General features: G+C 47.4%; 12 protein-coding genes across 29 annotated transcripts; 7 read left to right on the top strand and 5 right to left on the bottom strand.

Annotated features, from left to right (window-relative positions):
- Positions 1-8,510: 8,510 nt before the first annotated feature.
- TNFRSF13C (TNF receptor superfamily member 13C) lies at positions 8,511-13,752 on the top strand. 3 transcript variants are annotated; one of them, XM_083859705.1, is made up of 3 exons: positions 8,511-8,719; positions 9,210-9,374; positions 10,961-13,752. In XM_083859705.1, exons 1-3 carry the CDS (start codon positions 8,575-8,577, stop codon positions 11,272-11,274), a joined length of 624 nt encoding a protein of 207 aa, XP_083715831.1. In that variant the 5' UTR covers positions 8,511-8,574; the 3' UTR covers positions 11,275-13,752. The 3 variants fall into 3 exon arrangements, with proteins under 3 accessions (XP_083715831.1, XP_083715830.1, XP_083715829.1); XM_083859704.1 differs by having other exon boundaries at positions 9,207-9,374; XM_083859703.1 differs by having other exon boundaries at positions 9,168-9,374.
- Positions 13,753-33,436: 19,684 nt separating this feature from the next.
- Positions 33,437-42,867, top strand: SHISA8 (shisa family member 8; the record flags this gene model as incomplete). The annotated part of the gene is made up of 4 exons (XM_083860664.1): positions 33,437-34,528; positions 41,662-41,786; positions 41,892-42,032; positions 42,554-42,867. Exons 1-4 carry the CDS (start codon positions 33,981-33,983, stop codon positions 42,865-42,867), a joined length of 1,128 nt encoding a protein of 375 aa, XP_083716790.1. The 5' UTR covers positions 33,437-33,980.
- A 1,097-nt stretch (positions 42,868-43,964) lies between these two features.
- Positions 43,965-68,813, bottom strand: SREBF2 (sterol regulatory element binding transcription factor 2). 2 transcript variants are annotated; one of them, XM_083859142.1, is made up of 19 exons: positions 68,728-68,813; positions 64,161-64,547; positions 63,062-63,243; positions 61,792-61,932; positions 59,795-60,016; positions 58,422-58,536; positions 58,049-58,230; positions 57,087-57,279; positions 55,925-56,106; positions 54,992-55,265; positions 54,484-54,653; positions 54,096-54,264; positions 53,399-53,522; positions 51,831-51,940; positions 50,440-50,572; positions 49,764-49,932; positions 48,421-48,606; positions 47,416-47,527; positions 43,965-46,805 (listed from the first exon to the last, which is right to left on the bottom strand). In XM_083859142.1, the coding sequence occupies exons 1-19, from the start codon at positions 68,807-68,809 to the stop codon at positions 46,585-46,587; spliced, it is 3,354 nt and encodes a 1,117-aa protein (XP_083715268.1). In that variant the 5' UTR covers positions 68,810-68,813; the 3' UTR covers positions 43,965-46,584. The 2 variants fall into 2 exon arrangements, with proteins under 2 accessions (XP_083715268.1, XP_083715269.1); XM_083859143.1 differs by having other exon boundaries at positions 50,446-50,572.
- Positions 68,814-69,374: 561 nt separating this feature from the next.
- Positions 69,375-116,844, bottom strand: LOC310908338 (coiled-coil domain-containing protein 134-like). 5 transcript variants are annotated; one of them, XM_083859253.1, is made up of 34 exons: positions 116,752-116,844; positions 114,298-114,348; positions 112,350-112,423; positions 111,481-111,586; positions 110,743-110,946; positions 109,421-109,551; positions 108,799-108,913; positions 107,892-108,008; positions 107,278-107,377; positions 104,667-104,801; positions 104,008-104,122; positions 102,349-102,467; positions 101,168-101,309; positions 99,680-99,791; positions 98,962-99,022; positions 97,690-97,787; positions 96,830-97,004; positions 96,572-96,719; positions 95,742-96,014; positions 92,584-92,749; positions 90,488-90,592; positions 87,349-87,459; positions 86,615-86,796; positions 84,131-84,212; positions 83,475-83,680; positions 82,575-82,656; positions 80,504-80,610; positions 79,554-79,685; positions 72,918-73,035; positions 72,016-72,137; positions 71,725-71,809; positions 71,364-71,545; positions 71,057-71,128; positions 69,375-70,694 (listed from the first exon to the last, which is right to left on the bottom strand). In XM_083859253.1, the coding sequence occupies exons 2-34, from the start codon at positions 114,344-114,346 to the stop codon at positions 70,569-70,571; spliced, it is 4,152 nt and encodes a 1,383-aa protein (XP_083715379.1). In that variant the 5' UTR covers positions 114,347-114,348; positions 116,752-116,844; the 3' UTR covers positions 69,375-70,568. The 5 variants fall into 5 exon arrangements, with proteins under 5 accessions (XP_083715379.1, XP_083715375.1, XP_083715377.1 ...); XM_083859249.1 differs by lacking the exons at positions 79,554-79,685; positions 80,504-80,610; positions 82,575-82,656; ... (23 more) ...; positions 114,298-114,348; positions 116,752-116,844 and adding exons at positions 73,751-73,927; positions 77,361-77,434 and having other exon boundaries at positions 72,918-73,028; XM_083859251.1 differs by lacking the exons at positions 79,554-79,685; positions 80,504-80,610; positions 82,575-82,656; ... (23 more) ...; positions 114,298-114,348; positions 116,752-116,844 and adding exons at positions 73,751-73,927; positions 76,689-76,797 and having other exon boundaries at positions 72,918-73,028.
- Positions 116,845-117,434: 590 nt separating this feature from the next.
- SNU13 (small nuclear ribonucleoprotein 13) lies at positions 117,435-119,903 on the top strand. The gene is made up of 3 exons (XM_083858719.1): positions 117,435-117,510; positions 118,257-118,377; positions 118,955-119,903. The coding sequence occupies exons 1-3, from the start codon at positions 117,508-117,510 to the stop codon at positions 119,215-119,217; spliced, it is 387 nt and encodes a 128-aa protein (XP_083714845.1). The 5' UTR covers positions 117,435-117,507; the 3' UTR covers positions 119,218-119,903.
- A 487-nt stretch (positions 119,904-120,390) lies between these two features.
- XRCC6 (X-ray repair cross complementing 6) lies at positions 120,391-137,643 on the bottom strand. 2 transcript variants are annotated; one of them, XM_083858717.1, is made up of 13 exons: positions 137,510-137,643; positions 137,291-137,400; positions 137,059-137,197; positions 133,886-134,140; positions 132,857-133,040; positions 131,332-131,518; positions 129,932-130,100; positions 127,701-127,862; positions 126,690-126,819; positions 125,565-125,615; positions 125,092-125,192; positions 123,446-123,550; positions 120,391-122,692 (listed from the first exon to the last, which is right to left on the bottom strand). In XM_083858717.1, the coding sequence occupies exons 1-13, from the start codon at positions 137,601-137,603 to the stop codon at positions 122,496-122,498; spliced, it is 1,884 nt and encodes a 627-aa protein (XP_083714843.1). In that variant the 5' UTR covers positions 137,604-137,643; the 3' UTR covers positions 120,391-122,495. The 2 variants fall into 2 exon arrangements, with proteins under 2 accessions (XP_083714843.1, XP_083714844.1); XM_083858718.1 differs by lacking the exon at positions 125,565-125,615.
- A 300-nt stretch (positions 137,644-137,943) lies between these two features.
- DESI1 (desumoylating isopeptidase 1) lies at positions 137,944-154,986 on the top strand. Of its 2 annotated transcripts, XM_083860361.1 has the most exons (6): positions 138,027-138,221; positions 148,151-148,172; positions 149,087-149,156; positions 149,806-149,915; positions 150,655-150,777; positions 151,894-154,986. In XM_083860361.1, exons 1-6 carry the CDS (start codon positions 138,131-138,133, stop codon positions 151,985-151,987), a joined length of 510 nt encoding a protein of 169 aa, XP_083716487.1. In that variant the 5' UTR covers positions 138,027-138,130; the 3' UTR covers positions 151,988-154,986. The 2 variants fall into 2 exon arrangements, with proteins under 2 accessions (XP_083716486.1, XP_083716487.1); XM_083860360.1 differs by lacking the exon at positions 148,151-148,172 and having other exon boundaries at positions 137,944-138,221.
- Positions 154,987-158,745: 3,759 nt separating this feature from the next.
- On the top strand, positions 158,746-170,017 carry PMM1 (phosphomannomutase 1). Of its 6 annotated transcripts, none has more exons than XM_083859724.1 (9): positions 158,746-158,863; positions 158,962-159,079; positions 159,930-160,006; positions 160,174-160,265; positions 162,473-162,572; positions 163,363-163,438; positions 166,165-166,280; positions 167,072-167,179; positions 169,840-170,017. In XM_083859724.1, exons 1-9 carry the CDS (start codon positions 158,795-158,797, stop codon positions 169,843-169,845), a joined length of 762 nt encoding a protein of 253 aa, XP_083715850.1. In that variant the 5' UTR covers positions 158,746-158,794; the 3' UTR covers positions 169,846-170,017. The 6 variants fall into 6 exon arrangements, with proteins under 6 accessions (XP_083715850.1, XP_083715849.1, XP_083715852.1 ...); XM_083859723.1 differs by having other exon boundaries at positions 169,114-170,017; XM_083859726.1 differs by lacking the exon at positions 167,072-167,179.
- Positions 170,018-170,234: 217 nt separating this feature from the next.
- CSDC2 (cold shock domain containing C2) lies at positions 170,235-184,993 on the bottom strand. Of its 4 annotated transcripts, XM_083859917.1 has the most exons (5): positions 184,846-184,993; positions 181,290-181,438; positions 172,806-173,071; positions 172,445-172,567; positions 170,235-172,170 (listed from the first exon to the last, which is right to left on the bottom strand). In XM_083859917.1, exons 2-5 carry the CDS (start codon positions 181,353-181,355, stop codon positions 172,008-172,010), a joined length of 618 nt encoding a protein of 205 aa, XP_083716043.1. In that variant the 5' UTR covers positions 181,356-181,438; positions 184,846-184,993; the 3' UTR covers positions 170,235-172,007. The 4 variants fall into 4 exon arrangements, 3 of the variants coding, with proteins under 3 accessions (XP_083716043.1, XP_083716044.1, XP_083716045.1); XM_083859918.1 differs by lacking the exon at positions 181,290-181,438; XM_083859919.1 differs by lacking the exons at positions 181,290-181,438; positions 184,846-184,993 and adding an exon at positions 179,141-179,310.
- Positions 184,994-185,289: 296 nt separating this feature from the next.
- POLR3H (RNA polymerase III subunit H) lies at positions 185,290-191,666 on the top strand. The gene is made up of 6 exons (XM_083859413.1): positions 185,290-185,508; positions 186,674-186,770; positions 188,385-188,471; positions 189,450-189,513; positions 190,120-190,327; positions 190,817-191,666. Exons 1-6 carry the CDS (start codon positions 185,398-185,400, stop codon positions 190,868-190,870), a joined length of 621 nt encoding a protein of 206 aa, XP_083715539.1. The 5' UTR covers positions 185,290-185,397; the 3' UTR covers positions 190,871-191,666.
- Positions 191,667-192,803: 1,137 nt separating this feature from the next.
- ACO2 (aconitase 2) lies at positions 192,804-215,020 on the bottom strand. Its single transcript, XM_083859050.1, has 18 exons — positions 214,919-215,020; positions 209,110-209,252; positions 207,803-208,061; positions 205,588-205,680; positions 203,627-203,785; positions 203,269-203,419; positions 201,917-202,021; positions 201,564-201,655; positions 201,175-201,280; positions 199,912-200,069; positions 198,783-198,856; positions 197,931-198,042; positions 197,628-197,750; positions 197,272-197,427; positions 195,097-195,288; positions 194,140-194,272; positions 193,703-193,824; positions 192,804-193,306 (listed from the first exon to the last, which is right to left on the bottom strand). Exons 1-18 carry the CDS (start codon positions 214,952-214,954, stop codon positions 193,163-193,165), a joined length of 2,358 nt encoding a protein of 785 aa, XP_083715176.1. The 5' UTR covers positions 214,955-215,020; the 3' UTR covers positions 192,804-193,162.
- A 216-nt stretch (positions 215,021-215,236) lies between these two features.
- On the top strand, positions 215,237-221,799 carry PHF5A (PHD finger protein 5A). Its single transcript, XM_083859628.1, has 4 exons — positions 215,237-215,344; positions 216,475-216,498; positions 217,949-218,115; positions 221,124-221,799. Exons 1-4 carry the CDS (start codon positions 215,293-215,295, stop codon positions 221,211-221,213), a joined length of 333 nt encoding a protein of 110 aa, XP_083715754.1. The 5' UTR covers positions 215,237-215,292; the 3' UTR covers positions 221,214-221,799.
- Positions 221,800-222,353: the final 554 nt, after the last annotated feature.

Here is a 222,353-nt window from a genome sequence, read left to right as displayed (position 1 = left end):
GCATTACCTGGTGGGATTACAGCTCTCCACTGTGCCAGGTTTTCTAAGACTGTCTCTGCTGCACCAGCAGTTAAATCAGACCAACTTTTAAGCATGATAAAACATGATATGCTCAGTCCATACCAATGGGAGAGAAAGTCTGCGTACTGAAATGGCATCCATAGTAAAAGATCTCTCTGTTCCTGGAACAAAGATCAGATAAATCCAACCCTGGGGATATATCTGCCCCTTCCAAACCTTGAAACTGGTTGGTAGTTTTAGATTCAAGGCCACCTCTGATATTTTCTTTGGGGACTGGTTAAAACTGGACATCTTTGCTTGCCAAGACCTGTAGTTTGAATGGAGTGGCTGGCTTACATCAGTGGTGTTTAGCAGCTGTGGTCAATCTGTAAGAGCTCCTTGGTTGCCCTCATCATGACCACTGTTCACAGCAGTGGTGGACAAGAAGGGGCTCGTGCTCTGCTGCCTGGAGCTGAGTGACAGAACTGGTGGAGGTCAGCTCTGCTCTGCTGCCAAAAGCAAGGAAGAGGCTTCCTCCTGAGGGGTTTTTAACTTGTCTTGATTTTGCAGGAGCACTGGCTGTTTTCCAGCTGCTCTGTTTCCATTCAGCTGGCCCAGATCCCCTGGCAGTCTCCTCTGCACTCAGTTCTCCACTCCCCACCCTGAGCTGGTGTGCAGTGTTGTTGTGGGCTGCTGAACAACTGCCACTTTCCATTCAGTGGCCAGCTGTCCTTCACTGATGGGGAAAAGTGATGTATATGCAAGAGAAAGCAATAGCTAGTACAGCCCAGAGGCAGGAGCCAAAAACACTGGATTTGTTTCACTTCTGTGGCTTATTTCTTGTATGACCCTAGGCACACATGCGAAAAATCACTGTGCCTCGCTTGTTCTACTTCTACAGCAGGATCTCCCCCTACAGCAGGATCTACCTCCACTGGGGTGTGTAACAAGGGCAAATTGACATTACTTTGGGATTGCAGTTGATGGGGTTAGAACTGAGTGGAAACATTCAGGAAAAAACATTTTTTTCCTCTTTACCTAAGTTTTGTGGAGGAGGGTTTGGTGGGGCCTGGTGGCTGGGCACCTCCTGAGATCAGGAGATCAGATCGTTTTTGTGCTGCTTACATGCCTGACCCCTGCATGGGAGCAGCCTGAAACTGGCTGCAATCCTTCTCATAAGGCAATGCAGCATGGTTAGGTTTTGGTGTGAACTGGAATGAAACCACCCTCTGAAATTCCCTGCAGAGTTCAATTATCCTTGAATTGGCCAGTGGGGAAATCAAAGTCTATGGATCTGTTCCTGACCATTAAATATTAATACAGCATGGTGATACTAGGCAGAAAGGCATCCCCTTGGGTCAGCTCTGTGCAGGAGGGACTGTCTTGGCTGTGAAGAACTGGTGTTCAAGAGAGGTTGGGCACAAGGGACTCTGGAGTGACATGACTTGCTCAGACTCCTTGGCAGCTGAGTAGCAGGGGCTCCCAGCCCGTGCTGGGCCACGTTTCCTTTGCCACAGGCTTCTTCTGCAAGAGCTGCCACGTGCTGCAATGTCACATCCCTCGTCCCCCTGGAGCTTACTGTGTGTGTGCTGGAGCATTTTGAGAGAAGCCAGGAAAGGCACCATGCCCGCGTGGCCCACCCCGCTGCCTCCTTTGCTGAGGGAAGTCAGCAGTGTGTGAAAGAGAGCCCGTGTTTTACATACGTGCAGGCAGCCTCCTTGTCGCCGGTCCAGGTGCAGCTGCGGGCTCTGTGTGTCACAGGAAGGAGTACCGAGGTGGGGCAAGGACAAAAACAACGAGAGAGAACACCTCCCCTTGGGAAACACGGCCCTGGGGTGCACGGTCTGCTCTAGCCTCTAGATCCCGACACCCTGTTGGCACTACAACAAGCTGTGCCAGGGCCAACTGAAGCACCTGTGCACAGGCATGCTGGAAAAAACTAAAATACCCAGCCAGCATTAAAGAAGTGCAGGAGGATTTCCCATTTTCTGTCAGTATGGAGTATTGCTTTTCTATCTTCCCATGAAAGCTCTCCAGTCCTGCTACGTGCTCACCACGCAGTGACAAGGTGACAGTTCCGTGCTGTGACTGGGCCTGCCTTGCTCCTGCCCTGTGCTCAGATTGTTGGAACACCTTAGATATTTGTTGAGGACTGACAGTCCTTGAGGCACTATTGTCTGCACTGGTCAGCTCAAAGCTCTCCTGAACATTTGTGCTGGCCACTCTCCTAGTTTTGACAGCAGCATTGGCATTGCCCCAATTTGAACATTCAATTTTTTTCCCCCATTGCTGTTTCTTTTTCTTGCTCTTCCAGAGATCACAGACGTGAAGCCAGGGCTGCATTTGCCACAGCTCAGTAACAGCCTGTGGCTTGTGTGGCAGTGGAATATCTCTCTTTAAAGACACGTGCCAGAATCAACTAATTAATCCTCATTCCCCTGTGGGACTGAGGGGTGACTCAGTGCCTCTTGCTGTTATCCTGAACAGCAGAGGATTAAAGGCATTGGAGCTGGGAAAGCCCTGGGATAGCACCGTGTCACTCTGTGCCTGCACACCAAACACTTGTAAATGCTCAATCTTGCGCATTTATCTCCAGGATTTTTTTAGCCATGCAGGAGATTGAAAACTCTGCAACCTTGGAGACAAGGCTGGAATTGCCATTACCTTGCTCTGGAGGGAGTGTTTTCACTACCTGATCTTGCCTTTTTACCTTTTCTCTTCATGACAACCAAACTTGGCCACCCTGAGCAATTCTCCCTCCTGATGTACAGGTCCTTCACTGCACCCATTGTGTATGTGTCTGGGTGAAAGGCAGGGCAGGGAGGCTTAGGCACTGCTGAAATTGAGCTAAGATGGTGATGCACATCCTTCTTGGGCATTGTGACCCCCAGCATGCTGCAGGCCAGGCTGTGCCGGCATGGCATGGCAGCCCTGAAGAACACCTGGCCTTGGGCTGCCCTGGCATCCATCATGCTGCTGCATGAGCTGCTTGCAGGGAAGGGATGGGGAGTTGCTTACACACAGGTATTGTATAATACAGACCTAGTTCAAACGCAAGTTTGCAGGCTGGGAAGCATTTGCCCAGTTTAAGGGGAAGAGGAAGACCCTCTGGGACAAGGGCTGCTGCACTGCATCTTCTGCTCTGTGTTATAAAGGAGATGAAACATGAAGCGTGTGCTTTCTTCAAAACCTGGGTCTTACCCAGGTTGTGTGTGGGGCATCACCTGTGAGAGTACCCCTGAGTGTGCATGAGCTGTGGTTTGCCTCAGCTCAGACACTGTGTGGGACTAATACATAGTGATGATGTCCTATAAATTATATAGTTGGAATGTTCGCCATCTGCTCTGCACTGAAAGCTGAGTGTGATTGAGATCTTCCCTGCTTCCCAAAGCTTGACTCTCTTGCCAAACTTGAAATGTGTGTGTATCTCCTGTAAGTGGTTCTGATTGAATCAGGTAAAGAGGGATTTTTTTTAGGCAGGCTGCAATGTTCCCTGCACCCAAAGTGAGCTGAAGCAGCGGCCAGCATCCCATTATAAGGCTATGAGTAACACTGAGTCTGATTTCATATTTATTAGGTTCTAAAGGGACTGAATCTTGATTGCAGTGGTCATATCAAAGATTTAAAATAGTAATGTGAAAAACAAAGGAAACCCCGGTGATTAATATAAGAAGGGGAAATAAAGACAGTCATGGAGGAAGGAGTTTGAGGGGGCCTGAATTGCTCTGCTGCCCAAAAGCAGGAGGGGATTTGAATCAGATTATTCTCATTAGATGTCTCTTTAAAGCATCATAAAGCTAGATGAATGGTTTGGGGGACAGCTTGCAGGCATAGTGGCTGTGATTATCACCAGGGATTTGCAGTCCTAGTTATCTAGCTTAGAGACAAGATTATTAGGGGGTATAAAGCTGTTCCTGCCCTAAGCCTCTAATGTGCATTTTTAGGTTGGGTGATGGGAAATGCTATGTTTCTGCACAGCCCCTTGGAAGCCTGCTTGCATCCTCTGGTGGTCCAGCCCTCTGCAAGGCTGTGGGTGCAGTGTGGAAGGGAAAGGGACCTATGCTGGCCAGGAGATCTTCCAGGGGGACGGACAGGCAGCCTTCCCTGGGGACTGTGGCAAAGGGCAACAACTCCCATATAGGAGCTTACACTACAATAGGAAATGAGGAGGGAATCTCGGGACAGGAGATTATATCCTCCTGCACTGGCAGAACCATCCGCTCCCCAGCACCTCTCTTCTTGTGACAGCCTGTGCCAAAGCAACTCATCCTTCTTCCAGCTGGAGCCTTTGAGGCCCCAAAGGCTCAGAAGTTCGTGTGGCTGTTATAGAGGGAATGCCTGTGAGCTGTGAGCAGGGCTCTACCCTTTAAAAGGGAATCAATGGACATTACCCACAGGTTCCTTGGAGTTCATCCTCAGGGGTGGTGAATATGGAACAGGGCTGCTGGCAATCACTCTCCACCTCCTCAGCCCTGCAGCTGCAGCAGCTCCTTATCCTCCCCTTTATCTCCTTCCCTACTCTGTGTGATGTACTCCTGTTTCTTCTCTGGGCTTAGGCAGAATGTCCAAGGCATTGTACCCACATGCCAGCCAGGAGAGGAAGTGCACAGGGCAAATCCACCTGTCAATTTTCTTCTAACATCGCATCCTTAATACACTCATGGAAATTCATAATATTACTATGTACTCAAGCCTGTGCAAATAAAATCATTCTGTCCTTTTTACTCCAGGCTGGACCTAAAGGTCTGTGGGAAGCCAGAGGATGTTGTAGAGGTACTGGGGCAAGTGTGGCTTTGATTTTTGGCTCTGGAGTCATCTGCTGGAGATTCATGCCTTGAGAGTGCAGTGGTGGGGTTTCCCACTGTGAGTACTGGGAAGATTTCTGCCCCAGCACAAAGGATGCCTGATCTGGCTGAACCCACCTGTTCAGAGGTTTTTCCTGTGGCAGCACATCACCCTCAGCCACCGGTTTCTGTTTCGGTGCTGGAGGTGCTGCCTGGCCCTGTCCTGGCACATAAACACTCCCTATGATCAGCCATGGGCCAAACGGGGGGCACTTGCCACCCCCTCCCAGTTGCCCAAGGGAGACAGGACAAGATGACACTTCTCTTCAGGATGGGAGTGGGGGCAGCATCCCTGCTGCAAGGCAGACTGGGCAGGGAGTTTAAGTACTGTTTGTTCACATTCAGGCAGAAAAGCCAGGCTCAGCTAATGTTGTGTTGCTCATGGTGTGGGGGGATTTGCAAGAGCCGTCACAGTGCCAGGGACCCCAGTCTTGCTGAGTCCCCGCCACACACTGCAGAGCAGCAGGAGCAGCCAGCACACCGACTGGAAACACCTCTCCCTCCTCCCCACCAGACGATATCAAGGGCTCAGCCTCTCCAGGCCTGGATCAGACAAGGGAGGTTTTTCCCATGTCCTCTGTGCTGCTGTGAACTTCTTGGGCTCTATGGATCAGGGAGGGAGAACGGGCAGAGGGAGTTTGAGCTCAGGAAGCGTTGACCCACCCTTTTTGAACCCCAGAAGGTTCTTCAACAAGCAGCCCACTGAGAAGCCTCGTTTGGGTGTTGAGCATTATCCCTGCAGGAGTCCAAGGCCCCTTGCAGAGGGAGGCAAGGATACCTGCCTTTTTTTCTTCAGCCTTGCGGACAAGCAGAGCTCCAGGGACATAAACAAGGAGCAGGGAGACAAATTCCATTCAACAGAGTGGGGCACTGCCCCACACCAAACACCCCATGCAGATGGTTGAGCAGTGTCACAAACCCCCTTGATAGGAAGCAGAAAACCTACAGAGGGATCTGGGGTTTAGAGTGACTGTGAATCTATTGAAACATTTGGTTTCCCATATTATTCCTAAAATCTTCCCAGATTTTGTCCCTAAGCCCACCTGGCTTTAGGAAGGATCCTAGTGGATCCCAAGGAGAATGTTTATGCTGGAGCTGTGAGAAATCTGCTCCTAATAGCCATAGTGGTACTTTCTGGGAAGGAATGGTTCCACCAGCCAGCACAAAGGTATTGGGAAAGGGTGCTGGGATGAAGTGCTGAATGAGCTTTGGGGGTTGTCTCCAGCCAAGGCATTTTACTGGACCATCTGAATGCAGGGCAGGTGTCAGGCTGTGCCGAGATGTTTCTGAAGCATCGGGTGAATCCTGTCAGAGGTTTATCCTGAGGTAACTGGGTCTGCTCAGTAAACACCTCACAGCTTCTCTGGTCGACAAGCCTTTGGGTTTCCGGTGTGCAGGAGCACAAGGTGAACTTTCGGGGGATATTTTCTGCTACATGCGGTTTTGCAAGTGCGTACGAGAGTCACTTCACCTACTCCTGACACCAGAGGAACCGCTCACACGAGTCCAGTCACTCATGTGTGCACAAACCCCTGCAGGCCACTGCCAACCCTCCATGTGCCTGGAGCACCAGCACTGCCCTATCCAGCACAGGGATCCCAGGGATCTCAGCTGATCCGAGTTGAGCTCAGCCAAAGGCAGCCCTCTAAGTGCAGGATGGGAGCAAATGACGCTGGAAATCGAGCTGTCTGACTCTGAGATGAAGACATAATACTTAAATTTCTCATTTGATACCTTTTCTGGTTTATTTGTTTTATAAAAGGACTTAGCTGGAGACCCAGGCTCCTGGGGTTTTCATTTCTCTGCAGAGGAGATAAGAAAAGCGCATTTCCTTATCCAATGAGTCATTTTTTCTGCTCTTTAATTATGCATTTGTGCTATTATCAAGCACATCCAGCTCTGAGATGCAAACAGCTCGAACTGCTCACCAAGCTTTAACTTTTGCTATTCCAAAAATGATCACAGTTATGAAGGGTAGGGGAGGCAAAGATGGGGGAGACAAAAAGGAGGACAGCTGATGCCCAGAACCTGGACCATGCTCATGAGCAGGTCCACATGTAAGTGCTTCTAGGGTAGTCAGCACTGGTTTTCTCCTTGAGTAAGCATTATCATGTGTAAATTCAAACATATCTTCTTGGCCCAGGAGGAGGCAGACAAGCTGGGACGAGGGCAGGGAAGGCCTGTAGAGCACAATAAAGAGAGATGAGAAAATGGGGCAGAGGGGAGTAGGGTAACATCAGTGGCTGCAATGAGGCTGCAACATCCTTCCATGTAACAGGACCAGGGAGTGCTTCATTCACAGGAGGGCATGATGGCTGCCATCTCCAGGTTCCCCACCACATATTTGAAACTTCAAGTGTTCTTTCCACGTACTGAAATGGGATCTGTTGGCTCCTGAGCTTTCCTATAAATCTCGCCCTCCATGCTGAAAGCACTGTGCAGGCTCCTTGGTTTGGGCTTTCCCCAGTATGCATAGTTGACTGGAGGGCTCACAGAGTTAATCTGTAAGTGTGGTACAGTAGATGCTGGGAAACATTTCCCATTCTGCACTTTAGGCCAAGCAGGGAGGAGAGACAGGAGGAAGAGGGGCAGGGTGACAGTCCTGTGGTGGGACCCACAGAAATTTGGGTTGGGGGTCCCTATGAGATTATCGACATGGGGGAAGTACAGTGGGGGCATTTGGGGGCATTCCCTCAGCTGAGAGCCAGCCAACAACTGTGGCTGACCCCTTTCTTTCCTAGGGAGTGAAGAAAAAGAGCATGTGACTTTTGTTTAGTAGGAATGGAAGAGATCCACCTACAGCACTAAAATTCATCTGTTCAGGCCTCAAACATCAGGCTTTGATGTACAGGTATTGGTGGCAGAACATTTCTCCTGCTCCTGATCACAAATGCCTACGACTATTAAAGGGTCTTTTTAGTCCCTTCCAATGGTTTGAGGACCAGGCTTGCTTGGTGTGACCTGTTTTGCCCATGCTCTACACATTTACTGAGCAGAACCAGATCTGAACCGTGGAGAATGAGACATGGTGCTGAGGAGCCACAGGTCTAAGTCTATGTTGGAGACAACAGAGAGAGCAAGGTGATGGAGAGCACCATCAGTAGGGGTGGAGAAAATAAAACAGTTGGCCTGCCTGCAGAGCAATCACTGGCAGGATGTGTCCTTGGGGCACTGGGAGTTTTTAAAAGGGGAAACATCAGTGCCCTTTCACTCTCTTCTCCTCTGGTCCTTTGTGTTTTCAATCCAAGCCTGATCTGTGCTGCTGCGATGGAGTCTTGTAAAGATCTGTGCACAGGAAAGTCTCCTGTAGACACTGGAGGAGGCGGAGGGGGTTTTTCAGTATAAGCAAAAGAAGGTGCAGGCTAGGGGCGTGCCTGGGCTGTGGGCAACATGCAGGTGGACAGGGGAGGAGTGAGGATCAAGGAGGTCAGACTGGGACACAATACCACAGGGTACGGGGTGCTGTGTGGCTGAGGCACACAAGGGACTGCGGGGATTTCAAAAGCATACTTTGAAGGACAGGGGTAGTTTGAGGGCACGTTGCAAAAGCAGGCAGGGGTAGGGCTTGGTCGCTTGCTCTCCTCCTCCCTGCTGAAGATCCGCCCCAGGCCAAGCACGGCAATTGTGAGCCCCAAGGGAGACAACGCAAATTGACAGACTGTATCTCCCTCTGCCACGGGGCCTGGGGAGCTGCGATTTTACACTCCAGTGGCCCCATCACTGCTATGCCATGCAAGAGCTGGGCTCTCACTCCCACTCTGCCATGTCCTCATCAGGAAAAGCTGCCATTTCCCCCTCCTGCCTCTCCTTCGAGTGCTTCGACATCCTGACCAAGTCATGCATCAAGTGCTCTGACCTGTTCGAGGACAACACAAGTAAGGGGACAAGGGCAGCTGCAGTCTGAGCTCCCCAGGGGTGGGTGGTGGTGGGCCAAGGAGGCTGGGGGCACCCCAGGGGTGGGCAGGTGGAAGGCACCATCTCCTGAGGATGGCTGTGGAGCTGGCAATGGAGGATGGTGCACTGCCTTCACCTAAAGCAGGGGGGAAGAGAGCAGCCAGTTCCAGTGAGAGGAACATGGTGTAGGAGAAGTCAGATGATCCACCCTAGGGTGGATCAACCTACCCTAGGGGTGACTGTGGGAAGAGCAGGAAGCTCTCATCTACCACCTAGGGACAGGGAGTGGGATAAGGGTCTCATCAAGCAGGGGGATAATCATCAAGCTGGTGGCAGGTGGGTCACAGTTAAGTGCCACACTTCCTCCCTGCCACCGCAGCCCCCAGGCAAGCCAGGTGAAAAATGCTGCTTCCCTCCTTCCTCCTTCAGCTCTCCCCCTCCTGACACTACCAGCGTCTCGTCCCACAGCAGAGCCTACCCTGGCAACCACCCTGACCAGCACCTTCCTGATCTTCGGAGTCCCAGTGGTGGTGGGGTTTATCCTGGTTCTGGGTACCCTCTGTGGCTTCCTGGCCTGTAAGGTGGGAAAGTGGAGGAGAAAGAGAAAGAGGAAGGCAGCAGATGAAGAGGACAAAGGTAGGAGACCTCTCTCTCTCCCTCTCCCTCTCCCTCTAACACCCTGAGGACCCTGGGGTAGATGAGATCACTTACTGCTGGCTCCCCTGAGGCACATCCCTGTCCAGGCTAGCTCCTCCACCTCAACATCAGCTCTGCAGGCATCCCATGGCATTTTGGGGCATCTGAATCACTGCCTGAGTGGCAGTGTGCTGCATTCTCTGGGAACCTATGCCTGTACCTGACTGCCAGTGCAACTCTGCTGAGCCGTCCCTCCCTTTGCCAGGTCTCCCTGTGCCTTGTTTATTTAAACCATGTCCTGACACCATCCCCTCTCCAGAGGGGACACGTACAGAGCATTGGTGCGTAGCTTTGTGAGCTCACTGGTTTATGGGAGACCTCTCCCCCGGTAGCCAGAGGATGGAGTGGGAGTAGTGGGAGCAGTGGTGGAGACCTGGGGATGGTTCCAGAGGCAGCCTCTCTCTGTGGCGCTGTAGCGGGGATCCTATGTGGACCACCCAGCTTGCTTCTCATGCTTGGGATGCCCAGCATCCTCCAACATGCATCCCAAAGACCCCAGTGGGATGTCAGGGCCAGCCTCATTGACAGTACACTGCAGCACTGCACAGGGTTACCTGGTGCATCAAAATTACGTGGGGTTCAAGGGATGGGGCTGAGCCTCTCCTAGCACGGTACTTCCAGGAGAGTAAGGCCACAGTGCTCCATGATGGCCCATTTTGTTGTGGTGGCTCTTTCCTCCCATGGGGGCCCCTGCAATGGCACTGATTCAGCCTTGAACAATCTTCTCAGAAGTGGTCTAGCCTGGCTTCATTACTCCTCATTCCCAGGTAGGGGGTATGGCTCCCCAGGACCCCCAAGAGGGGCTGCCACGTAGGGATGCTGGCACTCACCACTGCCTCACGAGTGAGTGTCCACAGTGGGGCAGCTGGTCCTTGTGCCCTGGCTTGCTTGCACACTTCTGGCAGTGCTGGATGGTGACTCAGACTGGGGGGACATTACCCGGGGCCTTTCTGCTCTGTGACAGCCCGTGACGCACATGCCTAGGAAAAATACTAAAAGTGAAAAAGAAGGGAGAAATCCAGTGGTGAGAGAGATCTGGTCATTATTGACCAGTGTTGGAGGCACTACTCAGTCTCCTGTTGCATGCCCTGGTCCACATCCCCCTTGTCCCCCAAGGCTGCACCACAGCAAGCCCAGTGCTGCAGCACTGGATATGTGGAATGTGGCAGGAGGCTTGGGGCTGGAGGCACACGGCTGTGTTCGAAGTGTGTAAACAAGTCTATTTTTAAGTGAGAGGCAGTCGGGGAGGGCAAGCTGCCACGGGCTGGGCTCTTCTGCTGCCAGCAGGGTTGAGCAAAAGGACTCAAAGTGGAAGTGCAAGTTTCAGTCTTTCTCTCTTGTCTTTTAGGGGGAGGGGGGAAAGCCCATCAGTTGCAAGCAGGAGCAATTGTGCAGCAGGAGAGGTGTGGGGACCTTTCAGACTCCTCCTGTTCCAGATCCATCTTCTCCCTAGGGACAGGACTCCCTGGGACCTGCCTGACTCCACTCCATGAGCCCAGTAACCCCCTTTTCTTGTCCCTTCCCAGAAAACATAGACATTGCCACCTCCCTGCCCAGCCTGGACCCTGCCATGCAAGAGGGAAATGATGCCCTGAACCCAGCCCCATTCCTGCATCTTGATGGGAGCCTGAAGATGCCGGGACCACTCAGGAAAGCCAGGGCAAAGCAGAGGCCATTCTGCCAGGGCAGTGCTGATGGTGACATTGTTCTGCTCTCCACTGTGTACCCCCGGCCTGAGGAATGCAATCACAGCTTCCCACTGCCTGCCACTGAGCTGGGGGCCACAGCACTGGTCACCACCAAAACCACCCAGAACTGTGCCAGAGAGGAAAGAGTCTGAGGGCAAGGGGAATGGGGCTGGAGTGCTCTGGCCAGTCCCTGCAGACACTAACAGCCTGTTCCTGGGACAAGCAAAGCCTTCCATGGGTATGAGCTCTGTGAGAACCAAGTTTTGCCTTTAGCAAGATCAGCCTTTTAAGATTACTGTCCTTTTTGTGCTGAGTCTCAAGTTACACCTGTAAATGCTGGAGGAAGCCAAAGTGGATCATGCTGAGTTACAATGAACTGTTGACAGCTGCCACAGCTAAACCATTGGGAAGAGGCAGAGGAGACACAACTGATGAGGAGTGTGGCAGAGCTGCTGTCCCATTTGCAAGGCAGCCGTTGCGCCTGGACAGGTCTCCTACTGGATGGGCAATTGCTGGGAACACAGGGCTGGAACACCAGAAACTGCAGGGGGAAATGAAGCAAGGAGTTACTTTAGGACTAAATCCCACACAGCAGTAGCTCGATTTTTGCTACTGACCTCAATAAAAGGAGACTTGAGGCCATATGGAGCAAGGCACACCCAGCATCTACTCCATTTACAGTCCTGCCACCCTGTCTTCTGCACTCTGTGATACCCAGGTCTTTCCACCCTCAGGGCTCTCTCATAGAGTGGCAGGCATCCACCGGCACTCATAGGAACCCCCTCCACAGCCGGGTACCCTGGGGATAGGAAGAAAGTTCATCTTCTCAAGCAAGCAGTGAAGAGGGGAAAAAATCTACCCTTGCTCTGACCCACAGTCCCTGAAGTTAGGGAGGACCAGAGGCAGGCAGTGGAGACAGCTCGTCCAGAGGAGCTCCCTGAACTTGTCATTACAGCCCCAGACAACTGTCACTTCAGTTTACTGTATCTGCAGAAATACTGTGTGTCATTTGGGATGGATGCTTCCACACTGCACAAAAGCAGTCAGGGAGTGATGTGAGTGTAGACAGGACTTAATTTATGAGAGTGTCATCAAGGCTTTGCCTGTGTGCCAGAGCTGGCTGGCATTGCTGACCCCAGGCATTTCCCCGTAGATGGGTTTCTTCACCTGCCTGTAAGTGGCTTTAAAGCACAGGAAGGGCTGTTTGGGAAATGAACTCGTTAGTGTGGGATTGCTGATTCTGAGTAATGACAGCAGCTGATGCCCCCTGACTGAACAGAGACTCTGGGTTGGGTGACAAGCCCCTGGAAGAAGGTGACTGGTCACTTAGAAGTGCTTTGAGGGGTTATTTACATGAAGCACCATCTCTGGGTCTGCCCTTAGATGGGTGGCTTCCTCATCCACGAGGCTTTGGACACTGAACAGAGCCCACCAAGCAAGGTGTGGGGGCACTGACACCAGGCACTAATGGGCCACCAAATGCCATTTTCCCAGTAGGAGGCACTCCCAGCTGGAGGCACTGTGTGGAAGGGATGTCCCTCTGATGATGGGAAGGTGACTCCCTGCCCAAGCCTGAGTTCTCTCTGGGGCTGCAGGACAGATGCTACTGTTGAAAGGTGACCACCTCTCTTCTCTCCTGTCTGTAGCACTACAGCCAGACTCATGGCATGTCTCATAAAGTCAATCACAGGTGCTGCCACAGGTGCCAAGGCCAAAATTCCTCACCTCAATTCCTCTCCCAGACCTTAACACACTAACAGAGGTGAACTCTCATCTGAGTGAGGCTCCGCATGATTCAGGATGGGATGGATCTCCATCTCAGCCTTGAGGCTGAGGATGGTGGAAGAGGTGGTCCACATGCCCAGTGACTGTCTCCTGGGGCTCCAGACACCTGTGGCAGAAACTGTGGAGGCTCAAGGGCTGGTGTCCCAGTTACCCACAACAGCCATGCTGCCCTTTGCAGAGAGGGTATTGCCATGGCATGAATCAGAAATCTCATCCTCATGCTTCACACCCAATCCTGTGAAGTAACTTCAAACAACCTTTGTGTATCTGGAGTGGAGAAAAGAGCCAAAACCAGGTCGGGGGATGTTTTGTCACTAGAAGTACTGCTTCTGGGAGACAGAACAACTGCTTCAGGGGAGATGGGGGCGATACAGAAATGGAGCAGAACTGCCAGGATCCACCTCCACTTTCCTCCCAGTGACAGTGGCAGCCCAGCCCTGTGGATGCACTGCCCACTCCAGAGGATCTGGGAATTTGAAAAAGAAACACCCATACAAATCCTGTTGAAAATTCCCCTCTTTCTGCTCAGGTAAGGACCTCTGCCTGCTCTCATTTCTGCTGGAGCTTAAGCCAGGCATCTCCCTATATGGGATGCCACTGGCATTTGCAGTGCACAGAGTGGCAATTGGATCAACACTGTATTCCTCAACCAGTGAGTGCCTCTTGGATCTCCTTTCTGTTATGGCATGTGGAGTGTCTTCCCTGCATTGTGTCTGCCTGGCTGCCAGCTGTGGTGGGGAAATGCTTCCCTTCTGCCCAATCTGCCTGGAAGGGATTTGTAACCTGCTCTGTGCGCTTCTCCATCCTTATGTACAGGGCAAAGGGTCTTGTCTGCATGGAGAGCCAAGGGAATAGAAATGAAAAATACTGCAGTAAAAATTAAAGAATAAAGTGAACCCATTGTTAGTGCATGCTCAGAGGTCTGAATGGGGTCCCTATCCTAGCTTTAGGGGTCTCCAGCATGATGGTCCTTGGGGTACATGTTGTATCTTGGGGTACATGTATTATCTTGGGTACAGCAGGGCTTTGAGCCAGAGAGACTCCCCTGGCAGTGGCTTTATCAACACATTCCCTATACATGACCACCTGCACAGCTGGGAACCAGCCAAGCCTGGCCACCTGTGTCTCCCCACAGCCATGCCAGGAGCTGGCCATTAGGACAAGTACTGGGGAAAGTCTTTTATTTTGGGGGTGGGGTGGGGATGTTGCCTATCTTTGACTTCCCACAGCAATTTCTCACTTCCCTCTGTGAGGCAGGAGCTGTGCTTCCTTCTCAGCCTGGCACCCACGTCACTGCCTGCACAACTGCCTAGAAAGGCTGGTGAAGCCAGGCTTCACCTGGCTGCAGGGGCATGGGGTTTCAGAGAGAGCCAGGGGAAAGTCTGAGGAAACCCCTGGGCAAAAAAAAGCAATCGAGGCTAAAACCCTCCTCATTGCAAAATCACTTCAGTATCTCCCTAGACATTTCAGGTCCACTGACCCTGTTTTGGAAGAGGTCATGAGCATATTTGAGCTCCTGCAAGTCTCATCAAAAATGCTGGTGGTAAAGGAAAGAAGCCTTGGTGTACCTATGAACATGGGGGGTTTTTTTAATCTGTGGTCCTAGAGGCAGAACCCAGCTGGCCAACAGTGCACGACAGTGTGAGGAGAGGGAACACCCAGCCAAGGGTCTGCTGCAGCCACCAGTCATGTCTGCCAAACCCTTCTCAATCCCATAGGCTTGCCAGACTCCAAAGTGAGGCTTTTCTCCCTCACTTTCTCTTCTCCACTCCCATTACTGGTTCACCCACCAGTTTAATCTCCTGAGAGTTTGCCCACAGGCCCAACTACTCCAGCCTAAACACCCCTAACAGGCCTCTGCAGACCCAGCTTGCCCCTCCATGGGCAGGGCCTTGACGGCAGGCAGGGCAAGAGGGCACCATTTCATCCCACACAAGAAGTAATGCCCCGACGGCAAACGTCCAACAGGGTCCGTCTGTCTCTGGGCGCAGCCTCTGATCCCCCCACTGGCCGCAAGGAAGGAGCTGTGCGGCCATCCCATCATCTCATCCCATCCCACGGGAACCTTTCCCATCGCTCACTTCCCAGTGCCAGCGATGGCACGGCGACACGCGGGTGCCCCTGCAGCCCTCGGGGAACATCCGTGAGAGGCTGCGGGAGAAGAGAGGTCAGCAGTCCCAGGGCGCCCGCCACAAGGTGGCACTGACACCCCGTGCGGCTGCAGCGCCCCAGGGCAGCCACGGGAACCGGGGAGAGCCAGGCAGGCTTGTAGCCAGCCCCACTTGGGCCAGACCGGAGGGTGACAGCTGCGCCTGACGCTGTCCGACCACACAGCCCATCACCATGGCCCCTGGGCTGCCCAGGAGAAATGGTCGCTGGTGGCTGCACACCTGTGGGGTAACCAGAGGCAAAGAGAGCTGCTGCTCCATCCAACAGCACTGAACACCTCGACAATTGTCCTGTTCCCCCGAGCAGGCCATTCCCAGTGGTGTCAGGCCTCTCTGAGCATTCTCCAGGACATGGACCTGCCAGCCAGCACCTCCCTTCTCCATCTCCTCCCTATCAGCTTCTGCCAAAAAGGAAAATACTATGCTACCCTAACAAGCTCCCTTGGTGGAAAAGCCATGGGCTGGAGAGATGGGGCTGGCTGCCTCCCTGTGCCATGCTGTCAGGGGACCACAGCCTTCCTGATGCTGCTCATCAGCATCCCTCCCTAATTGCTACCCAGTGCCTAATGATAGTAATTAGGAAGAACGAAGCTGCCTGGGGACTGGAAGCACTGATGGAGTTGGGGAAGACAGATGGTGTTCGTACTTAAAGAAAGATTAAAAAAACCCCCGAAAACAACAAAACCAAAAAAACCCCACAAAACTCCCAAACAACAACAATAAAAAAACCAAATAATAATATAAAAAAATCAACAGAAAAAACCCTTCCACCTCTCAGCTTCAATCAGCCTCCTTTTCCTTTGCTTAGTGTCAGGATCACTTCGGTCCACAAGCACACCAGGGAGAGGCTAAGATGTTGCACTGATTCATTTTCAAACACACACACACACACACACACACACACACACACACACACACACACACACACACCCCACAGAATTGCCGGAATTTTAGAGTGCTGAGGGCGCTGTGGGAGGGGGTACAGAGCCTGCCTGGGTATCTGGCACGGAGGGGGTTTCCTCACTGCCTTTGTGGGCTGATGCTCTCCCCTGGGGCCGCCCCCACAGCTCCTGGTTTTGCTGGCTGTGATCAGTGAGCAGTTTCCCAGGGGTATAAGGTGAGGGAACAGCCCAAAACCACCTGAGCAGCTGTGGTGAGCAGACAGAAGCTCTCCTGGCAGAAAGAGCTGGTCACAGGACAACCCCACATTCTCCCCATCACTGTGGAGTGAAGACACCACACTGGGTTTTCCACCCAAAACTAGATCTTGGCAACCAGATCAGTTGGACAGGGACTGCAATGCACTCAGCTTTACCTGCCTGGAGAAACTCCACCTGTGGAAAACCCCCTCCAAACCCTTGACACAGTCCCTTCCATCTGAGCCCTGGGGTGATGTCACCTGCCTCCAGAGCTACCTGCCAGACTGCAGGTGTACCTGGGCAGAGAGATGATACTGGAGTGTGAGGGAAACCCCCTTCCTGCCCCTTAGCAGCTGTCCCAAACGCTCTCAGGATGGCCAGGCCATTGTCTCCCAGAGTACCCTGGGGATGCAGGGACAGGGTTATGCTAGGCTGGGGGGATGGTCAGCCTCATGGAGGAGCATTCTCAGCCCTGCATTATGGCATGACGCTGGCCCTGTTCAGGGGATGCTCCAATCAAAAGCCCAAGGCAGGCATAGGGCAAACCTGCACATCCCCTGGGCTTTGGGGGGTAACTTCCTCCTCTCCCACATCAAGTGGGGTAATTTAAAACCCATTCTTCATCCTGGTCACAGCTAGCAAGGTGAGTAGAACCTTTCTGAGTGATACAAACCTCATGTGACACCTGAAGTGATCAGTGATGACAGGCAGATTGTGCGGGGAGAGCCTCTGCACTCCTTTCAAAGTGCCGCTGTGATAGGGACTGATCCCCCTCACTCCCAGACACACTTCCAAGGAATGCAGGGCTCTCCTCCTGCTGGGCAGCTGGCATTCCCAAAGGGCTGTGGAAGTGGACACAGGATGTGGAAAATCCCCAAAAGTATGGATCCAGTTTTGGACCCCTGCCCCTCAAAAAGGGTCACCTGGGCAGCAAGATGGCTGGTGCCAGAGCTAGAGCACATGGTGCAGCCTGCCCTGCTCCAAGCTGCATTGCATCCTCCCTTCCCTGTCCTGCCTTACGTTATTTCTTCTTTTTTTCCCTCTTTTTCTGAGCAGGGGTTTGTGATGAGAGCCCAGGGTGCAGCCACAGGGATGCAGAGGGAGGAGGTTGCCAGCACGGTGACAGAGCTCCATGTCCTTCATCTGCTGTCTCCAGTGTCAGCTGGCCACAGCTCCCTGGCTGCTGACAGGAGCTATTCTGAGCCTGGATCAATGGGAAAGTGTGAGGGTTTGGGTGACAGTCATAGGAGGCATGCTGGGAGGAGGGCTGCAGGCAGGGAAGAGCAGGTGGGATTTCTCAGGAGATTCCCCCATCTTTCCCCCCTATGCCTGCTGTCCTGTAAGGTTGCAATGATGCAGATGTCTTTCTCATTTCCTTCCCTACAGGGGTTGCAGTCTAAATGGGTTCCACTACCCAGAAGTGCTGGCATTTTGTGGAATGGTAAAACTCCAGGATGAAGGCACCTGCAGCCAAAAACTGTGGCCAAGACTGAGCTCAGGATGGCAATTTAAATAGCAGTTTACAGTGGGAGTGATACACAAAAGATCATCTTCCTCCTCCACCAAAAATAATTGCCATTATATTTTATGACAATAATAATATTTGGTAAGGCTGTTAATTCTTGTGAAGTGAGGATAATTTTAAAGCTGGTGATTTAAATGCAGCACTGCAGAAGTTTTTTTTATAATTAAAAAAAAAAAAAAAAAAAGCTGTTTTCCTTAACTAAAAGGTTTGCCTTCTCCATTAGCATTTCCAGTGATGTCCAGTAGTTTCCCATAAACAAATTTGCAGATGATACCAAGTTGGAGGGGAGTTTTGATCTGCTGGAGTGTAGGAAGACTCTACAGAGGGACTTGACAAGCTGGATCGAGAGGCTGAATCCAACAATATGGGGTTTAAAAAGACCAAGTGCTGGGTCCTGAACTTAGGCCACAACAACCCCCTGAGAAGCTACAGGTTGGGGACAGAGTGGCTGGACAGCAGTCAGGCAGAAAGGGACCTGGAGGTCCCTTTGACATCTGGTTGAATATGAGCCAGCATCCTGGTCTGCATCAGCAATAGTGTGGCCAGCAGGACTAGGGAAATGATTCTTCCCCTGTACTTGGCACTGGTTAGGCCATAACTTGAGTCCTGTGTCCACTTCTGGGCCCTTTAATTTAAAAAGGATACTGAGATGCTGGAGCATGTCCAGAGAAAGGCAATGAAGCTGGAGAGAAGGGGCTGGAGCACAAGTCCTATGAAGAGCAGCTGAGGAAGCTGGGGTTGTTTAGCCTGAAGAGGAGGATGCTCAGGGGTGACCTGATCACTCTCTACAAATACCTGAGAGAAGGCTGTGGCCAGGTGAGGGTTGGTGTCTTAGGTTGCAATATGTAACCAAAAAGGTTTATTCTATTCCATCTGTTGGGGAAACCGGTTGGGGAGATGTTTTCTTTACCTCTTGTATAACCCATTCCTCATAACTCCAGGAGAGAGGGGGCGGGGGCCTTCTGCTAATAAGCCAGCTGTTAAAACCAGGTGGAGCAATGTTCCTTACCTCTCCCACAAACCCATCTTCCCTCCAGGGGATATCTTCTGTTAATGGGCCATTAAGGCTCACCACATGACTGAAAACATTACATCATCCCATTGTGAGATGCGCCACCCAGTGGGGGGAGCCAACTGTTTCTACCTAGATAAAAAGTGAGACCCAGGAACACCAGGGATCTGGTTTTCCACTGGATTCCCAGAGGAAGACTAAACCCATTTTGCCATTACTGGACTCTTTCTACAAGATCATCTCTACTCCAACACAACCACACCTGCCACTCCAGGAAGACTTACTCTGAACTGCTTCCAACACCCTGACCAACAGGGTGTCAGGTCATGTTTCTGACTCTGTCAGGGTTTCTAGGATTTTTTTTGTTTGTTTATTTGCTTAGGGTTTTTTTGTACTACTGCATTTATATTCTTAATATGCCTAGTAAAGAACTGCTATTCCTATTCCCAAATCTTTGCCTGAAAGTCCTTAATTGCAAAATTATAATAATTTAGAAGGGGGGGTGGGGGGGCGGTTTACATTTTCCAGTCCAAGGGAAACTTCAGCTTTCCATGGCAGATACCTGTCTTCCCAAACCAAGACAGTTGGTGTCTTCTCCCAGGCAGCCAGCAACAGAAAAAGGAGGACACAATCTTAAGCTTCACCAGAGGAGGTTTAGGTTGGACATTAGGAGGAACTTCTTCAGAAAAAAGGGTAGTTGGGCATTGGAATGGGTTGCCCAGGGAGGTGGTGGAGTCAGTGTCCCTAGGGGTCTTTAAGGAAAGACTGGACATGACATTCAGTGCCATGGTCTGGTTCACATGATGGTGTTTGGTCACAGGTTGGACTCATCTATCTCAGAGGTCTTTTCCAATCTAATTGATTCAGTGATTCTGTGACAAGGACCCCAACCCTCACAGAAAGGATCCAGTCTCCTTCCCTGGAGAAGAATGAGCACATGACAGACAGCTGCAGCTAGTCACCCTTGCTGGTCCCTCATGGCCACCACTGCCTTCCCTTGAGGGTGGTCCTAGCTTATTTGCAGTGTGAATGCAAATTAGAGAGAGCATCATTTTGGCACTAGACAATCCTATCATGGACAGCCAGAAAGAACTGGAGCAGTGGATTGGGATGAGGGGGAAGAAGAGACCTGTCATCTCTCTCCCAAACCCTTTTCAGAGCCACAGCCCCAGCCTCTCCTACTCTCTTTATACACTCCTGACAAATTCCCTTTTGTCTTTCTTTCTGTCCCTCACCATTAATATCAAAATTAAATCTATAAATGCTTCTGGGGTGACACATTTCCCAGTGTATTCCCAGGAGTGGTCTCTCTGGGTTTCTGGTTTGCTCTCCAACTCCTCAATTATTTATCTCTGCAAGGGAACAGGAAAACAAACTCAGTGAAGCAAACTTCATGCCCTGTAGTGACACCATGAGTTATTAAAAATATAATAAAAATTCCCCAGTGAGTCATTTAAGAGCCACTTAAGCAGTTCCAACCACAGAGATGATAGTCATGACTCTTTACAGCCGGCATTGGCCAGGGAGGGCCAGGGGCAGGACAGAATCCGGATCCCCTCCAACAGGGGTGTTTTGGGGAAACCTTACTGGTGGACGGTAAACACTAAATGTCCTCATTTATAGTTTAAGGTAATTGCAAGCTCCCTGTAAGCCTCATATGTTCTGGGGTGGTGGAATGAGGTGATGCAGGGGATGTGGGAAGTTATGGGAACTGTGGTGGGATGCAGAGGATGAAAGAATGCAGGTGCATTTGAGGGATGCAGAGCAATGTGGGGCATGTGGTAGAAGGTGAGGAATGTGGTCAGAGGTGAGGGATGCAGAGCATACAGAGGAATACAACAGATGCAGGGATGAAGAAGATAGAGGGGATTGGGAGGACGCAGGGGGTGTAGAGGGATGTCCATCTGCATGGGCAGGTTGTGCCAGAGTGCTGTTGGGAACCCTATGCCCCAGCACTCTCCTGCCCACCTGAGCCCCATTCCAGCTCTGATGCCAAATGGCCACAGGAGCAGCAGTGAAAGAGCCCCCGTAAATACCACCTCCCTGTGACAGTGAGTGTCCACTGCAGCCAGTCAAGCACTGACCCCATGCTCAGGAGAGATCTCCTTGACTTCTCCACCTGCTGACTCTCACAGCCTGTCCCCTCTGCTCCCTCAACTGCAGGGACCTGCTGGGGCACATCCAGTTTTCCTGCTCCTGGCCCAGAGAGCAGCAGTGGCAATGCAGGAGATGGCTAAATGCTGTGCAGGGAGTATGTACAGCCCAGCATGGGCTCCAGTAGAAAGAAACTGTGCTGGAACCACTGGCCTTGGAGGTGTTAATAGGAGTTTATCCTTAGCTCATCCCTTGCTCTCAGCCCAAGTCCAGAGCACTCTGCAGCTAAAATGTTTATGCCTAAATTGTGACATGCTTTGAACTCAGGTTTATGTGCACTGTCACAGGGGCAATGTTGAAGCCTGTCTCGCTTCAAGGGATCCTGTGATCCAGCTTCTACTCACAAAGCCCAAGCAACAGGGTGGGTCCATGTGGATCCCTGTTGTCCCCCCTCTGCCCAGGAGCCAGCATGAAGCAAGTGCTCACTTGGGCAGTGCTTAACCCCTCGCTCCGCTGCCCCTGCAGCCCAGCACAGCGACTCTCTGCTCTCCTTCCATGCCGCTGGCACACTGGGCTCTGCTTCAGCTTGAATGCTGGGAAAAGCAAAGGGCATAATTTTAGGAGAAGCGTGTGAAATGTGTTCTGGCAGATCAGCCGAAGAGCTCTCCAGCGCAAGGAAAGCATTAACATTTGCAAAAGGTCCTTGCAACAAAGCAAGAAATTCCCAGCAGGCAAATCCAGATGTGGGGATGTAAAAGTCCTGGGATGCAGACGGCGATGGACAGGTCCACTGGTTTGGGAATGATACACAAGTGTCCTGGGAAAGAAATGTTCCTGGGCAGGAATGTTACACTGCAGAGATGAAATGGTGGAGGCAATCAGAGTGGGAGGTACTGCTTGCTGGGATTGACAGCACACAGAGGTGGAAGGGGATGGGATTTAAGCTTGATTGGGACAGGATCTCCCCTGGGTCTGAGCTCCTCTTCTCCTTCAGCCCCTCTCCCCCACATGATGGATTTGCAGAGAAAGGATGGGGAAAAAAAACCCTGAAGCCTGCAGCCTGTGATTCATCCTTACTATATTTGCACATATTATTAGAAAGATGAAAATATAGCCAGAGCTACAATTACAGATTTAGTAAGCAGGACTGCCTATTTCAGCATATACTGCTTCTCTCAATGACTCTAACTCTACATGGAACCAATTTACACCTTCACTAGCACTAAGGCATTGCCCTACACAGTCTACTTATATATCTAGGTGGATATATTCAGCAAGCTAGTCCTTCAGGGCAGCAGTGTTTGGGTTTTGATGTTGCCCACTCATCATGCTGTGCAATTGGCTGGTGCCTGCAAACCTCTGCCTCAACATTCAGTCTCCTGCTAATGCTCACCCAGATTTTGGGGATCTATTTGTCCATTAATGCCATAGGCAAGAGAAACTTGTTTGCTTGCTGCTTTGCAAGCCTTCTCTGTCCCTGACAGGGAGTTTGGAATTAATTAAGAAGGAGAGACCTGGAGCTTGCCAGCTCCTTGCTGTAACTCATCCCAAGCCTCCATATTTTATGAACAAATTATTATCAAACCCACAAGTCTGAACCCACAGATGGCAGTAACCATGACTGGCCCATATGAGCCCCTGTTCCATGCCTGGCTGGTGGGCTTTGTTCCCACCAGGTAGGAAAGTGGCTGATACCTCCCTGAAACACCTCTCTGTGCTATCCCATGTGAGGAGACCTGGTGCCCTCTGTGAGCCTGGGCACAGCATTCTGCTGCATGGGCTCTTCTTCCTTGCTGAACTGTTAAATGCAGTTGAGTGGATGGAATATCAGCTATAGGTCACTTGCTTGGTTTAAGACATTTTGGTTTGCTAATAAACCAGGTTTGTTTGATATTTTTCTGCCTGGAAAAGATGTCCTTCAAGGTTTAATAAAGCAGCAGGCAACTGTGTGACCTGAAGAAGACCAAATAAAATACCAGGTAACAGATGTGGTTTCTGGTCTCCTGCATGTCACTAACAAAGAAACTGTGTACTGACCCGCCTCGAAGTGTAAAAGCTCCCAGGTGTGCCAGTGTGGAGGGGCCAGGAAGGCAGCACTGGATTCCTGCTGCCAACCCAGAAAATTGTCTGTGTTTTCCCATGAGGTGGCAATGCAGTGTCTAGAGCAGCTTATGCCAGGGAGGTGAGGAAGATTCCAGGATCTGTCCTCTCTGGCTGCAGTGGGATATAACTCCACAGGGATGTGACCCCAACAGAGTGTGCAGTGACACAGATCTTTCCGCAGCAGTGCAGTGAACTGCCTGGCTGAGGTCTGCAGGGAAGATTTCCTTGTGTTATGTTTTCCTCCTTTTGCTGGAAGTAAGGGAGAACCTCTGCTTTTGGGTTTTTTTTGGTTGGTGGGTTTTTTTGGTTTTGTGGTTTTGGTTTTGTTTTGGTTTTTTGGGTTTGGTTTTTTTGTTTGTTTGTTTTCTCATTGCTTCAGCCCCAAGGAAGGAAAGGGAGGTTGCAAGGGAGCTGACTCTTGGGATAGTATGACAGGAAGCTCTGAGCAGAGGAGACCCCACTGTGGTTGTGTTTGCTGTGAGAGACATTGGAGACTCCACTTTTGGGATTGCAAAACACTGTGTGACCCCAACCACTCACCAGAGAGCTGATGGCACCCCTATTTCTGTCCCTGACCTCCAAGTGAACATGTGGGAGGTATTTTTATCCTCCTGCCAGCTCCCTTAGTCACCGGTACTTGCTTTAAATGGGTCAACAGGGAATAAAGATGCAGCAGCCCTTGCTCCCTTGCTGTCTATCTTGGAGCACATTTACCGGCAGCACTGACTCTTCCTCCTCTTGCACTCCATCCTGGCCAAGTGCTATCTGAGATCCAGGACAGAATTCCCCGGCCCAGGCAGCAGTCAGCTGCAATCAACTCCTCACTAAAGGCCGGTGGTGAGGCAGCCCCACTGCAGAGTTGCTGTGTACCAGGACAAGAGCTGTCTCCCGAGATAGTGGAGAGGAAGGTGGCTGCCCTGATGGGGGCAGACGCAATGTGTTGGGGTGGATGGATGCACAGGGGAAAGGGGGTAGCAGAAAAACTGCATCCATCTCACACACTCCAGATGCATGGGTACAGGGTGGCAGGGATGGCTTTAGGGCACTGAGGGCAGGCATGGCCCCTCTGAGCCATTTTGGGAAGGAGATGAGGTTCACTAGGAGAGTCCATAAGGTTTGCATCTGCTGCCAGCAAGGTCATGGAGCAAGTGTAATACATGATGACATCATTTCACAGCAATGACTCCAAAACCATGGTGATCTGCCTGGACACTGCCAGTCACTGCCATGATTCCCAGTGCTTGCTGCCTCACACATCTGTGCACCTTGTGACCATTGTGGCAGCACCATGGTTCACAAACTCACATTTGATGACCATCCTGCAAACTGTAGCAAAACATGAAGGGTTTAGAACCAGGGCTCTGCCTGAGCACCCCCCTGGCCCCAGCCCCACTGTGCTGTTGCAGCCCAGTTGATTCTGTGAGCAGTGATTCTCTCAGCAGCAGTGCTAGCTGGTCACCATTTAAACCATTTTAAATGGTTTGTTCCTAAAGGATGACAACAGAGCTTCATATCTGTTCCTGCCCAGCATTTCAAGGGTGGGATTTCCACTGCAGTTGCCTTTGTGGCCAACTCCTGGCTTAGAGGTAACAGCGCTGGACTCCAAGGTGACCTCAAGAGATGAGCATGGGGCAAGTGCAGCACCCAGGGAGATTTGGGCCTAATCCTTGTGACATCTTATACCCAGAGAGAGAGAAAAACAGCAGAAGATAAGCTGGATGCAGGGAGGAGGGGGGCAGAGGGGGCAATGGCTGACAGAACCAGGCAGTCACCTCCATCACACTTAAGGGAGTTCATTTTCCTCCTGTCTCCTCAGATCTGTCCTCCTGCTGTGCTTGCACAGAGCCATGCAGCTTGGCTGCCCTGGGGAAGAGGCAAAGGGAGGGGAACCTGCTCACTGGGAGATGTCCCAGAGAGGAGCCACAGCTCCAGGCACACTGTGCAGAAGAGATTCCACACTCTGATGTGAGCCAGATGGAGAGTGAAGGGCTGGCAGCCTGTCTGGGACCCCCACCACATGCAAGGAGAGTGGGGTGGGTGCCAGTAGCCCACCTCTCCCACTCTGGGGGGAAAGCATCCTTGCTGCAGGAGGAGACTGCAAAGCCCTTCCAGCAGCTCTCTCAGGAGGCCTTGGCACAGTGTTACCCTCAGGCACCTCAGGGCAGGAGCCAGGACTGTGGAAAGCAAAAACCTGGCATAAAGATTGTGAGAATAGAACAGAAAGAAGGAAAGAAGTGAAGTTTTGGAACTTTTCTTATTTCATCTCTGGCTCCTGAACCTCTAGACTACATTCATTTTACCTTTTCAAGTCTTTGTGAGAAGGATGACTAGAAACCCACACCTTGCTGATGAAGGCAGAGCCCCACGGGCGCTTTTGTGGGTGGAGAACCTGGCAGGGCCTTTGGAGCTCCGACTCCTTTGATTTCTAAAGCCACAGAGCCTGCCTGGCAGGCAGGGAGGGGAAAGTGGCACGAGAGTGGCAGTGAGGGCAGCATGGCTTGCAGTGGCATCCATCCCCTGAGGTAAAGCTGGTGCAATGGGGAAATGTCTCTGGTGATAAGTGGAAGATGGCAGAAGGGCCACTCAGGTGTTGCTAATTTTCAAGATGGAGCTTTTTTTGTCTTAGCAATTCTGTTGCTCAGCAAGGCATGACCTTTCTCTTCCACCACCAACCTGGCCACCCCTTCTCCTGCTGCCTGATAAAGGCAGGCTGATGGTGGCCAGTGTCACCAGGCAGCCAGCAAGCCTCCTATTCAGAGCTGAAGGACAATCTGGAAATGTGAGCTAAACATCTAAATATGAGATCAATACTAAAACATCCCCTGCCCCTCCAAAAAGCCATTTGGTATCTCTGATGCATGTACCACTTTCATACTGCAGGATGATGCAAGTGTCTGGGCTCTTCTCCTTCTCCTGAAGTGTTGGAAGTAGTTCACCTAGAGCAGCCTTGAGTTGTCAGTCTTCCCCATGAAACAGGGGCTCCAGCCTTCGCTCAAGAGGGACAAACGGAGGCAAGAGACCTCCCACGTTTGCAAATCTTTATCACTCTGCATCCTCCATGCCTCCCAAAATCATAGGCCCAGGGTCTGGTCTCAGTCTCCTAGATGCCAAGGGAGCAGAAATCAGGAGATGCTTCTGGCCATGCTGTGCTCAGTGACACATCTGTGCTAACGTGGAATCTCTGAGGCAGGCTGGGAAGCAGGTTCCTGAGCCAGCCTGGTTTCTGCCCAGGGTGTGGTTCCCTCTTCCCATGCCCCAGGCAGGACCCTGGGGAAGAGCTCTAGTCAAGCTCTTCTCCCAGCTCACAGCTCGGCACATGGCTTCCCTTTTCCAGTGGTAGAGGAGAAATCCACTGCTGGTGGATGCCAAGAGTTTATTTTTCTCTTCATATTTGCTATTACCTCCACTGGTTGTTACAACTACTGGCAAGATTTAAAAATTATCAGGGCAGCCATATCCCTGTATTTATCCACCTTGCTCCAGCAGCCACAACCCATCTCCAGCCAGGGCAGAAATCATTTTCTGCCTCCAAAAGGCTAATGGTACATCCTGAAACAGAGCATGAGGGGCAGAAAGCAAATGATGAGGCCAAGAGCAGCACCAGAGGGCAACTGCATAGCGTGTCCAAGGGCTCTTGTGATAAGATGAATGTCCAGCAGTGAGAGTCCCATTCAAAGGACATCAGGGACACTTGCCTCTGTAAAAACTCTGAGACTGTGAACTGGTCCTCCAAGAAGAGTGATGAGTGAGGATTAGCACCTGGGCAGCTTGAACACAGCTCTCCTCACTCAGTCACACGGTATCAGCCAGTTCTCAGGAGTTTACACAGCCCCCTCCACCTGCACCCCACCACACTCAAACAGCTGCAGAATTGAAAGCAGACCTGTCACATCCCCCATCCTGATCCCTCTCTGCTGCTTTTGGCATGTTTTTAATGGTCCAGTCTGAGATCTATCTATAGCCACATACAACTCTCTGTCTGGATTTTCAGTTTTTCTCTTGTTCTGCAGGTACTGCAGTTACTGAGCCCCTCATCCATCCTCAGAACTTTGCATACCTCACACAGACCTACAGAAATTATTTATTGGGAGCCAATATATTGCCTTTTTCCTTTTCTGTTTTTTTCCCCAACATTTGCCATGGATCTTCCTGCATCCCTGGTAATAGGAGTTTTCAGTGTGCCCTGGTCCCTTGTTCCCATTCAGTGGTGCACCCACAAGCTGTCCTTGTATTAAGTCTCAAAGCTACTCATGAATTTGCTCTTCCTGTGTGGAAAACACAGGACTTGTTTCACCTAAAGCTTGCTGCTGATGGGATCTGTCCTGTCCTTGGGTTAGGATGTGGGAGGCAGAAGGAATATGACATATCTGGTAGGAGTACCAAGGTGACTCCTGACTGCCGCAGCGAGGCTGCTGCCAGCGTGGCACAGGGACAGTTCCTTTGTGGAAAGTGGCATCCTCGAATTTTAGTCTCCCAAAAGACAGAGGCTTATTGCATGATGAAATGTCACCAGGGTAATGGCAGGACAACTGAAGCAAATCCCTGCCACTAATAGGATTGGGCCATCTTAAGCAGGTCTCACTCGCAAAGGCAGATCATGCCAAAAGGAAGTTGGCTTGAAAGCCCATAGGCTCCCAGTGGGCAAGGGAGCTCTGCTCACAGACAGCTCTCTGATAGCAAAGCCCTCTCCTTCCTCTGTAATCCAGTGAAAAGAGACATCAATGGACAAGTACATCCATCCTGGGACATTCTTGGGAAGCCAAGGGCACAGAGAGCCTGCAGTTTGCTGCTACAGAGGGGAAGAGGCAGCTTGGCACATATCAGTGCCTGTGGAAGGGCAGGCAGAGGAAAATGATAATCCCAAAGGCAGCACATCGCTCTGTGCAGAGGTGGTGCATGGGCATTGCACATCCACACCTCTGTGTTTTCTTTACCTTCTCACCCTTGTTCTCTTCCACTGGAAAAGCAAAACTGATCCCCTGCCCTTCCCTGGTTTTAATTAAGGATCTTTCCGGTCCTGTTCTGCTCACAAGTCTTACCTGGTATCTGCCTGAAGCTCCTCTTTCTCAGGACATATCCCTGGGTTTTTTCACCCCTTGGCATCTCAAGAAAGGGTAGGAGCCCAGTGGACCGGGTTCCAGTGGAGCCAGCCTTGCTGGAAAAGGGTTATTGTAACAGGAGGAGTGTGCTGAGCCGCTTCAAGTCTCTGCTGGAAGAGCCTGTCCCCTGGCACAGGGAAGAGCTGGCAGAGGGGGAGTTGGATGTGCTCCTGCTGCCAGTGTTCCACCAGTCATCCTCTGTTTCCATGTCTAAATGCTGGTCTTGTAGAAGCAAAGATTTCAACAACAATCATACTCTGCTACGACCACATGCACAGTTACATCTGCCTGGCCCAGACTTGTGCTATGTGTGGGTCATGAGCCCCTACATGTCTCTTGGTTCCAGGGGATGAGGAGATGAGGAGGGACAGCTGGTTTGCATGGAGGCATCCTGCCCTGCTGGCCAAGCCATGCTGCCCTGCAGGCTCCGAGCCGCCCGCAGCACCTGAGAGTACCTGGCCGCCGGCCAGCACCTGTGCCAGAGCCTGTGCTTGGCACGGCCGCCGTTCCCGAGGAGAGGCTCTGCCGCTGCTGCCGGTCTGACGCCGGGACAGCAGGCAGCACGCTGCTCCCGGCCATATGGCCTCCTCCTGCAGACCCTGCCTCGGCCGCCGGAACGGGCGCCCTAAATCCCCCATCCCAGCAAACCCCAACAGCTCGCTGCCACCACCACCATCTCAGCTCCTCAAGCACCGGAGGGGAAGCACTCGGTCCGTTTTGCTGCCACGGTCTGGTTTTTATTGCTCCACAGGCTAAAGCAGCCTGGGGCTGGCCCTGCTGCCTCCCATTCTTCCTGAAGCAGCCCTCCCTTCACACACAGCTGTTATGCTGATCCTTAAGGATGCCCTGCATTGCAATGGTTGCTCTCATCCTTTCTCTCTTTAGGTGCCTTATGGCCTAAAAGACTGTGGTTTGAATCAGCGCGTAGCAATGGGGTGGTTAGGGGTGAGAGCAGAGGGGGTGGAGAGAAGGAGTGTAGCCAGAGAGGCCACTGCACTGCTGAGTAAGCTGGGCTGTTCATTGCTCCTTCTAGGTGTTTACATGGCTTTTTAATGCTTGAAAAACTGGCAGAAACTTACTATAAATAGGAAAGGAGAGAATACCCAGGGTCCACCCAGGACAGCAGCAGGGACCTGCCACACAAGCCCAGCATAGTAGGAGGTTTGAGGCTGGGGTGCTCCTGCTCAGCCTGCAGACACCAGTGAGGGGACAGTTTTGGGTCCAACATCCCACTGACTGCCCTGAAGCTCATATGAGTGTAAAGGGGGCTGTAAAGACTCTTCAGCCATCCCCAACACAAACCTCTACACTGCACCAGCAAAACCCTTGAGCTAGGGAGCTGATGGGTATCAAGTGCCTACAAAGGGAGAGCATTTACCAGCACTGTCTCCAAGTCTAATCCTAAATGCAAAGCCCATATGCAGACAGCCTGGGGGTCACAGCTGATGCTTATGGACCTTTGTACTGTATGTGGAGGCATGGCTGGCCTCTAACAGTGGCAGCTGAGGGAGCCAGCTTCCAGCCCAGATCCTGCTTGCCCATACTGCAACTTAAATTAAAAATAAGCCCTTGCTTTGAGCTGATTTTCTCCTCATTCCTCCGGATGTCATTTGGATTCAAATCCAGCTGCCTTTGGGAAGTTGGAAGCTTGCAAATCTCAACTTTTGAATGTTTGCAGTTATGATGATAATGGTAAAGCACATATGCTTCTGTGTTCTCTATAGGCCATTATGAGGCACAGTTGTTCTTTTACAACCGTTTTACAGCTAGAGCATCAAGCACAGGCAGGAGAATAAAACCCTTGTGAACACTGGGCTGGAAATAGGGTGGATGGTGGCTGCTCTAGGTTCAGCCACCTCATCTCTGTGCCACCCCCAGTGCATTTAACTTTCCCCTGCTTTAGTTTTCCAACACCAGCAGCCCAAGATCTGCTTTGGTTTCCCTAATCCATTGAGTCTATGATAATGTGAGGAGAGGAGTAACATCTTATTGCACATTAGCCCAGCACCTGACCCCAGGGATCCCTAATTGCAGTCCAGGTGTCCCATATCCCAGTCCTAGACAATGGGTCTCATAAAACTCAGAACTTCCGAGCAGGATGCTGGTGGTCAAAGACATTTCTGTGACAGAGACAAAGGCAAGGGGAGACTCTTCCCTGGCTCTAGCCCCGCCTGGAACAGAACCAGCTTCAGCAGCTGAAGTTTCAGAAGGAAGCAGATTTCTCTGGTGTATCCTCAGGAATGGTGGGAGGTGTGGGGGAATGCACATGCCCCACATACCACCAGGGATGGTGGCAGGAGCTCTGACTCTCCTCTGCTTCCAAGCAGGGGACAGTGTCGCAGCCCATGCTGGAAGCTCTTCCTGACAGCCTTCCTTTGCCTTCAGCTCTTCCTAGCTGATGATGTCAGGCGTTAGCTGCTGATTTGCAAGCAGCAAAACCCACTCTGGCAGCACTCCTCAGCACACAACATGAGGTGCTGGAACGCTCCTATCACAGCACAGCTCTTTGAGATGGGGCATCCACCCCACAGCAGCACCCTTTCCCTCATTCCCCCCTCAGCCCTGAGTCCAGCTCAGTCCTGCACGATAAAAACAACTTTTTTTTTTTTTTTTTTTTTTTGGGGGGGAAGTGTCTCTGAGTCCTTGGATGGGGAGGGAGGGGGGGCTGGCTGGGTAGCTCTGAGGGTCCAAACACCTATTGCTGGCTTTTCTCAGGAGCTGACCACATCCCAAATCCTCCCACATTCAGGGGGGGTCCCAGGGGTTTACTTCACATTGATGATGGTGATGGCTCCCTCCTGCTCCTCGGGCAAGAGCCTGGCAGCTCTGCTGGGCTTGCAGCCCCATGATCAGCAGGAATGTGGGTCTGTCGGGCTCTCTGGCTGTGATAGAGAAGATCTTTCTCTGATTCTCCAGATCACCGTGCCCTGCCAGAAACAATCTGTTTACAGTGTTTGCGCTCAGCGTATCCCTCCCCACCCAGTGTTGAACTGCCTGTATATCCTATTTCTGCAGGCGCAGAGACACCCGTCTGTAGTCCGGGTGGCATTGTCACTACAATGAATATTTACGTGACATCCTCCAAGGCTGGTGGTCAAAATTTAACGGAGCTCTTCTCCCAAATCCCCGTCCCTAAAAACACTCGCGGATGTTGCAAGCATGTTGTTTTTCTCCGGAGGTCTCTGCTGACCTGGATTTTCCTGCGGGTCCTGCCGCTGCTTCCCCGTGCCGGGCTACAGGATTTCCCTTTCACAACCCCCTCATTTTGGGGATGCGGCTAGTGGGGGGGTCACTTATTTGACAGAGATGAGGTGACGGCTCAGCGGGGCTGCAGCCTCTGCTCCGCACGGAGCCAGCCCCGGCCGGCCCTACGAGCCGGGGACGTGCGGGGCGGGTGCTCCTCCGCACCGTGCCCTTGCCTTTGGTTTCCTCCTGGGTTGATGCACGTAGCTAACGCCTGCGAGCGGCTCTTACTCCCTCCTTCTTGCTCTCGGAAACCCTTAAAATCGGCTGCTTCACACTCGGTAAACACCCTCCCTCTCCGCCTTAAATCCGTTTCCTTTTTCCCAGGTCATGCCAGGCAACCATTTTCCCGCAAACTCCCCAGTTTCGGCCAGTTTTTCACTCTGCCTGTTAAGTCTGTTAAAGTCTGTGCCTGTCTGCCTGTTAAGTCTCCGGGCCCCCGGGGCGACTCTGCTGGCACACACGTCGGGAGCAATCACCCAATTGCTCCTGGTGCCTGGGAAACGATTGCTGGCGTTACCTGGGCAGCAGCAAACTTTGCTTGCGCAGCTTCTCTCAAGGCCGATGCTGCTTTCGGCTATTAGCGGTAACGACCCCCATGTCTGCAACTTCCAGACGATGGGGCCTTTCATCAGAGAGTCCTCCCAGATGCAGGGAAAGTGTGGCTTTTGGAGATGAGCAGTTTTCTTCCGCCTCACTAGATTTTTATATCTTTCAGGAAGCTCTGGAAGCTGCAAGCTACCTTACCTAATGGGTCTCTATTAGGCTGAGGCACTGGGGGCCAATCGGACACATCCCAGGCTCCAGCTGCTCTCCTCATCCATGCTTTCAACGCCTCTGACTTCTGCCAGACTCCAGATGGGAAGCAACCGGGGGCCTGCAGGGCTCGGGCTTGGTGAATAGGGAAAGGATATTTTATCCTCTAAATCCATCCCCCAGCAAAACACACAAGTGTTTCACCCTCGAGGAGGTGGGAAGCTTTTTGTGCAAAGTTCCAGCCTGAAATAGCAGATTGCCATGATGCACAGGCAGGATGATGATGAAGTGTTTCATCCCATGTGAGACCCTCAACCTGCCCCCTGTGATGTGGCAGGTAAGGCATAGCTCCTGAGGACAGGCTGGTCCAGTTTTGGCCTGAAGGAGGCACCTGCCAGAGGGAAGTGAGACCTGTTTAATCCCACCTCCATCATTATAATGTATTTTCGTATCGCCACTTGCCTGGGAGCTGGGGTCTCGTGTCAGCACTATGCCACCCAAGAGCAGCCACATCCCCCAGGCTAGAGTACCAACAGGGCAATGCATTATTCATCCTCTCTCACAGAGCATGGAGGGAATATATGCCCAAGAACACAGTGGTGATGCCAGATTTGCTGACTTTCCCTGGTACAGGATTTTAGGTCTAGAGGTGATGAGACTGCAGCCACAGCTCCCATATGTCACTGCCCCTCACCCCAACCACTGTTGTTACAGGCTGTACAATGTGTTAGTGCTGGGCAAGGGGCCTGATGACCCCTCAGTTTACCCCACCCTGCTCTTACCCCAGTGGCCCCAGAGCAAGAAAAGCAAATCATGCCCTTCTGGGAAAAGGAGCTGGCAGTGAGGATAAATGCCACCTCTATGGGTGGCACCAGCCAGAGACCAGAGCAGTGGGTGCACATTCCCCAGAGAGTCTGAACTTCGAAGTCCAAACACAGGGCCAGCCAGTGGCTGGCTGAAAATCATCGTGACTCTGTGGAGGATGACTTTCTAGGGGTGCCCCAGTAGCCTCCCACTTTGCCTCCTGTCGACAGCTCCCCTTGGGAGAGGCTCTGATGTTCACAAGGGACCGGGATGCTGCTCTCCTCCCTTCCCTAAGTGTCCCCTCGCTGAGGGGCTGCAGAAGGGCACCTCACCACCCCGGGGGCTCTGTCCCCCCCAGCACACACACACACCCCCCGTAGCACTAAGTGCCAGCTCCCGTCCGGGCGAGTGGGGGGCCGCGTGGGGCCTGCTGGTGCTCGGGGGCAGGCGGGCAGGGCAGGACCGGTGCCACGCGTGCCCGGCCGCCCGCGGCGGCTGCCCGACGGGGAGGGCCAGAGTCCTGCCGCCCGGAGGCGGCGAGGAGCCTGGCAAAGGACTCGGTGAAGGACCTTCTCCGGTTTCCTAGGGAGGCTGTCAGGAGGCGGGGGAGCCGAGCCCCCCGCGCCTCGCTGGCCGCGCCGGCTCCCTCCCCCTCTCCCCCGCACTCCTCCTCCTCCTGCTGCTGCTCCTCTTGCTCCTCCCGCCCTGGTGCGAAGGGCTTTTGCTGCTTTTCCCTTCTCTCTCCTCGGCGCGGAGCGCGGTGCCGGGAGGCACGGGCAGAGGCGCGGGGATGGGGCGGCCGCCGGCCCCCGAGCCACCCGCCCGCTCCCGCCGCCCGCCGCCGCGTCCCCTTCCCGGCCGGCGGGAGGTGGCGGCTCTCCCGTGCCGCCCGCCTCGTCCCCTGCTCTGAATCTCTCTCTTCCCATCGGCCGATCTGGGGAGAAACGGGGAGCGGGTACGTCCCCTCGCACTTTTTTTTTTTTTTTTCACCCACTTCTTTTTTTCCTATCCTTTTTGATTTCCCTCCATTACGCCCCCCTTCTCCCCAGCCCGTTTCTCCTTCATCGGGGCTCTTCGGCGGCCATGCGGCTGGTCCCGGGCGAGCGGCTCTAACTCGTCTCCTCGCCCGGATGGCCCCCCGGAGCCGCGGGCGGATGGAGCCGAGCTACGTCGTGGGTATCTGCTGCCTGGTGCTGCTGAAGCCGGGCCGGGTGTGGAGCGGCGAGCCCAGCACAGGGGGGCCCGGGGAGAGCGGGAACAGCAGCCAGGCACCGCCGCCGGAGACCACGGTCCCCGCGCCCACCGGAGCGGCACCACCGGGGGGGGACCGCTGCCGCGGGTACTACGACGTGATGGGGCAGTGGGACCCGCCGTTCAACTGCAACGCCGGCATCTACCAGTACTGCTGCGGGACCTGCGGGTACCGCTTCTGCTGCCAGTTCAAGCCCGGGAGGCTGGACCAGAGTGGCTGCTCCAACTATGACACCCCCAACTGGGTAAACACGGGCCAGCCGCCTGCCCGGGTGGACGAGACCCCCGAGGACCCCACTCGTGACAAGACCAACATGATCGTCTACATCATCTGCGGTGTGGTGGCCATCATGGTGCTGGTGGGCATCTTCACCAAGCTGGGCCTGGAGAAGGCACAGGGTCCCCAGACAGAGATGACCGTCTCCAGGTAAAGGGGTCCAGTCCTCCCATGTTCCCCACTTCATCTCCCCATGGGTGGCAGCTCATGTTCCTAGCCCGTTGCGTAGACTGAGCCCTGGCTTCACCTTGGGACTGCCAAGAGGGTGAGGTGAGATCCCTAAAATCCCTGTGCCAGCATGCTGAGACACCAGGGGGTGGGTTGGCTGCAGCCCACTAATCTAGTAGGGTGAGCTGGCAGCCAGGACAGCCTCCATGAGAAGGGGTGGTTGTACACCCATCTCCTCTCAAAATTATCTGCTCTGTCTCTTGAGGAGGCATGTCCCTGCTCTGGAGTGCCAACCCACCAGCCAGTGCGGGTGGGTAGCGTGAGCTATAGAATGTGGCTTTCCCCATCCCAACAAATCTGTGGTTCTCAATGTCCCAGGAAGGTGAGACCAGGGCTGACTGTGTGGGGTGAGTCTGGACTGCAGTCCCTTTGATCTCAGCCTTGCTTGCAGTGCTGGGGAGACGAGGTGGCAATGACAGTTCCACTGGCTGCTGTGCCAACTCCGTGTGCGTGTGTGCACACGCGCGTTGTGTGCATGTGCATGGGTGTGCCCTGGTGTCTGCTCTGTGCACCAGCTTGGGACACTGCCCTTGCAAGGGGTGACCACACTTATACCTCCTGCAGTGCACCCTCCAGTGGAAAGCTGGGCAGCTTCTTCCTGGAGCCCATGCCCTGTGGCTCCAACCCCTGCTTTTCAGCCCACTCCTGGAGCTGAGCAAAGGGCTGGCAGGGGGAAGGTCAAGGTGTCAGACACACTTTGGCACTGGAGAACCTCTGCATCTCCCCAGACTCCTGTGCTGCTGCTGTGGTTGTTGGTGTATCTTCCCCTCTCCCTCCTGCTGCCAATACACACTTCTCTCCCCATTTTGGGACTCAACTTTGCATCTTCCCAGTGAGGACATCAAGCCTGGAGAGAAACCCATTTTCATGTCATTTTGTTAAGGGATTTTAGCTTTTAAAAAAGGAAAAGCAGGGCTGGTGGAAATTATTTCATCAGGATGATCAGGCAGCTGTCCTGATTGCAACGCCCAACACCAACACTCTCTCTCCTTCCCCTGGGGCACCCTTCTTCCCCTGCCCATTTGGGACTTACGCAGCCACTGGGTGCTGCACCCTAAATCCAGACCCATCCTACTTCCTTCACCCACATAGGGGAGCAGAGGAGGTTGGAGGAGGGTCATACTGAGTCTGAAGGAGGGTCACAGGACCTTCCTGAGACACAAGAGGCAGTTTTTGGGGGATACATGTTGTGCCCTCACCTCGGCAGGGAGCCTGGCTCTGTGCTGCTACATGCCTGTGCCTCCCCCTGCATTGCCTGAGGAAGTGCTGGCACCTTGACAGGATCAATACGGCCTCTGCCAGCCTCCTGACCCCCCTTCCACCACATCTTTTTTTGGTCATCCTCCCCACCTCCTGGGAAGGAGATACTGTGCTCGAGGAGGCGTCAGACCCTGGGACACGCAGACCTGTGTACTCATCCCCTGACATTAGGTATTGCCTTCTCCCACCACCAGATGCTGGTGGGACTGCTGCGACTCACCAGGGGCTGTTTTCTGTGGGTAGCCTCAATTGTGCACTGCTGGAGCCGTGTGTTTCCCCTTGTCCACCCCCTCCCTCTAAACTCATGCAAGCCTGAATTTTCCCACTGAGTTTGGAGAGATAAGTGCCTGTTCTCCCTAAAGGCACAGATCTTTTGGGCACTAGCATACAGATTGGGAGAAGGCAAGTTTTTCTTGGCCAGCTTTGAGGGACAAAGTCAGAAGGGCACCTACATCACTGCAGAAGTCAGGAGAAGCCTTGCCCTCTTCTGTGCCCTGTGTCCTTCTGTGCAAGTTGTGAGCAGCTCTGGTTCCACATGGATGGTGACTGGCAAGCCCTGGCAGGGCACGAGTGGTGCATCAGGTGCAGAGCCCCAGGAACCAGGCAAGACACCAAGTTGACATGACTTCCTGGGTGCTGGGCTGATGGAGACAGTGCCAAAGGCTGGGTACGTGGCATCAGCATCCAAAAAGGAATGCTGTCACCTTCATTCCACTGTGCCTTGGCAGCTGGGGGAATACACTTCATCTTAACGCCTCTGAGACAGCAGGACTATTTCTACCTGCCTTGCCAATGTACCCACACATGGCTGAAAGCATGGGCAGTGCCACCCTGCCCCTCTCATGGTGCCTCAGATAGGAGCTTCTCATTTGCTCCTTGGGCACCGCATCGTGGGCTTGGGCCAGCTTCCTGTTGCATGGCTGTCTTGATTTCCATTCCTATCCCTCCCTCCCACTGGGGTTTTTCTGCTCCTGGGGAGCACTTCACACTGCCCTGGCCAGCTCACACCTCTGCTGCTTGCAGGTTTCTTGCTTGGGGGGTAAAGTCAACCACTTCTGCACCTCCAGATGTTGTTTGTCATGGTTCTGGCCCTGGTCCAAACCCAAGAAGAGTGACCAGGTGCAATTAGCTCCTCCCTGATGGAGACACCTGAGCCTGTGCCCAGCTTGTCCTGAGACCCCCACACCTTGGCCATCTCCAACATATCTTTGTCTCCTCATGGATTTGGCTGCTGGTTCACCCAGGGAAGCGGGTGCTCAAAAGACTGCAGCTACCTGGTTTGTCCTCCTGTCCTCATCCTCCTTCCTCCTGCAGGGCCTTATGGCAGCTCCCGCAATCGCCTCTCCTTCCTGCTCGGCTCATGCTTGGCATCTGTCCCCGGCACTCGCTTAGCCTGGCCAACCCTGCTTTGAGTCAGGAACACCTGCCTGTGTTTTTCTTCAGTCCCCGGATCTCTGAGGACACTGGGTCCTTGGGGGCCTCCAGAATCTGTCTGTGCCCATTACGTTGAGAGCAAGCACATGCCCCAGAAAACATTCTGGGTAGGAATTGCAATTTTATAGCTGGTGTGAACAATGCTATGGGAAGAGCTGGGCAAAGGGCAGCCTCCTAGGGAGGAGGGGGGATTCTGGAGAGGGGCAGAACAGGTGTCAGGAGCAGGTGCCCTGGCAGCTGCAGTAGGTAAGTGCTCAGTTTTGGTTTTTCATTCCCTGGGTCTCTCCATGCTATTTGGGTCCCCAAATTTGGCCCCACTGTGCATCCAGCCATGCTGCGTATTTTTCTGGCAATGCTCAAGTCTAGGGCCATGCCTGCAGTTGATGTCCATGGTAGCAGGTAGTGGTGAAGACCTAGAAAAAGTGTTTTCAGGCAGCGTGGTGTGCTACCACATGCTGCCCTGGCTCTCTGGGGGATGAAAGAGGACCCAGCTCCAGTAGGGAAGGAGACCTGGAGGTCTGTCCCTAGACTGAATGTAACATTTGGGGATGCTCATTTCCACTTGGCCCAAACTCCAATATCCTCTGCTACAACTCCCGTTTTGCAAAGACACCTTCAGAACCCCAAGCTTTCCTGAGCATCCCTGAGTGTACTAGCCCACTGGGCAGGTGTCCTGCAGTGCCTGTGCTGCTCAGTTGCATGGATGGGCACCCCTGCCCTGAGCAGACACGTGGTAAGCTGTGGGAAATGTCTCCCTCGGGAGGTGAAGATGAGGCTCTCACTGGGCACAGAGGTGGTGTTACCAGCCAGGATGCTCACCTGTGGCTGCAGCATGCTCTTTGCCTCCTGCAATGCTACACATCTGCTAGAAACCTCATCATCCTGCTCATCCAGTGGCTGCCACCTTCTGTGTCCCCAACAAGGGTTCACTCCAGCTCATGGCAATGTCACTTCACCCCATCAGTCTGTCATCTCTCCTCTCTTCTGGAGGCTGTGCTCCTGTCTCCCCTCCATTGCTCCCTGCCCCTTTTCCAGGGCTTGCATACTCTCTCCTGCTGGGCTTGTTAGGTATGGGGCTTGGGCTTCCCAAAAGTGAGTCAGGCCCTGGGCTGGGCTGCCGTGCCCAGGTCAGTGTCCTGTTCCCACACAGGCATATCCCTTGGACCAGGAACACTGAGTGTTTCATGCATAGCTTCTGCTGTGAAGCTCTCTTGGCCTCCATCACCATTGCTTCTGGATCTGCCTCTGTGCTTGGTCTCAGGTCTTGCACTAGGCTGGTTTGGGGCATCTTTGTTGCACCCTTAAGCAGAACTAGGCTTGCCATGGAGGTGGCTGCATACCTGCCCAGTTGGCGCTCAGGCAAGCTGGGTGGCAACGCACCTGCACACATGTGCCCTGCATCCATAGCCAGAAAGTGGATGGAGGCCACTGAATGGTACCATTCATCAGGGCTTTTTGCAAATGAGCAGTGCAGGTCTAAAGCTACATCTGCTCTCCGTTCCCCTCTTCCATCTGCACTCCAGATCTATCTTGGTGTCGCAGACTACCAGGTGAACTAGGGAGATGTGGCCTGACCTTCCTCAAGCCCCCCCAATCACAGGACCAGACTGAGGCTTAAAACCCCCAAAGTGATGTTCAGTGAGACAACAGCTCCTCCATAGTGTCACCCTCTGTGTCCACCTTCCCTGCACTGTATCACCTGCACTGGGGATGAGCCAAGGAAGGGGTGCAGCCCCTGTGAGCTCTAGTGGCAGCCCTGGCCAGTGGCACTACTCATGGTGCAAGGGCAGAGTGTATCCAAGTGTTGCTGCTAGTGGGGACTCGTGCACTTCTCACTTTAGCAAAACGGCCCTGAGCAGTCAGCACCGAGGGCACGTTTATGAGAAAGAGCATTGATGGATTTATGTGGAGAGAAGTCATAGACAATGGATTGCTCAAGCTTCATAAATAGACCCAAGGAAAAGAAAAAAATAATTTAAAAAATAGGTCAAATCGAATTGAACTTCCTGTCGAAACAAGCCTGTTTGAGCACTGGCCCTGGGGACAGGCAAGAACAGGCAGCATCCAGTGGGGAGGGGCTGGTGAGCAGTGCACCCCAGGGAAGGTGGGAGTTGACAGGGCAGCAGCTCCCTGAGTTGACAGCCCACACCCATGGCCTCGGGGGACCTGCCTCCCCCTGCCCTGCCTAGGCACAGCCCACTGCCCACCCAGGCTTGTGCCCAGAGTTTCTCCAACTGCAGCATCCATGGCCTGAACCCTGGTTGGGTCAGTCTGTTGCATGAAGGCTCCTGAGGAGTTGGAGATTTTGAATGGCTGCAGGATGGAGATGCCACAGCCTCCCCAGGCAGCCTGGTCAAGCATTTAACTACTCCCGCAGGAAGAATAATGTTTCTTCTGTTTAAACAGTATTTCCTGTTTCTGTTTGCACCTGTCACCTCTTGTCAGCTTGACACTGTTCTTGTTGCACCCTCCCTTCAGATACTCATGTACATTGATAAAATCCCCCCAGACCTTCTCTTTTCCAGGCTGAACAGTCTCAGCTCTCTCAGCCTCTCCTCATATAAAAGATGCTCCAGTCCCATCTTTGTGTCCCTTCCCTGGACTCTCTCCTGTACATCCATGGTTCTCCTGTATTGAGCTGGAGCCAGTACTCCAGAGGTGTGGCCTTACCTGCTGAGCAGAGAGGAAGGATTACCTTCCTTAGACCTGCTGGCAACACCTTGCCTAATGCAGACCAGGAAACCATTCAGCACCTTTGTCCCAAGGGCACTCTGCTGGCTCATGATCAAATTGGTGTCCAACAGGATCCCCAGGCTCTTTTTGACCAAGCTGCCTTCCAGCTGGTCAGTTGCCAGGGTTTGTTCCTCACTCATTTCAATTTTTTCAGCTCTATCAGGGTTCTCTTGGCCCATCTAGAGATTAAGCTTCCCAAGAATGATGTGAAATTAACCCACAGGGCAAGTGACCCTTCCTTGTAGCTTTGCTCTTGCTCCTGCCCTGTAATCCAAACTGGGAGGGAAAAGGCTCCCTCAGGTCCCCACAAGCATAAGCATTCCCTAGGATGCTTATGACAATTCATTGATTTCTCCCTTGTTCTAACTGCTTTTCCTGGAAATTCTGAGCGTCATGTTCGCTAGGTATTTGAGCACTCGGGTGCCATGAGCTGACACATCTACCAAGTCAGGATTATTCCCCCCTTTGTCTCCAATTTGCATTTATGCATGTTGAGTTTAATCTGCTGTTTTATCATCCAACCACTCGCTAACCATCACGGTGTGTGTCTGTAAGCCAGCCAGTGCCTTCGAGGCACGAGGCATGCTGACAGTGAGCTGGGGATTAGTGAGCCAAAAAAAGCCCTGAATGGACACCCCTGCACTCTTGCAGTCATGCAGCAATGGTCTCTGCAGGAGAAATGGTGTGTTTTCTCATCATAAAGCCCTGTGCCAGCAGAAGCATTCCATCCTGTCCTGGGACTTGCTGCCAAAGGCTGCAGTGGCATGTGGCTAGGTCCTGCTCCAGCACTGCCAATATCTGTCCTCCCTCTGTCATTGCAGTTGTACCCTCCTCCGGCACCAGCAGCATTGGTGTACCTTGCTCTGGCATTGCTGGCATGCCCTGCTCCAGCACCACCGCTGTGACCCCAACTCTGGTACTGCCAGTGTGCTCCGCTCTGGCATGGCTGCTGCGCCCCACCCTGGCATTGCCTGCATGCCCTGCTCTGGCACTGCCAGCGTGCTGTGATGGGACTGCAGAATCTCTATCCATGAATGTTAAACGAAATAAGGCTCTATCTTACGTAATCGTGTTTAATGCTGTTACTTACAAGGAGGGCGCGTTATGCACAGACAGTGCCTGCACCAGAGGCTGCCAATAGTTTATTTCCTTCCCCGAAGGGACACAAGTGGCTTCTCTATTCCCTTCCTTGGGGTCTTCTCTGTTTTGAAGGGACTTGAGTGGAGGTGTTGCCTTCTCTCCCCTCTTCCACCAGGCTCTCACTCTAGGGGAGCATCCCAGAGATATTGCCCCAGCTTCCATCAGAGGAGTTTCCTCTGTCTCAGTTCATCGTACCTTCAGCCTGCTCCAAGCCATGCATCTCCTTCAACACTCTTACCCACTGATGACCCTGGCTCTGGGAGGGCTCAGCCCCAGTCAGATCCCAGTTAGTTGTTAGACACATTAGCCCTCCTGCAAAAGCTGGATTAGTAGCCTGGGTGCACTCTGGGGTGCACTCCTACCAGTGGATCTTTCCTACCCCCAGGCTGCCTAGCTCTGTCTTCAAAAAGTGGAGTTCAGGGCTGGAATGCATTAGGGGTCCCAGGGGAGCAGGATATTGTTCTAACAGCCCTTCACCCCCTCTCCAGGACACTGACAGATCTGCTGAAGCAGCCAGGTCACAGCCCCTCTGAGACCATGGACAACCTCATGGGGGGTGTGCAGGTCCCGCTGGATGAGGGGCTGGCCCGGGGACCCCCCAGAAACAGCACAGGTAAGGCGCTGGTGTGATGGGGAAAAGTAAGTTCCCTCAAGTGAATAAATGCAGTAGGAGGGTGCAGCCTATTGCTGAGCTCCCCACCCATCTCTGTCCCTCCAGACAAACCACCCTTGAACAACACGGTGGCCATTGTCCCCTCACTGGGGCGGCCCCACAGCCACGGCAAGCACCTGCCGCTGGCCAGCAGCCTGGGCCTCTCAGCCCCGGACTACACTTCCTACACCAGCCTCAAGGTTGGAGGTGAGTGCCGCTGCCGTGTGGGGCGGGATGGTGGCCGGGGGCATGCACCCTGTTGACCCCAAAAACTAAGTGAGGAGGGGCACGGGGCTCACAAAGGGGCACAGGCAGGACAAGCATCCCAGTGTCCCAATACTCCTGGGGCTGCTCACACCAGAAACTCTGCAGCTCCTGCACCACTCCAACCAGCCTGCTGTGCTGCCCAGTCCAGGGTTCCCCGCAGATCCAGTGTCCTTTCTTAGTCAGCCAGGACCCAGGATCTCACACAGACCTGAAGCACTGCCTTACCCCATCAGGGTTCAGGATCCACATGGACCCGCTGTACTGCCCAGCAATCGATTCGCTGGGATCTCCCAAAAGCGCTGCCCAGCCAGTTCATTGCCGATATCCCCCCTGCCAACCAGCACCCAGAATCCCTCCTACAGCCCCGTCCCGCCTTCTCCACCCCTGTCCCCTCGCTGGTCCCGCCGTGCCCGGCAGCAGGGGGTCCCTGCAGGGGTGACCCTGCACGCCTGTCTCCACAGAGAGCGCCACGGAGGACTTCTACAGGCGGTTCGGGGGGCTGGAGCCACCGCCCGCCAGCGCACTGACCTTCCCAGCCGAGCCCTCGATGCTGTCCGAGGGCTGCCCCCTGCCCAAGGCCAAGGGCCCGAAGGTGCCGGGGGGTCTGGCGCTCCCGGGGGGCTGGGAGGGGCGCCCCCATCGCGGCCCCCGCCGGCCGGGCCCGGCCCCGCTGCGCCCTGAGGGGCCGCCCGAGGCCTTCGCTCCCTCCGCCTCGCTTTACGGGCAGCACCCCCGGCACCTCACCACCAACAGCAAGACCGAGGTCACCGTCTGACGGCCAGTGCCACCGGGGCGTGGGGCTGCCCCCTCACGCCGAGTTGATGTCATCGGGGGCAGCGCGCCGGAGGAGAGCACCGCAGGACTTGGAGAACTGCGGCCCTGGCCGGAGCGGGAGACGCGCCGTCCTTCCTGGCCCCAGGGACGGCGACTTTCAGGGCCCTTCACCATCGAGGAGGCATTAGGGACTCCTCCGAGCAACAAGTTTCAGGCTTTCCCAGTCCACGCCCGGAAGAGGCTGAGCCGGGGACACACTGGCAGAGCCGTACGCTGCTCAGGGGACGGGGCCAACGCTGGACCGACCGACTGGGACAGATCCTGCCGGGGCCAGGTCACCCCCACCTGGCTCCTCTGACCGCGTGCGGGGAACAGCAATGGACTCAAAGCACCGCCCCTATGCTGCCAGCAAAGACTGAGCAGCCCCTTCCCCTCCTCAGCCTCCTACCTTCCCCACTGCCCCACCCTCCACCTTATCAATAAATAGCACATTAAACTGTATGGCCCCGATACGATTCGGCTGGGGAATTTCACACTGCTCAGAAAATCTTCCCCCGGAGCAGCAGGGCACAAAGACCACTCCCCCACAGGGCCTGGGGAATCCCCTGTGATAGGGGATAGGGTGGGAACACAGCATCCAGGCCCGACTGCAAAACCCTTCAAGCAGCTGCACAAAAACCAGATCTCCTCTGTATGAAGTTTAATGGTTCTGACAGTTTTACCAGGGGGAGCAGAGAAACAAAGAGATGGAGCGAAAGGACATTGTTCTAAAGCAAGGTCAGGTAACAGCCTTCCTCCCACAAAGAAGGTCCTAAATTGCAGGCTTCTGGCCCAGCTCCACCTTGCTTGGCTCTGCTCAAGCCATCAACCCCTTGAGTTGCTTCCAGAGGAGCATGGAGACACAACACTTGCTCCACCAAGGGACTTTCACTGCAAGCCACACAGTTCTGTTCTCTAGGTTATGTGGACAAAGGACTGACAGCTTTACAAGGCGCCTGTGAGGTTTTATGTCTCTAAAAGACTTTTCAAGCTCACCTCTGCTTAAGAGTAGCTTGCTGGGTGGGATGAATAGAGCTAAGAGAAAGAGGGCAGGTGGGAGGTGGTGGTAACATTCATTTTTATTAGGTAACAGGTGTTCAGAAGCCCTGGAACAGGGCTTTCAGACAGCAGATATGTTCTCTGGGGAACTTCCCCACCACCAGTTGCATCTCATATCACAAAGCATCCCTACTCTGAACTCCATGTGGATAAACAGACTTTCTTCACATAATCCATAAAACAATTTCCTCCCACCCACAAACCAAAGAGTTACAGTATATATATACACACATATAAAAAAAAGTTGTAGGGCCAGATAGACAGCAAAATTTTGAACAGTATAGAAAAAAGGGCAAAGATCTCTCACTCTGGAGTGGGCAGAGACATATCAGCCATGCTAGGACCCTCAGCACTTCACGCTATTCACTGCCTGGGTTTCAGCCCAACAGCTTCTCCCAGCTCCTGGCCCAGCCAGTACTCCCTGCGGCCCAGCCCCCAGGGCTCAGACTACCATTAGTGACAAAGTGAAATCTCAGCACCACTGCTTTCCCAAAGCCTTATCTGCCACTTTACTAAAGCACAGAACTGCCCACGTGCTACATGCAGACATGGAGAAATGCAAGATAACTCAGAGGTTGCCACAGGCAAGGAGTTTCTGTATTTTAGGAAAAAAACTGCATGACAAGACAGCATGAGAGCCATGGAATAGGAAAAAAAATCAGGAAATCTACCCCCTAAAATAGGATCACTGATAGGCTAGGGAACTTGTGAATGACCAATCAAAATGTGTACAAACTCAAGAGCTGTTTTGCACACTTAGGGTACCTGCTCAAAGCCAAAGCAGCTGCCACCAGAGCATCCCCTACGCTGATCAGACACTCTTAGCAACCTCTTCCCCTCAAACAATGAGCTCCTTTTACTCCAACCACCATCTCCAGGAAGCAAGGGACACCCCAGGCAGTAGGACAGTACCAGCCACTGCAGCTGGTCCACCAGCTATTCCCCAAATAAAGTTGTGGAGGGAGTTAAGCACCTTCTGGTCCCCATGCTTTTGTCCACAGCTACAGACCACAATCACTGGGAAAAAGCTTTGCTTGGAGATGAGTTTCTCCTGGCCCCAGTTTCTATCTTCTTGAAGCTGGGCAACTCCAGGACTAGCATTACCTGTGTTCAATTACTGTAGCACGTGAAATGGCCCTCACAGATGCCAAAAGACCCTGTGCAAAGGGAAGCCACAAGCCTCTATCTTTTTCCTCTCATTTTGAAGGAGCTCATGCCTCTCTGCAAGAGCTGGATACGTGTAAAAGCTTCTTACAAAACAGTCCAAGTTTGCAGGAGTTGGGCAGTACAGGCTTGATTGGGACAGGATGGGTTTGGATGGCTGCCTGTATCTAAATGTTTCGAGCTGCCAACATGAACATGCTGGCTGTACAAATGGAGAAACAGCAATGCCCACTTGCCAAAGGTTGGTTTCCACATATGCACGTGAGAGGGCAACCACTCTGCACTTCTTTGGAGAGATGCAACAGGAAAGGCAGAGAGAAAGAGGGCAAACCGTTCTCTCACTGTCCCAAATCCACCTCCTACTCCCACAAAGTCACAGGCAATTCAACACCTGCAAGTCAAACTGCTCAGAATAGCAACGGTAACAAAGCTGGGAGACTTGCATCCTTGAACCAGTGCCTCCTAAATCCTGCAGGAGCTGTGGAGCAGTTGGAGAAGGTAAGGACAAATACCTGAAGACAAGTTCCGGGACTGGGAGCTGAGTAAAATAAAAAAACTGTTCCTAAAAATTGTTTCTGCATCAACGGAAAGGCACCAGAGAAGCATTCACCCTTCATGCCAAGTGCTGGGCACAGCATGCCCACCTCTGCTGCCACCCAACACCAGATGACCAGGGATGCCAAGGTCTTCTGTCAGCTCTGCTTGTTGCAGGCTGCTACAAACCCACCCCCTGCTGAAAACCGGAGGCAGCTATTACAGGAAAAGACGCATGAAGTAGAAGGGAAGGAAAAATCGGCTGCATTGTCCCCCATGTTTTTGTAAAGCCACAAACATTCCTATTAAAAAACCTGTATAAAAACTGTAGAGAAATTTTCCAGGCAGTACTGGCCCCAAGCGATACTCCCAGAGCACCTAGGTAAGTTGGGTCTAGGGGGCTGCAGTTTTCTGACATACAACTCGAAGAAAGCTGGTGCCTTCCCCTCTTTTGGGAACAGCGTTAGGCCCCAGCAGCCTCATGGGACAAGGCTTGAACAGATCCTCTGTCCTCCCCAGAGATTTCCTTTCTGCAGAGGTGTTTGGAAAGGGAACAAAATACCCCTGAGGACAGACACGGGATGTGCCACTTCTCTATGCCTTGGGCTTGTGGGGTTCTTTCCTAAGCAGGGATGGGTGATTTGTGTCAGGGCAGCACTTCTCAACAGCCCCAGGCATAGTGACAAAAACCACAACTAGACAGATTCCTGCTGCAGTGCCTGAGAACAATCAAGGAGGCTAGTAAAGCTAAACCTGGGGCAAGTTTAGAAAAAAATCAAACCCAAAACCCACCCTCCCTCTCCCTCCCTATCCTGATCCCACCAGCACAGCCCTAACCTAGCACTTTTTCTAAGCTCCAGAAAGGAAGTCCAGGCTGATGCTCAAGCCGACTGTCTTTGCACAAAGGGAACCCATGCTGGGGTTAGGAGGCAGCAATGGCTGTGCCCCCACTGAGCTTGACGATCATCTGCTGGCAGTCATTGCAGGAGCGCTTGTCCCCCACTTTCTCCAGGGTGCGGGCAGCCTCGGCCAGCAGCACTGCTTGCTGGCCCGGTGAGGACAGGAAGGAGAGGGGGAGATGGCGACAGGCCAACAGGATGGCCGTGGCTCGCTCCCTTTGGCCTGGCAACGTGTCCAGTTCACCTATGGGCAAACAGCAGAGAGAAAACTTGTAACAGCGCTACCATCTTGCATGAGAAAATCCCACCACACAGGCCCTCAACTGCCACCACCAAGCACAGGCTTCTCTGGCTGGCATTCCCTGGCTGAGCCAAGAGCAGAGGGCACCCTGAGGGCCTTTAGGCTAAGAAAGGAGAAAGCTCAGAGCTAGTCAGGTAGGAACTGTCACTCCTATCTTCTACAGAGACATTTCTTTTCAGTTCACTTCCTAGGGCTCATCTCAACATTGGTATGCATATTTGCCCATTCCCTTACGTCCCTCATCTTTTAGCTCTCCTCTTTAGAATTCCCAGCTTCTGCCTTTTCCAGTGCCTTCTGCACTGACTGCTTCAAAGCCCAGACCGCCAAGTTTTGTGCACACGTAGCTTCACGAAGGCAAGCGTTTTCCAGTCTGTTAGCTGGCTTGTAAAGAACATGGCAGAAGCATTGCCTTGAGCCACAGGCTGATGGGAGCTCATTATGCTGACACAGTAGAAGACACTGCAGATTGTATCTCTGCCCCCACACCTTGCCCAAGAGCTACTCCCTCCCAATCCCACAGGCAGTGGGTCGCTGCCTGAGCCCTGGGGCAGACCTTGTTTGCTGCTCTGGGGCGTGCGCCGCCTCAAGCTGTGCTCCAGCAGCTGGTGGGTGCGAGTAGGGCTGGCACCTGCCATCAGGCGCACAGTGGCCTCGTGGAGGAAGACCTGGAAGGGAAGGAAGGATGGAAGATGAGAGGTGGGCTCGCACAGGCATGATGCTGTGGCTGCACTGTGATCCCACAGCCACTACATTTCAAGAGCAGAGCACTGACACCTTGACAAAAACAGAGACCCATTTCCACATTCCTCCCTCATCTCTCCACCTGTCTCTGGGAAATTTGCAGGTCAGGACAACCACGAAGAAGGGGAAAAAAATTGACACCTAACTGTGAGTGGCCTGAAAAAGGGGAGAATTGAGAGCAGGGAACAGGGTCAAAAAATCTGAGAGCAAACGTTGGCACTGTCGTCCAGGCAGGATTCTCAACCTATGCTGCTAGTGCAGTGCTTTGGCAACAGCTTCAAATTTTGAAATCCAGAGATTGGACAATACCAGGACAACTCTTGTGTCCAGGTATTAGACTCTACTTCCTCTACAGAGGCTTTTAAACTAGATGAACTGAACAGAAGCGGGGAAATGCCCAGAAAAGCACCTGGGGCTCTAGAGATGCAGACAGTATCTGATCCTCCAGCTACTCAGCAGAGCCAACATGGCTGAGGAAGCTTCCTTCCACAGTCCCCAGAGGAACAGAACCAATCTGAAGCCACCTGAATAGACAGGATGCCATGGTATTTGGCAATGTACACATGTACTAGATGGTTTCTATGCAGAAACTGAAGTGGATACTTCTCCACACACACTGAAGTTCCATGGGAGCCTCCCTCATCAGCCACCAACAGAAAGTATGGAGGCTGGTAGTGGAAGAGCATCCCACCCCAAGTATCCAAACCATACGAGCTCACGTACACCCTATGTTTCCGAGGGCACCAGCTTCCCATCACCCCCAGGAAGGGCTATAGGTAAGCTGGAGGTGGAGCAGGCAGAAGAGGCAAGCCATCACCTTGTGGTAGGCGGGTCTGAAGCTGTGGGCCAGCTTGCGCAGGCTGCCAAGGTCACGCTGGAAGCCTGTCAGCTCGGGGGCTGAGGCATGGTAGGTCTCACCCAGCGCCTGGCTGGCGTTCGCCTGCTTCTGCCACAGGCTGGTGCGGAGGGAGAGCAGCAAGTCACAGGCCAGCAGCTGCATCATCTGCAAGAGCCAAGATGCCCAGGCACACACTTTTAGTAACACATAGCACTGGGTGAGTAACAAGCTACATGGCTGCTGACACAGCCTATGGGAAGGCAGACACAGCACCTCCCGCCCACCTGGGGGGCTCCCCTGCCCTCCTCACTGTGTCACCCTACCACAATTCACCAAAGGGAGCAGGTCTTTGCATTTTGCCCAAGTGGCATCTCTTGACCAAGACCTCAAGGAAACGTACCAAGGACACATTGCATCAATGTTACATGCCCTTGCCCGCACCTTTCATTGGGATCAATGCTAACGAATACAAACTGATCCCACAGAAACACAGCAAAAGCTTTCCTGCCCAAACAGTGAAGCTAACTAGTGAGAAACAGCAAATACAGCCATGCTACCTGCAGAGAAAAAAAGAGGCTGTCTCGGTACAGCCGACAGTGGCTGCCAAATCCCTTTTCCCCATCTGCTGCTGCCCCCTAGCACCGCTCCCGGCTCTGGGAGGGCTCTCAGCCTGTGCTGCTGAACAGAGAGTGCCTCTGTACTGCACTGCAGAAACATTGCACAGTCACTGCCACAACATGCAATGCAACTACAATGCACTACAGCTGCCACCCAGCAACGATGAAAGGGACTAGAAACACATCCCATATGCCTTGGAGGGAAGCTCCAGTTTTATGTAATCCTGGAAAGAAGAGAAACAAGCCCCACACAAACTCAGGAGTAGCACAGCATAGTCACACTTCCGTGTCAGACAATTCAAACATTCATGAGTATGGCCTGAAACAGAGCAGACTTGACTTACTGATGTCTTGTTTTACAGTTATCACCAATTTGACATGGAGGAGAGAGGTGGATACTTTCCATCTATGCAGGGCCAAATTCAAACTGGTCAAAGCACCGGAAAGAGGTGACAGCTACCGAGGACCGAGAGTTGACACCGTGCCCAGGGAGACCACACTGTACTTGCAACTCTGCTCCCACATTCAGCAGAAACAGAATAATGGCAACACCCTTTTCAAGGACAGGGAAGAAGTCCCCTCTAATCCCATCATACACAGAATGAATGGAGAATGCAGCTACAATAGGGAAGTGACACACCTGCAGCAAGACCAATCTTACAACCAACACAGACCATGTGTTATCCCAGGGCTGATAATACTTACATTGTTGAGGACAGTGCTGGACATGCCACTGCTCATGTTGAGACTGTTCCACAAGTGACTGCTGGCTCTCTCACAGTGACCCAGGGAGCTCTGCTGTCCATCTACCTTCCCAGATAGAGAGGCCTGCATGGCTTTACACATGTAGAAGGTAGCTTTCACCAGGGCACTCCTGAAAGGGAAAGCAGGTTGCTTTCAAGCAATACCATGTCATGCTGCCACAGCATCAACTTGCACTGTCCCACACTCAAGAGATATCATCACTCCTTAGACAGAAAACACATGGCAGTTGTTTCTCACCTACACAGACAGCACAGAGAAATGAGAGAAAGCTGGCAAAGATTCTTTAGTGCAAAAGAACAGAGATGGTGACACCATCTCTTCCATCATCATGTGAGCTGTGTTGATTTTGGAAGGTGGGAGACTGTACAATTAGAACAAAGCCAAAAGACATTCCTAAAGAATCAACTATGACTGTGACTTCCAGTCCACAGCTTTACTATCAGTCTGCAAGCCTTGACCTACACATGAACTGCTGAGCACACTGGCACTTGCAGAGCTCAAGAGACATGCAGGTCCAGAGCACAGGTAGGTGTGACCCTACAGGGCAGCATTAGGGGAAGGAGTCACTCCTGTTTAGAAAGAGCAGCAGTTTGAAAAGTGTACGAGGCCTACGGACTCTGACATCTCCAGGGACTTTGGCATGCGCTCCACTTCTGCAAAATGTGACCTCACAGCTGAATCATCCCCTCTGAGCCAAGCGACTGCCATAGCCACGGCTGCTGACCACCATCGGCACACCACATCAGGACCTGTAAAACAGAACCAGCAGCTGCAGCCCAGGAGACCACACCTGGCTCCCTCACACTTGGAGAAGTGGACAGGTATCATAGGCCCTTGCCAGTGCCTTCTGCTGGGATTGATGCTAATGAGCCCAAACTGATCCCACAGGAACTCAGCTGTCCATGTGAACACTGAAATGTGCTGCAAGAACACAAAAGAACTCAGCAGCATGCAAACACCCTACTGCAAGCAGAGTTTTGGATGGCAGGGCAAGAACCTATCCCACCAACTTCTCTAGAAATCTGCTGACTTTCTTCCTGACAATGATCTCCACTTACCACCCCAAAATAACAACTCCACTCATATATACACTCATGATTTGCACTAATCACCATCAAGACAGTACATCAGGTTTCCTATATAATTTCCTTCATTATTTAACACCCCCTCAAAAACTTCCTAAACCCTACTTAGGGCCAAAGGCCATACGTTCCACTCTAACCCGCTTTTCAGTTCTATGGCAATGCTGACCCAAGCACAGACTTCCCTTTAAAAAAATAATCATTTAGTTTTCCTACTAAGTTTGCCATATACATTTTAGGTACAGCAGTTAGTCTATGTCTAAAGCTGCATCAGCATTCCAGTGAGTTGCCAGGTACTGTCTGTACTAACAGCAAGTGAAACAAGCAGCCTGTTACCAACCCAGCCCTGATGAGCGCATGGCACAGAGGGATTCTGCAGCCCTTCTTGTTGCACTAAATATATACCAAGGGACCAAAACAAGCACCTCCCAATATATGCCCAAGCTTGCCTACAGAGGAAGCTGCAAGTTTCTGGAGACTGAGGAATATATCTGACAGCCACTGTGAAATCAGGGGCAACCCAGTTGAACAGGTAATTAAGTGGAAAAAAAACACCCCTTCCTGTACTTCAGCTGCAATGCTGCTACGTTTGTTTATACGCTCCACCTTCCTCTCACTTTGCATTGCTAGGAGCAAGCTCTCAGGTGAAAGCACAGGGTTCAGATTGGAAATAAAATATTGCACAACAATACAAATAGCAGCAGTCCCTGGCTGGGCACTCAGCATTAGAATACAAAGCCAAATTTATGAGCCTTCTTAATCACTTTCTTCCAGTCTGAGCTGTGGTACCACACTGGCATGCAATCAGGCCTCACTCCAACGACTGCATTTCTCCTTGACTAGAGTTTGAGAGGTGGTAGGGAGAGGGAATTTGTATTGGCAGTAGATCCTGCATGTGTAAGAACTTCAGTTCTGCCAGACTTACCCAGGGCAGACTTGAGTACAGAATTGCTGGCAAAGGGTGGGGCTCCACTTCCCATTGAGTCCAAGAAAGAGTTGAGCAATTTCAGGTACTCCATGGCACCTGAGAATTCACTGAAATAAGGAACAAGGCAGATCTTTGCTATGCTGTCAAACAGAAGATACCAAGGCACTTCTCATTCACAAGTCATGTTTAAACAGTGCTGACCCATTAAACCCATGGAAAGTTCAAGCTCTCTAAGTAACACAACACTGCTGGACTGAAGAGACCACCCCATGAGAAGAAGTGCAGAGCGATGCTCCAAGGGGAACAGCTTCACATCTCCCCTTTCATGACCACCAGCACAGAACTAGATTTAACCTTAAGTCTCACCTCAAACATAGACATATGTTACAAGTTGATTACAAGCTCCTTTTCAATTATTGCCTCCAAAAGAGGCTGAACTACATTTCTCTGATTTTTAGCATATATGCAAATATGTATGAATGGAAGTGACAGCATGTTCTCAGCACTAGTCAGAGAAAATGGCATAGGCAGCAATGACCTAATTTACTGGGACATGCTACAGATGAAGGTCTTGAGTTCCCACTCCTAGACTGGGACAAAAAAGCTTGCTATATTACTAAATCTAGTCCTTCTCATGAAGAGACAGGACTCCCACAAGTATAATGGCAATCCACCTCCCTTACACAAATCCTGCTACCTTCTCTCAACAGCGGTATCTGATTGCAAGCAATTAAATAAAACTGTTGCTTCTTCTCTGCTAGGAAACAGACAAGACTGGGAAAAAACCCAAAGCTAAAGTTCAGTATTTTTCCTATACAATTAGGGAAACTGGGTTATCTTCCTATCTGAGGCTTTTACCCACACTTTCTGGGGACAGTATGCTTACAGAGCTTCCCATATATGTATATAACATTTTCCTGACACCAGCATATCTGGAGATCAGCTAGAAAAAGCGCTGAATTACTAGCAAAGGCTGTTTCAATACAAAAAGCTGCTGTTTCCGACCTATTTTCCTCTTTCATTTGGTCAGAGATTAGAGACAATGACAATTATGTGCAACATCATCTTTCCTCCTCTTGCCACAAGTCTGTTTGATTCTTTACTGTGGGTAAGTGTCACACTCAGTCAGAAGAACACTCATGCACAAAGTAGCAAGCCAGTGGGTTCACTCTCTGACATGCCAGACTCACACTCTAAAAGCCCTGGACATATGTCCTGGTCTATAGAAGAGGTAGGTGCATGCTAATTTTAGTCATCCTGAACATGAAACTCATGCCTCAGCAGAGAAAGTGCCATCCATTTAGTTGAGCAATCAACCAGTATTACCCCAGCTAACACCAGAAATCCCAACGACACCCAGGTTCACCTTTGACTTGAGGAGTTTTAATACAAAGAGGCAGAGCTTGCTCTGCTAATCAACTGTGGTGGTCAGACTAGCATCATTCCAAGCCTTTAACAAGGACCGACCACCGAGTTTGCCCCAGAGTACTCAGTCACTGGTTACAAGCTCTGCCTCACAGCCTGCTGCTGTGGCCAGCAGTGCCCAGTGGGCCACACATACTCACCATGACTCCTCCTCCTCATCTTGTCCCACTACCTCTTCCCTAGTCTGAGGCTTTACAAGTGAATCCACTGCTCGCTCTAGCAGGTTCTCACAGAATGCCTGATGGACTTGTGCAATGGGATCCGCTAAAGAAGGATAAACCAAACCATTTAACTTGCATATCACTGCAGACACCTCCCAAGACACTCAGAAAGAAGAATCAAAATGTAGGAAAGAGCATGAGGAAGAATAGCAGAGGGAAATTCCCAAGAAACTAATGTAATTATTTGAAAACTAAGTTTTTAGGGCTTTTTTATCCTTTCAATCCCCTTGCAAAGCTGCAGCCTTTGGCCAAAGATCCCTCTGGCACTTCAGCTTCTCAGCAAAACAGTGAGAGCCCTGCTCTGCAGAGGATAAACCTTGGTCACCCCAAAGCCACTCCCCAGACACTCAGGGTCACCTTTGGGTTGTGTTCCAGCAGATAAAGAGACAAGCAGTATGACACAGCGCAGGATACAAAGGGAGGCAAGCTAAACCCTGCAGGCTGAGGAGACACCTCAGCTCCTCATGCTCTCACACCCATCAGAACCACAAGCAGGGTGGGGATAAAAGAACACGCTCTCAGACATGACACCCGCTTTTGTCTCAGACAAGAGTGGAGAGACTGCCAGGCTCAAAGTGCTGGGATGCCACACAAGTGGGAAGTGAGTGTCTCTCACCGGGATTCCTTTGTGTGCAGTACAGGCTCTCCTTTGCAGCAGACTTCACCGTCCAGCTCCGCTCCACAAAAAACTTCTGTCCCAGGGGGTGGCACAGCCAACGCAATGAGTCAGGAATGGCACTTCGCTCTGAGCTGCACAGGCTTTGAGCCTGGCTTAGAAAGTAGCTCTGGTGAAAGGAGAGGACAAGGTTGAGAACAGTATCTAGGCAAAGAGCAGCGTCACCAAGGACAAACATCATATCGTAATTACAGCTCATATTATAATTGCAGGTCATATTATAATTGTAGTGTTAGGAGATGCCCTCTCCAAGATACACCAATGCCAGCTTCCAGGCTTTTCTAGATATCTGCTTGAGGGTGTGATCGGGGAAGACAACACAACTCACCGCTAGAAAACCAAGCTTGCCTCCACAGCGAGTTTTCAAGCCAACTGCAGCCGTCAGGTGGATTTCTGCCATTGTGCTGGGTGGGATTTTTTCCTCTGCACACTCAGCCAGATTCACAGCACACAATGCCATGTGCAAGCCCGAGTAAGCTGAGCTGGAGGGAAGTTTACCTGTACCAGTAGGAGCAGGAAAATGTTAATTTTTAATCAGTAGTACCAGCTACTATATACTACTATAACTTGCAGGGCTACTATCCTGAAGAAACAACAAGAATCTGTTGACATAAGAAGCTTACATTGCTATTGCTTCAGCTGTTCCTACAGAGCTCTTTTATTGCATTAACCTGTCGTGTTTTAGCAAGTGGCTCCTAAAATTTGTCAGGCTAATTTCTAACAGCAGCCCTCACAGAGGAGAGAGGCTGTAGTGCTCTCCATGTATGCTCCAGGATCAGCTCTGAGTCTTCTCATTCAGGAAAACCAGACAGCAGATCTGCCACCTCTGCTCCCACCTGTTATATGGAGCTGATGGAGCTTGTGATACGCTAGGGCTGCATCCCGAGCACTGGTCTTGGCCTCATCCTCGAATCCTGCAGTGGCCTCCCTTGCCCGCCATTGATGAGAAGTTCTCTTCAGCAACCACCGCACCAGTGCCAGCTTCTGCAGGCTATAGCGGATCACATTCCAGGACAGGCTGCAGACCAAGTCCAGTCGGGACGCTGGCAGTGCTCGTCCCAGTACTGACAGGCAAGTCTGCAGGTTTGATGCAGCTGCAGCAAAATCACCCTGCAAATAACACAATCAAAAGTTCAGCAACAAAAATCACTATCAGAGACACTTTGGGACCTCCTTGGCACTGGAGCAAGACAAACTGACGTGCAAGTCAGGACAAGGTCTTTAGCAGAGGGACATCAACATAGAAACTGAAAACATAAGCAGTTTACACTAGCTTGAAATCTGGCCCTAAACATACTTTCTACACATGGTTCTGATCCTGCACCGCCTGTGAAACACGTCAGCACTAAATGAAAAAAGCTTCCTGCTTTGTCAAACACCATGGAAATTTCAGGGTCCCCATATCAAAAGCCAAATGTTTCCTCAACATTAAAGACGATTTCCAAGAGGCTGGAGGACAGCGGACAGACACAGCAGAGATTAGACTCTGGACAAAACCCAAGATGTTGCTGCCAAAAATTGATACAATATGCAGTAGCTAGCAACAAGGACAGAAGTTAGGAGGAGCCCTTTCCAGTGCTCCTCACTAACTTAGGCTGAGTAGGACAGCTCAGAACAACTTGGCATCAGGTTCTCTGAAATCACACAGGATGATCCACTCAAGGAATACCATGCCCTTTCAAGTGTCAAGCCACTGCCTCGTTGGGAAACATTTACCCACAATCCCATCTAAAAGATATATTTGATGCAAAATGAGGAGTCAACTTTACCCTTGCCAAATCCAGGTCCGCCTGCTTGCGGTGCCTCCAGAAGGTGACCGAGGACCTTGAGTGAAGCCGGGTCACCGGCTCTCCATGCACAAGGAGCTTTATGAACACGCTCAATACAATCACTCCATTCACAAGCCACAGTATTAGGGTGGGCATCATCCAACCGAACCAACCAGCTGCATCTACGATGGATATCCCAAAAGGGAAAATTAAAATCTAACCTGGATACCAAAAGCCTGGCAACATGATGAGCGTGGACCACGAAGGATGTCTTGCTATGCCTGTCATATCTTTAATCGGCTTTTGCAAAGAGTGCAGTTCAATCAGGAAACACCTATACCAACACCTCTTCATCTGAACTCCATTCCTCAACATTCCCAAATGATTTTTACAAGACTGATGTATTAAAAAAAGAATCAGCACTTTGTTTTCCAAGAGCTGTCTTCTGATTTTTCTGTAAGACACACCCACAGGTACTCAATACTCCAGTATAATTTTCCAATATTTTTTCTATAATTTTAGTTAAATTTACAAAGTGACACCAAGGAACCATATTTACCAGCCAGGAAAGCAACTGCATGCCTACAACATCCTCCATCCTTTCCTAAGCTGTACTTTTAACTATGAATTGTCTAAGCTGTACTTTTAATTATGAATTTTATGGAATGAGTGCATCAACAAGCCAGTTGCAAGACCCCATAGCAAAATGTAGTAATACATTATGATTAAGTGACAAGAATCAGTCAGTTACCTTAAAAACAAAGTGAACATTCCTCAAAAACTGGTGAAGACAGGAGGATGCCCCTTACCCTGAACTACCTTTCAGGGGTCTGTGCCAAAAGCCCGGGCTGCTGGGCTATAAATAGATGCCACCTCAACCTCACCACACTGAGCCATGGCTGGTTTTATGCAAGAAGAACACTGGATGTGAACTGGAGCTATATCCAAGCTGGCTCTCCTTCCATGCCCTGCCCTGTGGTTACTGCCCCTCCCCACCCATCAAACAAAGGTCGCACAACTCCCTGAACACACAAACCCACCCTGCTGAATCACAGTGACTGTCCATCTCATGACTGGCAGCCCTTGCAGCTGCAGGTGGGTTTTAGGGAGACCGCGTAAGGCTGGACATCCTCTGTCGCCCAAACTCTCCCAGTTTTTTTACCTGATTCAATTGTCAGCATGTTCCTGCCAGAGCCATGGCGCACCAGGCTGTCGGACTCAGGGGTTCCACGGGCATCAAGGAGGGATGTCAGTGGATTGAAGGAAAGGCAAAGGAATGTGAGAGCACAGAGAAGTATTCGAGAGCGATCCACCATACCAAGTGCCACAGGAGGAGAGTCAGGCTCATCTTTAACCTTCAAGGGAATAGGAATGGAGAAAAAAAGGAGAAAAAAACCAATGCTTACCATTATGGAGCACAAAAAATGTTTATGCCAAGGAAAGGGGTAGGTAAGAAGGAGAAACCGAACATGTATGAATTTGCCTTTGGGCTCTAGATGAGTAAGAACTCCAGTAAAGCTTTTCTTAGCTTAGTAAGATATGGCTGAAATATTTGACAGCTTTCAACTTCCTTCTGTGTCCAGTCATTTCAGGTATTAACTGTATCCCTGGATTAGGCTAGGATTAACCTCTGCTGCCCTTACTCTTTTGAGGATATCCCAGAAAACCCACTTCTGTGATAGCCAGAAAACAAACTCATAAGTCAAAGACATCTAACAGTGTTGTAATTCTGATTGCTTATGGTCTCATTACATAACAACTCATGTCATCATCCATTTCCAAGGTCTCCTGCTTTACTCACTGGACATACATATCCTGGAAAGCCATGGGCTCCTTGAGTAATAAACATGCACTCTAAGTCCATAGAGACTGTACAGGGACTGAAGGATAAGCACAGTTCTTCCAGAAGCTACAGTACAGCTCAGGAAATAGTCTCAATAATTTAAAGAAAGATAAAACACACATACATGCATCTTCCTCATCCTTACAAAGGATCTCTAAGCCCTACAAATCTGCTTGCCAGATATCTGCTGGTTCACTCTTGAGAATAAGAAGAATTTACATTCTGGCTCTTTCACAACCTGAAGGAGATACTTTGAATTTGACAATTAAAGTCACAAATACCTTTGCATCATCAAGGAGTGGGCTTCCTGGCTCTGAATCAATGGAATAAGGAGAGAAGTCGGCCTGGGATCCTGAATCAGAGGCTGGAGGAGACATCAGCAGCACGTTCTGGTTGAAGTCATCTATCTTCAGATCTACATCATTGTCAACTAGACTGCTCAGGTCAATGCCCTTCAACAGCTCTGAAAAAATCAGAGTGCATTATGTACATGTTTCTCCATCCTTACTCCTGTCAGTAGCTCTCAGATTGGCTCTATCATCGGGAGTAACACTGGCCACTATCAAGATAACCTCTGTCAAGGATAAGAAACTGCAAGATACATCCTACATCCATCCTGAGTGCCTCCCCTCTGCTACAGTCTCCAGAACTTACTGTTTTTTTGGTTAGCCAGCTTCAGAACCATGTTCTCCTGCCTCAGCTTATGGTTAGCCTGCTGCAGGTATTTAATGTAGTCAATGGCTTTTCTCAAAACTCCAGACTTGTGCATCTGTAAGGAATTAAATATACAAAAAGCAGTTTATATTAAGAGTATCAAAGGATTGCTCCTGCCTGTAGGAATACCACAATCCTTTGTATCATGTGGTGAAAGAAAAGTGTATAAAGGACCTCTCAGCAGCTGCAAAGGCATGGAAGGAGAGCCAGCTTGGATATGGCTCCAGTTCACATCCAGTGTTCTTCTTACATAAAACCAGCCATGGCTCAGTGTGGTGAGGTTGAGGTGGCACCTATTTATAGCCCAGCAGCCTGGGCTTTTGGCACAGACCCCTGAAAGGTAGTTCAGGGTAAGGGGCATCCTTAGCAGACCATGCTCTGTGGGCAAAGTATCAAAGATACACAAGGATGAGGTCTCTCAAAGATCTTTTATAAACAGTACAATGGAAACAGAATAACATCCAAATAACAATGGAGTTCACACCTAGGTTTCAGCCAGAAATAGTCCTTTGAAAGTACCACAGTTTGTAAATGAAGTGGATCAGTTCTGGGATAGAACAAGCTGCTGCCTGATCACCACTAAATTATGAGATTAGTTCCTTCCTTGCCTTACTTGCTTGGCCATCTCCATGCAAATCCTTGCTTCCAGCAGCAGTGGGCAAATTTGTTTTCTAAACACAAGCCAAAAGTATTATGAAGCCACTGCACACTACCCATGTTTTTAAAAGCTTCCACTTCCAGCAACAGGAGGTGATTTCACTACTGCAATTATTTGTGCAGTAGTCACAGAAGGTATCAAGAATACTACTGCCTGCCTAACCAGCATGAGGTAAAGCGAATATGAACAAACCCTGGATATGTGGTGTGAGAAAGCTTCTAATATTTGAGCAAGCAGGAGTTTTTACAGCTCAATGTCAAAAGGAAATAAACTGGAAAGCTCTGTAAACCCTCATCCTTGCTGCAATCACATGGAAAAGGAAACTTAATTGAAGGAAGATCTGGTTCAGCAGAGTTATCAAAACATCCACTTGGATATTCTACTTAGAGGGCCTATCTTGTTTGACTTAAAACAAGAACAAATGCATAAAGTATAGCTTATTTTCAAGAAACAGTACCACTAGCATAGTAAAATTAAATTTTTACAGATGACCCTTCCTGAATACAATTATCGAACACAAGTGATTCTCACCCCAATACACATGTGCATGCTACTAACAATTACATGCACCCAAATGCTTCATTTGGTAGAGCAAATCAGCACCTGAAGACAAAGTATTTACGAAACCACATTTGCACTTATTCCCCATCTTTACCTTGGCATCTGTCCCCATGACAAGGTCCTTCAGCTCAATGATTTTGTCATTTATGGATGACCGGTAGCGCTTTTCAATGATATTGTGAGTTGTTCTCCTCTCTCCTTCTTTAGGTGGTTCAGGTTGCTTGACACCCCCAGGAACTTGTTTGATAGGCACCTTTTCTTGTCCCACCATCACAGGCATTGTGGTCAAAATGGTCCCATTGCTCCCAACGAGGGTCTACAAAGACCACACATAACAAGTGTCAAGAGCAATCCGCCAATTTAGATAAGGTTTATGATGGCAAAAGAAGAAGGAGTAAAAAAAGAAGAATCAGGAAAAGTTGATACAGCTCAAAATGTGTGAGATGCCAAATTCCTTCCATCTTTCTTAGCTGGCACAAGCACTGGCACAGCAACACAGGAAAAATCTGTCACTCTGCCTCCCACACTGGTCACTGTGGAATAAGAACAGCTCTTCTCCAAGTGCACCAACACTTCGCTCTGCTCATCCACTTAAACAGAGAAAGGGATTAAAGCTCCTCCTTGTTCCTACAATCTTTACACTCCAAGTCTCCAAATTCACCTTTTCTTTGGACAAATAGTCACAAAAACAGCAACAGCCTACACTACTTCCAATGACACTAGTAATGACAACGCTAGAAAGGATCCAACTATGGAAAAACAACCTTTGGCTTGAGGAACACAGTTCAAACTGATTTGAATTTGAATAAATGAAGGAAAAAAAGCCCCACAAGCTACAGAAATGCCTTAATATGAGGAACTAAGACTAATGAGTGACATATAGCAGAATGAAAAGCTCCAACTTGAGCGTCTAGATGTAGGACGGACCATCTACAGCAAACTAAAGCAGTATGTACTTAGAGATGAAATATGATGAATCCCACCAGAACAGTTGCACAGAGGGGCTCCTAGGACAGCTGTAATGAAAGAAAGTTTAGACTGCTTAATCCAGAAAAGCAAGAATTAGAAAGGCACATGTATTCTTTGAAGCACACCAAGGATCAGGGAAGCAAGTAGCTATGGAGAGCAAGAGTTATTTCTGTCAAAAGACAAACATAATAATAACTAGCCTAGAGCAGCTAGCCATGAGAAGAAACCATTCATAAGCAATTTCAGAAACAATTTCAACTCTGAAATAGTCTTCTAATTGGGATACCAAAAATTAATTTAGTTTCACTACAAGTTGGAACTTGACAAATAAGTGAATTTAAGTCCTATACCTTTCCTTGGCTAATATTCACTTAATTTCAATGTGTTCAAACATGCCTCAGATAGACACAACCTCGTAAGCTTCAAGTTGTGTGAAAACATCTAAAAGCAAGCAAATTGAATATTTTAGCCTGGCTGCTAATAAGTATCTAAGAAGCATACAATGCTATTGCAAAGTAAGTCAAAATTTAGGTCCACACTGACAAGTTTATCTCCCTCAGTAAATATTTATACAAAGATATCTGTTCAGAACATACAAGATCATAATAAATGTTTCTTTGGGAGTATAAATTTCTAAGACTTGATCAGAAGTAGAGGCCATGAAGCACAACTGCCACTTCCAATGACTGCAATAAATCCTCCCTGCAAATGTCCTCTGATAAGAAGTTTAATTAGTTGCCACATTTAATACACTACTATTAGACACTAGTGAAGGGCAAAAGGAAGTTCCACAGGTAGTATGAACAAGTTAGCTTTTGGCTTCAAGTTAAAAACTAGACTGAGTTTTAAGGTCATATTCCTCTCCTTATAGTACCAGAAAAAGTTAAACAGAAATGTGCCCTTGGTCTTTGCTTACTGGCCATGGGAAGGCTGCCAAACAGCACAGTCTGTGTGTTTAGCCTTGACACAAACAGGTATTACTTGCCCTGGACATGTGTACAACAGCCCTCAAAGCCCCTTCTTGTCTGTGCCACTGCAGAACACTAAAGCACAAATCTCTTCCTTGCATTAATAGGAAAGAACATCAGTGAGGAGAGGGATGAAAGGACATCCATAGGGTACCTGCAGAGCTGTGGTCTGAATGGGAGCAGTGAGTGTTGTCAGTGCTGGGTTCTGTACTGCAGCCATAACAGGACTGCCATCTGTTTTCAGGGTTGTCAAGACCAGGGAATCCGTTTTTATGATCTGAGGTTGGACGAGAACCTAGGTTGAAAAGAATTACAGGTGAAGAGGAGAGCAGGTACTTATTTCCCTGCTGATCTCAGTAGCCAGAGGTAAGCACTGACAAAGTTGTAATAGCTTTACAACTCAACGGTTGGCAAAAGAGCAGCGTGAGTATTTCTGACTTGCACCCTTTATCACCTGGATGCTTTCCATCAGCCCCAATGCAAACTCTGAGCAGGAGACAGTCTGAGCAGCACTGGATAGAATGGGGCAGAGGAACCACCAGGACAGTGGTTTTCAAATCAGTCACCAGAAGTAAACAAGTATGTTAAAACACAAAAGAGCTGATGGAAAAGCTGCTTTCCCCTCTCCAGTTACACCTCTAATTAGCCCTCTACATTAACTGTCTGGGTATTCAGTCTAACACAGCTAGGACAGTCTGCTTTGGCAAACACCCATAGTAGCATTCGCTGCGATTTCACTAAAAGGATCTGTACCTTTAACATCAAGCAGATCAAAATCCACTCTAACTTGTTTTGCTCTAATTTCTTTCAAATACCTTGTGACTCACTGAGAACACTAGAGATGGCATAGTACAACTGAACCATAGCAATTTTGTCATACTGAGTCTCATAGACAAACATTTTCTTTTAATAACAAAGATGCACAAGACTGAAAAAAAAATTGCAGGGCACTTTAACAGCAAAACTATTAAAAAAACATGACAGAAGAATTAGAAGAACATATTCTGGATATGAACTAGTCCTTACAAGATGTGGTAGAGGTGATGGATATGCAAACAAGTAGGCAAAAGTCAAAGAAAGCCTGTTTAAGTAAAGTTTCCAACTGGGTTTGGCAGTACCAAGTTAAAAAAATATTTCAGACTGCATTTAGATACTGTGTCACTGAAAACAGTTGCCAAGCATCGCCCAGAAGTCACATCACATCTCACAACAGGGACTCTCACACATGACCTGCATGCAGTAAAATGCTTCTGGGACATAGGCTGGCTAGAAATAACTCTCATGTTTAAAAACATTTGTGCAGAAGCAGTCCTAGCCAGGATTGCCAGCCCTACAGTTTCACCACTTCTCCCCAGGCAAGTCAGGGGACCAGACCCACAAAATCATTTTCTTCTTCTGCTGCATCATTCCCCACTTTTACTTACCGGAACTTGCTGGACCTGTGGTGCAGCAACTGTCTGGACGGTGGCTGGCGTTAAGGTCTGGATGGTGCCATTGGCAGCCTGTGTCAGCACTCGTTGGGCCTGCACTGTCTGCACCTGCTGCTGGATCGTAACCGGCTGAACCTGGGAGGATGTCACCAGGCTCTGGACTTGAGGCTGGAGAACTGAAAAGCAGAAGAGATGTCAGAAATGGTCAAGAGACACACGTCTCCCTCCTGGAGCCTGGAAATGCTCCTAGCATCATTACTCTTCTTCCCAGAGCTTCTTAGTAGGCAGCATTCATCTAACACATCCCACATGTTGGGAAGCTTCCAGCTGCTTTGGTGCCTTCTGCAAGAGGACACTGCACCTAAAATAGCAGCTTTCCAGGCGGCACAGAGGATCAGCTAAGAGAAAATAGAGCCAAAACCCTTTAGTCTGATAGCACAGGACTCTGCTTCAGCGGCATTATACAGGAAGCCCAGCCTGTATTTTCCCACTACTCCTGGTCTTGGTGGACTGTAGGATTCTATCTGTCACATAAAGAATCAAGACCAACTGAAGAGGATCAAGTCATCCAACATTCACAAAGGAAGGTCGCTAAATATTCCTACAGGTGTCCCTGCTCAGTGCAAATACTGAGCTCCAGAGTCTGGTAGATAAAATGTGCCTTCATTTCAGATTGCTGTGTGGGACAGACTGCATCTGCCCAGTGCACCCATCAGTGGGAGAACAGGGTTGCCAGCAACGATGTTTTAAGACATCTTTTCTCAAACCTCCCAAGAGTCATAGGGCAGAAGGCCAGGCCAGAGGAGAAGAGGAAAACAACAATTATAGTAAGAGGTCACACAAAAACATTTAAGATCCCGTTCCTGACAATTTCTCATGCTCCCCAACTCCAAAGCCATGCAGGTAGGAGAAGGGACACCCCACAGGCAGTATCACAAGAAAAGAATCATCAGGCTTGTCACGGCTGAGATGCACTTGGAGTTTGAACACTGATGCCATTTACTGCAAGTGCACCAGGCACATTCACACCTTGAGCATCCTGGAATCTTGCACGCACCAGGCACACCTGTAGCCTGAGCAGTGCAAGCACTACCTTGGAAGCTTGTGGCTGCATTCTGGTAGATGACTGGCTGCTGGATAATCCTGGTCTGCGGAGCAGAGCTGAAGGTTGGTGTAATCATGACGGCCTGCTGCTGGAGCTGAGGCTGCACCGAGGGCCGCGGCTGCAGGACCGGGGCAGAGCGCGGAGGGGCTGAAGGTGCTGTCTGCACTGCTTTCACCGGCAGGCTCTGCAGCTGGGGGGATGCCGTGGGTGCAGGGAAGGTTTGGAGCTGCACCTGGCTGTAGGGCTGCTGCAACTGCGGCTCCAGGGTCCCACTGCTGCTGGCGCTGCTGCTGCCGCCCTGGAAGGTGCTGCACAAGGGATCTGAAAACAGGTCTGGAAAGTCTCCTGCCTGGTTACTGACAAACTGCAGCATTTCTGTAAAATACAAGAAAATTCATTCAACACTATTTCGTTGCCTGCCTACTTTGTCATCTGCCACTTACATCATGGAATTATGGTGTGTGTGCACAGAAGGGAGCTCTGGGTCCTTCAAAACCTTCAGAGAACACATCGCACCAATGCAACACCTCCAGAGAGGGCCCAGGATGTGGCCAGCAGCACAGCACTGCTGCTGCTGTTCAGGGTGAAAAGTAAGACCCTCCCACAACACTTTTCCAGACAACAAGATCCAAGCACAGACTAGAACTTAAAGCCATCTCCAATATATTATCTAAAACATTACAGTCTTGTTCCATCAGTCCTTCAGTCTAACCCTTGCAGAAGGAAGAAACCAAGCACCTCCACAATTCCAGCACTAACCATTCTCTCACCCAACTTTTGGGAGCTTTCAAGTCCCCTATCTGTACTGCCACACTGAGCATCTGGAAAAGGAAGAGACAGGATAAGAATTCATCTTATCTTTCTTTTAGTTACAAGCATAACAAAAATTGGGGAAAAACCCTGAAAGGAAAACACCACTTTATAAAACTGCAGCAGGATAAATCCATGCATGTGTTTAAAACAGAGTAACTTTTTCTGTTAGTTTTCTGCCTGCAATCCCTGCATAACAGGTTCTCTCCATCCCACCTCCTCCAGGATTTTATGAACCCATATCAAGAGATTCCTACTGCAACACTATAGGCCTTTCCCCCAGAGATGAACATTTCACACCCAAGAGATCATTGTTCATAAGCAAAGCTTCCTCTTTCCTCCATCTAATCCAATTTGGCACCTCAAGACATATGAATGCTTTCCCTAATCTGTGTGCAGGCAGTGGTGTGAGGAACCAGACATTCTTTCCCACCCCAGGACCTGGCCATGCTGCACTGGCTTTTCCATGGTTTTCTGAAAGTCCTATTTTTATTTTTTTTTTCTGGAAACAGGAAAAGAGGGGACCCACAAACTTAAGAGAGATTATAACAAAATAATAATTATGGGCTTAGGAAGCAAAAAATGTATTTCTGATTTATAGGAAAAAAATACAGCAAAGGGCTCCTTACACTGGGACCTTCTTCATCCACAAACCCCAAAGGATACTGCTGCTGTGATTTTTGAAGTAGGTTTGAAGCAGTAAACTTTTGAGAAGAAGTTTCCATGGATTATGTCCCAGCAATGAGGGCTATTAATTTGCTCAGCTCTCTGAAATGCCACCCACACATTATCCAATTAATTTGTCTGACACTCCTTTGTCTGAAACAGAGCACAGGGATAAATCCTCCTCCAAGCCTCTTGCTCCCTCAACACACATTTCAACATATTTCTGTGATACTGCTACTCTTCCCTTTTGATAGCAATCCCTCCACACCCTGATACACATTTAAGCATTGGCCATGACCACTGCTCTCAGGAACTAGAGTCTGTTGGAAGGAGGAGCCTTGGAGGATTTGTGTCCTCCTGCCCTGTTCATAACCTGACACTAAGTGAGGATGCACAGTTCTCCCAATATGAGGCAGCAGCCACCCTCGGGGACCAGCAGGACCAAACCCTTATCTCTATTCTTCACTAGAGGAATGAAAGAATTTTTTATTTTTTTTAATGTGTTGCCTTAACTGGCTTTCACAAAACACCAGCAGAGCGTGGAGGGCTGTTTAAAGATTAACATCTAGATGGATATTAAACAGCTCTTCACATTCCAACTGACTGCAGCTAAGATCATCCCAAATAACCCAAACTACTTCCCAACTCTACGTTTGATGGTACTGCTATTTCACTATCAGACAGCACAACTGCAAGTAGGGAATAAACAGAAATCAGATGAAATTTGCTCTGGAAGAGTAAATTCCAGCATAAGAACAAAATTTCAAGCACAACATTAAAGAATGTTGTGTTCAATGCAGAAGATTTAATATATTATTTAAAAAGCTAGTCCTGCTCTCAGAAGTTAAATCACATCTTTATGACATCTTAACTGTGACTAAATGCAGAAAGTCTAAAGCTTAATTTGTAAGAATTAAGACTGCCAGGGGATCAAACCCACTTCTTTTAAAGGGCTCAAAAGCTTTCGTAATAAAAACATGCAAAAAATTAAAAGCAAGAGAAACAGTCAACACCCAAAATCTAAGTCTCTGTTTTTTAGAACACCTTTGCCTACCCAGAAATCAGAATATCTACACTGACTACAGAAACCTCAGGTGCTTCTGGAGCCATTGGTGATAAATCTGGTGTCACCAGAGCACCTGCACCCACTGTGCCGGAGAGGTCTCAGGCCCTAGAGCAGAGTGAGTGACCTTATTGCAGAAAGAAAAAAAAAAAATCCCAGTCCGAGTCAAGGCTAAAAAATGCCAACAAGATATTACAAAACTAAAACTGAGCCCACCAAGGGTTTCTCCTCCTTTCATCAGCCCAGGGTCTGAATACCTGGCAGAAAGGCTCCCAGGTAGTGGCTCAGCTCTCCAGTACAGAGGCTGCTCTTCCTCACGCTCCTGGAGATGCTGTACTCTAAGAAAGAGAAAGCAGCAGAGATCCCAGCCTCAAGTGAAACAGCCTTTCTGTCCTGAACCCTGATGTGCCTCGACCTCCAACCAACTCAAACCTCACGTGCGGATGTCACCCAGCAGTGCCCTGCCAGCAGGAAGATGCCCATGGCTGGTGGAGGAGCTCGTGCTGGGGGAAGAGGCAAAGCCTTTGGGCTCATCACTGGGGCCCCCCGGCCACCACTGTGCCCTGTCCTGAAGTCTGAGTCCCTTGAGCACTGGCATCACAGAGCACATCCACCACAAAAAATTCCAAATCCATGCAACAGGCAGTGAGGAGCCCCTCAGTCTGAATGGGGGAGGAACATCCACAAGAGGACTTTAAAATCATATGAAAATCCTTGCAAAATTTCAAATCCTGAGACGAATCCATGCTGGAGCACAATAAAAGCAGAATTGTCATGTATCTTCCCCCTACCTTCCCAAGGAAAATCCACCCCTGGAGGTGGGGAGGAAAGTGAAGCTGGTTTTCCTGTTACTCATCACTCTGAATCACACCTCTCAGGGCACACCTCAGTTCAGAGCCATTGCTGCCTTCATCAATTTGTCTCAGTTTCCATATGGAACCTGAGAACTCATGTAGTGCTTAAACAACAGCAAACACCACGTTCAATGTGCACTATCAAACTTTATGAGCAATAACTAAACCCATTGCACTCTCACAAGGTACATTCTTCTTTTAAAACAAAAGAAAAAAAGGAGTATAAATTTTGCCCCAAGCTATGTAGCAAATCGGTGTCAACTAGAAATCTAGAAGTAACAATAAAATTTTATCTCCCAGCTGCTAAACCAGGATATTTTGGACACCCCCAAAACTGAGCTCTGTTTGGGATTACAGCAGAGCAGAGCCGTAAGCTACGGCAGAAGCTCATCTTCACCAGCCTACACCACAGACCACACCAAGAAATGCCATTTTAAACGGGGTTTTCTGGAGCTGCTTGGTGTTGCCAAAAATATACATATAACAGGCGTCACACGCAAGCGCTTCACTGTGATGCACTTCCTCGGAAAACGGGTTTTCTCACAGATCTATGCTGTGCCAGGGATGCAGTAAAGTTTTAGAATGACAGGGGAAATGGGAAATTTAAGCAGTTAGAGCTGTATCGATGCAGGAGGGCTTGAAGGCTCGGCCTCCTACGGGCACGAGTGGAGGCACATCTTCAGCCATTGTTTCGCACCTGCTTTAGGAGAGCCACAGGAAACGCGAGGGGAAGGCGGGCAGCGCCGCTTGCCCCGAGTGCGCGGCAGCGGTGCGGGGTCACGGTGAGGACTTCCCCTGACCCTTCCCGGGCCGGCCGCCGGGCTCGGACCCGCACATCCCCACCCCTTTCTGCGGCTACGGCAACTCCCGGCGCGTGTCAGCCCCGCGGCTGCCGCTCAGGAGCGCTCCCCCGGCAGGGGAGACACGCGTGGCCGCCGCCAGGCGAGCGCTGCCGGCGGGACGCGCTCCGCAGCCCGCCCGGGACAGGGCTCCCCGCTCCCTCCCGCAGGCTCCGGGGGCAGGAGCCAGGGACCACCCACCCCGCCTCCCTCCCCAGCAGCCGCGGCCTGCGCGGGGAAACGCACCCGGGCGCTCCCCGACACGCGTGGGGAGCCCGGCAGCGCCGTCTCCACCCCACACCCCTCCTTCTCGCGGCGCCTACCGTCGATGTCGCCCAGGGTGAGCTCGTCGCCCAGCTCGGTGAGGGTGTCCATGCCCTCGGCGGCCAGCTCGCCGCCCTCCATCGCGCAGGGCCCGCCGCCGCCCCGGGCGCTCAGGCGGAGGTTGCCGCCGCTACCAGCGGGCGCCGCTGACCCCGCGCCATCTTGGGCCGGCCCCCGCCCCGCGGCGCGTGCGCCCCCCGCGGTTTGTTGTCAGTGAGACCAGGCCGGGCCCGGCCAATGGGCGGCCGCGGCGGCGCGTGGGGTGATGGCGCGTCAGCGATCAGCAGCTCATTAGCATGGCCCGCCCCGCCCACCCGAATATTCATCGGGGGCGGGGCCGCAGCCCGGGACACCGCCCACGGGAAAGGCCCCGGGATACCGCCCACGGGAAAGGCCCCGGGACACCGCCCACGGGAAAGGCCCCGGGACACCGCCCACGGGAAAGGCCCCGGGACACCGCCCACGGGAAAGGCCGGCTGCGAGGCGGCGGCGACAGCGCGCAGCGTGCCCTTCCCTCCGCAGCGCCCGCCGACCCTCACTTCCCGAGGGGCCAGCCCTGCCGCTCTCGGGCCCACACCCACTCCACCAGGAACGGGAGGAAGAGCCAGGACCCTTCTACTTAAAAAAAAATTAATAAAGTCAATTTTATTCAGGAAAAACCAAACGCGTCCATTGGCACCCCCTCCCCTCATTGGAAGGACTCGTCTCTGCTGTTAAATATTCCGGGCCGTTTCTCTCCCCCCAAAGGCTGTGATGTCGCCAGCCCGGCAGAGCAGCCGCCCCTGGGGAAGGCCCCTCTGCCAGAGCCTTCTCTGGTGCGGGGCCACCAGCACAGGGGGAGTCACAGGGTGGCTGTGTCAGTCCCGAGGCCAGCCCCTCACCTCTGCCCCCACGGCAGCACAGACACGCAGGGGAGGGTGGCAGCTCCTCAAGTTGGCTCCCTCCCTACCTTGACCCTGCTATCGCCACAAGCCCTTTTCTGGCTGTCCCCTGACAAGGGGCTTCAGGGACTGACTTAGAGAGGACAAGCCCCAAAGAGAAGGGATGGGGCATGGGCTGCAGGACAGGCTCTCAGTGGCTCAGGGCTGGTTCCCCAGCATCTTCAGCATCAGCACTGCTTGCACTACAGACACCCACTGGCTGCAAAGAGGCCAAGTACTGAAATTCCTCCTGTCCAAAAATTCACCAGGCATTTACCTCTCTGCAGGAATGACCTGCGGTGGCCTCAGGATGCCATTGGTCAGGAACAGTTGCCATAGGCATTTTCAACTATGCCTGGACAACGAAACGCCTGTTGCTTGGTGAAATAGCTGCTGGGAAAAGAGGAAGTCTGATGTGGCAGAGGTAGCAGCTGTGCAGAGACCAGATAGAACCCAGTGGGGGGTGCCAATGAGATCACCCGTTTAACAAAATGAAAAGCAAAACTAAGAGAAGCAGCACTGCTGATGAGGTTGTTTGGTGCGACGCACTCCCCAGCCCACCCATGCTGGAGGAGGCACATTCAGCGTGGGGCCTGCTGCAGTGAGGAGGGATCCCTGGCAGAGGCGTGCCCCCCAACCCCTACCTCCAGACAGACAGCAACACCCTGACCAAGGGATGGCCCCAGTGCTGTCCTGTCCGTGCTTTACCTCTGCAGAAGGTGTACACCACTTTAGCCCCTTTGGGGCAACCCACCGGCACCACCACCCAAACTCCACAGAACAAAAATGAAAGGCAACAAAACCCACAGCACAAATGGAAAGGGAACGACCAGGCACTGGCCTAAGGCTGCTGAGAAGGGAGCAAACCACTCTGTGTCCTAGTGGTGTCACCCCCACTGCAAGGCACAAGTCCCAGTGCGCTACAGCTCCGACTGCGAGCGGGAAATGCGTGGACCCTTGCGGATCTCCTTCCGCTTCTCTTCCTTCTTCCTTCTCTTCTCCTCATCCCGCAGTGCCTTCTGAAAGGTGTCAGCACTGGGGAAAAACTGCGGGTTGACAGCAAGGAGTCAGCGTGGGGAGTGCACACAGCCTCCTAGAGGCACAAGCCCTCCAAACCCACCAAAGCCAACGCACAAGCCTCACAGTCCAGGAAGCTTTGAGCACAGATGCAGCATGAGACAAACAGTGTCTCGACCATGAGGCGGGTGGCCACAGAAGGGAAGAGATGGCACCAGGTACCCAAAGTACACCACAGATGGAGAATTCAGTGTTTGTGTTTGTGCTTATTCAGTGACAAGAGCTTTTGGTCATTTCCCCCAAGCCACCCATTCCATTTCCCAGCCAGCTGCCTGGAGCTGCGACACAGATGGGAAGCCCATCGGGCAAGCCGGCAGCGTTGCCATCTTACCTCTGACTGGTCCGTTTTAAAGGGATTGCGGTAATTGGGCGATTTCTCACTGATTCCTAGCTCCTGAGCCATCTGCAGAGCGAAGGAGAGATCTCACTGGGGAGTGCTGCCTTCCACTTACATCCCCCCAACTGTGTGATCAGGGTCCCCTACTCTCCCATCAGTCCCATCTATGCTCTTCCCCCCTCCCTCAGCTCAAGGGCAGCCCTCAACATGGGGGGGCCCTGCCTGCCTTTCACCCCAAAACCCTCACCCCACTGGCCTAGCAGTAGGGAGGGGTCACAGCAGAGGAGATGAAGAGCCATACCAGCTGCAGGACCTGGGAGTGGGGTCCTTGCTCGAACACACCCGTCAAGTTGCAGAAGCCGATGCCCCAGCGGATGAGGCTGTTCCAGTTGGAGTTGCGGTCGAAGTAGTGGTGCACAATCTTGGGGAAGCGCAGGACAACGTCCCCAAAGAAGGCGGTATTCTCCACCACATGGGAGTATGCTGTAGGGACAGCCACCAGCCCCATCAGCACAGCAACAGGGTCCCCAACAGACAGAGACCAGCCCAGGTCTGGATTCACAGGTGTTTTGTACCTACCCCACTGCCGATTCCAGGAAGAATGTCTGTGCTGCACCAGAGCACAAGAAAAAGGAGAGGAGTAAAAACCAGAGAGGACCTACCATCCTTTATCTTCTCATCCTGAGGGAAGGGCCCATCAGGAGGCACATCAGCAGCAATGAGCACAGCACGGGAGTCCTCCAGCACCTGCCAGAGCCCTTGGTTACTGCCCTGTCCTGCCAGGCCAGCCCTGCACACTGGAGGTGCTGTCACAGATGCCCCACTTTGAAACCCTATGGCACCCACCCTTCAGGTCCTAAAGCTCAACAGCCATACACCCCACAGAAGCCCCCAACCCTTCCCATTTCTGCCTCCCATTGTGGGCTTAGAGTGCAGACTGCACTGTGGCTTACTTTGAAGAGTCCCTTGAGCATGATGTCAATGATTTTGTACTGCTGGTTGATGTCATTGAGCTCAATCAAGTTCTTTAGCGCGTTCATCTGGTCTTTGCGCTTCACCTCAAACAGCTTCTTATCTGCAACACTGTCAAGGGCACTGTCGAGATTCTCTCACTGTCTTCCCCCTCCAGCGGGCCCCCCAGTTCTCCATGAGGTGGCTGAGGGGCAGCACCTGAGCCAGGATGAAACACAGATTTCCAGGGAACCCCTTGCCCAAACACCGTATCAGGGCCCTTAACAATGATGAGAGCTTGTGGGGAGCTACTTGCCAGTCCATGCTCTGGCTGATGGGCTGGAGGAGGAACATGAACTGGCATCTTCCCCATGTGTCTCCACATACTCGTTATTTTTTCATACTTTGCCTGTTCACCACGGGATGCTGCTGTGTGCTAAGCAGGGCTTGCATTAGCCCACCTCCTCATGGGCAAAATGTGCCTGTGGCACAGAGAAGACAAGTGTCACGAGCCCAGGAGTCCTCTTCAACCATCCCAGTTGGTGACCCCAAAGCACTGAGAAGTGCAGGTGTGCTCTGCATTCTGGCTGGTCATGCCACTTCCAAGAGCAAACTAGGAAATGTGCTCAGTGTCTAGCACAATGGAGCAGAAAGAACACCAGGCATCACTGCCATTTCTGCTCCTGCACCAAGCCAGGCACTTGGTTAGCAAATGCAGGAGCTTGGCTAAAGCCCATCTACAGAAAGACAAAGCAGCAACTTCCCAGTGCTTCTGGATCCTCTCTTTTCCACTTCCTTGCACCTCTTTCCATGGTCTCTGACCCTTTCACTGTGCAAACGCTCCCTTCAGCCTCTGTAGCCATTAGTGCATACATGGTCATGAGGGGCAGGCAGCAGAGGATACAGATTTCCAAGCCAGAGTCTACTCTCTGTTTCTCCAGGTCTGTGAAGCTCCCCTGGGACAGCAGCAATGCCAGCAGAAAGGGGCAGATGATGAGAAAATCCATGGTGGCCACTACAGTCGGGAAGAAAACAGACCAACAAAATCAATGATCAATGAGGAGACTTACCAAAGGAGAAGAAGTCACTCAAGCCACTTGGGACTGATGGCACGCTGCCCTTGGCATCAGGGTCCTTGCCCATCTCGCCCTTGTCCCCATGGGGGGTCTGAGGGATACAACGGCCAGAGCAGAGCCACATGGTGATACTGCAGCCAGCCTGCTCTCCCCTGCAAGTGAAGCCCTGCTCTCCCTCTTCTACCTGCCTGCACTGCCAGCCCCAAGGCATCTGACCCAGCAGAAAAATTAAGTCCTACCCCTTCCTCCAAAAATAACAGCTAGCTTTTTGCTAGGTTTGTGAGGCAGAGCAGCCCAACAAACACAACAGCAGGTCTGGAAGGAAGAGAAGGATGACCAAGGGGGTGGAATCCATTTCTCTTTCAAGTCCCAGTGCAACCAGTTCAGTGCTCTCCCCTCACCACTTGGGGTATTGGTACTTGGACCCTTTCCCTTGCTACAAGCTAGGTGCCACCTGCAGGTCTCATGCCAAAAAACAACGGTCGGTGACCTGATGCTAACTTCCCTCCCTCTCCAAACAAGTCCCTTCCCAGGCAGCATATGAGGCTTTGCAGGGATGCTCTTGGGCAGAGCTGCTCCTGACCACAAAGGTCCCTCAGACAAAGTCAATGTCTGGAGGAAAAGGCTCTTGAGAATGAGGACCCTCTTGGACAGTCTATACCTGGAAAAGGAGAGCAGTAGCTCAGCCCCAGGCAGCAGAACTCGAGATGGTCTGTCCTCAGGCATGAGGTTTCCACGGAGCTGAGCACAGGCCAGTGGCTATTACAGAAGCCACAGCTCCTTCAGAGGCATTGTCTGAGCCACCTCTTGCTCCCAAAGGAAAGGCAGATGTGTAAGACTGTGGGGATTCACGAGAGTAAGACAGACTTAATTAGCATATCTAGTCTGGTGACTAAGATGCCCTGGAAAGAACAAACAGAACTTTGAGCTCATGAGAAGATGGGATTAGAAATCTGCTCAAGAGAAGAAGATTCAATCAACCTCCTACATGGATATGTTGAAAAATGTATGAGTTGTTTGTATGATCTTTTAACCTAATTATTGTAGTAGAAATTATTAACCTTACTGAAATGGTATATAAGTTCTTGGAAAACCTGAGTAAAATCGGATTCTGATCATGGTCGGTCTCCCCGTCTCTCCTTCAATCGCCGATATAAGACCACCAGAGCTGACCTCACCCTATGGACCCACTGCCCTCTTGAGTCTGAGTCTGCCTGCACAGCCAAATCTGTCTCTGTAATGCCCTGACACTGAAACAAAACCAAATCCCTTCTTGTTCTTTTCTTGTTGCTTTTCTTTTTTAAACAAATATAATTTCTTCAACTTCAAGCCTGTGAAAGAAGCCAAGCAAGCAGCACCAGCAGCTCTCCCAGTTCTGCAAGGATCAGCAGTGACTCCCACCATGCACCTCCTGCTGAAGCCAAGCCAAGCATCTTCATACCCCTGGTGAAGGCAGGGGAACAGTGTCAGACAAATATGATAAACCTTCTAAAATATTTTGCTGTTGTGCTTTGTAAAAGGCAACACCCCTGGAACAGACCAGAGTAAATACAATCCACATTATTGAAGAAGAGATGGCTGTCCCTGGTGTGGGCTCAGCAACATGCCCCACATTTCTGACATGGTGCAGAGCCACAAATCCCCATACCAGGCTTGGGGTCTGTCTCATCTTCCCAGTGTGCTATGAGGCTTAAGCCATATTCCAGCCATCCTGAATGCCACAAAGCACACCAACAAGCCAAGGCTGTAAGGAAAATTCTCCAGCCCAGGCAAACAGATGTTCTGTTGGACCTACCAGCCTGATCAGCTTCCAAGAGACTGCTTCACCCTGCCACAAACCATGACCCGGGGCCTGGCTCAGTGAGGTGATACAGGTCTCCCCTCTGCAGAGCCCCCACAGCTGCTCACTACCTCCTAAGCTCTTGGGGAGTAGGAAGTGCAGCAATGCAAAAGCACAAAGAGTGACTGCCCTGGGACTCAGGCTCCTCAGATCAGACATACCACCATAAAAACTAGGCTGGCTATTTGCCATGCTCATGGAGAACTGGAAAGAAACACTGGAGGTAGCCAGTGGCCTCCAGACCAGACTGGAAGGCAAAGAGCAGAAATGCTGCCTGTGGTAGTCCCAGCATGTCTGGTTAGGGCAGGGGCTGCAGTATTTCCCATTTCCAACACTGGAGTTGGGTGGCCACAGGTGCTACAAGGAAGAAGATGAACTGCAAAAGACACTGTTCAAGGCAGAGCAGAGCAAAGCACAGCTCTTGGCTGAAGCAGCTGCCAACCAGCTAGTTGCTGCAGCACAAGGTCCACCAGCCTGCATGGCTGCTTCTGAGTCTTGGAACAGTGACGGGCTTCTTCAGAGACACAACAGCAGATGCTGGGGTAGAGATGGTCAATATTTTCAATGAAAATGTATTCAGATCCTCCTACACTAGCCCTAAAGATTGTCCCATGGGACAAGGTCAGAAGAGGACTGGAGAACCATGCCATACCAGAAGCCCATCACCTTTTCATCTGATCTGCTGGCACTTATTCTCACATCAAAGCTATTTATTTGCCATTGTCCATCAGGGCTAAAACATGCCAGTGAAAATGAAGCAGAGCCCAGTTGTTTCTCTCACCCACAGGGAATTTGTGGCTGCTGATGCCATGCGGGACCACCTCAGATTTATTTCCTTTCACTGCCCTGGCAATTTCACCCCATTTTAACAGCAGAAGACACTCCTTCCTCTCCAGGCCACACTGTGTAATGGCAGAGATGCCAAAGCTCCTTGCAGATGGTCCTCCATGCTTTCCCCACGAACTCTCTCTTGTGTCTTCACACCCGCTGAGGGATGAGATGAGACAGAAACACTGCAGAGCTGTTCCTCTCTTCCCTCCCTGCTCCTCCCTGAATTAATTTCTACCGAAGAACAGCTCTGCCTGATGCTCCCAGAGCAGTCCAGGGAGCCAGGGCCTGGCCTGATGCTACAGATGGAAAGGAGTTTCCATCAACATTGCCTTGCAGCTCTGGCCAACTGGCTGTTTCAGCAGCAAGTCCACCAGTCTGTCTCACTGTCTCCCAAACTCTTAATTTCAGATGTGTTTTTCCAAAGACATGACAACAGATGTGTAATAGATGGTTAGTACTTCCCATTAAAATGTTTTTAATTACTTTATAAATTTTCCTGCAGGAGCCCCATCTGAATCAAGAGATTTATTCACTTCATGAGCTTGCAAGGCAGAGCCATGCTGCAATGCTTTGGTTCCCAGGAGAAACGTTTGCATGACCCCATCCCACTTCCCCTCTGCAGGCACTGAAATGTAGGGGGGAAAACATCATCTTTCACCAGGAGCATCCTGTGGCTAAACAAGGAATGAAAAGGCCCTGCCCCACAAATCCATTCCCAAGGCGCTCCTCCAACAACCAGATGAGGATTAATCTCTTGTTACAGGTGAACCAAAAGCGTCAGAAGTGAAACACCGCTGCTCAGCCTCCTCTAGGAGGACATACCCCTATGCGGCTTACAGGACCAGCTGCTTCAGTTGAAACAACATTGGCCATTTACACCTGCTTATCTCCAAAGTCTCCCAACCACCAAGGCCAGAAGCCCGCGTACCACGGGGTTTGGCAGCCCCGATTTCCTGTTGTGATCTGCAGCAGGAATGGGTCCGTCCCAGCCCACCCTGGTGCTGCCGCCGCGCCAGAAGGCTTCAAGAAGCACCTTGCGGGGCTCGGGTGGCCGCTGGCACAGGGAGATGGGGACTCTCTCGCAAACTCCGCTGAAAGTCAAGGCAGTCACATAGGGACGGTGGAGCGCAAAGGGGATTAGCCCAGCCTACCCCGGCCGCGCTGCGGGAAATCCACCCAGAGTCGCGTCAAGCGGCCGCAGCAGGAGGCGCACGGGACGATGCGGACCCTCGGGCGGGACGGCAGCGCCCCGGAGCCGCGGCGGTCCGCTCCTCCCGCGGCCCCAGCGCGGGGCGAGCAGGCGGCGATGGCGGGCAGAGCCCGCCGGCCACGGCCCTTGAACCCAGGCTCCAGGGAGGCGCCCCGGAGCCGCACTGCCCGCCCCGCTCATCGGTCACCCGGCAGCCCGGGAGGGAGGGAGGGAGGGCCCCTCCCGGGTCTTGCTCGGGGAGCATCGGCCGCGTCCGCCCCGTCCCCCGGTGCGGCCCCAGCGCTGCTCCCGCCCTTCCCTCCTGCCCCGCCACGGCCGGGCAGCTATCCCCCAGCCCCGCTGGGACTCCCGAGGCGAGAAAGGCTCCCGGGCAGGGCGGCCGGTCCCCACCTGCGGGCCGGTGCCGAGGCCGGCGCTCACGCCCGCCGCGCTGCCATGCTGCTCCTGCTGCTGCCGCTGCCGCCACCGCTCCGCCCCGCCGTGTCACTTCCTGAGCCCCGCCCCGCCCGGCACCCGCCGCGCTCCGACGGGCGCTTGGAGCTGGAGGCAGCAGGACTGCGGGGCTGGGGCTGCAGGCGAAGGGATCACTCGTGACCTGGAAGAAGCCTCCTCATCCAGGAGGGACACGTAGCGTATCTACTTTCCCCGGGATCCTGGCTGAGCTCCCACCGCCCCTTCTAGCCCAGAGCAAAGGGACCAACCCACAGGCTCATAAGCCAAGGCAGGTGACCAGAGCACCTCTTCCACAGCATCCCTGTACGACATCGTTTGCCCAGTCAGGTCTATATTGTGACAGATGAATGGCATCAACCAAGCCTTATCCCGCACAGAAGGAGAAGCTGAGCCGTTTCAGTAACAGAACTTTTTAATTTCAACAAGCCTTTTTCTCAAAATGAGCAACAAATAACTTCCTTTGTCCATCTTCTCCCTACTACTCACTGGGAATGAATGGCAGCATGGGGTCTCCTGCTACATTCTTCATTTGTTCCTCTGCTCTTTGCACTATATCTTCTCATTTCAATCTCCAATGTGTGAGAGGGACAGTGCCACGCTTCCCAGACACCTGTCATTGACAGCATGAGTGGAAACCAAAGGAAAGGCATATGGGAATTCCCACATTTGACATATCACTGACAGGAGGTTTTCATTACTAAACAAACTCTCCCCAAGCCATGGAACCTCACTCCCAACATATGTGAGAAACATCAGTATAGGTAAACCTGAAGAAAAGTCAAAGCTCAATTTTGACCACAGGCTTTTGTCTTCCATGACTAATTTCACATAGCCCCACTACTGCACTTCAAGTACATCTAAGATCCTTTCTAACCACCAAGATTTGAAGGTTTCTTAATACATGAAAAAAGTCAGAAATGAAAAGTAACTTCACTAATGTAACAAAATCTCCCATCCAAATTCCTTTATCCCTGTACAGGGAAGCAAAATGGAGTGGAGAGGGACTTCATGGGGCTCAATGGCCTCCACCAGGACAACTTGCCCTCTGAGTGTCCCACAACTGAGCAGTAATATCACATTGGGGGTAACCACGAGGACAAGCTACTCCTCACAGGACAAACATCTCACCCACCACATACCCTATACATGGCTAATGACAGTGCCCCACAGTGAAGAAAATTCCCACATCCACAGGAAATCACTCCTGTGGCCACTTCCATCACTGCTACATGTCTGAGGCAATGCAGTGTGATGAAAACTGGAAGGCAAAAAGAAGCTTGCGAAAAAAACAAATACTGCATCATGTTCCCTCTTTCTCCACAAGGCGTCTGGGAGTGGCCCTGCCTCCATCGCCACAGAAGATGATTTAGTTCACAGAGATCAACTCCAGGCCCAAACAGAATAAAATCTGGTAACTCCACTCAGTGGTTCCCAAACTTTCCAAGTACCTGAGTCATATTTGGGTTTCCACTACTTCATGGCCATACTGGCACCAGATGGCATGCAAATAGAGATTAACTCATTGCTTATCCTCCAGGGAAATCAATACAGGGATTGTTACTGCTTTGAAGCCAGAGGCTCCCAAGCCTGCTTCCCTTTCATCAGACCACCTCTGATGAATGCAAGCTCAGCACACAGACCCATCTTTAATCCCAACTGTCTCCTCATTTCCAAAATGTCTTCTCAGATTAGGACATGATGAACTCTTTCATCCCAAAGTTAGCCAAATGTAGAAATCATTCAGTGTTTTTCAATTTTGTTTGCCTTCAGCTGGAACAAGAGAAGGAGCAGCAAATTAAGTATCTTTTCTACCTCTGTTACACCTGCCACACACATCAGCTGTCAAAGGATACACAATGTCCTGATGCTTTACACAAGTGGTCCTCTGTCCCAAGAGGCGATCCAGCAAGGTCTGAATGATCCCTGACTGCTCTGGCTCCACCTGGTAATGACTGCTCTGAATCTGAGGGGTCAGAAAAAAGATTTTTTTCCAGAACAACATAAAACTGTTGGGCTTGTTCCTTCATACTCCCTCCCTCATCTCCACACACAGCAATGAGATCTTCAAAGGCCAAAGCAAACACCTAGGTATTCCCTTCCCATTTTCCTAAGCAGTCACTCCTCTCTTACCTGAGAAAGGAAGAGGTGAAGAGCATAAGATGTGGCCTCAGGCAGCTCTGCTATGTTGGCTTCTGCTGCCTCATGAACAATCTGGCTAATTTCTTTCTGAGAAATTATATTTCTGCTCTGATATCTCACAAACTTGAACAAAGGAAAAACAGAGACATTAAATAGTGGAAGACCCACAGAGTGCAACAGTGACTCATCATTTGGAAAGACCTCTTCTATGTACCATCACTGCAGCACCTTAACCACAGGCCTGATTTTTATACCACTTCTAATGGAACCAGTGCAAGTATCTGTGTTGATGGTGCTCTGATTTATAGCCAGACTTATTTTGGTTTAAGCTGGGAAGGAACTAAAATAAATGAGCTTACCTCTTCAAACTGAAATAAGAACAGCAAATACTCACAGACTCATCTTATATTTGGAGGGGAAGGTTCACTTTAATAACCGCTTCCTCTCATTCACTGCCATGAGGGCTGTATCTTCACTATTTCTTCTGGGTAGGACCACATTCCCCCTCTAGCACACAGACCCACATACAGCAGGGTACTATAACTGCACTAACTCCCTGCCCTGAAAAGTCAAGTCTGTAAGGTCAAGATAGGAGCCAAGCTGTGATCCCAAGCAGCCAGCTTGCTCCCTGACTGGTAAGAGCAGTTGCATGTTCTCTGCAAGTTTCCCCTCTCTTCCCCAGGGGCCCTAGATGACATAAATAAACGTTGCCAACACCAGAGGAACAGGAGGTGTTCACTAACAGCAGTCAGTTTCTGCAGGCTGTGGAAGTTCACTTGAAAGTATCATTATTAATACAGGGCACAAATATAGTCCCAGAAAAAGCCACAGCAGTATCAGAAACTGTGTTGCATGGCAGGTTAAATACCAACAACCACCCCATGTGTATTGTACCAACATACTGGGAAAGATGAGAAGCAGCCCACCCTTCTGCTGCTCACCAAAGTCATCAGCCTGAGAACTTCTGGCTGCAGAAAGGACTTCTGGCCCCCACTAAGTAACGTGAAGAGCAGGAATCGGTGCCATGGCTGCGAAGCAACATGTAGAGCTGGGAGAGAAGGAGAAGCCAATCAAGGACAGCTGTAAAACTGCCCAAGTGACAGGCTGAACCCAGCTAAGGACAGTCTTCAATACTGACCCCAAGTTTTCACTCCTAGACCCCATGCTGTGAAACACTAAGGGGATATTTTGCACTGTTCTTACTGGCTTTTTAATCTGTCACTCTCTGGGCAAGAGTTCAGTCTAAAGGACAAAAGCTTAATAGGCTTTCAAAGCAGAAGATATATATCGTCCATCTTTGTGCTGGTACAGGAAGAGAAACCTTCACCTGGAGTACATGTCATAAAACAGTGAGGGAATATCTTTAGCCTGGGGTTTTAAAAATAATACCCTCTGGTTTCAATATGAGGACAACTCTCCTGACCTCAGTTTTTATTTAGCTGCAGAATACCCTTTGAATAATGAAGAAAGCCTTATAACAGAAGCTGAACAAAATGAGCCTGGATCTGCATCAGACTGGACTATGGGGACCAGCCAGGCTGATGGTGGCAATACAGTCAATAGAGAAAATGTTCTTACTAAAGAACATACATGATAACATAATATATATTAGGTAATGCCATAATTCTCTGATGGTATGAAGTCTTTCACTGAATGCTGAAATTAAAATACTATTACCTTGTATTTATTACAGGTTAAGAGCATGGGATGGACAAATAGATCAGCTGATATAACTTGTTATACTACAGCAACTCACCAGAGTGTTAGAAAGGTCTCTTTTCCACTGGCAGTCACATAACCTCCCTATTGCCACTACAAGAATCTTTTCTATAGGAAAACAACACTGAAAAATAATGTAAAATATTTGGGGGATATCTTTCACCTGGGGAAAATGAGGAAGTACCAGGACTGTGCATGAGCCTGCTCTGCACATTTGGAAATATCTCTGGACCAAAAGAGGGTTTTAGAAAGCCTCAAGTGAGTCAACTCCTAGAGGCAGAATCCAGGACAGACTCTTTCCAGTGTTCTTGCATCTTTCAGCCAAATACAGCTATGACCCTCATTCTGCTTGGCATAAGGAGAGTCTTGTTATTGCTGTTATGAACTTCAGCACCACAGCAGCCAAAGTGACAGGTTCAGCAGCATTTCATTAGTTTAATCCCAAATTAGCAGAGCCTCCCTATAACTTTATTTATTTATTTATTTTTAGCCTTTTAATAGCCTTCTTTCAGCTACTGGCTGTCATTCATCTGCAGTATTACCGCTTTATCCAACAACATCCTCTCTCGCACCAGTGTCCCTTTTGCCTGGTGTTCATTCACTCCATTCCCTTCTCTATTAGTGTTTAAACAACTGAAGTGAACAGGTCAGGGTACAGAGAACTTTCTTGTTTAAGAACAGAGCCAGCACCTGGACTTCGTGGTAGGAAGTTGACAATAAGCAGAAGGGTCTATTCTTCCCCCTCAGCTCTACAATGCAGTCATATTATGTTATACTGAAAACATGGTATACATTAGGTCTAACATGCACTCTGGAAACCAAATTCAGAATTTCCATCCTCCATTCCCTAAGGCTGCCTAGTTCTCCCTTCCCTTCCTTCAGGGCCAAACTATGACCAACTCTGTCCTTTTGTAAGACACGTCATGGTCAGATCCAAGCTTCTACATGTTTATGGTCTAAAGGTTTGATACCATTGGCCTGAAAGTCAAAGACTATTCCTATACTTCTTCCATTCCCAAACCTTTCCCTCTTACAGGGTTGGAGAACTACTTTTTGCCTTCTGGAAAGCATCCTGGTGTTCAGAGCCAAAGTGAAGGTTCATGCCTGCAGAGGAGCCAGGCACTGTGATCTCATCCCACAAAACACAAGATTAACTTTAGGCACACAAATATTTTTTCTTATTTGGCATAAACCCATTACACATTTTCTCCAGAGCACTACTGGATAGAGAACAAAGAGCTCAAAATCACTGCAGGAGGGATACTAGGAGAAGAAAGACCATAAAGACTTTACCAACATCCTGGTTCTTCACATACAGGTATTCCACTAAGGTTTCTAGGCAGGCAACCACTGCCTGAGAGAGTAGCAAGTCTTTCTGGAATACCAAGAGAAAGAAAAAACCTCAAAAACAGTCAACAGCTATTGCAAGAGAAAAATTCATAAAATGACAGCATCTGAAGAGTATGCAGCACAGGAAAATAACACCTTTCATCTCCTTCAAGGGATGCAATGTGCTGCAAATTATCTGTCACATCAAGGAGCCAGACAGAGGTAGGGCTACTTATTTTGAGAGTAAAAAATAATAAGTAACAGCCTCCAAAGAATAAAGATAATAAAGATAGGAGCCCAACACAGCTTAAGAGTTAAATGTAAACTGATGTACTACCCCTGGAGCACAGCATCACTTGAGCAAGTTAAATGCATGCTGGTGCATTCACTACTCCCAAAAGCACCTTGCCCAGGGGTATGGGGGCTGGACTGGGATTTGTTATACTTTTCCCACACCTGTCCCTATGGATGTGGCATCCCTGCAGAGGAAGAGATGGGAAGACGGAAATCCTCATTAGTACACAGAATTTCAGCTACCCAGTTCAGCAGCAGGAAGCACCACATAGCTTGATTTATCTTCCTTCTCACTGCACTGTGCGGCAGCAAGAGCATTTTCACTCCTCCTCATGATACATCTGGTAAGGGGTGGAAAATGCAGGCAGAAGAAAAAACAAACCAAACCAAACAAAAAAAAAAAAAAAAAAAAAAAAAAAAAAAAAAAAAAAAAAAAAAAAAAAAAAAAAAAAAAAAAAACCACACCCAGGCAGCCCCTTTGATTCTGCAACAGTATAGATTCTCCTCAGGTTAATGTTTCTGCTTAAAGCCCATCACCTCTGTTTGTTCCAAAAGCCATATTTTATATACCTTCAACAAGACATGCACCAGAAGGTTCTGCAGACTGACAACTAGCGAGGAGACCTGCTGCATGGCAAGGGGGTGCAAGGCAGTGTCCTGCAGTGATGATGGCTGTAGTTGAGTACCATCTGCGGCTGTGTTTTGGCCAACAATCACCAGCAGGGAGGAGGAGAAGTTCTGTTGCAAGACAGCTCTCAGGAACTGCATGATGCTCACTAGACAGGGAGATGCTTATTAGTGTGTGTCAGTGATTTTCTCTGCTCTACCCTGTGTCTTGGTGCCTGTGCAATAGCATGGGAGAGGGTGAGAGAAAATGTGAGCTTAATAGCTCAGAGTTGTCTGGCAGCTGCTGATAGCTGTAGACAGGAATGGCAACATGAGTTTCCTTGTTCATCTCCTTTGAGACACTAAAACAGTTCACACTCAGTTCCAGATGTCACTACTAACCTCCAAGGAAGACCTGTTCAAACACAGAACTTCAGAGAGTTCCCTTTTGCCCTTTCTCACCACCAGTCACACATTTACAAAGTCAAATGGACCCAAGTTTCCAGATTTCCTCCAGCACCCCCACCATCCCATTCCATAGTCACCAGTTCTTCCTTGTTGCTTTTATCATGATACTAGGGGCTGCTTCCAGACAAATCCTCCTAACATATGCAAAATACCTAACAGCAGGATTGGCTTCTTATTCCTGAAGATTACTGCATTCAGGACTTCTGTAAGGTCTACAGAGAGTGTCTGGTGAACCTAGAAGGGAATTAAATAGAAGAGAAAAAGTGGTGCTGGTTCGGAGAAGATTGAAAGCTCTGTTGTCTGCTTCTAGTTCTTAGACACTACCCCACGATGACCACACTGAAAACCAAGGTAACACCAAGAGGGTTTCAGGAGGCTGACACAGAAGGGAGAGTTACATCACTGGACCCTCACATTTCACTCACCACTAGTTGCCTGAGCTGCACAGCTTCCAAACCAGAGTGTACCTTGTCTGCCTTGTTCTCACGACTCCACGCAGGACCTCTGGCACGTGGCTGTCAGCCTGCCAAGCACATGAAGTGGCAGGAATGGCCACCACCAAACATGGCTCTACCTTAGCCACAGAGCCAGGCAGCAAGACTGAGGAGCCAGGCAGTCAAACCCCAGCAGTGGCCAGAAGCTGTCCTTGCCTGCTGGAGCTGGGGCCTGCCAAGAGCCCAGGGATAGGAACTATTGCATGGGTGAAAGTGGCAGAGGAGCTTAGAGACTTGAGAACTAGATAAAAAAAGGAAAGGTCAGCTTGAGAGGGAAATCTGCAATACATCATTTCCTTCACAGAACAGCCAATCAAGAGCAATGGCATGAAGCCTCAGAGAACACCAGAAGGGTTCAAGCTCTTCAATAAGCCAGAGAGTTGATATAGGAAGGCAGACATAAGGATCACAGGGCTGATTCCTTTAAATACTCTTCTGAAGAGAGAAATATTCCACAGGAGAACTAGGAGTAGCTCCTGCAACATGGTGGCAGTGGCCACTCATTTTAGAACTGACAAGCCAAGGCCTTTAATAGCCTACCATCCATGAGCCCTGTTTATTCACAGGGTAAAGCCAGAAGCAGTAACACAGTTAAAATGTAAGTTGGCTATGGCAAGACAAGTCGTCAAGACTATTAACATCAGCCTGAGATGAATGTGGCCATTTCTTGAAGCCATTGTTGTCCTCTAAAAAACCGCAGGCTTAGGGAGACAGCCTGTCATCAGCTCACATTCACAGCCACAAAGCTGCTCTTATGAGAGTCTCTAGGATGCTTTGTGCAGCAGCTCCAGCTACACCGAACAGCAGAAAGAAGCAAGAGAAGTGACTCTTCTGTTTCTTCCCCTTCAGCAGAAGATTAGAAACACTGACACTTAGAAATGCTGAAGATTAGAAACACTGAAGCAGTCTTGAATCGTTTCCATTTCCCAGCTGTATCTGTAGTTTCTTTCATCATCTCTGGTGCAAAAACATCTCTGGGTTGCATATCATAGCACATCAAGCAAGTGGTATTGATAAAAACAAGCAACAGGCTTATAAGCCACTAAATGATTGCACTTCAAGGATCAATACGAGCTGAGAGCATCATTCCCAGAAGATGAAGCTCAACACTTGACACTAGAATGTCATTTGGGACTGGCACAACACCAGACACAGCCCTGACTTGGAAACTGAGAAAGCAGACTGTACTTAGCAGCTCACAGAGCAGGGCCAGGCTGCATTCCCACAGCTGAAAATCTGTACAAGTATCATGTGCTAAGCCCTAAACAAAGGCTGCATGCTGATAAAGTAACGGGTGCAGACTTGGTCTGGACTGGTTTTATGGAAAACATCTTCCCTCAGCATTAGAAATCCAACCCTTGCTTTTCCGTGCACATGCATACGTGTCCTTAATATGATTTTATCATCTGCAAACAGGTGTACCAGATCCCAAAGAGTATACTCTGCTGGGCATAACTGCAAGAGCAGAGCTCACAACTCATGACATGCTCTCTAACTCCATATCAAGAGAGGTCTGAGTAGATGCTTCAAAAGGAAACATTTTGCTTTGTATTGACTGGCATTGGAAAGTGCTTCCTTCAAAGTTTTAATTCCATTATTAGCTGACAACTCCAGCTTAGATGTCTTGTTGGACTGCAAAGCATCAAACAGAATGACAGCTCCCTACATTTGTAAGAGCTGGCTAATATTGAATGGTTACTTGCCAATATTATGTTCTATTTACTATTGATCATTTTAGTAACAAAAAAAGCAGTTTACAACATGGGAGCTGTGCCTTCCACCTCCAATCTTCCCTTCAGAAAGGTTTTAAAATTTATTTTTCTCTGTCCTGAAGAGGAAAGTGATTTGGATCAGGAAGGCTGGGTATGCACTGCTCCCTGCAGGATTTGTGCCCTTCTTTAACTCTTCAGTGATTCATGTCTCAGACCTTCAGTGACATGCTAGGTTTCAGTCTTGCTGGAGAAGTGCAGCAGGGAATAACTTGTGGACAATAACAAAAGAGAAACCAATACAATCAGATTATAGGCCAAGCAAAACACTTTCATATATATATATATATACACATATATATTTACACACTACACACTTTTTTTTTTAAAGGTTTATCCATGTGTTGACTCTGAGAACTAGAGTGGTTCTAACCTCAGTATTGTAGCGATGCTGATAAAGCAAAAGGGATGCCACCAACAGCCATCCAGAGCACAGCAAGGCATCCTCAGATGACAGATAGGCAGGTCTGCAAGGAGGGGACCACAGCCAGGTGCATTCCAAAATCTTCTGCAGGAGTTCTAGCAAGGATACGTTGGAGAGCAGCACAGCCACTGCTGCATGGGAGAAACATAATTGAAGAGAATGATGGGATGGCACAGGTTAAACCAGCGTAAGAGAAGTGCATAACGCGTAAGAATACAGAGCACACCCCTGCTGCAGTGAGGTGGTCATCTGAGTAAGGCTGTCCAGCTACTGGTATTCATCTCCCAAAGCTCAAGCAACTGCTTAGCCAGCTAATCAGCTAAAAACACAGCAGGAAGGTCAGGTACAGCTGTTCCCTAGCATTTAATTTTTTCAGCTATGACCATACCAGGATATTTCAAGCTAGGCATCTAAGGCCCACTGCTGTGTTTATGAACAAGAAAAATACAGTGATTCTGTCTTTCAGCAGCCAATTCTTGAATCATCAGAAGGCAGCAAAACCAAACCAAACTCCTCAATCTAAGAAACCTCATCCAAAGTACAAAATGGTCTTTAATTATAATGCTGTGTCTGGATGGGGAAACATCCACCTTACCTGCTTGAGACAGTTAGAACACAGTCTCTGATTGTCAAGCTACCACCTCACTGAAATTAACTTAGCAATCAGTACAGTCTTCCCTCACCTCTCTGTTGACTGCAAGGTGTTGTTTGATGAAGGCTCCAGTACAGAAAATTCAAGGATGGCTGCAGGAGGTCAGTGTCCCTTGGCCTGCATTTCCCACAGAGATTACTGACTGGAAACAAGAGAACATGTGTAACAAGGACACCAACTTAGCAGAGTACCTCAGCACATGAAAGAAGTCAGTCAGTGGGGAGGGAATTCAGACAAAGTGAAAATAAACAGAGCATAGTTGTGCTGGTTTTGCACTGATTGAAGAAATCTGTGGCAAAAACCACAGTGACCGACTTTAAATGTTGACAGCCTGATTAACCAATTCAATATGGGCACACACCTCTGGACTACACAGGTTAAAAATTAAGAGAAATCCTGGAAAAAGTCCTCTTTCCTTCTGGAAAAGAGGTAAGAGGGGCTGTCAGGGCTGGTCCCGCCCCGCTGCGTGGCCCCCGGGCCGGGCCCGGTGACTGCCGGGCAGGGGGACCGGAGGAGAGAACGCCACGTCCCAGCCGGGTCGGGCCTCCAGCGGCCGTGAACATCCTGCTGCTAAAGCTGCCCCACACCAGAGCCCTGGCTGAGGGAGGGGCCCAGCCGGCCAGAGATCCCGGCCCAGCCCGGGCACGGCCCGAATTTACCACCTACGGCCGCTGCCCGAGGGGAAAAAATTATATCATGACCCTCCGCAGACCTGGGAGAATGTTAACTCTTTCTTTGCACAGATGAAACTTGCAAAGCACTAATCCCTCTTGAGTGAGAGAAAGGATAAAGACATGTAGAGAGACAATATGAAGACATGAAAGTCAGTGAAGGAAGAGTCACATCTTAGATGGAAAGAGAAGATGCCTTGGTTTTAGGCTTTTTTTGCAGATATGAGCAGAGGTATTTGTGGTGGACTAAGCAAATATTGAAGTAACTGTAATCTTATGAGAAGTTTGAACAGAAAGAGAGAGATGAGATGAAGATGAAGCTCTGCCCCCAGGAAGAAGAAAAATATCTCTCTTCCTAGAGATGAAAAAAACACTTTGCTTTTGAACAGTTCATCTTTAAAATGGTACCCCAGGAGTTTTGACATCACCCATAAACCCAGCTGTGGGAAAACTGCATGATATGGGAGGGACTTCACAAATGCAGATTCCCGGGCAGCTGCTCTTGTGGGAATTAAAAAGGCCACAAGAGAACTGTTCTTGTCTTGTGGGAAGTTCCATGGCAGACCAAAAGAGACTTCTCTCTCTGAGAGAACTGATGAAAGACTATTTTATAGGAGGTAAACTGACCTAGAGTTCCAAGTTTTGTCTCTGTACGTTGTCCGTGAGAAAAGAAAGTTGTGGGAGAGGGGAAGTGTTCTGAAGGTTTTATTCTGATTGTCTTTTTTTTTTTCTTTCTTGCAGTTGTGTTAATAAACCTGTCTTTATACCCTTTTAAATTTTGAGCCTGCTTTGCTTTTCTCCTAATCCTATCTCACAGCAGGAAAAGAGTAAAAACTTCTACTAGGCACTCAAACCACTACACATAATTCGGGAAACAGAAATTGGGGAACCTGAAACTACTACAATGGTACAGACACAGCAACAGGCATCTGCCCTACAGTGTTTGCTTTAGAGTGGACAGTGCAGTGGAGGATGATAACAGAGTGGGGGAATTGAATAGTGTATATAAGAGGGCATATATCACATCAGGCAGTAATGAATCCAAGAGGAATGGACTTTAGGCTGTCTGTTACCACAGAAAAAAAAAAAAAGCAAACCCTGCAGTGTGAGTTATCTGTTTCCACAGTGTGAGTTTGATTCTGGTACTAGAACACACATAAACAATAATGTGACTGTCTCTCACAGTGACCAGACTGGGGAAAGCCATGGAAACCTGTGCTCCTCCACTCTCACCAACTTTGCTCACACTAGGAGTAAAATGTCATGTTTGTTGTAAGCACCAAACACTAAGCAACAATGTTTAGTAAGAGCTGGGGGGGAAGGGGGGGAAGGGGGGGGGGCGGGAATCCAGGATTGCAGGGTTCAGTAAAACTGTCATTGGAGATCTTTTGAAGAGCTTACAATTTGAGTAAGCAATTCTTAAAAAACACACATCAACACGCCCCTTCCATCTAAGAGGTCTCATTAGAGAAGAGTGTCTTGCACATCCACCCCTAGAGAACACAGTCTGGAGGCCAAGGTGGGAAAAAATGGGGTGGCTGGGGTATGGAGAGAGTTGTGCAGAAAAATACAAAGCAGAAAGCAAGAGCAAAAGGAGCTTGTGACTACTGGGAGAAGCTGAGCTGTGTTCTAAAATCACAGCAGCTAAAAAGGCTGGGATAAAGAGGCCGTGGTTCTTCCATGTCCCCAGTTCCCTTGGCTAATGAATGTCTGAGAAATGCCGCTTCTTTACAAGGGCAATACAGACAGGCCTGAGACATGAAACACTTCAAATTGAAGGGGATAGTCCTTCAAAGTCTGCTGGAGAGACCAATTTTTCTGAGCAGGGAAGAGATGAGAGGATGGATCAGCTGAATTTTCCTTCTAGTATCTATTCTTTTTTTTCACAGCCTATACGAACCTCCAATAGCCAAGTAAGAAGGCAGAAATCACCAAGTAAGGATCACCAGACAAGACAGCAGGTTATGGTATGATAAAGAAACACAGCTTGCTCTTCTGTCTTTGGGGTGGAGTGGGCAAGCTCTGCAGTTGGTTGGGAGCCATATACTCTGGATTCACATTCCAAGGAAAGCCCAGTTTCACTGGTTCCTGATAGCTGATTAACAGGACATGACTGTGGCCTGAACCCCACAAGACTATTATAGTGAGGATGGACAGGAAAGGATAATTCAGGAAGCATACCAGCCATGTGGTCATGTGCCAAACCAACAACAGTCTCTGACCCTGAAATCTTGTCATGGTCAGGGAAATACTTTGGCCACTTTGTGAGGTTTCAGACAAAAAAATGTATTGTAAAAGCAGGAGGAAGAGAACCTGGGTTTTGTTAACTGAATTAGTTACCACAACTCTTTACAATGCTCTGGCTATGAATGTATCTCAAAGCAACCATTACTATAATGCAAGGTCAATCTTCTCTCAAAGGACAAAGAGCAAGTGCCTATCCTCTTATGGAACAATTAACAAACACTTCCCTGGGAGAAGATGGATGCATACTCTCACCCTGGTGAAGCAGCTTGAAGTCTGTGCTGTCCAGCTCCCTTATGCCGTTGCTCCGCAGCTGCACCAGGAAAAGAAGGCTCAGCAAAACAGGCAGGTTCCTGTTAGCTAAGAAGGGCACAGACAGCTTAGCTTGTCAGTGAACTACAAACTGTTATACCTTAAAGTGTGCCAGGAATTGTTGATTTTCTGGCTCCGGAATAAGGACACACACACACAGAGCCCTAACTTTATTCTCATCTCTACAGTCCCCCCTGGATCAGGTCCCCTTTCTGCCACTCTGGTTTGGCCTGAATCCTGCCAACACCATTTTAGGAGCAACTAAAGAAGGGGGGGAAAAGAGGCTGGGGTCATTTACACCCATCATGAGCCATGTAGGGAGCATGTTCCTCACACTTTGATACTGCTAATAAGCTAAAAGTCATTAGCTCTTTCTAGACAGTGCTCTTCCTGCCCACTTGACTATCACTGTCACACTTTTGACAGCAGCCCAGCTGCACAGCATTTGTTCCCCTCCATCTTGTGAGACTGGAAAAATGCTGTCCATCAGGGCAGGGCAGAGATGGAAGTGAGAACCCTGTACAGCAGGCCTGTATGTAAGGAAAATGGGGCTACTTAGACCACAGGGGAATCCTCTTTCTACTATTCCCTTTCTTGCAATGCTGTAAACATGCAAAGATTTTGTATTGTGTACAGTCATACCTACTATCTCCTCCAGTAAACGTTTTCACAAAGGCTCATGAGTTTTCAGTTTTGAGGCGGAAACATTTATGGGTGTCTTTAATGTTAACATATTCCTGATGGAGTCCCACTGTTGGGGCTCTTTCCTGCCTAAAAGCAGGCTGCTGTTTGAAAAGGGATGCAGATCCCCTGGACTTGACTGCCCCAGGCCTCACAGAGAGTTGTCTGTGTGCTGGGAGCCAAGGAAGTCTGTCTCCAAAATACATCTAGTGTTTGACTTTCTGGATGGGTTGCCAGGATGTCAGTTAACAAGTTCAAGATGCAATATAAAGAAGAGCTACACATATTACCAGAAGCTAGTAGAAAGGCTCAAATCTTGCAAAAGCTCCTCTAACTCAGTGTCCTACCCCCATCACCAGTGGTTTGGAGTGGTAAGTCTGACTCCCACTATAGGAACTGGATACTTTGCCTCCCCACAGCTCCCCGCATCCATAGATCAGCAATAGAGGGACACAAATTCAAATGTGCACAATTCCAAACAAGTTCAGATCTAGCAGATCTTGTAGCTTCATGCTCTACCATGCTCCTGCTTTCAGTGCCCCTCCTCTTCTCCAGCCTACTGACTTTGCTGGAGGTAAGGCAAAAACACTTTCCTTCTTCTTGTCTCCATCCCAACTGCTGCACAACAAAACACTTGAAACAGAGCAAAGCTGTTAAAAGCATCAGTGGCCCCCTCAGGAACAAGTAACAGTTGTGCCAAGTCCCTATCCTAAAGGAGCCAAGGACATCCTAGCACTGCTCACTCTTTCAGTTCAAGCTCACAGACTACTTTGCACATCACCTTTCATAGTGGGACAACAGTTCCAGCATCACAGATAGGGCTAGTAAGGAAAACAGGGGTTTCCTCCAGTCACTGCCTTGCTACCTTTGAGAGATTTAACAGACTTATAAGATCTGGTGATACCACAGTCCCTGTTAGGGAATCAATATAATGAATTATTCAATCCTTGCTCCTGGTATTTTTGTCCTGGGAACCGTGTATGCTCAGGCACACCCAGCTGTTTTGCACAAAGAGGCAAAAGGAGGTTGTCTTTCAGCCACCAGTTGGGCCCCTATTCAAACAGAAAGATTTACCAGCACAGCTCTCCATCTGAACACTGATAGCAGTATACAAGAACTTGCCTTGGTCTAACAATCAGTTTGAAAGCCAGAACAACCTAAATTAGAAAAAAGGCTCTCACTTCAAAATGAATCTCCGAAAAGGAAACTAAGTACAGTTCTGTCCATAAATTTCCTCATGCAGGTAAGTAATGAAGCCACATCAGCAAACAAAAAAAGTTCAAAACCACTTTATCCCAGACTGTGTCCCTACAGCTAGTTGATCTTACAGCAAGACCAAGTCACAAAGGTGGGGTCACCTTGTAGGGTGGCTGAGCTGCTCTCTACCAGCAGTTGCTGCAGAATCTGTAAAAATCGGCTCCGAAGGAGGTCACAGACAAGGACATCCTCATTTCTTTCCAGGAAGGTCTTTAGAGTCATTAACACCTTCCAAGCCACTTCCACAGAGCTTGAGCAGACCAGGTCCTGCAAAGGAAGAAACACACACATTACCTTTCTACCCTGATTAGGCAGAAGTCACCACTATTTAATACCATTATGCTAATCTGGTGCCTTGGGAAACAGCCTAATAAAGCACCATTCAGATTAAGTATGTCCTGATTATTTTAAATAGAGAAATAGAGAACTGAATAAAGCAGGTGGTCTCATGTCTGTTAGGCACCTCTGAGTAATATCCCATTTAAAGAATGATTTGGCTCTGTAAGTGTAAGGGTAACATACATTTAAGGTCACAGTTCTAGACAAGTGAGACCTAAACAAAAGAATAGAATCTCTGGCACCTCTGCTCGCCTTGTTGTTTTGAAAAATCAGCTTGCATATTAAAGATTCTTGCCTAAAATCAAGCTTATGAGTCTGTCCATAGTTCCTAACTTTCAAAAGGCCTTGTAGGTGCAGTAGTAACATAACTAAACTGCATAAAACATACATAAGCTGGGCAAGCAATCAATCACAGGAAAAGGAAGAGTCATGTACACAGCTCACAAGCCTGCCTCTTGACTATGGGGCTCTGTCTGGAGTCTCTGAGCTGAATCCCACGGCCAGTAGCCTTAATTTGGGCATAGTCTTCATGTTAAGGTGTATATCATTAAATTCACTTGCACAGCATGTACAGAGGCAGTTGTATAATTATCAGACAGAAAATGTCTGCTAGTGCTGACATAATATGACCATCTCAACATGTATTAGGTCAGCACTACCTTTCCTCTCTTCCTGCAGTAGTCCCAGCTACTGCATTGCAAATGGTAGAGTTGAAGAGGTAAACAGGAGACTGGTCTCATCAACTGAGCCTAAAGCCTGCCTGGACAGCTTGCTGCCTCTCCCAGCTGCTTTCCCCTATCACACAGCAGTCATTCATCTAGACTTCAATGATGCAGAGGAAATGGTTGTGGGATCCTGTACCCAAGGAAAGCAAATAAGGTAAGAACAGGCTGTCTATGCCAGGAAAAGCTCTCTAGTTCTGAGCCGAATTCCTGCCTCTACCAGAGACCTTCATGAATGAAGGGCAAGGAGATATCTGCACAATCATCTCTACTGACACAGATCTGCTCCATATGACATTCAGGAAGGTAATCTAATGTCTCCATTGTCTGAGAGAGCACCTCAGACCTGGAGCATGGAGAAGACAAGTGGGACAGTGTCTCATCATGACTACATTCACCCCTGATGAACACACACAGCACAAAATGACATGAACCAATGGCCACAGCCTTCCTGGTTCTGGCAAATGCACCACTGTGTTAATAGATTCCTTCCTTGACCCAGAAGGTCAAGGTCACAGATGAAGTCACTAACCATCTGTTATATCTAATCCAGACAATTATTTAAAGCAGATAAGCCATCCTTGGAAGAACATTGATTTTTGTTTCACTGTACTATGCAGAGGCCTTTCCACTCTACTAGTGCATTATGAGGCTTAGGTTATTAATCTCATAAGTTTTCTTTACATCTGAATATATTTATCCTTGCCTATTGCACTGTTTTATTAGTTCATCTAAATTCAGATTAATTATGCTCTTCCACAACTGAAAGGTGAATTCTCAAAGCCTGTGATTCATTACAACTCACTTTAAAGACTGGAACAGAGCTAAATGAATTTATTTCTGCAAGAGCACATGGCAAGACAGGAAAGAGTAAGCAGGAATGTTGTACCGTTCAGGGAAGGGAGACACTGTTTATGTTTTGCTTATTGACAGACGTGTTTCAGTTTATGGAGTGACAGGTTCCAGAACTACTGCCAAAGATAACAGTGTGGACAAGCCTCATGGGACACTTCACCTCCTTAATTTGTCCTGATATGTAAACTCATTGATCACTTTTACTAATGCTCTGCAATGGTATCAAATGCCTGGATGTTGTTACCTATTCTGTAACTGTGTCCCAACTGTGAAAGAACTGCCCTCCTGTCAGTCATTTCAGTAACCTCAGATATTAAAACTTACTCTTAGATCAGAAGAAATACGTTCTGTAATGCCCAGTGGATTCCCACTCAGAATCAAGCCTTGCTTCCCCATACGTCTCTATCATCTGCTGACATGGGTTTCCCTTTTCAATGATAGTTTATTTTAATTTCTCTAATAGACTGGAGAAGAAATATCACAACTCTTAGCTTTTGCCCTTACAGGCAAATCTCATATTCTTCAGTGGAAAAGTTAGCAAATATTTACTGTGTGACTGGCTCAACAGTCATGGGACAAGAGGCCACTGATGGGGAGGGGTGACAGGAAGGTGAGAGCAGTGGAAGTGAGACATCAGGACACAGATTGTTTCATGATTACATGGGTTTACAGCTCATTTCACCAGCTAAAGGCAAACACGCTAGCCTGCTACTTCAAGGCCCCTTTCTCTCCTGCACTGATTAATTTTCCCTGACACAAGACTTTTATGTTATCTTTTAAAAGCAATAAAACATGTTATCTGCAGTCCTGAAAACTCAAGAGTACTTCAAAATTCTCTGACAAGAGTCTCCAGTTAAAACCAGATAAAATGAAAACCTCAAGCAAACAGAAAGGTGTGCCCTCAAGACCTGTTCTCTGCACGTTGCTTTTTCAAAGTTCTTGCTCATCATACGCTTCTCATCTATCAGTAGTAAAGCACTGCTGTCAAATTTGCAAAACAACTTCTTCAAGGGCTGGCACTGAAGAATCTGAAGTACCCAGCTGTGAACCTCGATAGAGGAAGGAATGGAGTTTTTCATGGCATACATCAGCAGGACCCTTCAGCTCCCTCTCCAGCCAACTCTCAGAGGATCCCTTCCTGTCACAGTAGATGGATGGCAGAGAAAGTGGTAACACACACACACTGCCGTTTTCCACATAAGCCTTCCCTGGCGGATGGAAGTCTGTGTATACACACATGGCCCCTTCTATCAAAATCACAACATCACTAAAAGATTTAAGAACCAAAAAGCCCCCCCAAATTAAGGCCAGGATAGCAGCCCATCGTTGTGAAAGCCACATACCAGTAAAATAAGCAAAATGCTGGAATTGCTCTTCAGTATGGGAAGCAAAGGATCAGCACTGTTCAGCTGATTGGTTGTGCCAAAATCAGCTTCTTCAGCCTCAGTCCGCTTGCAGTCTTCCCAGGAAAACCAGAGCTGGAGAACTTGGTGTCCAAATCTCCCCATAAGTTCAGGGTAGCGCAGGAAGAAATTCAGCAGGAGAGGACAATGGACATAAACCAAGCTCAGATCTGGAAGATTATCCAGGATCCTTCTCATGGTAGACAAAGACCTCTGATAAGAGGGAAAGGGGAAGTGGGACAGAGAACAAAAAAAGCACTAATACTGAAGCCATGAGACTTTACTGTGAGAAACAGTCTGTCTGCCTTTTCAGCCAGACAATCAAACACATCAGCTAAACATCATTTTGTGAAGCCCATTTGCATCACACAAGCTAAGAAACTCGTAGGCTTTATACAGAGCTCAAAGCTGTGCAGCAGCAAAGAGCCATATGGGAACACTAGAAAGACTGCTGCAGAGGATGGAAATGTGTTTGGGAGACCAAAGCCATAAAATGTATTATATTCTGTATGTGAATTCACAGTCTATCCAACGCAATTACACTTCCCACATATACACAAGTTTATTCTGTCAAATCTATATTCCCCTGTGGATTTTCATAGTTAACTTTCCAGAGTGTAGATGCACTGCACTACAGTGCAGTGCACTGCTTCACTCATTCACTGCTCACCACCTATGCCAAAATACCTTCTACAACAAGGTTGATGTGAGTGGGGAGAAACCTTAGTTTCAACAAAAAGGTTCCAAGAGATAGGAATGAAATCTTTTACCATGTCCAGGGCTTTGCCTTTGTCCTGACAGACAGCAAGGAGGTAAAGTGCAGCTCTGAGTATGTGTGGAGGGGGACAGTCTCCATGGTCCTGTGCTGATAGGAGAAAATTTCTTACAGCTAGAAATAATTCTGCATCTGGAATAAACCTGCATTGAAGGAGATTAGAGTGGAAACAGTAACAATAGATATGCTTTTCCCATCAATACATGATATATAATGGCCACATATCCACTTGCTTTTTATATTCTTGGCTCACCTGTCCCCGAAGGTGTAGGCAAAATATAAGAGTAGTATGAGACAATGCTGGTGACTGCAAAGAGACTGATCCAAAAAGAAAGGCTCAGGGGGTTCAGACAGGAGGAGAAGGCTTTCAGCAATGGTGTAGTTTAAATGAGGCAGACCCTTCTGCAGGAGCTCAGACATCTCTTGCTCTAGAAATAAAAATATAAGCAGGCAGGAAATTATGAGCAATGTCAATGGAACAACTCCACAGTCTGCATACATCAAGCATACATCTATGATTCAGCAGCAATAGTGGTGTGAGGCCTGTTTTAACAGAGTTGGCTTTAAGGATGAAAACAACACTTCTCTTTGAGATTCTGAGCCCTTTGCTGATAGTGCCTGTATGGTGACCAACCACTGCTAATGGGAAAAGTGGCTTTTTTGATGTAGAAACTTCCATCTCATTTGTTCGGAACTTACCTATTATGGAAAGTTACAGTATAGACAGGAAAGCTTTATAGAATATGCCAGAGGGAAAAATTTAGCTTGATATGCATATGAGTGACTATGTGACAAGTAATTTTGTTTCAATTAAGCATGCACAGCTCTGCTAATAAATGCTCCCATGTAAACAAAACCATAGGCAGATGAAATGCATTCTTTCCAGGTGGAGTCCTAAACTTTCAAAAGGCATTTTCTGAGTGTTTTCTGTGCTGGTCCTTGCTAGACCAGCTTAAAAACAAGCTGGGGAAAAAATTTCTCAGTCAAGCTATGTGTGTCTTCCTTTCCCTTCTCATTTGTCCTTTTCTAATTTTTTTTTTCACCTGTTGCCTAAGCAGAGGGTGGCAAGGCCTCAAACTAAATGAAGCAATCTTTCTCTTTCCCCAAACTTGCCTTCCTGTGAAGAAGTTCTCCTCTTTTCTATGGCTGAGTGAAGGTTCAGGCATAAGCTGCAGAGGAAGCTGGAACAGGTGTGATTCAGGACAGGATTACTGTGAAGAAGAGCAGAAAGAGACAGTAAAGAAGGCTAGAAATATCCTCTTCCTACTTCTGATATCACACACTGTCTGCCAGAACCTCATTTTACTGAATGATCACACACAAGCACCTGCCTCATCACAAGAAGACTCTAGGAGCCAACCTAGGCTTCCTGGAAAATGATGAATTTCCAATGGACTGACTGGCAGCTCACAGATGTGGTGGGTATATGCAGTGACAACAGTGAACATGTTCATACCTTGGGACAATGTGAATACAGTGGGGTACTCTCACAACCAGAGAATGGGAGGTGTTTAAGAATAACAATACATGATTCCACTGGCAAATAACATAAATTTTTTAGCAATGACATTGCCAGAGATGAACACTGAAGGATGCCAAAATATTAACTTAAAGGGTAAGAACAGCTATTTCCAGGTATTTCCCTCTTTCCAACCATTTCCTTGCAGAACAGGACACAACCAGACATCTGTAACACACCATCCTTGGCACAGCACAGTGCTCAATTCAGAGACCTAGATCACCACACACCATTCACAGCCACAAATGCCCCCACTCAAAGTTCCACACTAGTAAACTGGACTAGGAGTGCTGTGTGTTTTGTTTACTTTTTAAATGAGGTACAGCCACAAGAACGAGGAGATAACACACTTCTGCAGACCCACAGGGAATCTCCCCAAATACTCCTCAACCTAGAAATCATAGCCTCTACTACAGGAGATCCTTTGCAATGCCTGCTACAGAAGTTATCCTCCTCCCTTCATTTCTAATACTTTATCACACTATGAGGAACAACAACAGTGGTAGTATATGCCTAGGAAACCAGAGCTCAGATGGAACTGATGCTACTGGTACTTCTCTTCAGAACACTAACTGATCAGATTATTCCAAAGTCAGGCCGCTTTATCTCTATCTGTGTAACTCAGGACAGAGCACAGAATTCTCACAATGCTGTGTAAATCCATCCGCCCCCTACCAAACTGCTTCTCCCACATCAAGCTCTTCCATTGTCAGAAAGCATTTACATTTTTCAGTAAGACACAACCATTCTTGAGTCTTTCAGCTGCTCATCTTGCCTAATCAGGTGTATTACATAAGGCATGATCTACTTTCCAATCTGGAAATTTTTGGCTCACTTACAATGCACACGTCACAACGTCACAATACCTCTGTACAGAGCAAAATCTGGCCTTCAGCTCCAGTGTCAGTCGGATGAAGGATGAGGATGCTAGACAGAAAGCAAGACAGAAATGTTAAAGAAGCACAGAATATGTATGATGAGAAAAAGAGTAGGCAGGTCCCATAATCACCCACCCCCACACACCTTCATACAAGACTGGTGAAGAGGGCAGGCCATTTCAGTAAGAATACATATATTAGGCTTTCTCTCAGAAAGTAAACTACTCCAAGTTTGGGTATGAGAAGAGTATCTGAGATTCATTTGTTTTCTCAGGAGGAGAAGTGAAGATTTGCCAGATTCACATGTTTAGAACAAAGGAATTGTCTACATCACCTCTCTGAGGTGTGAAGAATAAGGCATACATAGACTAAACTATGATTTCTATATAGTAAAATCCCACCAACAATTCCAGCATAATCCCTGTCTACAGGAACAGCCAATTCGATTCTGAATTATTCCAGAGGGAAGGATAAAGCTGATGCAACATTCTTATCCAAAATAAAACCTGTCCCATCATCATTGGGACCAAATAACTTTTCCATCCTGCTGAACATGACTATGCACTCTATTCTTATTCATATAAACATGTAATAGAATCCTCCACATAAATTCTCAATGTTAGGCTCATTGCCTCAGTAATACGCAGCTGCAGCAAGTTCCACCAGTTAAGAGCATGGAGAACATGATCCCACAATACCCTCATACCCAGCTTCTTGGAGAACTTATTCCGCATGCTTGGCACCACTGTGAAGAGGGTATTGAGTGTCGAGATGAAAACCTCTGTCACGGATGGGCTGACAGCCCTTTCCAGATAGCTCTGTGGAAGGACAAATAGATCAGGTGCACAAGAGGCTACAAACACTGAAGGTAGCAGCTTCCTTCCTGCCTGCCCAGAAAGTCAGGTTTCTAAATCCAAGCAAATAGAGTAGCAGTTCTTTTACCAAAATGCCTGGCAGCAGAGCATGCTCAGAGAGCACTTTGAACGCAACTTACACTTCCCTCTGCCCGCGCTGTGAGCTGTGCTGGTAACTCTGCTAGACATCACATCAGACAAGAATCTTCTTCTGGATTTCAGCAGGCAATGTTAGGCCTTAATGCACAGTGACTGACATTACTGCCCACATTGCCCAGGAAGTTACTGCTCTTACAGGTCAGATGGTTAATTCTCCTATACAACATAGGACATATGTTTAAGCACAGCTGACTTCAGCTGCACTTAACACCTGTGCTTTAGCATTTCACAGAACAGTGGCAAACACAGCCACTTGAGCTCTCTACAGACTCCAGCTCCAAACTGTTTAGAACAGAATGTCTCAACTCGCTCTTGTTGAAGGTCACAGGACAATTTTCTCATAGTCCATTGATTTTTACCCAAGTTCAATGAGCAAGAAACAGCACACTGACTGCAGCTTTGCCAAACTGGACATGCACTGCACCCTCATGTCAGGGAGGAGAACAGCAATGCCACTGCAGCTGCCTACCAAGAGATCAGTTAAGAAAACACCAACCAAAACATCTCCAAGCTCCTAACAACTGCAAGAATCCATATACCTGTACCTGTCACAAAGCACAAGAAAACTTTACTAAATATTAGGAACCACAATAAAAGTCCTAGTGTTTGACAATTTTGCTTAAATTGTCTTAGGGACAGGCCTGTATGGAGCACTAAAGCACTCATGAGTCTCCACAGTCACTTTTTAAATCATGTAACAGGCCTTACTAAGGCACAATGCTTAATACTGCCCTTTCTGGGCAGCCTTATCAGTACCTTCTGGGAAGAAGCATAGAAATGAAATTGCAGGTGCAAACAGGCACCTGGGACACAGGCAAGTTTTGAAAAAGTGGCAGAAGGGGAAACAACAGTTCAGGCACCCTTAATTTTCTGACATATCCGGAGCTGCAATGGATCCCACATCATGGTAGGTAGGTTATGGGAGTGCACAGTCTGAAGAAAGACACTGACATCTACATGGAAAAATTATGAATTTCTGTACCCTCTGAGAGCATATACTATCTTTTGCGTGAACTATATAATTCAATATTTGGCTATGGAAAAGTGGGAAATGCCACAGTTGTTCTCGGTTTAGTTGATGTGCTCTCTTCCCAAAAAAACCATTTGTGCAACTCACTCTTGGTGCTTGAAAGCACCTTTCCAGGTACCATGGAACAGACCAAGTACAAAATAAATCCTACCATGACCATGGGGATGCAGAGGCTGTCACAAATCCTCAACAGGAATTCAGAGAAGTTGCTTAGTGTGTCTTTGCTCTCAGAGTTGGGGGCAGTGAAAGCATTCTCCTGGGCCATGAAGTCACCCTGGAATTCCACTGCTAACCTACAAACACACAGTGGACAACAAAGGAAAGAGGAAATCTCCTTACTCTGTAAAGGAAGACAGCAGATACTACATTTTAATCACGATTTCACCATAAAGGACCACAAAACACTCAATGGGTTGGAAACAGAGGAATCTGGCCATCACTTCAGTTACCTCTTGAGTGAAGCTGTTAAAAGTCATCAAGGTTGCACAACAGTATATGTTGGGAAAGGAAGACTTAGTTTCTGTGAAGAAAGCATCTGCTGTGGGGGAGCTCTGGTGTGGCAAGACTGGTTTTCAGCAACACCAGAGTGCCTGATGCACAACATAGCAAACTTTGTGAAAATCAGCCAAGGGACCATTTAGCTGATATAAAATCCATGACAGAACCTGAGTGGCCTCTAACACTACCCCAAGACTCTGGGTCAGTACAGAAAGGCATGTCTGCTTCTGACTGAATTATCTCAGCCAACCCAAGTGATGCAAGGCAAAACTAATTTGGCCAGACCACACTAAAAACTGAACCTGATTCATACATTAACTCATCTACTACTGTCTGCTGTGCAGCTAAGGGTGCCAAATGGTGCTCTGATCAAGCAAAAAGGTAAAGTTGGGGTCTGTAAAGCCATTTTCAGTAACAGGTCACAGGCACAAGCAAATCCAAGGCCAGCATTTGGAGCAGATACGCATTTGTTAAATGCTTAATCCCCTCTGGCACTAAAACCACACAGCACAGGAATCTGGTTTCACACATACCTTCCAATAGTTCTTACATTATTAGCAGTTTTGGTGAATTTTCAAGCAGTCCCTCAAAGCCCAAAGACATTAAATAAACTGATAGGTCCTAGGCAAATTTCATGGGAGACATATCCAAGTGTCACAAAATTTTCACTATTAATACATTCCCCTCACTCTGCTTTTTCACTGACCAGTGCCAAGCACTGAACTCTCACCTGTGATTTCTGTGCTGGGTAGAAAAACATAGTTGCAAGGACAGAAGAATGGACAGACATGGACACCCACCACCCCCTCATACACCTTCCTGACTTGTCCTCACCTGCAAGCATTTCTGAAACTTTCCAGGGTATTGAGCAAGAACTGACCCTGTCTCTGAGGAACTCTACCAAGATTTCTGTTTGCCGGGTGACTCTGAGACGCCGAGAATAGGAGATCACCCTGTTAAAGGAGAGAAGTCTTTAAAATCTTATGTCTACTTCCAGAAAAACATAGCTTTCTCCTCTGACACCAGCAGCAGGTGGAACAACAGATTTCACTTCACTCCTTCACACAACATTTTTTTTACTACTGTGCTTTCCCCAGAGAGGGCAGAGTTAAGCAGCTTGTGTGCTCTTCCTAGGGAAGACAGAGTTACAGAGCTACTAATTCTGCACTGCCCTGTCTTTAGAGTTGCTATTACCATGATTTGACCTAATCTGAGTTTTAAGCATTTCAGCTAATGGAGCTTTAAATCCTTCTGAGAAAACTTTGTATTTTTTAAAATTTTTTTTTCTTCCAAATACTCTTCAGACAACATAGAATAGTTCCTCTCCTTGCATAGCAATGCAATCTTAGAACTTCTCCTTTGGTTCATAGTTCTAAGCAGCATGTACTAATTCTTGTTCCCACACAGCATCCCACTGAGTTAAGCCTGAAGCCAAGTGAAGCATCAGAGTTAATCATTTGCCCAAATTGGGAACAACTTGGAACTCAAAATCTACCTTTAAGTCTTAATCTGTTGTGGTGGTCTTCTCCATAATACCAGAGGAGGGCACAGCTACACACTGGCACCTGGCAGTTCAGAACTCCTTCTCCATTTCATGCTGAGATACCTTGGCAGAGGTATCATCATTTCCCCTTTTCTCCCTTTAAACACAGCCTGGATATTCTCACTATCTGTCTAAATTCTTTCCTGTGAAGCCCCTAATTCTGAAAGGACACCTAGTTCTATGTGTGCGCAAACTGACTGGCCAACATCTGCCTATGCGACAGAAAGCCTTTCTGCCTTCTTCAGGCAGGGAAGGCAAATATCTAGTACCACAGAACTTGGGTCTAAAAATTGTTCATTAAAAATCTGGAGTTCTGCTACTCCTTTGAGCATGGAGGTGTTCTTGTCACTACTGGCATGCAATCAAAACCTACATGGCTATAAGCCTACAGCAAAAAAGCTGAGCCCTTGTCTCTTCATTTGCCATCTGTACCTGGGGCTTCTCTCAGAGGTGCAGAGGTCCTGGCAGCACATCACACTAACTGTGGATGCCAGGAACAGGAAAGAACTTCTAGTTCAAAGAGTGGCTAACTCCCTTGCTGATGGATCACAGTGCATATATGATGACACTCTTGAACTGAATGTAGAACAAGAAATGTTCATTGCTGAAAAAATAGATTGACCAATGCAGCCTACAGGGTGGGGGTGGAAAGAAGGGGAAGTTCAAATTACTTTGGAGTACTGGACATATAAAGAGAGTAGCATGCTCAAGTGCTGTCCCACAGAACTTCACTGATTTAGAAAGATAACATTCACCTGCATCCATCTTCATCTGCTTCAAAGTCTGGTACCATCTCGAGGCACGAGGATCAAAAGAAATAGCGGAGAACCAAACAGCCATGGGGGATTTAAGTGAGGGGATGGAACATATATAAAACATCCACATAATGTCCTAGGAGGATCATCCCTGTCCTGCTTGGTCCTACCAACAAGCAACAATTTTTGACTTACTGCATGCCTCTTACTACTCTGTGATGGGGAAAGGTCGGCACATCGCTTCAGCACTGCCTCCAAAAGCTTCTGCAGCTCTTCAAATGGGACTGGAGGGGAGCTCAGATGGTCCTTCCTCAACAAGTGAAGAGAAAGACAAGATGCACAATCCCCGCTGGAGACATCCCACTAGGAAGGCAACGCCATCAGAAATAACTGCTCTTCTGATGGAAATATGCCATTGCCACTTCTCTCCAGCAGAGCACAAAAAGGTCAGAATATCTGAATAGTGCCTGCACCCACACATGAGCCCAAACACACCCTCAGTGCTCTGTCTGCTCTCACTACAGTCAGGAAGCCCACGACTGTCCAGAGTCTTATGTGTATTATTCTTACCAATCTGGATGGGGCACAGAGTGACAAAGCCACAGCAGCTGCTGTACAAGCCTGCCTGGAACACTAGGTCCTTGCTGCAATGACTTGCTGCCTGCCACAGCTTCATTGCTCTGGCAGCTTCCCTGAGGTGGGTGGGAAGCTGGCTCTGCTGTACCCACGCCTGCCTCAGCCACAAGTCCCACTGCAGAGCACATTCACCCACACAGCCACAGGGGAACTGCAAAGCTCAAGATGGTATCAACAGATGTAGCTGAAGAAAAGCCTGCAAATACATTCCTGCCTACCTCAGGAAAGCTGCCACAGCTTTCACAGCCTCCACTGCCACATCCAGCACTGGGCAGTTCATTGTCTCCATCAAAACATGAATAGCTTCTATACATACACCTCGGCTTGTAAATAATTTGATTTCCACTGGTTGCCTGTGAAGAGGAAACAAAGTAAGCAAGAAGAATGTTGTCAGAGTTAGGTAACTGTACTGCCCTTCTCTCATTTCAGCAAATGGACAACTGAGCCATGAGATTATAGCTACATTTTTCAGTACTGAGAGCCAGTTGCTCTCAAGGGGGTACTCTCAGACTTGAGCAGGTAGATGGTTTGCTATAAAGAGGAAATTTCAGCCAGTCTGAAGCACTACCATGATAAAACACCTACAGCCTGGATAACTATGTGACTACTCCAGAACACTGACATGAAAAGCACAAGAAAAACAAGCTTTACAAAATATAGTGATCTCTGTGCCTAGGACTATAAGTTCAGGCCATCTGCTTTCACATTTGTGAGTTCATCTAGCAACTTATATTTTTAAGCATACAAGTAAATATCACCATCCTAGAATAAGGATAATGCCAAGAGAGTAGCTTCTCTCACCACACTCTTAATGCCAGATGCTGCCAGGACAGAAACCTTCACAAACCTGAAAAGTAATCAGGAAAATAAACACAATCCGACTGTTTTGACAATCCTTCTCAATAGTGAGCATTTTTGTCCTGTGTGACCCAACACCTTTGAGCATTCAGCATGAAGGGACAACAGGCCATTAATCTCATTACTGAACAGAGCTGTGTAAATAGCAGACTATGCTCATTTGGCTCTGGCAAGTCAGGTACAGTTGGGAGGGCAGAGGGAAGATAGGTAGTAGCTACATGCAGACAAGAGGCACTAACAGCCTGCCAGAGAGTGCCTCCAAAGTGAAGCAAGAAAAGCAGCACAGCATGACAGGAGCCAGATTTGGAAGCCAAAAATATTCCCTGTTATTCAATTTTCTCAGTTGTGCCTGACTAAAGCAAGCCAGGAGCACATGCTCTCATGTAGAAATGGGAAAGCAAAGTGAACTTCAGTAGAAATTACACTAGTAGCTCAGTTACATGACAAAAAGGGAACAGACAAAGAACCATCCTTTTTAGTTGCTCAGTGGGATGGAACCCAGCTTTGCAGCCACCTCACATTCTGCTGTGAGATAAAGCTATGAGGTGGGCATGGCAAGGAAAAGGACTTGTGGAACTCAGGCATCAGGAGCCAAGCCACAAGTGATGCACTGAATTTCCAAGTTGCTTCTACTTACACTGGGTAATTCTAGTAATCCTCTGTATTTCCTTTCTTTAATCACTGACCTTCCGAAGTAAAACACATCAGGAAGAAAAAATTCTTCACTGACTGATACAGGGAGGAAGGGATGGAGGAGTATTGCTGAGCCATTCAAGATGCACAAATCCACTTTCAATATGGTCCACTGTGATATCTTCGGGGCTGGGGGGGAAAGTGTGAAGGGCAGTAGTCTTGAAGCTTCCTGCAGCCTCTCATCTTTGGGCCCCAAACTGCACCTGCTACTTTGATTATGCTGGGACAAAGGTCAGTCCAGGGAGAGCTACCCAATATTCCTGACATACTGGCAATGGGAGCAGTACGTTCTGCATGGACCTCAACAGAATGTGAGGCTGACTTACACCAGAGAATCCAGCTGCAAGCTAAAACCAAGACAAGAGATTCCAGCACAAGATCTCTTTCCCCACTATAATTTTAAATAAAATGCGATTTTCAAGGCAAAGCTCAGAGAAGCAGAATGGGTGTGCAAGAAAATTACAGTAACTGCACAGAGTGTTCTCTTTGTTTTACAAGCATAAATGCTGTAATTAGTGTTCCCCACATCCTGGTTTCTCTTTTTGGCAGATCCCACACTGGCATCACCACACTGTTCTAGCACTGTTGCTTTTTCTTCTTTTTCACCCTGCCACTTGCTACAAAATTGACTATGACATTTCCAAAATTCTGCTCAAGGGCTCTCTTGAGGGATCTAAGTGGCAAAAAAAAAGGCTCTGTCACTAGCATGGCAAAATAGGAACAAGATCATAGAGGCAAGAACAGGAAACACAGAAGAAAAACAAGCCAGTGTATATTATTTCTTAGCAGAAAACAAGAGGGAAAAATGACAAACGACATTAATATTTCAGCCTAGAATTTGTTTTTGCAGTTTGAATTTAGCTCAGATGATGACAGAAGACCAGAGGCCCTGGAATTTGCATGCTTTGTTTTGTCACAGAGGCACACTTAGCAGGAACTGGCCTGCTCACAAACTCCAGGATCTTCCTGGCCTTCTCTCCTGCTCTGTTTACAGCTGAAAAGAGATTTCACCTCCCTGACAGGAAAGGAAGCAGGAAGAAGATAAAGTGGTGGGTCTAGGCACAGACGGGACAAGCTGGGAGGTTCACAAACAACCATCAAGCCCTTCTTTGCAAGAATAAAGGAGATGAGATTGCTCAGCACCATCTTTTAAATAGAAAAAAGTCTTGTGTGTAGATATCTGATCTTTGAAGAAAATTTTAAAAAGCAAAAGCCCCACAGTCTCCATTTTGGGGTACCAAACTCTGCCTGTGCAAGCCTGACAGGGTACTCCCTTACCGTTTCAGTATTTCAGTGAAGAGCAGGAGACCTTGTTTGTGCAACTCCACATTGTTCAGCAGCAAGACACCTTGGAGACTCCTCACCAGAGATTCAATGCCTGTACACATTCAAGAGAAGTCACAGAGAGGCTTTTAACGTTCCAGATTCCAGAATGGAAGCAAAATTCATTTTTAAAAGGAAGAAAGATTTGAACCACTATGCTTCAGAGCTAGACAGAAATAATTGCCCAAAACTGTTGATTGTTTACCCAGCACCCTCATAACATGCCTCAACCTTCACTGCTGGAGGTAAGTCCCAAAGAACAGAAGGAATTTAACCATTCTTCCTAAATCTACTCTTGGCATATCCATGAAAATACTTAATATTAACTCAGAGAGTCTCAATCATGATAACTGGTTATTATAATGAATTAATGCTCATCAGAAACTCATTAGGACAATGACACTATAAATTCAAACTACATTGGACATCACAGACATGTGTGATAGGTACTTATTTTCAGTCCTTTATCCATCCTGACTGGCAATTGTGATTGTGTGTAAAACACTGGGAATTCAGCTAGAGGCAGGAAAATTACTGCAGTCACTCTGTCAGAAAGGTTGATGACTCACCATAGACGCTGTGACACTTGGAGAAGAAAAGGCGCTCTTCAGTCAGGAGGAGCAAGCAGCAGTACACTGACCAGATGAGGATTTCATTTTTGCACAAGAGACACTCAAAGAGGAATTCTGCAAACACATACACAAATAAGGTCACCCTGGTAAGAGGCAGGCTGCTCATAGCATGGCACAGCTGCTCCTAGAACAGAGCAGAGGAAGGAGGAGGAGGAAACAAGGAAACAGCAACAGGGAGAACGGCTGTACTATGAAATGGCAGGAATGGAGAACAGAGTAGATGCTCAGGGGTATGCTAGTGTTCAAAAAGAGGTGACTGGAGAGCAGAAACCCATGGGCAGGCATCTTCCCAGTACAAACTCAGCAGGAAGGAGCTGAATTGTGGATCTAGCCTTTAGCACAAATGAAAAGCCACAAAGCAAGCTTTACCACAGATGCAGTGACCATTTTTCCCTCATGACTTTTACATCTCCCAAAGAATCGGTATAATGAAAGTATTTCTGTCTTTTGGGATTACAGAGAAATAATAAACCATCTCCCATTAGCTGCATTTTAAAGCTAAATCCTAGACCAAAATCTGAGCAAACTTACAACATTTAGTGGAAAGAGATGGAACCCCGGTCTGCTTAGGCTTGTATCTAAGGTCCTGCTAGAAGGACCTTGACTCCAAGGACTTGGCCAAATTCTCTCTGTGGAAACTCCATTCTGCCTGGCGACATCTGCTTCTAAACATTCAGTTGAAAACATACTCTGTGCTCCTACTCCTAAAATCACCCAGTACAAAATCGCCACCATATTATGCCATCGGTGGATTTCATGAAGCCAGCCTGATTCCTAAACCAAACAGCTAGGTGCAGCTTTGATACTGGGGAATGAATAATAAGATGCTACTGGATTTATTCACCTGGGACATCTGCATGGATAAAAGCAGGAGCATATCTGCTGGGAGAGTGAACCAGCACTGCAGCCATACAGTGAGAACTTGCTGCCTGTAACATCTCATCTCTGGTCAACAAGAGCTGTTTGGAAGAACAGTCAAAAGGACAAAGGAAATCAGCTATGCAGCTCTGAGTAAGACACTGTTCTACTTTTTAAAATTTAAAACATAAATTAAGATCTCTCTTTTGACATTTAGTTCACAGATTAAACTTGCTAGGGTAAGATAAAATGCTGAACCAAAGAGACTCAAAAAAGCACATGAGAACCACAACAGAGTAAATCATGAGTAAGAATTGTTCTGCCCCCAGGCTTAGTCATGCTGGTGCTGCATGTACTGTATTAGACCTCAAGTGTAAGGGAGTAAAATCAGCTAAGGCCAGGAGTAAAATTTTCCACATTCCAGGATGCAGAAATGAACAAGAAGCTGATCAACAGAGGCACCCCCAATTCTCAGTGCAGCCTCTATTGCTGGTGTTGGTAACAGAACATTTTGCTTTTTTATATATACAGTGCCTTAGATAAAGGTTCATTACAGGCCAGCAAATTATTTACATGCACCAACAATTCACTACTACTTCAGCAATCACCTTTTTGAGAACAAGTGGCAGTGGATTTTCTCCTTCTAAAAAGTCAGGATTCTCAGTCTCCTCCTCTGTCTTTGAATTATTCATAAGAATAGATACAAAATGGTCAGATTTCAGCAGCTCCTTTAGCAAACCTGCAAAAGGGGGAGCAAGAATGAACACCATACTGGACAGCACAGTAAGGATTATATTAACACATGAGTATTTACAGACTAAGACTTGTTGCCAACTTCCTCCCCTGTCTTGGAGGGCCTCACTTCCAGTTTAGGGAGCTTCTTCTCACTGTGTCCCCAGATACTGCCCTGGACCCTCATGTCTTACAACCCCTTGTTGTTGATACTTTTTGCTGGTCTGATCTGCTCTCTGTTCCTTCTCAGAGTCATGTATGTTCATGGGCACATCTCAGGAGCCCTCTACTTGTGTTATCTTCTGTTAGTAACCACACTTTAAACTGTTTCTTGGGAGAGCTCTTGACCTGCATTCTTCTCCAAGCAGTCAGTGACTCGAATGACAAGACATTTTCCCTAGAACACTTCCTAGAGAGCAGGCATTTAACTTCTGTTTTCACAGGCTCTTACAGAAACAGCTGTGTGCAGCTAAAGGATACCCACACTCCAAAAAACACCTTCAGTATAACAGTATAGATCACTGCTACAGGTATTGATGAAAATCATCAGTACATCAGTACAAATTCACAGGGGTATTGTCTGAGCTACAGAATTCTACTTTCAAAGGAATCATAATCTATTTCTAGTAGTTGAGTAGATAAGCCAAGAAGCAATCCAGCTCCTGCTTGCCTCCTTCTACAAAAATTAATTCCCTGGATGGTTTACAAACAAGCAATGTCAGAAAGGTTGAAATTGTGCTCCCCAGCAACAGCTGAAACATGCAGTTGGAAGGATAACTGCAAGAAAGTGCCACTTCCACATTAGCTTTTTATCTAATTAACGTGATATTCCACATCTAAAGACTATTTTTTAGACTCCATCCCACTGCTCTACAAAACCCACCTGCCCATGCACAGTATTTGCATTCAGACACTTTGAGGGATGATCAGGCCATAGCACAAGCTCTGAAGAGACTGAAGATTATTAGTCAATGCTGGGCAAATGTGAGGCATCAGGGAACACAGGGGCCTGGGGGTGCTCAGCAGCAGGTCTGAGCCACTTCATTGCTATGGAGCAACAGAAAGGATTGATTTTGGACAAGCAGCACAAAGACCCTCTACGGAAAGACCCACATTAGAGCATCTAAACTGGCCAAGGATTTCCTCCTCATTCTAAGCCTTCCCTTGCACCTTGCAGTTTCTCTCAGCAATGCCTTACCCAAACAATTAACCTGCAGCTCCTTTGTCTGTGCACATCCCAGGGTATTCAAGAAGACACCACACAGCCTTTCTTCAAAGTGTCCTGAGAGCTGTTCTGTGCCAACAGGAGAGGAGTACAACTTGCCATACAAGTAGCAGACAGCAGCCTTTATACCTTCATTTGGGTACATCAAGCCCATCAGCAGATGATCCACTACATTACCTAGTATGAGGAACAGGAACAGCAAACATTCACTGACATTTTAAAAGCACCAACCTATTTCCCTTAAAAACTTGCAAAAGCCTACTGGACAGACTAGTGTATGCAGGTTAATGAATGCCACAACTAAGTAATATACTCAGCACCATCTGTCCCTCTGAGCAGAGGTACAGTAATAAACAGCTAGCAGAGCTCACTGTTCACCATACAAAGATCCATCATCCCAGCTCCCTCCACAAACAGTTCAGCTTGCTCACCAGACCCTCAAGCACTGGATCAAGGAAAAAAGAAATCTAAATGTATGTTGCCTGTGAGGCAGACCCACAACCCCAGCTCACACAGGCTGCTTTTACCTGGCTAGAACAATAACCACCTGTGAAGGTTCTGATGTTCTGACCTGTATCCCAGGTGGCCTGACTGCCACTCAGGCTTCTTGTGTGACCTTCATGAACATATCTGAGGACAGGGGAGTGCATGAAGGCATGTGTACTAGGGCTGTGAATACCACCCTTCAGTTGGACATGACATACTACTCACTGTGCTTTACTACCAGTATATCAGCAAAGCCTGGGATGGCATCTGCCAGCTTGCCCAAGAGAGAAAATGTGGGCAGGCTGCTTCTCATGGTAGTTGCTTTGCACAGCTGTAAAGGAGACAGAGAAGGAAAATGTTTCACTGATGAGGACACAGTACGAAGCCAGAATGCACCCAAACCATCAAGTTCTCAGTGATGCATAATTTTCCAGAACAGGATCTTTTCCAAAAATGGGTCCTCTTCATCACTAATGACAAATCACAGGAAAACCCTGAATACCACACTTAGTCTCCAAAATGTCTTTAAATGAATTCAAGGAATTGCTTGCTTTTTGTTTCTTTTCCTCTTCTCCCCTCTACTTCTTACATGAGCAGATGAACCAGACTAATTTCTCACCATTTTTGTTACATCCCTTTTTTTGTACCCCGTGGGACCATCATAAACTTAGGAATGAAGAGAGTAAAGAGTCCATGGCACAGGCTGAAAAAGATCCTCATATAACTGAAATAGTAAAGTAGGAAAAGAAGTATCTGAGGAAACCACACAGCTCCATAAAAGTATCATGAAGCCCTATGGCTGCAAGGCATCACGAGAACAATATAAAAACTTCATGGTGGACACTAGCATTGCCAACATCACAGCTGGGGAACTGGCATTAGGATAACCAAGGTCAGGCTGGATGGAGCTTTGAGCAACATAGTCTAGTGGAAGGCATCTCTGCCCATGTCAGGAAGGCTGGAACTAGGTGGTTTTTAAGGTCTCTTCCAACCTAAACCATTCTATGATTCTGTGATCCCAGTCTTGCAGGGCCACTCATTCCTCAACCTCTGAAAGACTGGAAGGAAGGGAAAGAGAACTAATCTTCACTGACCTCCTTCTGACTTTCACCCAAAATGCAGTGTAAGTACTGTTCTGACTTCAGCTCCACAACAAGCCGCACCAGAACTAGGCAGAAAAAACAGGATCAGTAATGCACACACAGAAGCACTCACAATCCATTTCCATGGGGCTTTAGCAGACCAGTGAGCAAAGAGCTTAGAAATGAAATGAGCACAGATGTACTGAGACGGCAGGGTTACAGCAGCATTCCCACATTCCCAGCACTATTACTTCTGATAGCCCAGCTCATGCTCTCTGAGCCATCATTCCAGCAGTCCTGCTTTGGCTGCACTACAAACCACGCATGGAAATGAGCTGCAAGTGACAAACTCAGCCCCAGGGCAGCCAAGTAAATGTGAGGAATCAGGAAAAAAGGGGGGGGAAACCCACCTAGCTTAAAAGCATAAAAAAATATGGTAATTGAATAGACAGGCTTCCTACTGCATGAAAACTGGTCTTTAAAAATGCGTCCTTCCAGAGAAGATATCAGAACTGAAACTGCTGAGGATCCTTAGATTCACACTCAGAGCTCCTCCTTCAGCTGCTGTCCCTCCTTCAAGTGTCCCTAAGGTAAGTGAAGTCTATCAGCCATTCCCCATTGCAGTTATCCCACATACCTTACCAGAAAACAAGGTGCCAGTCACCAGAGTGGTGGTGTTCACCTCCTCAGCCCCAAGTAAGTGCTGTTATTATTGGTTCACTGAAATTTTAAGAACTCTGTCAGCTCTGTACTAAGGAATCATCAAGAAATTGTTTGTCAGGCAGTGACAACACATCACCTGGGGTTTCCCTAACAAAATCACAAGGGAGTTGCCTGATGAGGGCAGGCTGCCTGTGCCTCCACACATATACCAGCAGGCCAGTTGCAGGAAGCAAAATTCCTCTTCCAATACCTTTAGAACTGGCACCTGAATGTTCAGCAGATAAAATTTTGGCAATAGCCCCTTTACTGAGACACTGCACACATTTCTACACAGGATTTGGTAAGGCTGTCTTGGATGTGGCTTGCTGTCATGGCATGACTCATTTAGAAAACCTACACTTTTGATTCATATCCTGGCAAAGCATTCTAAAAAGAAATACCAGAGACTTTTGGGCTCACCATTTCTTGGTATATTCAAAGCAATACTAGACCTACTTCAGCTACAGAGCTATGCATCTCAACAGAAGCATATCTGAGATAGGTGATTTATAGATGGTTTAATAGCCCTTTCTTGCGCCAAACTCTCGGAAACTTAAAAAACTTTCAAGACTTAGGCAACACTAATTAAAATTGCTCTGTTAGAGAGCATCCATCTCTCAACAGGCCAGTAACACAACAGAAAGACTTCTCTATTTTTCAACCCCATTTCAAGCAAGTGTCTGAAAACTTAAATCCCTCTGGAAGAAGTTTGTCATTTTACTTTTCATGGCTGGACACGAAATGCATCATTGCACTGCTGATATCACTAGACTCAGCAGAGGTGCCCAGAGTTAACTGGACTGCAGAGATTCCTTTGTTAGCCCTGCAGATGTTTCCTTCAGTTTTCAAATGAGGGACTGCTCACAAAGAGGAATCTACAGCTTGTACAGCTAAATCACAAATACCCTGAACTCCTGAGGAGAAAGCAGTAGATCTCATAGATTTCCATTTGCTTTGACTATTTGGTCAAAGTATCTGAGGAAACCACAGGTCCAAAGATGCCAAAGTTGAGGCACCGTTACCCATTTGAATTCATGACACACACAAAACCTGTGAGAGAAATATTAAATATTTAAACATACACACACTCCCCTGCCCCCCAATATTGGGGCAGACCACTCATTTTTGTTGCATGGATATATATGGTCTTCTCCACTGAAGCTGTGTCGAAGCTGAGCATCTCACTATAGGTATCAGACCAGACAGATTCTCCCCTTCACGAACTGCCAGTAATTGAGATATGGCATTTGTCTCTCACCTTCAACTGATAGGTTCAGGGCACTGCTCTCTTCCACAGAATGCAACATCCCTACAAGAAAAACCACAACAGGTCATGGAACTCATTCCTGCTTCTGATCACCAGTGCAGTAATTCCTTCTTGTTAAAAAGAGCTGATTTTTTATTTTTTTTTTCCAGAACTGGTATGTTTTCCCTGCTTCACATGACATCAGCCTGATTTTGTCAGGCAAGGGTGGATACTCTCTGGGAAAATCGCAAAATGTGCCTCCATGAGCAGGACACAGGGACATGAGACACTCGACTCTCTTGTGAAATTTTCATGTGTTTTAGAGTTGAAGTCAATGGCTCCACCTATGTCAGGGAATATGTAACTGCTGCCACCACCACACCTCACTGTGTGTATCCAGTATTACACATCTGAAACAACATCCTAGAATGATGGAAAGTCAAAGCCCAGCTGTGAGTTTTGTCCTTTGTGTCCTCCATTCTTATCAGTTACTATGAACAGTCTTCTCCCTCCACAGTACTGAAAAACCTGAAACCAAATCCCGTTTAAATTAAAACACCAGGTTTAATTCATCTGGAAACTATTCCAACATTAAATTGAACCCGAAGGCATCAAATTGAACCTGAAGGCATCACTTCAACAAGTTGATTTTACAATGAGAACATAAAATTTGATATATTAAAATAAACCACTGTCTCACTCTACTACACCCCAGCAGACAAGAAATTCTACCTCCCAGCCCCTTTCGACCTGTAGCATCAGGCACATGGTTTGGATCCTCACTTCTGCCACACTAAATCACTTGTTTCAATGTATCAAATCAAACTACCTCCCCTCTGAAGGCTCCATGATCTCACAGAATTTTGATCAACTAAAGCAATGTTATGGCAGGTGAAGAAATTACTTATTTCCTGCCTCATCTGCCCAATCCTTAGTAACTCTAGAAAAGATTTGTATACAGCATTATCAAACATTACAATATTAGCTGCATGAAATTCAGGCTTATCTGAAATACACAACCTCGTACATAACATTCTACACTTCACCTCTCTAAACCCCCTTTCTTCTTCCTGTGCTTATTCCAATATTCTCTCTCCAAAGGTATTTTCCTGAATGCACCATTAATACTCTCTCCAAAGCACTGCTCAAACTTTGGGGGTCCCTCTTACATTCCCTCTTACACATTTTTGCACCAAACAGAAATTAGTTCATCCAAGCTCTATTGAAAATGAACACGCCATTATTTGTAGCCCCAAGCTTAGACCAGGATTCCAACTGCTCTAAGAGTTACACCACGTAGAGTAAAACTCAAAGGTGTCCTCAAACCACCCAATCGTAAAGACAATTCTCAGAGAATTATTAAAGCAGACAAGAGCACTGAAGTGCAAGCACAGCATCCCTGTCTCCTAGGGTATTTTGTGTTAGGGCCATATAGTGTAGGGTTGAATTGGCCACAATCACCACTCTTTCCACTACTCTGAAGGATTACGTGTGCACACACTACTAAAAAAAAAAAAAAAAAAAGAGAGAGAGAGAATGAAAACTGCACAAAGTTTTGTTTCTAACAAAACTGCTTCCAAAACATGCACAACACAAATCAACTGTTTGAACTATTCAGTGTGTCAAGGCAGGGACAGGGTCTTTAAGGTTAATTTTCCCCAAAGAACAAGAATTATCCGGGATGTGCAGATGAGATGGTGGAATGAAAGGAATCTGGTATATCTGCTCTTTGAAAGCACTCTTATTTCTACCCTCCACCTTTCCCTTCCAGTTTTACTGTTCCCTCATTTAGACCATTAGTTCTTTTTCACCCAGATTTTAGATGTTTCAAAGAGATCTCCCTGCTGTGCAAACAGAGACCAGTAAGAGAAGTTCAAGATCACAGAGACCTGCTAGAAAGACACTTTCTGACATCCTGCCAAACACTATTTTGCTGAGGCTGACTCACCAGAAAGCAGAAGGTTTTAGTTTTACAGCAACAAATTTTTCTACAAATGTAAAGTGGTGGTGAAAAAAAATCCACTACACATATTTGTGATTTACACATTTGAAATCAAATCCTGCAACACGTTTCTAAGCTCACACTTTGGTTTCTGTATGAATGTTCATATAACTCCAGAGACATGAGACCAGAATGGAGGGCATTCAGGAAAGAGTAAAATGCCAGGCACTCCCCGTTCTCCAGAACTCTACAGATACATCGAGAAAACTGCAAGAGCTTTATAAACATGCCAATCTTGCACCTTGGGGAACGAGAAAATTAATTAACCTATTCTAAATCAGTGACAGGCAGTTTTCTGCAGAGAGTAATTACACACTCAACAGAACGGTGGAGTATGGAGGCAGGCACCTCAATATTCTTTTGCTTTTTTCTCTGGCTTCAAGTGTGGGGAAGCTTCACGTGTATTCAACAAAAGGCAACTGCCTCCTCCCAGGTGCTGCACCAGGCCTCGGCAGAGCTCTTACCGAAGAGAGTTGCTATCAAATGCACGCACACCCTCTCGTCGGGTGCCAGCAGCTGGACGGCTGCCAGCGCCTGCCAGGCCAGGGCATCCTGGAGACGGGACAGGACGTGCTTCTTGCGCACCAGCTACAATCAAACACAGCAGCCCGTCAGGCCTCGGGCCCGACCCCCGCGCTGCCCGCACCCCCCTGAGGGGAAAAGGGGCACCGGGGCCCGGGGGCTGAAGGTGACAGGGCTGGCCCCGGCCCACCCGGCCCGGCCCGGCCCCAAAGGGAGCGCCGAGGAGCGGAGCCCAGCCGGCGGGGCGGGCACGGTGGGGAGCGGGGAAAGGGGCGCGGCAGCCGGGCCGCACACGAGGAGGGCCGGCGGGGCAGCTCTGCCCACCGAGGCGCCGCCGTCGCCGAGAGTCTCCACGGCGCAGGCGAGGCAGAGCGGCGGGTGGAGCGGCAGCGCCCAGCGAGGCCCGTGATCGCCGCACGGCCCCGCAGAGCCCGCCGCCATCGGCCCTCGCCGAGACCGCCCTGCGCCGCCGCCCACCGCGGGAACGACGGCTCCGCCCCGGGAGTGCCCCGGGACCGCCCCGGAACCGCCCCGGGACCGCCCCGGAACCGCCCCCGGAACCGCCCCGGAACCGCCCCCGGAACCGCCCCCGGAACCGCCCCGGAACCGCCCCCGGAACCGCCCCCCTTCCGGCAGCCGCGCTCCCGCCTCTTCCCTTGCAGCGCGCTCAGGCCGACAGCAGCGACCGCGCCGTGGCCATGGTGAGTGGCGTCGGGCCCCGGCCTCCTCTTCCTCCTTCTTCTCCTGCTCTTCCTTCTTCTCTTCGTCCCCCTGTTCACCCGGAGGGCCCGGGTGAGAGGGAGGCCCCTCCGGCCGCTGGGCGGGCAGCACGTGGAGCCGTGCGGGCGGGCAGGGGCGCGGCCCGGGGCGGGCAGGAGGCCCAGCCGGGAACGGGGGGCTCGGTGTCTGCGGTCACCCCCGTGCCGTGCTGGGAGCCGGACACCGCGGTTCCGCCGGCGCCGCTCGCTAACACTGCTGGGTGACCTCGCTGCTGTGCCACCCCGCTGCCCATTTTGACGTTCAGAAGCTACTTGTGGTTTGCAGAAACAACTCCGATGTGTGCCCTTCTGGTGATTTCTTCAAAATTTTTGTTAGTCTGTTAATGTGCACTGAAGTGCTTCATTTTGTGTAGACTTTGTGGCATAAAACGCCTGAAGACTGGCCCATAAGTGCACTGCTGCTGGTTTGTAGGGTGTAGATTGTGGGTAGATACACTCTTTACTTTGATGTAAAGCATATCTTTCTTACTTTTCCCCTTTCTTTGACACAATGAGAATTCTTACTCTTTTTTAGAAGTAAAATGCAATGGCGTTTCTTCTGTATGGGCAGGGCAGATGAGACACGACTCCAGCAATGAATGTATGTGGTGGACATGATGCCTGCACAGTGTTCATGGAACCAAAGCCTCCTTTGCTCCTATTGTAATATTCTCTACTTTTTCTTTTAGAGTGAGGCGGAAGTGAATCCCAAAGCTTACCCACTGGCTGATGCACAGCTCACCAAAACACTGCTGGATCTTGTCCAGCAATCCTGCAACTATAAGCAGCTACGCAAGGGAGCCAATGAAGGTGAGACTTGTATGTTGAAAAGTGTGCTACAAGTCATAACAAGGATTTTGTGAGATGCTATGGGTAGAGATTGTCTTTTCTCTGTAGCTGTCAGTCACTCATTTTATGTAGATCTGGTTATTGTGGATGCGTGTCTTCTTTCTCCTCCTTCAAGGTTGCTTTAGCAATATTCAGGGACAGAACTACGCTGTAATCTTTTCGACGTTTACATGCAGTTCTGGTGGATTCCCAAATTGTGTTCCTGGTGCATGGTTTGTAATCATGCATGCAGTGGTATGGCACTGGGATTACCACATGCCTAACCAGTTCAGAACCATGAAAGATTTGGGTTTGAAGGTACCTCTAGTGCAACCTGCTCACATAGTGGCTTCCTTCACAGTTTCTTGGGGCTTCACCTAGTCAAACTTGTAAAAAAACCACAATCCCTAAGGATAGAAACTCAGTAATCTCTTAGAACCCATGTCTCATGCACTAGATCATCTTCCTACTGATGCCACTTTCAACATCTCCTGAAGTTGTTTTACATTAGATGTGCTTTCCAGAAAGACCTAGGCTGACTCTCTAGTTTCTTTTACAGCCACCAAAACATTGAACAGAGGGATAGCAGAGTTCATTGTGATGGCAGCAGATGCAGAGCCCTTGGAAATCATCTTGCACCTCCCTCTTCTCTGCGAGGACAAGAACGTACCTTATGTGTTTGTGCGCTCCAAGCAAGCCCTGGGCCGGGCGTGCGGTGTCTCCCGGCCTGTCATTGCCTGCTCCATCACCATCAAGGAGGGATCACAGCTAAAGCCTCAGATCCAGTCTGTACAGCAAGCTATAGAAAGACTGTTGGTCTAAGTGCCCATGAGTGTGTGCGTGTGAAATAGAAAAGTGCAAATTAGGGGAAATTAATGTTTCGCTTCAGTTGAGATGATAATTTTTGTATCAATGTTTCATTTCAAAATGCCACATTTTTGTTTAATAATGGCTTAATTCTTAGTGTTTCTGCCTCATATCCCCCCACTTTTCTATTATTCCACTCCCAACACATTCATTCTCATTGTATTTTTTCTTGAAAAGTGACTGTACAACTGTGTTTCCTGTTTTATGTTTAAAAGGACAGAAAAATAGTCCCCCCCCTTGTCTTCCTGTCTGCTGCTCGGGGCTTTTTTAATCCACCTGTCAGCTTTCTCTGTGTTGCAATATTTCTGCTAAGCTTCAGCCTCCAGCAGGTGTGAGTAACGCTGCATTTCTAAATGGTTTAGGCTACTGAGGAAAAAGTTCCCTATGTTCAGGCTGCTGGAGTCAAAAAGTGATGGAGCAGCACAGGCAGGTATAAGGCAGGCAGCAGCTACTATGTAGCAGCAGCTGGAGCCAAGATCAGTGCATAGCACAGCCCATGTTCTTGAACCCAGACAAGAGACTTCTGTAAGAGATGCACAGGGAGCAGAAGTCTTATGGCAGTACACAAGGGGAACTCTGTTGATTATTTTTAAATACTGACTTTTTAAGAAAAAATAAAAATGCTGCAAAGCTAAATAGAATTGTCATTCTCTTAGTGAAGTATTTGCAACTAACTGGAGTGTTTCTGCTTGTAAAGCTAAGCTGCTCACGGGTTGCCTAAAGGCTATTGCAATGCAGTAATTTGTACTCCATCAGTTTTCTTTGTATGGACTGTTACCACTGAGGCTGGGCTTCCTAGGGAAGTCAAGTACAAAAGACATGGCACAGAGCAGCCTGTTGTGGCAGATGAGTACCCTACACCTGGTTAATTTTAAAAACTGCAATGCTTTTTAGCTACTGCAATGTAGTCACCTGACTGAAGATGAACCCTTTTAAGTCATGGCCAAGGAAAAAGAAAAGTAAATTTTGGATAAATTAATATGTGTCTCAAGAAGAGAATGCTGTATCATCTTATGTCCTGGAAAAGCAGCATGGAGCACCAACAGCAGTCTGGATTAGTGGTGGTTTTATGGACCTAGTTTTAGTTAAATGCATATTGTATAATAAATCCACTTCTGCTCTGATCAGAAAAGTTTACACTCCTGTATTGGAATATCAAACCTCTTATCTATTGCAGAATGCCAAATCAAAATAGTGTGGAAAGTCCATTAGGTGCAATAGCAGAATGGAAAATAAATTTTCCTGTAATGTTTCCACAGAGGCACTAACTTCATAGCTTTAGTAAGTACACCCCAAGCAGCTGAAGTCAGCTCATGAAAGACTGAAGACGTCATGTCTGTACATTTTTGTAAATAGCTGATAATAGTAATCCTTGCTGAGATGAACTTGATATTGAAATACTTCAGAATCCTTTTATTTGTATGAAGTTTAGAATGGTTCCTGTTCCCTGATGCCAATTGTTGAGCTAGTTGTGTTTAGAACTACAACTTTGTACCAAGAGAGCTAATGTAAGAGAACACACACAAGGAGCAGAAATAAAAAGATACTGGAGCAAGTAAAACTCTTTCTGCTCTGAAGCACTCCATCGCCATCCCTTTTCAAACTTCTGCTTCATGTGATAGCCTGCTATTAAAAAACAAACAAACAAAACAAAACAAACAAACAAACAAACAAACCACAACAACTACAAAAACCAGGAGGCAGATCTAATAACCTAGAACAAACATGCCACAATCATTCAAAGCTTGGAACATAGTGTGCCTGAGGGTTAGCAAGCCAAGAGACATGGTAACAAGGGTATTTGCAGAATTCAATTCACAGAATTACAGACGGGACAGTCTCACTATTACACTCTCCAAGCCTTGCTTAGACAAGCATTTACAGTAACTTCTTTGCCCAAGGGCAAAATAAACTGAGTGCTTAGGCAATCTTAATTAAAAATAACTAATCCAGGTTTATTGGAAGTGTAACAGTAGATTCAGTACAGCAGAGCTGAATGCAGGCTAGCTGCTCTGGAGGATTGTGGAGGCAGAAGTGAGCAGCATGCTGGCACAGCTAGAACAGTACAGTACAGCCAGAAGGGTGGTCACAGCTGGCTCTACTACATGTGCCACACTACACACTGGTCACAGGACAGTTTGTGAGCCACACGTGGGAATCTCTGGGCACAAAAACCACTGCAGACCAAAATGGACACCTCAGGTATCCCATGTTTGTGTCCTATAGAAAGTTAAGAGTTTCACTAAAGAATTAGTAATTTCCTAAAGCAAGAGCAATAACTGTTCATTGATTTTAGTCATCTTGCACTGCAAGACAGGTGGGGTATGCCAGGGATGGAAGTCTAAAACCCAAAACATCCAGCTGTAGCCTTCATAAGCATGACTAAAAAAAGTAAAAATACTGAATACTGTACATAACAAGGGCTCTCTCAAAAACCTGCTAATCTTCTATTTTTAAAGCACAGATTTGAGTACAGAAGCTTGCACAATAGTCTGACTCATATTCATTTAGAGAGGTGGAAAAGCTCTATGCCATCTCAGTAATTTAATTGGGATAAATGTTTGCAGCCTTCTGGGGAACACAATTTGTTTTCCATTTTTAAACCAACATTTGCTATTACTATTTAAAAATTGAAGATCTGTGTGTGCGGATTTGTTAAATACCAGCTTTTTTCCCAAGGGACTGGATACTGCTTTCCAGTAATGTTTTTTTTTTCTTTTAAGATCTGCTGATACTTGTAATTGTGATGGTGGACAAAAACCCAATTTGACTATTAGTACTGATACTGGCTGTTTTGGAGAGTAATACATATTTATACCCTCTGTTAGGACACAGACTCAACCTGCTGCTTGAATTTATGTGGTGCCATTAGCACAGATCATTGTGTTTTCTTACTCTGAAGTGAGTTCTGCTGTCTTTATGATGCAGAGACAGCACAGTCAATGTTGCAAAGGATAAGGTCTAACTTCATTAAGGAACTAGCAAGGCACAACTCTGTCCATGTGCAGTGGGTGACCTGAGTTCACAGTGAATTTAGTTCTGCCTTTAGCTACTGTCAACAGAATCCAACTTTGCAGAGATGTTTCACAACTAAGTAGAAAGTTTCTCCACTGCTAGACAGAGCAACATTTAGTTGCTGTCTCTTTCATAGCAAGATTAAACAGATACAGCACCCACATAAGACAATCAAAATTCTAAGTAGACAGAAGTAAACCAGGGCCTTCCTCTTCAGCTTAGCACTCATTAAAGTATCCAGTTAAAGCATCCATGAGCTCTTGCTTCTTGCTTCCACACCTCAACCCCAAAAACCTACATGCATCCTTCAGGGTAAGTACGGTGAGCTTGCCCAGAGTGCCCTTCTGCACATGACTCCTCAGCTCATCTTTTGAGACTTCTATCTTGGGCCTCTTCTCAGTTTGACCACCAGAAGCTAGAAAGATACATTTTAGATCACAAAGATTTTAAAAATTAGACATCAATGTTTCTTATACATACCATAGTTAACTGACATTAGCACATGGTGCTTTACAAACACACACTCACAGACCTAGTTTGCATGTTTTCTTTTAAGAAACAGGTGTCAATATGTAAGTCATGCAGTATTTCATTGATAGGAGTGATCTTAACTGAAATATGAAACTTTGTGTTCTAATGAAAACGTCACCCTCCAAATGAAATTTTAAAGGGATTCTTGCTGAGACAGCAGAATGCAATGATTCCACAGAGAACTCAGCTGACATTCACATTATGCAGCCTTTCATAGAGGCTCCCAAATTACACATGGACTTCAGCATTACTTACACATTTAACCCTTAAGATGCTCATCTTGAACTCACTGAACAGCCCATGCATAAAAGTCTGGTCCCTCATCAACACAAACTGAAAGCATGAATGCTTTTACTATTCTGTTGTAAAACAGACAGTTGCTAAAATTATATACACATATTCTGCAGTCATTTACCCATGTTACTTCCTGTACTTCACTGTGCCGTTTGTCACTTGAGCAACTCTCCAACTGAATACCACAATATTCTCTACTCTCTAAGAATCAACACTGGATATAATACTTCATTGTAGAGATTGGCAGAGTTGTTGCACAAGCAGCTTCTTTAAACTATGAGACTAACTGAAAACAGAGGCTTCACAACAGACATTATTTTGTGCCTGCACCACCATTACTTACCTTGTTTCTGCATTACATCAGGATTGCAGCCAGGGGGATAAACCAGCTGCTTAAACTCATCCACCAGGTTGCCCAGCCTGTGGCTCATCTGTTCAGACTTTGGCACTGGCAAAAGATAAAGATTTGCCCTCTCAGAAATAGTGTGATCACAAGAACGTCTACAAGGCCATCCCTGTTGCCAGATGAACTACTGGCTCATCTGATGGGGAAAAATACAATGCTCATTCTACAAAGCCATTAGTGTATGGAACCACACAACACTTTGCTTTGTAGGATCACATTAAACATTCACCAAGAAGGGACTCAGAAAATATGAACCAGCTTAGGTATGCCTAGGTATGAGGTCAAGCACTCAGTTGTAACTTTAGGGTCTACGGCCACAGACAGACTCCCGCGACTGAAGAACGTGTGCACAAAGGGGAACTAACACGTTAATTGTTTTGGAGAAATGATTACAACATGTATGTTTCTTCTGGGAAAACCTACATAAACAGCTTTTTCTGTACTAGAGATGCATGATTTTGGTGGAGATACCCCTTATGCATCCAGCACTAGAATAAAGAACACGTGCTTCTTAAAGCTGCATTGGTGCTAACCAGTCTGACTGTTTTTCACTAATATCACCAGACGCAACTGTGCTTCTGTAATAACTAGTGTCCTGTAAGCATGCAAAAATGCAAATACTTATATTATGATACTCCCAAATGAGAAATTTACAGCTCTTGGTAATATCAAGAGTTTGGACATCTGGAATACTGCATCCAGTTCTGGGCTCCCCAGTACAAAAGAGACATGGAGCTCCTGGAAGGGGTCCAGCAGAGAACAACAAATATGATTAATGGACTGGAACATCTTCCTTATGAGGAAAGTCTGAAGGAACTGGGCCTGTTCAGCCTCCAGAAGAGATGACTGAGAGGGGAACCTCATCAATGCATCCAAGTATCTGAAGGACTGTGCTCCGTCAAGAGCATAGTTCCAGGCTCCTGGTGGTGCCAAGCAACAGGACAAGAAGCAATGAGCAGAAACTGAAGCACAGGAAAAGCCATCTGAACATGAGGACGAACTTTACTGGGAAGGTGACTGAGCATTGAAACAGGTCACCCACAGAGGTTGTAGAGGATCCTTCACTGGAGAAATAATTGAAGAAATACCTGGAACTAACCCTGTGCAATGTGCTGTAGGATAACCCTGCTTGAGCAGGGAGGTCGGACCAGATAACACCCTGTGGTCCCTTCCCTCCTGACCCACTCTGTCAAGACACTTACATTTAAATTCTCCCAGTCACTAGGTGGCAGCACTGCCCCCAGCACAATAATTCTCTTCATTTGATCCATTTATCAGACTGAAATATTAATGAGAATCTTGAAGAGAGAAATGTTCAGAGAAAACATTTCTCACCATAGGAAAAAAGTGATTAAATTTTAATTTTGGATGGTAAAGTGAGCAATTTTTTTTTACCATAAAGTCACAGCAATAGAAAATAAAGTTTCAGTATTTCAGAATTAACACAACCAGAATTCTACATAGTGAAACTGCACACAACTGAAATATTTCTACATTTGGGTTTGTAGTAGAACATATGTGACTTCTAACAAAGTCACAAGTCCCCTACGCTGCCTCCCTTCACATCTACCAACAGTTCTCACTTGTAAAATCCTCAGCTTGTTCTGGTTCCACCATATCCAGCGCCAAAGCCTCCAAATTCCTGAAGTGCTGCTGCAAAACTGGGTTCTCAAAGCTGTCAGGCCTGTCAAGAAACCCCCAAAATGTCAATGCATGCTGCCAAGAAGACAGACAAAACACTTAAGATCTACCACCAACTTATTTCAAAATAAAACTTCCCTCTTTCCCACACAGCAATCCATCGCATCAGAACTGCTTTTCTCTTTTCAATTTACCTGCTCAATCACTATTCTGTCATGTATCAACCACATAAGAATGCTGTGTGAAAGTTGTATGAGGCAAAAGGAGATAGTGGCATTATACTTTAATAACAGTTATGGTGACTTCCATATATCTAGAGAAAAAAATCTCCCACTAAAGTACTTCATAACATTTATCCTAGCTATAATGAAAAAAAGCCCAATTCCTCTTTCTAAAGTGCTCTAATTTAAATTACCTGGGTCTGATCTGCTGTAGAGTGGCAGAACTGCAATAAAATGTGGTATCTCTGCAACAAATGACAACAGCCCAGAGAACAAGAGCAATTCTATGAAGAACTCCAGAACATGCTACACAAAGCATTGTGGTGCCTGGGCATCCAGAAAGATTAAGAATAAAGTTTGGACAAAGCTACTGCAAAGCGAAGCAATTTCTATCAAAATACATCAAAATCTCATCTCAGGAATACCACAGCTGAACAATGTGTGCAACAGAGCAAGCAATGGTTGCTCTTTCTTCCCCACGCCACCCCCTTGCCTTAGTTGGAAAGACAGATGCCTGCTAGGGAGGGGCAGGGCTTCCTTCGGAATGGAGAATTCAAATCTCCTCCCTCCAAATTATTATAATTTAGAAAATTAAAGGGGCTTTCAGGCAGAGGTATGGGGATAGGAATAACATTTCTTTACTAGTATGTATTACAAGGCAAACCAACAACGACTACAGCATTAATAATAAACAGAACCAGGAACCTCGAAGGACTTTGTGAAACAAAGCCCAGGGCAGTCTGATCTCGGTGCCCCTGGGGGACTCTGAGAGCACCAAGGTGGAAAATCCCGGGCTGGTGGATGAGATATATTAGAAGCTACCAGCTACCAGTGGTAGCTGGAAATCAGGGATGTCCCGGCAGAGCAGGGGGAGTGTGGGGCTATAGAGGAGCAAAAAGAGCAGTGCCAAAGAAGCAGCAGCGGCAGGATGGGGCCGGCCCAGCAGGGCAGGAGGAGGTGAGCTCAGAATTCCGGGGCACACGAATTGATGGTTGACTTCCCAGGAAAGGACTTGGTGGTGACAGTGAACTTCTCCCACAGCAAGCAGCAGCCTGGCCATCCTCTCTCTGATGCCCCCAGCCCTGTCTTTACCTGCCCCCAAAACTCGCACTATCTCCACCTCCCAGAGAAATTCCCAGAGATCCAAAGAAGTGTAGCCAGGTACTACAACTCCTCTCCATCGGCCCCTTTGTTCTGCTTAAGTACCTGTAAGTACCCAGTAGCTAGTTTAGTAGCAACTGATGGGAAAAAATTTCTGTAAGTAAAAAAGAGACAAATCTAACCCCCAGCACCCCTGCACCCTACTTATCTCCAGGTACCTGTATTTGAACCGCAGCTTCTGAATTATTTCCTTCATTTTGTCTACCTGCTCTTGGCTGGCTGGCATATTTTCTGTAAAATCAACATTACGTTTGTCATCTGCGTAGGGCAGAAAAATCATGTGGAAACCTATACAGAAGAGAAGGAGGAAGACAACAGTTACACAGAAGCATGGTCTCAAAATAAATTTTTGGAAAAACCAAGATGGTTATTATCCAAGTCTGATGATTCCAAACTACCTACCTGTTTTGTTGTTAACAACAGCAATCCGTAATACTTCCAAGTGCCCACAGGATGACACTCAATCTCAATGTTTGTAACCAACACCACTAATGGCTTTGTGAAAGACATTGAGACTAAATTCATCACTAAGAGTTGGATACCAGTGACTTATTTTTTATGTAGGACATCAACTAGTCTACCTCTCCCACATCTTACTGGGTATAAGCTTGAAAAAGATTTGTTCCAAAATCAAGTTATTGCCCACATTATTCTGAAATACTTTACTTTGTACACAAGCAGTGTTACTTCTCTACTTTACATTCTCCCAGAAGATGTTTTGCATTTAAACAGGTGAAAAAAGGCAAAACAGCAGGAGTCTGCTCCCTAATCATTCCCCACTTGTCTGACATGGCATAAGGGTCACTGTACGTGAGATTATTTAATACTATACAATGGATTCAAGGATACTACATAATACAGGAAAAGACATTCTGTCTAGTCTTCAAATAGGAAACAAAGGTTTTTCATTTCTACATCAGTTATTTGAATGTGCTAAAATGAGGTAGAAGACAGGGAAAACACTCTAGTTAGGTCATACCTGAGCAAGCACTGATGTGACTAGGGCTTTAAAAATAGATTCAACATCAGATGCTTACACTGACAAAACTGGAAGGCATTTTCCCCAGTTTTAAGGGGGAATAGCACCAACAATATTTTCCTTCAATATAGGACACCACTACACTGACTACATTCGATCATGCAGGGAAAGGCAGCATCTCTTCCCATACCTGGAGGGGCTATCTGCACTTTCTGCTCATCCAGTTCTTCCTCCTGGGGAACAAGGGCCACAAAGCAAGGAGGGACATTCCAGCGAGGGATATATCTGCACAGCATCATCATCTCCCTCTCCAAGCACTTCATCAATAGGGCATTAAACAGCATTGTACTCCCTGCAAAGGAAAGAGTGAATTGGTCAGACTGATAGCTTTCCTTCTTTGTTCTGGAATATAACCTTAGATATTACAGTTTCAAAACCTGTGACTTCCGTAAAATGCTTGCATTATTGTGAAGGAAAAAAGTAAATTTTAGAAGGGAGAACACTCAAAATGGACAATGTTAGTGAGCCTCTCCTGACTAGCAGTAAGACTTCTGGTGGAAGAAGTGAAATCACTACCATCTGTGCAATGCAATACTGTGAAATTTTATCTACAAAGTCTGTTTCTGTTTGGTGGGACATCACAACAGAAGCAGTGTTGTATTTCACTGGGGAATGGTTTTTCTCCCAGGACCCCTGAAGCCTGCAACCATGTAGTTTGACCCTTCCTTCCTTTCTTGACCTAATTGGCTGAGGTCCAGCTATCTTTTCCTGAGCAGACTAGAAAAAGCCCTGTTCTTCCTTGTTCGCTCTCTTTCCCCCTGGAAGCCTTCGAGAATAAACGCCTTGGAATAATCCCAGGGGAAGAGCCTCTTTTGGAATCTTTTGTCTTGTCCCTGAGATATTCCTCCAAAGCCTCTCAAGGCTCCCTTGAGCTAGCCAAGGAGCCCCAGGAGGCTGCAGGGGGATATTTCAAAGTACATCATAGACCTTTTGTGGAAGTTAACACTAAGAATTCAGACTGCAGTACTCTTCCTGAGGCACGCATTTGCCTCAGATGTATTTCACCACACATGGCGGTCAGGGAAAGACTGACATACAAGTAAAGTGGCTGAGACAGGAAAATGCAACTAGAGAAGCAAGCCATAAGGGCTCTTCTTTAGTCAGACACTGCAAAGCCTTTGGTCATAACTCAGGCCTCTTTATCTACTGCTAGACGGAGGAGCTAAAAGTTTTTTCTTATTACTGCAGCTTGGGATATATTTCTAGATAAACAGATGTATGTATATGTAATATCTGTATAAAGTAATTCGTGCTTGGAAATTAAAGAATCTAAAATTGGAGGTTCACAAGCAGCGACCAGGGAGAGCTGATTTGCAACTGAGAAGCAGGGGTGGTTCTGAGGAAGAAATACAAATTTGCAACAGAAAAGAACTGCTGCAGATGGAGATGAGGCGTTACTAGGGCTGGGCTTGGCTGCACCTGGGTGATTGATACCTGATATGCACCTGGGATAAGACAATCAGAGTCATCATGAGTGTGCATCCCAATGCCGAATCCTTGGAAATCTGATCAAGCTCTCACCCCGCCTAGAAAGCGGTTTCAGAGCACAGAAGTCCCAAAAGAAGACATATGAATATGCCAACTGAGCAAAAGTGGACAAAGAACCCTGCCTTAGGGGAAATAGACTGAATATAAACTGACCCCTCAATGGCCAGATTTGTGAACAGGGAAGGTTTAGTGCGATAGAGGCTGAACGGAGGTTCACCCAATACCGATCCCGGGATTGGTGTTGTCCTTTTTATTGTGGCTTTCCGTGATTGCTCTTTGTAGCGAAATAAAATTTGTTTTTGATTGTTAATCCGGCTATTTCGTTTATAACAGTATACATACAAAAAGGCAAAAATAAGCAGTTCTAAATGTCCTTGCCTTCTCTCTTTACAAGCCTGTAAAGCACTCTTAATTCAACTATACTTCCTGAGTATCAAGTTTCCACTCCTAGCTGATATCGACTTAAAACCAGCAATTATCTCCCCTGGTCTGGAGTTTAGGTTTTTCTTCTTTTGCTATTGGTTGGTTTTGTTTGGGCTTTTTTAACCATCTTTGTCTTCTTGTCAGGTACTATGATCCTTCATTTTCATGAATGGCTAAAACAAGTACTTTGTGACTACATCCGCATTGTTTAATTAGCTACTTGCTATGATAGATATACATGAAGCACAATTGGCTCTTCTGCTATGGAAGAAAACAAGAAACACCTGCAGCTGAGAGGGGCAGTAACAGTTAATTCAGTTCTTCTTAACATTAGCAAGTTTTTAAGTTAGGCAAAGCTTTTACATTCAATGATCCCCACTCAAACACACTAAGAATCAGCTGGTAACACTAATGCAAGGTGGTAAATCTTCTCTTGCCATCTTTACTTACCTCTCACAAGGGACTCTTCGGGATAGATGAACTGGGAGGGCCTGATATGGTGGTGCTGTTTTAGGCTTGAAAGTGGTTTGAAGCCAATCAGAAACAAACCTGGAGAACTGAACCGTTTTAATTCTTCCGTCTCCTCTTTCTCCAGCACAATCTGTCGGTTTCCATATGTCTAAACAAGGGAAGAGCAGATGATGGGGCTGTCAGCATTAAAAAAAATGGGGACCAGGCGGCAAGACAGGGCAGGAAGTGCAGGAAGAGGATGCAATTGCTGTGCTCCACTACTGAAAAGAAGGTTATAGACAAGACAGTGTAAACCCTCCTGAGTAGTGCACACCAAAATGGCAAGTGACAGCCTGTGACCATTATCTCAAGGGAAATTCTACCTGAAGAAGAGCAAAATGCACTTTTCTAAGAAAATGGCTAAGCCCTGATACAGAGAGGCTGTCACATCTCATCTCTGGAGTTCTTCAGAGCTGTCCCAAAAAAACCCTGAGCAACCTGATCTGGTTTTCTGAGTCTTGCCCTGGGCCAGGTTGGACCAGACTTTTTTAGAGGTCCTGTCCAATTGTAAACTTGCTTCAGCAGATGCATGTCAGCTGCCTACTCCCGACAGAAAGAGTGACTGAGAAACAATGTTTCTGTAGCACCATTCATGCATCACAAAATCAAAACCATATTATAGTCCAGCTGCTGAAGGTAGACATCAGGGCTTAATGCTCAGCTTTCTGTTTATCTCCTATACTTTATTTCAAGAAACTAATATCCACTATAAATAGACTTAATACTTAATTATAAGACAACAACTTTAAGAGCTATTAACATGAAAGAAGACACAAAGTGCACTTGTGAGAGTATACATAGCAACTACGTAACCTGTTTTGAAATAAAGCTGTGCCTGATCAGCATGTGACATTTAATTTACATCAGCCAAACTATCAAGCAGGAAGGCAAAACAAAGAAAATTTTATATGAAAAACTCCAAAGGTAACATGCCTTTTGTTTGGAAAACGGCTCCAACTCCCGTGATTCACACTTGTATGGTTAACAAAATGGACTGAATTCATTCCTAACAAATCAAAAGTTGACAGCAGTGGCAATGGCACGAGGTCACACAAGGTCAGGCTCTGACAACCTCATTCTGCCTTACACAAAGAAATGACCTGTGTTCCTGACAGCACTTCCACCAGCAGCTATAGCTTCCCATGACAGTCAGGCCAGGGAAACAACCCACTTTCACTCTGCAGAGCTCACAACACAACCAGCCTGTCCCCAAGTGCACGCAGATGCAAATATTTCTGTATCTCACCTTGAAAGTGCAATACAAACAAATAGCAAAGGAACTGGCATCTCCCTCACACATCACAAAGACAAGAAAAAGCAGGCACATTACAGTATGTTACCTGAGCTCTTTTAGTGTCACTGGCCAGGAGCAAGCTGCCCGTTTTTCCACTAAACATCCTTGTTTTGGTTTTAACTGGTTCATTAGTTTCCCGATAAAGCTTCACTGGATATGGTGTATAAACTTTTTGAATAAGGTTGTAAACACCAACAGAAAGCACCACGTCGTTGCTCAGATGCAGATTTAGCCTATGTAAAAAAGGAGATACAGACTTGAGATTCCTGAAAAATCACTACTGCAGAAGAAAATCACCTCCTCATGTAAGTTATTTCCTCTGACCTTCTCCTGTTCTCCTCCCCAAAATCACATATCTCTTTGGAAACATACTATTATTTGAGTCATAATCTCACTTGCCTAAAAATAGTCTTGCACTATCATAATTTCTAGTCATAAAAGTTATCTAACCGCAAGTAATTTACCATATTTCTTTGACCTTTTTTTCACTGAAGGGCAACTATGCTCAAACAGAGCACAGGACAAGTCCCCATTTCAGTACCCCAATTATGCTTATTGTAATGCCTATGAATTCTCATAGCTGTTTAGGCAGAAGGCAAAATTCTCCCCCAAAAAATACAGTAAGACAAACAAGACCAAGATTTAAGAAAACATATAAATCAGATGTTAGAGAAAAAAATTGGACGTAAAAGTTTAAAAATAGAGGTAATATTCAAGCTATAAGAGCAGAACAGTGACTTACTACAAATGACTCTCTTGCAAAAGGTACCACTGGTATGGGATTGTTCCTCCCCAGCTATTAGAAAACTTGAGGAACATTCCCAGAAAAGAAAATAAAACTGTGAGCAGGAGCAAGAATGCCAGTGACAACAGCTTGGGTTGGGATACTTTATAAATATTTATTGGGAAAAAAAAAATTAGGCCTTGAATTTCATTCCCTTACTGTGCTTCCACATCATTCTGCTATGAACTCACTCCCTAAAAAAACAACTGTTATGGAGCATGTGGTTCCAAAACTACTCTTTATCTACTTTGTCAAGATCCCTTTAATCTTTCTTAAGTATCTCTAATCTTCTAGTAGGAGATTAGAAATATCCAGGCTGTGTGAATCCATGCCAAGTACCTAGACATACTGGCAACATATAACTATTTAATATCAGGCCAAAATACCTAGCATTCACATTCAGATTATTTTTTTAAAGTTAGTATTGGCAAGAAAAGCCTAATTCCAATCAGATTTCACTATAAACTATTTTTTTATTTTGCAGCTTTTTAGGTAAGTACTTGGCAATTATGTTTGGGGTTTTTTTAAACAAATGGTAATTTCTGGCCAAGCTTAATACAGGAGATAACACATACAGGAAAAAAAAAGGTCCACTCAGCTCTTCTCATCCACAAATATCCTTGGAAACTAAAGAAGAAACACCAATCTTGGACTAAAGAATTAAGATTGAGGAATGCAAGCACTGATGCATTCAAAGACCAATCATTCCTGAAGAGGAAAGTGAGTTGCAGTCTGAAAATAACATCAGGTGCCTCTGCTAAATGATGTATCATAACTAGGCACAAACCTGACTAAAGTCCGTTTCTTTGTCTCCTTTGCTCGTACTTTCTTCATGAGATGTTCCAGTTTCTCTGACTCTTTAGGTTGGATCCCAAGGTCCTCATCCTCTGCTACATTTATAATATCCCTGTAGAATAAAGAGATATCAAACCCTCCAGGCTTCTTCAAGTGCATCAAGTCCAAGATGATACCTAGAAACAATGGAAGAGATAGGACAGGATCAAAAGCTGCTTTTTTCTTGCAGCAGCATGTATCTCAGCACTCTCAGATTTCTCTATCTACACAAATAATTTAAGTAAGAATAAGCTCCAGATTGTCATCTGTACAAGATGTGCAATATTCTAGAGAAAGGGGTGATTCTAGGGCAAGAGGCAAAACACATTATTTAACTTCAGTCAAAACAATGCAGAAGAGAAAATGTTTCCTCTCTAATTAAGAATCTGGATAGCATTGAATATGAAACAGCTCTGATAAGCTCCTGTAAAACATAATCTTACTTCAGGCATAGGGAGGAGTAACAAGTTCAGAAAATCCCATTTCCCTTAGTTTTGGGGCTAATGGATTAAGGAAGCTTCTAGATCCAGGACATCTCCTGAATTCCAAAAACACTGGTTACCTCAGCTACACAGTTGAACTAATGCTGTCTACTCTCTGAGCTCAGGCTGATGTCCTTCAGATAATTCAAAATGGAACCATTGATTTTGTTTTTGTGTTAACTTGCTGTTATTATTCCCTTCATGAAAAATGCTACAATAACAAAAAAAGTTTATTTTCTTGGCCCTCTCACATCCTCATTTATGCTATCAAACCAGAAAGAGATCCTAGAAAACAAGTGCAAGCTACTGGATACCAAATCAGAAAACATAAGGTCTAATTTAGATTAGATAACAAATTTCTAGTGTGGAAACTTTCAGAAACATTCCTCAGTTTCAATGATTTTACTTTTTGTCCCATCACAAACTAGCAATGCAGTAAACATCTGCTGCAAAGATTCATCACGTTTATTGTGTCTAAAATTAAAAGGGGAAATAATGACCTGTGTCTCTCAGATCACCAGCTCTAGTCCTGGCAAGCTTGGCTTTGGCACTGTCATTGGCATGAGGATCATCCTCATTGGTGAAGAGCATGATCCTCTTGTGGCTCAGCCTGACTCGGATGCCACTGAAGAGATTTGAGCAGGCCCAGAGGGCTTCACCCAGTGAATAGTCAGCGTTGTGGCCAAAGTTCTCCTGGAAAAGTGCTTGTCCTTCATCTCCCCTGTATTGGTCCAGCTCTAGAACACGCTTTGCACCTGGAGAGGCAACAGCATTCACATGCATTAGAAATACTGAAAGTATGAGCTCTTCTAAGTATGCACTGGAAGTCCCTTCCAGCTAACCAAGGAATGTTCCCAAGCACCTCTGTGGTAGTGTCCTTCCAACACCTGGCTGAGAAAACCGTCCAGCATGGTCTAACATCTGCAATATCACAAGCCAGTTACCACTGAAAGCACCTGCTAGGGCCAAAAGGACACAAAATGCCCTGGCACCAATGAGAGCTCTTTCTGTGGGGAAGGGAAACAGACAAATTTCAAAGTATTGCAAACCCTCTCCACTGAATACCAAATGCTCAGCAGCAAAGGCAGCAAACTGCACCTACTGCAGAGGCACGGCAGACTGCTGCACCACCACAGAAAAGAGAGGAGCCTAAAATGCATCCTGCATCTCTACAGCATGCTGGGAAGTTGAAAAGCTCCTCCTCCTCCTTCCTCGCCCCTCATATCGGAGAGAATCCACACAGAGATGAAGCCCACAGATCACCATGCAGAACACAGCAACATTCAGGCCAGGTGTCCACAGCCTTGTTGCAGCTCTGAGGATTACTTCAATGCAGCTAGGACTCCTTTTCCCTAAGAGCAGGTTCTGTTTTCTCCTGTTACTCTACAATGGGAGACAAGCTTTCATTTTTCAGCCACTGCCTTCTGCAGAGCTTTTTCCTCTTTCACTTGAACTCTCTAGCACTTACAAAATCTCATTTGAAAATCTTTTCCTCTCCCTTGACTATTTTATTTTCCTCTTCTCGTCTGTCCTTTAATGCATATGTTCATAATTATGTACTCCATAATAACCACCTATAGCATCTCTTCCTTTTTCAGAGCCCACTGCTTTCCAGGGGCAGCAAATACACAAATCTGTTCCTTTCGAACGGATGCCTTAAGTTTTAGCTTTCATATTTTCGAGGCTCTGTACTGCATTGGTATGTAACTCTGAACTTCATATGAAGTGTTAGCAAGTTCTCTTCACAGGGTAGTTAGGCAAAACAATCCTTTTCCAGCCTGAGAGCCAAGGATACCGTTACAACTTCAGGCCCAAAAAGTATAAACAACAGCAAATTGAGGAGTGAAAACTGGGAGGATGGGACTACATAACCTGAAGCTGTAACTGGACAATTAACCCAAGTATGTAAATTGACCAAAACTTACAGAAGTCTGAAGACTTGTGGCCAGGTGTCCATCTTGGGTGGAACCACAGCCAGGCTCTTGTACTGCCAAGGTGTATCCTTTGAAGGCCTCTTTAATAAATACCTACTTTATTCCTTTAGCACTGTCTAGCCTCTGTTCCAAGTAGCCTCACAAGGCATCAGAACACCACCCACCTTTCCCCTGCGCTGTTTTTATCCACATGGCGAGGCTACTGCCTCTAACATGGGAGAGGGACAAGCAGAGAAGGAGGAGGAAAATGGAAAAGCAAGACTGATAACACACTCTCTGCCAGAAAAGGGAGAAGAACCTAAGGCAGTCCTATCAGATCACTAATAAATTCTGAAAATAGGACAAGGCACAATTCTTTCAGGAGAAGCCCCTGTGTCATTAAACCTGCACATCCTGGTTAAAAAAAAAAAAATCAAACGTCTTCAGAGATAAAGGCTGCTATTAAAAGTTGTAGACAAAATTCCCCAGAAGACTCTCAACTGTCAGACAATCTGTCACCACTAGCATGTATTCTTTGCACTTCTCCTACTGCCTTTCCAATTCAGCAACCAGCACTTGTTATCAAGCAGATGGTATGTAATCTTAAGAAAGAGCAAAACTCAAGAATTGCAGAAATTATTATAGAAATCAAAGATGGAACACCCCAAACAGGCTACCATATTGAATCACCTGTTCTAGCTGACACTGCATGAGCAGGAGGGCTGGACAAGATGACCTCCAATATCCCATCTGACCTCAGCCATTCTGTGATATTCTCAGCTGGCATCTGTGGTGCCTTAGCATGGCATGGACACACACTTTTCTGATAGACATTCAAGAGTTCCATTGAGATACTCTTAGGTTTAGCAGTCAGCAAGTGAAGCCACCACATTAAAATATAAGAAAAGGCATAGAAAAGGATCTGTACCACCTCTAAGAGAAAATGCTAGGCTCTCATGAAGTTTCTAAGTAGTCAATAAATATCTAAATCTATCTCCACCACTTTCATGGGGTGACTTTATGATGCTGAATTGTATCCCCATTAGTCTGTTTAGCTCAGGAATAAGTTCTGCACATTTAAGTCTGGTTCCAAGAGTGAAGGGAGAGAGAAGAAGTGCCCAGTTTGTTTTCAGAAACTGCACTCGCTCCCCCGCATTTTTCTCTCACAGACCCTCTCACTGTCTGCAACATAGACAGTGGGAGAGAGCTCTCCTTTGCTTTTTAGTTAGGTTGGGTTTTTTTTAGCTAGCTGAGGCAGAGAAGTTCCCTGGACTGCTGTTTTTCTTTTTCTCGGAAGTGTTCAAACCTGCTCTGGACTGAAAACCCAGAAGAGCACCAGGAGCTCACACCTGTGGCCCACCAGGGCCTGGCATGCAGCATTTTCCAGTGCAGGTGGGACTGATAAGAGATTGAGTGAGCTACACCCCATGAAAAGGACTTTCCGAATTTGCCATCTCTTCAGAATAGCAAGAGGTTTTATTGTTTAATATTGTTCATTTTTTATGCTCATTAATACTTTGTTAAATAAACAGGGGTTTTTTTTCCACTTTTTCTCCAAGGAAATCTTTTCCCGAACCAGTAGGGGGAGGGACCCCTTTGGAAGTTTCCTCCCAAATTTGCCCTAAAGCAGAACAACCATCAACTGTGGATTTAAGTAACAACAACTTCTCTAATAGCTCTCTTAGAGAGATTAGTTATTGACAATGCTACTACACTGATTTCTTACTCCATCTTTTTACACAACCTTCATACTACTTTACCTGGATTGTCCAGCTCCTGAAAGACATAAATGTGCTTGAAATCTGCTGAGTTCTTGTTGTTTTCTGTACCATAGAACACAACACTTAACAGGTCCCTGTCACTGCTGATAATTTTGCTGATATACACATTCCGGATGCACTGAAAAAAAACGCACACAGGTCAAAATTAGAAGGCAATAGTTTTCAGTAGAGAGTGCGAAAGTCTTGCCTTCAGCAATTTATCCATCGCCACCTGGATGGTCATGTCGAAAGGAGTCCGTCCGTTCCCGTCGGATTCGAACATAGCCTTGGAGGCATCCACCAAGAAGATGAGGCTGTCCCGGCCCGAAAACCTCTGGTCCTCTACGGAACGGGGGAAAACAGCTTTAGCAGCGGCCCCTCCGCCCGTGGAGCCTCCAAAGCAGGCAGCAGGCCCCGAGCTGCCCTCCGAGAGGGGGTGAGGGGCCCTTACCGACCGCCTCAGCCCCTTCCTCTTCTTCCTGCTGCTGCTCCTCCCCGTCCTCGTCCAGCCCCCCGCCCCGGTAGAAGGACCCCCAGCCGGCCATGGCGCCGCTGCCGGAGCGGCTCCGGCGGATCGCCCCACACGCCGCAACTGCACCGTACAACCAACCGCCGCTGGCCGGATCAGCCCGCCCCCGTAACAACGCTGACCAATGGCGAGAGCGAAAATGCGCTGGGCCCCGCCCCAGCCAGGGAAGCCGCCCCTCCCCTCCACGCGGATTGGCTGCAGTGGGGTGGCGGAGGGCGGGAGCTTCCACGCTCCGCGCGCAGCTCCGAGCCCCAGCCAATGACAGCGGGACTTGCCGGTCCCCGCCCCCCCCCCGGCTGTAGTTCTGGCCTTCTGGCAGTGTCGCGCACCGACGCGCCGGTCCGGCAGGCGCGGGTCGGCCGCGCATGCGCCAGGCAGCGTCGCCCCTTCCCGTCTGTCACCTCGGGGCTGGTGCCGCTGCGCCGGGGCCCGGCACCGGGGCCGCCCTTTCCTCCCGTTCCCCGCCGGCTGCCGGAGGGAAGGGCCGTTCAGCCTTGTCCGCTAGGGCTTCGGCTGCCGCTCGGCGGCCTCGCCCCCGCCCCTATGGAGGAGCCGCTGGCGCTGCACCCCGTGAAACTCTATGTGTACGACCTGTCCAAGGGCATGGCCCGGCGCCTCAGCCCCCTCATGCTGGGTAAGAGCACGGCGGGGGCCGCCGCGTCCCGGGGGCTCGCCTTCCGCCACTGACCGCCGGACACGGGGGCCGGAGTCGCCGTCTGCTGCCCCGGGGGTGGCGATCTCCGCCCGGTGTCGCTCTCCCGAGGGAGCGGCCCGCCTCGGAAGGCTCCCTGAGGGCGCGTCGGGGGGCAGCGGTGTCCGGCGGGCGCGGCACGGCTGGGGATGTGCGGGGTGGGCCCGGGGCCCGGTTCTTGGGAGCGCGGCGGGGTTTGGCTGCAGGGTTCCTGACTCCGCTCTCTTCGGGACGAGCTTTGTCAGTGCGGCTGGTCTGGGTCCAGCTTCTTCTCCCTCATCCGCCCGTGGCCGCTGTGCGGGTGGTATTTACTAAGGGCAGATAAAAGTGTTCCTTGGCCGCGGGAGGGACACCTTCGCTCCCGACTCCCCGGCCGCCGTGGCGCCGCGGCAGGAGGGCTGGGCTGAAGGAAGGCGCCTGCTGTTTACAAGGTTACGGAGTTCGAACGGCTCCATGTTGTGGCGAGGCCGGGCCAGGCTGGTGGTTGTGCAGCCATCCGCCCTCTCCTTCAGGGAGTTTGGGGGAGTCTGCTCTATGTCTCCTCGAGACTCTGTGCGTTTCCAACCGAGCATGAAAATTGGGATGGAAAGAAAACAGGTTTTTCTTGAAGTTTTGGCGGCATGAATTAGGAACGCAACAGGAGAGTGTTTTGTACCTGTTCTGAGTAGATTCTGGCCCATGTCAGACCAGCAGTCTGTGTGCGATGAGACTTCTTAACAGGTTCGGTGTCTGAACAGATGGCTCTGTGTAATCTTGTTTTACAGTTTGTTGGCATTCACTTTGTTCATCAGCCCTGTGAGGAGATTCTGTGATTTCCTGCAAGCTTAAAATGAAAGTCCAAATAATTCTTAGCATGAAGTTTCATGCAGGTCAACGATAGGTTTGCAAAATTGAGAAGAAAATAGTACAGAGATCATGTGTGTTGTGCTCTGTTAGCCAGACAGTAGCACACACTTTGGGAGATGTGTGTTTCCTGCACTGGATAACCTCAAAACTTTTTTGTTTGGTCAGAGTTGCTTCTATTGTAGCCTTTAGGGAAGTAGCTTTTCACCTGTTAGGTGAAATAGTCATATTTTATCATGTGCTAAGAGTTATAAATCTTGGGATTACATGGGTGTGTGATTTATCTGAGGTGAGTTGAATTTACCCACACTTATTTCAAAGTGTTGGTCCAAGCAAAGACTATAGTAGAGATAAGTTGCCACTATCATTATCTTCATGCCAATCTTCACATAGATCAAGCAAAGGCTTTTTAGCTCCCTTCTTATCTACAAAGTCAGTCTTGGGATCTTGCAGCTTTCTGAATTTCCATGTAAAAACACATAGTGCATGACTTCATTTTTGGTGCTTTCTGACTATTCAAACAACAACTTAAAAACTTTGTTCTTGTGATGTAGTTTGGTGGTAAATTTCTGGAAGTCTGAGCAGTGAAAAGGAAATCTTAAAAACCTGAACACTTCTGGGTAGTAGGGGAAGTGCTACTCACTAGTGCTGTCTGGTAAATGAGTTCAGATGTGTTCATGGATTGTGACCAGCTAGGCCTGCCTGGTCACAGTGACAATGCAGATTGCAGAACATTAGAGATTGTGTGGATTGAGTGACATGATTGTTCATAGAACAAATCATTCTTTCTTCCTTCCTTCCTTCAAATTGTGTCTCATGTGAATTCACACTCAGCTCTGTTCCAGATGATTTAGGAAACCTCCCCAAGAGGCAAGTGATTAAGACAATACTCTTGTTACCTCATGAATAGGCTTTTTTTTTCCTTAAAGAACAACAAAAAATCTCTTGCTCTTTCTCCGCATATCAACTTTCAGATGTTGTCTAGGTTTAGAAAGACAGGTATCTGCCAGGGAAAGCTGGAGCTCCCCTTGGAATGGAGAATGTAAACCCCCACCCTCTAAATTATTATAATTTTGCATTTAGGGGCTTTCAGGCAAAGATCCAGAAACAGGAATAACAGTTCTTTACTAGGAATATTAAAAATACAAATGTAGTAGTTAAAAAAAAAAAAAAAAAAAAAAAAAGGGGGGGGGCAATCAAACAAGCAGAAATCCTAGAAACCCTGACAGAGTCAGAATATGACTTGGGACCCTGTTGGTCAGGGTGTTGGTAGCAGTCCAGATAAATCCTCCTGGAGTAACAGATGGTTAATATTGGAGTAGAGATGATCCTATTGTGGTCCAGTGGTGGTGAGATAGGTCCAGACTTCCTCTGGAATCCAGTGGAAAATAGGCTGTCCTGCTGTGCTGAATTTCAGCTTTTATCTAGGTAGGAATGCTTGGCTCCACCCATCAGGTGGAGCATCTCTTAGTAGGATGATCTAATGTTATCAGTCATTGGGTGAGCCTTAATGGCCCATTAACAGCAGATAACCCCCTGGAGGGAGGATGGGTCCTGGAAGAGATAAGGAACATTGCATTGCTCCACCTGCTTTTGACAGCTGGCCCATTAACAGAAGGCACCTGCCCCCTCTGCCCCTCCCCTTCCCCCCCCAAATGAAAAGAAAAAACACCTCATCAAATGGTTCCAACAGATTGGGAATAGAATACATGGTTTTGGTTATATATTGCAACCCAAGACAGATGGTCAATGTCAATTCTTTCCTTAGTGATGTTCATAAACTGTACGTTATTGAGGAAAGTCATAGAAATTAAAGAGGAAGGGATTTTTTAAAGGATTTACACTTGGCATCTCTAGTTACAGTATTCTTATCATCAGTGCTACATTTGGAACACTGCTTTTGCTTTGAGTGATAATTCTGTAATATTGCCTAAATCAGAATACTTTGTTTTAGAAAGAAAAAATACAGTAATTGATTGTACTAAAATCAGTTTCTGTGAGGTTTGAAAACAGCAGCTCAGGTCCTCTTGGCAGAGGGGGATGAGTCCTGTCCTATGAGATGAGCACTGGAAGAGCATCACTGCACTGTGTCTCCTGCTGTGCTCGGAGGGTCCAGAGGTCGTGTGGGCTATTGTCAGCACTGCCTTCAGGGATCAGCTCTCACTACTAAATGTGACTCTTACTCTTTCAGTATCAGTTCTCTCTGTTGTTGTTTAATGATAAATCTGGAAGGGAGAAATGTTTAGCACAATTCATAGCAGGCTTTAGAGTTACTTAGTCTTGTCCCTTGGGCAGTCTTTGTTTTTCCTGGCAAGTTTACTCTTTTTCTACCCAGACTGCTTTTATTCTTCTTACTTTTCTGTAAGCTTCCTGTAATTTAGTGAATATTTCTATTCTGAAGTATACATGACCAAAAATTGTAGTTTAGTTGCCTTTGATATCAGAAGCAGCACATTTTATTTTTATATTGCTCTACATTGCATCTTCTCAATAGCTAATGTTAGTCCTCTCTCCTCCACTCTCAGTCTGTTGACTACATTTGTCTGTTCAACTACATGATATAATAATAAGAAATGTTGACCTGAATGCAGTAAGATTTCTGTTGCAAAGACAGAAAACATTATCCACCTGACTCTTAGAGGGTAAAAAGAATAGTTCAGCTTGCAGTGCTAATTTTGAAATAGATGTCCAAAGGCAGAGAAGTCTAATTAAAATCCTATTGCATCATAGGCTTAAAGAAAAATGTCTAGCAGTTCTCAAAGTTCTCCTGTCCTGTTACTGAGGTTATTGCTTTTGTATCTCAGAGTGAGCTGCGAGCTTGGTTAATATAGCAGCTTTGGCTCAGTGTAGTATAAATTAACGTTGAGTGGACTGGGAGTATATTTTGGTTGAAATTTTTAAGTGGTGCATTCAGCTGTAGGGACTTAACAGCCCACAGGGAATTGGAGTGAAAGGTAACTGCTGAAAGGAGGTGCCTTCTGCTTGGTTCCATTTTCCCAGGCCAGCACATTTCTCTGCTTTTTCTCCATCTGTTTTGAACAGTTTTTAGTTGCTTCAGCATGATATTCTATCAACTTTGCTCTCAGCATTTGCTGGGGATTTCATGAAAATCACATGCATTACCCTCCCCCAGTATAGCCTACGGGGTCTCTCTAGGTGCCTTAAGGAGAAGGGAATTGAAGCAGACACCTCTCTCTCCATTAGTTTGTTTTTTGCTGTGGTGGGGTTTTTTGTTGATGTTGTTGTTTTGGGGTTTTGTTTTTCTGGTGGTTTTTTTTTTTTTTTTTTTTTTTTTTTTTTTTTTTTTTTTTTTTTTTTTTTGTTGTTGTTGTTGTTGTTTGGTTGGTTGGCTGGTTGGTTTGTTTTGGTGTGGGCAGTTTTTGTTGTTTTTTGTGGGTTTTTTGGTTTTTTGCTTTGGTTGAGCACCCTGGGTAGCACATAGAAGAAAGTGCTTGACTAAGTGCTTGTCTAATTAGAGTAATTTTCAGTTCCAAAAAGGCAGGAATCTTAATGAATTGTCCTAGGGAAATGACAACAATATGCAAAGCAATGCACTGCTAGAAACCCGTGTTGGTTGACCAAATTGTATTACTTCTGATTCCACAGAAGACCAGTTCACTACTTTTTTTTAGTCTTTTATGGTCTTCTGGGCCTTGCATATCCATTGCAGAGCACAGATATATTGTTAGGATACCGAGTTTGCTGTTATTTCTTTGCAGCTCAAAAGCAGGCATAGATCTTGCACTGGGGGTTGGATGGCCTAAACTCCGAGTGGGGTAAACTGAGTACCCATCTGCACAGACAGTTCCTTCCTTCATGTCTCAGAACTCTTCTGCCCTTCGGTATTATTCAATAATAATTTGGATTAATATACAAATGCCACTTTCATTTGATATTTAAAATGCACAGGAATAATCAACACTGTTTGTCCCTCAAGATTAATAAATTACTGTGATGATAAAAAAGATTGTTGAGCATCTAGTCTCCCTTGTGCTTGGCCTTCCAGACAAATCTCAGCATGGAAGTAATCCTGTTTGATTGTATTCTAAAATTATATGGGCTTGCTTCTTCTTTCAAAATACCCCTGTATCCAAACAATTACAGTCTCCTGAATTGATTTTACAAGAAACTAGTCTAACTATTTTATTCTCCATGTTCCTGTGACTAAGCTGAGGGTCCTGGAATTGTTTATATTCCATTTTTCTCATAGGTTTCTGGGTCATGTAAACACCATTAAAGTATTTGAGCTATGAATGTTATAAAAAATAAAACAGCAAACATAAAAACTTGTTTACTTGCTAGATGATACTTTGCCTTATCAAAACACATTGAATCTTTAAGACACTCAAGCACACAGATTTATGCTGAAGTGGCATCTCCTCCCAGGTTCTATTGAGTATTTTCAGGAGAGACCCACAGAAGTACATCAGCAAGGGAAAAATAAAAAAGTAAATAACAAGAAAAACCATCCCCAAACAAAAACAAGCAAAAAAACACTCAAAAGTCTAGTGTTTCTGAAGACTGCCAGGCTATCCCCCTAAACTCTCACAAATATAACACAGTAGCTTTTCATGGTCTGTGACAATAACAAGGTAGCTTAACTCCCATTAGCTTGGAATGGATGCAGATCAAACTAAGCTGATTTGCATCACATTTACATCAGGCTGAGCTGACACATAGGCAATTTCTCTGGAAGAGTTGATACCTGATAGCCTGGACATATGCAGTAAATGTGTTATTAAATGTGTATGTCTAAATTTGCAGCAACATTTCCCGTTCAACAGCACCCTGACCCTTGAAATATTTAAGCTAGTTAACATCTTGCTGTTTCCCTATTTCACCTGGATAACAGAATCACAGAAGAGGTAAGCTTTGCAGGGACCACAGTGGGTTATCTGGTCCAATCTTCCTGCACAAGCAGGGTCATCCCAGGCACATTGCACAATATTGTGTCCAGATGGTTCTTGAATATCTTCAGTGAAGAAACTCTACAAGCTCTCTGGGCAATTATTCCAGTGTGTCATCACCTGTACAGTAACGAAGTTCTCCTCATGTTCAGATGGCTCTTCCTGTGCCTCAGTTTCTGCCCATTGCCTCTTGTCCTGTTGCTGGTCACCACTGAGAAGAGCCTGGATCTATCCTCTTGATACTCTCCCTTCAGATACAGTAAGTGCCCAAAAGAGCATCATCCCATCAGGACATTCCTGTTCTGCATTATGAGCATGTGCATCCTTTGGATTAGCTTTGCTGTAGGTATTGAGTGAAGGGTAATGCCTGCAATTTAATGCTTTAAAGATTTTTGCAGCTCCAATAGAAATTACTGGAGAATCAGACTTCTCTATATAGTAATAGACAGCCTCAGGTTATGAGTAAATGGCTTGCTTTTGGTGGCAGTACCAGCACACAGTTCTACCCACATTGCAGTGACCACAGGAGTTTGGAGTGTTGTGGCAAGGAGTGGAAGAACAGGAAACATGTTCTGCCAGTATCCTGGACAGTGTTTGCAATGCCTTCTTACAGTCCACTCAGTCGATTATGGGATGTGAGCTCTATTGCACTGTAGGACTGTTTGGGGAGGTTCATGGCAAGCTTGAGCTTCTGGTTTTAATGCTTTCTGGTTTTAGTGCTGCCAGAAGTGGCTTTATTGGAAAGTGTTGCTGCAAGGCCCGGATACAGCTGGTATCCAGTATTCTGTATCTGACAGAAATTCTGTAGCCTTGCTTGGTCATGCTGTTGAGGACATTGTGTATATCAAGCATTCAGAGGCTCTGGGCAAAATATTTTGTGTATAGTGGGCAATGTTGAGCAGAAAGCAAAGCATAACTCCTCAGTGCAGGCTGCCCCAACTGCTCTACTTGAGCTTATCAGGGGTGGCAGTGGTGGTGAGCTGTCACCTGTTCTGTGCAGTGTCTGAGTCTGGGAGAAAAGGCAAAGAAGAGTCGTAGAGGAGGATCCCCATCAGAGGCATAACTTCAGGAGGAAGATGATTGTGTCTGTGAAGGTCTGTACATGACCTCTTAAGTGACAGACAAACAACACTGAGATTCTTGCTGAGCAGTAGGAGAGGGAGCTGCCTGAGTTCCTGGTGGCTATTGATTTATTCCTCTGTGGCTCAGTTTGAGTTGAAATGACAACAGTGAGCTGTGAAGCTTGGGGTACTGCAGCAGCTTACCAAAAGTTCTCAGTCTTGGATGTCTCTGGGTGATGCATATATGGCCAATAATAGCAGGCTTCCTAGGCATGGGATTCCTGCAGCAGTGTTGTCATTGAAGATGCTTGCACTGCCTCCGACCAAACGCAGTCCACCAGTGGAAGAAGGGGATTATATTTTGTCTGCAGCAGGCTGGAGAGCTACCACAGATGCTTTATTGTCAGCAGTGCTGCAGATAGGGTGTGTGTTTTCCACAATGCCAGCTTGGTTAATGACTTCTAGGAGCCAAGGAAAAATAATGGGTCTGCAGCTTCATTAAGATTTTCAAATCAGTTTTGGCAGAAGCTGACTGAGCTGAGCAGCCACAGACAGACCTGCCTTGTGAAGATAGGCAGCTTCACTTGCCAAAAGCTGTTCTGTTATTGCCCTGGCAGTTGCTGCCTTTGGACTGCTATAGACTTGTGTAACAGCAAAGATTGGACTGCAGTCCAAAGCAAAGTCCAATTCCTGAATTTTGCTCGGGTTTTTGTACATGCAATCAGACAATTACTTCAGTCCTGCTTAAGGCAGAGCCAACAATAGCAAATTCTTCAGGGCCCTGGACAGCAGAGTTCTATGTATCTTAAAGGATGGAAATCCCATATGCTTTCTGGACTCCTGCCTGTGTTTGACCACCTTCGTGATCTTTTTCATTTTTTCTCTGCTTCTTACTGAATTGTGAATTTCCTATTTTCCAGCTAGCACCTGTTGCCTTTCACTGTGCATACCTGAGTAGAGCAAGGGTCCTGCTGATCTGAGTAGAGCAAGGGTACTTGTAGACAGGAATAGACTCTTGGCTTTCTCTTCTTGAGGATGAACACACCAGTTTTCTCAGCTCTCCTTCAGTACAGTAAGTGCTCTAGCCTGGCATGTCAGTGTCTTTTGTACTGTGGGGATCCAAAAGTGGACACAGCACTCCAGATGTGGTCTCACAAGTGTCAAACTGGAGGACAGAGTCCCCTCCCTTGAGCTACAGGCTGCAACCTTGCTAGAGCAGCCCATTGTGTAGCTTTTGCTGCAATGATCTTTTCAGGTGGGTGTTGTAATTGCATGAGCAGGTCCTGACAGCACCTGTGACATTGTCAATATCTACTGTACCTCTTTCACCTGCATAGAGAATCTAGGTGCAAGGTGGCAACTCTGGAAAGTCTTTTGTTACTGTTTGCTGCAGGTGTGTGTGTGTGAAAGTAAATACTAAGATGTTCTCTTTCACTTTAGCATGCAAAGAACAGGCACAATTCTAATACACGCTGCCTTTGAAATGGCTTGTTTCTCTGATCTGAAGGATGAAGTTCAAGTTTCTAGTGAAAAAGTCATTTATCATGAGCAAATGTGCAATAATTTGTTAATAGATACACAGAACCCTAAATGGGCAGAGCCAAAGGGTAGAGCCAACCAGAGGCCAGTGCTTCCTGTGGTGCTGAGCCTGCAGGGTCAATGGGTGCTGGCATCTCTGGAGTGTGAGGTGAAATCTCTCATGGGGAGAATGTGGAACAAGGGCCAAAGGATCACAAAGTACAGCAGTGGGACATGCTAAAGGGCCAGCAGATGCTTCTAAGATACCGCAACACACTGTTCTGCTTCTGTCATTATTGCCACTCTCTTTTGGCCTTTATCCTACTCCAAGCCTACGTTTCTGTGTGATGGGTTGACAGGGAATGTGGTTGCTGCCTGGCTGTGATCCATGGGAGTGACAGATCAGTCCACCTGCTTCAAAACTACGTGTGCTCACTTCAGCTGATGTCTCTGTTGTCACAACAGCCTTTTCCCCGCCTCTGCTCTTCCATGACCCTCATCTGAAGCAGGTACTTACTTTGCTTCAGACTTGAGTGGAAAAAAATGTGTTAGGGATTGCTTTTTCTTGTGGCAGAGGAGTACTCAGTCTAGTGCTTGGGTTCAAGAGAATACCAAACGTTGGTACGCACACAGTTTTTCTGTTCTAAATCTGCTTTTTGGGAGTTATGCACCTTGTTCAGGAAATAGTTATAGCACATCTCCCACAGCATGCACTGGTTCCCTACAAACTCCCAAAAGGAGGGTACCAGGGATCAAGCCTTTAGGTTATGATAGATAAAATAATTGAGCCTAGAGCACTAAAAGATGGTGACCTTTTAGAAAGAGGTTTAATCTTGAGATCCTACCATGAAAAATCGAGAGGTTTAGGTCTTCTGCTTCCAGGGAACTGGAAAAACATTTTAAAAGGGACCTTTTCTCTGAGACACAATTACATTATCAGTGTAGTGGTGCCTGAAACAAGTCTTTGCTGCTGTGTTCTGCAAAACACTGAGCTTTATAACTTGTATAAATTTCAATGCTGTACTCTTCTACCTCAGTTCCCACTTAACTAATTTTTAAGGGGAGGGGGAGGGAGGGAAAGGAGGAAATTGTGGGATACGTTATAGAGGCTACCACCACTGGTCATATGTTTGTCCGACCACTCATCAGTTACTGAAAAAGACAAGTGAATACATTCTGTCGGCCAGCTGCCTGCAGTTATGAAATCTGTCAAATTCAACTCTTCTGCTCCTGATTGAAGACTCTTAATTTTAGGAAAAAGCTTTTTTTCTTGGTCTGTAGAAAAACACCTAAGGAAGGTAAGCACTGTCAGGATAGGATGGCATTGCAACCTCTGTCTGCCAGGAAGGAAGAAGTACAACAGTAAAGTGGATTGAGTAGTTAATTTGAAAGACATTCTGGATTTTTTAGAAGCACCTCTGGATTAAATCTTTGGTGTTGCTGTCATGGTGAAATAATAAGCATGGTTCTTAAGTGATTGACAGAAAGCAGGCTGAAACCTGGAAAATACATTGCTAATAACTCTTCTTTTCTCTGCATACAGGGAAACAGCTGGATGGCATCTGGTAAGTGACTAGATTTAAATTGCATAATGTGTGTAAAACACTGGTGTAGGAAGTATTTTCAGTATGCAGTTATATATGCTTCAGATTTTAAGAACATTTTGTTGTGGAAGAGAGACCAAGGCACTTTTTGTTCCTGAATACAGATTGACATAAGTAAGATGACATATAGTCAGATGCTAGTTAAACCACTCTGTTCAAAGCTCAGTGGACTCCATGAAAAAGGGTGTTGTTAGTAGTTCTTGTGGTTTTGTGTTCCTGTGTACTTTTTTCAAGGGTAAAATGGTGTCTTGTCCCAAGCAATTTGTTTTATAATAACATGCATGACTAAACATGAGAGTAAAAGAGTAGGTGGGAAGAAGATATTACAGGATCAAGTCTTCTGTCATAGAAGAGCAGTATCTACATTCAGTCACACAAAAAAACCTAATTTCCTGTATTTCATACTAAGGATTTTGATACCACATGAAGAGGGCTTGTTCGGGTTTTTTTAAGACACAAGAAAACCCCTAAACACTTGTCCATCCATTTTCCTCTCTACTGATCCATCTCCAGTGGTTGTCTGACCAGCTTCTCAGCCAGTGAGAAGTCTCTGTCAGTGTGGTAGCAGGGCTAGTTCTGTCTCTGAGGGCTGATCTCACCCTCAGCCCATTAGGTGAGAGAGGCTTATGCCTGGGCTTTAGCTAAACCTGTTCTTTCCTAACTGCTTGCAGAATTACAGTAGGTTTGATAATCATTGCTTCCATATCCATTCATGTCCCAGCGGATCCTATTCCCACTCACAGAAACACATTGACCTTTTCTTTCAGTTATTCTCTTCATTATGTCTTTGAGATCATAAATTTATCCGTTATTTATGTGCTAGGCTATTTCCTTTTTTCCTTTATTTCAACTTTTTTTTTTGTTCTCTGTGGCAGGCACACCTCCATAATAGTCCATAAGGATGAATTCTTCTATGGCAGTGGAGGAATCTCCAGCTGTGCACCTGTAAGTTAAACTTAATTTTCTGATAATTTTTTATAGGGTTACCTGATCAGAATTGCTTGTGTTACTGTCTTTTAGAAAAGCAGCAAAAGACTTCTAAATTCAGACATGCTGAAGCCAGCTGCTTATCATGGTTTCCCAGGGTGCTGAGGGTAAAGGGAGCGTGGACGGTGGGTTTAAGCCCAGCTCAATTCAGGTTGGGGGGTTGCTTCTTCTGGTAGAGTGTATCTATCCAGAACACCATTTACAACTGGTTTGCCAGAGTGGCACCTTATCCAATTCTGTCCAATTATTAAGTGTTACGTGCAGACTTTAAGAGTGAAAAAAAGCCCCAAACAATGATGTTTTCTCAGACCTTTTTGTTCTTAGAGAGGTAAAATTGATGGACTGTGCTTCTAAAGCAGAATTTTACCATAGCTTAGAGCTTTCAGCCCAAAGAGCCAAATTTACCAGCTGAAATGGAAGTTTCACGTTCCTTCTCATTCTCTTGAGCGCAGAACAAGGGAGGCCAGCAGGGCTTTTTGCTTGACGAACGTACCAAAAGTTCCTTCTTTTGTTCCTGGACAAACAATAACAGCTTTATTCAGTAGAGTGCTCCAAAAGAATTCAGCCTGATCATTTGACAATATCTTCTGGCTGTTAATTTTTACAGGGAGGGACACTTCTTGGCCCTCCAGACACAGTTGTTGATCTGGGAAATACTGAAGTCACTGAAGAAATTTTTCTGGAATACCTTTCGTCTTTGGGGGAATCTGCGTTCCGGTAAGTAACAGCTTGTACTGGAAAACCTGCGTACCAAAAAGATGCAGAACGGAGGAAGGTATTATGAAACCAATCCAGCTCTCAGAGCTTGTCTGCTTACTCTATGATTTGATACTCTTCAAATATGGACTGGACTGATGCATCAATGCACACAAGAAGCTACCTTCAGCGCTGGGAAAACATTCTTCTGGGAAATCTTCCACACTGTTTTTTGTAAAATTGAATAATGCCTGAAATGCTTTTAAGAAAATCATCAGGGAAAATGAAATCTCTCAGTAAATGGTAGTTTGCCCTGTGAGTCATAGGTAGTCACTGTAGTAAAGCTGCCAGTTTTCACATGAGTAGAAACAAGGTGCTAACTGTTAAATAGTCTACTCTGCTTCTCACAAGAATAGGAAACCACAATATTTAGTGTTCTGGCTGTCTTTCAGAGTCAATAATTCCTGTGATTTCTCGTTACTGCTACCGTGGTTTTAATTGAAGAAACCTGACCTCACTTATTCTCCCAAAAATGGTTGTATTAAAGTCAGGGATGTGGAGAGATGTTATTTTCCACCCTGATCAAATTGAATTTGAGGGTGATTGATGTATGTATTTACCTATTTGCCTTAGAATTTTTTGGGGTGGGAGGAGAAAGTGCTAATGTAAGATGTTCTTCATTAAAGGTGTAAGTTTTTCTGCTTGTAAGATTTATTGCTAAATCTGTGGGTTTTTGTTTCAACTTCTTTGTGTGACACAGAGGAGAGTCTTACAATCTCTTCGAACATAACTGCAACACCTTCAGTAATGAAGTGGCACAGTTTCTGACAGGAAAAAAAATCCCTTCCTACATCACTGACCTTCCATCTGAAGTTCTTGCCACGTGAGTATGAATGCCCCTCTCTCTGTAGCTGCTTCTTGCTAATGCTTAAACATTTGACAGAGCCAGCAGAACCAGTTTCTGATAGATCTGTCTGAGAACCAGCATAAGATTAAGGACAGGATGCAATTTTCTTTACATCAACACTTGCAACACTGTATGACAAGTGCTAACTGGCACTGGTGTTCCAAAGAGGACAGAAGAAGGTTGTTCTTCTGCCTTTAACTTAAACTAGCTATTTTGTGATGGTCTTTTATATGTGTCCAGACAAGCTTGGAAAGTTTCAGAAAACAGTGCAAGGGTTTGTTTTTTTCTCTCTTAGACAACCAGTATCTGTTAAAAGTAATTTCTCTAAGCACCATAATTGCAGCAGAGGTATCAGTTTGCTTGTGAAGAGGCAGAGGAGATACAATTTTAAAATTAATGCTCCAATTTTAAAGCTAGGATTGGGTGGAAAAAGAGGATATGAAAAAATAGGAAATGAAGAATTCCTGCCTGGTAATTCAGATGATTTTTTTTTTTTTTTTTAACTCTCAGCTAGTGAGGATCCCAGTAGGATGATATGAGCTCCATCATTTAGGTCTTAATTCTCATAACAGTGGTATAGCACATTATTTGTGAGACATGTCTTCTACCCTGGACTCTTAGCACTTCAGATCTCTCAAAATCAGATAAGGTCTGTAACAGAGAGAGTTATTGAAAGACAAACTAGGTGCTACAGATTGCAACAGAAATTATTCTGGGAGTGTTGATCCATTGTCTTTAAAGGAAGCTAGAGGCTATTCTTTTGGTAGGCCTCGGTATTGATGTACTTAGTGGAACACTGTAGTTGCATAACAAGGATTTTGTTTGCACACTTAGGTGGAATGTGTTACTGAGACCTCGTTTCAGACAGCATTACATTAGCAGTCTAGGCATGTTAGGACTCAGAACTACCTTATATAAAATCATGTTTAAGTTTCTTAGTTATTGAAGAGTAAACTAATAGGTTAAATTAGTTTGCTTTAGTTTGTAGTGGAAGTCTTTTCTTCAAATTTGCTTCTAGAAACCACTTCAGTGGTAAATGGGAGTTGTTGACTAAGTAAACTGTTTGAGATGTTTATTTCTTTACCTTCTCAGACCTTTTGGACAAGCTTTAAGACCCCTCCTGGACTCCATCCAGATCCAGCCACCTGGAGGAAGTACTTTCAGCAGACATAATGGACAGAGCTAACAGGAGTGACCCAGTGTGCCCAGCCTCACCAGGCCTCTTCCTTTTTAAGCATGAATCTACCAGATTTCTATTTTATAATTTCTCATGAGAATTAACTCTAAAGAAGTCACAAGACCAGTTTTAAAATTTCTTGGGGAGAGAAATTTATCAGGGCGCATGTAAGACAATGCTACCAAAAATATTGCCATAGTTTCTAATAGTATTATACTAATTTATAACGGCTGTCTGGTCCAAGTAGGCTGACACTTTATACGTAACTCCTGTGCTGGTAAGTGGAAATCCATTCCATGAGCATTCAACAGCCCATTACACAACTTGAAGTAAATAAGGGGATGTCCTGGACATCCCTTGCAGACTTACATCTCTTTGTCTTGTCAGTGCCTCTGTTATGGGGGTATTTGCTGAAGTCTTGCAAAAAAAACAGAGCAAGTATTGGTAGCCTAGGAAGTGAAGGTGTCCCAGGATTCGTCTGCATATTTCACTGACATTTGCTCAGGGGAAGAGCTGAACTCATCTGATCAGAATATTTGCAGTGGGCACAGGTGTATGGGAAAGGTGATGAAGCTGAACCATGTGTCAGTGTCACTCTCTGAAATTCAGTGGGATTTGCTGTGGTAGGAGGGAACCTGGAGCTGAAGGTTACCAAGAGCCTTGTAATGTCAGATCCAAGAGTTGTGGGAAAGAACCAGCTGAAAGAACTGGATCTCATGAGCAGAAGTGGTAGAGACAAATTTCAAGTGAAAGTAAAATGAAGTGAAATGTTTCCTTTTCTCACACATAAGTTTATCAGCATATAGACAGAACCTTGTTAATGCATTAGAACTGTGTTTTCTTGTTTTGTTTTTTTTTCCTTGCCAAGCCAGAGTTATGGTACAGTAAGGCAGGAGTAGCATGGCAACTGCATGATAATACCAGTTGGACCAATTCTGCCTTCAGTATCCAGTTGCAGACGCAGTAGAGTTCCAACTTTCATTAATAGCACTGCCCATTCCAAAGCAGTCAAGCACATCAGGGCTCTCTTTAAGAGAAATAAGTGCTAGGTTTCCCCAAATGTAAAGAAAATGAGGAAGAGTAAAATTGAGCTTTTCTGTGAAACAACTGAGTTTCTTGGGCAGTTCTCTCCATAGATTAACCTTTGATTATATCAATACTGCATCTTCTAGTTTAAGATTTTTAGAGCTTTGCAATTACTTGCAGTGGGAAAGAACAAGGGGAATGAAAAAATAGGCACAATGTTTTCATTTCATGTGTGTATGTACACTACTTTCCTGACCAATTTTGTAGCAGTTACATTTAGAAAGGAATATAAGAAAGACTTTAGGCAAACCCCAGAACACTGCTGATGCTCTGTAAATGGGGATTGCACATCCCAGATGCTGCCAAAAAAAGCATCTATGCAAATATACAGCCCTTTGTCCAGTGCTTTTTATGAAAAGCATTGCTGCAAGTTCAGTCCTCAAACTTCCTCCACTGGAAACTTCTTACATACCTAGAGGAGATGTCTTTCCTCTCATGGGTTTTTTCTCCCAGAATAATGCAAGTTGATAAATTTCTCACACTGTTACTCTGTGTGGACTATAACAGTTCGTATTTTTGAGAGCTTGGAATTGAGGAAAACTGCAGTTTTGTCACTGTCAAATACTCTGTTGTCCTGCACCTTGTGGAGCCAGTGCACAGATGGGAATAGGGTATTGTCAGGCCATTCTGCTGTTTCATGTTTACCTGCTCTCAGTGCACAGTAGTGGTCCCTGCAGCCCAGATGCTTCTTTTCTTGTCATTCTCAGCTTGTGCCATCAGTTTCTCCTTAAGCATTTCATTTGATGCACTGGACTTGGGATAACTGTAGCAGTTACTACAGATGGCTTTATACAAAAACTTTCAATCTTTCCCCCTCCAAATGTCCTGTTTGCAGAAAATGTTTTATGAAAGTCAGTTATTAATACCTTTTGATGCTCTTGGAGGAAGAATTGGTGTTTGGTATTGCTAAGCCATAGCTTAGTTTTCCTGTCTAGTTTAATGTGTTATCTTCAGTCTTTTCCCATACATGTTTGTGAAGAGTAACCAGCCTTTCATTTTAATACACACATGACTGTGCCACAAAATGCTGTAGATCATGTAAGAGATCTTGGAGCTTCCTCAGTTGAGCAGGTACACTTGAGCTGACAGTGCAGCCCAACATCTTGGTGTGCTCCTTTGGTACCTGCAAGCAGCACAGCTGTGCTTGCTTGCCTTTCAGCAAACTATCACTTCAGGCACAGCTGCCTGTGATTGAAGCACTGGTGCCATGGTTTCTGCCCCCACACTTACACAGTGAGGATTCACCCTATATGTCTACCACTTTGGATGTCCTAAGCCTAGTTCCTGCCTAGCTGCCTACTTCAATACGTTTTGCATCCTTTTGAGTCAGGAAAGAAAAGGAATACAAATGTGCATACAAATTTGCATTTTGCAATCTCCCTTTTCCTCTCCTGAGCAGCTCCTTTGCAGAGATAATGCTCTTAGATTAATGTCTCTGGGTAAAATTTCACTCAGCCATATATTGTTTGCAATAGTCAAAGAACTCCTGGGCTCGGGACCTACTCTTGTGTTTCATAGCAAAAGAACTGTAAAGAGGAAATCCTCTTTGCTTAGTCTTACTGGGTAATGAGACCCCTGTACCCTGTAGGACTCTTAGAAAACCTGTTTTCTCCAAAGATGGTTATGTGTAAATTGTAGGACTGTGCCCTCAATGTCCCACCCAGCTGAAAACAAACTAGACTGAGAAGCGTATGTAAATGTATATACGTGATGAACTTCAGCCAGCTGATGGACAAAGGGGCAGGGAAACTGGACTCCTGAAAGGGAACAGAACCCTTCTGCCCACACTAACTTTTCTGTCTTGTATTGCTGAGGTTCTTGTGTGCCATTTAAAAAATGTTAATAATGTCTTTAGGCAGAAAGTGATGTTTTGATTTACTTGTGGGATTTTTTTCTATTACAATAAAAAGAAATATGACGCACTTTTCTTATTGAATGCATGTGCCCACACAGCTGCCCAGCCACTGCATCTGACCAGAAGTCATTATCTTCACTCTGGTTCCACCTGGGAAGTTGCAGCATGAGAAATTGTCCAAGCAGTTTCTGCCAGGTGCTGCTACTGGAAGTAGTGCTGGCAACTGCCCTTTGCTTGAACTGGCCAAAGGCAATACTCTTACTTAAATTTGGGAAATTTTTTCTTCTGTAAGTACCACAGTATTTAAGACCATACTCTTGAGGCTTGACACAGCTTGGATGAGGTGAATGAAGATGTTCTGTCAGCACAGGTTTTGTTCAGCCCTTGGTCATCTAAGGCAGGTTTGACATGCCTTATGGCTGCTGTTGAAGAAGAAGCCCAACAGAGTTTTAATGGGAAAAAAAGTATTTTCCTGACTGCCTTGCTACTACTTTCAAAAGGGAACAAAAAAGGAAGAAAACAGTAGAGTAAGAAGTAGACTTCATGACTGGGTTCCTCTGGAGCATCAGAGGGGATATTGGGGAGGATTATGTAGCACTGCCTAAAATATCTGGCTCTGGGGAAGAAATTTATTCTGCATAGTTCAGCCTTCTGCATGCTTATTGATGGCATCCAAATGATAAACCACAGAGTTCGCTGTTTGTGTAACAATCTGTATCAGCGCAGTACAGAAGAAGTTTTGTAACAGAAGGGGATTGTAAGAGATGTGTGATTGTGGTTAGTTTGGCTGTGGTCTTCAGATGTGGTGTTGGTTTGCTACCAAGCACTATTACTGGCCCCACATAAAATACCTGGAAAGAGGTATTTTAAATTTTTTTAAATACTTTTAAAAATTTTTAAAATTAAAGGAAAGCCTTGACCTTAATAGCAGCTCTAGACTGAGTGTAAGCCAGTGCTCACAGCCACTTGCCTTCTAAACTTCAAACAAAATTTCCTGGCCTTTCCTGCCAGTAACAGAGATTTTATTCCTGACAACAGCTGCTGCCTATCCAAGTGGCAATCAAGCAAATGTATCAGGAGTGGTTGGAGCGCAAATTATTAAATAACTGGAACAGCCACAGTGGGCCTGTTCTCAGAGGTAACCCAGCTGAGGGAGCAGCCACAGCTGTGGATAGCTGTGCACTTCAGCACAAGGCAGGTTTATGCTCCCAGCGAAACCAAGTTGTCTCAGGTCCTCACCAGTTGATACCAAATGGCCATCAAGGTGGTTCCTGGGAGAGGGGTTTTGATATGAAGAGACTCCCTAAAGCAGCACGACAGGCTCAGAGAGCAGAGCAGGTAGTTCATGTTTCAGGAAGTTCTCCTGGGTAGCATAAACCCAACAGTACTGCAGGGAGCGTGAAAATGTGAACACTGTCCCATATTTTGGCAGACCTCCCAATTCTAGAAAATGCCTCGAGGCGGCACTGCTGCCTTGCAGCACAGGGGTGCACCTGAGCCTGGGGCGAGCAGCTCCCGCTTTTAGGGTGCCCATAGTACTGTCAGTGCAAGAGGCACAAGCTGCAGGTAGAAGCAGCCAGGAGACAAGACCATGGAGCAGCAGAGGCTACAGCAAACCCAGTGCTGCTACCATAGGTTTTCTAACTCCACACCACTTACCCAGTCATGGGAAGTGTTCTCCTTGTATCATGTCATGGTTTATGAAAAATAAAGGTTTGCATTCCTGAAACCCTGGGAGTTCACTGTGTATCTGACCCCACAGCTGTCTTTTGAGAGTCCTGGGCATTTGCTCACAGCTCTGATGTGTGGAAGAACATTTCCTTGGCTTCTGGCATTCAAGGACCCAAATCCAGGAAGGCACCTCTACTCACCTGTCAGCATGCCAAGATAGGCACACTTGGAAGGATTCATACTCTGGAGTAAGCCTGCACACATTAACTGATGATAAATGTGTAACCTCAACAAGTCCTGTAAATGAGCACAACCCTAAACTCAACTCAAAACTCAGCACCCAACTGCATACAAAGTAGCTGGGAGCCATTAAACCATTCTGGGAGCTTCCGTGCATCTGAGAAAGAGTCCACCTTTCCAGAGGTGGGAGCCTGTAACCAGGGTCTGATCCAGAAGGCCACAGATTCTGCAGAAATATCAGTGCTGGGATGAGTAACGCATGTAATACCCATCCCAGACTTCCTGACTCACTGTGTTGTGGAGACAAAAAGAAAGTATGGAAATAGCTGTCTTGGTGGACTCAATGTATGTCTCTCCCAGAAAGTAGCTGAGGATATTTTGGTAAACCTTGTCCAACCAAGGCAATGGCACAGAGTTAGATTATTGTTTCTGTATATACCCCTGCTGCTGAGTGGGAGCAGGAAAATCATAAACCACAAACAAGAACAAAACAGAATCTGTGAAGCCACCTGAATGCTTTCTTTTGAGAGGAGTATGGTGGATAACTGGGGAAAGGGGTTGCATGATATCCTGGAGCTAATTATCCTGAGGCAAAAAACAATCAGACTTTAAAAGAAGACGAAGTCTCTCCCCAGTTCCAGCCTAGCTCAGCACACTGAGCACTGTTGAGGGAGAGAATGCAAGCTAACTGTTGAGCAGAAAGCATTAGGTGTTCCACACAGGTTGGTTTAGATTTTGGAAAATAATTTAGGAATTATTGTAAAAGGAGGTGTTGAGGTGTCTTGTCTCTCTGTCTCGGCCAGCCCTGACACCTCGACAGTAAAGGGCACGGCTCGGTAGCAGGGTGAACCTCACCGACCCCTGTGAGTTCTTGTTTGCCTGAAGGAGTGAAGCAACGACAGCAGGAAACAGAGGGAGGCTTTTCAGGGTTAACGGCTGGCTTTATTCATCAGGGGATCTGCCCCAGCAGACACCCCTCAGCAGAAGTGACCCCTTGGCAGAAGCAGCGGGGGGCTGGGGGTGGGGGGGGGGGGGGGTGGTGAGCGGGAAACCCCCCAATGCAACACCTTTTATTGGGGGGAGGAACTCAGGGATGGGTTTAACTGGGGACAAATCAGGGGCCAAGGGGTTATGGCTCTGCAGGTAAATGACATACATTGTAATAATAACTCGGGTGGGGAGACAGCTAAGTCTTGTCCAATCACTTGGGGTCCTTACTGGAACTTCCCAGACTTTTGGGAGAGACCCCAAAGTGACAGACAAGACCCAGGGGCTGTATAAGTTATGACTGACATACAACTGGGGTTGGGGTAAAACCAATAAGGGTGGAAGAACATGGGTGACATGGGGCAAACCATTACAACTTATAAAAAATAATACAAAACAAGAAACAAATACATACACAAAACTGATAAAACCAAAAAAACACCACTACATCGGGGCGGGGGGGCCGGCTGTCAGCATCAGGCCAGCATAATACGGCCCCCTATGAAATCCTAAATGACTCGTGGGATAAATGGTAGGGGGGTCAAAGCAAAAGCTACTGGCTTTGTGCAGAGGGTATTTTCGATTCCCCAGTAAAAACATTAACTGCATCCTATTGGAAAAGCAAGGTGAGGCGCTGACTAGGAGAGTGCGTGCTGCTCCTGTCCCCTTCGCTAAACACGGAGACCCCCAGAGGAGCTGAGCTTACCCGGCAGCTCAGTGCGGACCCACAGCCCCCCGGCTTCGGGAGGCACGGCAGTAATAACCGCAAACGCGAAGAGACGCGCCACACACGCGCCCCGCCCGAACTCCGGGCTCCAAGAAGCTGTAAGGGAACAGCCGAGGCGGGGAAGCCGCTCGGGACTCGCCCCGCAGCGCGCCGCTGTGAGGGGAGGCGCGGGGCGCAGCCGGGGCGGCCCTGAGGGCGGGCGGCCGCCATCAGCCCGGCGGGCCCGCCCCCGTCCCAGAGCCCGGGCGGGATGGCGGCGGCGCGGGGCCGGGTGCTCTGTCTCTTCGACGTGGACGGGACCCTGACGCCGGCTCGGCAGGTAGCGGGGCCCGGGGGCGCGGGGCTCTTGGTGGGGCGAGGCCAGGGAGGCGGAGCTCGGCCCGCCGGCTGCGGCCTCACCCGCTGCTTCCCCGCCAGAAAATCGAGCCGGAGGTGGACGCGTTCCTGCGGGAGCTGCGGGAGAGGGTGCACATCGGCGTGGTGGGAGGCTCCGACTATGCCAAGATAGCCGAGCAGCTGGGGGAAGGGGACGAAGGTGAGCGCGGCGGCCGAGGTGTCCCGGCGGTCACCGGCGCCCTACATCCCGCCCCAAGGCTGCCCTTGGCGGGGCCGGCCGTGCCCGGGCGGGAGCTGCGGCTCGGCTCTCTCCCTGTGTGTGCAGGGCAGGCAGGGATGCTCCAGTCCGTGCTGCTGGCTCCAGCGTCAGCTTTGTACGAGCTCCCTCAGAACTGTGACAGCTTCACGCCCCCCAGGGAATTTTCGCCGCCCGCTGCTCCATGGTGGGTCCCCGCGGGGTCCCGGTCACGTCGCAGTGGAGGCAATGGGGTAGAGTGAGCAGTGGGAGGGCAAGGGGGCAGCGCCTGCCTCCTCCACCGTGTTCTCCTTCTCCTGCATGGATGACAAGCGCCACTGGGCTCCAAGCTCTGCCTCCCACTTCGTTAGGAAATTCCCGGCTCAGACGGACTGCTGAGTCGCCAGTGCGGCGTATCTGGGTTGCAGGGGGGGGGAGTTAGATAACCAGTAACCACATCAGCCCAGCAGTGGGGAGGGCACAGCAGAGAACAGAGTAGCACGTATGCAACTGAAAGCCGAACGTTTTTGAGCCCTTATCTTCATCCTGCAACTGATTCAGCCCATGACCTCGGTCAGGTAATTTCCCCTTGCATGCATCACCTCTCCACCCGTGAGGAGAAGATAATCTCCTCATCCACTTTGTGGAAAGCAAGGAGTGTAGGATGGCCAGTGACCCTTTGCAGAGCACAGGAGCTGTGGAAAGCACAGTACTAAGGAAGCAAGAAGATGGCTCACTCAGTCCTGATCCCAGTCCTTTTTGCCCCTTTTCCCAGGCAGTAGTAATGTTTCCTCTTTTTTCCCTCCCCTCTCAGTCATTGATAAGTTTGACTACGTCTTCGCAGAGAATGGCACAGTGCAATACAAGAATGGGCAGCTGGTCTCCAAGCAGGTATGTCCAGCTCCCTTTGCAGCCAAGGCTCTCCTGCCCTGTGCACCATGGGGAGCAGCACCTCCTCTACCTAGGCAGATGGGGAGCCTCTTCTCCCCAGTTGCTACCTCTTCCAGATGAGCTACATGGGAAGTGAAGCATCATCACTTGCCCTTCTCTTTCTGCAGGCCATTCAGGACCACCTGGGGGAGGAGCTGCTGCAGGATCTGATCAACTTCTGTCTCAACTACATGGCGCTGCTGAAGCTGCCCAAGAAACGGTAATGGCTCAAGGATACACAAGTGGAAGTCATGACATTGATTTCTGGGGAGCTGAGCTCCAGATCTCTCCTAAAAAGAGCTGATCTACAAGCTCGTCTTCATCCAGGTTTTATCTTAGCATCCAGAGGCACTGTGTAGGATCACTGTCTCCCTGAGCTGGGCACCTTGGGCAAATAATGGAGGAGTGTCTTTGTTCTGAAGAGCCTGCACTGTGTTTTAGCATAATACCTGCTCTTTTGGCCCTTGGATTTTCCTCCCTGGGAAGCAGGGTGCAGCCACCATGTGTATCTCATTTAATGGTATCTCATTTAATGGACAATGGTACCAGCTTGTTACTGGACAGGGCATCAAGTATGACTAGTAGTATATGTTTCCAACCAGGCAAACAATGGATCTTAAGATGGGAAGTCCACGCCCTGAGCACACAGTTTCACACTGTTTCTAACCCAGTGTTGCTGGCATGCCCTGCTCTGCTCCCTACCCTGTGTTCCTCTCTGCTCTTCCCCTTGAGATCTATCAGCCAGAGGCTGAGCTGGGTTGGTACACCTCTGCTGAAGGAAGACCAAGCCACTAGCAGGACAAGAAAGAGTAATCTTCCATTGGATCAGCTCACTCTGTTAGCACAGAAAGAGAGAACCTATGACATGAAGGTGGAAGCAGGATGGCCTCTTTCAGAGAAAGCCTGCAGTTAAACCAGCCTGAGTGCAGGGTCAAACCTCACCTCAGACCACAGTTCCAAGAACACATGAGCCACTCAGGACTGCTGGGAGCAGCAGATCCACCCTCCCCTTGCTGTGGCTGATTTTTTTCCTGCTCTCCTCCCCCTGTGTTTGTACCGTGAACCCAAGCAGGTGAGCCATTGGGTTGAAATTAATTTGGTAGAAGTTGCTAAACTGTGATCCAGATTAGTTGCTTAATATGTCACCACGTGGCAGTACAAGGACCAGTGAGAGGGGCTGGAGTGGCTCCTTGCAACAGGACTGCCCCTGAAAGCACTGGCTGGGACCTGGAACCCTCAAGGCTGTTTGGTTGCCTCATTGCTGTCTGGTTACCCAACAGCCTTGGTGGAGTTTCAGCTCCCAAGTAGTTCTGTGGATTTAGGCTTATGGGATTTCTAGCAAAGCAAAGACTTTAACCCACATCTCTTGAGTCCTGGCCTGGGGTGTGAGCTACCAAACCCTCGGTACTGCAGAGATGTTGCTCCCAGGCTGCAGGCAACTCACAGAAATGGATGTCCATTCCATGATGTTCCTTACTGTGTCAGGGATAGGAACAACAGAGGTTTTCCTCCAGACTCAGGGTGGTAAGCACTTTATCACAGAGAAACAGCAGGCAGGGTGGGGAGGGACAATAAGCTTAGGGGTCCTGGACAGGGTCCTGAATCTCCCTCTCCAGCACAAGAATTTCAGTCTATTTTCATACTAGAAGGGCTTCCATGCCCTGTTGTTTCTGTCCTGCCAGTGCTGGTATATCTGTCTGGCCCCTCAATAAGCTAACAGAAGCAGCTAGGTTTTTACCAGAGAGAAAAGAAGGGAGCAGTTTTCTGCAAGCTCAGTGCTTTCAACCACCCCACCAAGGAAGCAGCTGAGAAGCGACCCCAGCACAAGATGAGGGTGGCAAACAGGAACTGGATCCTGTCTGTGCAGGCTTAGAGAAGAGCTGCAATAAAAGGTGTAGGGGTCAAAAGGGAGCTACAAAGACCCTGACTTGTGTCCCTTGAGGAGGCCCTGATTGCTACTCGGCCTGCTGCCGGACATAAGCAGTGAGTTACACTGACCTGGGCCATCCCACTGCCCCAAGGTACTTCCAGCTTCACGCAGCCCACACAGCATTTTCTAAGAGCCTCACAGGGTAGAGGTGCCACAGCCTCATCAGACAGCTGGTCCAGGCCAGGCAACAGCTGTCCTTGCAGTTATCACAACATTAGAAAACATTACCTGTCATCTCCCCTAAGCTCATTGCTTCCAGCCTGTCCCCAGGACACAGAGGGACTGTTAATTTCTCTTCTCTCACAGTCTTGTTTCATAAAACTTTGAGCTCCTTGGGACCTTAAGCAGATGCCTGATCTGTGCCTGTTGTGAAGCACTCAAGAGTGGCATGGCTTCTCTCCTCCTGCATGTTCCCATAGAGCCTCACTAAGCAGCCATTCTCCTGGAAAGGTTGTTTTTCTCTCCCTGCCCCAGTAACCTTGTGCCTTTATCCACAGAGGGACCTTCATTGAGTTTCGCAATGGAATGTTGAACATCTCCCCCATTGGTCGGAGCTGCACCCCAGAGGAGCGAATCGAGTTCTCTGAGCTGGACAAGGTACAAGGGCCAGACCTGGGCTCACCCTCAACCCTTGGCCGGTTTTGCATGACCACAGATCTCATGTCTTACGTGCTCCCCCAGGAGCACGAGGAGAAGGGACGTCCAGCTTCAAGCTGTGCATATGCAACAAGGGGAAGACAGGATTGGGAGCCAGGAAACCCAAGGAAAGACAGATGAATGGAAGAAATTTGGTTTCATTGGAGACCACCAGTGCAAGGGGGTGACCAGTAGGATTCCCTGTGCTGTGGGAGAGGCCCAGGGAAAGAGGCAGTTATTTAATAGCATGTGTTTCCTCATTTACAGTATCCCAAGATGGCCCAGCAGCTGTCTTCTCTCTCCCACTTTCCCAGCCCCAACAGAGCTGGAACTAATGGGCTTTCCAAACTGGGAGGGCCATGGCAGATCTGCTGGGCAGGTCTTTAGAGGATTTGGCCCATGCTCATACCAGTTTCTGCCTGGGGAAGCTTTCTTGGGGTTGAGGAATCAGCTGGTCTTTGCAAGACTTTTTAAGCAAAATGGGAGGCTTTGGGTTATGAAGTGGGCTGTGAGAAACTGAAGCAGTATTTCATGGCCAAGGAAGATCTGGGATCTGCTCCTCCCAGGGGAGTGAGCTGATGACCTGCTTGGACACTCGGGAGGACTGGTGGAAGCTGGCTAAATGGCATGGCACTGGGGCCCACTGTGGGTGAGAAGGGAGCAGAGTTGCTCAGCAGACAGGTTACAGTGGATTCTGGGAGACTGTCAACACCTAATTATTCAAACCCTCTTTCTTCCTTATCCTCCACAGAAAGAGCGGATACGGGAGAAGTTTGTGGCAGCCTTGCAGAGGGAATTTGCTGGCAAAGGCCTGCGTTTCTCTCGAGGTGAGCAGGGAGGGCTTCCTTGGCTTTGCCTTTATCATGTTTCCCATAAAATTCTGTGAAGGGGAGCAGGAATCCCAGCTGTTCCCTCTGGGTGTCTGGAAACCCTGGGAAGAGCAGAAGGAGCTTTTAGTCCTGGAGAGCTGTCACAGGGGAGTCACATTTGCATCCATGACATCTGCATCCATGCACAAAGTAAGCCATGCTGCAGACTTCCCCCACTGAGAATTGGCCGGACAGACAGGTTTCCACCCCATGACATTATCCCTGCCTTAATCTCAGTTACTGGAGCCCACTGCTGCTCAATGGATTTGTTCTGGTACAAGCATCAGCAGCAGAGTGGCCAGCAGAGCCCCAGGCATGTGCACTCTTCTCTAGGAATGAGACAGGATCCTGATGCATGTCTTGGCTCTGGGGTTTTCTTGGGACAGTTAGCTGCAAGGGAAACATCTTTCTTCCTAGAGGAAGAGATGACAAGGAGTAAGGATATTGCAGCTCCTTGCCATGGGCTTTTGTAGGGCTGCTTCTTGGGATGGTTCTGACAGCTTACCAAAGGTGTGGAGCTGAAGGAGGGGCTTGAGCAATCCTGGGTGTCTGGCCAGGATAGGGAGAAAAACAAGGGTATGTAAGTTTTGGGGATGAGGCTGGAAGAGGATCCTCTGCAGGGGTGTGAGATGAGAATGTTCCATGTTTGCCCAGCCAAAGGGCTAGGGGGTGATGAGGCTGAGGCAGTGGGCCCTCTGATCTTCCAAGAGCTTTTCTCTGAGAGCCTTCGCTTGCCTTCAGCATCCTGCCAGGGGCATCCTGTGCTGCCCACAGCACTGGCACACACTATTTGTCGCAGCAGAGAAAGACAAGGTCCTCACTGCTGTGTCCCCTCAGGCATAGGGTGTGAGAGCTGGACAATGGTCCCTTCTCCTTGGGCTTTGGGAAGCTACCATGAAGAGCCCAGGCCTGTTGTATAAAAACATGAAGGGGAGCTGTGGGCTCCTCCACAAAGAAAATGTGGGGTGTCTCAGGTCAAACATCTGAAAAAAAGGGCATGCAGAAACAGAGCTCTTCTATCAAGCTGGCTCCATGTGCCTTTTCCCTGGCTGTGGAGGATGCAAGGCCCAGAGGTGATGGAAGGTCTCCCTGCATCCCCCCAGTCCCCTGCTCTACCTACAGGAGTAATAGTGCTGGCTGGTTCACACCACCTCTTCTCCCTGTGATCTCTTACCTGCTCCAGCTGTCATCAGGGGCCCTTTCCTGCTGCCCAGTGCTGTTCAGACGGCTAGAATGCAGTAAAAGGCAGTGTTTTTTACAGGTAAATGGCTTTGGATGCAAAACAAGAGGATGTCACCAAGTTTGGCTCCTGCTCAGATGCTGGATCCTGCTGCAAGCCTGGGGCCATCCCCATCCCTGAACGCACAGGGCACTTGCTCCCATCCTTATCACAGTCTCCTGTCCAGTTTCTCTGCTCCAAGGTGGACATAGAGACTCCATCCCATCTTCTCAGGCTCCAAGGAGGCTTGGTTCAGGATCCCCAAACCAACAGGGACACTCCAAACAGCCAGGAAGGGGAGGTGCATGGCATTAGGACTTGCACATTTGAGCAACTTGGGGTGTCAGTGCCTCTACTTCAGCAGGAACTGACCCTGTGATTCTCTATCTACTCATACTCTTCCTTAGAAAGGTAGGATTATCATTTAAGGAGAGTGTGAAACTCCAGGATTTCTGGTGGATACTCCAGTAGATAGCCTGGAGAAGACAAGCTGACTGGCAGGAGGTCACACATACCAGTTCAAATCCCCGTACCTCTCCCTTTGAATGAGACCTAAACATACATGTGCCCTAAGTTGGAGGCTTTATTTTTGGAAGAGCATGTCTCCTGTCTCGGTGCTGGGACAAGGGTCTCTCTGCAGCGTGCAGACACAGTGGGGCAACTTGAGAGGATGGGGAAGGTTTTGCCTCCAAGCACCCCCAAAAGGCAGCAAAGTGATATGGTAAACTCTGCCTCTGGTCTAAGAGCAAGAGCTGGGAAGTTTTTTAACCCTAGGTGGCTGTGGGTATATGTCCATGTCCATATACATGTTCTCTGGGAAAGCTCCCTTGCCACTGTATGTTGGTCACATGTGACTTGGTGCCTCTCCAGATATTGGCAGCCCTCACTATACTTGTGTCAAGAGATGACATGTCAGTGTCGTGCCCTGGTTATGTCAGCAGGTTTGCAGTACTTCCATGGCAAGGTCCTTGATCAGTGTGCAGAGACAGTATGCAGGAGACTCCAGTACCTGCACAGTTAAGGAGCATCACCAAACTGGTTTTAGAAGGGCCAGTGATGTCTAGCAGGAGCCTAGGAGAGTTTGGTACCAGTCTCCAAGGTCATTGTCCCCTGTTGGGACACAGAATAGGCTGGTGCTATCTGCAAGGCATGACTCAAAATCTCCCCCCAAAAGATGCCTCTCTTGGGAAGAACCCTCTGGTTCCTGCGTGCCTGCAGGGAAGCTGTGTTAATGTCACCCCTGCCACGCTGATGTCATTGCAGCCTGCTGTCATAGGAATGGCCTCTGCCACTATCCCAGCCACGTGCAAAGAGGAACACCATGGCAGAGCTGGTATTTGTGGCTGTGCTTTGGGGTGGGCGCTCCCTGCAGACATCCAGCCCCCTCCCATCCTCCTGGTCATCCCAGGATGGGGAGACATCCTGCCACCTCCCAGCCACATTGCCTGATGCTTTCTCCTGGCAGGTGGCATGATCAGCTTTGATGTCTTCCCAGAGGGCTGGGACAAGCGCTACTGCCTCAATGTGCTCGACAACGAGAGATTTGACACCATCCACTTCTTTGGGAATGAGACAACCCCTGTGAGTATGCCCCACTCACCCCACACATGGCTGCTTTCTCTCCTGCTGCTCCATCATGGGTCCTATGGGTCCCCATAGTCCCACTGGTGCCAACACAGACCTTTAGTGGTGTGAAGGGGGAAGATGCTCCCCTGTGCTGTGGATTTGCAGTGCTCTCGTGATAGCTCTGCTGGCTTGTGGGGAAATCACTTTGGATTCACTGTGCTGGGAAGCAGATCCACCTTAGTGTTGCCTTCCTTGCCCCAGCACCCTCGGGAGGGCAGCAGCCAATCCTGTGGCCTGTATGACCCAGAATACAAGCCCCCAGCATTTAGGAGAGGACTCCTCAACAGCAGGAACAGCTTCACCTGACCTTTAGAGCACTGGAGGATGATGCTTCCTTACTGCTGTAGATCAGCTTGGTCATCCACTCAGCTCTTCTCAGATGCTGGCAGCCTCTACTCCCCAGATGTGCCCATCTCACCTTCTGCTAGCCCTTCCACAGGCAGGGCAGGGGTTAACCCAGGCTCCTGGACAAGCTTTACTGATCTGGGACCTTTCCCATCTTTTCTATGCTCCTCCCCTGGCACTGAAGAGTGAGGCAAGAGGGAAGGAGCAAAGCTCCCAGCCCATCCTCTTCTGCTCCTGTGGGCCAGCAAAGCCCTGCCTCCTCCTGCCCATCAAGTCCCTGCCTGCCCAGCCACTGGCTCCCAGCCCAGCTCCTCACGGGACAAAGCAAAATGTGGATTCATGGATAAGGTTATTCTGGCAAGACCTTGCTAATGCTGTCCCTATTTTCTATTCCCCTGCAGGGAGGGAACGATTATGAAATCTATGATGATCCCCGCACTGTGGGACATAGTGTCCAGTCTCCCCAGGACACAGTCCAGCGATGCCGTGAAATCTTCTTTCCAGAGAGAGTAAATGAGTGCTGACTGCCCAGTCCCTGCAGCCCCACCCCAGTCCCACCCTCTCCCCCCATCAGGAAAAGCACCTTTATTTGAGGAATCTGCTCAGGGTAGAAGAAAAAACACTTGACAGAGCTGGTCAGGATGTAGCACATGAATGTGGGTGGGTGGCAGGAAGGGTCCTTGGCTGAGCAGCCCCTTAGCACTCCCTTTGTGTGGCTGGGAGTCATGGCACCAGTCCCTCCTTGCCTCCAGAGAAAACTCTCTTGACAGTTCAGCTGTGGTGGGCGGTGATGCAGATGCTTTTGTGGTCAGAAAGCATTTGAAAGGGCCAAAGAGTGAGTGAGTGTCTGTCCTGTACTCCCTCTTCTTTCCTTTTCCACTCGGTTTCTCTTAACACTTTTGCATGAGGGAACATGTGGTTCACCTTCCCCCTCCCCCTTGCAGCTTGGCCAGGGAGGCTGGGGCTACTGAGGCTGGAGGCATTCACCAGAGCTGCTCCGAGGCAAGAGACCAGGAAGGCTGTTTGCTCAAAGCCTGCGGTAGGAAGGAGTAGGTGAGATCCCAGCTTGTTGCACCATTGTGCTTTCTAATGGAGAGGTCACCATGTCCTTCCCCTCAATGCCACAGTGTGCCAGTCCCTCCCTGCAGATGACCTGGGAATTACAGCTTTAACATGACTGGGCTGCTGCTTTGAGCTTTGCTCAGGTGCATGAAGAAACCAATTCTTCTCTTTAGCTTACAAAAAACACCTAGGGTTTATTTTCTGTATTATTATCTATTTTCAAGTCAGACCTTGCCTGGCACAGCTGGAGGATCCAGCACTTCATGCTATGGAGTTTGGGGTAGAAGGCTTTCCAGTTGTCTTCCCATTCCTGTGTCCGTTGGGTATTGCAGAAACACAGAATTGTTAGGGTTGGAAGGGACCTCTGGAAATATCTAGTCCAACCCTCCTGCCACAGCAGGGCCACCCTGAGCAGGTGACAGGAATGTGTCCAGGTGGATTTTGAATGTCTTCAGAAAGGGAGACTCCCCAGTCTCCCTGGGCAGCCTGTTCCAGTGCTGTGCCACCCTCAATGTAAAGAAGTTCTTCCTCATCTTGAAGTGGAGCCTCATGTGTTTTAGTTTATGGCTATTGCTCATCATCCTGTTGGTGGGCACCACCAAAGAGAATCTTGCACCATCCTCTTGGCATCTGCCTTTGAGATATTTATATGCGTTAATGAGATCCTCTCTGTCTTCTCTTCTCTAGACTAAATAGGCCCAGCACCCACAGTCTGTCCTTATAAGAGAGATGTGTCCTTAAAAAACCTTACCCAGGGCATTCATAACAGACCAAGCCCCCTTCCCTCTCCAGTGCTCAGCTTTCCATCCTGCTGCCAGAGATATTTTCAGCAGGGTCCAACACCAGCCATTCCTAGTTCATAGAGCTACTGGAGGTACTTGCTCAGCAGTGCCCCCCAAGCTTGCTCTTCCCCCCATCTCATCCCACACACTCAGTTTACAAGCTCACCTTTAGGGAGACAGGATGTCCAGTGCAATTGTCGTAGGTCCTGTTCCTCTCTCTGGATCTTTGTGGGTCACAAACCCACATCTCTCCTTCAGCCTTTGACTTTCTCCCTCACACTGTCCTTTTATTCCCTGCATTTGCGTTGTGGTGTGTGGCCACAATGGTGACACTTCTCACAAACTTGGTGCTCAAAAGGAGCTTAGGGATCCCCTCCAGGGAGATGTTCTGCTTGTAGCTCCCCAGAGTACACAGATCTGGTGTTTGTGGACCTAGAGAATGTTGGAGGTTTCTGCAAACCCTCCCTCATTGTTCCCCAGGAGTCTTTCTCACCCCGTCCTTGCTGGTATGGCACTGCCCATCTCTTGGTCCTGTTTTCTTTCCCCTTTTTCTCCTGTTCCTAGTTTCCTCATCATGGCTCTCCATTTTCCATTGGCAGCTGGACTGCAGGGAGAAGTTTCTCAGCTGGCTACTACCACCCATGCAAGGCACCACCATCCTCCTCAGGCGAGAGACACTAGTGCTTTTAGACCCAGGGCAGGGCTCCCACATTGCCATGGGCAGAGTTTCTGGTGGCCCTTGGCACTGCTGCCTGGCCACAGGAGCAGGGATACTGCATGACCAGTGCTGGTGGAGTGCTGTCTCCTCCACCTGACTGCACCTCCTAACTACAACACATCAGATCTCTGATGCAGCACGTTTACCTGAGCACAGCAGTCTGCCTGGCATCTGGAAATCCCCAAGAAATCCACAAATTCCTCTTTCTACCCAGGGAAGATTTCTGTGTGGGAGAAGAGGAACTGTTGGAGAAGCTTGTATGCAGGATACCCTTTTCACAGGTCACGGGTTTTGCCCTCCACTGCAACCTTCATGGAGGAATTGTGTTTTGTGATTCCTTCCTCTCTGTTTCAGTGTGGCTCAGGTAATGTGTTAAACTCTTGAGGAGTTTATTTTTCCTGTAAGTCTGTTCATAGCCAGCAGGACCTCTAGTGAGCTTAGTGATGAGTGAAAAGCCAGGTCTGGCCCTGATGGTGTGGGGCACCATGGGGGCTGAGGTGACACCTTTGAAGGGAAAGGCATTTCATGCCTGTCCCTGAGACACCTTTGCCATGATGCTCCTCTCATGGTGGGGGCCCTCAGCATAAGTGGGGGTTTCTCTCCATAGATGTGAGCAAGCAGACGTGGCAGGCCCCATGCCTAGGACTGTCTTGCTGTATGGACCCATATCTGTGAGATGGGCAGCTCCTGTCTGGCTGATGACAACTGTTAAATGAGAAATATATTTAAATACATAGTTATGTATATTAAAAAATTAAAATAAATTCTATTAAAGCCACAACACACAGCAGTTGGAAGCAGTGTGTGCTTTGTGCCAGGTTGTGTGGGGTGAAAGCCAGCCAGACAACAGGCAAGACACACTTCAAAGTCCCCACAGCAATGGGGGACCAGCCCCACTCCTGGTCACCCCTCAGGCAACCTCCTGTCCCAGGCCTTCAGTGTGGAGCATCTCCAGCCACCTCGGGGACATACCGTGGGTGAGTCTGTTCTGACATCTGGATAAATTCCTGGGTGCTCCAGGTCCATTACCTGAGAGAGTCACTGTGACACATGCACATAGGACAAAGAGCCAGGATAGGCAGGGCTCGTGGGGAAAGTCACTTTTAATGGTTTATTGCCAATGTTACAAAGGTTGACACATGGTCAGACAGGTGGGAACCACAGCAGAGTAAAAACACCAACAAGTCTAGGGTTTTAGTTTATTTAAAAAAAAAAAAAAAGAAATCCAACAGTTTGCCTTGGCCAAGCTGACTGCATGTCCTGGGGATGCCTGGAGTCTGAGCCTGGGAGAACCAGGCTTTGGGTTGGCAGTGAGCTGGACTGGAGGGTCCTGGGGCAATCCCCACACCAGCATGTGTGGTCCTCCCAAATCCACAGTGCCCAACTGTCCTGCGTGGAACCAGCCTTCCTCTGCTCCTCTCCCACTTAGCCCTGTAGGCAACAGTGGCAGCAAAAATGGTGGGAAACAGCCCACTACATCCATGCTGAGCACCAGCAGTGCCAGCTCCTGCTGGCACAGTGCTCTAGGAGCTCCCTATCACCTCCTGTCCTGCTCGGGGGGACCTGCTGGCACCCCACTGTCCCCAACAGTGCTTTGAACCCCTTAAGATGCTGGTAATTCCTGGAGCATCAGCATCGTTTCTCTGGGATGAGCTCAGGACCAGCCCAGTGCGTGTTGTCCCTGTCCCAGTGCTCTCTGCCCTGTCGCTTCCTGGGGTTGTGGGAGCCCACCTGGCCAGGGTTTGGCAGAAAAGACCAAAAACAAAGTTTGTGCTTTGTATACAAGACCCTTCCTACACTGAGGGGCGGGGGAGGAGGTGGCTGCACTTGCCCCATGGCCAAGGGTGCTCTGACCCCTCAGCCCCTCACCACCCCAGCAAGCTACAGATGTGCACACACACACATGTGTGGGAAGAGGGTCCCCAAGGGGGCTGGGGGGCAAGAGAAGGAAGAGAAAGTGTCTATCTCTCCAAAGCCACGTCAGCACTGAGCCAAGAAAAATGTGTTACTGCTTGGCAGCAGTGGGGAGCACAGAGGTGCCAAGTGCCCCCTGCTCCATGTCCAGATGCAGCCCCCCAGGCACAGCACCAAGCACCCTGGGTGCCCTGCCAGCAGCTGTCTGCCTCTTACAACTAAATTTTTGCTATCTGTAAACTAGTCACCTCCCCCTGGCATTGCTGACCTGAGATCTTGTGATGGAGGGATGTGGCTCAGGTGGATGCTGTGAGCTGCCAGCAATGGGGATGGGTCTCAGCCACCCAGACCCTGCACAGTGATATGCCACCCCACACCACCCTTTTTTGTCCCTGCACCAGGGCATATCCCACTGCTGCTGTCCCACTGTGGACTGAGTGGGGTGTCCATCTTGCCAGAGCGGAGTTCAGGAGGACAGCTGAGCTACTCCACCTCTCCCCACCCCCTCCTGCTCTCAGCACCTGCTTCAGCCCAGTATAGCTGGAGGGCTGGGGCATAGGACTGGTTCCTCTGTTCCCATGGCCTCAGGAGCAAGGAATGGAACATGGGGCTCAGTGCTGCCCCTGGAACTGGGGGACAATCAGGGAGGGCTCTGCTTCCCCTGGCCCCCTCAATAGACACTTACAAACACACACACACAGAGAAAGGAAACTGTAACCTTATAAAAGACACTGAATGCAAACGCCTGCATGTTTGGGGGCAGCCCTGGCCCCGCCACCGCCTCAGCTCCCCCACACCCCTTGTGAGTGGCTGGGCAGGCTTGCTCCATGGGGCTGAGTGGCTGGCAGCCCCCCTGGGCGCCTAGGAGCCGATGATCTGGCCAGACCACGTCTCATGCTTCGTGTGGGGTGCCAGGTTGGTGAGGACCACCTCCACTGCCTGGAACTTCTGGTTCTTGGGAGGGATGGGGCAGACCTTGTACGTCACCTCGTCCCCCTCCACTGGGACGTACTCTCCCTCAATGCTGCAGGAGAGGAAAGGAGAGGTGGTGGTAGTGGTAGTGGTGCTACAGCCAAGACATGGACCCCTGCCCCAGACCACCCAGAACAAAGGAAGGCACCTGAACCACCAGTTGTGCCTTGGAAAAGAAAACCCACAGGTGATGGAGGGTACAGGAGAAGCAGAGACCCACGTCCACCCCATTGAGACATCCACACCCCAGCCCACAAGTCTCCAGCCCCATGCTGATGGCACGGCTTCCCTGGGGTCTTCCAGCACCACACAGCCCTAGGACTTACTCAGACACATGCACGAAAATGTCCTCAGTGCCATTCTCTGGGGTGATAAACCCGTGGCCCTGGGAGCGAGAGAACTGCTTGCAGACACCCTTGAAGATGGGGCCAGCAGAGGCACGTGCTGTCCTACAGGAGAAAAAGGAAGATTTTTTCACTGGTGGCATTTGCCCAGGAGGCGGCACAGGGAGAGCTTTTTGCTATGAACACAATGGTTCTGGGCCAAGTGCATGGCACCCAGCCAAAGCACTCTGGGCAGGTGATGCTGGGCACCACGTTGGCTAAGTGCACCAGGTGTAAAGGGGTCTGCAAGTATTGCAGGTGACCACGGCTCAATTGGACAGTCCCAAACTTTCCAGGTACTTACGCAGAGTAGGTCCTGGTCCTCTTGGTGGGGAGGGGGCTGGGCAGGTCCCGTAGCAGGAGGTTGCCCCGCTCCCAAATGCGGCTGCCCTCCCGCTGGAAGGGGAAGGTGGGCCACACTGGCGACTTGGGGGAGTGCAGGGGTGGCACTGCCGGTGGGGCACTGGGGTCCGATGACATGGCGGGGTCAGTGGGCTCCTCCGTTTTGGTATCGGGTGGGTGGGCAGCAGGAGAAAGGATGCCCAGGCCTTTGGGCCCACTGCTGTTGACCTGGGGAGCAAAAGGGGCTGGGGGTTACAGGGCCTTCTGCGAGGCTTTTGGCATAATTTGCTGTCAGGAATTGTCCCTCAGCTCCCAGCCATTTGTGGGAGCATGCTGCCTGCCTTCAGCGTTGGACACCAACCTCTGGCACTGGGAATTGCCCCAGGAAGCCTGTCCCACTTGGAGTCACCGGGGATGTTCCAGAAAACCAATCCCAAGGGAAGAACCTGGTTTGTTTGACCTTTCAGTTGCCAGAATAATCCCACATATTTGAGATTAAGTCAGTAAAAAGCACACCCTGGGAAAAGAAGCAGTGGACTGCCACAGGCAGGGACCATTTTGGGAAGGATGCCCATGCAGTGCCAGCATGCCTGGGCCTCCAGTCCCAGGCTCTGAGAACTTCCCCCATCCTGAGATTTCTGATAAAAAAGAAGAAAAAAGGCTGACAGGACAGGTCAGTACATCAAGGTAAGGGGTCTGAGGTTTTCTCAGCACAGGAGGTTGCTTCAGCCCCATAGGATTTAGGACACAACCCCAGCCCCAGCCAGCAGCTGCTGCCACCCATCCAAGCACATTCCTACAGGAAGAAGGAACACCAGGAGAATGTGGTGAGGCTGCCAGCAGCCCTCATGCCCCTCAGGCATCTGAGTGGAGCCACTACACAACACAACCTCCTGCTGCTGCCATCATCAGACTCATTTCTGAAGGCATCATGCCATTTGCGGGGAGTTAAAGCCCTAAGGGGCAGAAACCCTGCCAATGGGAGAAATCACAATGGCACTCGTACTTGCTGAAGCACCCCAGCATGAAATAGGAGAGGTTGTGCACTTTTAAGCCTCTCAGATGCTCTGATGTGTGATCAGCATTGCAGCTGCTTGCTCAGAAAGGCCTTGCTCTGTTGATTTTTATCAAACTGGAATCAGTTGCTGCATCTGATGCTGGTGCCTTTGTCCCAGGGTGCCCCATGCCAGGGGTTGCTTGAGGGCACCTCTCTTTGGGTGCACTGGGTGGGGGCTCACCCATTTCCACGGTTCCTCAAGCTCAGGAGTTTCCATCACCTGGAGCTGAGGAGCCTGATATCGCATGGAGTTACCATCCCCTTTCCCAGCACTCCCATCAGCCCTTTTCCACCCCACTGGGGCATGCAGCATCTTTTGGGACAACACCTGCACACATCAGAAAACACAGAGAATATTTAATTTCTTTTCTGACTCACCATGGCCTTTTGAGACACTAAGTTCCTGGGGGGATGTGCAAAAGGGGTCACCTCCACTCTGAAATTAGCAGGCACCAAGGACATGGGAAAAGATTTCTGGAGCAGCTGAAGATTCAAGGAGGGACCAGGCAATTCCTGTTCCCCTCACGCACCTCCACTTTCTTCATCTGCCAGGGGCTGTGCCTGCCACTGGGCCCACCATGGCTGCCAGTCCAGCATGGATTCTGCCATGGGATGCTGCCCATATGGGCCTCAGCCAGCTACCCCCTCTCAGCCCTGCAGAGCTTCACCCCCAGGCCCAGGCAGTAAAGGCCACACAAGAGTCCTACTCCAAGGCAGAAGCCACCACATTCCTCCTGCCCTCTGAGACAACTTCCAGTTGTGGCTGCAAATGCCTCCAAACCATCTTTCCCTTTCCTGGCTCCCCACCCACCCCCACACGAAACCCTCCCTGTGCTTCAGTGGCTCCTCTCCTCCATGCAGCAACTGGAGCATATACATCTGCCTTTGCTCCACATCCCACCCCAGACAGGGGCTGCTCAGCTCCTGGCCTGACAGGCTCAGCATTTCCTGCCTCCATGCCGAGGTTCAGCATGTATTTCCCCCAAGCCCTGGCTCAGCATCTCCTTCTCCCATTCCCAGGCTCCACATCTCCTTTCTCCATGCCTAAGGAGTTCAGAGAGGCTCAGGGAGCACCCAAGCGAGACACCCCAAAGCCAGATCAAGCTGCCTCACAGCTCCCATCTGTGCCCCCATTTGACCAACCTGCCAGCTGGTCAGCAGCCTGGCCACTTTAGGAGTGTGGAGAAAAGTTATGTGATCTCCATGCATTACTGCAGGGTTTGTCACCTTCCCAGGAGGTGTCAGAATTGAAGAAGTGGGATGATCTGGGGGAAATGGCCCTCAGTTCTCTGCCACATCACTATGAAAATGACTTCACCATGGTTCGCCTCCTCTGCACAGAGGCCTTTCCGTCCCCCTGCCAGTTTAGGGACAATGGAGGGTATGTAACCTGAATGACGATGCTTGGAGCAAACTATTAGTATGCTGAGGGAGTTGGTTGGCATCCACAAGGGACTGGAAAAATGGAAGATTCCCAGAGGCAAAATTAAAATAAGAAACAAGGGGGTGCACAGGAGGGGGAGCTTGCAGGGACAAAAAGGCTGGTGAAGTGGCAACCAAGAGTGGGTTTGCCCCAGATTCACCTGTAGGACCAGGCCAGCCTCAGGTGCCCTCAAAGGCTCCCTGTTATGGGGGACAAGTGGTGGTGAAGAACGGGAGCATGCTGGGCACTGCAGAGGAGGCAGAGGGTCTGCTCCTTAGAGCTGAGGGCAGCAGCCCTCCTGGACTGCTGTTTGTCCCCAGGAGCTGAGTTTGCTCCTTGTGGGAGAACAAACTAGGTGCAATCCCCCACAGGCATTCTGAGGGCTCTCTGGATGGCCCATGGTAATGTTGGAGGAGAGCCCTGGTGTAGGGTGGCAGCTCACTGGTATAAATACAGGGACAAGGCACAGCAAGGCTGTGGGATCCCCATCCTTGGCAGATGCACTGCCTGGGTATGTCATGGAGCTGCCTGCTCTATCTCCTGCTTGAAGCAGGGGCTGGAGCAGAGATCCCTGTCCTGGGGCCATGCCGAGGCTGTCTCGTTCAGCCAGCAGCACTTTGCCGCTCTTCAGCACCTGGATCAAGCATCCCAGATTTGTTGGTCAGCCTTGGTGCCCAGCAGCTGAATTCTTGGCTTTGGTGGTGCTGGTGAAGCTGAGGCTGAATAGGAGCTTTGGCATGTGGGAGACTCCAGGGCCATATCCTACCTCCCACTTCTTTTAAATCCCTGCTGCAAAGGAACCAAGGAAATTAAACTCAGGGCAAAAGCAGGCTGAGAGAAGAGTGGGGATACAAGCGTATCTTTGCCAATGTCTCCTCTCCTCCCAGCCCAGACACAGATCAGGGAAAACCTCTACTGTCCTCCTTCCCTCCCTGCTCTCCACCTCACCATCCTCTTCCCAACCGTTTCTCCACAATGCAGCCCCAGCAGGGGACAAGGAGGAAGTACCTCGACACAAGAGGCATTTTCACTCTCTCCTCAATCTCCTGTGGTCACAGTAACCTCTTCTGGGGATGAGAGCATCTCTCCTCACCTCAGGTCTCTCCCAGCCTGGCTGACACCACACCATGATACTATGTCCACCCCACACATGTATGCAGTGCAGGGACGAAATCCGGGTCACTTGAGGAAGCAAGTGGAGAGACTGCAGCAGCCCAGCTCTGCCCTGGGGCATGGGAAGCCTTTCTAGCATAACCACCCTCCACCGCCACTGCTGGACTTCCACCTCGCTCCTCCCTGTCTCCTCTTGGTGGCTTTGCTCCGAAGGTCTCCCGGGGTGACAGTCCTCCGAGCCAAGGAGGACAGTGGCTGCAAGCCGAGGGCTCCCTGGAAGGATGCTCTTCATAAAAGCACCTCCTACCCTGCCTACCTTCCCTCCTCCCCTCAAAAAACATCTCAAAGCCAAACCCCAGAGCCCTCTGATGAAAGGGTCTTCTTTGTCAGCAGAAGCCAGCCTTGCCTTTATATTTTTTGGAGGGCAGACTCCTGAGCAAGCGGAGCTGACAGTCAGGAGCCCTTGCAGGCGGAGGCAGGAAACCCAGGCCAATTAAGGCAGACAGGCAGTAGACACATCAGCTTTTATCTCGAGATCCAAGTACCCCATTCATCAGCAGCAACTGAAAGGTGTGCGGTTTATCAAATAAAATCACTGTCTCTCTCCCCTTCTTTAAAGCCAAACACATTGACTTGGGTGCTGGCTATGACCTTGTTTAACTAAACAGCCTTTCAAGGCCCCCTAGAAGGGGTAAAGAGCCTTTTGAAGAGGCAGCAGCCTCTGTCTGCCACTCCCCGTTCATTAGTGGCAGCGGAAAAAAAAAAAAATCCTCACAATCCCTCGCCCGGGCTGGGGAATACATATTTAATTAGCTTAGTCGACGTCGGTGAGTCGGCCCTCCCGTGCGGCGTTTCTTTGTGCTCCTTCCCATCCACTGGAACCCCCGGGATGCCCAGGATGTATTGGTGGATGGGTGGCCGTTTACTGGCGGCCGTCAGGCTCCGGCTCTGGACGTCACCCTTCGGCTGGCCAGATCGCCGCCTTCATGGGCAGTTCCCTTTCAGGGCGCCGCTTCTCTTTGTAAATCCCCAGCTCGGGTGCTGCCTGCCGCCACACTCGACTCCCCCGAGTGCCACTGCTCAGCCCGCCCCAGCCAAGGAGCTGGAGGTTATTTTCCCTATGCTGCCATTTGCAGCAATCTCCTGCACGGGCTCTTCCATGCTACTCTCCATCATGTTTTCTCCATCCCTTGCACCTGCCAGGGGCTCCAGTTCCGGAGTCAGGTTTACTACCCCTCGAAACCCGCCCCAGTAGAAAAAAGGTCTCTGTATGTCAAAAAGACACCTCACCTCCATAGCCAGCTGCCAGCATCCATCTCCTCACCCCATGGAGCACAGAAAGCAATGCTCTGGCCCACTGCCATTTTCGGGGAGGCTGATGCCCCCCCAGACCTGTCTGAACACAAGCTGAAACAGAGAAGAGCTACACCCCTCCAGACGCATACGCATGTCCCCAGAGCTCAATGCAAAAACAAAAATCCCATTCTTCAGCTGCTGGGCATATTCACCTGCTGAAGGACTCAACAACAACACAGTGGCCAGCAGAGATCCCAGGGGGGCTGCCATGAAGGGCAGGAACTAGCTGGGGAACCACGATTCAGCAGGGCCACTGCAACACTGGCTGAGCTGTTTCTCCATCCTTCCTTCCTCGGAGAAGGCTCATAGCCTTGGTGTCTGGCAGATTTTTACAAATGCTGCCTCTGTCTGATGCTAATGAAAGCCTCTCAGCTGCCTCTCTCCTGTTTTTGGTCACCCGATCATGTTAAGAGTTAAATACCAAGCAAAGCAATTTTCTCACCTACCCTCCCTATTACAACCCCTTTGATGAGAGAAATTACTATAGGAAAAATAAAGCTAGGTGGTTTTTGGGCAATGCACACTGACACCATCCCCTCCCCAGCTAAGCCAATCACACTCCCAACTCCAGAGATCTTTGCTGAGATAGTATCGCCTACGATACAGCCTGCTTAGCGCTAAAATATGAATGTCACCCTTATGGATTGATTATAAAAAGCTCTCTTAGTGAGTGCTGGGCTGCCCAGTTCTCAGGGAGGCCATGAGGGAGAGCAAGCAGGCTGACAGATGCAAAGGAGAAGCAAAGGAAGAAACCATCATGGAGGTTTGATTTACCGTTTAAGCATCTATGCATAATCATCATTCCCAAATACAAAGTTTGTAGTATTTGTTTGCTTTCTTGTGATGGTCTTTATTTTTTTAATTAGCATAGCATCTGTTCAAAGACCTGGCATAAACATCTTCATCCATGTCCTTCCTTCCTCCTTTGTGGATCTATCTTGCCATTGGCAGGAATAGTGCAGCCAGTCCAAAGAAATCCCAATTCCAGCCCCCATCACTATCAGCCTACTTTAATAAGTCAGATTTTTCACAAATTGCCTCCTGCTCACCCGGCAATCAGAGAGCTGGATCCCAGATGAGCACAGCCCTCCATGGCAAAACTCTGGATTATTTGCCCCCAAGCCAAAGCAGACGTGCAGCACTGCCGCTGCCACCCCAGGGGAGTTATTGTTCCTGAGGCTGGCGGGGAATAACCAAACCGGAGGAGGGAAGTCACGCTTCATCCTCGCACCTCTCCATCGTCAAAAGAAAAAAGCAGGTTTCAAAGAAGAAGGTGGTCCGTGAAGTTTAATCTCCAGCTACAATAGCCCGGGCGCGCTGCATGGCCATTGTGCCTCCCCTTACTCACCTCCTTAGAAACGACGGGCTCCCTGGAGCTGCGCTCTGCAGAGCATCGGTGCTCCGAGGGACCGGATGCTCCTCCGCTACTTTGCGAGGAGCAGTGGTCTCGCCTGCAGCCCGGCTCTGGGGAGCTTTCTCGGCTGGCTGCCTGCCGCCTGGTGAATCTGCGGTATCTGATGTGTGGATGATGCGCGCCTCGAACACACACGCATCCGCACGCCTTCCCCTGACGTCAGGGCCGGGCCAGGGAGGGCGAGCAGGTGGGAGGGATCAGCCTGGTCATTTCTGAGCTAGCTAGGCTTAAAGGAGAAAGTCTGTATGGGGGGCCGGAGGTGATGAGGGTCGGCCCCAGGGGGCTGCATCGCTCCGGTTGCGCAAAGTGACGCACATCGGTGGCACGGCCAGACGCGGTGGGGCAGCCCCCCCCCACAGGCTGTAGGAACAGCAGGATTGAGATGTGTGCACTGCAGGCAGGGATGCGGACAGGGTCCCTCACAATGGGTGAAACCTCTCCCCTGTCACTCCAAATGTCACTGGTGCCCTGCAGCCGGCCTTCCCGCCTGCCCAAGCACCCCTGGGTACCGCATTCGCCCCGGGTGCAGTAGGAGAGAACGGAAGGCACATGCTGCAAACCCATCTTACTTCCCCACGCCCTCTGGGCGCACAGCCAGCCATCACAAACCCAGGTGCAATCTAAGGGTATCATTTCTATTAGCGCACTGTGCCAAAAGATTTTCCTTTCTGTTTTCCCCTGTGCTTGTGTAACCGTGCTCAGGGGAGCCACCTCCATGGGCAGAAGCCATGCCATAAACTGGCCTGAGACTTTCTCTAGTTGGGGTGTAGGGCAGTGGGACAAGGGCAGAATCGTTTTCTGATTCCACTGGGGATTAGGGCGAGGAGTAATGGGGTTTAAATTACAAAGAGGAAGATTGATGTTAGACATTAGGAAACACTTTCTTACAAAACAGACAGATAATTACTCAAGTAGATTGCCTGGCCAAGCACCAGGGTCTCCATCATTGGAGGCTGGTAAGAATAGGCTGGGTAGGCATAACTCCGGGGTATATCAGCCTCATTTTGGAGTAGAAAGGTAGTCAACAATTAGCACTTTACCAAGCAAGTACTTGTGATCTTGGAATAAAAATTACAACAACCCCAAACAACCATGGTGTTCTGTTAGTGCTGCAGGGAGTTGTTATGGGCATCCTGTGACATGGGGTGGTTGTGGGTTGCTTTTGTTTTCTTAAACTCTCTCCTTGATACATTCTAAGTAGCTGAACATGGTGATGCCAACTAGACCGGTTCCACAAACAGCCCTCAGGGCTGCAGGGTGGTGCACAAGTTGTGTGAGAACCACGAGGCATGGCACAGAGTCTGGAGAAAGGGTCACAACTACTTCATCTGGCTGTACCATCCATCCATCCATCCATCCATCCATCCATCCATCCATCCATCCATCCAGGTACTGGGTGTTGATATGGGGCTGTCCCAAGGGCTTTGACAGAGGGATGAGATCACAAAGCACTTGTCTCTCTCCTGTCAATGAATTATAATGCAGAAAAAAACTCCATAGGCAGAAGAGAACAGCCCATGGCAAGGCCACCAAGAAACATTGAAACTGCAAGTTCCAGTGGGTTCTGCCATTGCCCATCATGCTCTGTTTGTGGCTTTTCAAGTAGTTTTCCATGACAGAACAGGGGCCCCATTCACACCGTACAGATACCACAAGTCTTTTCTCTCTGGTCTACTTTACAGAACTTTGTAAAAGAAGGGTAGGAGGCCCCAGTCAACCCTCAATCTCCACTCTGAGTTTCTCCAGAGATGGCTTCTCCTTTCTTGAGGGACAACTTTGGCTGTCTTATATAAAGGCTTTTGATGGAAAAGGCACAGGGAACCTGAAGTATGTTTGGCTGGAATGTAATTCTGGGTATGTGCTTCAGTGGAGGAGGCAGAGAGTCTAAAGCAGGCAAAAATGATAAAAGGAGAAGAGGGAAAGATTTGATCAAACAGAGAGTGGGAGTGGGTGTGCCAGAGATACCTGCAGAGATGGAAGCAAAGGCAAGACCATGGAGGACTTTTTATGTGAGAAGATACATAATTCCTTTGGAGTCAATCAAAGGAGGGCCAGAACTGTCAAGATGCAAATTATCACTCACCTCCTCTAGCATCCCTGAGCCAGTTTTCTCCAAGAGCTGTGGGCATGTGGGGATAGAGGAGATCATAAACCATGTAATTTGGGGCTCCTTTTGTTTTCCTCAAAGGTTGCAACCCTTCAGGTAATTTCAAATATTATTTTCCAGTTTTCCTGTACAGTCAAGAGAATGAGAAATGTCTGGTATTTTCTCTGAGGGACAGAAAAACTCTTCTGTAACCCTGGAATTCCAGCAGCTAAACCTTAAAAAAACCCCAAACCAAACCAAAACAAAAACAAAAAAACCCCAAACAAAACCCCCAAACAAACAAACAAACAAAACCCCAAAACAATCAAGCAACTGAGAACCATGCTCTGAAATACTGGAAAAGCCCCAATACTGCTGAGAGAGACTCTAGAGACTTTATGGCTAAGTGTAAAAAGGTATGTACAGGCACTGTCGATTTCTGGATATTCGCTCCTGTCAGAAAAGGAGACAACTCAGCAAAACAAAGCTGTTCATATCATCTCCAACAGCAAGACAGTTCAGCAGCAGCAATAAATATAGTGTAACTCTGAGCACTACCATTAGCTGAGTTGAGGCAACACACATATTTTACAGAGCAAAATTTGGCTTTTGTTTATATTTTTACATTGAATATGGCACTTAAGAAATATGGAATTCCTCCAGGGAGAAAACCTAGGTGGGAAGAGAGCAACATCTGTCATGCATAGACAGACCAGGCATGTACCACTTGGGATTGGGGAGGGGCTACCTGAAGAAAGTGAGACTAGCAATCATTTCCCACAGCCTGGGATGTTACTGATGGAGGCTGAGACACTGACTCAGACTCACCTCTGGGGTGATTTCAGCCTGGTACCAGAGGCAGTGAAGCTCATCTGACACTGCCATCACCAGCTTTCTCTGCACATATTTCAATTCAGTTTTCCCAGTGTGAAATCAAAATACCTGCACGTTTCACCAAAATACAAAGCTGCACAGAGAAGAAGAATCTTATGGTCCTTACTAAAGAGTGGAACAGAGCATTCAATCCTTGTTGGCAATCACAGGGCTGATACAAGAGAGAGATTCTGTGCATCTTGCTTGGTAGCTGTTCTTCATAGCACACTCACAGGGCCCAACACAGTGTGAAACAAGGCCTTGCAGACCTGCTGCTCACACAGCTGGTTTTTGGGGGCAGTGGATAAGGCTGAAGGAAGATGTGTCTGCTTTGTATTGGGTACCCAAAGCCCCTGATGGGGCACAGTTATTGAAAGCATGGAAAATGTTAGCTCAAGAATGGGCTAGAAATGGAAGCATGATATGACTCTGTCCAAATCCACTTCTCTCCATCTCCCATGTTCTCCCAGGTATTTCAGTCTACTGGTCCCTGAGTGGATGCCCCTACTTAACCCTACAGTTCATATATACAAGCATCCAGAGTGATCACCTTGCCAAAACAAACAGTGCCTAAGTTCTCTTTCCTTGTGTGGTACCAAAGCTATTTCTTCCCCTGCTGTCAAGACAGAGTTGAGAACAATTCACTCTTCTGAAAAAGTAGCTACAGACACCTGCAAAAGCTGCACTAGATAAAGATCAAACCTGGTATTGCCAGATGTGCACGAGGCCAGGACAGAACAGCAAGGGACATAGCACATGAGCCAGCACAACTGTGCTGTGCTGAGATTAGCGCAGCCATGACTGGAGTGCAGGAGAAAGGAGCCTTTGAAAGGCTCCCTGAAATAGGACAAGAAGAGCAAGAAATGCTGAGGATTTGGGTTGAGGTGTTCTGATAGAGTAGTGTCTGCTGTGCTGGCAGCAGAGCTCCTTGTTGGAACAGTAGATGCTGCTCCAAGAAAAATGCTGCTCTTCCCAAGTGACAGGGGAAATCTTGTTTCTGTGCCTCCTATTTAATACAAAAATGCCAAACATGGGTAGACCAGACATATTTATTTTAAAAAAACCCACAAGCCCACAACCAAGAGACCCTGATAAAACAGAGTAATTGAACCTCCTTGTCCAAGACAGGTATCTTCTTAATAAGGCCTAACCAGGGTATTTCCAACCTTGTTTCCCCTCCCTTTCCCAGACAGCTCCAGATTTAATGATTTCTTACCTAAACTGCTCCTTACTGTTCCTCCACCACGCGCTGCTAGGGAGGGTGGGGGATGACACATGTAGCCTTTGCATCAAAGCCATAATGCTGACAGTGCAGTTTTCACTGTCAGCCAGGGATGTTTGGTTTTCCTGGCGGATCTTTTTTTAAACAGACTTCAAACAACCTCCTTTCATTTTCCCTGACAAACCTCAGACATTAGCACACCCCCTTGTTTTCTGCCATCCGTCATGCTGCTTCTCCCTCACACTGATTCCTTCACTGCAGAATGCACTGAGGCCTCAACAATTATATGACTGGGGTTGGTTTCTCTTAGGCAATTAACACTCATAAATTATGAGTACGGTGGCAGTTTGTCCCTGAAAAGAACCTTGACCAAAGCACTGGGCAGACACAGCTGTGAGGAACTTCCAGGTGCAAAGAAGATTATAAACCCACTGAGGTTTGCAGGACACGTGGGCAACCAGCTGAAGAAATGGCCATCAGAGAGGCAGAGACTTTCATCCTTGGGCTCCTGGGCACAAGAGAGACATGGAGCTCCTGCAGCAGATCCAGCAGAGGGCAGCAAGGATAATCGGGGGACTGGAGCTCCTCTGTTAGGAGGAAAGGCTGAGGGAGCTGGGCCTGTTCAGCCCAGGGAACCTAAGGGGGGACCTCATCAATGTGTATTGGTGCATTTTTCTAGTTTCAGTTTACAATGTGGAAACACAGATTGAGTCCATGAAACATCTCCTGTTAGAAGGGAACTGCACTGACTCTATGTGCCTCTCCTTGTCTAAATTTTAACTCCAGTAGAACTCATTTCCTGCAAGTGATAGCTTCTCTTATACTGAAGGAGGATGTCAGGCTTTCCTGCTTGCTTTAATCTCCATTCAGCTTCTTCAGTACATGAAGGGTGTCAAGAGGTTGGAGCCAGGCTCTTCCAGGTGGTGACAAGCAATAGGACAACAGGCAATGGGGCAGAAACTATTCCACAGGAAGTTCCACCTGAATGTGAAGAAGAACTTTTTTACTGTGCAGGTGACCAGCCACTGGAACAGATTGCTCAGGGAGGGTGTGGAGTCTCTCTCACTGGAGAGGGAATGCAAGAACCCTCTGGATGCAATTCCTATGCTGTGTGCTCTGAGGTGACCATGATACAAACATGGCTGGACAATAAGCTTTCTAACGCAATCTGAAGCAATAGAAAGCAGGCATTCTTTATCTACACATATCTTTATCTATTTAGGATACATAGAAGACTATCTCTGAAAGTTTCTATTCTCTATGTTATTTATCAACACTGCTTGGGCAGGGAGGTTGGGCCAGATGCCCCACTGTGGTCCCTTCCTATCTGACCTGTCCCGTGCTTCTGTGATTTTTGCTGCCCTATCTAGACTGGAGTTTACGAAAATGACAAATCAGAATAACGGCAGCTGAGAACTGTTCCGGCTGTGGCACAGGAGAAAGTGCCCGGAGACTCACCTGCCGCGGGTGCAGGGGAAGGAGGGACCTACACAGCATCCCTATGAAAGACGCCGGAGTGCCGGGCCCCTTTCCACGTTCATATCGGCCAAAACCAGCCCGGCTCCCTCAGGGCATCGGCGGGTCCCGACACCGGCCCGGCCCCGCCCCGCCCGCGGAGGGACAAAATGGCGGCAGCGGGAGCCCCGCCCCGCACTGCGTCAATCAGGGCGCGCGACCCGCCAGCCGAGCGCGATTGGCTGCGGCGGCGGCGGCGGAAGCGGCGCGAGGCTGGGGAGCGCACGGCGCCCCGCGTGCGGCCGGTGGGTGCGGGGCCGTTCCCGCGTCCCGCCCGCTCCCGGGCCCTGTCCTTGTCCTTGTCCCTGTCCTTGTCCTTGTCCCTGTCCTTGTCCTGCGGGACCGCCGGGGCTCCCCGCCGCACGCTAGGCTGCCTTCCCGGCCCGGGGCTCCGCGCCGCACGCTGGGCTGCCTTGCCCGGCCCGCCTTCCCCGGCCCGGGCCTCGCAGCCCTCCCGTCCCCGAGGCTCTTGGCGTCTCTTCGCCCCCCGCCACCATGTTTGTCCTGGTGGAGATGACTGACACTGTAAGAATTCCTCCCTGGCAGTTTGAAAGGAAATTGAACGATTCCATTGCTGAAGAGCTAAACAAGAAATTGGCTAATAAGGTAAAGCGTGGGTCATGCATAGGTTGATCCGGGCGTTTCAACATCCCCGAGCGTTTCTTCCTTTTATTTGTGCCTACTGAGGTGCACGGGTGAGGTGTCTGAGGGGTTTACACGTGAAGGCCATCCCCTGCGCCTGTAAACAAAGAGACAGCCGCGTATCATCTCAAAGGGGACATTTTTCTAATGGCTGATGTTGTAATGGGAAGACACTGAGACACCAGATGGGGCAGAGAAGCATGGAAGAGAAGTAAGAGCAGCTGCTGGTTTGTGTTAAAAGGAGCAATCCAAAATGCAGCCTGAAAAACAAATGCAAACGAATCCATCCAGTGGGGAATTAAAAAACCAAAACACCACTATGTAAACAACGTGTAGAACAGTAATACTGGAAAGGAATGAAGCTGTTAAAAGATGATTTGGTCTGTGGTTAGTAATTGAAATACGTGGTGGCAGTGAGAAGTTGGTCTTTGGTGCAGGATATAAGAACTGTTTTCTGGTGGATCTGGAGGTCAGTTTCCCTGTGCAGCCCTGGGAGTGTGAATGGTGTATGCCTTTCAACATGAGGCAGGTGCAAAACTCAAAATGGAGCTGTAAAGGTGAAAGGAGATCAAAAGATCAACCTGAAGGGATCGAGGGTTGTGAATAGCAGATTATACAAGCAAGTCTTCCTTCATCCACTGATGACTGGTAGATGCCTCAAATTTTGTAGGCAGTGAAGCTGTCTCAGAAGTAGCAGAGAAACCAAGAATTTGCCTTGTGTCTCCCCAAAGCTAATATAAGACAAAGCAAGCCTAGAGGTTTCTGAGAGTGTAACTCCAGTAAAAAGCATGTTTAGCATTTGAACAAGCTATGGGGCTGAAGGATAATGGGGAGCTGTCTTGGTAGCTCAAGTTCTCTCACTACTGACAATTTCCCCAAGGGTTTCTCTTTGTAGCAATGTTCTTTCCAGTGTCAGTGAAAATGTGCTCCCACAACGTTTGGATTGGGGTTCCCTTACACTGCTGGTGGTGTTGAAGGCAGTGTTCCAAGGCAGCCTCCATCCCATCTTGCCACCCCTCTGTTGCTGCCTTTTGAAAAGGTGTCCATAATATATGAATTCCATAATTTGCTTGATTTTACCTGGTGGGTTGCTTGATTTGCTGCTCTTAATTTTTTTTTTTAATATCAGGTCGTATACAATGTTGGGCTCTGCATCTGTCTGTATGATATCACAAAGCTGGAAGATTCATACATATTTCCTGGAGATGGTGGATCACATACCAAAGGTAAGTGCTTTTCATCAGTTAAATTGTGTTGCAGAAAGTTAATTAATGATCTGGAAATGTAAGCTGAGTTCAGTTGTTAGGGAAAGTAACAACCTTAAGTTCACAGCCTTAACTCTGTTCCTGTTAGGAGGGAAAGAGGAGCATGGTGAATGTCTCTTATTTTCTTTGCAGTTTTGGGTACAAATACAGCTTTAAATAGCCAATCCTTCTTCTCCAGCAGCCCGTCTCTGTTCTACAGTTAGAGCCATAGGTGTGGTGTAAGGAAAGGGTTAATTTAATTGAAAATTATTTAAAGTCTGCACATAGGAAATAAATTGTAGTAATTGGTTTGCATTTCTCTGATATTTTTTTTTTCTTTTTGAAGCTTTTTTTCCCTAGCTAGTATGTTGAAACCTGTTTCTACATATAACCTTTGCACAGCATTTAATGCTTTTGCACTAGGCTAGAAGTTCTATGACACTTTCATTGAAACTTAGATCTGGTTCATCGTACATTTCTAGTGATTTTTTAAATAAGAAATTACTAATTTCTTTACTTTGACTCTTGGAAAATTTGAGTAAAAACTGGAAGTAAGTGCATGAAAGCAAATTTCTTTTTTTTTTTTTTTTTTTAAGTCAAAATAAGGGTTTACACTGGTAAGAGATGCATTTTTCTAGTTTCAGTTTACAGTGTGGAAACATAGATTGAGTCCATGAAATATCTCCTGTTAGAAGGGAACTGCACTGACTCTATGTGCCTCTCCTTGTCTAAATTTTAACTCCAGTAGAACTCATTTCCTGCAAGTAAAAGCTTCTCTTATACTGAAGAAGGTTGTCAGGCTTTCCTGCTTGCTTTAATCTCCATTCAGCTTCTTAACTTAGAATTACTCCTTGAATTGAAAGAAAAGAACTTTTGTCTCTAAACTCAGGAAAAAAGTCTGCTTTCAGAATCTGGGGTAGCACTTTGATAAATCCCACTGTGTCTGGTAATAACTCTTTCTTAAATGCACTTTCTAATTTTATGTAAAATAGGAGCACTGAGGAGGTACAGTTAAAATGATGTTAAATTTCTCAGAAGCATCATTTGGCTAAAATTGTCTTGGTGTAGCATTCTTTTAATAATAAATGCCATGTGCTTAGTTAGAAAGATTTTTATCTAGCTTGGAGGAAAAATCCAATTATTTTAGAAAACCTTGTTTAATAATACTTGATTTAAAATATTTCATGTAATGAAAATACAGCATTGCAGACAAACATGCAGAAGTATTACAAGAAAGTATAATTTCAACTGATATTCTTGACTGTGAAGCATTGTACTTCCATTATAACTTAATCAGAGGCCATACTCCATGTTTATCATCTTACACTTTCTTTCTGTGAACTTCTTGCAAAACTGAAGAGCTGGCAACAGGACACTGCTGATCATCTGCTGCCAGAATGTCTACAAACCAGTTAGGATTCAGAACTCTTGTTCTGGTTTTTCTGTCTAACCAGTGCCTGTAAAGAAGTTGTAAAAGAAACTTGGTATTTTAGAGGGCATATAGGATGTGGGATTTTGTTTTAATGGCTGCCATTCTTTGGGAAGACTATAGTTTACTAACATGGACATAACATTAATGATCTGTTTTCTTTTAAGTGCATTTCCGCTATGTGGTCTTCCATCCCTTCCTGGATGAGATTCTGGTTGGACAGATTAAAAGCTGCAGTCAGGATGGTGTCCACGGTAAACTGCAACTTCTGGAGGGGGGACATGTGAGGTGCAGACTTCTTGGGTCTGTTGAGACACTGATTTCAGCTGGAATAATGCTCTCTGTGGGCTGGTTAATGGGTATTACTGTTTTCTAGTGCTGCTGTTATCTGAGAGTGCTTGGTAGTTTGAGCCTGTCAGCTTCCCCTGACCTTGATGGTTTTGTCTGCACTCCCTTTTCCTCTTGCCCAAGAATAACAGGCAAGCCTGTCTGGAGCATAGATTGGATTCCTTTCCTTGCTTCAGTTAACAGAATTCGTTTTTTTCCAAAGTGGAACTATTGGCTTGTTTTGGTTTGATGTATTTTTCCTATAGTGGTGTGCAAATTTGAGTTCATTTCCTGTACCTGGAAACATGTCAGGGAAATGTCTTTGTGAGCACGAAGTGCTGCCAGAGTCACAGAATATATAATTGATGAGTTGCTTTCCTTTCCTCTCTGAGTTTTCCATGCAAGGGAGCTCTGCTGCTCAGTTGTTAAATTAGGACAATAAGGTTACCTTGGCTGCTTTTGTTGCTGAATTTGGGCATGGTCCATTCCCTGATAAAATTCAATATCATGAAATCTCAAGGGGGGATGTGGGGGCTGTTCTAACTTTAGATTGGTCTTTAACACACTATATCTGTGATTTCTGAGCTCTTTTTTGTCACAGACCTCTATAGCATCTGACTCATTTCTTGGAATGCTTTCATTTCTGTTCTTGCTCTAAACAACCTTTTCCTTTTCCAGCAGGCACAAAGACTGTGCCCTTTGTTGCTCTATGTACTTTCAGCTGGGTGGTTACTTTGCTGCCAATTGAAATTGAGCATTGTGGCTCAACTAGTAATTCCTGCATCATCTCAATGTCCTTCCTGAGAGAGGAAGGAGAATGAGCCTAGAAATACACTTTAGGAATCACTGTGGAACATAATTTGCAAATAATTGTTTCAGTCTTAAGCAAATTCTTTTCTCCACAGTTTCTATTGGATTCTTTGATGATATTGTCATCCCACCAGAATCCCTGCAGCAACCAGCTAAGTTGTATCCTTTGATCACCTTTGATAACTTTACTTCATTTCAAAGGATTGTGCAGTGCTGGCCCAACAGGCATTCAGCGCTGCAACAATGAAGGTGCTCAGTGGCAGAAGCTAAGCCCTTCTGTCAAGCAAGTCTCACAGACTGTTATCACAGCTAGACAGGCCCTAATGCTCATTAGGTTTTGCAGGATCATTGTGTCCACTGATAGAAATGAATGGCAGTGTCCCCTGCCCAGTTGTAATCCCTGCCTCCAGTCTTGGCTGCTGCTGAAGATAGAGTGCAGGTTTTACCACATTATGTAATGTCTATGTATTTGTGCATCTGATGTACTTCAGTGTGGTAGGCAAGGTTGTCTTGGGTCTGAGGAGTTTTGCTTTTCTGGGGGTCTTTCCTGTTGCTGGGTTTTTTGGGGGGGATGTGTAGACCAGCAGCATACAGGTTGATGCAGGAAGATCAGAAAGATGGGGGTCCTGGGCTGCACAGATGATGAACTGCACACTGAGGTTTGGGAAACAACTGTGAAAAGACTTTGAATCTAGTCTATTCTCAGAACTGTCAGAAAGTGATCTGTCAAGCAGAATTCTGTTTCCCTCCTTAATCCTTGGCCAGTGATGAAGCAGAGCAGGTGTGGGTGTGGGAATATGAGACAGAAGAAGGGGCCCACGACCTTTACATGGACATTGGGGAAGAGATCCGCTTCCGAGTTGTGGATGAGACGTTTGTTGATACGTCACCAACCGGTCCAAGCTCTGCTGAGGCTTCCACTTCAAATGCTGCAGAAGAAGTCCAGAAGAAAGAAGCACCCTACACTCTTGTGGTAACTACGTGCATTAATTCTCACAGCCTTGCGAGAGTTGTGGTTTATACAGTGTCTAAAATAGCACCCCTTTCCCAAAAAAATGATTGCTTTAAGCTGACCATGAAGCAGAGTCACGAAATCAAAGGAGTGGAAAAGGGGAGAAATTAGGTTGTTCTTGTGGTTGCTCTGTTTTCTGAGTGTTTTCACTGGAAAAATTAGTGGTTGTTGGTGTTTCCCCTGGGAGGCTGATTTAAAGCAAACTGCTTGTGCATGAGGATTACAGAGCTGGGAGCAACACATCAAGGTTTATGTGGCAGCTGAACTGTCTTTTCTTGCAGTGTTCTAGGATAAAACCCACCTGACTACAGTGCATGAGAAAGGTGGATCTGAAGCAGTGGCAGCTGTGTTCCATAACTTAGACGGGAGAGATGTATTTTTAGGTATTTTCCTCTATTCTTTATGGAGTTCACAATTGCATGCCCTTGTCTTCTTTCTCTCCGTGAACAGGGATCAATCAGTGAGCCAGGCCTGGGCCTCCTGTCATGGTGGACAAACAGTTAGCTGCCATCAGAGCCTGCTCCACAGGTCTTTCCAGTCGATGTTTGGGGAATAATGGGACCCTGCTGGTGCTCATTGCTCCTCTGAAGCTGAATAAGGAATTAGACTTGCCATTCTCCGTTTTTCCTTCAGCTTCCAAGCTGCCAGAGAGAGACAGTTGCTTTCAAGAAACATCTTCACTGATGTGTAGAAGTGAATTTACAGGCACAAAAAGCCTTTAGCACAGCAGTTACAAACTCATGTGGAGCTTTGGTCTCCTGCTCCAGAGGGAAAATTGTGGAGATCTTTGCTTGCCTGAATTAAGGAAGGAGTTGACTTCAGTGAGTAAACGCAGAAGAGAATACCTATCAAGAAGTACCTTGCCTTAGTCTGGGAGCTTGAGCTCAGAGGAGTAGAAACCTCTTCCTCTTTTGACAGGAAATGAAGAGACAGCAAAAGGCTAGCTAGTAGAGGTGTGGTACTGTGGGGACCTGGAAAATGCTGCTGCTGGGAGAGCAGGGGAGGTGGTGGTGATGTTCTTCTAAGAATGGGAACTTCACCCATGGATGAAGTCAGCCAGAAGGAACGGTTACCCAAAAGTACCTTAGGCTTAGTGAAAATGTGTTAAATTACAGGTTGCTTATCATGCTGAATGGAATGACTGTTTTAGGTGGGCTGCATTTATGCAGAATAAGCCAAACTTTGCAGGAGTTTGACTGAAAATATGACATTATGGGATGAAATGGACCAAGGCTGCTTTGAGCAAGCTGTATCTTTGTTTGTGGGGAGTGTTAATACTTGAAGTGGAATAAAGAGTAAAACCACGTCGCCTGCTTTCCTGTACAATTTGTGGGGAAACTATTAGCTTCCTGCCTAGCAGGAAAAAAACACTTGCCTCCTGCAGTTTAGCCATTTAGATTTCAAGGCAGACAGAGATGAGACCAATGCTTTGCTCTATGGTAACAGCCAATGACAAACAATTGCCATCACCCTCCCTGACAGCAGTACAAGGAAAGGAGGAACAAAACAGTGAGTAAAATCTATGCAGGGCCCATTGCCAAGAGAGTGATGTTGCACATAATTACAAAGCCAGCCACATTTGGCAGGAAGGAGCTGTAATTCCCTGGGACAGTGGGTCTGCTGAACCTCCAACTGTGAAAACAAAGCCTGAGTCATCAGTGCCCTCCCTGCAGCATCGTTAGAACCCCTTAATTCTCGACTGTTATTCCCGGTGCAATGCTCTAATTAAAAGGGAGCCTGGAATTCTTTAGGTTCACATAGTAACTGAGGTCCATCTGTGCACACAATAAACTTACTGAATGCCACCTACAGAGCAGCAGTGCCTACAGTTGCAACCATCTAGCTGTGCTGGAAACAACTGCAGAAACCCCCCAGCTGTTTGTATAGGTGGAAATCTGGGTGAAACAAGTGAGGAGCTTCCACACAGGCTGTTCTGGGGTAGTGCCAGGGTAAAGGGAAGAAAACAGTCCAATTACTTCCAGGAAGCTGTTTGGCTCAGCTCCTTTTGGACAGGGTCAGGGCTCCCAAGAGTATAGTGAGGTGGTAGCAATGTGGTTTTGTGTGCTGTTCTCATGAGAAACTCAACATCCATCTCCACCTGTAAGCTGTGCTTTAGGAAACAAGCTAAGTGTGCAGTTCTGGGAAAGCAGATATAGCAAGTGTTCTTTCCAAGTTTGTCATTGCTGCAATAGTGGTATTATTGCTCAGACAGGAATGTAGGGGAGAAGGTGGTCATAATCACAACTTGTAGCCTGGGGTAGGTCAATGTCAAGAGGTAAACAGTTCAGGAAAGCTGTGAGGGCTCTTTTTTTATTAGAGTTATTGTTTGATTAGGTTTTTTTCTCCATATAGCAGTGATTTAGAAGAAGTTCTTTCCCACCCTCCCAGCAATGATGACAGGATTAGGATGATGAATACAATAACACATGACAGAAGAGATAGTCACATTCTTTATTTTCATTTTAAGTCTTTAACCATCAGTAGAGTGGATGGGCAGAAGACAACCAACTGAGAAGACAAATCCACCTTTGCTGGTTATTTCCAAATATAAATAACTGTGGGAGAACTGAAATTGAGCCAAAATAGAAAAAGGGAGCTGGGGAATTTAAAAGACAAAAGTAAGCCTAGCTGCACTCCCTTTTCATAGTGTCAGTGAAGAGGAAGTACCATAACAAAAAGGAAGGAAGCTATGGTTACATTTGATCAGACATTTATTCCAACAGTAGGCATGGAATTGCACTTTCATGAAAATGCCAAAGCTGAATCGAGTCCAGTGCACTGGGGCATTGTGCGCACTTAGCTTGATTTCTGCTGCAGCTCCTTCATTCTGTTCAGGGCACTGCCAGCCTGAAACCACTCAATCTGCGACTCATTGAAGGTGTGGTTCAGCATGATTGTTTCTTGGCTCCCGTTGGGATGCTTGATGATGCATTTCAGAGGCTAAAGGAAGAAGACAGTTTTATTTTCCCTTCTCTTTCATGGGAGAAGGTTATCTGAAGCTTCTCACAGGAAAATTCCTACATGGTTTTAAAGGGCTGAAAAGTGAAAATTGCAGCTCAGGGTAGATTTTAACATAAAAGTGAGGTTGCAGTTCCTTCTAGGGAACACTCGTGTTTAAGTCAACAAGTCCAGAAATGCAGACTATCATACAAAGGTTTCTCTTAGCTGTTCAGAACACCATTGGTTCTGTATCTCCTAGCCTACCATGTCTCACCTTGGTGGCAGGCTGCACTGCTTAACAGTGCCAGTGCTGCCTCACAAGCACACAGCTCACCTTTGTTCCCCATCAGTGACACATTCCTGCCACCAAATGCATAACAAGGCACCCAAACTTACCTTTCCAGGTGCAAAGTCTTTCAAGCCCACAATGCTCAGCTTATCCACAGGATGAATCTTGTTATAGTCTGCTGGATCAGCAAAAGTGAGAGGCAGTAGACCTTGCTTCTTCAGATTGGTTTCTGTGGAGAACAAACCACCAACCATGCTTGTAACACCCCACTCCAGGGAAGCAGGCTTACTTTCTGGCTGCACAGTGCTTCTCAAGAGTACTATTCCAGCAACAATTACTGTCTTTTAGCAAAATCAGCGTATCCCTTACTTGTGGCATATCTAACTAGGTATGTAACAGGACTCCTGACAGGAAGCACCTTGCCATCTGTCAGCAGGGGGAGTTCATGCCTGTAGGTGTTGAGCCCTGGGCAAGGTACAAACACCACTTCCACTCAAACTGAACACATCCTGTTTACAAACACCATAGGGGACGCCTGACTCACCATGGATCCTGGCAAAGCTCTTGGTGATGATGACCCTTCCTCCCAAGTGACGTGGCTCCAGTGCTGCATGCTCCCGGCTTGATCCCTCACCATAGTTTTCATCCCCAATAACTGCCCATTTGACACCCATTTTCTGTGACAAAAGACAGATTTACATTTGTGCAACCACTCAAGTGAGGAATTAACAATAAATATCCACCCACACTACTAATTTCAGTACTTCACTGACGTTGTTAAGCTATGACACCTTCTCCCAAAAGACACCCTTGGGTTCTGAGAAAGGAGAGAAATTAAGGAGTTCAGTGCTTCACAGCAGTTAGGCACTGCCATCCTTCCTGACAAGGGCTGAGGAGGATTGCTCTTGGGATCCAGAGCAAATCTTTTCCTTCTTTTTCCTGCCACATCTCCTTCCATCATGCTATCCCAGACCAGTGTTTGCACCAGCCATGACCTCTGCTCTACTTCTGGAAGGGACATGGAAAACTTTAACTTCTCTCTACTGAAAGAGCCAATTGAAAACAAGTGCCAAGTTGTCCAGAGGGTAAAAGGACATTTCTTGAGATTTGAAGCCTACTGTTAAAGAATAAAGGGGATAAGACTGTAATTTATTTAAACATTGGACTAGTCACAGGTGAAGCATTCCAGGAGGCAAGATTAGTCTGATGACACCCATGCCTTGTAAGCTGTGCAGAACCTAAAGGAGTTCTTCCTCTTTCATCTATCATTTCTGGTCCCCTCTCAGGCACAAGAGTCTCCTCCCTCTTTCCCATAGCAGGTAGGGACAGAATCTCCTACAGGAACTATAATCATTATAGAAAATACCAGGAAAATGCCTCAATGCTGAGTGAATTTGCAGCTGCTGTTACTTGAGAGCAGGAAGGTGAGATTCTTGTTCATGGCAGACTGCCGAAAGTGTATGCATCCTCTGAAAATACGTGTGTCAGGGGAACGTCTCACCTTGTAGTAACGGGCTGTATCTGGGACTGGGCCAAACTCCTGGGTTAATGCATTCCGTACAGAGTTGGCTTTGCCATTTTCGATGTTGATGGCACCAATGAGCAGATTGTTGGAGATGTTGTCCAGATGGCCACGGAATTTAAGCCACGGTCCGGCTGCAGAAATATGATCAGTGGTGCATTTCCCTTTTACCTAAAGCATAGCAGAAGAGAAGAATGTCTCAGGACAGAGTAAGGTACTTGACCCTTCCCCAACACTTTTAACTGTGAAGCATTAATTGGGAGGAGTGGTTGATACTTCAGAAAGACCTCAACAGTTTAGAGAGATGGGCAGAGAAGAACTGTCTGAAGTTCAGCAAGGACAGGTTCAGGGTCCTGCACCTGGGAAAGAGTAACTCCATGCACCAGCACAGGTTGAGGGCTCAGCTGACCTGCTGGAAAGCAGCTCTGCAGAGAAAGACCTGGGGGTCATGGTGGACAACAAGCTGTGAGCCAGCAGTGTCCCTGTGTCGCCAAGAAAGCCAATGGTATCCTGGGGTGAATTAGGAAGAGCATTGCCAGCTGGTCAAGGGAAGTGATCCTGTCCCTCTACTCAGCCCTAGTGAGGCCACCTCTGGAGTGCTGTGTCCAGTTCTGGGCTGCCCAGTACAAGAGAGACATGGAGCTCCTAGAGCAGGTCCAGGGAAGGGCGAAAAAGGCAATTAAGGGACTGGAGCACCTCCTGTTCAGCCTCAAGAAGAGACAAATGAGAGGGGACCTCTCATTTACAGAATCTGTAAGTATCTGAAGGGAGGGTGTCAAGAGTGTAGGGCGTCGAGAGTGTAGAGCCAGACTCTGCTCAGTGGTGACAAGCAATAGGACAAGAGGCAATGGGGCAGAAACTGAGGCACAGGAAGTTCCCAGCTGAACATGAACATGAGTTACTGTGCAGTGACCACAACTGAAACAGATTGCCCAGAGAGGTTGTGGAGCCTCCCTCACTGGAGATATTAAAGAACCATGTGGACACAATCCTGTGCCATATGCTCTGGGATGACCCTGCTTGAGCAGGGAGGTTGGACCAGATAACCCCCTGTAGTCCCTTCTAACCTAACCCATTCTGTGAGCATCACATCTCTTTTTAAAGGCACAAATCCCAGTGAAGTGCATCAGTTACAGAATCAAGGCACTCTAAAGCAGAACACAGTGCTCATTCTGCATGCATTGGATAAGAAGAATATCCCTTTTCCAAAGGGTACATTACAAAAATTAACTTAGCCATGACATCTCTTGCTGTGTCCTCACTTCCCTCAGCAGCAGGCTGATAGGTACAAAAAGCAAGTAAGCCCTTCTGGCTTACAGCTCAGCCTCCCTGCTGGGAAACTTCAACAAGATGCAAAATGTTACCCTCTAAGTTTCCAAACTGCACATAAGCCTTCTCAGCTTGTAAGAACAGAATTCCCAACCAGAGATAATGGCCTTCTAACTGGTAAGTTCTGAAGTGCTTGTAAAGGAACTGCCCTGTCAAAAACTTCTGCACAGCAGTATGGCCCTTAGGAGTACCTCCAACTCTGTCACTGAGAATCAGGAATGTTTCCAAAGGTCAGTTCCTATGGGACTGCATTTCAGAACCCCTCACCATATCAGCTGAAGTTTCCATCTGTTAACTCACCTCAGGCAGTGAGGAGAAACCCATGTCTCCACTGAAAGACCAAATTGCAATGTTTAACAAGTGTGAAGTAATTTCTCTTTCTATAAAGTGGGAAGAGAACATGCATACTGATGGATGAGAAGTTCCCAACGACCTCATTTCAGACAAAATACATCTTAGAACAGTCAGTATTAAAGATGCTAATTAAAGAACCCATCCACCTTTCCATTGCAGGCTGTAACTGGGACAAATTCTGCAGAATGCATGGTTTGGGCAGGATCATATTACATGCTATAACAAGCTTGTTTTTGCATGGTATTAGCAAACCACTAGCCCAAAGGAGAAGAGTCAGTTATAACAGAAAGAAGTATCAGGAGGAAACACCTGGAAGAAAGGAAGACCCTTGCTTCCCTTTCTGTAACAATGTGGTTGTAGGGGAGGGAATCAGGTATCTCAAAGGCATATCCAAAGCTTCTAGCACTTGCTGTGCAAAGCCCTGTTCAAGCAGACCAGTCATAGCTGATGCTCCCCCACTTTGTTCCTGACCTTGATGAGGATCAGCATGTCTTCTAGATCCTTGCCATCCCACTTATCAAAGGGCTCAAGAAGCTGGAGACGCTGGCTGGTGGGGCTCACATCCACATGCTGCCCACTGCCATCCTTAGGAGGATACTGATAGGTGTCCTGGCCTGGGTCAAACTCCTTCCAAAGAAAGGAAAATCATCAGCCTCAGCCATCTCCCAACAGCATGTGAAGAACAAGCCAATGCAGGCAACTGCACCCATTCTAGCTCTACTACCACATGTCAAGAAAGAGGTCAGTGCATGAAAGTTCCATCAGTATAATAAAAACACTGCTAGTGTCAGGTCTTCCCTCCCTTTGCCCCCAGACAGAGCAGTTACCAGCTTGGGTAGCTCATCTGCATCAGGTGCCTCTAGTTTAAACTTCTTCCCATCTGCTGCTGTCAGGTAATCTGTCTCAGGGTTAAATTTTAGAGTGCCAGCAATGGACAGGGCTGTGACAATCTGAAAGAAAAAAAAAAAAAAAAGACAAATTTAAAGGCATATTCTACCTCCCATCACTTCATCTGAAAGTCCTACATCCAAGTCACAAAGCCACCAGCCAAGCTACTAAACAAGGCATACTGGGCCTCTTCTGCAGGCACCCTGAACTATTCCACAGCCCTTCCTCTTGCTGTTTCTTACCTCTGGAGAGGTCACAAATGCGTGAGTCTCTGGATTGGCATCATTGCGACCTGTGAAATTTCGGTTATAGGATGTAACTATTGTATTTTTCTCTCCTTTCTTTATGTCCTTCCTGTGAAAGAAGCAAACGTGCTCATCAGATCCAAATGGAATATTGCTTCTAGATGTCTCACTGCTAGATTACCCCAGTTTCGTTTTGGCAGCAATCACTATCTTAGAAACATGAGCTGGTGCCTGTATGTGTTTTCCTCTCTTAAGCACAGATCCAAAATGAATTAATGCAAACCCAAGTCAAACACTGATTCTTGCAGTAGTTTTCACAACCCACATTGTTCACTGTTCAACTATCTAAACAATAATCAACTAAACACACTGCCTTTGGATATCCCACAGTCAGTCGTGATACAGCAGCATAAGAATGTCCCGTCCCTTCTACTGGGAATTATTCTCCCTGCCACTCCAATAACTGAAGTTAGACCAATTAACTTCTATTTTTAAAGGACCGTAGAAACTTCAGTCCACCCTTCACAGACAAAAAAAAAAAAAAAAAAAAAAAAAAAAAAAAAAAAAAAAAAAAAAAAAAAAAATCTTTCTCCCCATTCTTTGCCTTCTACAAAAAGCCTTCAGAATGTGTGACCATTCTGCAGCTTTATATACTTATACACTTGAAGTCTCACGATAAATCTGTAGTCCTTCTTTTTGCCTCCACCAGTACCTATCAGACAGCTATGGTCAGTTTGCTTTTAAATATTTAATTACCAGTGTGTGGTATTTACAATCAAATCAGGCTTCACAGAGCATTTTAGGAGCTAAAAGATACAAAGCTAATGTGAGGTCCATCTTTCATTTTACCTGTCCCACTGGCCGATGCATGGCCCGCAAGCATTGGCAAGAACCAGCCCTCCAACTTCTCGAAGGATTTTTGCCTAGGGGCAGAAAACAACTGTTACCTTAGAATGCCTGGAATGAGTTTCTGGGCCTGCTCTTTCAGGGGAAGAAGACACTAACAGGAAGCACCAAGCCTAAGAAAATTCCCTTCCTTGTTTCAGTTTTGACTCACTTTTATAAATCCACAGGGTTTGACCCCAGTAAGACCGTAAGTTAACACGGTACAATGTCCCCATTCTCTACCTGCTTCAACTTGAGCAATCCAGCTTGATGGAAATGTACTTACAGACATTTGACTGAAGGGCAGTGTCAGGTCTGATTAATATTCTATAGACTTCCTCTCCATGTAAGGAGAGAACTGGCAACAGTGCAGGCAAGTATGTGTGCCTGCTCAGTCTACTCAGCAAACAACTCAATTAAGGGGGCAGCTGGTAAGGAAAGGTGTGACTTGAAAGGAAGGACTTGGTTGCAAGAGCCATCAAGCACTGGCTGGACATATCCATATGTAAAGACATGGTCCTTACACTATGACAGCATCTAAAATTTACTAAATAGTAAAGCTAATTAAAACAACATTTTTTGCACCAAAGAAAGGAAGGAAGTAGGTAATGGTTCCTCAAGAGAAAAGTTCCTTTTAAAGCGAATATGAGTTTTGCCATAAGTTTGGTCTAAATTGGGAACTACTTTCCAACAGAAGGGCATGCTCTCTTTGTATATTGGAATAAAAGTGGATTGCAGCCCTTTGTCAGCCATGGCTATCTACAGAATCCCAGGAGCATGAGGCATCCCTTGCTATGTATACTGTTATCTCCTCAGGGCCCCAGTTCCTGACAACTGCCTCAGCCTTGTTCAGTTCTAATCCTGGTCCTACATGCCCAGGTAGTAAAGATATCAGGTCAAAACACTGTCAAGATGATGGCAGGAGCCACAGGAACAGTAGCACAAGACCAGTTACTGCATCAGTAATTGCACCTCCAGCAATAAGTGAAGATAAAGTTTAGGAGGTTTCCACAAGTTAACTCTGACTTCTTGGGTACTGTCCTGAAAAATTTAACCTTTTCTGTTTGGAAGTGCAAAAAGCAGCCATACTCACATAACCATCTCTTTCAATGGTGGCACGGATCTGCTCTGACCCTGGTGTGATTGTGAACTTGGATTTGCACTTTAATCCATGTGCGAGCGCCTGTTTTGCCACTGCTGCAGAGCGTCCCATGTCCTCATAGCTGGAGTTGGTGCAGCTGCCAATCAAGCCTGTGGTGACAGAAACAGGGTGTGGTTACTGCAGACCTGGTACTTGGAAGATTCTCTCTGACCTGTCTCCCAGAAAAACAAACAAGAGACAACCAACTTTTTCTGCTGATAAGGAATCTGAAAGGCTTTCAGGTACTAACACTGCCAAGCCTCCCAGCAACATATTGTGGTCACAAGCAATCCCTTGTCCAGCTCTGGAGGTTGCAGTCAGAACACACCACCCAGTCACTAGTCTAACCCAACTAGCTTATTGTTTTACAAGATCTGAGTGTCACCTACTTGCACTTTGGTTAAGCAAATAACCAAATAGAGGTATTGTTCCACAAAGACAGAAAAAGCTTCAAGATGGCAAGAAATGGAGGAAATGATGAAAAGAAAACATCTTTGTTATAGTATGAAGACCACATGAGGACATGTACCATCCTGACTGCTTTCTGGTACTAAGCAGCAAAATAAGAATTCCCTTCCAGTTACAGCTGCTCTAACTGTATCCTATTTTTAACACTATCATATAACACACTTCCTACCTGGGATACCTACAAGGTACAAATACAACATATTTCCATTCTTTTCATTCCTTCCTCCACTCCATGAGCAACAGTTGAGAAGCCAGTGGGCAAGTTACCATCCCAAAAGCAAGTACATAAATTTCCAACCCTGCTTTTTAGGACAGCAAGTACTAACTTTATTATGTCTCAAGAGTTCAACACCCAGCTGCTGGGAGTGCTGACAATCATGCTCCTGATAAATCTCTGTAACAGGCAAATCCACGCCACAGACTTAACAAAAGCCATCTTGAATGGGTAACGTTCCTGTCAAGCCAAACATTCAAAAGTTTCAAAAATGGAAGAAAACCTGGTCTACTTCTTGAGATTAAAATCTCTCTTACTATCCTGGATCTCATCCTACACACTTGGCCCATGTGATCCCTACTTTTCCCAGAAAACTCATATGGCCATGAAGAGATGACACTGCACCAAAGTCAAAGGACATACAGCAGCAGTGGAAAAACTGGATCCCAAGTTATGTGACCAACAGCTTATCCCAAGACAACAATGTTTATGCCACAATTATGAAGGCAGAGGAAAGAGCAAATGCTACCCACCAACTCTGATATCAACAGGCCAGCCCTCCTTTTCTGCCACAGCACCAATATCTGACACAGGGTGCGCCAGGTCTGGTGTGAAAGGTCCATTGATATGCGGTTTCAGCTTTAAGAAACAGTGACAAAGTCAGAAATCACAGTAGCAAATAATAACCCCAAAACACAGCAGCAAATCAATTCCTTTCACAGCTCTATCTGGAAGCTGTTTAACTAGAATTCTCCTACATGAATACTGGAGCATAAGCTGTCAGTGAAGCAGCCCTGAATGTATTCCATGTGTTCTAGCACAGCACCAGGGGTGTTGCATCAAACTCCCAGCTTGGTCCTCATTCGCACAAAGCAGAGTCATGTCACAGCATTCAAGATGGCAAGAAGTAAGGAAGCCTTACCTCACTGAGGTTGATTTCTATCACCTGGTCATACTGACAACCAGAATCTGGTACCAAGTGTTGCTTGAATTCATCTGCTAGTGCAGCTATATCTGGAATAAGAAAGAAGGAAGATCTGAAAAGTGCAGCAAATATAAGGGAGAAAAAAAAGTCTAGAACAACTAAACACAGGGGGGTCCACTGCATAATTCCCAGCCACTTCATCTACAGACTACCTATTTGTAGCAGATGACCTACAGGACCACCTAAGGTCAAAACTCACATCAGACAACACTGTAGGAGCATACTGCTTCCAGAATACACCTTCACATGAACCCATACTTCTACCCACTTCAATCTCCAAATCCTCTTACCAGCTCGCCCAGTCTTGCCCAAGTATTTCTTCATGCGGTCATTATAAGGGAAGATCGATGTGGTAGCTCCAATTTCAGCCCCCATGTTACAGATTGTTGCCATTCCTAGAGAAGTGGGAGAAGAGAACACAGTGTCAAAGGAGAAAGTCCAAGGCCACGCAAAAGTCATGCAAAAGATAGCAAAGCTAAGAGAGATCAGGGCATCAGCCACAGAAACATAAAGCCACAGCTGAGAGAAGACTGACAACATAATGGCTGGCTCAGCCCCCTACGTTTCTATCAATACAGTGCCTGTTACCAGACTCTTGTGGAAGGAATGAGCTGAAAGTTAGACTGATATCTGCCGATACTGGAAGGGGTAACAAGGAATCCCTGTTTGCACTGAGCATCAAATAATTTACAGCATGAGCAGTGTCTCTGCTACCTGCAGTGAGTGTCCTGTCCCCTTCTACCATCTCTTTTATCTTAACTGGAGGAGCCAGACATTTGTGAGAAATTTAATGGGCTGAATAAAATGCTTCCAGTGACAGAACACAATAAAAAAATCCCAAATATTTGCTGACAGCACAGGGATCAACCTCCCCTTTCAAGGGCACAGCAATGAAGCTGTATAAGCTCCTGTTTTACACTTAACAAACTAGAAGCAGATATAAAATTCTTCTGATTTCATAGAAGAAAAATCCCAAATTGGTCTCAGTTTGTAAAACCAAGTAGTCCAAGTTGTAGCCAAGTCATGCAAATTGAGAGAAGTCCAGATTGAAGGCTGCACTTCAAACTAAAGGAAAGACACATTTCTTTTAATTTTGTCCTAACTAGCATATTACAGAGAACTGCAATTTTTGCTAGTTCAAATTCAGCACCCAAGATCCACAATTAGCTAGTATAAACTGCATGTTACAAACTGCCTTCTTGTCTCAGAACCTCTGCTCTTTGTTCAGCAGCTGTCACACATACATTCCCATTAACCTGTTTATTTTTTCTTTTCACAGCCTATTTAGGCTGAAATGAAAATATCATTCCCTTATCGCAAACATCTCCACCCTCTAAGTATAAACTGGAATACATCCACCCTTATTCTTATCCTGACACATCATCTTACAGGATTCTTCACAATTAACATTCACATTCCATATTCTCAGAATCACAAGAAAATTTAATGGACAGAGGTCACTTTTTCACTGAGAGAGTGTGCTATCTTGTTACACCACTCTTCCAGTTTGCCATGTACAAACTGCCGGGCCAGGCTAAGGGAGACTATTTCATACTTCTTGTTTGGTTCCCTTCCCAGCCCCCACAGACAGTTCAGCACCCAGCTCCACCAAGAGCCCACTCCGAGATCTGTGCTGACTTACCCGTGCAGGAGATTGAATCCACACCCGGCCCGTGGTATTCAATGATGGCGCCCGTTCCACCCTTGACAGTGAGGATGCCAGCCACTTTCAGGATCACGTCTTTAGGAGAAGTCCAGCCTGAGAGCTTGCCAGTCAGTTTTACACCAATAACCTGAGCAACATCAGTGAAGGGGGAAAAAAATACTGACATCACTTCCTGTCAGAAAGGTAACAGGATACACTTCTTCTGTAGGGTATATTCCTGTCACACTGCAATCATATCTGGTGTCTTATATACATACTGCTTGAAAATCAATGCTCCTTACACATCATATATCTCACCCTCGGCATGAAAACTTTGTATTTGTTCTGCTCCTACCTTTGGGCATTTGAGCTCCCAAGGGATTCCTGCCATGACATCCACAGCATCAGCTCCACCCACACCAATGCAGATTCCCCCCAAGCCACCTCCGTTGGGGGTGTGTGAATCTGTGCCAATCAGCATAACCCCAGGGTAGGAGTAGTTTTCCAAAATGATCTGAAAATAAAAAAGGGATTGGTTGCTTGCTTGTTTCATGGGAAAGGAGGGGGAAGACAGAATGAAGACAAGAACAAGAGTTTAGATCAGTCTGTATTTGCAGATTTCAGTTGCAAGAAAATAACTGAATTTGGGTTGGACTGGAAATTCTCTTCTGTTTCAAACTCCTTGTGGAGGATGTAATGACAGAACAAGGTACCAAGTCTCAGTCCCAGGATCCTTGCTCATCCCAGGATAATAAACAGAAAACGATATCCTTTTTTTTTTCCTTCCAGTTTAGGCTTTTGCTAAGGTGCCACCTTTGTTAGGGCTCAAGAGCCTGTTCCATAATCTCCATACCCTTAATGAACAGCTGAGCAAGTCAGTTCACTTATCCAATGCTAGTGATGCCTTCTGTAGCCTCTCTGCTCCCATAGCAGCAGAATACCAACAGGCTCTTCCAATCCATGCTGCCAGCCAAAACTTAATTACATAGAAAAACTTTTCACCAAGACACCAAGAGGCTGCCCTTCTCTTATTGCTGCTACCAGCTCCGTGCAAGACTTTCCAACTATTAACAAAAACCATAAAACCATTCTTCAATGAAAAAAAAGAGATTTCTGTGGTAGCAACACTGTAGAGAACTCAAGCTGATGAACTTCTCACTGCGTATGTGCCACACCAACACTAGGGACAGCCTTTCTGGGAAGCACATGTATCACAGAACAGCTTGAACTAAGCCAGTCCTCTACCAAAAAGACCAAGGCTTTGCTTTCAGAACTTTCAGCTTTATATTCTTGTAACCACATTAATGTATTTGTGTAAGAAAGGTCACTCTCAAGGCCTCAATTTTAGCAGAGTTGGACTCAAGCTATACAACAGGACCAGTTTCCTCCAGCCAGAGAAAGTCAGCCACAAGAAGACTGGTAACCACAGCACAGAGCTATGTTGCCCTGTGACAGATGTTACAAGTGGTTTCAGAACACAAATGACCTGAGGTGCTTCCATAACCTTTTGAAGAGTTTATCTGTTGCGTCTGTTTACCTGTTTAACAGTTTATCTGTTACCTTAACATTAAGTTAAGGTAACCTTAGTAACTTATTTTGTAGCTAAGAAAATGTAGCAGAGAGCTCTTGACTGCACCTGTTCACAAGTTTCCTGCTGACAGGATGCTTACCAGTCATCCATTCTCCTCTCCACTCCTTTTGCTTCATGCTGCTCTTCAACTTTTGCTGCTGAGACTCAGAGGAACAATGAAAAATGACTACTGGACCCTCAAAGCAAACCAACCACAAGCAGTTAGGGATATCCTGACAGAGGACGGTTTTTGTCGGTTTTAAAAAAACAAAAAGCCTCAATAAGTGGTAAGTTATATTGGAACTGTCATATTCTTTTCCAGATCCAAGTGTAATAACAAGAGAATCTCAGACTTGGAAACTGTTTTGCATTTTATTCAAATTCACCTAGCAACTCCTTATGTTCACCACTCTTGAGTACTTGAAGTGTGCTGCTCTGTTGTGTCCTCATATACTCTTCTGGCCAGCCCACAAGCAGTTAAGGTTATTTCAAGCTCCTGTGATTCACATGGCATGCTGTTGGCACTACCTAATCGCACATCAGGTTACGTTTGACCAAAATAACTTTAAAAAAAAAAACACTGTTGTCAAGATAACTGAGAGAGAGCAAGTAAGAAACCTTGGCTGCCTCGAGCAAAGCAAGTTGTTTCTCTAAACTGGTCAAATTCTCTCTACTTGAGCTCTCTCTCCACACTAAGGTAAAAAGACCCACTGCATGTTCAAAGACTGCAAACACGCACACTTTACCTGGTGAATGATTCCTGACCCAGGTTTCCAGAATCCCACTCCATACTTGGCTCCAGCCGTTGATAGAAAGTTGTATACCTCCTGGTTTATATCCTATTCACACAGGGAAACACAGAGCATTAGTACCACATTTTGTTCTTCCATACATCAAAAGCTCGTTCAAACATGTTCCCTTCTCTCACACACCTGCCTGCAGTTTGCTTCCCACTTTTGCAGCAGATGGAGGGAGGTGCACATAATTTTTAAAACCAAAAGGTTAAGATTAAGACTATTTGACATACAGTTGTAACAGGCCATTTAATTTTATCCCACTTGTAGCTTTACTAAAAGCATCTTTTTTCAGTTTCTAATTCCAAACAGCACAATTTAAGGAAAACCCTGCCAATAAGGCATTTAAAAATGCTGTGCTGACTTTTCCTGTTCTCAGGGCTTTTTTTAACCTGTTTCCCCTCACTCATTCTAGCCCCTCCTTCCTTGTCTACCAGGTATTCTTTTTCCTATACAGATGCTTTGGATTTTTCAAATCCCTTAGATAAATATTGTGGCTTTATTTTTAAAGATGAAGAAATGAAACTGGAAGTTGTTCACTGCCAGAGGAGTTGGTGAGTGTCATTTGTCATTCTAGCAAGTACCCTCTTTAAGACTCACATAATGCTGCCTTTCTTGCTGCACTGTCACCATTGTTGGTGGAGGTCACACTGTGAAAATTGATTGTGAGAAAAAACATGGTTGCCAAGGAAGTATGACACTATTATATCCTAACAGTTATTGGCAGAAGAGTGCTGGAGTAGATAAGCTCTAGAAGGAGAGAATTTCGTATAGGCTGTTCTCATGCAGCTAAGCTTCAGAATAAAGGGAAAGGGGAAAGGAGATAATTGAAGAATTGTCTCAGCACACATTTGCTGAAGTTTCCCAAGAGGCAGCAGCAGCTTTTTAAGCCTTGTTTTCCACTGGGAGTTGGGTCATTCCACTCTGTTTGTGCATCCCTCCCCCAGTAAATCCAAACCACCCTCTGGCCTGCCAGCATTCATTGTGTGCCAACTGGCAGCAGCAGAAGCCAGTCAGAAGAAGGCAGGACCTTTACTTGCTCTGCTCAGAGTATATGGCAAAGAAGGGACTCAGCTCAATTCAGGGCTGCAGCAAATATAATTTGCACTGTGTTGAGAATAAATGCAGGGACAGGGAAAAGGGGAAAACAGGAGGTGAATGGGAGAAAAGAAACTGTCTGATTTAGTTAAGTCTCAAACTCTCAATGGCACAACTTAGGACTGAGACAAGCAGAGCAAGAATTCCCCAAAACACTCTTGAGTGGTGCAAGTTCCTTTATTGTGGCCCACTGAAGAAAGCCAAAAGCAGATACTTCAACACCACAAGTCTCTGAATGAACTAAAATCTTAAAATGCAGCTGATCCCTCTTTACTGTTTGTAAATTCTAGTATCAACATTCCTCCTGGCTCTGACAGTGGGCTTAGGCTAAGTCCACTCAAAGTAGCAAGATTTCCTTGACGGATGCATTGTGGTATGTCAGAGATAAATGTGTCTATATATTACAGAAGCTCATTTGGGAAGGAATAAGCAGTGAAACAGTTGAGTAAAATTTTAAAATGGCAGTGAATCAGCAGCTGGACAAACACCACTTTGAAATTCCCAAATAAAACCCAACATCTTCCATACTTTTACACACATTTATACTATACCCATGAGCCATGAACGCTGCACATGATTCAGTTATTGCTCTTCAGATAATCACTAGCAAACGGTTTGGGAAAATAACTACTTGCCTCCCCCTCACTAGTGCAAAGCTGGAACATACGTTCATGAAGTTTTTCACACTGTCATACTGCAACATAGAGTAATATGACTTCCTTTTTTTCCCTTTGAAATAGTTTTTTTTTCTATACTTGAGATGAATATGTTCTTTCTCCAGAACACATGTGATCTGGGCTTCCATCACTAACAACTTAAGACTAGTTTCTCCCACATTCATGGTCCCTTAAACCATGGACCATGGTTTGGATGAATCTGAGCTGAGAAGCTCCCAAAAATCCATTTAGTCTGTTTTTGCGCTGCATCTGACCACAGGCATTCTGTTACCATATCTGATTCGTGGCTGTCTTTCTGGGAAAAAAATTTAAAAATAAATTTAAAATAGGCTCTTCCTTCAAGTGGAAGGACATTTTCAAACAGACAGAAGTTAAGTCTCTGCAATAGTGACCTTGGCTCTTTGAAGATCCTTTTCACCACCTGACTGGGCCTCAATGAGGTGATCACAGTGGATGGTGGATGGCACAGCCACTTTTGGCAGCCCGCTGCTGATGAACTGAAGCATTGCCATCTGAGCTGTGGCGTCCTGCATGGCCACGCGGTCTGGCCGTAAGCGCAGATAGGTCTTGCCGCGCTCGATCTCCTGCTTGGCTGGATCATCCAGGTGTCCATATACAATCTTCTCAGACAAGGTCAGAGGGCGGTCAAGCCTGAGAAGAATAATTTTAGTATCTGCATTTTGTGTACTTCAACATTTGCCCTTTTAAGCATGTAACAGAATGCTTCTCTATATTGCTCAGACTGTTAAGATCTATTAGCACACAGAAACCTCCACACTCTTCTTACAGCACTAAAATACCAACTAGCACATAGTTAAAACAAGTTCATAAAGTTCAAAAACATATGAATTGATGTCATTTTATGCTTCCTTTTCTAATCTTCCTATACTGTAAAAAACACATTGACTGCTCACTTCTTGAGTCATACTTCAGGACAGCAAATATAGAGGTGAGACAGAGGTCAGATTCAATTCACAAATACCAGATCCCACAGCAAATACAACTAAGTGGAGTTTTTTGACCTCAGACCTTTCATCCTGCAGCTGTATCAGCTGAGGAATCTATTTAAGTATGTAGCAAGATCTTCTGAGAAGTAACTAAATCAACACAACTTGAAATGAGAGCTACCCCATTTAACAAAGGACATAAAGACAGAAGGACAAGTCATACAAACCACTGCCACGATAAGTGGAGCAGGAATGACAAATTAGTAGGCACACAAGCCTCTATCAGCAGATTAAGGTCACTATGTTTACATATGCTACGAATTCCTAGCCTGTTGTTCCATCCATGTAACACCTACAGCAGAACACAGCGCAAAGAAGCATTAGCCTACAACAACCATTGCCTACGTGCTGCTGCCCCAGAAAGAAGCAAGGGCTAATGTGAAGACTCCTCATTGAGGGTATTAAACAAAGAGGACAGAGCCCTTTCCAGCACCTCCTCTGCACTGGCCTGGTTCTCTGCATGTTGCAGTGCTTCATCATATCCTTCAACCCTTCCCACAGTGCCCCACCACTATGATGAGACACTACAACACATGCTCCACTATATTTACAACTGCCACTGTTCAGCACTGCCTTTCCCTGGTGAACATTCCTTGTGCCAGGGCCCCACAACATTTTTTTCTTCCTCTCCTGTCACTGCAGAGCTCAATTCAATACACTGACCCCTCCCTTCTTCCCTTCTCCCCTCTTACCTCTTACGGACAATGTTGATGTTCTTCTCTAGCTTTTCATAATTTATGTATTCATTAGGTTCAAAGTGGCTCATGGCCACCTTGGCCCGCTGGCACAAGACGGGAGCAACATGGTAGCGTCGTACTCCACTATTCAAGGCATGCTGAAAAAAGGAGAGTATTAGCACTGGAACTCTGCAGACTGAATTTCTGTAACATATCAATAAAAAATATTTTTCAGTTTTTGTGACTGGGATTTTACAGACCAAGGAACAGAAAAATTGCAAAAGTTTTTAAAGGTACCCAAATACATTTCATCATACAATACTGCATGTGATCTTTAACACTGAGACACCAGAGTACCCAGAACATGTAGCATTTACTAAATTATTCCACATTTTTATTTGTTGCACCAGATGCCTTCAGCTTTCAAACGAGAAATCTGCTTTCAGGCAATGCTGAGCCAATTCTCAAGAAAGCACCACACCCCTGACACATTAGAGTCATAGAGAGAAGAATCAGTGCTGTTTCTAAAGCAAACTATCCCTAGGCTTGTATTGCTGGCATTGAGTTGACATTGAAGGACTGGCATGTGACATAGCATGAGTCTGAGTGGACACGCCTCTGTTCCACCATCACATACTAAGTTTCCTAGGCAGGGTCCTTCCATACTGCTACAAAACTTATTATATTTCCACAAGGAGACTTTGGTGTACAGGCCTGGTCTACAATGTAACACAAAGCAGTAGAAGCCAAGATGTGGAAAAAACACACAGGCTCCACTAGCCTGGTTGCACGGATCCAGGTGCTCTTTTCCTCACTCTCACAAAGGCACCCTTCACCTTTCTTCCCTGAAAAGCCTTGCACTTTCTCTTACAACTGAGTTAACAGAATGACAAGTGAACTACACTGTGAGCTGAATGCATCAGCAGAAAGTGCCAGGGGAAAAAAAAAAAAAAGAAGCCCAAATTTTACTTGGCAGCCTCCATAGTCAGACAGTTTCCTGGAACACAGGAGAAGGGCAGGCTATGTCGAGGCACCTTTACAGCACCTGACCTGAAAGAGACAGTTCAGTGCTCAGGGCTAAAAGCTCTCACGCAGCTTTGAAAACTGAGTCAGGCAGCAGCCTCCATAAAAACTTCCAAAGATTTGGCACATGCATTTCTTACATGCTTTCAAAGCCTCACTCATCAGCATTAGAAGTCTGGAAACAGACCGAAGAATTCAGAGTTCTTCCTCCTCCATTATTACACCTTAATCTCAATCCTGCTTTTTCTATTCATCCACTACTTCAGAGTTACAAAGTTTTGATAAGCACAGGTTAATAACTGTAGTGGTACTACAGTAAACACCCCTTTTGCATGTGTGATTGTATGTATTCCTTGTTCAGGACACAATCATTGTACCTACCACTGCTTTTTTTTTTAACCACTATCAAAAAAATATAGTTAATTCTTTAAGCGTGTTCAAGCATTTTAATGTTTCCCTGTGAATATTTTTTCCAGCTTTCTTGTTACCAGCATTGAAAAGACTGCCTGAAATAATTGGACAAATTAAACAAATATATTCAAAATAATTGAACAAATTAAAGAGACCAATTTTTAGCTAATTTCTTGTTTTATTGTCCTTTTGATAACACTTGTTAGTATTATCTTTTGCAACGAAAATTTTGGGAAAGCTAGGCAAGATCACACTATTGTCAGCACAGTAGCAATAAGGGTGCAGTTTGCATTTATACCATATTATCATAAGCCATTATACAGAGTTTTTGGTAGAAGCAGTACAGACCTACAGCAGCTGCACACCACTGTCATGAAAGAATATCTGAGGAAAGTGAACCTGATGGTACAAAGAGGGCACTGCTCCTCCATGAGTGCATGGGAAACCCAGTCATCAAATTTCACTGTGATGCACTTTAATCTTAGAACTTCCAGAACTTACCACAGGTGTAGGCCTTAAGACCTTTCCTTCTTCCACCAGCAAAAAACAAAACAAAACAAAACAAAACAAAACAACAAAAAAAAAACCACCCACATCAAATCTAACACCACCCAGCTTCTCATTGTTTAATATACAAACTAGACAAAGCTGCTCTTTATCTAATAACCTTGTAGCATTTATGTTTGCTTTGTTCTGGCCTTTTGTTTGTTTGTTTGTTTTTACCTCACAAGATATTCACCGTCTTGTGAAAGTTTCCAACTGCTGGAGTGGCTGGAAAAAAAACCCTGAGCTATTTAATCACTGTTCATGGAAAAATAATATTTTTCCCAGACCAGGAAATGTATTGTGGTTTAATCCAGTAATTTCTTCTTAATTCATCATAAAGAAGAATAGATATGCAAATAGAACTAACAGCAGAGGCTTCATAGCATCTTAATCTTGCCTGGGACCAAAGCTGATTAAAATACAAATCTGAAGCAGGGCACTCCAAAAAGAGGTACAACAAAACTTTCCAAACAAAATTCAGGTAAAATCTTTTCTGCTTGAACACACACATCTACAGGTCTTTTCACTCCATGAAATGGCACAAGGAAACGTAATATTTCTTCTAATACTATGTCAGTGTTCAGCTGGTAATCACAAAATCAGCAATACAATGTAGTTGAATCCTGCTGACCACAGCTTCAGGCTACCAGAAGCAGGAGGAGAGCATGTTTAAGGTGAAGGATTCTGTCTGGGTCTGGAGAAGTCAGGAAAACAGAAGATCTGTTTCTGTAATGGCCAGTATGACCCAGGGAAAATAACTGCATAGACCAATCAGCTTCAGTAGAGAATCATTTTTCTCTACATAAGAATTTGAAAAGGCATCTATTTAAAAAGTGCCATCTTCATTTTACCAGGATATGAATCTAATCCCATATTTCTGCTGGGAATTAATCTGATTCAATATGGTTGTTCTCCTGTTGGTACCCAGCAAGTCTAAGGCTCCACCACCATCCAGCATCAAGCATAAACTTCCTGGTTCAAAAGTCTGATCTCTCCTCACAAAGAATTTACAATATATCACTCATCACAACTGTCTATTCTCCACGCCTGTCCTTCTAGTACATCCTCAGAAACGGGGTGGCAGAACTGCAAGATTAAGGAAAAGTCACAAGCCTGACAGTTCCCAGCTTCATTCTCTCTCACTCTTTTCTGAGAGGGAATGTACCAGTGCTTTGCAGAGGCTTCCACGGTGCTTTTTTAAATAAGTAGTGAGAAGTCCCTTGAGCCCAACAGCCAAGGGAAGTAGGCAGCCACCAACCTACAAATTTTCTCTTTTTTCCAGGAACTGTTTATTTCCAGGCTGACCAAGCAGCTCCTCTCACCTGGCACTGAATCCCTTCCTCCAGTTTGAGGGTTCTTGTTCAAATTTCAGTAAAAGGAATGGCAGTATTATCATTATAGGGCTCCTAAGCCTATTGGTATTTTCCAAGGTGAGAGCTTCCTTAAAAGACAGAAGAAAGTAAGTCTAATAAATGGGTCATTTTTTCTGAAAACTCTGTAAGGAAGCTAACACTGCTCTCTACAGATCTTAAGTAGCTATCTTGCATTTAGCTCATTACACTGAATATTCCAGATGCAGGGGGAATCTGGATTTAGAAAGTAACTTGCATATTAGCAGCCAGTAAGGCAGACGAGCCCATGAGCAAAAGCTCATGTTCAAAACAGTAGCAACTGCATTTTGTGCACTCCTATCTGGGAAATCTGTCCTAGAAATCCCAGCTGAAACCCAAAATACCATCTTTCCTCATCTTCCCTGATCTAAGAACACTGGCCAAGTTTCCAACATTCAACATGATCCAGCCTAGGAAAAAAAAAAAAGAGCAGCATGGTATAATCAAATTATAAATGCAGGCTCATTTTCTAGACCCACCTCCAAAGAGCAACCAAAATTATGGTTCTGAAGATCAGTTTAGCCCTGGCCAACATTTCTTCCAGATACACAAAGCTGCCCATGCATAATTTCAGGACTTACCCACAATGCCTTCAATAAACCTGATATTTCAGGCAGTTTAGAGCTTTACAGTCTTCCCTTTCAGTCAGTCTTCAGCCAAAGCGGCTTAAAAAATGGAATGTTACTAAAAACTTTATCTCAGGTAGGCAGAAAAGAGATCTTGACCCTTTGAGGCTATTAGAACTATACCTTAAATATGACAGTCACATCAGGCTAATTCCAATTTATTTCCCCCAGAGGCAAGCTTTCTCTGCAGTTCCAGTTCCAAAACAGTTCCAGGATGGGAGGACCAATAGCAGTAATATGGGCCATGGTCAATGCTGGCACTATCACAGTGATTGACACAATGATGCTCATATTCATTAATCTCTAGGCTGCTACACAGGGGAAAAAACCTGCCTCCTAAATCACCCAGAGGCATGGCTGATTAACATCACAGATTTAGTCCTTCACGGGGTGGGGGAAAGAAATATGCACCCTGAGCCTGATAATAGACAACAACCTCCTGGAATACTAAATGCCCCAAATCAATTGCACCAGCACAACCTTTGTTTTGCATCATGCAATATTAATTTTAGCAAATGACTGCTTGTTCTCATGCAATGTCACACCATAAAATGAGAACCAATTTATTACCTTAATAAAAGATGTCACACCATAAAATGAGAACCAATTTATTACCTTAATAAAAGATTTGCCTTCAATTTATGACTAGTCATTTCTGTTCAAAGTACAAACAAAAAACTATTTAGCAACTAAGAACAAGTACACCAACCTAACTGAAATGGTGCTATTCTGTAACTTTCATTTAAATTTAAAGACCTCTATACTTTTATAAAACATCTGCCTCTAAAGTAAGACAGTAATAACTAAACTGGAATTAAGATTCACAAAAGACTTTCAAAACACTAAAAGGCAACCAAATTCTTATTTCAGCTCCCTAGGGAAAGGGAACACATTGGTCAAGGTCACAAGTGGCAAACTGAGAAGTTATATTGCCTGCCTTTATCACAGGGAAGCAAAGACCTCCTTATCCCTTAGCAGCCCTAAACAGAAAATTGCACCTGGTATTTGCCTTACAGGCTTTAAAATATCATGAAAACTTTATTACTGAGTAGACACTAAACACAACAAAGTCTCAAGGAAAGCAATCTCTGTGGCAATATCATATTACTGGCAAAGGTGAGTTTTAGAGGTCATGACAGGCAAGACTAGGAGAGCCATGGCCCGCTTGCTTCTTCGGCCTTCCTAGCTCCTATTTATACAGAGATGCTGGCATTTTTGTCACCCAAGAGTGTCTGTTTGCATTAAAAGGAGGATTTTTAAAGCAAAGTAGCCAAAAGACAGCTCACTCACACAAGGAGTCAGTCACCTTGTGCTGTCGCATGCCTATAACGGGAAGTAATACAAGACGAGGGAAAGAAAACTGCCTGCCCCGGGGGAAAGAACTTTTATTTCCCCGTTCGGGCCCGCGCCCTCAGGCTCTCTGCCGTGCTCGGCCCGGAGCTCTGACAGCGACTCCAGCCCAGCGCGGAGGGCTCCGGGCGGGGGGGAGGCGGCGGTGCCAGGCTACGTCCCCGCCGCCCCATTCACCTTGCGCTCACCTTGAGGGCCGGCCGGGCCCGGAGGCGGGAGACGCCCTGCTCCGAGGCCCGAGCAACGGCCCCGCCGCCGCCTCCAAAGCCGCGGCCGCCCCGCCATCGCCATGGAAACGGGGCGTGGGGCCGCACCGGGGACACGCTGACCTACAAGCGGAGGAGGGGACGGCCCGACCCCGAGGTTGCGGGCGTGCGGCCGCCCTCCCGGCCGCCCAGCGGGCAGTGATCCTGCCCCTGCCGCAATCCCCACGGCCCATCCCGCCCGCTGCCCGCCCCGCCCGCCGCCGCCGCTCACCCTCAGCCGAGCGGCCAGCACGCAGTACGGCGCCATTTTGCTCACTGACAAAGATGGAGTCGCGCCGCGATGGCGTCACGCGGCCTCTTTAACAACTCCGGCGCGCGCGGGGGGGCGCGGCCGGCGGGTCCTGGCAGGGAGACACCCGCCACACGGAGAGGGTTGTCGGCTGTCACGCGGGGCTCCTCTGGGCGGAGGAAGGTTAGAGATGGAGTGACTTTAGGGGAAAGGGTTTATCTCGGCATTCCCCGGCGTTTTCCCGCTCGGAAGAGCTGCTTTGTGAGCCGTTGCTCTCACCCCGGCCAGGACCTGGGGCGGCGCTGCCGTGAGGGGTCCGCGGGGCCTCGGGAGCGCCGAGCGGGTGTCGCCGCGCCATGGCCAAGCACCACCCGGACCTCATCTTCTGCCGCAAGCAGGCGGGCGTCGGTGAGTCCCGGGGGACGAGGATGGGGGCAGTCACTGCTCCCTTTTCCCGCCGCGGGGCCAGCGGGAGGCGCGCGTGGGCCCGTTACCGGCCGCGGGGCGCGCGCGGCCTTGGGCCCGGCGGGAGGCGGGAGGCAGAGGGGAGGGGCGGCCAGCGCCACTCGCTCGTCCCGCTCTCCTTCCCTCTTATTTTCCTTTTATTTTCCTTTTGGTTCCATACTCCGCCGTCCGTTACGGATCCAGCAGCATTTGGGAGCACTTTTTTGGCTGCGAGACAAAAGTTATCTTCCGGGTTATCCCTGTAATTCGGGATTTATAACGGGATTTATCCTTGGCGCGTTAGAGTCAGAAATAGAGTCAAGGTTGAAAGATCTCTTACACAAGATTAGAATTTGAGGTATCCCTTCCAGGCTTTTGTCACTCCTTGGAAAAGCAAATTTAACGAGTAACTTTCTGCAAGATCCGTAAACACAAAACATTCAGCTGCACTGTCCATAGAAAATCTCTTTTTAGAATACTCAGTGCTTTTAACTATCTATCTATGTTGAAAAGTCATATCCTGACAGATAAATTCCCTCTTAGACTTCAGCTAAACCACTGTTTAGTTTTTGTGAATATGGACATCTAGTCTTTGAATTACAGTATTTATGGCATTTGTCCAAGCTCCTGACATCATTGTTGTGAGTGTCCCATACAAGTGACGAGACTTCTAAGATATATTTAACTACCTTCATGGTCTAAAGCAAAGAAGGTGTTTGGGCTGCTTTAGACAAACACTTGATTTTATTTTTCCCTCTTCACTAAAACCAGTGCAAAAGCTGTGCCAGGGCTAATGTACAGCATTTCCCTCAGTCAGACACACTGGCTGTGTTTGAAATGGAATGATGAATGTAGGTTTTCTTAATGCAAAGGGGTGTCATTGTGCATTCATAGAGCATTTCTGGTCTTGGTAAATGTCTCCAGGAGGATATATATTGTTTATCATGAATATTTGTATTTATGCTCAAACTGTTTCTGTGGTTTAACCTTTTTTTTAAAGGTCATTGCAGAAGATAATTATTTGACATTCAAGCTTGTAGTTACTTTGATTTTTCTCCTGCCTTAAACAATTTTTTTCTTTTTTTTTCCCCCAGCAATCGGAAGACTCTGTGAAAAATGTAAGTGTAGTGTCCATGTTTAGTTGCTTGAGAACATGATGTTGTGGTTAGAGCATGCACTTTGCATTCAAAGGTTGGAATCTATTTTTGCTTTAACCACTAACTTGATGTCACTCTTTGAGAAGGGAACAATTACCTTCATGTTGCAAGTGTAGCTCGAGGAATACTTAAAAAGTTGCAAGCTCAGACAGACTCTCGCCCAAAGGCAGTTCTAGAGTACCTGCTGCCAGCACTCCCAGTGGCTGAGGCTACAGTGAGTGCTTCGTTGGATCCTTCAGATATTTCAGATATCCTACAGGTATTTTGTATCTATAATACCAAAATATCATCCTGATAATTTCAAAGCAGGGGAAAAATGCATTTTTGGATTCTGGCTTCATCATACTGTGAGAAAGGTTCCCATTATCATCCAGAGAAGAAGACACAGAGGGCAAACATCTGAAGTTAGAGCAGGAAAAAGCCCCAAGAAATCAAATGCTTAGCTGTGAAAGGGAAGAAAGAGTATGATCTGTTGTTAGATCCTTGTGATCGGTTATTAGATCATGTAGGGGAATGGAACAAATGAGGTGAGTAGATTGTGACTTAAAAATAGTGTAAGTAAAGTGGGAGAAAGACAGTCTGAAGCAAGAAGATCATTTTCAAGAGCACCTGACAGTGAAACTGATTCCTATTGGTAGTAGGTGAGGGCTGTCATGTCAGAGATTTTAGAGCAGGTTAGGCAAGCTGTTTGTGGGAGTCAGGATTAGATACCTTGGGAACTGGTAATAGGATATGAAACCTTTTATCCGTAGGTCAGTGTTTTGGTTAAGGTCCAGCTCAGCATAAACTGCCACTGGCATCTGATGGCTCCTTGCCTGTATGATGTGAGTACTTGAATTTCACTCAGTTCCTTGTGAGAGTGTAAGAGCAACTTTTGTGAAATGGCTGCTTGTGCCAGTTTGCCCTTTTTTTGGCGTTCTCACAGATGAAAGATTAAAGGGACCATGAGTACAATCTCTTATCTCTTTGAGGATAGTAACTCCAGACTTTTTTTGATGTTGCACTGTGGGAGAAGGTTACACTGCTGCTTCTGCGTAGGTAAGGACTCTAGTTCTGTCAGTCTGGATTTTTTTTCTTTTGCAAGTGAGCAAGTCAGGAAAAGTTGTAGAGTAAAAGCAGTGGTACAATCTAAACAAGTCTTGGCTAATCACAAAGAAGTAATTTTGGTTTTCTTCTCTTGGCTGTGAATGTATGACTAAATTTAAGAAAACCCTCAAATATTGCAGGCCACGGCCCTTGTTCTTTTCAAGTCTGTGTGCAATACAAAGTTGAGCCCTGTGCCTGCAAGGCACATTTCTGCAGTTCAGCTGTAGTGTCTTTGAGTGTACAGGAAACTTACTTGACCAGGAGGCTTTTCCTCTGCCGTGGGGGTGGCAAAAGACCATTGTGTAACCAGAGGCTGTGCTGGCAGGTGACGGCAAGTGCGTGATCTGCGATTCCTACGTGCGGCCCTGCACCCTGGTGCGCATCTGTGACGAGTGTAACTACGGCTCCTACCAGGGCCGCTGCGTCATCTGCGGGGGGCCCGGCGTCTCCGATGCCTACTACTGCAAGGAGTGCACCATCCAGGAGAAAGATGTAAGTTGCCATCCCAGCTACATAGTAGCCATGCTTACCTTTAAGGGGCTTGGAGCTGTCAAAATTAGTGCTGGGACTATTGGCACCTGTTTGTGATACCTCAAATCTTTCTTCCCCTCTTGATAGGTCCCCATTACTGCAAAACATTTTGAGGTATTGTAACTCTCTTCATTCTGAGGATCTCTGACTGTTTTGCACAGTCACAGTTCATTTCCTCCACCCACTGCTTGTTACCACTTCAGGTTGTTATCTTACTACAGCTCCAGCCTAGATTTCACCAGGGTCAGAAGTATTGCCGACACTACAAGGCAGTGGCAGGAGCCCCTAGAAGTCCATTATGAGCCACTGATTAAGAGCACATATGGTACTGTAAGGTCTGTGGAATCAAAACCTTTGTTTTCCTTTGAATAACAAGGTAAAGTTGGTCCTTAGTGTCCAGTGGCTCCACTGGTAATTATGTTTCTCAAGATTGATGCTTCTTGTATAATTTCAATGGGTTGCAATTTATATTTTCTTATTCTTTTCTGAAATGGTCTATATTGTAGATATCTCTCTTTCTGCTAATGCTTTTTGGTGTAATGGTCCCTTTTCTCTATAGCCAGAGCTATAATCTTTTTATAATACTGCACTGAAAGGCACAGCACATGTGAAATGAGGCAGCTGTTCACCCCTTGTAAGGCTTTTGTTAATAATCCAACACAATGAGTGCAGGACATGAACTGCAACAAAGCATTAGAAAGATCTTGCAGAAGAACAACAACATGATATTTACAGTTCTGCTATCCCAGAATATAGGCCTGGCAGCTGTGAGAGTGACTGTTAAAAGTTGTTTGGTGCTCTGCAAATGTAATTTTCTACACACCCTAATAACTGAAGAACAGGCTGAGAGAGTGGTTCAGAGTGATTTACAGGAGTGTCCTCAGCTGATGAGTTGCTGCTTTAATTCTCTCCAGTGCCTGTTTTGTCTAGAGGCCTGCAGCCAAATCCAGAATAGGACCAGGTCCTCAATTGAATTTAGTCATTAGATCTAACAGAACCATAATCTTTCTCTATATCTAAATAGGGATATAAGTGCCATGACGGTGATGTTGCCTCCTACTTTATAAATGCTGTGAGAAAGAGTAGTTTTGTTCACTTGTCTTTGGAATGAAGATGCCTGGCTTTATAAGTCATGAGTAAAATAGGCTTGGTTTTATTTTTATCAATTCTTAGAGATTCCCAACAAGTGCTTTTCATAACCTAAGATCACCTGTATCTTATGTTTGGTTCAGGTGTGAAATAACCAGCTGCTCTATCAGGGAGGACTGTGGAAAACACAAAGCTAGAGGAGAATAACAGGTCTGGGGCATTTTGACACCTTGGGTAAATGCTGCTGTGAGTGAAGAAAGTTGCTCCATAGCAGAAAAATCAGATGTGCCATATTACTGCAGATGCGAAGTTGAAGATCTGAAACAGCAGATTTGACGTGATTTGTTGGAGGATTGAAAAGTGCTGGCACAAGCGTAGGAAGCCCAGAAGGAGAAAAATTAAGTGTGCTGCTGCCTGTCATAATTATGATATCTGATGCTGATGTGAATAAAAAAACGGATGGGCAGAGCTCTGTGCCTGAAGCTTTAACAATCCAAGGTTTCAGCCACAGCACTTTCATCACCCTCAGAGAAAGACTGAAAAAGATAGTGAAGCAAGAAAGCAAATAAAATGGATGGCAGAGGTGGAATGCTATTGGGCACAAAGCAAAGGACCTGGTTACTCTTGGTTCATTTAGTCAGGTGGAGGAAGGAATGAAGTATTGTTTCAGGCACTTTGATCTGTGGGTAAGGGCCAGGATACCACTTTGTCACCCAGGACATCTGTGAGTTGCAATTAGTAATCTTTTCTTGGAGAAAGGAGGGTGCTCATGAGCCGTGTCCTTAGGAGGAGGTAGGAGAATTGACAGAGCCCTGCAATAAGGCTGTCAAGATTTGAACAGACTCCATGGATCATGGGAGGCAAGGCTTGAAAGAGTCAAGTCAACCTCATATTGAGGTTCAAAATTAAATAAGGAGACAGTAGCTAGAAAAGGGTTGTGATAGGTGTTTGGGGGAGGGATGATTTCTGTTCCCCACCTCTCCTGTTATTGCTATCATGCATATCCTCCCCACCAGACTGCATCTCTGGCATGGGAGCCAGGCAGCTTGGGTGCAGATTCTACAGCATCTGACATCTGCCCAGGGGCTTTCTAAATCTAATGCACTCAGGCTTGTACTTCAGCAAAGGACACACGTTCCTCTGCCTGCTGGGCCATTCACAGCTGCTGTGGCCAGCCATAACATTTTGCCCTAAAGAATTATGCAGATACTGGGCTCAGGTGGCCCATGGGCAAATGTTCCCAGATACACAAAGAGGTGCATTTCTGATTTCTTTTGCAACCACACCTCTCAAGAGGGTCTCCCCTACTCCCCTTGCTTTTCTTGTGGCTTTTTTCCTCACTGTGTACTGGAATTCAAGTATGAGAACTTACCTGTGTAGCTGTTGTGAGTAGCTGACCCTACAGCCTCTGCAGTAATCAATCCAGGATGTAAGAAATCTGAGATTCAGTTCTGCTGTTACAGCTGAGGGGCTCCTAAACACAAGAATGGTTTGGTGACATCTAGAGGAGCAAGATTCTTCTTGGCTAAGGAGGAGAAAGGTTATTCCTCTGGACCCTAGAAGCCCTGCCCATCCTGATTTAGAAGGACTTCAGTCTTGAGGCACAGCGCATCCTTTTCATTAAATGGCTGATGTTATATGAGCTGTTTTCCATTTCAGCCCTGAGGGAAAGCATGTCCTACAGTAATGCTGAAAAGACTTCCATCCTCTTCTCTGTTCCACTGTCTTACTGGTAACTAGCACTGGAAAGCAATTTGTCTGTACAGGTGTTTGAAGTGTTTTGAGGACAGGGCGAGGAGTGTGGCAACTGAGAACCTACTACAACTATGATGTTGTTCTGTGTTTGCCTTTTTCCTAACTTGCATTTTCTTTTCTTACAGAGAGATGGTTGTCCCAAGATTGTGAACCTGGGCAGTTCTAAGACAGACCTTTTCTATGAAAGGAAAAAGTATGGCTTCAAGAAGAGGTGATCCTATTCATATGTGGCTACCTCTTACTGGGTTGGCAAGAGGGTCTTGGAACATCTCTGGACTTTACTCTTATTGAAAACTGGTGATTTTTTTTTTTCTAAAGCAGAACAAATTCAGTAATATACTTGAGGTTGGAGAAATAACAGACTGAGTGGGGACTGAAACCTGATCAGAATCAATGATGAGAGAGGGCAAATAAAGATTACTGTCTCTTGCCTTTGCAGAAGCTCTACTAGTAGTTGCCCAGCTGTCTATACAAAGCAGAGTGGGCAAACACTTACACATAGAGGAGCTATGTAAAAAAAGAAAATACCGAAACACCTTGAGGTTGTTCTTATTGGGCCTCCTCTCAATTTTTTGAAATTGCCCCATCCACCAGTATTGAAGAACAGAGCACCAATCCGCTCCCCTCCTCCCTTCTTCCAGTATATTTCCATGCTGCCCTGTTTTGTAAGGAATCTGCTCATGGCTAGTACCTTTCTAGGGAGAGTACAGCTGTTTCTATGTTTCTGTGACAGATAAATCCAAGGCCATTTCTTGTAAACATTTTTGTAGGATGCGTACCAATAAAGCTTTTTCTTTTGGAGTTTTTTTGTTTGTTTGTTTGTTTGTTTGTTTGTTTGTTTGTTTGTTTGTTTGTTTTGGGGTTTTTTTTGTACGAGGATTTCTCTCTGGTTCATTCTGGGCCTAGCCTCTCTGGAGCATTCTGGGGACATGGAGGATTAGCCCAGCTAGCACTTCACAATGGGTTATCTGGTTTCTGACAGTGTCTGCTTATGGCCACGTGACCTTGCCACAAGGAGCTTCAGGGAACGGCTCTTGCTTTTGTCTGCCTGTGATCGCAGCCACTGATCATTTTGTCCCATAGCATGAGGATTGCTGAGCTTGTAACCCTTACCCTTGCTAATACAGCTGTGGATGCTGTTTCACCATGCAAACATCCAATCCCTTTCTAAAACCTACTAAGCTATTTGACTCGCTATCCTGTTCTTGTGAATAAGTTAAAGCCTTCCCTGCTGTAACAGGAAACCAACTGTTTTGTTCTGGGCTATTGGCCGTGTACGTGCTGGAAACCATAGGCTTCTTGTTTGTCAAATACCAGTACAGGCTAAAAGCAGTCTGTTGGCTCAGCAAAGATCT

Source organism: Zosterops lateralis (genome assembly GCF_965231275.1).
Source record: "Zosterops lateralis genome assembly, chromosome: 4".
Taxonomy (NCBI): Eukaryota; Metazoa; Chordata; class Aves; order Passeriformes; family Zosteropidae; genus Zosterops; species Zosterops lateralis.
Note: the sequence above shows the minus strand (reverse complement) of the source record. Positions and strands in the feature narration are given on the sequence as shown.

Excerpts from the sequence above, each read along its gene's own strand:
- PMM1 (XM_083859723.1), top strand. The coding sequence starts at position 158,795 with ATGGCGGCGGCGCGGGGCCGGGTGCTCTGTCTCTTCGACGTGGACGGG. Across the intron at positions 160,007-160,173 it reads GGCAGCTGGTCTCCAAGCAG|GCCATTCAGGACCACCTGGG; the intron begins GTATGTCCAGCT and ends CTCTTTCTGCAG. Across the intron at positions 162,573-163,362 it reads AGTTCTCTGAGCTGGACAAG|AAAGAGCGGATACGGGAGAA; the intron begins GTACAAGGGCCA and ends TATCCTCCACAG.
- SNU13 (XM_083858719.1), top strand. Across the intron at positions 118,378-118,954 it reads ACGCAAGGGAGCCAATGAAG|CCACCAAAACATTGAACAGA; the intron begins GTGAGACTTGTA and ends TTTCTTTTACAG.
- PHF5A (XM_083859628.1), top strand. The coding sequence starts at position 215,293 with ATGGCCAAGCACCACCCGGACCTCATCTTCTGCCGCAAGCAGGCGGGC. Across the intron at positions 216,499-217,948 it reads CGGAAGACTCTGTGAAAAAT|GTGACGGCAAGTGCGTGATC; the intron begins GTAAGTGTAGTG and ends CTGTGCTGGCAG. Across the intron at positions 218,116-221,123 it reads GCACCATCCAGGAGAAAGAT|AGAGATGGTTGTCCCAAGAT; the intron begins GTAAGTTGCCAT and ends CTTTTCTTACAG.
- TNFRSF13C (XM_083859703.1), top strand. The coding sequence starts at position 8,575 with ATGCAAGAGCTGGGCTCTCACTCCCACTCTGCCATGTCCTCATCAGGA. Across the intron at positions 8,720-9,167 it reads CCTGTTCGAGGACAACACAA|CTCTCCCCCTCCTGACACTA; the intron begins GTAAGGGGACAA and ends TTCCTCCTTCAG. Across the intron at positions 9,375-10,960 it reads AGCAGATGAAGAGGACAAAG|AAAACATAGACATTGCCACC; the intron begins GTAGGAGACCTC and ends GTCCCTTCCCAG.
- CSDC2 (XM_083859917.1), bottom strand. The coding sequence starts at position 181,355 with ATGATCTCCTCTATCCCCACATGCCCACAGCTCTTGGAGAAAACTGGC. Across the intron at positions 172,568-172,805 it reads AGGACCAGGACCTACTCTGC|GACAGCACGTGCCTCTGCTG; the intron begins GTAAGTACCTGG and ends TTTCTCCTGTAG. Across the intron at positions 172,171-172,444 it reads ATTTTCGTGCATGTGTCTGA|CATTGAGGGAGAGTACGTCC; the intron begins GTAAGTCCTAGG and ends CCTCTCCTGCAG.
- XRCC6 (XM_083858717.1), bottom strand. The coding sequence starts at position 137,603 with ATGGCCGGCTGGGGGTCCTTCTACCGGGGCGGGGGGCTGGACGAGGAC. Across the intron at positions 134,141-137,058 it reads TCAGGAGCTGGACAATCCAG|GTGCAAAGCGTGTTCTAGAG; the intron begins GTAAAGTAGTAT and ends TTGCCTCTCCAG. Across the intron at positions 123,551-125,091 it reads ACAAGCTGAGGATTTTACAA|TGCCAAAGTCTGAACAGATG; the intron begins GTGAGAACTGTT and ends ATCTTTTGCCAG.
- SREBF2 (XM_083859142.1), bottom strand. The coding sequence starts at position 68,809 with ATGGAGGGCGGCGAGCTGGCCGCCGAGGGCATGGACACCCTCACCGAG. Across the intron at positions 60,017-61,791 it reads TTCAGACCACAGCTCTGCAG|ACCCTCGTTGGGAGCAATGG; the intron begins GTACCCTATGGA and ends TGGTCTTTGTAG. Across the intron at positions 48,607-49,763 it reads CCAGCACTGTCCTCAACAAT|ATGATGCAGCTGCTGGCCTG; the intron begins GTAAGTATTATC and ends TGGCTCTTGCAG.
- ACO2 (XM_083859050.1), bottom strand. The coding sequence starts at position 214,954 with ATGGCGCCGTACTGCGTGCTGGCCGCTCGGCTGAGG. Across the intron at positions 208,062-209,109 it reads ATCAACATTGTCCGTAAGAG|GCTTGACCGCCCTCTGACCT; the intron begins GTAAGAGGGGAG and ends TATTCTTCTCAG. Across the intron at positions 195,289-197,271 it reads ACATGCTGATCCTCATCAAG|GTAAAAGGGAAATGCACCAC; the intron begins GTCAGGAACAAA and ends GCTATGCTTTAG.
- LOC310908338 (XM_083859253.1), bottom strand. The coding sequence starts at position 114,346 with ATGTTGCATTCTGTGGAAGAGAGCAGTGCCCTGAACCTATCAGTTGAA. Across the intron at positions 104,802-107,277 it reads TTCACTGAAATACTGAAACG|GCAACCAGTGGAAATCAAAT; the intron begins GTAAGGGAGTAC and ends TCCTCTTCACAG. Across the intron at positions 71,810-72,015 it reads TGCTCAAGGGACTCTTCAAA|GTGCTGGAGGACTCCCGTGC; the intron begins GTAAGCCACAGT and ends GGGCTCTGGCAG.
- DESI1 (XM_083860360.1), top strand. The coding sequence starts at position 137,953 with ATGCGCCAGGCAGCGTCGCCCCTTCCCGTCTGTCACCTCGGGGCTGGT. Across the intron at positions 149,157-149,805 it reads GAATCTCCAGCTGTGCACCT|GGAGGGACACTTCTTGGCCC; the intron begins GTAAGTTAAACT and ends TAATTTTTACAG. Across the intron at positions 150,778-151,893 it reads CCATCTGAAGTTCTTGCCAC|ACCTTTTGGACAAGCTTTAA; the intron begins GTGAGTATGAAT and ends TTACCTTCTCAG.
- POLR3H (XM_083859413.1), top strand. The coding sequence starts at position 185,398 with ATGTTTGTCCTGGTGGAGATGACTGACACTGTAAGAATTCCTCCCTGG. Across the intron at positions 185,509-186,673 it reads ACAAGAAATTGGCTAATAAG|GTCGTATACAATGTTGGGCT; the intron begins GTAAAGCGTGGG and ends TTTTAATATCAG. Across the intron at positions 188,472-189,449 it reads CAGTCAGGATGGTGTCCACG|TTTCTATTGGATTCTTTGAT; the intron begins GTAAACTGCAAC and ends TTTTCTCCACAG.